This window comes from Pipra filicauda, unplaced genomic scaffold, assembly GCF_003945595.2.
Source record: "Pipra filicauda isolate LSUMZ 115617 unplaced genomic scaffold, ASM394559v2 scaffold161_size1661140_pilon, whole genome shotgun sequence".
Classification (NCBI taxonomy): domain Eukaryota; kingdom Metazoa; phylum Chordata; class Aves; order Passeriformes; family Pipridae; genus Pipra; species Pipra filicauda.
The window spans coordinates 591,327-876,454 of NW_024104118.1; the positions used below are offsets into that span (position 1 = coordinate 591,327).

At 50.7% G+C, this 285,128-nt stretch overlaps 2 protein-coding genes across 3 annotated transcripts; both read left to right on the forward strand.

Moving 5' to 3' along the window:
• Positions 1–17,627: 17,627 nt before the first annotated feature.
• On the forward strand, positions 17,628–32,590 carry LOC120322857. The gene is made up of 6 exons (XM_039379249.1): positions 17,628–17,875; positions 19,452–19,539; positions 22,700–22,846; positions 28,973–29,128; positions 32,211–32,275; positions 32,473–32,590. The coding sequence occupies exons 1-6, from the start codon at positions 17,628–17,630 to the stop codon at positions 32,531–32,533; spliced, it is 765 nt and encodes a 254-aa protein (XP_039235183.1). The 3' UTR covers positions 32,534–32,590.
• Positions 32,591–33,563: 973 nt separating this feature from the next.
• Positions 33,564–188,379, forward strand: LINGO1 (leucine rich repeat and Ig domain containing 1). 2 transcript variants are annotated; one of them, XM_027712288.2, is made up of 6 exons: positions 33,564–33,774; positions 48,023–48,194; positions 84,578–84,620; positions 123,452–123,622; positions 128,206–128,291; positions 186,093–188,379. In XM_027712288.2, the coding sequence occupies exon 6, from the start codon at positions 186,105–186,107 to the stop codon at positions 187,944–187,946; it is 1,842 nt and encodes a 613-aa protein (XP_027568089.1). In that variant the 5' UTR covers positions 33,564–33,774; positions 48,023–48,194; positions 84,578–84,620; positions 123,452–123,622; positions 128,206–128,291; positions 186,093–186,104; the 3' UTR covers positions 187,947–188,379. The 2 variants fall into 2 exon arrangements, with proteins under 2 accessions (XP_027568089.1, XP_027568088.1); XM_027712287.2 differs by lacking the exons at positions 33,564–33,774; positions 48,023–48,194; positions 84,578–84,620; positions 123,452–123,622; positions 128,206–128,291 and adding an exon at positions 171,505–171,670.
• The last annotated feature ends 96,749 nt before the right edge of the window (positions 188,380–285,128 follow it).

Here is a 285,128-nt window from a genome sequence, read left to right on the forward strand (position 1 = left end):
TGGAGACTCTCTTGTGTCCACACTCCACTAACAAAAGAGAGAGATGGTTGCAGGATGGTTTCTGCTCAGACCACAGGCTTTTCCTTCTGAAAGGTGAAATTTTGGAGTTTCCAGGAGCTGTATTGGTCTATAAAGACATGCAGAGGTTTCTAGGTGGCAGGAATGAGGGATGATGGCCAGCTGTGAAGCCCAGCATGTGACATTTTCCTGCAGAAAGTCAGAGAGAAGGTCCTGGAGATGAGTTTCTTTCCAAACCAGGCAGGGCTTCTCTGAACATCTCCTGTCCTACCAACCAGGGCTGATTCCCAGTAGAAACTGGTGATCTGGAGGATCCTGGTCATTGTGCTGGTGGGAAGGAACCAACTGCTGGCTTTTTTTCTGTGAAGGCACAAGGCAGTGAAGAAGATGCTCCCAGAAATACTCCACGTGGGGGTACTTTGATTTGTCTTGGTGGAAAGGAAATCTTGCCTCAGTAGAAGATGCTGGTTAACAGTGGTGTGACAGGAGCAGCTGCAATGTGGACATGTCTCCTCGTAGTGAAAGTGAGACCAGTGCCTTGTTCCCTGCAGTTCATCAGCTGGCAATGACACTGTTGACCCTGGGCTGGAGCTGAGCCAGTGCTATGGAGGCAAAAGGGTCTATTTACCCATGAAAAATACTCCTGAGGCATCTTAAGCCTCTTCAAGCTTCAAATACTGGTGAAACCACAGATGTGCTGTGTGTGAGGAGGTGCTGGCAGGACTGGAACACCCCACAAGGGTGTATGGATCCTCGCTGAAACCACAGGTGATGCCCATGAGAGATGGGAGGGCTGTTCTCTGGGCATATAAAAAAAATGTCAGAGTGGCAGTTCAGCAACCCAGGGTCAGGCTCTCCTCCTGCTAGGATCCTGCAGCCCACTGGCAGCTCCATCAAGCCCCTGGAAAACTATCTGCTGACATGACAGGTTTTTTTTTTTTTTCCCCTGAAAAAACCCCAGCCTCTGTTGTGTGTTTTGACTTGATGTTTTGCTGCTGCTTGGTGAAACCCCTGGCTGAGTGCACTTGGGTGTGTGCCTGGGTCACAGTGTGGATGGAGAGAGGGAAATAGAAATGGGACAAGAGCCAGGAAAGATTGACTAGCTGGAGAAGAAAATGGGGCAAAAATGTTTTGGGTGAGAGAAGAACCCCCATCCCTGAGTCATGGGGTGGCTTCAACCCCTCTTCAGCCTTCTCCAGCTAGTGTCCCTCAACTCCATCCATTCCTACATGCTCTCCATTTCTCCAGCTGCCCTGGCACACATGGGTCCCCCTCCCCATCCATGTTCCCACCCTGTCCTATGCCCATCAGAGACACCAGTTCAGGAACTGGACCCGTTTCTGCAAAATCATGCATCCCTTTCCCCATGCTGTCTCCTTAAAAGGATGAAAATTCCCTGTGGTTACTGACTTTGTTCATTCCACATACTCTCAGGGAGGCACATCAAATTTAATTCTTGTACAGATAATAATTATTTTTATTTTCTGTCTTGTCATAAGGGCCAGGTACGTCCCAAAAGACTTTCATGTGAAAGCCAAGGCTGCCAGGGTGTGTGTGGAGAGAAGATCAAGAAATCAGATTTTTTGCTAAATGCAGAAGATTCCCAGACAACCCAGACCCTGGGAGGATTAACCACAAGAGGAAGAACTCAAGTTGGAGGAGGAAGAGTATGGCAGGAGCCAGTCAGGAAGAAAGGAGGAGAGAGCAGGCCAGGTCTCAGCTGTGAGGACGGATTTTCGGAGTAGCCTTGGTTTGTATTTGTTGGAAACTGCTCCTTTGTCAAACAAAGTGCATGTGGGGAAGGTCAGGCTTGATAAATCTCCCCAGTTTGAAAGCAGGTTTTCAGAAGTGCTCCAGAATGTCCCATTCCAGTGATTTGTAAGTGGCCAAAATATGGGAGAGTTGGTTCAAAATATTTTTTGCTTGAGAAATGTGAGTTTGCAGTGCAACATCTAAAGACAAAAAATGAAGCAAGCTGTGATGACTGAATCCAGTCAGGACTTCTGGTGGGATGGGTTTGACTCCCATCCTTTCCTTGCAGCCCTTCCTGACTATCTCTGTGTCCTTGCAGTGTGACTCCCCAAGGACAACAGATCTTTTGGGTGACAAAGCCATTTCCTGCCAGCTCTAGCAAGAAAGTGGCTGAAATGCAGTCGAGAAACCTGAAAAGGGGATTCAGGAAACTGGGAATTCAATCATATTGAAAGCTCAGTGTGTCTTGTTCAAATTCTGATTTTGAGGATGCTGTCACTGACTCCCCATCCCTAATTCTCCAGCCCTGGGGCATGGGAAGTGTCCTCAGACAGAAGGGCTGGCACTGGGTAAGTCACTAAATTTGGGGAATCTTTAAATATTCTGTGCTGGAGTGACTTGTGAATGTTGTGTGGTTAATAAGGGTTAATAGAAATTAAATAAGAATGGTAGAGAAGCCTGAGAGGGTTAAACTGTTTTGGTAATAGGCATTATGGGGGGAAGTGTTACCTAGAAAGTGCCTGGGGAGATGGTTCCCAGCATGGGATGGAGTTGGGTACAGGGATGGATGGGGAGTGGAGCTGGGGTGTGGTGTGAGAGAGAAGCTGCTTGTTGAGAACGTACTGCAAGAGCTCTGGGAGCAGGGCAGGGATGCAGGAGGCAGAGCTGCCTGCAGCCCCACAGCCACCTTCCCCAAGTGCCAGCCTTCCCAGATTGGCTCGGCTCACCTCTGAATTTGGCTTTTGTGTGGTTTGTTTTTTTTTTTTTTTTTCTCATTTGGAAAAGTCTCATGGGGGCAGCTGTTGAGAGGCAAAGAAGCTGAATTGGATTTTTGTTCCTGCATGAAGTAGGCTCTGGTTACACAGTCCGAGAGAATAGGATCCTAAATTGGATTTTGCTGCTCACTTGGAATGGGCTCCAGTCGTGTGGGATTATTTGGGATTTAAAGTTAACATATAGGAAATGATTATGAAACCATCACCCAGCCAAGAAGCTGGGGAGCTGCTACACTGACAAATGAGGAGGAATCTCCCAAGTAACACCCAAGCTGTGAACAAAGCATTGCTTGGGATGCTGCAGTGGGAATCAAAGTTTACAGGGTCACAGGTAGTTATCTCCTCCTCTGATGTGAAACTAAGGCATGTGCACCAGCATGGTCAGCTCCTTCCCACTTCTGTCCCTTCCATGCCTCTCACAGCCAGGCTGACCCTTATATAGGGCTTGAGGAGACAAAGCAAATCCCTGTGTTATCTAGTAAAATCAATGATGGATATATATATATATTATTTTTTTTAAAGAATGAAATTTGGGATGCTTAACTGGCTTTGCCTCGTGCCGAGATTTAATGTCTCTGATTTGTTTCCCCCTCCTCTGCCTCCCCCTTGTTTTGGCCCCAGAAATGTCAAGACTAATTGCCAGCATTATTTCTCCTCTTGTTTCAGCACTGCCCACTGGAGCACTGGGAAACTGGGTGGTGTGTGCCAGCATCACCACCTGGTGCTGGTGTGGGCAGCCCCTGCTCTGGGGCAGCCTTAATTGGGGAGTGCTCCTGCAAGCTGCTTAGCCAGAGCCCATGGCTGAGAGCTGGGGCATTGATCAGATCCTGCAGCTCTTTTTCTGTAGGCATAACAGAAGTGGAGCTGTGGGAGCTGATTTGGTGAAAGTGGGGTTTGGAGCCTATCAGCAGGTAGGATTTTGGGGTACAGTGGGGTTTGAGGCTGCCTGGGTCCCTGCAGAGGGATCCTGCTCTGGGGGACCAGCACGTTTTAGGGGGATCCTGGTGGGGTGGGGAGCAGGGCTGGATGCCAGCAGATGGCACTCCTGATTGTACTGCAGACTCTTGCTTTGCAGAAGCTGCTCTGAAATGGCTTCCCTGGCTTCTGTGGGCTGGGCTGATTGCTGTGGCCCAGGACACTCTTCTGTCCCTGCCCTCCATCCTCCTCACTGCCTGCAGCCCCTGTGCCCCACACCTCTCACTCCTCATCCAGGTCCTTTCCCCGACTCTGACTTGCTCTCCTGGGGTGGTGGGTGCAAGGACATGAGGCCAGAGGTCCCCTCCTGCCAGAGGGGGGCTGCTCAGGGACTCCAGCCCCAGGTTTTGTGGCTCAGGTTGGAAAGGGGAGTATCATGGGAAGGAAGACTGGGAGCAGAATCAAGCACAGGCTCTTTATTTTCTGTCCCTTGGGTGGTAGGCTTTCACCTCTGCCTCAAATTACAAGTCATGTCACATCTTGGGAGGCTTGAAATTGTGTTTCTCAGCAATGTTCCCAAAGAGATTAGAAGCACTGAGATGGCTGAAATACCCTCTGAGCCTGGAGCAGAACAAGCCACTGAACACAGAGGGGAATAGGGAAGGAGCTGCAGCATCCTCACCAGGGTGGAGAGGAGGGCAAGGGTCAGCTCAGCCTTGGCCCTTCCCCACACCCCTCCCGGCTGGGGATTGTTTTTTTCAGTGCTGGTTCATACTGGTGCCAATGGGATGGGGGAAGAGGTGGGGTAGCCACTTTCCCTCTGGCATGGAATGGAGAGGCCCAAGCACCATCCCAAATAACATGAGGTGACTTTAACCCATGGAGCACAGGGTGCTGCTCCCCAGATTTTACAGATGAAAAGTGAGGAGCTCTGATTTATGGGAATTAAGAAGGACCAAGCAGCCAGGCAGCAGCTGACCCTGAGCCATGGAAGGGATGAGCATCCCAGGGCTGATCTAGAGGAGGTAGAGATCCAAAACTTCCTGATACCAGGCAGAAGCTGCCTGCTTTTCTGAATCTTGTCTGCTTATTCCCAGAATAGCCCAGCTCCAATTCTTAGTGTCCTCTTTTTGCTTCTGAAGCCCCTGTGATGGGATGCCGGGTCACATCCTGGTCCTCCCCACCCCCTCCCTCCCGTCCTCATCCCTTCTCCTGGAACTGTACAGAGCTGTCTGAGATGTCACTGAAGTGAATCGTTCCCCAGGTGCCACTTTGAGGGCTTGGCTGAAGGAGTGATTGGTGATCAGCCGGCTGAACCAACACATCACACTGCAATTAGAGACCTGGTATGGGAGAGATCCAGTAACAGAGCTGGTTACAAATATTGGAGGAGCCGTTAAAGATGAGAATCGTTATCTCCCAGGCAGTCCAACACGGCTCAAGAGGACATTAGTGTCAGAGCAGCACATAGGGATGATGAATGCCTCCATAGGTGTGGGTCTTGTGGTATGGAGTGGACAGAAAGATGAGCTGGATGACAAACATGTCCACAGACGTGGTCATCATCCCAATTACAACCTAGGAAGAACTGCGAGGTGTGAGGAATAGGAATGGATGGAAAGGGTATCAATGGAGTGGGACAAACTGAGGTCTGCTGCAAGGAGAGGGGACCTCCAGTGCTGAAAAGCCAGAGAATTGGTGAAGGAGGAGCTTGAATGGTTGGGTCTTTGGTGAAGATCTGCTTCCTGTTGGAATTCACTGCTCTGGACTTCATTGGCTAATTATGTTGCCATGTTCTTCATGACTTGTAAGACTCAGCTAGAGCCTTGCCTCTGAGGTCAACAAAACTAGTTGAATTGAACGTCTGTTGAGAGTATTTGTGTGGCTGTTTTCAGAGTGGGCTTTTTCCATACCTCTGGAAAAAGGGAAACTGAAAGGGAACTGCCAGCTTCTCTGAGGCTGGTGGGACCTGCTGCTCCAGTCCTGGCTGCAGGTGGGGGGAAGATGGTCCCTCAGTACATGTGGTGGAAGAGGTGCAGGGCAGCAGGATGCTGGGAGTCTTTAAATCTTCCTGCTCTGGTGAGAGAACCTCAAACCCATTTTTATCCAGCTGTGCAGCTTTCTCTCTGCAATAACAATGTGCTCAGTGTGCAGAGGGAAATTAATACAGAGCCACATTTACCTTGGGAATCTTTGAGCAAGTTTTTAAATGAATATTCATTGGAATTTTCATGCTCTTATGTCTTGCTTGGCCCATCGTGGCCATAACTGGGCAGCTGGGTCACCTCTTTCCAGGGCATCATTTGCCATGTCAGAAATGCTAGAAACATCCCAAGAGACTATATCCACCACTCAGTTTCTATGTAGCCCGTGAAGTTGTGGATATGATGCAAATTCTGATGTTGACATTTGTGCTGTGATAGAAGAGGAGCTGTGCCTGTGGTGCAGCCTCCTGCCTCCCATCACAGCACTGCTGGTTGGCTGGAGGAGAGGGAGTTTGCAGCCCTGGAAAGGAAGGTGTCCAGCATCCAGGAGCCAGGTCAGAGCTGCAGGATATGTGTAGACTCTGCAATTGTAATGAAAGTATGTGAGCTGACCTGTGGCCAATTCCATAGAGCTCTCATTTAGCTGCAGCTAAATGAGTTAGTGGCAGATTCAGGCAAGACTAAAATTAAACCAGGTCCGGTACAGGGGTATCATGGAGTCGGGAGCCAGGGTTTCAAAGGATGCTCACTCTGAGAGAGGGAGAGCAGGAAAAAAACCTTCCTGCGTATGCAAAGGACATTTCCAGAGCTCTAGTCCTTTGATTATAACAGATCTTAGGAGAAACTGTGTTACTCCTTGAAGATGGGGAGGGGAAAAAAGCCATAACTATTCTGAACTTATGGAATTGGAGCTGCTAATCAGTGCAGAATAATGGTCAATTTATTGGATGTGAGACATTTAATGATGAAATACCAACTGTCTTTCCTAATTCCTGTGACTAATAGATAAGGACACAGTAAAAAAAGTGCTGGAAGACATGCCAAGGTGGGGCAGTGGGTGTTTATACAAGGACAAGGAGAAAGCATGAACCAGGGGCTGACAGCAGGTCCAGGATGGAATGGGGCTTCCAGGCTGTATTTCAGGAGAGGGGAATAAAAATACATCTATGGATACATCTGTTAACCAGCCAGGGGAGCTGGGGCTGTTGGAAAGGAGCATTGGCCACTCATGCAGAGGCTGCAGCACCTTAGAGTGCTGGTGGAGTGACCCTGCTGATGTCCCCTTCCTTATCCCCTCTGTCCTGGCTGCAGGGACCCTGTCTCGGACTCTGGGTGGTGAGTAGGGCACGTGTGGCAGTTTGCTGGGGATGGCTTGGATGGCTCTGGGGGGTTGTGCTGGGCAAAGCCCTCGAGCCACTGGACAGAAGAGGTGTGACAACTGGAGTCTGCTTCACTCCTGGAGCTGCACGTGCCTCCGCCAGTGCAGTAGCAGAGCCTGTAGCTAGATGCCACTCAGTACCAAGGTGATGCTATTTTTTACAAACTAAGAGAACATTCCCTGATGTGCCTTGGAACATTATCGTAAATAATTAAATCTGAACTGCAGTTGTCACAGTAAATGAACAAAAGATTGTTCCGCTTCCCATGTGCAAAGTACAAATCACAGACTTTTAGTCTCCCTCAATTTTTACTGCCAATTTAAGGAAACTGGCAAAGAACCGATATAAAGTCTCCAGGTTGGGAGGGAATCCAAAATCCCTCCTAAAAAGTCAGCATTTAGGCAGATTGAATCAGTTTCTCTCTCTGCAAGGGCTGAAAAGGTTGGGAAGCTTGTTTTGGTGACTCAGATCAGAATCCCAGAATGGCTCAGATTAGAAGGGACCTTAGAGATCACCAAGTTCCAACCCCCCTGCCATGGGCTGAGAACCTTCCACTAGACCAGGGTGCTCAAGTTTTCAGGGATTTGCAAGTCCTACCTTAAAAGTAAAGCTCAAATCCCTCCCTGGCTGAAGAGACACTTCCACACTTAGTGCTTAAGTCTAAGGAATGTAATAGGGCACAATTAGCGTGTTTTTTATGTAACTGAGGTTTTGTTTAGCTCTTGGTCCATCCCACTGGTCTGCTCCTAAATCAGCTGCTATGGAGCCAAGCAGACAACTGATGTCACCAAAGGGTGGGATCAACAGCTTGGCATGGCCAGGACTTAAGGTGAGCAAAATACAGCCTGTGTCTGGGGAAGATAGCTCCTGTATATCACAGGGACCTCTGAGGCCACCCAGGCTGAGCTTTGGAGAGCATCTCCTTCCCCTTCCCTTGATTGAAGGCTGTTGGTGTTGAGGACACAACAGTTTGATGATGGATCCTACTGCCTGTGATACCTGTCTGAGGTATGTTTCGCCTCCCTAGATCTTCCTGGATGGGTCTTAATTCAGTATGGAGTGACACTGTAGGTGTCAACAAGGCCGGGTGCTGGCTTAGATGGGATCCCCAGGCTGGCCCTGCACACACACCACAGGCCTCCAGCAAGGGAGAGTGAATGGCAGAATAATCACCTTACTCTGCTCCATCCCGGGTTTATGATGCAAAACGTTTTAAAAGGGCGAATAATTAAGTGCCGCTCGTAAAAGAGTTGCTTGGCAGTGCTGCCAGACTCCTCCGGCTCCAGGATCTGGAATTCAGATGGGGCTGTGCCAGGAGCTCAGACCCATCTTGGGCTGGGCTTATCCCATGGATGGGGGGGGTGAACATCCCGGTTTCCTCTGACAAGCAACACAGAGACTTTCCATTTGTGGAATGTGTCCCCACTGGTGAATCCATTTGCAGACTGCCCGGTACAGGGGGTGTTTCTCTTGGCAAGACCCAGCCATGGTAAATAATCTAGAAACTGTGCCTGATGGATGTTTGCTCAGTGCCAGCCTGTCTCCTGAGAGTTATATAATTCCCTTTCCCACAGCTCAGCTGTAAATTCAAAGTGATTCATGGCAGGTCCCCACACCAAAGGCTTTTACAGCCCTGCCACCCCTGGGCAGGCAGGGACAGAGCAGAGGGCAAGGGGCGGCTGGTGCCAAGCCAGGAGGATGGTGCTTGCCCAGGCATTGTGTCTCCAAGTGCTGAAGCTCTTGAGCAGGGTGGGCAGGGATGTGGGGACAGAGCAGGGTGTCTCTGAGTGGCATCAGGTGTCCCATGAGGATGGGACAGTCTGGTCCTCTTCCTCTGACTGACAGCAGCCTCTGTTTCTTGTTCCTGGCACTGTGATGTGAGTGAGCCAACCTCTGTGGCCCTGAAAGGGTCCCGTCAGCAATGACAATCCAAGAGCAGAGGGAAGCCAAATTACTGAAGCCAAATCCAAAAGCTGGATTTTTGGAGGGAGCAATCCCTTATTCTGCTGTTTAAGCTCCTTCCTGGTCATAAACCCAACTGAGGTAGTGGGAGGCCCATGGGATTTACAGTGTAGGGGGTTCCCCTGGGCATCAGACTGGCCCCTGCCTGCTCTGGCATTGCTGAATGGTGCTGTGGCACCCCAGGGATTGGGGAATGAAGAAGCAGCTCTGCAAATATTCCTGTTGCAATTTGTTCAGTGCTGAGGGATGATATCCCGTCTGCAATATTAGGACATGTGTAACAGTATATCCATATCCCCCCACGCTTAAATCAGATGGACCCTGTGGTGGAGGGAGCTGATAAATTCCCCAGGCAGTTATAAAGGCAGGGAAACTTAATTAATTCTTATCTCTGAGAGGAAGCGAGCAGTAGGCAGGGAAAGGAATCTTTTTGGCCTCTTTTCCCTGCTGAGGAGCTGGAGGGCAGGGGAGCCTGTGGGACTCTGCCCAGCACTGTGGCACTGCATCCCCATCCTGGTGCCTGTGCGTGAGTCTGCTGGGAGGAGAGGAAACAGAAACGTGCCAGTCTGCTGCTCAGGGGCTTGATCCATCAAAATCCAGGCACCTAACCATGTCAAAACACTGGGACAGTGTAAATAGCTATTTCCAGGTACTGGAAATATGTCTAAATAAAACCTACTTGGCTCAAATGCTTATCCCAGACAATAAACACCTGTAAACTGTGAGGTGTCTGTGCCACTGCTGGAGCACATCCATTCCTGCTTGGAAAAATATTTTGGAGTGGTGTTTATTTCTGATGGTTGGCTCTGAGGCTGGGAAAGCACAGCAGGGCTGGATGCTGCTTTGAGGGGCAGATGGGGTGCCAAGAGCATGGGGCAGGGCACTGGTAGTTTTGGGGAGAGGGGGGGTATGTGCTGTCGGTGGGATGGAGACCTGCTAAAGTGTCCTGTTGCCAGCATCTTCTGCAGCTGGTCCAAAAGCTTCAAAGCAGCCTGAGGCATGAGGTTTTGAACAGAGCCAGTGTCAGGGGTGGTGTGCTGCAAGGGGAGAGCTGCTATGAGCACCCCAGCCTCCCATCAGCTGCTCACTTGCCCCTGGGGAACCCCCCTTTACCTGTGACATTCTGGGGATGGTGGGACCAGGTCCCAGGGAGAAACCCCAGCCATGATGAAGCTGTGGTGCTCTGCTCTGGGCAGAAGAAGGTCCCTGCCCTGTGCAGGGTGTTCAGACTCCATCCACCTTCACCAACACTGATCAATTCCTCAATTTTTAATGTTCCTGTCCTCCCAAAAAGCTTTGTTTTCCTTTTTCTCCTCCTTTTCTGTCACTGGCCATTGCATTTTCATCTTATTCTGCTGATAGTTCATTTTCATTTGACATATTAATCTCTGCTTCTTTCTGTAAAGATAACTCATCCTTGCATGATGGCAGGAGTGCATAACCAGCGCCATGCCGGGAATATTTTACTCCCTTTGAAAAGACGATGGAATAACAAGTAACCAGAGTTGAGCTGGTATCACCCATCCATTTTAAGAAGGCAGAGGTCCCTGGCAAGAGACCTGCTGTAAGAGCTTTTCTTCGCCTTGCAGGTGGGTGAGATTTGAAGCAGGAGCTGAGGGTCATGATGCCAAAGTGGGGCTGGATGCTGGGCCCCCCTGCCATCCCTACACACACTGGAATATTGGGATAATGGCACTGGGTTCATTTATTTGCTGCCGTTTATCAGGCTTGTGGCTGGCTGGCAGCTTTAATGCTGTTTATATAAGGAATGGCAGCAGTGTACAAGAACAATTATTCCTACCAATGTGCCCTGGGGAGGAAGCTGTGCTGATTTCACCACCCCACCCCTGGCAGCGGGGACATGGGAGGTACCTCACAGGGTGGCAAATGTCACTGAGAGGAAGGTTTTACAGCAAAATCTGCCTGGCTTCCCCTGAACCCTTCTGCTGAAACCACACAGCTCTGGGGATTCTCCTGGTGCTGTTCCCTTAAACACTTAAAAGGACTCCATCTGGTTTTAATTATTCAAATGAGCTGACAGGGTAATCAATACAAATGGTTAAATGTGGCCAGGACTAGTGTCAGCTCTGCTGCAGCACCCATAAAAGCTCTGGACAGGGGGGATTAGCTGCTGGAGACCCCTTTGCCCCTGGGGATGGGTGACACCAGAGCCTGGGCTGAGGGGTCACAGGGAGAGTGTGCCCACAGTCATCCTGTCAGATGCAGGATTTAAAACCATAACCTGCAGTACTTCTGGCTCTGGCTGCTTTTTTATTGCTAATATACTGCTAATTGCACTCTGCTGTGCGGTAATACTAATAAAGTGAGATTTAGAAAGCAGGAGGCTGGAGAGAGTAAATCAAGGGCATGGCACAGCCTCAGCTCTCTGCATCACAATTACCCACAGCTCCCTGGCACTGGGGAGGGGTGAGGGACCCCACCACCAGGACCTGCATCTGGGGTCCCCAGGGCACCCCGAGCTGCCAGGGTGGAGGGGTTTTGTGGGTGCCACATCCTGTGGTGGGAGCCCCAGCTTCTCTCTGGTGCTGGAGGAGCTGTGTCCTCCCCAGCATCAAAGTTTCTCCTGACCCCCTTCTGCTCTTGGAGCTGTGGCCGTGCTGCTTTTTTGTTGTGTTGCCATGGTAACACTGCCTGCATCCATCCCTGGTCCTGCCTGTATCTCTCACTGCATCTCGCTCTGGTGCTGCCTGTGTCTGTCCCTGGTCCTGCCTGCCTGGATTGTACCCTGGTCCTGCCATACCCATCCCTGGTCCTGCCTGCATCCCGCCTTGATACTGCCCTCGTCCTTCCTGTCTCCATCCTGCCCTGATCCTGCCTGAATCAATCCTAGCCTGGTCCTGGCTATGTCCTGCTTGCATCCACCCCTGGTCCTGCCTGCCTCCCTCCCTGGTCCTGCAGCTGGTGAGTGCCACCAGCCTCCTCTCTGGGGTTTTGAAGGGGGTTCTCCCATCTGTCTAACACTGGACAAAACATTATTAACAGATGAAGAGAGGGAGGAGGTGGGCATTGCCGGGCCAGTCAATCTGTCTCTGCTGGTCCCTTATTGCAGCTGCCCGTGCTCGTGCCTCGGAGGTGCTGTGCTTCATCAAGCTGGCTCCTGCCTCGGAGTGGGGTCACACAGAGACAACCACTGTAATGAGAAGAGCTGAAACTGCTGCGTGTAGCAGGAGGGGAGTGACATCCCCGTACCCACCACCAGCCAGCCACAGGCTTTCTAGGCTTGTCTGACCCAGAGCAATGAGAGAGCTGAGGTGAGGCTGTTCCTGCTCCCTCCCCTCCCAAACCCTCATTTTTGCCTCATGTTATGGCGTGGAAATGTTTGACTTTACAGCCTTAGTTTATATTGCTGGGGAGTAACTTAACCATGCTAAGTGTTGAAGCTGCATTTCTTTTTGATGATTTCAAAGATTTATTAAGTTCTCCCAGGGAGAAGGAAGGAAAGAAAAAAACCCCGAACCATGCCAGCAAATAAGATTCAGTGGTAAGCCCAGTGAGTAAACCCAGAATATATGTGCAGTGTTTAGAGATTTTGCTGGAGCATTTGCCTGCTGCTGGCTTCTGTCGACAATAGGATGTAGGAGCATCCAAGATGCTCAGCCTTACCCTTGGCCATAGAAACTTTGATGCCTGGGAATGCTGTCTTCAGGGTTTCCCCTTTATTTTGTGGGTCAGATACAGCAGCTGAACACGGGCTAATTGAAGGTTTGCTGTTTGCTAACAGCTGGAACACTGGAAGTGCTCATCCAAACCACTCAGCTTAAATTAAAACACAGTAAGTGCTTCCTGAGCAGGGATCTAGAGCAGTTCCTGGGCAGTCTGTGAACATGAGAGATGGGTCCAGTTCACCGCACAAGTTAGTTGCAATTAATTAATGAACTGGTTCTATTAATTTACTCCCAAATCCAATCACTGGGGGATGAGGTCACAGCTGGCAGAGAAGTACCAGCAGATTGTGGAGTTTTCTGCAAAATAAATTAACAGCATTTAATTTCAAGAGTTCAGGAAAAAAAAATGTGTTAAGAAGTGATAGGGCCTGGAAATCAGATGGGGCTGGAGCCAGGAGGGGCATGGCCAGCTGTGAGGTGGGTGAGAGGCAGAGCCAGGCTTCTATCCAAGGGTTTTTATGTACCTGCTGCATCAGCCTGCTGCTTCCAGGACTGATCCACACACGTACAGAGGAGAAAGTCCTGGGGGAACCTAGTCTAAATTATTGTCTACCCCAAATAGATGTGATTCCAAGCAATTTCCTGAAGTGTGGGATTATTACAGGTAGGTGATGTATTGATTTTGAAGGCTTTCAAGTGAGCAGAAATATTCTTCCCTCATCCCAGAAAAGCTGAGGGGTTGGGGTTGGGGTTTTTTTGCCTTTTTTGGGGGGATTTTTTTGTTTTGTTTTTAAAGAGGGAAATGCACCATAATAATGCAGAAGTGAGGCATGGGAAGGCAGCGATGGGTCCAAGGTTTCCAAAAGATTTCTAGCCCCCGAATTATCTTCAAAGAGAGGTGAAAAGCAATGAATTGTGGTTCCCAAGGTCCCACAGATGTTTTCCTTGCTCCCTTTCCCCCCCACACCCAGCATCCTTCCAACTTGGGCAGGTGGGTGCTTACCAAGGGGAGTGCGGAGATAAATCCGTGTTAATCTCTGCTCACTGTATGTGAAGACTAATGGTTCTGAAGGTTGTTTGCTCACCTGTTTGATGAACTGATGGAAAATGAAGTCATATTCCTTTTCCTGTCTCTGCTCTAACAGAGGCCAAGCTCCTGTGTTTGGGTGTGTGATGTTGCAGGGAGCAGTGGGAAGATGGACTGGTGTAATTGTTCACATCATACCAGCAATCCACCTGCCCTGGGAAATGGTCTTCTAAATGTAGCTGCAAAAAAATTCAGCTTTCCTCATTAAAAACTAGACCTGGGCTGCCCAGATCCTCCCCAGTGCTGCCGGAAAGGGGTTCCTTAACATCTAACCCATCCCTTTTTCTCCCCCACACACTGGATGCAGGGAACAGGCTTTCTCTCCCACTTTGCAGCCATCACCTTCTGTATTTGCAGACTCAGTTTTGCCCTTGACAATCTCTTCTCTGGGTTAAGCAACTCAAATTCATTCAACCTTTTGTCTTTCCCAGATCTCCTGGACTGACTTCAGTGAATTTATTAGCGGGCTCTTAGGCCAGGAGGAGGGAAGGTCCTACCTGAACCCCATGCTCGTCACTGGAGGTGAGTATTCCTCCCCTGTCTTGATGCCTTGGGGCCCTTTGGGAGGTGCAGAGGATGCTTCCAGAAGTTCTGGGGGCTTTTTTGCCTCTGCCTCTTTCACAGAAGGCTGGCAGCACCACTGGCAACTGAGGAATCAGCTCTCAGCACCTTTATCTAAGGCCATCGATTTGGCTTTTCCTGAATGCAATCCTGCAAGAGTGGCTCAGTGCTTCTCCCTCCATGTATATATTTAGGTATTTTCCCATATCCAATTAATCCAGCTGCTGCCTTGATCCATCCTGCCTTTCATCCTCCTGCAATAAAGCATCTTTTGTTAGCAGCTCGCCGCTGGCCATGTTTCTCTGTCAGGCTTGTGTAAAACACCCTCAGAACCTGTGAGACAGGGACGCTCACTACCCTCTTCTGCAAACTTTGGCGCTGGTGAGGGGAAGGGAAGAGGTTCATTTTGTCCTGAGCCTGAGCCCCCTGGATGAGAGGCAGCTGGAGGGAAGGAGAGCTAAAGCATTGCTATGATTAGTAACCCCAGGAATTGTGAGAGAGCTCACCAGAGCATCAAATCAGTTTTTTTTCATTACTGGACACTGTATTACTGTTCCTGCATCTCAGCTTGGCCACCCAAACTGGGCCTAAGGGAATCTGCACCTTTTTCCCCTTTTCCCCATCAAAACCCCTTTGAAGTAATGGAATTTTTTCCCACTGATGATGTGTTTTCATTTCCATTCTCTCCTCTCCTTTACCCTGCCAGCCCAGGGCACACTGGCTGGAGGGTTCAGGTGCCTTCAGGGAAGGAGATGACTCTGTAGGGTTCATCCTGCTCCTGATGGGGCTGGGGACGTCCTGCTAGTATGGTCTCATTCCCAGGGGCTTAGGGAGATTGGATTTGGAGGTACAGTTCTTTCCTGGCTCCATGTTCCCTTGGCCAGCAGCGCAGAGGTGTTTTTTTGGGAAAGGTGCAATTGGGATTGCAGTCATTGGGCTGGGCATCACCTTAACTCTGCCCCTTTTGAGGTGTGTTGTACAAAGCAGGGACATTACAGGACATTTGGAGATGGGATATCTTCTCCAAAGCCCTGAGGGATGCAGTCCTCTTTGCCCCTTTCCCAGCAGAGGCTTTTGAGCAGGTCATTGCCATCCCTCTTCTTTCCCTGCTGATGAATGCTTTGCTGTTCCAAGTTTAGCATCAGTGGGTCTGTCAGAAAAATTAATTTTTTAATTAAAAAACATTTTTTTTCGGTGGTGCTTTAATGTCTGGATCTGGAGTAATTATTAGTAGCTCCAGGGAGACTGTGCTTTAGAAAAATTGTTGGTGCTACTGCAAAGGAATTTATCTGATTAACGTCAGCCTTCACACGTGGCTGTTGGGGGGGGTGGATGACGGTGGGAATCCTGCTGCTCTCAAGCAAAATGATTAATCATGGAAAACAAGGCAGGGTTCAGCAAGCGCTGATTTTCCACCTCAGAGGTGGATTGGGAGAGGAGGAGAAGCTCGGAACCATCAGTATGGAGCTCCCTTGCCATCCCCTTCCCCTGCATGTGGGTCCTGGGATGTGGCTCCAGTGACTGGAAAGGCGAGGAGTGATGGCTTTGTCCCTTGCTGGAATAAAGAGGAGGGAAACACCCAAAGAGGGCATGAGCAAAACATTGGCTATTCTTGCCCCCATCCTGGGTGGGAGTGGAGGGGCTGCTGCCACCCCTGAGGCTGGGCTTGCTCAGCAATGCCCCCAGCCAGCCCCTGCCCCGCCGCGACCACTCGCACGGGGGTTTAGGTTTCCCATGGCCAAATCCCTCTCTCAGCCAACTGTTCCCTTAAGGAACCAGCTTTCCCCCCAGGTCTTCCTTCCCAGCTCCTTATTAGAGGCTTATTCCCGTCCTGTAGTGTAAAATTCCTGGCTCTGGAGATTTTTGCTGGTTTAATCCCTGTAGCCCTGGAGGTGCTGGCTGGTCCTGTTTTGGATTCTCCTGGCTGGGGGAGATTAACTGGAGAAAGTGGCGTGAAGGCACCTGTTTCCTCATGCATCCCACTTCTGCAAGTACTTTCTGGTGATAGGGTCCTCAGGATGGAGGGAGGGATGGATGGAAGGACAGAACAACAGAAGAAGGGATGGATGGATGCAGCAGGAAGTCCAGGAGCAGGAGGGGCCAACTCGTGCACTGCTCAGGACCCCCTTCCCCTTGCTGCACCCATCTACTGAATTTCATAATAACATTATCATGTGCTTCCCTAATGGGTTCTGCAGGCTTCAGGCAGATCCTACCCTTTGTGCCCAATTAACAGGCTGTGCCCTGGAGAGTGGGAGGCAATATATATATTTTCCATGTAGTAATAGGACTTTTTTATTTCCTTTTTTTTTTTTAGTTTTTGGCTGTGGTGCTGTCATTATAATATTGATTTGTCATCCAGGTGTCAGGAACAGCTGGGTGGCAGAAAAAAATGGCAACTTTAATTCGTTTTGCAGGCAGGGGAGCGGGGGGGAAGAGTTTCCTCCAGGCTTTTTTACCCCCACCCCCCCAACCTTCCCTCTGTGATGCTCCATGTTCCACCCTGACAGGAACATTTATAAACTGCCACTGTGGGGCGTGTTATTAACAGCTCGATTCCTTAAAGATGCAATTAATTATTCACCTGCCTCCAAATCGGTTTTAAGCACCTTCTAAGCTGCAGCGTAAATAAACCTTCCCAACTTGCCTCTCTTCTTTTGCACATGTATTCCTGGTATTCATAAAGCTGAGCTATTTAAATTGAGCCAAACTAGCAGCTATTGTAAATTACTGCAGCTCCATTGGCTTCCCAGGCTCTCCGCTGAGTTACACCAGCCAGGGTTTTAACTCATCCTTGTGGGGTTGGCAAATGTCACTATTTTCTCATTTGCCATGTTTTTAGGCTATTTTTGCCTTGCTGCTAAATCCCTCCTGTTTTGTTGTGCCTCTCCCCCTTTAGCCCAGTCTCCCTTTTACCTGTTTGCTGTTTAATAAATCATCCCCTAAGTGATCCCCTGACTTGAGCATCAGCTACAACGCCTTGTGGAGGGTTTATTTATATTTTCTTTCTTCCCTTTTAGGAAAGATGTTGATTAGGTCTCAGCTGATGGCTGCTTTTGAAGGAGAAAATGCCGACTGTTCTCCAGGGGGTCTGTGAGAAAAAGGATCGTTTACTGTGGTTAAGTTTCTGGGCTGAAATTAAGGTTTGGCAAGTGGTAGATATTTGGGGAGAAAACATTTTAAGAAGAGGTTTGAACCTCTTTTCCTCTAAGGGAAAGCTGAGACCTGCAGTGGATTTTAATGGGAATGGATGGGGCAGAGCTCCTGAAATACCTTGTCATGACCACCCAGAAACGCTGAGCACCCAGGGCTGAGGGGACAATGGAGTGAGCAGGAATGGCTGGAGGATGCTCACCTCCATAAATAGTCTCTACAAAGAAAAGAAAGTAATTAAAAATAATGTTAAATGGATAAAAATCCCCTTTTCTGTTGCAGGGTCCGTCTCCAGCACGAACACAGAGGCTGCCTCCTGCACTTCAAGAGGCCGTGCCAAATCTTTGCATAGATTAGTCGTTAACAATGGGGTTAATAATGATAATGGCACAAATGTCCTGTGCCTGCATGAGCTGCACTTAGGAAAATCTGCCAGCACCAGGTAATCACCATGTTTCATACTGTCAACAAGATCAATCATGTCGAGAGCTCATTCATCAGTCAGCTGTGCCGGGGGCTTAGCAGGCAGGGGGGAGTGCAGGCAGCTCACAGAGCCCCAGAAACCAGCTCTTGGGGGAAAAGGGGTGGTCCCCCACGATTGGAGTGGAGGTGTCAAAGCCCTGGTGGGCTCCAAACCCAGCTGGGTGCCAGGCAAAGCCTCTCCTCCCTTCTCCTCTCAAGGCTGCTCTCACCGATGCTCCCCTCTCTGTGGTGGCTGGGGCTGTCAGGGCTTCCTCTGCTGGAGACAGATTGTTTGTTGCTGTTTCTCCATCTGGCTGGAATCACGTCTGTCTTCCACTGTGTTGTTTGTTGCCTGACTGCCACGTGTAAGCCATCTTTTCTCCTGTGCTTCCTACCAAGGAGATGTCCTCAGTGCCCCAGCACTGCCCTCAGGTCCCACTTCCCCACATGGGATCCCAGTCCACTAGTGCTGGAAACCCTGCCCCAAGGGACTTTCTGCTCTGAAAAATAGGACCTTGCCTCAAAAATCATCCCTAAACCTGTAGTCCTGGCAGTAAGGAGCCAGCAGACAGGGAATGGGCGGCTGTCCCAAGGCAGCTTTGCTCCAACAATCAGTGGGAGGTGATGGAGAGCCCGTCCCCATCTGTGGCGAGGCCAGAGCCGGACCCTGCCTGAGGGCAGTCAGCCAAGCACAGCCTTGCAAAAGGGATAAGAACAGGCTGCCAACAACATGTTATGGGCAGCTTGGGGTTCACAAACCCTGCTGGACAATCCTTTATGGCTGGTGTGTTGGCAAGGGAGAGACACCAGTCCTCCAGCCTCCCAGCTCCTCCCAACACCAACCCCTGTGGGAGCAAGGCACCCCGGTGAGCTGTGGTTCTGGGGTGGGCAGTCCCCACCCTGCCCATCTCATAGGTGATGCAGACTGATAGGTGAGCAGACTGGGAGCTGGGAAAGGACTCCAGGTGCTGCCAGCTTGGAGCTGCCATGGCTGGCAAGGCTGTCACTCCTGGTCTGCATGAATCAGACAACCAAAGGCACGGGGACAGGGAGGGGACACAGCCCTGCCTGTCACTCTGCTGGCCTCTCCATCCAGCACCAAACCACCCTTCCTCTGCCAGCTCTGCTTGCACGGATCTGCTGGCCTCCATCCTCTGTGCTAGGTGGGGATGCAGCCTGGCCCCCCTTGGCCAAGGAGGCTTTCGTCTTGCTGCCAGAGCAGGATTTTGGGCAAAAGATTGTATCCTTTATTCTGGGTCTCACAGTGAAAAAGGAGCAAACCATCCTACCTATCTCACCATTGTGCCAGGTAAGGAGAACTGGGAAACCCACCACAGGCACTGGTGATGCCCACCTGCAGACAGCCAAGAATGTGGCCCAAAGGACTTGGCACTCAATTTTAACTCCATTACCTGCATGGAGGCTTTGCTTGTGCAACACTTTTATAATTCCTGGGACAGATATCATTGCAGAGCACAACCTGTGACCCCAGGCTCACAGTGTCCTCTCCAGAGGTTGACCTGAACTTTCTCAGAAGCTGTAAACCTTCCTTGCAGTGCCGTGGCCAGCATCCTCACCTTCCACAGCGTGGTACCCAGCTACCCCAGCACCTCTGCCAAGGATGCTGCAGATGTTGTCCAGCAGGTAACAGCACCTCTGTCCTCATGGCTGTACCGGGAGGGGATGCAGGGCTGATAGTGGGGCAAACCCCAGGAGCTCCTCATTTGGCTCTCTCCTCCCTTCTCCCAGTCCTACCTGGCCCATTCCCCTCTTCCTCACAGCAGCAACCCTTTCTTCTTTACCTCTCTTCCTTTTCCCCACTTCTGGAAGGCTGCTTGATTGCCTGGCTCCCTTCATTAGCATGATACCTCCTGGAAAATTGGTAAACAGAGGCGTATGAATGAGGTGTTGATTGCAATCAGCAGGGGAGAAGGGGGGCTGAGAGTGCTGGAGAGGCCGAGGATGCTTCTCAATCACCCAGTGGTCCAGGTCGGCTGCTGGAGAGGATCCACTCCCCAGCACGAGCTGCCTGGGTTGGCCACCACCCCTCATGGCTCTCCAGCAGCCACCTGAGCATCCCTCTGCAGAAGAGTGCTGCATGTTCACACCCTTACCCTTCCCTCTTGGGGCTGTGGGATGTGGTCTGGGAGAGCCCATCCTTGCTGCTGGGGTGTGTGGGATGGCTGTGTTCCAGGACATCCTGTCTCACGGGATGCATTGCTGGGCTGATGGCAGGGTGCAGCAGGGTGACAGCACCCTGGGGCTCTTGGAAAACAAGAGCTTAAAGGCATAAGCATGATCCAAATCATATCCTATTATTAATCTGGACATGCTGCAATGGAGCTGGTCCCTAGCCAGCTGTTCCCCTGGCACCATTGGAGGTGTGGCAGGGGCAGGCAGAGGTTACAGGGCTGGTATCTGGTATCATAGAGGGGAATTTGCCTAATTTCTGGCCTGTTTCAGGGTGAAGTGGCTGAAACCACCTTCCCCAGGCCAGCTCCAGTGCTGAGTTAATGCTACCTGGCTTTGTCAGCACCACAAAGGTGTTTGGCATCTTAGAGGTGACAGCTTGCAGAAGTGATGAGATGTGGGTGCAGGTCATCCTCCACCACGCTGCAACATCACCAGGGGAGCAGGGAATGTGTGGAGCACTCTGTCAGGAGCTCTGTGCAGGAACCTGGATGCACAGTGAAGGTGGGCAGCAGGGGCAGTGATGCCCATCACCCAGCTTGACAGTGTCAGATTCACCCTGCTCCCAGCCCTGGGCTGCTGCCAACGTGCTCACCCACGAGTGTCTGTCATTAAGCATCTATTTAGGCATGCAGAAGTTGCCTAATTTTTCAAGGGTGCTGCAAACCCCCAGTGTCCTTGAAGTCAGTTGTTGCTGAAAGTACCTGATACCTCTAAAAATGAGTCATGGGGTACATGCATTTGATGCCCAGTAGAAATAGGTGGGCAAAGGGTCAGCCTGAGTGTGGAATGGATGTTTCCCTATCAGCAAATGGGGTATCAGAGCATATCAGAACCCCACTGGCTGTTGGGAAGCGATGCCCTGACTGCATGTAGAGGCAGGCTGCAGCCCTACATTGCTGGAGTAACCCCAAGAGTGATGGGAACCCCCCTGGGGAAGCGCCTTTCCCTGTGGAACATTCCTGTTGCCACCCAGGTTAAGTCTCTGCTCCCTGTCCGCAGCCCTGATGCTCCACAAAGGTGGCCTTTGCTCATGGGAACCAAACTTCCTGCAAAGCCCTGCCTAGAAAAGATAGCAGAAATAGGATGCCAGAGGATTATTCCCCAGCCATGCTCAGCAGGAAACATGACCGCTGAGGATAAAGGCAGGAATTAGAGGAGGACACCTGAACATGGGGGGCTTAGGCTGGGAGAAGGATCCCCGCAGAAGGAGGCAAAACACTGGCATTGGTTTCTACTCCCCTGCATCTGTTATTTGACCTTATAAAACTCCATTTGTGGAGGTGGTTGTTATTTTTCGTTAAAACTTTTAATCTAAAATCCCATTAGGCTTAGCAGTGTGTTCATTTGTGAGCAGAAGAAAAACAGTTCAGTGTTTGCTCATTCCTGTATCTTCCTCACTTCAAACAGATGTAATAAAGCATTTTCTCTTTCCCTCTTGTTTCCCTTTGTGGTTTGGCTTTTTTTTAGGAGCCTCCGAGGCAGTTCAGCTTGGTTTTGCCCACTTCCAGCACCGCACATCTCTTCCAGCTCTGCTGCTTTCATGTCTGTTGACATGAAATAAAATTTGCAGGATGTCCTCTGAAGCGGGGACTTTTCTTTGCCTGGCTCTTCTGCCAGTGGGGTTAAACCAGCCCATCCAGACCAAATTGTCTGACTTTAGGATAAAATAACATTAAAGACACATCCAGGGCATGTTTTTGTGTGTATGCTCATCTCTGCTGGGCAGCAGCAGCCTATGGAGGGACAGACTGGTCCCCACGCTCAGGAAGGCATCACAGTGGCCGTTTACAGAGTTTTTTCTTCACTCTGCTTTCTCTGTCATCTTTATTTCAGGAATTGCTTTAAAACCAGGCTTTGAATAATTCACTGGGAGCATACGGCAGTCCACCCTGACTGCTTCGTCACAGCTTCCCTTGACTTCAATAATTCACTTTCCCACCAGGAGCTGATGTGCTTTCCTTGTACGTGGGTTTGCTGTCGAGCACACCCAGCTCCCAGCCAAAGCTGGGCATGAGGAGAAGTAAAAGGGGATTTAAGGCCGAATGCCTTTGTTTAACACTACATTTCAGGCAGGGCAGAAGGTTCACCAGGCAGCTTTTCCAGCTGTGGGAGAGGCAAGAAGGCAAGGTGAGACTGGTTGTGGCTTGGTGACAGAGATGCTCCTCTTGCTGAGGGCATTGGTCCTTCAACCCCTTCCTTGCTGTGAGGCTTTGGGGCTGCAGCTCCAGTGGGTCAGTATCCACCCCCCAAGAGTATCCCAAACCCCCAACCACCAGGGATGTGCCCCAGCCCCACCACTCCAACTGTCTGGGAGCTGCACCACACCTCAACCTTCTTAATGAGGTATCTGGGCTTGTGTTTTCCCCCAGAAAATCAAGCCAGCATGTGTGAATGACCTGGTGATGGCCAGGAACAGTGGGAATGGCAATAAGCTGTGGGGATTCAGTAGCCTTTCTACCCAGACCCTGCTTATCTGGATAAATTAGGGTTTAATTTAAAGGAAACACTAAGGCTCCTATTGCAGTGTATTGATGGAAGAACGTATGATATGCATGGGGAGATGCTAAAATATGTAATGTACAAACTCTATATAACGGTGCTTTTTCTGTAGATCTCTTTTCCTGCCATCTCAGGAGCAAGGCTGGTGAATGATGTGCAGCAAGGAATCACAGCTGTGAATAACCAGCAAATTCCTGGGAGGAGAGCCGGGTACCAGATGCCGTGGAACACGTCTTTGCAGTGGTGCAGTCTGAGGCAGGTGAGGGTGAAGATGCTCTGGTGCCTGCGTAAGAGCGTGGCACGGGGGAAGGGGCTTAAGCTGATGCTGAGTGTGGTGGATTTAATTTCCTCCCAGTAGCACTTCAATATTACAAGGTGCTCCAGAAAAACCAGAGAGGGCCTGAGGCGAAATGCAGCCGAGTCAATTGAAGTTAACTTCCCTGGGCACGAGGCCAGGCCCCTCTTTAAAGACTATTTTTCCAGAAAGGCTGCAAAAATGTATTTTCAGTTGCTTTTGATTCAGCTGCCTTGAGCCTGCTCAAGTGAACTGTGTGCAAAAAGAACCCTGAAAGCTTGGGCTTGCAGGAGAGGGTGCAGACTGTGGGGAGCTGGCCTTATATTGCCCCCAAATCTCTTGAAGGAGCCTCATTAAGTACTACAGGGCCACTATAGGGCCCCCCAGCCCTTCCCTCCTCCAGCATCACTGAGGAAGACTAGTGGACTAGGCAGGCTGGAGGAAGGTGGGGGATGCCTCCAGCCTGCAGGGCATGGAAAAGGGTTTGCCATCAGGCAAGGCAAAGCTCCCCCCATACCCAATCCTGACTGGGGACAGAGAGGCCCCCAGCACTGAGGGACCCATGGCTGGGAAGGGAGGCACCAGGCAAGCTGAGATTTAGGGACAGAGGGTCTGGACAGATTTGCTGCAGGTCAAGGCTGAGCTGAACTTGTGTCCAGGATGCCTGGGGGGCTTGAGGCTTCATGTCCTGGGGCTGATAAGGCAGAATGTCCTCTAGCTCTGCTAGCAGAGTTTCTCTCCCTTAAGGCTGTGCTTCCCACACTGTGGCGTGGGGCAGGAGGGGTTTTCACAGCTTTTCTCCTCCTTCTCACTCTCCCCAGTCTGCTGCTGCTGCTCTGGATAGCTGCTGCCTCTCTAATTGCATTATAGCTGATGGGGGGAAGGAAACCACTGCTTTGGCTTCAAACAAACGACGCCCTAACCCAACTCATTATCCACCTGACTTGCTCCCCAACCTTCCGTGACACTCCCGTATTTGTCACGCTGTTCCAGCACGGCTAACGAGCAGAGCAGCCGAGGCTGTGGCCGGCAGCTCCCCCAGCTCTGGACCGGGGCTCCATAAACGAGCTTGTGTCCAGGACCCCAAGGGGATGCTCTGCCTCTCTGCTGTGTTCATCCTTCTCTTTGCCATCATCCTTTTTATTTGTAGGCGCTTCTTCTGGCCTACTTGCATCCAGTTCATTTCCCTTTTGTTAAATAAAACCTGACTCCAGGCCTTATTTGGCAAATAGATCTGGGAGAAGCTGGGCTGGCTCTTTCTTCTCCTGACAAGCCTTTCAGGATGGGGGAGATGAGATGGAAAGAGAGACAGATGAATAAGATGCAAAAGCAGTGAAGAAAAATAAACAGGAGATAAAGGGGATGTGGGAGAGAGAAAAAAATGAAGTAGATCCATAGCTGGGATGGGAAGCAGAGGGAAGACAAGGGGAAGACCTGCTAAACCCCAACCAGCATGAAGTGAGGGACTGGGAGGGGGGGGCAAACTGGGAACACATTGTTATAACGTGTGTATAATGTGTCCTTTCCCAACTCCTCCTGGCCATGCCTGCATACCGATTTGGGGAGGGGGACCTTCTGTGGTAAAGAAATGGCCATGCTTCCTCACAGGAGCTCCTCTCTCCTCTCCTCCAATATCCCCCAACCATTTTCCCCCAAGATGTAGGTTGTTCATGGAAGCAGACAAGCACTTTGGCCTGACTCTGTCTCCAGCTGTCAAATGCTGTAAATATCCGGGAGGTGGTTAAAGCTGGGAAACAGCAGAGATGCTTTAAACACAGCCCAGAGCCAACCCCACTGCTGGTAGGACTCATAAATATCCCCTCTGTGTTCTTGCTCTGTCAGGAGGCAGCAATAAAAGGGAACAAAAGCCAAAGCCATTGTGGGGTGGCTTCAGGATCTCTGGTGCCTCCTTACCCCTTCCAGAGCATGTTGGATAGCAATGAGGAGTAAAACCCAGTTAGATGAGGGGAGCTGATGGCATGGGGCTGTTCTCTGGGCACAGCACTGAGATGGTGAGGTTGGGAGCTGGTACAAGAGGCTCAGTGTGGAAATCATTGTTTTTTCTATTATTTCCCCATTTTCATCTGGCTGAGTAGCACCGAGCATCTGCCTTAAGGCAAGTCACCTGGCCCAGCTCTTGAAACCACCAGCTTCCTTGGCAGCAGATGAAGTCCTCAGCTGAAGGGAGAACGTGGGGGCTTAAAATTATCCATGCTGGAATCAGGTGAGAGCGAATGCTGTTATACAGGGCATGAAATGAGAAATAGGTAATCCCCAGCAGGAAGCAAACCCTGGGCATTGCTGGGGAAGCCAGGGAAATGTCCTTCCTTTATCAAGGGGTCACGCCACCCCATCAGCCCTAAAAGCACAGGACCTGTGAGGCAGCAGGACACATGCTCAGGGAAGGTGGAAGCCTCATCTGGAGGCAGCGCTGGCGGCATAACTCTGTCCCAGTTGTGATTTTTATAATAAGCTGAATTCTCAGCTGGACCCAGCAGAAAATCAATAGTGGGACTTGAGAAAGCAGTCAAAATCCATGGAGCTAAATTGGCCAGCCCGCAGGCAGCTGGGTGGCTTTTTGGGCATTGTGATGTGTGGCTGCACTGAAAGGGGAAAAATAGAACAATTTCAAAAATTCTTTGAAATAATTGCCTAAGATTATTGAATTATCTTAAAATACCAGGGCAAGATGCAGAAGTGGCTTTTAAAAAGTTCGTGGTGGGAGCTGGAGGAGCGAGGGAAGCCACCTTCCCACTGCCAAGGGCATCTGGGGACAGTTAAGGTGGGTTTTTCCCTTTCCCAATTAGATCCAAAGGATGCCTTCCACTCCACCTGCAGAGCCTTATCTGCAGAGCAGCACATCGGCTTTAGCAAAAAGCCTCTCATTCTCCAAAGTCTCTTTAATTCCATCCTTTTAGATCTGCCTTTTCAAGTGCAGCCCCAGCGCCATCCATCTGCCCTTTCTATAGAGACGGTGTCCTGAATCGTTTTATTTTTGGCAGCTTTGCCTTCATCTCCTCATTGGCAGGGGAGCAAGGAGAAGATATCCCCCTCCCTGCAGCCACTGAGGGTGCTGTTGGATTTGGGGCTATTTTGGTCCTCAGCTCCTCTCCCACTGGTGGATGCAGGACCGATGGACGCTGCTGGGCAGTGGCTGTAGGCACCTCCCAAGGCTGTGAGAGCCTGTCCATGACTTACTAACATCATGTGGCTTTTGCTGGTTCATAGCCAGGTGTCTGTAGGGACACCTGGCTATGCCATGTGCATCCTGCATCCCACCCTGCATCCACCTCGTGGTAGCCCAGGCCCAGGCCGATCTTTGAACATTCCCCACTCGGAGCTGGGGAAGGCATGGGAAGCCTAGCCTGGAGTTTTCCATGCCTGTCAACCTCTTCCAAGCTATAGGAAAAAAGACAGATGAAGAAAGCGAGGAAAAATATAAAGAAACAATTTTCTTCTGACATTTTTCTTTTTCAATGTGAGCCCTTCTGGGAGGAGGTCTTTAAAATTAATAATGTTCTTTCTTTTTCTCTCTCTCTTCCCGAGACTCCTGTTTTAAATTAATGAAAAGTCAAATACTATTAAGTTCTGATCATGTGTTTGTGATAATGAAGGGACTGATTTCCAGCCAGTTTACAACTCTGATCCGTTTCTCCATCCCCCTCTCTTTTTTGGCTCTGATTAAAACTCTCTCATGGGCTCCCTCTGATTTCCAACATTTGTGGTCCGAGGCTAGGGAAAGCCTTTTCACTGAGCAGATTTGAAGGCTTTTTAGCATTCTGGTATTTTTCTCCCACGTCTGCTTAGACCAGGGGTGATAGATGCTCTGCCAGGAGCTGGTGGGTGCTCCCAGGGGTCTCACCTGGGGTGCTGCAGGACACAGCACACATTAGGGCTGGACCCTGCCACTGGGATGCAGCTTTCAAGGTTAATCTGGGTTTTCCCCTATAGTGACTTTACCGAGACACTGTGAAAAGGAAAAAAAATTCCTCTGATGGCCACAAACTGCCTTGGGAAAGGCCAGACAGGGATCTCCAGGGAAGGGCTTCCCAAATGCCTGAACAGCTAGGAATTGAGGCAGCCCTTGCTTTGCTTGCTTCCCTGACAAGGTCATATAGTGAGGGTTGCACAGGTGGCAGTATGCCTAGAGGGATGATTTAGGGAAGGACAAAGGGATGGCCTCACAGCTAGATGGGCCCATCCCCTAACGGATGGGCAACAAGGTGACAAGGTGCTCTTGCCGATGGCTTCATTAATCACCTGTCTGCCTGGGTTCTGCAGCAGACTGGAAGAGCTCAAAGGGTTAATCTGTAATTTAGGACTCAACACCAAAGATACAGTTGTTGGGAGAGAAGAAAGCCCTGTCGAAGGCTTTGGGAAATAATTTGCCTTGGCACTTTCTTATAAGAGTGAATTGATTTTTGCTGGGCTGTGTCAGGCTGAATTATGAATGGGGGAAAATAGGGCTGGTGCTCCTAGAGCTGAAGGTGTGATTAGAGGCACGTGCGGAGGGGGCTGTGGACTGCCTCCTTCCAGGACTTCCCACGTGAATCCAGGACTACAGTATCATTGTCCTCAGAGTCCTTGGAGAGATAGGTTTGCTTCAGCCCCAACACAGACGTGGCCCCCATATCGATCCCCCAGACCGGGCCAGGAGAGGCCTTTCCTGAACCATCCAGGACTGTTTCCTCTCTCTGTCCAGCCAGAAGAGCAGAAGATCCTGGTTGCTGAAGGGTGAAGCAAAGCATTACGATCATCCTGGGAGGATGTGGGAGTGTGCAAGAGGTGATCCCACTACCCTGCTCCCAGTCCTGCTCTGCCCACTGCAGTGCTGCTGGGAAGGAACCCTGTCCCCAAGCACTGTTCTTGTCCTTAAAAACTCCTGGTGCTGCCTCACTGCCTGCATCCATCTCCATCAGTCAACGCTGAGTCCGCTGTCCCCCAAGTGCTTTCTCGTGGCCCGCTTGATGCTGCTTTCCAAGGCAAAGGCTCTCCTGCAGGCTGCTGGGAATTGTAGTGCAGTAAAGCCAGCAAGCAGGAGCGGGGACAGAGCCAAGCTCCTGGCTGGCTGCTGGCCTGGCCTGTGTGGCTCCCCTCAGCAGAACCAGCACCAGACCTTGCTCCCAGCATGCAGGGTCCCCGGGGAGCCTGCATCTGCCTCCAACACCAGCCGCCTCTCCACAGCTCTGAGCATCCTGCCATGCAGCTTGGCTTTTGTTTGTCAGCTCAAGGGGAAGCTCTGGGAAGAGAATGAGGTCTGGGCTTTTTCTTTTTTTCCCCTTGCCCTTTTATTTATTATCCTCTGTTATGAACCAGATCCAGCTCATCAGTAAGACCTAGGAACAGCAATTCCTGAATAAGAGAGACGCTGTAGAAAAGGCTCGCCCGATCGCAGCCACTTCCCAAACAAAGGGGCTCAAACTACCCACTTCCTTCCCTGCCCCTCTTCCCAGAAAGTCTCCCCCAAAGAACAGCTTGTTCAATAAGCCATCTGCTCCGTCATCACAATAACCCAGTAATAAGCACCGAGCTCATCCAGCTCGGCACACCTCCCCGGTTCCTGGGAGGATGGAAATGCCCTGCTCCCCAGGGAAACAGGCGGCACGGGGAGGCGGCAGCTATCACACGGCACATCCAGCACTCTGGGAGGGGGGAGATGGGGGCGACCCGTCCCTGTTGCCTCCTGTAGCCGTGGTTTAGCCCTCCCCAGGTAATTGTGCATGGAAATGGATTCCCATTTCTCTGCTCAATCGTCCTGTTTCCTGTCACAGCCGAGCGTTTTGCATGTGCAATTACCCGTCCCCGCACATATCCATGGGCACGCTCAGGTGTCGCCTGCCAGCCTCCGGCGGCCGCTGTGCAGCCACGTCGCGCTGCGTTTGGGCTGTGATAGCAGTCAAGCAGAAGCCATTTTCCATATGAAGCTGCAGGACCTATGGGATAAATAAATGAGTTGGAAAGCCAAGCAGTGTAATGAGTTAATTTAAAACCTGCCTCCTCTTCTTGTATATTAATTTACTTGGCATTATGTTTAATCTTTCATTTACTGGAGTTACACTGATTTCTTTCTCCCCTTCCCCCTCTTGGCAGCTCCCTGGGATGTTCTGCCTTCGGCAGGAGCAGAAGGAAGATAAGCCAGGGCTGGAGAGTGTGGACCAGACTTGGGCCAAGAGGACCTGCTGGGTCCCACAGGAGCTCAGGGTGGCACCTCACAGGTTTCTGTTCTTGAGGATGCCCAGCAGGCAGGTGTGTACTGAATTCCCGGCAGTGGAAGGGAGACCACCACTGGGTATCCATGCTGCTGTTCCCAGGGTGCTAATTACTTTAACCAACTGGGAGGGTGGCCCGGGTAATTAATCAGCTCTAATCAGGACAATTGGAGCTGACAAGGCATCAGGAAGTGGAAGCAAAGGACTGGGTGGAGGAGCTGAAATTTGGCTGGGGGTGATCCTGCTGGACCATCCACCACACTGCTCCTGTCCTCCTGCCAGCAGCCACAAAGCCTCGGGTGTGAGTGGATGGCACTTCACATGAGCACCTCTCTGAAGGGCACAGGAGGCCAGCACAATGAATAAAAGGCTGCTGCAGCCAGGGAAAGCAGGACAGAGCCGGCAGCAGCAGCTTTGCCGTGAGAGTGAACAAGTGAACACAGGTCCTGGGCTTTGTGTCACCCCATAATCAGGCTGTGATGCAGCCTTGTGACCGTGGCTGGCCTGGATCCCCACCAGATTGTCTGCTGGTCCAGTTGAAGAGAAACTCGAGGGTGAATATTGCAGGCAGTGGGAAGTGTGGAGGGAAGGAGAGAGGGAGGGAGGGAGGGAGGGAAGGAGCAGCAGATGGGGCTTGGCAGGGCTCACCAGGAACCCGATGATGCTGCAGCAGTGAGTACCAGAAAGCGTGGCAGGTGCGTCCCATGGCATCAGGATGCTTCACTGGGAGTATCCCTGACCATTCCCATCACCTGTCTCTGAAGGGGATTAGCTTACGCTGTTTCTTAGAAGGACTGATGGATGATCTGAAAGAAAGAGAGACTATTGTGGAGTTTATTTCAGATAGGCTGACCTGACAGACTGTACCTGAGGCCATCATGGCAGGGTAGGTTAATGCCAGAGAGAGGAAGATGGATGCAGGGCCCTAGGGCTGCATCCAGCCCATGCAGCAGGGGTCACAGTCAAGAGGTTTGATCTGTGCCCACTGCCTCTTTTGTTTGGAGGTGCATGAGGAGCATCACAGCAGCTGCTGCTTGGAACATCCCCCTCCCTCCCCTCTTGCTAACGAACGTAGGTGAAACTTGCTGTGCCATGACTTTAATCAGCAAAGAAAACTGCAAAGGCTCTTTTTTTCCCCTTTCCCCACCTGCTGAATTCAGCACTGAATGCGAATTAGGTGGCGTTTGAGCTTGGCTGTGTGCCCGCTTCCCGTGCTAATGCAGGGAGCCAGACTCTCCCGCACCTCGAGCCTCTCAGGCTAATCCAAGGCGTGCCTAGATCAGCCCCTGGCATTTCACACTGTGTGAAATAACCCTTGGAGCTTAAAGGCTGCTTGCCGCTGGCTCAGCCTGTGCAACTCCTCTGAGCATCCACCGATAAGATCAGCCTGTGCCAGGGAGTGGGACCAGCCCTTGGCACCCATGGGTGTCTGGGCAGAGTGGCTTCAGCAAGGACATGCCTTGGGAGCCAAGCCCACAGCCCTGGGGAGCGTGTGGTTGCATTATCCAATGGCCAGTGTAGTCAGCAGCAATGGGCAGCCCCAGGAAGGGATGCAGGAGTCAGCACCCTGGAGCTCTGCCTGTGTGGGGTGCTGGAGAAGTACCCCGGGGCTCACACCTGTGGGTCTGTGAGCACAGCAGGAGTAATTTGCGGCTCCATTAGCACTGGGAGTCAGTATAGCAGCCCTGCAGTGTGCCCATTTGATAAGAGGCAAGTTCCACTGAATAATGAGCAGTAATTGGATTTCAGGGTTAACCAGCTTGCAGCAAAAATAGAAAAGAGCAGAGAGCCATTGGATATTTCTGTTCTGGCTCATCAGACACTGGAGGTTTATCTCTGCTGAGAATAGCACAGGAGAGGTAAAGTTATTAGTGACCATCAGAGCATGGTGATACCATCTTCCTCTTGTGTTTAGGGATGAGTCTGTGCATCCTCTGAGTTTCATTTAAGGCTATGGAAGTTTATAACCGCCTATGGGAGAGTTCCATAAGTACCCCATTGCAGTGCAGCAGAGAAGAGAGAAACCAGCTCTCCTTAGTGCTCAGGAGCACCCAACCTCCCTGCTGCTGACCAGAGGCAGAAGGCAAGGTCTCCTGCCAGTGTCACCTCATCCAGATGACAATCTGGCATGGGAAAGGCCAGCAGATGTGCAGCACCACTATGCTTGGAGCTGCGGTTGCATCCTTTGGGGTGGCATCAGCAGAGGTGGAGCAGGCACTGGTGGCAGTCCCAAGCACTGGGAGATGCACACAGCCACAATGGCCCATCTTCCAGCAAGATGAATTTGTGCTAGAAGTGGTGTGGAGAAGTGCTAATAGCATGGTGGGGGAATGGAGAGCCTGTCTTATGAAGCTGAAAGCACTTGGCTTGTTTAGTCCAGCAAAGGAAGGCAAAGCAAGAATGTGATTACTCTCCATAAATATATGAAGCAAATAAACACCAGATACAAAAAGGAACCATTTAAGCTGAAACACTGTGCTGGCATAAGAACAAATGTGCTTAAACTGGCTAATGTAAGCTGGAAATTAGGAGACAATTTTTAACCATGGGAGCTGCAAGACAGTTTTTAGCCATGGGAAGCAGAGGAGGAAACATACCTCATTGCTTTTGCAAATGGAGCTGGACCAGCATGTGAAGGGAGCAGAAAGCAGGCTGCCCACAACTGCAGGGGCCTGGAGTGGGAGCCAGCAGGGTCCTGCCACTCCAGGCTCCTTCCAGGATAGCTGCGCGCACGGTGTGCTGCCGGCATCTCCAGAGGTCCTCAGTTTCCCAAGGCAGGGAGCACTGTTCCCACAGGCAGGGCCTGCTGACACCAGTTTCCCTCTACTCAGGGGCTGGCAGGTACCCAGCACTTGGGACAGCCCCCCAAAGTGCTCGGGGTGCAAGGGACGATGAACCAAAGGTTCAACCAAACGTCAGCCACCAGCCTGGAAGGTACCACAGAAGCAAAAGCTTCCACCTGAGCAGGGAAGCTCACAGCACCTGGATTTGGGCTGGCAACCTGCTGCTGCCATCACTGCTTGTTCTGGATTTTCCTTGGGGAATGGCACACAGCTGGGCCACCAACTCCAGATTTTACTTCGTGCATTAAATTATTCTCATTTCTCTTTATATTCTAGGGCCTGCCTAAAGGATGGGTGAAGAATCTGCTGATGAGGACTCTAATCAGTTTTGAGTATCTCAGGTAATTTCTCAGCTAGAGATCATCTCCAAACAGGAAATCAGATTCGGGAGATAGCTGCTTTATATAGCACATCATGGTGGACTCAAGCAAAGCTTGTGTTAATAAGCAGAGCTGGAATAAGATCATTACTAACATTATTCATTAATTGCTTTACAATCCTCCTACCAAGTGGGCTTTCCTATCTCATTTATCTCTAGTGCTAATGGAACAGGAATAATTCTAGACCCAATCCTGACATCTGGGCAGGTTTTTTCGTGATGTATCTCCTTCCTGAAACTGCAGGAAAGATGTTCCCTGCCTTCAGCGTGTTTTGAGTCTGGCAGCGTGCCTGGGATCGTAGTAAGACACAAAAGCATCTGATGGAAATGGCCACTGGATGGAGCCTTAAAGGTCATAACAATCCCCCGCTCCGGTACAGATGGTGTTCACTGATGGAAAACATCGAGCGGGAAAGCAGTGAGCATCGGGACTGAGGGACGCTGCAGAGCTGGGCTGGGCAGTGGTGCCCAAACTCACCGCCCTGATCCCAGTTCCAGACACCTGAGCGAGCTGCCAGCACCTCTGCTTGCTTCTGCCCTCAGGTCCTGACCTCGCTGTGGTGGCTGTAGATTCCTCGGGGCAGGGATGCACTCACTGCTGGGGTTGCTCTAAAACACCTCACCAAACACATTGCTTCATTCCGGCAAGACAAACAGAGATAAAGTGACTGCGTGAAGAGAATTCCAGTTTTGATTAAAACCCACAGACCTGTAAGCCTCGGCTCCCTCTTGAATAAGGATGAGGATAATATTGGCAGGAGAAAATGAAAACAGCTGATGATATCTGAAGCAGAAGCGTGGCAGGGTGTCAGCTTTGGGAAAGGGGCTCGCAGCTCTCTCCTGGACAGGGTCTGGCGTGCCGAGCCTTTGGTGGCTCCGCTCCCTGCAGCCCTGGAAAAGGGGTAAGGCAAACCAAGCCAGTGGGATAAGGATTTTATGGATGAATGAATGAATGTGCTCACTAAAAGGGGGCCTGCCGAGAGGGCGAGGGCCATCAGTGCATCCAGCTGTTGGCCCTTATCGTCATCGCACACCCAGCACTCCAGGGAGCCCGAGGGGGTGATGGTGAGCCAGGAGGGGTGCGGCGCATCTTGGAAGCGATGTCAAACAACACGTTGTCCCCGTGCTGGCTATGCAGGCGCTCTCCCTTTAAAGCAATCCCGGGGTCGAGAACGGGGAGGAGGCGGAGGCGGGCGGGGGGCGCGGCACCTCGGTACGGCGGCGGCTGCTGCGGGAGGTACCGGGCGCCGCGGCGGCGAGCGGAGCCCGGCAGCAGCCGCCAGCCCCGGGGTATGCGGGTAAGCGGGAGAGGAACGCGGAGGAAGGCGAAGAGCGGCGGGGAGCGGGACGAGGGAGCCCGGCCGAGCCCTCCCGAGCGGCGGAGGATGCGCCGAGCCCCGGGGAGTCGAACCCAGCTGCAGCGCGGCGCGTCCCTCCCGGCCGCCGCCCAAGCCCGCGGAGGTAACGGCGGCGGAGGGGATCGGGGGCACCGGGATGGGGCTGGGGGGAGAGAATATCCATCTTCCCGGAGGCAGGGGGGACACCCATGGTCCCTGGGGTCCTGCGGCTCTGCAGCGCGTCACTCAGCAAGTGGCACTTGGTCACCCCGCGGCGGGGCTGGAATGAGAGAAGGGTCCCCCCGCGGAGTGAAGGGCTCCCTGAAGCAAAGAGCTGGGGCAGGCAGAGGTGGGGTCGCCGTGCTCTGGGGCACCCCATTGCTCGAGGGACTGGAGGCCCAGCTTGGAGTAATGGCAGATGCTCAGCGCCAACCTCAAAACCGCCCCGATCGAAGCTCGGCTGTGAGGTTGGATGCATCCAGTAACCTCAGGCAGCTGGCATGGGAGATGGGCAGAGGGCGGCATAGGGTGACAGGTTCCCATCTTGCCACCTGCTCCCTGAAACTGGCCAACTTTGGGGCACCTGGCACCCCATACTGCCGGTGGTTGGGGGGCAATGGGAGCCAATCCTTGTTTGTACTTGAGCTAGAGGAGATGAGAAGGGTACCTGGATACCACAGCTGTATCACTAAGGACTGACAGCTCCATCATGGATGATACCCCAGGTTTAACAACAACAGGGGTTCAATTTGATCCCAGACACTTGGTTTCCAGCTCTTTGTTCACCAGATGATCTGCCTGGCTAGGGAAGCTGCTTGTGTGCCTCTTACATCTTGCTCAACTCCTCTGCTAAATTAGGGAAAATTGCCAGGCTGGCCCCCTGCTCCCTTGCCCGTGTCTCTGTTGAGAAACTGAGTCTTATCTCAGTTCCTTGACTTGTGCAGAAGCAACCCACTGCAACAGCAACCAGAGGGACCCAGGGCTCTCCTTTTATCTGCTGTGCTGCTAACAGAGGAGAGAGAGAGAGGTTTAATTATCCTCAAGTGTCAGTTCGAGATAGATCTGCTGGGACACAGCTCTTGGCAGGTGCGAAATAACAGGACGTTTTCATGCATGGGAGGCTGAGCTGGGAACAGTTCAGTGGTTTAATTGGAAAGGTTCATATCAGGGTACAGAAAATGGGATGGTGCAGGCTCCAGCAGTGATGCTGGTGCTGCAGCTGTGGGAAGGGAAGATGGATGTCGAAGGCTAAGAACTTTCTCTGGTGCACTGTTCTGGGGGCTCAGAGCAGAGTGGGTGGTCTGGGCTGGGAGCACAATCTCAAGTCAGTGCTGTCCTCTGAGGGGTTGATGAGTTTGCAGCCTCATTTTGTTTCTGTTCAGCTTTTCAGTCAATTCCCAAGAGAGTCCTTGTGGGGCCATTAGGAGACATGCCCCTGTTTCATGGGGCATCCGGGAGCAAAAAAAGAGGGAATTACTCCAGAATCAGGGCACTCTGGAGCTGTTTTTTAGGCATGTACGATGGGATGGCCTCAGGGATTATCAAACAGCTTCTCCTCTCTCCTCCTGCCAAAATCCCTGAAATGGTTTACAGGAACTCTCAAGATAATCAATTGAAGACTTTCAGTTCTTTGACTCCACGGGGAAAAGCCCCTTCCCTGTCTAAATGGCTGTGAGTTTGGCTTCCATGGAGAATGTCCCCAGCCCTGCCTGGTCTGCAGTACTGGGATGCATGGACCATCTGTCTCCTCATCTCCTGTCCTGTCTGCACCATGGTTGTTGGCCTCTGGAGCCGGATTTGGATCAGAGAGCAGAATCTCCTTCAGCTGTGGCGTTGCACCATGGCTGTATTGCTACCACAAAATGAGGCCTCTGTCTGTCCAGACCCCGTACTGTCCTGGTCTGGGACTCTCCAGTGGGATGAAAAAGGACATAATATTTCATTGTTCATCCAGATTTGCTGAGCTCTTCTTTGTCCTCATTCCCAGGGGACCATGGGACACAGGTTGTAAAGAAATAGTGCCCCCATCCTTGCTGGCTTGCTGGAGGGGATGTGGTATGAGGACCTAGTGCTGCTGCTTTTCTGGGTGAAGTCATGGTGTTGTGTTATTGTAGTTATGTTCATTGTTTTAGGGTTCAAGATAATGACTTAGCTGTACTTCATTTCAGTGCTGGGTGTAACAAGGCAGCCCTTGTGCAGTTCCTACCGGCATAAAACAGCAGTTGGTGTTAGAGGTCTGGGGTCCATCCTGTCTCACCTATACTGATCATGTTCTAACCCCTCGTGCTAATCTCTGATGTCTTTCTCTAACGCCGTAAGAGGACATTCAGTAAACACATCTTTGTAAGATGGTGAGTTTTGTAGACGCGCAGAGATGGTGTTTTCAGGAAGACCCAGTTATTAAACATAATTTTGTCACCGTCTCCTTCCCACTTGTGCTTGGTGAACGCTGCCATTTGCTTGTAGCCGTGCTCTGGTCCTGCCAAAGTCACATCCCTCCTTTGCAAATCTGCATTAGTGAAACTTGTAGGCTGTTGTTTGGGTGCAAACCTTGTGGATGCTCCTGGTGCTCACTGCTGTGGCCTGCTTGGATGCTCCTGATGCAGGAGAGCTGGGTATCTGGGCAGGGGTGACTCAAGGGAGGACATCTCTGAGAGGAGGCTTTCTGTCTCTCTTTGTGGTTAGCTGTGCCTGAGTGTCTGACAAAGGCATTTTGGAGATATGGTTGAGGAGCAGAGTCTCCTCCTCACTTTTCCTTGGAGGTCAAACATCCAGGAAATGGGCTGGACCAAGTCAGAGCAGAACCCTCACTCACTTCAGTTGCAACAGTCTTTTGGTGCCACCTGTGACAGGAGCATATTTAGGCTTGATGTATATCCCCCACCTTGACTTTGGATCAAGGCGTAAGAGCTTTTGACATGCACACAGTAAGAAGGGGGGAAAAAAATTAAACCCACAATCCTCAAAACGTTTGCAAATCCAAGAGCTTATGCTCACTCTGGGCAGGCAAAACCAAACAAGGGCAGGATCAGTAAATCACAGAATCAGCCACTTTCATCATCAAACATGAGGCAGCTGGAAATGCAGCTGACACGGAGCATCATACCCACACTGAGTCCCTGTGGAGATGCTCAGGATCTGGCATCATGGGTTTTTCCTTTAACACCATTGCAGCAAGGGGCTTGGGAATGAGCAGGGATCCCAGCCATACCTGGATGGGGTTGGGCTTCAGATGGGTGTGATTAAGGAAAAAAGGCTGCTTGTGGTACCAAAGGCACCCACTAAATGAACCCCTTGCTGGGGTTGTGCAAGGGACAGTGGCTGATTCAGGACCAAATGGGATGAGTTAATGCAAGCCCACAGCTTTGTTAAAGGGATCTGATAACTTCAACCAATAACTGAAGTGCTAAGGAGGGAGAACTCCCACACTTTTAGCACAGGGAGAAGATTTAAGCCATCCCTGCAAAGCTAAGAACATCCCATATGGAGATCAGCACATCACTGCCTACAGCAATAACCATAAAGGGGCTGCTTGTACAGCATCCCATTGCTTTAGCCACTCTCCTACATCCACTTGCCACCAAAGCCCATCTCCAGTGGGGCCAGTCCATGCTGCTGGTGAGCAGAGGCCATCCTCTCTTCATACCTGGGAGAGCAGTGGAGAGGTGGAGTTGTATCATGAGATGTGAAGGGATCAGGCTGTCCTGGCACATCAGCATCAGTGGTGCAGGACACCTTGAGGCAACCACTGCTGAAGCTCATTGTGTGTGGGGCATGTGTTGGCAGCAGTGGGGAGAAGATGGGCTGGCATCTGGCCTTCAGATCTGTCCTTCTGCCATCCCAAGAGCAAACTTGGAGCCGGCAGAAGTAGGGCAGGTGGCGTCTGCCTCGCCTGCACTTGTGTTGAGCCAGGCTGGTGTGTACTCTGTGGGCAGCAGCCAGTGAACCAGGACAGCACATCTCTTGGGAAAGTCAGCAGGGATTCAGAAACACAACCCACAGGGAGTCTGAAGGCTTTTTCCAGAGTGTTTGGATCAGGGATGTCAGCTGGAGCGGCAGCATCTCCCAAGCACCTCAGTGGTGTTGGAGTCTGGGGTCAGGCCAGTCCATCTGGAGTTTCATGGCATTATCTCTTAAATGCCTTTAACTGCAATGGGATGGCCTGACTGATTGGATTGTGCTCTGTAATTAATTAGCTGGGTGCACTGTATGAGAAACAGCATCAGTGGGAAGAGGGGGGAATCTGCCAGCAAGAGCTGTTAAGCCTCAAATGTCCATTTCTCATTAAACCAACCTTGTGTAGTGTTAGTCCCTGGGTGCAGGGGGTTAGTTTCAGTGTCCTGGCCCTTTTCCATGTGAGGAATTGTGGTTTTGCTGCCTGACCATTCCCCCAGAGCCTGTGTCCTGCACCCCAACCAACCCACCTGGCCTCAGAGTCCACTGGGAGGGAAGAGCTTGCTCGGGCTGAGGTGCATCAGGGTGGTGAGGGGGTACCCTCTCCTGCCAGGGTGACAGACCCTGCAAGGCATGCAGGAAGGCTCCAGTGGGTTAAGGGCTGATGGGCATGGCTGGCACAAATCCTTCTGTTCTTCTCTCCCTCACCAGAGCCCATGGCCATCTCCACACTCCCCTCCTGCTCCCAAACCTACCGTGCCTCTGCTTGGGCTCCTTTAACTACTTTTAGCATCCATTTGTGCCTTTAAACAGATAGCATCCAGCTATCTGTGGGTTTTTTCCTTTGTGTTTACTGTCAGGATTAATCAGGAGCTGCAGTGTAAGGGAAACCTCCAATGGCTCCTTGTTTATTGTTTGATTTGGGAAATGCTTCTGGGCTGGGCTCGTGTTTCAGGTCCATGCTGTTTTTTAAGGAGTCCATTTTGGGAGTGTTTTGGGAGAAAGGCTGTCCCTGTGTGCCCTGGGCAGGGACGTCTCCCTTTGGGCCTGTGGTTGTCCCCTCTCTCAGTGAATGCTGCGTGAATGGAGGAGAGAGGGCTCTTCTTGGGGTGCCTCCCCTGTGAAGTGAGACCTGTTTTCTGTTCAGATGCTCTGACCAATGCATCCACAACTCCATCAGCAGCTCCCAGCTTCCTCCGGTGCCTGTTTGTGGTGAGCTGGGATGTTTGTTGCTAACAGGCACCTCTGTGCTCTTGTAAAATTTCAAGCTGGCTGGTAATGGGGAAACTGAGCTTTGCCCACAGGTGCCTGCTCAAAATGGTCCCTTCACTTGTGTTTGGTGGGGTCTGGGATGGCCTTTCCCCCTCCTCGATGCTGCAAGGAGGTTGGGGTGGAGGAGGGCAGTGTAAAACTTTGGAGGTTAGGCATTGCTGCCAGGCTGAAGAAGAGTTGTAATGCCCTCTGCACCAGTGGCTGATAAATCTTGGAGAAAAAAAAAAAAAAAGACAAAAAAGTCATGTGCCAGCTCAGCTTAACCCACAAAGGAAAACCACGTCATTTTAAAAAGAAAAGCTGTTAAAAATAGATTTTTTTTTAGCTGAGAGTGCCATTCAGGAGAGTCAATGAGCTCTGTTTCAAGAGCTGGGAAACAAAACGCTCCAGGGGCTGTGAAGGGAAATCTTTCCTTTTCCAACTCCCCAAGTGTCAGGTGTGGCTCCTCAAGCTTGTTGTTCTTCCATCTGTCTGTGTGGTGGTCGCTGGCTGCTCCCGGCTGCTCCGCTCGCTGGAAGTGCGGGATTCACCATCTTGGGAAGGGGAGAAGCTGTGACTCAGATCTGTGTTACAATCTTGCCTTGGTTTCCCACTCGCCGGCGGGGCCGAAGGGGAGGTAGTGAGCACCACGTAGCATCCTTGGTTTATTTATTTAATTTTTAATTGGCTAAGGAGCCCTCTCATTTGCTTCGGTTCTGACTAATGAGACGCGCCTCACTTTGACAGCGTGTCACAAGCAATAAATTTCTCGGGAGCTTCTGGGCTGCATGGATGCCCTCGTGCTCCTGCCTGGCTCACCCTCCTCCTCATCACCCTCTGCTGCTGGCTCTTGCCCCAGCCTGGCCCTTGAGCACCCTTCCAGCAATGGAGAGGAAGAAGAGGTCTGGGTGTGAAATCAGCTGTCCCTTTGGGCTGGTCTCAAGGCTGGGGATTTGGGGGCTTCCTATATTGTTTTTCTGGGCTGGAAATTGGAAAGAAGAAATCGCCAAGGACCCAGACAAGCTGCTGTTTAGCAGCTGTGATCTCTGTTGTGTTTTCCCAAAGATCTCTGCTGTGCCTCGGGGTGTGAGCTCTGTGCCAGGCTCCAGCTAATCTCACCAGGGGCTTGGGCTGGCTGGCAGTGAACCAGCATGCAAGTGAAGATCCTATGGAAGACTCTTATTCCCATAAAAAATGCATTTTTTTTACTGGAAGAATTTGCAGGAGCATGTCTCCTTTGGTGAGGTGACAAGGAGATGATCTCCAATAGGACAAACTAGACGAATCCATGATTTTCAAGGCATTCCCCACGGAGCTTTATCAAAAGGGCCCTGGTTGCTCCAGGAGGGCGCAGAGATGAAACTCTCCTTCTTCCCTATCCTGCTGTGGTCAGGTTGAGGTGCAGTGACTGGGGTCAGAGCAGTCCTCCTGAGCATCCATGTGTATGTATAGTATAGGTATTGTGTTGTGTGGATATTATGTGATGCTGATAAAGGTGAGGAGAAGGGTCGTGGGTGAGCTGGGGACTGCCACTGTGGGACAGGGATGCTCAGCCATGTTTGACCATAGTAGAAGGGGTTGAATGCTGCTTTATTTGGACACCTTGGTGCTGTTTGTCACTTCTTACTGGGCGACACTAACCTTCACTCTCCTGGAGTCCTTAAGGGACTGCTTGAGATTTCGAATCATTGATGGGAAGCACCAACTATTAACACTGCTTCTCTTTGTATTCATGATGGATTCTCTTTAGGCATTGCTCTTAGTGGCTCTCCACTGTTAGCTTTTGTTTTCTCCTCAATAGCTTGTCTAATAAACGCCATTATCTTGGGCACAAATCTACTTCATGTCTCAATTCCACTTGGTGAGAGTTGGTAATAACAGCGAAACAGCATCCTTTGAAAAGAGACTCTGTCACCAGCAGCCCTGGATGCCACTTCTCCACTTCCCACACTTGTCCCCAGAGCAGATAAAGACAAGGGGAAGATGCGTGGCCAGAAAGCAAAAGGGGCATCTGCCTGATAAATTGGATGTCTGAGCAGTGCCGGCAGCAGTCAGTGCAGCAGCTCTGGGGATCAGTGCAGCTTGGCCTCTGCCACCTTGGTCATTAGAGAAGATGTGCTTATGGCCTGGGATCCTTACTAATTCCAGCAGATTAGAGGGGAAGGATGGTGGTGAAGGGTGATGGCTTGCCAGGAAGGAGTATTTCTTTCAGCTTGAAGGAGCTTCTCATCTGTGGCCAAATCGAGCTGTTGCCTCCCAGTCTGAATCTGGTTCTGGAAAGGCTTTAACTAGTAGGTGCTGGAGTGCTTACTGGGTTTTGGGTCAGTCTGCAGCTCTGTAAGTGGAAATATTAGGGCAGGTCTGTACTTTGGCTGAGGGCAGGCAGCGTGTTCCCAAGGGTGTTTAAGCCCATGTAGATCTGAGCCCATGGGTGTCCCATGCTCAGAGGGAAGGGAACCATTGGTGGGAGCACACTGCCCCAACTCCTCTCAGTTGTCCCATTGCTAGGATCACAGAATATTCTGAGTTGGAAGGGAACCACAAGGATCACTGAGTCCAACTCCTGGCCCTGCACAGGACCATCCTCAAATGTCACATCATGTGCCTGAAAGTATCATCCAAATGCTTCTTGAACTCTGTCAGGCTTGGTGCTGTGACCACCTCCCTGGGGACCCTGTTCCAGCACCCAGTCACCCTCTGGGTGAAGAACCTTTTTCTAATATCCAACCTAAACCTCTCCTGGCACAACTTCAGGACATTCCCTCGGGTTCTGTCACTGGTCACCACAGAGAAGAGAACACGTTTGCCTGCCTCCCATAATCATCCCATCCCTGAGTTATAAATATTTTATCCTCTCAGTACTGACTGCATCAAATATTATTTTTTTAGAGGCATTTTCTTTTTCTATTTTTTCCTCACTCGGTTCTTGCATTTCAAAATGTGCCCGCTGCATGTACAGTGCTCAGACATGCTCTCGGCTTCCCCCCAAATGTAATTGCTTTAAAACTGCAGATAGTTGGTGAAAGCAATTTTCTCTCCATTACAGAAGACTCCAGCTCCTCTCATCCTTCATGCAAGTCACTCTCCCCCAGCCCTGCTTTCTCTCTGCCACTGTGCAATGCTCTGCACAATGCTCTGTGGTACCTCTGCTTTCTGGAATGATGCTCCTGTTTTTCCAGGGCTCAAGTGGCTCGTGGTGGTGACCTCTGTGTGGGGGATAACAGGCTTCAGCCACAGCTTCTGCTGAGCAAGGGTGATGCTCACTGTAACCAAAGCCCTTCCCGTGGCTGTGCTGGTGCTGTGTCTCCCTGGCAGGATGGGTACCTGTGTCAGGCACGTGCTCACCGTGGTTTTGCAGCTCTACCACCCGCATGTTTAACATGCTCTTTCTGTTTGCAGGATGTGCTGGGCTTTCAAAAGCACTAATGATGGAAAATAAATTGGAATCTGAGAGAAATAACCTTTTCTCTGTAGGCCTTATCTTGCCTTGCCTTCCTCGGCCATGTTGAAGGCTGTGGCTGGAGGGGACTGTAAATGAGGAGGAGTCCCAGGTCTCTCTGGTCTGTTGTGATGTGCCGTGCCCAGCGGATCTCGCTCCAGGGAGCCTGTCTGCACACTGGTGCTGATAAACCCAAGGGGGTCTGGAGAGCGTGGAAGTGAGGTGTTGCTGGACCTTCTTGCAGGGCTTGGGGTCCTGCTTTGAAGGTTGAGGTACACCAGGTCTTCTGAAGGTCTGTGTCCTGCATGAGGGGGTTTTAGTTGCATTCTGGCGTGGGGCAGCAGTTGTCTTTGGTTCTGCACCAACCTATCCTGGGGAACAAGGCTCTTGTATCCACTACCCGCCCTGCAGATGGAGTTAGGTCACAAGCAAATCATAAAATCATGGAATGCACCTGAATGTGCTCTGTGCACAGCTATAGCTGCAGCATTCCTTGGCCTGTGCTGGGACCCCATAAGGTGTTGGCCTTCTGCTTGGAGGGGAACATCTGATCCCTCCCCCTCCAAGGACCACCACCCTCATAAGCATCAGGGAGGGAGGATGCTGGTCATCACCCTTGGGACATCCCTACTGAGGCCAGCAACATCTCCAGAAGCACCAAAAAATGTCTTGTCTGGGCACAGCAGGAGAGGCTGCAGCAGCTTTGTCAGCATCAAAGCTTTTGGTCCCTGGAGTAGAGCCAGTGTGCCATAAAACCTGCTCGTTCCTCCTGCCCCTGCTCCTGCAAAGGGAATGTGGAACTGGCATGGACCACGAGTCCACAGACAGCCATACCTCACACTGGGCCTCTGGTGAGAGGCTGTTGCCTATCTTAGCACACCCCTGGGCTGCTCTTGGACACGAACCAGCCTTGTAATGAAAGCTTTTTCTATATCTGTTTGTTTTCTGAGCATCAGTTTACTGTCTGGAAAATCCTCTTGCAGCAGAGCCCAGAGCACTTCAAAGATGCTGCGGGAGAGGACGGATGCTCTGTAGGGACCTCGCCCATGTCAGGTGGGGAGAGAAACCAGGCTGGCCACTGCAGCCAGCTTCCCATTTCCAAGGGATTTGGCTTGGTGTCTTGAGGGAGATGATGAGCTTTGCTCCCACGGCATGGATGCCCATCACTGTGAGAGCCTGCCATGGTATGTACCATGTCCTCCCGGTCTTGGATCTTTGGAGATGTCTAGATGAGGAGCTGAGGGTTTGGGCAGGGAGGATTCATGCATCTGAAACCTGCTGTAGTTGTCTCATTAGCACGTTGAGTGCTTGTGCACCCCTCTTTGGAGGTGATGCAGGTGGCTTCCAGTTCCCACTAAGATGGAGTCAAGGCTGTCTGGCTGCTCTGAGGTGCTCCATACTTCCCCAAAGTGGGACTTCTTGCAGCAGTATCCTCCCAGTCACGTAATTCTGTGCTGTCTTAATGGTGTCAAGCTCTGAATGAGCTCGGGCAATTTCCTTTATAAAGCAACGCACTAAATATGTCAACACTCAGTGCATGTTTTTAATATAATATTTCAGATTGTTTTGAAAGAAGCCAAGATCCTGCTTTCCCTCTTCATTAGGAACGTTTTATGTGAAAGAGATGAACAATAGAGAGAGTTTGCCAGAGAGAAAGCTTTCCCAAGTATTATTTCTGCTGAGAAATCATCTGCTTTTTACAAAAAAAAACCCTCAATGCATAACTATCAGGGCAATTAAACAGCGCATCAGCTGCCAAGTAAGGTTGTAGAATTGGCTTCACTGGAGATATTGGAGGCCAGGCCTGACTGTAGCCATTGGGCCTGCTTTAGGCACAGTAAATCCCAGTTCCCAAAGAGGGAATGGACTAAATGACCCACCAGCAGTTCCTGGCCACCTGGGAGTTTCAGAAATAATCTGAGCTGCTCTGGCATAAGCAATTCTAGGCTGCAGGATTGAGTGAGTTTGTGAATCTTGCACTGTTTCAGCCCAGAATTGATGACTTTGGCTTTTAACTCACTTCCTGGCAGGACCAGGAGTGAGTTCTGTCCTGGTTTCCAGCTGGGAGACTTGGTCTCCTGCCATGGAAAGGGTAAGACCTTCTGCCTGCCCGGTTGCAAAGCTCTGTTCCGGCTGGCGCTTCTCAAAAGAAAATAAACCCAAAAAATCCCACTGCAGTACTTTCATCAGGGAAGCTGGGTTCCTGTCTATTCTCCAAAGAGTTTCTCTTTCATCACAAGTTGGAAGAAACTTACAGGGAACTGCAAAATTCCCTCTTCAATGAGGACAAGCCTGAAGGGATGATGGGAGGGAGCTTTTTCCCAAGCCCCTGCCAGCCCTAGCTCTCCTTCCATCAGGCCTCCCCAGCTGAGGTCCCAAGAGGTGCTCTGCAATGACTTCCTCATGAAAGAGATGGCAGCCAAGAGCCTGGAATCATGGAAAAGTGTGTCTGAAAGACAGGGAGCCTCAGCCTCATTAGCTGGGGTGGTTGGAATTGGGGTGGTGGACCCTGAAGAGGGATTTGAGCGAAGAGGGTGATCCCACTGCCAGAATCAGCCCAGAAAAATGCTCCAGAGGGGAGAGAGTGCAGATGTTGGCATGGCAGCTGGCTGTGCCAGGATGTGGGCTGTGATGGGATGCTCTGACCCAGAGGAGGGCAGGAGGGGACTAACTGGGTGGCTTTGAGGTGGGACCTGGCGTGCTGTGTGTGTGCTTACTGCAAGATGCTGCTGGGTTGGGGAGAGGCTCCCTCGGGATGCTGCTGGCCTGCTGCACCCAGGACAGGCAGGATCTGGTTTTATTTCACCTCCTGGTAATCCTGTACTCAAATATTCTTCCTGCAGATCTGGTTTTTATCTTTTTTTTTTTTTTTTTTTTTTTTTTACCACTCCTAAGTGGAGTGCTTAAGCCTATTCTTTTGTTTTCTGTGAAAGGAGCAGTAAATCCTTTATCCTGCCTGGCTATTTCTGTGTGCGTATTTTCTCATTGTGCTACAGCTTGTCAGCTGTGTCAAAGCCCGGAAACCTTGGCCTCTGTCGGACTCCAGACTTGGATTTCTCTGTATTTAACAACACTGGCTCCCTTGGACTAACCGTTCTTTTCTCTCCCCTTGGTGTCTTTTTTCTTCTTCTTTCTTTTTTTTTTTCTTCCAAAAAATACCTGGTTAAAAAAATCCCTAACAAGAGAGAGCAAGCGGAGCAGTCTGTTGGGTTCATCCTTGGGCACAGCCTGCCAGGGCTGGCAAGGAGCCACAGCCGGGGTGTCCTCCTGTCCCCCCGTGCCTCTGGGGCACCAGGGCTGCCCCAGGGAATGGGAACCCCCCTGGGTGAGGGAGCTTTCCGGAGATTAGCTTGGGATCGGCGGGTGCCTAATGCTCAGGCAGTGTATCTGCTGAGCACAAAGGCAGGATTTCGGTTCGCGGCAGGATTAGCCGGGAGCGGGGATGGGGGGTGGAGGGAGAGGGGGATGTCTGTCTCTGCGCCGGGGCCGTGTGCCAGCTCCGGCTGCTGTGCCCACTCCTGGGAGCAAGCCTGGGGTGTCTCCCTGGGGGGGATCTGGGAGAGTGACCATCCCCGTGGCTGGAGGGAGGAAGACTGGGCTGTGGCACTGGCGGCTGCAGGAGGGACTGAGGATGGTGGCACGGGTGCTGCAGCCCCCTCCACACCCCCGACAGTGGTGGCAGCAGCCCCAGTAAGCTGCCAAGGAAGGCTTTGCTGGAGATGTCAGAGGCCAGGCTTGACCATAGCCACTGGGCACGTTTTAGGCACAGTAAATCCCAGTTCCCAAAGAGGGAATGGACTAAATGACCCGCCAGCAGCTCCTGGCCACCTGGGAGTTCCAAAAGTATGGTCTGAGCCGTACTGGCATGAGCAATTCCAGGCTGGAAGAGTGAGTGGCTTTGTGAATCTTGCACTGTTTCAGCCCAGAACTGATGGCTTGGGCTTTTAACTTGCTTCCTGGCAGGACTAGGGCTGGGTTCTGTCTGGGCTCCATCTGGAGTGCCCCCCATTCCCCAGGGTCAGTTCCATAAGCTGTGCTGGTGCTCCGTGAACACCATGGCAGCTTCCCACACCAGGCAGCACGGCTGTTTGTGTGAGAACAAAAGAATAAACAATGAAAACTGTGATTAATTACCGCAGCTAATTAGCAGTGTGCTTGGCCTGGGCTAGAACTTGGTAAGGTGCCAAAATCAGAGGAGAAGCCACGAGAGAAACTGTGATCAGAACCTCTTTGGAGAGGGAGCAGGGAAGGGGAGAGGATGCTTTCCCAGCACTTCTTTGCAACATGCCACATAGAGAGCTTGGGCTGGGGAATCACTGCCTGTATACCTCGGAGGGGATGCTATTGCCATCCCCAGCATCATCCTTCCGTTTCCTGGTGCTGCCTTTGCTGAGAGATCACTTCCCTCAGCCACAATCAGCATCAGGAGGTGGGTGTTAGACCCTGCTGCGCTCCAGTGCTGCAGCTGTTAATTACCAAACCCTCGTTAGGGTCCGAGGAGTTGTCTTCCCTACAGAAAAGGATCATCCTTGCTCGCCTTCCCCTACACTGTACAGCAGCCTTATTCTTTGCTCTCCATTTTCAAATTAGCTCAAGGACCATGATCAGCAAACAAATTTGCAGCAAGCTCATGGTGCGCTTGGAGATTTGGAAGAATCCTTGGCAAATATTTGCCAGGCTCCGTCGCAAACCCAGTGAATACTTTTCATGACTGAGAGACGCCGAGCGTAGCTGGCAACTTTGGATAGGATGGCAGACCTCAGGTTGGGGATGGCTGCTAAAAAAATACTTGAGCTAACAGATATTCTTTAGCTTGCTTCCATCTGTCCTTTTCTCTGCCCTCTCGCTGTGCAGCATGGGGATAGCTGAAGATACACTTGACTGCAGCCATAGCAGGATCACATCAGCCCCATTAAAAGGTGGCTGCACCTAAATGCCATTTGCTCAGTGAGGTCTGAAGTGGTGCCCTTTGGAGTAATTGGGAGATATGGCCCCTTTTCCGAGGACAAGAGAGTCTATTTTTCAAGGCGCCATCACTTTATTATTAATTTGTTAAACACTGCTCAAAACTGTTTGAGAAGCAAAAAAAGGATGTGAGCTCTGCCTTGGGGACCTCACTGATAAATAAATGTATTAAGTCAAACCAGTGCTGCAGAGGAGAGTGCTGCACTCGAAGGTGAAGGTGGCACCTCCTCCATCAGGACAGGGCCTCGCTTCTCCATCAGTGTTGAAGTCAGGAGGACTGATTGCAGATCAGCAGGTTGAGGACCTGCTTTCTCTTAGCATTTCTGAGGTGCCAGTGGAACCCCTTGACTTGTGAGCAGTGGAGAGAGCTCCCCTGGCCTTGTGAGACCCCTGGCTGGGCTCATGCAGGTGGGGGGTCCTTCCCTTGTGCATTCATGGCTGTGTGCTTCAGTGTGGGCCTGCTTGCACAGGCAAGCTTGTGCCTTCTCCCCCTCCCCACCAGTGATGCTGGAAGCACAGTAACACCCTCTGGGAGCTGCTCCCAAAAATCACCCTGTGCCTGGCAGCAGCCCCTCAGGGGGTGCTGGATCTCTTCAAGCATCTGCACCTTGCATCCAGATCTAAGCAGATCCCACTGGACTCTTCTTCTTTCCTCGATGACGGGGAGGAGGGGAAATAAGAGCAAGATAGAAAAATATCGATATATAAAGTTCTGCGCTTTCTTAGCTTTCAAGTCAAACTTGCCGTGGGGTTGGGTTTGCTCAGTGTGTGCTCAAAGCCATGAGTTCCAAGCCTGACATCTCCTGTGCCTTCTCATCCACAGCCCCCTGTGCCCGGGAGCCATGAGCTGCCCTCAGCACCCGCAGACCCGCCGGAGCAGCCTCTTGGCCGCAGCCCCCTGGCACTGTTAGGCTTCCCTGCTCCCCTGGAAGGTGCTCATTGCTGACGAGGAGAACCAGCTGCGCCCACACCCAGCCTCCAGCATCCCTCCCAAGGTAAGGATGTCTGTGAAAAGCAAGGGGTTGGCAAATGCAAGCGAACTCAGGTTGTTTCTTGTGTCTGTCGCGCCTCCTACCTGCTCTTCTTCCCCTCATCTGCCCTTCTCTTGCAATTAAAAGGTGATTTTGAAGGTGAGGTAGCTCCTGGTGAAACCTGTTGCTTGCAGATTGTATCCCGTCTGAATTTGCTCGTAGTTTTAGAAACTCCTGTGCTGCTGCAAGGAGCTGGGCTTGGGTGGGACTGGTGCCTTGTGACTGCCTCTGCTTCCCTGATGTACTTCTGAGGATAATTGTCTATAATTTGCCTCTTAACGATGCTCTGGAGGCTTCCCAAGCACACAGTGCCTTTCCTCCCTCTGTAAAAGGCCTTTGGGGTGTTTTGGAGGCTTCCTGTGGCGGGGAAGCAAGGGGAGGCTGGAGAACGGTGTTTGGCAGGGGGGCTGAGTCCCTGTCCCAGTGAAACACCCTCATCTGCTCCTTGCACTTGGCAATAGGAACTTTTTAAGGTTAAAGAAGTAAAGCTCAGCTTGTGGGGAGTGAGCAGGGGCTGAGGCTGATGCCAGGGCCAACTGCCATCCTCATGCATGCAAAATCAGTATTCATGGCCGAAGAGTGGAAATCGGGTTTAGAAACCAAGAACCTGATTTCTGGGATGACTTTGGGTTTTGAGATCTTAGAGGCCCCTTGCTTCTCGGTGCAAACAGAGGTGTCAGCTGTGTGCAGTAGCATATGAGCATCTCAGCTTCTCTGTGTGCCATCTGCAGTGCGGGGAAGCTGGGGCCTGGAGGGAGGTGAGGATGTCACCAGCCTATTGCATGGTGGGCATGGGCATGAGACTCCTGTCTCGAGAGGTCTATGAGAAGGTCACAATGGACCCAGCAAGTTACAAATGTAAGTCAGAGCTGCGATCTGGCTTGTCCTAATTTCCTTTGGGAGCTCCTTACCTGCAGGGTCTGGAGCTGGGATCAGCTGGGATGCTCCAGCTGGGAAGCCGAGGCCAGTTCAGACTGGAAAGGCTGACATCCTTGCTGTAAATATCCAGCCAGCTCTAATCCTCCCGGTAGCTCCATCATTACTGTTTTCCTGAGAGTTATTTGACTCTTTGTGTTGCACTTCTCAGACAAATGGCTTTTAAATAAAACCTCTGCTAACTCGTTAGGCTTCCTGTCCAGGTCACTTCCTGCATGAGTGATTTATAGGGCTGCTTTTAACATTTTATTAACTTTAAATCGCCGGGGCCAGTCAATTGGAGTCTATCCCATTAGCTGTGGTGAGTGGCTGCCCAGGGCATCAGGCTCTCCTGCTGCCTCCCTTGCTTCTGGAGGGGCCTCGATGCTGTGAGACCAACCATGGTGAGAGACAGGAAAGAACAGAAGGAGAATTTAGATAAGGAGGAATAGATCTGGGATGGATAAGTGAATGCATAAGGGTTAAGGAGATAATGGAGCTTGTGATCCTATCTGGGAAGGTGGCTTATCTCCTGCTGTTGGTACGTGATTACTTGGCTGCATCTCCCACAGCACCTGAGGCAATGGGAGAGGAGAATCAGGGCTTGGTGAGGAGGTGGCCGCTCCAGACCCATCCCAGCAAGGCATCACTACAAAGCATCCCTGAGTGCCCACCTGGGTAGGATGTGCCTGTATTAAATAAACCCTGTCTGTGGCTGTGCCAGAGACAGTCTTCCTCCTTGCCTAGTGCATGTGCAATTCCCTTTAGCTCCTGGCATCCCATTTGATCCAGCAGGCTGCCTTGTGTCCAGCTCCCTGCCATCTCAAACTCTCCCCTGCAGCTCCTTCCTCCTTGGAGCAGAGTAGAGCCAAGTCCTGCAGCCCTGGCACTATGGTGAGCGGGGCTGAGTGAGCAGAAATGACTCTGGCTGGGAAATCCAAATGAAATGGAGATCGTAAGTGATGTGAGGCTGCAGCAGCAGCTTTGATTATCTCTGGTTTAGTTTCTGCTCTCCCCACCGTGCCCTGTCTTCTTTTCCACCCATGCTCAGAGATGTTATTCAGTGGAGTTTTCCAGCTATTGGTAACAGGAGAAAAAACCCCCTGAACTCTTGCACAGCCGGAGCTAATGAGCTCTCTCTGGAAATAAAAGCATCCTAAGGACAGCCTTGTGATACAGAACATCTCGTTCTCTGTGGCTGCTCCAGCCACCACCTCTGAGCGATGGCCCAGCACAGGGCTGGTTGGGAGCTGAATGAAGCTGTCACCACCCGTCCTTCCCCCCAGCCATCACTCATGTGAGGCATGGATAAAACTTGGGCCATGCTTTGCTCCTCTGGCAGAGCCCTACTGTGAGGACAGGGATTTGTGAACATTTGTCCAACACCCTGATGCAGAGCCTAGCTCCTTGTACATGCTTGCAGGACAGTGCAAGGAGGGGTCACATGTCCCCATGGGGCAGGACCAGCTTTAAGTGGCTTAGAAAGGGATTTGGATAATGCCTTGGCTCCAGTCACTGGCTTGGATGGAGGGGTGTATGGAGGTGGACTCCCTGCAGCCCCATGTGTCTGCAGGGAAAGCAGACCTGCAGTCCCCGAAGGCTGTTGAGGCTGTCAGGTGTATGACCAGGAGGGAATTTGTCTTGCAGCAAAGCCAGCATCTGAAAGCCATTGCTTCTGATGTGCCCATGATTTGCTGAAACCTGTGTCTCCTTTGTCATTTTTCTGTCTGTCTCTGTCTCAAATCCCAGCGCAAAGACAGGGAACTTGCTCGCAGAGACGAGTAGCTTTTTTTTTCCTTCCACCTTTAAATATTTATTCTGAGCTCTCAAGATACACGCGCTGTGATCCTGGGAGCCTGCCTGTGTGCTGGCAGCGTCTCCTGCATGGCAGAGCGGGGCTGGCAGCCTTCCCTCTGGGGAACACGGGCAGAGGCCATTCCCACTCCTGCTGCCCTGTGCAAGAGCTGCTGGGTCCAAGAGGAGTGACATGGGGCGTTCCCCTCTTTCTACATGTCGGCTCACATGGGAACAAAGCCCAAGACCCACTAAAATGTTGTCCAAAGAATGTGTGGGTGTTGTGAGCTGCGTTTTTGGGGCTGAGACAGAGTCAAAAACGGCCTGGTCCATCTGGCGAGCTCCATCACTGGGGTGGCACATCCCAAATGGCACCCACCCCACTGTCCCCTGCTTGACTTTCCCTGTCCCCAGCAGCATGCAGAGCTGCCACTGGAGGTTTTCCCTTTCCTCCCTGCAGCTTGTCCAGGGCTCTCAAGGTCATGTGGGTAACTGGAGCGATGCTGCCAGCCTTAGCTTTGCAGCCCGAGCTGCTGTGCTGTGCTGTGCTGAGCTGTGGCTTTGGGCCTCCCTCTCTCCCTCCCTCCCTTTCTCTAGTCTTGCTCCGCTTTTCCAAGCCTTTCAGCTGCCGCCACTTGGGTACACGGATTGCATGCAGGAAGAGGAGCCCTGTGCTGCTGGGATGCATGTGCCTGGCATGCCGATGAGGAGCGAGGTTGGTGCTGGGGTGTGGTGGCTCTGCCTGGGATGTGCTGGGCACTGACAGGCTGTGCCAGAGCACGCACTGCAGGCACTGTCCCATGGGCTCCTGTGGAAGGGGAGGTGGAGTCCCATATGGCTGCAACTGCCACCTTCCAAGCATTTTCCCTGAAAGCTGGTTCTCTCGCAAAGCTGGCTCACTTCTGCCTCTGCCACGGGATAGACCAAGGAGTATGGTAGTATTAAACTCCAAGCAAAAAAGCCAGGAGATCCTTTCTCAAAGCAGCTCTGCAAGGGATGGGAGGATGTCTGCCTTTCCAGGTGAGCACACTCTGCCTCCAGCCGCTGCAGCCCGAGTGCCCTGCTCAGCAGCTGGCACTCATCAACACAGAGGCTTGTCCCCAATTGCCCCCAGCAGTGCCAGCCACGGGGTCTCCAGGAACTGTAAGGTTGTGGGCACTGACACAGAAAATCCTTTGCAGAAGCCTAGGATTGGATGGCAGGTGTGGCTCTACCGGGAGATACTTGAAACCAGCACGTAGCCAAAGGCAAGAGGAGGCAGAGGAGACAATAGCTGATGTAGTGGGATTTTTTTTTTTTCCTGAGGAGAAATAAATTAGAGCCAACTTACTAGTACAGTGCTGGCACTGAAAAAATGAACTCCAGTAAACTGCAAAGTGTAGAGGTTGGGACCACAGTGGTGGTCTCCTGGTCTGGTTTTCCCACACCTGCCTGCCCTCTGCCTGTACCCACCATAGGCTGGCAGCAGCACCAGCCCTCTCAACTCTCACTGAATTTCTGAACGTAACAGCCTCATTAGCAGGAGAGGTTTCCCCAAGATAAGTTACTGCTGCTGTTAGAAGGGCAATTATCTTTCTTGTCTGCTATCACACCTGTAGGCATTGAAGTTGCTGCTCTTACACTGTGTCATGGCTGAGCTCTTGTGCACAGGGTGGTACCACCAGGAGAAAGAAGTTAAATTATAGCAAGGATGTTTTTTGGAAAGAAAAAGAGATTTATTTTCATTATGGGTCTGTTCCCTCTTGGTTGTCTCACTGGGTCAGAGCAGCTACGCCCATGCAGAGTGATGCCAGCCCCTGCCTCCCCTTCCTGGCACCTACCTGCACTTGGCTTGGTTAGGATGGTGGCTATGAGTGTCTTTTATGGAAGACAGAGGAGCTCTTCTATGTGTCACACTCCTACTCTGCCTGTCCCTCTGCCTCCTCCTGGTGTCACCCCTTGCCCAGGGCTTCAACACCCCAGGGCTCCCCAGAATAATCCAGTGGGATTGTTCACTGTTCAACATGTCTGCAGTAACAGACAGTGCCAGAAGTGTCTCCTAGGAGTGAAAATCTGCAGCCTGAGACTTGTAGAAAATATTTCTTCGAAATTCAAGCTTATTCAGTCATCGGTCATTTGACCTAACAAAACCCTTTGGCACTCCCTGAGGCATGGGGAAAGCTCCCAGAACACATGTGGGGGATATTTGCAGCTGGATGTTGTAATAACTTAGTAGTGAGTGGTTGGGATAAGTCATATTTCATAAAATCAGCCAGGAAAAAAGATCGGTGATTAATTCTTTTTAATAAACAATGGTGAGCAGTGTGTCTTGGTTTGAGCCAGACTGACTTTTACAGTGATTCATGGATTTTTCCACAGGAAAAATCACCTTTGTGGGGATTGCTGGTGTGCGAGGTGCCTGCTTGGCTTCATGAGTAATTCCCCCCCACTCTGAAGGCACCGGGGTGTGGAAAAACGATGAACTTCTCTGCGGGAGCTGAGAGGGAGGAAGGGTGTGCTTGGCTCTGCCGCTGCAGCCAATGACTGTGTCCTTTCGAAGAGCATCGCAGGACGTGGGAGAGTGGGAATTTCACTGCCAGAAATGCTGAAGGACGTGAATCTCAGGGAAAAAATGTGCGGGGCTGAGATGTCTGTGCGTGCTGTACTAGGCTGCCTAAGAGAGGTCAGCTGGGACCAGCCAGCGCTCCTTTTTTTTTTTTTGCAACGTGCTGCAGCACTCCTCCGACAAAGCAAACGCCCAAGGAGGAGCGTGTCCCAGCATCGTTAATTCCTGGTTAATTTGGTTTTCCTTTATTTCCAGCCCCTCGTGCTGGAAGCTGGCCAGCCTCCGTGGTCCGTCGTGCGGCTGGCATTCACGGGTTTGGGGCGGGAGCGTGCACAGGGGGCGGCAGCGTGCGGCTGGAGGTGTAGTGAGCGTCTGCGTGATGCTGCTTTTTAAAAAACAGCCGAGGTGGGATGGGGAAATGCCGGGCGAGGCACTAGTCATAGGTGTGAGCAGTGCCTGTGCCTGGGAGGCAGCACTGGGGGCGGCGGTGGCCCTTGCTGCGGCGTTAGGGTTGTTTTTTAGTTTGGAGATGAGAGCAAGAAAAAGCTGTAGTTCTGCTGAGACTAAACTTGAAGCTTAATTTGGTTTCTTGATCGGGGTTTTTTTTTTGACTGTTCTTGGTGAAAAATACAAGTATTTGGCCAAAACTTTGAGTTTCACAGCAAGGAAAGGTGGCACAGTGGCGGGAGAGGCTTGTGTACAAATGTAGCTGGGAAGGAGTAAGAAACAGCCTGGAGGTTGGTCCAGCATCAGGAAGCAACAGGCAGGCTGACACACCCCTTGTTGCAGTAACACCCCATGGCGGTGTGGCCCTGCCCACCAAATATCCACCCTGATCCCCTGTCCCCAGAGCACCACAGGGACTGCATTCCCAGGCCAGCGTGCCGCTTCCTCCTCGCCCTCCCTCAGCCCCTCCCTCCACCGTGGTGCCAATCCCGCATTCATTACGATGCCCATGTACTTCTCTGAGCCCAATATAACTTTGAATTACTGCTCATCTATTCCTCTTGACATCCTCATGCCCATAACTAGGAAGCCTGCATTACCCGTTTGCACATCTGTCAAGCTGCGTGTTCCTCGGCCATTTCCAGAGATACATAAAATTGCCCGTGGTTATGACATTATTGACAACCTGCCCCATCTCCTTCCCCCTCCCCGAGCCCAAATGGCTGCCTCGCTTTATGAGGATTGATATTTGGGCAGTAAATATTTTAGAGCCTCATCTGATGAGTGTGTCTGTGTGGGTGAATACATTTGTGGCTGAGGACAGATGTTGCAGCTATCTTCATTGGAAATGCAGGGCCTTGTCTTTCTCCTCTCTGCCTTTGCAGCATCTCTGTCATCTCTCTCCAGCCCCTCAGTGCTGCCTGTTCCCAGTGAGAAGAAGGGAAATTGTAGGGAAAAGTCAAGCAGATGTTGCCAGGAAGGACTAGAGCTGGCAGAGCTTTGTGAGGGGTGTTTGGCGCCTATGGCCCATTGCTGCAGCATCCTGCTGCTGGGTTCCCCATGTCCCCCAGTAGCAGGATTGAATTTCTATGGCAACGTGTTTTCCTTCCCTGAACCCAGGGAAACCACCAATTCCTGCTGTGCTGGACAAGTAGCTTTTGAAAAAAAAGATGACAAGCATCAACTTGTCTGTGGTTTCCAAAGGATGTATTTTGACTCCTGTTCTGAAAAGCTGCTTCATCTCCCAAAGTTTCAAAATGCACTTCAGTAAGTGCCTCTAAAGAGGAAACAACTTGGGAACAGCACAACCTGGGTGATCTGAACCATTGTTTTATCTTGCTGAGAAAAGCAAAGGAGCCCATTTTCAGTTCCTCAAAATGATTTGCTCTCTTTCCCTTCAATCAGCAAAACAAAGAGTGTTGCCTGGTTCCTAGGGAAGAGAAAAAGAAGACTCAGCTCCTGCAGGGTGAGCTGGGGCTGGGCTAGACTGAGATTTTGCAGCTCTTTGGGCTCTCTTTGGGCTGGATCTAAGCTGTGGGTACCAGGATTCTGGGAGCTTTTAACATATGTCTGCACTCTGACTGTCTGGGAGTTTTGCCTGTGTTACCAAGCAGAGTTGTCCTTGCACCGAGATCCAAACCTGAGATGGGACTCTGGTCTCTTCCCTGCAGGGAGGAGAACTGCATGGCTCTCTGGCATGAGTCCTCTCCCCACACAGAGTGGCTGGAGCACATGCAAGACAAGTCAGCTGTGCTCTGTGATTTCTTCTTGCCATTTTTCTGCTTGTTTTTCTCTTTGAACCTGGAGCAAGTGCCTCAAAATGTGTGAAAAACCAGCTGCCTGGGGGGCAGTGTTGCAACCGCTCCATCGAAATCCCTTGGGGTCTTTGTCTCGAGAGCAGGAGCTTCCTGGCTCTGAAGTGGGTGCTGCATGCCAGGCTGGGCCCTGCCAGCCAGGGTGAGGTGATGTACCCCCTCTGACACATCACCCAGCGCCAGCTGTTCCCGGGGTGTGGGTGTCCCTTTCCCCACCCTCTTGGCTTGCCAGTAGGGAGCGATGTGTTTAGGGGAAGGAAGTAGGATGGAATATTTCTTGTTGCTGCTACTTGAGGTTTGAAGCAGTTGTGTAGTGCCCAAGGGGGTACGTGGATTTCCAGGGGTGCCCTGTGGGTCTTCTTGGTGGCCACTGTGCTGATGAGTGCAGGTGGCTGCTCCTACCATGGAGTCCACTGTACCTCTTATATCCAATTTGCTCATTCAAGAAGAGATCTGTGTTGTCAAGGAGCTGTACAGGATGGCTTTACAAAGGTGCTGGGAGAGTGGGAGGTGTCCAGCTCCAGTTACAAGGGCTTGGTGTCTCCATCTCCAAAAAGCCTGGCTGCAGGAGCCACGTGCCAAGGGGAGGGGTTCAGTGGCCTCGTTGACTCGCCGATGAAGGATGCTGCCCTGGCCCTGGCCAGTCTGCTCTTTTACAGCACTATAGTATCTATTTATTTATGATTTCTGTGGGTGGTGTTTTGGATGATCTATTGAGCCAGAGTGAGATATTTTGAGGCACAGTGAGATATTTTAAAAACATCTCATCACTCTGGAAATATCCATGGTGCGATAGCTGCATATTAGTCATTCGGAAAGGGAGTGATTTCAATGAAATAAAAAACATTTCATCTTGTCAGAGCATTTTCACTCACTGTCTGCTAGGCAGCTCTTGTCAGTCTTCAGTCTCTGTGGCTGGTTTTACTCTTCTGAGGCAGTGCCTTTTTATTTTCTAACAAGAAGTAAAATAAAACCTATAATGGATATTGGTAGCTCTGAACTCATCAATTGTCAGTAAGAAAGAGCCTCTAAAAAGATGGAATAGACCCTCTTTGCACTGGATTATTTCCAGTGAGATTATTTCTCTCAGGAACTGTCTGCATTTGGAAGGGGAAACTCCTCCTCCAGGTATTGGACCTTGAACAAAAGCCCCTGCCCTCCAAGGTGATTTATCCCCCTGAGAAGTGAGAGTAACTCCAAAACTCTTGTACACCAGCTGGAGATTGGAATTAGGCTCATGGAGAGCAGAAGGAGAGATGGTTTTCTCCTAGGAGGAAAAAAAAACCCAAACTGTTAGAAAACACAAATGATGAGGCCTCGTCCTGCAAGGGAAAACAGCACAAAGCCGTTCAGCAAATGAAAAGCCAAATGAGCTGTGAAAACCCACCACCACGGTAGGAGAGATTTTCACTCAGAGGAAATCTGCCATACATCACCTAATATTCAGCTTTGCACTGCCATTTGGGAAAACGTTCATCATGTTCCACTGGTCTCTGCTCCACTTTATGTGTATCTATAGCTGGGGTTTCTGCAGCACAGCCCACGCGCCCTGGGGAGGAGGCATTCGGCCGAGATGCTCCCTGTACTTTGATCGTTCTCCGTAATCAGGCAAAGAGTAATTGCACTGTGGTTATGCTGTGAGTACTGCACGCTGGTGCTTCGAGGGATGCAACTGCCATTTCCTCGTGCAACCAGTAGACAGCTGCTTCGATGGCTCAAAACAGTCCCTCTGTGGGTAAATCTTTGGTCGGTGTTGATATCCCGAGTTTTCTCAGGGTACGGGGTGCTATGATCCTAGACCGTGATCACAGAACTACAGCATAGTCTGGGTTGGAAGGGACCTCAGAACTCATCCAGTCCAACCCCCTGCCTTGGGCAGGGACACCTTCCATGAGACCAGCATGCTCAGAGCTCCCTCCAACCTGGCTTGAACACTTCCAGGGATGGGGCATCCGTAGCTTCTCTGGGCAACCTTTGCCGGTGCCTCACTTTCCTCAAGCACAGCTAAGGGCACCTCCCTGGTGGGAATGGGCTTGCACATAGCTGTTTTGGGGGGATGTTTCTCTGCTGCTGTGGCTCCCCCTTGGCCATCTCCTTTGAGCTTGTGAGTCTTAGCTGGGTTTTCTTTGCACCTACTGCCAGTGCTGAGCTCTGGCTGCATCCCTCTGCATGCCCACCCCTCTTCCAGTCACTGCAGCCAGAGAAACTCCAGCCAGGGCTTTAAAATTAACTTCAAAGCAGGAGAGGGCAGGGGGGAAGCAGCCCTGGGTCACCCTGGAAGGGTGCCAATGGTATCTCCAAGTTTAGTTAGCCCTGGTGCCTTGGAGCCTTCTCCCCAGCTCCCCCAGGACAAAAGGGGCATCCTTCCCCACAAATGCAGGAATTGCCAGGATCAGGGTGGTGACTGCCCTGGAACAAGTGCCCATAATCCCACCTTGCTAAAATCTGGGCTTGGCAGTGACGACTTGTAAACTTTACAATTTTTGCCTTTTATTTCTGGCCAAATCAAATGAAAATGGCCAACCAGAGCCGTTTCTTTCCATTAACCTTTTCCCTTTCATGTCCACGCTTGACCCAAAATAATATTCTTTTGGTTTGCACTTGGTGCTCCCTTGCTGGACACTAATTCAGTTAGTTCAGTTAATTAATGAACACAACTGACCTCTTGTATTTCTTAGCCAGGGGTAGGACTTTTCGCCCACGTGGTGAATCCTCTGCTCTCTTGTCCTTGTGGTGTGGCATCCTCTGTGTCCCTTTGCTAGTGGCGAGCATGTCCTCGTCCCGTGCCCCTGAGTCAGCACTATGCTGCTGGCATGCTATTTCAGCTTGGAAAAAAAAAAAAAAAAAGAAGAAAGTTTCAGTATTTAAAGTATTTAAGCAGATGGGAAGCCACAAACTACAGTCGGTGGAAGGAGCGTGTTTCATGACTAACAAAATATGCCAGGTAGGCCGTTCCACTTGAGATATTTTCAGGAATGTAATCACTTTCACACATCTTCATAAATTTGCCAAAGTGTTAGTTTTCCCCCATATGGATCGGGGAGGATGCAGCATGTCATGACTGTTGCATGCATCTTGAATGCTGTGTCTTCATGGTGGATTTTTTTTTTTCCTCTTTATTCCCCCCATCCAGGATGTAACTGCAATAAAAGTTTGATTCACTCCTCCCCATAATTACTGTGGGCAGAGGGTCATCCTTGAACATTTTGGTGAGGGAGCTCCTTGGACAAGGCAGGGCAAAGGATGCAGAAGTTAAATCCCTAATGATTCCTCCTAAAAATGACTGGGTTTGGGCTGGAGTGGTGCCAGGGATGCTGTCCCCAGTGGGATACCAGCAGGTGATAAAGGGATGCTCTAAGGGAGCCCCAAAGACTGTATCCTTCCCACTGAGCTCCTCTGAATAGATGCTCCAGCATCGAACTGGGGTAAACAAATGCAAAATATTTTGAAGTCATTCAGTCTCGGCCTTGAATTCTTTCTTTTCTTTCTGGTATCATGGCAAAATTAAATAAAAGCACCAGTTTTCTGCATGTTATTGATCTTTCACTCAAAATCTGGGCCCTTTTCCAGGAAAAATGAGTCCTTTTGTGAACAAAGAGACAGGCACCTTCCCAAAAAAAGGCAGCTTTCAAATCTAATGTTCTGTGTGTTTGAAATTTCATGTTTCTGATAGGAAAATATCAATTTCACTCAAATTTGCTGAGAAGTGATGTGGCGGGGGGGGGGGGGGAAGATGGCCCTGAATGGATTGATGAGCACTTGAAGGCTAGATTGCCAGAGGGATTTAAAAGCAAAAGGAAAAGCAACCTTGTCACTAATTCTGAGCAGCTTGTGTTTGAATCCAGAGCCAGGCTGTTGGGCTGGAGCTGGCCCTGCTGTCCTTGTCCCCTGGGGACCTGGAGCCTTCATCGTACACCATGCATGTGGCAGGAGGGCTTAGCCCATCTCTCCTGACCAGATCTCAATCTCAGTGGTTTATACACTCTTTTTTTTTTTTTTAATGTTGCTGCTGGAGCCAGATTTTGAACTGGTGTGTGTTGGTCTGTTACCTTGGTTGGGTGCCCCACTGAGAACTGCCTGCCAGTGTCTTAGACAAGCTGGGCTTTGCCAGCAGTGTTTTACAGGTTAATTTGTCAAATCTCTGCAGCTTGATTATTTGTTGGTGAAGCCCTTGGGAATTGCTTGGGAAGAGATGTGTTACTATGCTCCCTTGGACTGTGCTACCACATGGATGCTCAGCTGTTGGGCAGGCTGCCGAGCTGGTTACCCTAAATACGTGTTCATAGCTCAGCCCATCGCTATGACACCCCCATTATAATGAAGGGGGCTGTGTTCACCTTCAATCCTGCTGCTGCATCCTTTGATAGCAAGTAAATTGGTTTTATTCATATTTCATCCCTGGGACAGCAGTGATGCTCCATCCTTGCCGTAATGCGGAGGTAATGGAGGCAGCGCTGGCTCAAGGGCATTGTTCTCAGGGCTGTCCATCACAGAAACATGGAATGGTTTATGTTGGAAGGACCTTAAAGATCATCTCTTTTCACTCACCCTACCATGGGCAGGGACACCTTCCACTAGACTTGGTTGCTCAGGGCCCCATCCAACCTGGCACCCTGCTCCTTCTCAGCTGCTACATGAAAAGTTTGCTTGGTGCTTGAGCAGAGAATTCCCCCGCCCCCCGCCCCAGTGGGATTGCTCCCGGGGCTTTGCTCCCCGGCTGCGTGTGTAAGCTCGCTTATCTTTGGAAAGGCACGGCGGCACTGACAAGTGGTGCAGGAGATGGGGGCAGTAGGTGGATCGTTTTTAGCAGCGCGCACGCACGGAGCAGACAGCTTGGGCATGTTCCAAAACACTTCCCACGCCCCCGGGCTGAATTTTAAGAAGCTGGGGCATCTGCACGTTCAAAACGCTCCAGGGTGGGGGGGGGGGGGAAAGAAGGAAAAAAATCCCCAAGGCAGGCAGAGCAGCCAGCGCGTGGAAGGGGCAGGCAGCACCCAAAGGCTGATGTCTTGCTGCAGAAGGGAGTTTGTTGCAAAGGCTGAGCAGCTCCAAGCCGCTCTCTGGAGGGGCAGAGCACAGGTGAGCGTGGAGCCTCGTGGTGCTGACTTGCCTTGCGGCTGCTTGCAGGCTGATCTCGCTCTTGGTTGAGTGGGGGGAATGGGAAGAGGAGCTTGAGTTACCCAGGAATGGTGCCCGGGTGAGTGCCTGTTCCTCCTGTCCATCTGGGGTGGTGCAGCCTCTGAGGAGCTCCCAACCTTTGGGGTCCCCAGAGCCATGCAGTAAGATGGGGGTTAGTGGGGGGATAGAGCTGTCTTCCTTATGGTGATGGGAATGTGCTCATCCTACCTTTAGTGTTTCCAGGGGCTGCCTGGGATCCTGCCCATTGATAGCAGGAGGTGCCCCACTAATTTCTTTCTCTGGGGCAGCCCTGGAATGCAGGATCAGCCTCATCCCCTTCTGCAGCTCCTGGGGAAGCTGAAAAAAGCAGGCAGTGAACAGGAATTGACGCTGGGAACATGCAAGCCCTGAGCTTGCACTGGATGGCTGAAGGCTATTTCAGCCCTACCCTGGGCTCCCTGGGGCAGGGTGAGATATCCAGCCCAAGAGGGGAACCTGTGGAGGACAGCCTATGTGTACAGTCCAGCAAAATCTTAGATCCTCTGGAGTGATGATCCGGCGTTCATTTCTGAGTCCTGGTATAGCTTTGGATAAGTAGCTTCGGGCTGTGAAGGTTGGGAGGTTTCGGTGCTGGGTGCCCAGTTTACATGCTGAAAGTAGCCCCGGCTCTTTCTCTTGCTGCTTCCTTGAGATCCAAGGTCTCTGCTCCTGGTGATATGGGCCCTTGGAGGTCTTGCACTGGAGCATCAGGAAGGAATGAGCGTAAATCTGGAGAGCCTGAGCTGCCTTCTGCATTCCTCAGATTACTGAGTCGGTCTGTGCTCTGCGATACAGGGATGGGGAACGTGCCCATCTGCACGGAGAGCTGCTGGTGAGGAAGATGCTGGCATGACATCCTGGCAGCCTGAAGCCATCCTCGCAGGGTGTCTGGGCTCTGATGGCTCCCTCCCATCTCACTGGGCCAGGCACTGGGGGATGCTCCTCCCGGCATGTCACGTGCCAGAGGGGCATCGTCCCAGCACTCCGCTGTGCTGCCTCCCGTGCTGCTCAGCACACGGTCACCCTGGCACTGGGCATCTTGCACTGCACCCTTCTGCTCTAACAAAGCTGGTGGCTTATTTAAATGTGACTTTTGCCTGGTGGCAGCAGCTGGCAGTGAGGAGACTGGGAAACTCGTGAGGAGGAAAAAGTAGAGAAGTCCAGGTGTGGAGAGCTAAATGTCTCCAAGCTCAGAGCTCTTTTCCTTTCATTTTGGGAAGAGAAGACTTCTTGGGAAGCCTCTGCTTCCTAGGCGTCCTTCCAGAAGATGCTGAAGCAGACTCTAAATTATGCACTTTGTAAGTCTCTTGGTACCAGCAGAAGTAGTGCACGCCACTGTGTCTTCATCCACCTGGTAGCCTCGTAGCAGGGAGTGTCCTCTTGGCAATGGATAAGTTTCTGGGGTCCTTCTGTCCCTTGTCCCTTGGGTGGGCAGGGCTACCTTTGCACCTCTAGCACCCAAGGGAGGAGAACAAGGCTTTCCTAGCTGTGGTGCTAAACACAAGATGCTCTGCTGTGTGCCCCGGGGCGAGGAGGAGGAGGGGGAGGAGGAAGGCAGACAGTGATGGGGATGGACCCAGGGGGTTTCTGCTAATTAGCGGTGTAACTAGCCGTGGCACAGCCTGGCTCCTGGCAGATAATTACCTTGCTGGGTGCAGAAAGACTCGCTGTCCACAGGGACTTTAAAACCTCCCCATTCTTGAACTTATTTGGGAAAGGCAACTCAAAAAGAATAACATGGATATATATTTTAACAGAGCTATTTCTGCCAGGCAGGCAGGCCAATTTGTTACTGAGGTGACACATTTGGTTTTAACTAAAAGAATCAAGTTTTTTTGGTCTTTTTTTCCTTTTTCAGTCCTTAGGGCAGGGGGTGGCTAAGCCATGGGAAAACTGGGGGGCCGCACGGCATCAGGCTGGTGGTTCTGGCTTCCTCGCAGATGAGCATTTCTAAGTTCATGGGTGTTTCAGAGAGCAGGGGGAGAAAAATAAATCTGGGAATGATCCCGATCTGCTCATTGCAGCTCGGTGAGATTTCCACGGAGCCGGGGTATCCTGCCATCCCTGTGCTACCGTGGCTGTACAGACGCTGCCTAAGGGCTGCCGGGAGTCCTGGCCACAAGGCTGGCTGCTCTGCCGCGCTGGGGACGGCCCCCAGCAGCTTCCTCGCAGGTCCCCGCCAGGAGTGCCGGGGCTTTGCCGGGCAGTGCTGTCCCTTGTGTGCTTCTTGTGTCTGACGGGTGGGATCGCTGCCGGCCAAGAAGCATCTGTGCTCTCCTTACACCTCACACTGGGGCCAGGGACCTCATTAGCTGCCTCCATCTCCTCTCTCCTCTGTTTATCTCCAGTTTTTCAAATGTTTGCTGGGTTTCCTTTTTTTTTTTTTTTTTAAATTTCTTTTCTTTTTCTGGCTTGAAGGGAGAAATGACTGTATGAGTCATGAAGTGCCCTGACAGCTCCCTGTGCACCCTGCCAGGCTCTACCGAAATCGTGGCTGAGGGGGGAGGGCTGCAGTGACTGCCGCCCGCACAGGTCCCATCAGGGGGCACGGGGTGGGGAGTGGGGAACAGGCATCCCAGCCTTTTGCCCCTCGTCACCCAATGTCTGGTTCTCCTTGGGAGAATGGGGGCGCATTGACACAGGTTGGGCAGCAGGGTGGGAACAGCTTGGGATCAAAGCCCGGTGTAACCCTGCCTCTCTCCATTGGCTGTAGTGAATTTGGGGCTGTGCTGAGAGCTGGGGGAAAGGCTCTTGGCCACGTGCACGTGCCTTGTATGGAAACAGACTGACGGAGATGACAGGATTGTCAGGCTAGTGGGCTTGTCCCCATTCCAGTGCACCCAGGATGTCTGCTTCTATGTAGAGTAAGGTCCCTGGGTGGTGCTCCCCTGCTGAAGGAGCGCTGCCACTTGGTACCACAGACCAGCAGGGTGCAGGAGATGGTGATTCCTCCTCCACCTCCTCTGTCAGGGCTGCAGGTGCCAAACTGCTTCTCTCCAGCTGCCAGCCCTGCCTTGGCAATCTCAGTCCCCCTTCCTCCACACCCCATCTCCCTTTGGAAAACCAGCAGTAACTCTTAGTCAGTGCTGTCTCATGGATCATTGCCTTGGAAATCCCAGGGAGAAGGGTGCTTGCTCACAGTCCCGTGTGGCCACTGTGATCCTGTGCAGCCCATCGCCACCCTGGCACTGCTCACTGAGAGGGCAGGGCCATCCCAGCCTCTTCCTCGCCACTCTAGGATGCTCCCAGCATCTTGCTCGTGCTTTTAATAGCTCGAGCCCGTGCTTTCTAGCAGGCTCACCAGCTGACCTGGATATGGCCACGCTGCGTCTGGGCTGAGCTCCCCTGCTCCCTCCTCGTGCTGGGGTGGGCTGGCTTGTTGGTGCCAAGGAGGGGGCCTGTTGCACCCCAGGTTCTTCCTGCAAAGATAGCAGCATCTGTCATCCTGCCCACTCCTGCATCGAGCATTTCCAGGTCAGGCTGGGTAACAGGGATTGCTGCCAGCATGTGCCTCTGGATCTCTGCTCTGTGGGGGTCCCTTCTCTTTAGCAGGCGCTTTTTGTCCCAGATGCTGTTCTACAGAGAGGAAACAGGGACAAATTAGCATCCGTGGCATTTCTGGCTTTCCTCCCCTCCTTGCCTGCCTTCCTCCCCTCCCTTCTCTTTTTAAAGAGATTCAGGTCATGCCTGGAATTAGGGCTCCCTGAACTGCAGTGAAACAGCGTTTAAACTCCTTACCATTGATTTAGATGGAGTGGTTGGGGTTTGGTTTGTCCCCCACCCCTGCCCTCAGCTTCAGATGGGCGTTCACAGCACAGCACATTACTCTTTCTTTCATGGCCTTTGCCACTGTGGGCTACTCTTCCCTGCATAGGTGGGTCTGGGGGCTCTGGGGGGCTGCTCCCCACTTTGCACCCCGCTAGCAACGAGATGCTTTTGACACAGAGACCTTGCAGGAAGGCATTTTATTTAGCCATCTTCGTTTATCGCGGCGCTCCGGCTGGGATTAGACACAGATAAGACAATCAATAAATCCTCCCCTTGGCTGAGATGTGCCGTGAATTTTTCAGGGAAGGGTAGTGAGAGGAGGGCACCCATTCAAAGGCAGCACGACTGGCTGGAGGTGAGGGAGAGGACAGCCAGTGCTGTGAGATGGTGGCACAGAACGGACCCTGCCCCGATCCCACTGCCGGTTTGTAAGAAGGCGTCTGTACGTGGTGGAGGAGAGAAGAAACCCTGTGCTGCTGCTGCGGCTGGTGTGACTGTGCTGCTGGAGAAAGTAGGTCAGGCTGTGCTGCAGAGCCTGGCACGAGCCCCCAGCACAGCAGGGCACCCACCTCTCCCCAAGCACCCCCTCAGCTGCTCTGCTCACAGCCAGGCACAGCCAACCCCATGCCAAAGGAAGCCACGGGCGGGGCTGAGTTGGCATCAGCTCCTTTCCCTTGTGCCTGGGCTCTTTGCCTCTGTCCAGTGGTGGCTCTGGGTGAGGGTGGCAGTGTGGGATCTGTGCAAGGGGAGAGGCAGAGCTGGAGGGAGGACAGAGCGGGAGGGGATGCTGTGCTGCATCTCCCCTGTCTGCCTCCTGCCTGCGTCCCTCAGCCGGCCTCCTGGCTCAGGTGCAGATTTGGAGGCAGGAGGGATGCCCTAAGATGCAACTCCAGCATCAGGAGGGAGCAGCCTCTTCTCCATCTCCCCAGAATTTTGGGGTCTCCCATTAGCTGGGGGTGGACAAAGCTCAGGAACAGCATGACCCTCCTCCTTCTGAGAGTGTGTTCTGCATCATCAGGGAGATTTGGGGAGGAAGAAAAATGGTTAAAGGCAGAGTTTAACACCTAAATCTGCAGGGTGTCTGTGTGCCTCACAGGGCTCTCAAAGCCTCCCTCAGAGAGGAAGGGGGGACAGGACAGAATGAATGATGGGGATCCTGTGGGTAGGGCTCAGGTGGGGCTGGAGGATGTCCCAGCTTGGCTCAGGAGGATGGCTCAGGTTATCACCACTTCCAGGAAGGTTTCTTGGCTGCTGGGGACAGGGGAAAATTAAGATGTTCTTCCAAGACAGAGATGTTCCAATTGCAAATCTGGAGCATTGCCCTGGCGCAGCACTTTGCTGTAGCTGTAGGAACCTGTTGTGAGATGGAAGGAAACTTTGGAACGGTCCTTGCCATAGAACATGGCTGGGTTTCTGCTCCTGGCCACGCTGTGGGGAGGGATGCTGTGGGACTGGATCACGGACACAGGAGCATGGCTTGCTGCAGCCAGGGCATGGGACTGCCAGGCTCAGAGAGGTGACAACCCCATGCTAACATGGCTCTGGTGGCATCAGGACCACGACCCAGACTGCAGAAGTGGGCAGGGACACTGTGTCCTCCAGCAAGGACCTGGTCTGATCCAAGAGGGCTGGTGGTGAAGACGCAGTGAGCCAAGCAGGGAAAAAATTGAGTGTGTACATCACAGGCAGGTCTGGGCTTTATTGATTTTCAATGAAAGGCTGTGTCATGAATTTTTCTCTCCCACTGTATTTGCTGCAAAGTTGCATCTCATCTCGAAGCTAACCACTAACTAGAGAGCTCATTTTTCCCCCTCAGGAGATGCCCTGGGGGGAGGCAGGTTTGCACGTGGTCTTTTTAAGTGTGTGATGGATGCAGCAGCTTTACTAATCCAACACCAGAAGAGAAAGCCGGTATTAGCAGCAGAAAATGTTATGTCCAACACTTCAAGTGACTTACCGTGAAGGGGTTGCATGTGTGATGCATCTTATTTGATGGGCTGCTCCAGGATCCATCTAGGAATGGTGTCCTGCTGTCCCCAGGAAGGACAGGGCATCAGCTGAATGTTGTCACTGTGTTTGCTGGTTTGCCTTTCCTTCCAACAAGGGGAAGACTCTAAAAGAGAGGGAACATAGTCCCTATGGCAAAACCCTTTTGGAAGCTGCTGAGACATCCTGTTGCATCCTGCTTTTAAACTGGTGTTCAGAATTTGGAGCATCTCTTTAATCTTGAAGTCGTTGTTTTTAAACATTGAAGAACATTTGGGAGCGAGTATAGCTCAAAATGTTTTAGAAGACATTTCTCCCCATCTTCAGAAACTCTTACAGATCTTTTTTTGCCTCCTGATGAATGTGTTGAGAATCTGAGGGAAAGCACTGAAACCGGCTGAGGGGTTTAAAAACAGAAAACCAATGGAGAAAGTTGGAAAGGCTTAGGATGGGTTTCTCTGGAAAAGAGGTAATGGAAAGGAGATGTTTGGCTAGCAGGGAGGCGATGGAAAGATGTTTTGTCCAGTGTTGGGTAGCACTGTGCAGTGAGATGTGCACCACAGCAGCTCATGTCCTCACAGGGAGAGGCTGGGAAGTCTTGCAGGGTTGGGAGTTTGGTTGGGAATGCCCTGGAAGGGTTAACTCTGGTGCCTGGATGTAGCTGGATGCACAGAAGCTGAAGTGGAGCAGTATGCAAATCTATCCACTTTCATAAACTGCTTAATTAGGCGAATGTTAATGAGACGTTAATTACTGTTGTGCCGGCGAATCCCACGGAACGGAGATTATGTTTCTCTTCAAACATCCAGTCTTAATTATAACTTGCGCTTAATTCCACTGTCTTGCTTGGGACGGAGCTGGGTAGGGAGGATGAGGCGCCAGCTCCCATGGCTGCCCGCCCGCAGTGCGTCTCCCGTCCCTGCCCACGCTGCAGTGGTGGCTGTGGATGCGCGGGGATGGAGCTCTGGTGGTGGCTCCAGAACAGCAGAGGTGGCCTGGGGACGGTGGCTGAGAATGCCTCCCCTGCAGCCATCTCTTTGTGCTTGGGTCCAGCCTGGCAGCAAACCCTCCAGGTGCATGTTGTGAGCAGGTCAGGGTGGAAAATCTCACGTCGTGTGTAAAAGCTCCCATCCTTTTCCTTTGTGGGCTTGGGAGGTCCCCGTTGGTGCCCTGTGTGTGCTCCAGGGATGCCACATTGCTCAGCTCCAGAAGTGGTGGCCCCAGACTGGGGCAGGGGAGCCTCTGGGGATGTGAGCATCCAGCATGTGCCCAGTCCCCTTCTTCCTCACTTTCTGTTTCTACCTGCCTTGGCCTTCCCAGTTGGATTGCAAATGCATTCTGTTACCTGTGCTTTGCAGTTCCTATGGTTTTTATGGTGAATTGCCAGAGGTCTTGCTCCCACAGTGCCTGGCACATGTGAATATTTTTAAATTATGGCTTCAGCTTGGAGGTCAGCAAGAGACCACTGCAGAGGTGAGCAGAAAAATGGCATCCCGTTTCCCATTTGAACAGCTATTATTATTATTTTTCTTTACATGGCTTTTATTAAAGTTCAGGATAATATAACGCTTTCAAATGAGGTGATACTGAGCCATGGAATGTGCACCCTTGGGTTTTTGGCTGGCTTTCCTCTGTGCACAGCTGGTGGCTGCTCTGGGCTAACCAGGAGGTTCCCTGGGGCGTTGCTCATTGCTGCCAGCCAGGTAGCAGAGAGGACAGCATTGTAAGGCTGACACATGAGGCTTGGTCTCCATCAGGGCTTTTTTGGTAACAGTAGGGAAGATTTCTTCCAGTGGTCAGTCTCTTTTTTCCCCAGGGAGGTGTTTGCCTTGCCGCTGCTGGTGGTGGGAGAGCCCACGGGCTCCACTCCTCCTGGCACGAGCTCAATGTCCTTCGGGTCCCCAGCAGACAGGATTTTAGTCACACACTATATCTGCATGCCTCAGAGCTTGTTGCCAGAATGCTGCAGCTGAGAGCAGTGGAAATCATCATCTCGGGCCCTCTCTGATGGCCAGCAGTGTCTGGGGAAGCCACTCCAGGGTCAGAGTCACTTTGGATTTCCATTGTGTGCCACTGAGAGAGCATGTTGTCCCCCGAGCGATGATTCTCCACATTGGGTGTTTTCAATTACAAAGGGTGTCAGCTTAGGTTTAGTTTCCTGTGTTTCTTTTCTTCCCTCTGTTCCGACTCTGCTGTTTGATTTCCAGACAGGTTTGATATTTCCTCTTCCAGCAAGCCGGCAAGCCCCGGGGACTTTTGTGGGCGGCTGGCTCCGGCGCCACTCCTTTGATTGCAGGCAATGTCCCTCTGCGAGGGATGGGCTGGGCCCTGGGCTGGAGGACCAGGAGCAGACAGGCTGGGGGCTGCACCCATGGCAGCACCCAAGGGGGTGGCACCGCTTGGGCTCCAGCCAGCTCTGCCTGCCTCCTGCAAAAATCGTCCGAACATGAATTTTTTAATCTCCTAAAAAGCTTTTCTACCAGAAGAAATGTGTCCAGCAACCAGGGATTTTTGCCTTTTTTTCTTCTCCTCTGCATTCTGCATCTCTCAGTCTTGAAGTCTCTGTTAATTAATTAAGAATTAATTCGTTGCAATTCCTTTAATTTTTAAAAATGGCAGGATCCAGCAACATACCTCCTCACCGAGCTGCCTGCTGCTCCCTCCTCCCCTCTTGCAAAGCAAATCTCGAACAAACAGAGCCCTGCTGCACAGTCAACAGCTGCGTGGGAGGCAGAGCCAGCTCTTTGCATACGATTCCAATCAAATACAGCGTGTTGGGGAAACATAGGGGACACCAAAGCCAACATGAAGGGGACTAAGAGAGGCTATTGCCTGCTTCGAGCCCCTGCTGCTGAGATCCCCCTGTCTGTTGGTGGCTCCTGTGCTGCTTTTTGGAGCCCAAAAATGCTACGAGCATGTGCTGGCAGGACCAGGTGCTCCAGTGCAGCCCCACTGGATGCCAGCACCTAGGGTGGGTACCCAAGGGGAGCATCACGGGCAGAGAAGCAGAGCCCCACACCTTAAAGCCTTAAAATAAAATAAAAGGAGGAGAGAGGAGAAAGGAGTGTTTGGCTCAACAGAGTGTCCAAATTAACCTTATTGTGCTGGGAGCTGGGCGTGGGGTAAATCCATGTGCACAGTACCATGTGTCTTTGCTGAGTGAGATGTTGGGCGATAAATGACTGTTTTTCATACGTCATCATGGCCTGACAGAGGTGGTGCAAAGGTGATAAATGCAAAAGTTTGAGTTAACTTTTAGTTGTAGTTGTCTCTCCTTAGGGGGAAATGAATTCCCTTTACTGCCAACCGTTGGGCTTGTGCAGTTGGGACCGTTCTTGCCCTTAATTTTTCTTTTCTATTAATGCCTGATAATTTGTTTCTTGTTTGCCTTCACTTGCCAGGTTGATGGCACTGTACCACTCACCTTGTCTGGATGTGGGGCTTTCTCGCTAGTGCTGAGTGTGTGCAAGGGGATGTTGGTGGGGGACAGAGATGCTCCTGGAGACATCAAAGCAGGGACACTGTGCAGAAGGGGATGCTCGGGGCTGTGGGAGCAAAGCCCTGCTCCACCAGGCAAGGGAGGGGAAAGCAGTTGTTCCCCAGCAATCAGCCAGAGTCAAGAAAGCAGGTCTTCAGCAGGAACCTGCAATATTAAATAGTCTTTTAATGAAAAATACATCTGCTGTTGAGCTGTCTTGCGGCCCAAGATGCGGGTGTGCTTTTTGGTTCCGCAATGGTTGCTGCAGGACCTTTTATTTTACAATATTTGAAACAAAACTGGAATCTATTTTTAATCCTTTCTCTTTCCCCCCTTCAGTCTTCTCTTGCCACTCAGCTGTTGTGCTAAAAGCTCAGTAAGGGTTTGGGAGAGTCCAAGAACCAGGCTGGGTGCCCAGCTTAGGGCAGGAGGACAACCCATCCCTGCATGGCCCCTTTGCCCAGTGATCCTGGCTGAGGCCATTCCACTCAGGGCTTTGCAAAGACAGGCAGATCTGTGGCTGACTGCCATTTAGTAGCTTTAGCTTTTCAAGGAGGGAGGATTTTTTTTTTTTCCCTGCCAGATTCGGGGCAGACCAGGCAGGATCTCCTCAGCCTGGATTTCAGATTGTCTTATGGCAATTCTGCCTGGAGGCAGAGGTAAAGGCTGGGTCACAACAGTTTGCTCTTTGCTAGTGCTTTTCACACTGGGATTTTTCAGCAATTCCCCAGAGGAACCAGCCATTGAAGAGCCCATCCTGCTGGTGAGGAGCAGAAGGGGCTGAGGTCCTGTGCGGGGTCTTTGCTGCCAAGGCCTGCTGCTTGATACATTTTAGCATCCTCAGAGATGGAGTTTGTGCGTTTGGGCAGTGCTGGCCCTGCCAGTGCCATGGGCAGCCCCCAGGAGCTGTCTTGCCTTTCCTGCCGCCGCAGAGGCCCCATTTATCCAGAGCAATGCGTGACCTTACAAAAATAACAATAAAGAAAAGGTATGTGAGAAACATCTGTGAAATAATAACAAGATCCCAGGAATGGAGCTGCTTTCATCTGGAAGCTCTTTGCTGACTGTGAGTTGTTTCTGTCCCTCGTTAGAGAGGGAGCCAGGCGGCGATGCCCGCTCAGATCTTTCTTTACTTTCAAGATCCCCCCATGGCATCCTGCAGGCCAGTGAGCCTGGCCCCTGCCAGCACATCCCTCCTGCTGCTTGCTGCTGTTCTGGTTTTTAATCCCTATAATCAGCCCCGCATCCAAGCCTGGTGGCAGTGGGAGAGCTGGGCTCATCCTGGGCTGTTGCGCTTCCCTGCCACCTTACATCCCAAGTGAGAGATGTGGAAGGGCTGGGAGCTGTGGAGTATGGAAACCCCATGTCTGGCCTGGCTTTGTAAGACTGAGCTGCCAGCTTTGCAGCCAGTCACCTCCCAGCCAGGGTAGATGCTGCTTTATTCTTGTGCCAGGTCTGGTCCAGACCCCTGGGGAACACCCAAGCAGTGCAAGTGCTGGCAGGCACTGTGAGCCTTTCTAGCTGGCTGGAAAACATCCACCAAGACATCATTTCTTGGGAAAAATCTGGTTTGGCCAAGCTAAAACACTTGTGGGACTCTGTGTTGAAACCTGAGAAGGTTTTTTGATGCTGTCACATGTGTGCAGAGGAGTGTGGACTCTCAGGGCTGGACTAGGGGAGAGCTGCAGAGCCCCAGAGCAGGGTAAAACGTGAAGGGACTGCACTGGCAGGTTCTGGGAAGCAGGAAGGAGGATGGGGGACTCTGGACAGATGGAAAGCCCAGTGCTGGTCGTGCCTTGGGCAGAGCTGGTGTTTTCAGTTGAAGTCTGTGTTGCTCTGGCCTGCTCTGCCATCTGCCTGGCTGTTAACGTGTGGTTATTTGCACATGGCTTGTAAGGGCTTTCAGCATTGTCCCTAGTTGGACTTCTCCTATAATAAAATAATTTTGCTGCTCTGGAAAGAGGCTCTTCTGCAAGCGAGGATTAAGGTGTATTTCAGTGTTTGCCTGTTGGTTCGTGGCATGAAGGGATGGGCGGTTGAAAGGTGCTGCTTCTGATTTTGAGGCTCAGTGGTTGAAATGCCTCGTGTTGAGCTCAGGAGAGGAGGGATTTCATGCAAGCTGCTGGAGTTAAAAGTGGGGTTCTGCAGGAGGAACTGTGTCAGACCCAGGTTACATTGATGAGGTGGGGTGGGGGTCTTGCAGGCTCGTTGTCACCTTGGAGGTGAAGGGAGCAATGTGCCTGTGAGCATCCGAGAGGATGTTTGTACGCTGGTGTTAACATCCATAACGTGATTTCAGGTGTGAATACACACATTTACACTGCTGTACACGAGAGCAGGATGTGGCCCAGGGCCTTTAGTGGGAATGCAGGAGGCCAGAAGCAGAGTGTTTAAAGGCTAATGAAGAAACCCTAGAAAATTATTAGCTTTGCAAGCAGCATTCCTGTGTGCTGGAAACAGGGGTATTATGAAGTTCACAGTAGGCCCTTGGAGATCTTTGGAGCAAGAGTGATCCGTGTGCCACACAGTGATATTATTGGAAAGGGTGGCTTCACTGCCTATCATCTGTCTTTGTTGAGTTAGCTCCATGGACCATCGCCAAACACAGTGCATCTTTCCCTTGGCCGCTGACAACCCACCTACTTGGAGTGGGTGATGATTTTTTTGTTCCTCAGCTCAGCTGGAAAAAATGAGTGTCCTTGTGGGAGGGTGGGAAGAGAGAGCATTGCAGGGTGACATCCCCCAAGGAAAGAAGCAGATTGCTGGGCTTGGGTGTCGGCTGGAGCAATGTTCAGTGTCCCACTGCCATCTCAAGGTGGTCCTGTTCGGCTCCTGCAGACTGTTGGGTTGGGGCATCACTGCCTATCAGGCTTGGTGAACTCCTCCCCCCCAAGCTACTGAGGGAGCTGCAAGCAGTGGCAGAGACTCCTGCCTTCACTCGTGGCAGGTGTGGGGATGCTCTTGCTTGGCCTGAACCCATCCCAGGGCAGCCAGGCTCTCCTTGCTGTGTTGCCACTTCTCTGAGGCTCACCCCAAGCCAGCGTTCCCGGTGTAGGTGTGGCACAGGATGAGACGTAGTTCCCTTCTTGGCTTCTGATGCTGTCAGGGCGAGGAGTGCTTGCCATGCTCCTGATTGGGATGGGAAGCTTCCTTTGGACTTGGCACTGTGTCTGTGCATCCCTGCAGAGCTGTGCTGCTTGGGGGGTGGCTCCCCAGGGCTCTGACAGCAGCCGTGCTGGCAGTGCCTGCGGCTGCCAGCCTTCCCGCTGCTGCTCCAGCCACGGATTCCCCTCTGTGCTGCTGCTAACGTAAATTCCCAAATCCCCTCCATGTCAGACGTGAAGTGGTTGCTTTGCAATGAATTAGGTTGTTAGGGTTTTTTAAAGAAAAAGTCTGGAAAGCATCCCTTTGGCCCCAGAACCACTGCCCAGAGGAGAGGAGCAGGTGGGGGGAAGATGCCATGCAGGGAAAGAAGAGATATCAAATGGAGACAAGGGATGTGGGAGGGGAAGATTGCACTGGATGCCTCCCCTAGCACTGAGCATCCGTCCTCCTGTGCCAGCAGCCCCACCACTGCCAAGGCTAGAGAAAGTTTGCATTAGGGGTGTGATGCTGCTGGGGCTGCCCATCCTTGGCTGCCTTTCCCTTGCAGGAACGCTGTGGAGGAACCAGAATTCTGATTCCCTGGGGACTTCTGTGAGGGCAGCATCTCTCCGGGTCAAGGGTTAAATCCATTACAGAGAAGCACTTGGGGGAAAGCCCTGGACTCGATGCACATGGAGGCTGATGCATTAAAACCATTTCCTGTGGAGATCTCCCACTTGGCAGGCAGGGAGAGGGGTCGGGCACAAACCCACCCCTGGAGCTACTCCGGTGCTAATGGCTTGCCTTGCTTGCAAGCCAGGAGCAGCCTGGTTACCAGCCTGGTGCCAGCTGGAGAAAAAAACCCTTCAGCCCCCAGCCCCTCCGAGGCCCGAGGCATCTGAGACCTTTCCCTGTGCCCTGCCGTCAGTTTTGTGGGGCTGAGCGGTGGCCTGGGGCCGTGCTGCTGCTCTACCAGCAGGTTATCAAACCTGAGGTGGTTTTCCCAACCATTTCAGTCCCAGCTGCAAGTGTTTTGCAAGGAAAAATATCCATTTACAGTGTTCCCGAGCAGCTCTAACCATAAACAATACGTGGGTCCCTGGAAGGTCACGTTTTCTTGCTGCAGTCCAGCACCCGGCTGGGACGGCTGCCTGCATATGAGGTACAGGCAGGTGCAGGCAGGCATGCTGTGCCACTTTCTTCCTAGGTGTTGCCTAACAAATGACAGGATGCAAATAGTCTTAAAAAACTTGCCAGATGAGTAGCCCTTTCCCAGAATGGGTGCTGGAGTCGAAGCAGCCATTCTGATTTGCTTTGAAAAACATGTGTTTTTCACTCTTCGTGTATTTTCCCCTTCTCTTCCCTTCCATCTTGCATCCCCACACACTTCCTTTCATTCCCCTCCTTCCTCCTCCTTTTCATGAGCTATTTTCAAATGCTAGGAAGGGCGAGATCTGAGGGGAGAAGGAGTAACCGAAAGAAAAAAAAAAAAAAAAAGGGTGGTAAAATTATTTCACACATTTACGGGGAAAAAAAAAAAAGACGTGGGTGTGGGGAAAGAGAACAGCTCCAATTCCCAGATGACAAAAAGCAACTTCATTCATTTCCCGACGTAATTTTATCAGGTAGGAAGGTTTAGTTACATTTCTGCAGCACTACAGTTCCCAGTGATGGCCTAGGGTTCCCAGGTTGTCCCTCCTGCTGTGCTGCCCTGAGCTGGCACAGGTTTGGTGATGGGGCTTTGGTACCAGGAAGATGAGGCAGGAGGATGCCAGGTGGAGGGAAAAGTAAGGATGAGCTTCTGGAGAACATGGCTTTTGGATTAAGCCAAACTCGGCCCTGGGAAGGGTATGGGAGATGTTACAAATATCACCAGCTTCACAGGAAGCATTTCTTGACACGTGGGCAGTATGTTGGATGGTTTCCTGTGTTTAATAAATAGGATTAAACCCAGCGACAACAGTGCTCCCTGGGAACTAGGAGTTTGGGTTGTGATAAACTTTTTAGATGGCAAAATCTCTTTATGCTCAATTGTTTTTTCATTTCACTGGGAAAACTGGAAATAACTGTTTTGGCTTGTCTGAACCGTTCTTTAAACATGATTTGTTTGTCTCACTGGCCACACCAACTCATAGCCACTGGGAAAAGGGAAGAAAAAACCCAAATCCCCAAGGAAGCTTTTCTGAGTAGCTCACTGCTGCGATGCTGAAGGTAGTGCTGGAGGACTGAGGCTCTGGCTGTCCCACATTGAAGTCCTGTCCCCTTCACGGTATGGAGCTTTGGAGAAGGCCCCCAATGGGAGGAGGTTGGGGACCCAGCAGCAGGCATTAGCCTGCCTGTCTCCCTGTGCATGGGGCCAGGATCTTGCAGCAGGCTGGCATTTCACACTTTGGCGAGGGTGACATTTTCTTTGCAGCTTTTCCATGTTCGAAAGCTGGCATTTCACCCCAAGAGGAAGCTGGTATTTATAAGGCAGGGCACTGGCATTTCATTCATTGTTACCATCCAGTGATTCAGACAAGGTCTCTTAGCCAGAAAGGTCAGCTGGGTCTCTGCTGTTCTTTGCTGCTTTTCTTTCTTTTTCCTTTTTTTAATGCCCTAAGGGAAAGAGGGAAAAACGAAGCCACGCCACATGCCAGAACTGCTGATTGCCATTTTTCTTGCCTTGAAAATTAAGGTCTGCTATGCTACATAAAAGCTAGGACTTTCCAAAGTCCATCTTGCAAGGGTGTCTTTGGTAAGGTCCTTATTTCGCTTTAAGTTCCAAAGGTACAACCCCAAGCCTGGTGCCAGGGCAGTGTGGGGCAGCATTTCCCCCAGTGCTGTGTCAGTGCTCACCATGCTCTAGTAATACTGCATCATGGGTTTTTTTGGAGCTGGATCTAATATGCTTCAAAAAACCTAAAACTGCATCTTTTCTGGCCAAACATCAGATTTTGTCCCCAGGGTTGCTCTGGGGATGGTGATGTTGCATTGCCTCTTCCAGGGACAAGGGGCAGGATGGGAAAATCAAGTGTGGGTCCCCGCTGTGACTCTGGGGCTCTTGTTGGACTGGGGCAATCTAGACACTGCCAGGGCCTGGGAAACAAATAAAATCAATAAGAAGCTGTTAAATTGTGCCTGAACCTCACTAGGAACAGCGTGGGGAGTGCTGGCTGCAGAGATGTATCTGCTGCCACTCCGCGGGCTGTGGCACATTCATTAAGCATCTTGAAGATGGATACACCCCCCAGTTCACCTCCTGCGAAAGCCTGGGAATTTATTTCCTCCTGAACCGTGCCATCAATCACCGGTGACAGCACCGCCTCGGCACCACGTGGCTCAGTCGCCGAACAGCTGGAGAGGCATCGGGCTGGCTGCCCTGCCACATCGGGAGGGGGCTGCCTCGGACCCCCGTGCCCTCGCTGTGGGGAGGGGGATCCCATTCCCTTGCTCTCAGCACAACTGCTGGGAGAAAGGCTGTCCCACGCTGCAAATGCCTTTGTGCACCTTTTTTTGTGCTATTCAGAACTGCCTTGTGCCTACCTGCAGCTGGTACCTGCGTCCCTTGGCAATTCAGTGCTGTCTGCATCCATCTCTAACCCCCAAAGGCCAGCGGCGGGGGAAGATGGTTCCTCATCTGCTCTCCCCTCTGTGCATCGCCCTGTGGTCCTGGCCCCTTCCTCAGCACCCTGGCTCTGCTCCCAGCCGTGCATTCCGTGCTTGCTGGGTGAATTCTGGGAGCTCCCAGGGCTCCGCACTATGTGTGTAAATGCAAGAGCCTGAAGTCTTGGCAGAAGAATTTTGCCGTGCCTGGCTTGATGCTTTTAGCTTTGATCGGAGCACCCAGACACAGGAGCAGGACAAAGCCAGCGATCCGGGGCAGTGTGCAGGATGCTGACTGATGCCTGAGCTGCTTTGCTTCCCCTTTGCTGAGCTGCTTTGCTCTGTGATGTCCTGGACTGGAAGGATGTGACAGGTCCACTTAGCAGGAGGAAAGACCTGCTGGAGGGGGCTGAGTGACCCTTCTGCCCTGCACTCAGCACCCTTGGCCCAGCCCTGTTGGACACTGTGGCCACCCCTTTCCTTCCTGGCACGGACATTTCACCCTCCAGTGCCTTCCTCTGTCAGCCAAGCTGCACATTACTTCAATTTATGCAGAGACCTGAGTTTTACTTCTTCCTGTAATTTCTTCTGATGCATTTAATTTTTTCCCCATATCATCTAGGAACCTACAGATTATCCAGTAAGAGCAGAATGAAGACTTGTCAACCTTTCTTACGTGCTCCTTGAGATGAAAATAACTTCCTGAACCCCTTATAATGCTTTATTTTCGGCTACTTTCTGTTACTCTGAGTATAATTTGACTGACTAAAGGATCTTGAAGCTAAGAAGAAAAAAAAAAAAAGATAAAGTAGACTAATAATAATAATGGTAAAAACTGCTCCCGAGAGGCTGATAAGGGCCTGGAAACTCACACACAGGCACTGCCTGTCAGGGCAGGTGTGAGCCTGCTTTTGTTCCCCAGCTCCATAAGCCAGTGCTGGGAGTAGGGACAGCCAGTCTCTGCAAAAAATGGGATGTTTTTCAAGAGAAGAAAGATATTGTGTCCCCTGTGATATGGAAATGAGCAGGGAGGTAAGGGCAGGGAGAGAGGATTTCTGATGGTAATGAGGCTTTACACTGTCTTTCTTGCCTTGCCTCCATCCCTCCCTTTCAACTGTAGGATGGGGTTTCAAAGGCTGTTGTATTCTTTTCCTTGGATTATTTGTCATGCTTTTTTTAAGCTTGCCTGTTGTGGTTTTTAAAGATAAAAGGTGGGAGCCGCAATGAAGGGAAATTTTGTGAGGGCTGGGAGGTGCTTCAGGGGTTATGGTTGCTGATGTGATCGTGCTATGGGCTCTCATAGGTGGGTTAGCTGGGCTTAGGAATGCTTTTTCTTTCCCATCTTACAAGCCTCAGCACTGCCAGAGGGGGATGTGATCTGCTGTCTAGAGCAAAGGCTGGTGCCATCCCAGAGCATCATGTTACAGCTCTGTAGCACTGGTGGAAACCAGCCCCTTCACAGTTGTACTCCACTTACATCTCTTGGATGTTGCTTGTACACATCCTTATGGCACCTCCTTTGGAGGAACAGCCTCTCTTTCCCTTGAGATGGCTGAAGACTGAGTATTCCTCTTGCTCCTAACTCAGCGGCTGCAATAGTCCTTGTGACAGTCACGATTGGGCCTTATTTTAGTCTGAGTTTGTCTAGATTCAGCCTCCAGCCACTAACTCTGGTCCAGCATTTCTCTGCTGCCTTAAGGAACGCTCTGTATTCTAAACCCCTACCTCATGTGAGAAGCTGTGCCTCTCGATGGAAAGGACTGGATGCAGATTTCTTGTGCAGACATTTTCTGGTGGAAAACTAAGGTTTGGGCTGAGCTCAGTTTGTCAGGTAAAATATGTGCTCTCTGCTGACCAGGTGAAAACTATCTCCTCTGCAAAGCCAGTGCTGCTGGCCCATGGATGTAGCTCCCAGGGAAAGAAGGTGGGAAAGGGACAGCTTGGGTCGAGGGGAACAAGGGTGCATGGAATAATCTGAAGCTGCTTCTGGGCAGTCTCAGGGTTGCTGTTGCCTCTGTGTTGCAGATGGCCACTGAATTCCTGCGTGGCAGGCAGTGCAGTGAGCGCCTCGGCAGGGAGGGCAGCCCAGGCTGAGCTACATTGTCATTGCTTTTTGTCTGTTGTTGATCTGAGGAACTTCACTGAACCTCCCAGGGGAGCTCCCTGCCCCTTCTGCCCTGTGAGGAAGGACCACTGAAATGTGGCTGCTTGCAGAAAGTGCTGATGCAAACCCAGCTGATGCTCTGCTGGGCTTCCGCGGGTCAGGAGGGCTTGCAGGTCAAATCCGCTCTTCATGCAGGAGCTGTAAGCAAAGATGCCTCATGGTGAGCTTTGCTGGTGTTTATTCTGGAGCTCCCTTTTTAGCTGAAGCCCTTGAGCCACACTGGTGTTGCTCCCGCTCTGCCCAGCAGACATTGCTGCTCAGCTGTTTGGTTTTATCCCTCCCTAATTTTATAAGAAGTGACAGTAAATCTATCCCGTATGCACAGGACTGTGGGGGGTGTTTAAACAATCATTCCCATCCAGATGTGGGTGATAGCTTTGGGGTGTCTCTTGGCAATGTGGGTTGGTGCTGGGTATATTACGCCATAAAAGTTAATGTTGAGAGTCTGACATTCAATCCACAAGAGCAGGAGGGCGTTTGGCAGTGAGCTGTGCTGTGTGGGGCAGTCCCATCGCCCATGGGTGCTGGGAGGGTGCCCAAGGGGTGCCGGGGATGTCTCCTATCAGACCTTCCCAGAGACACTGCCATAGAAGGGCTCCCAAGCACAGCCAAGGGTACCCACGCAGTTTGTCTTCACATCCAAAAAGACCATTAGCCTGGGAGGAGGAGGAGGAGGGGGAGCAAGGGGACGGAAGATAGGCTGTGGAATGGAGGATTTGTGGGAAGTTAATGGGCGGTGAATTGGCATTATGCCCCGGCAGGTTCTCATTTCCCTGTCTCTGTGCTGGCTCATCCCCACCCCAGTGTGGGGAGGGACCATCCCCCCTGCCATGGCTGCACTGAGCTGGGCAGGGCAGGGCAGGCAGGCAGTGCCAGCCTCAGGGGTGCCTAAGGAGGGGGATGCACCCACAGCTGGGGGCTGCCCCAGCACGTCATGACCAAGGAGTGCAGGGAGCCGGGGTTTCTGGCTCTGAGGCCTCAGGCACACAGTGGGTGGCAAAAGGGATAAAGCAGAGAAAAATGAGGTTGCTTCGCTGCTGCCCTGCGGGTGATACTGAGGGAGATGCTCCATTTTGAATCAAATCTGGATCAAAGTGGAGATAGCTCCTCTGCTACCTGGGGATGTTTAAGGCTGTGTCTGAGCTCATAACATTAGGGTTAAAGCCATCTCCTTGCTCTGCCTCACTCCTCAATGCTCTCAGAACAACTCAGTATTTGCTCTGCTTCATATTACACTGTCTTGGAGGAGCTGGAGGGAGATTGCCATGGTTTCCCCTCTGGGCAGGAATGGTGGCTGGGCTTGGGCTGTGCCTGCTCTGAACTGGGAAGGATTCTGACTCTATAGGAGAGTTATTTTTGAGACTTCCTTAGATTTGAGGGCTGCAAAGAAGTTTGCTACCCAGCTTCTTGCTCTGGGGCAGGATACTTCCCCCATCAGCTCAGCCTGCAATCCCAGGGCAAGTCCCTGATGAGGAGCCAGGGTGAAGCAGGGCTGGGGGCTGGAAGCACAGTCCAGCCCAGTGGGAAGCATTGCAGCTTTCCTCTCCACGGGGCAGAGAGAGAGACCATTGCCTCAGCCAAAGCAGAAATTTTCTGGTGTTGTTATTAGCTCTCCGACTCGGAGACAACAGCTCTTCTCCCAGGCCTGGAGAGCACTCTCAGCAGCAGCACTGTGACCATTTAAGGCTTTCACTGTGTCCACTGTGCCCTCACCATGCCACACCAGGGAGGGCTCTGTGCTCTGGGAATGTGACAGCAGTGCTTGGCATAGGGTCAGGAGCATCCTGATGGTGGCATGCTGGGTTTGGGAGCCACTGGTGAGGGATCAGCCCTGGGGGTGTGGCTGCAGGGGCTGTGGTCCTGACATCTGCGTTCGCCCTCCTCCATGTCCCTGCTGCTCAAAGCTGAGACCTGCCTGGGGGAGGTCCCCAGCAGCAAGGGGACATGGTGGGATGGTCACCTGCAGGCCAGACCCTGCTTCATCCAGCGGTTTCTGCAAGACCTTTTCCCTGCTCGCATTCCCTTTCTCAGGCCTGGATGGGTGAAATAGATTTTACAGCCCCAAATCCCTTAATCTCCAGCATCCATAGCAGTATTAGCCAGACTACAGGAGTCATATACACACGAATTGCACTCAGAGGAGGACACGCTCACAATTTCATGCTGGAAGGAAACGTGTTATTCATTTTCTCCTGTCTCCCACCCATCTCTGCAGAAGTACATGGAAGCCATGATAGGGATATGTTCAACACGCAGAGAAATGTCACAGCTGAAATACAACATGCTCTCCAGGCAGCCTTGCAGGAGCTGCACGGGGTGACATCTGATGAAAATGGGGCCTAAAGCTCCAGCACATCTAGCTACTAACACTAAGGAAGTTATGCTAAGCAATTAGTATCCTTTATTTCTTTACAATCCTCCCTTTGTTTTTCTTAAGCATTCCTGCTAATACATTTAGCAAGGCTTGCAAAGCCTTTCAAAAAGCATGATCAGTTTGCATAATCGTATCTACAAAATGATTACAAGCACCAAACCTAATAGACTTAAAGCTAGTACGATTACCACTGGGTGGAGCAGGAGGTTATAAATTCCTCTGGCTGCAGATGACCACCCTGGGAGAGTTTCCCACCAGTGTTCTCCATCTCTTTTTCCTCTTTCAAACACGCACCATATTTTGTCCACATTATGGTGTGCAGTGATTAGAATTTTTTTCCCATCAATTCATATATGTTTTAATAGTTCATGTAAGTCACCACGTTGTGATAATTTCCTTACCGGCATTAAGATTAATTCCAGTCAAAATAGGTAACAAGTCTTTAACTAGTGTATAATTAGACTGTAACAACTGGTGGGATGTAACAGGAGCTGTATAATTAAAACCATACCCTATAATTCCAGTAAAGTTACAAATTCAAATATTTGAATGATTACTTGTATGTACAGTAATATCACCTACAAAAATAAAACCACAAAGGGTCCTTAAGAAAACACATCCTTTTCCAACATATATAAGTGTAGTTTTAGGGTTTTCATTGGCATATGTTTCAAAAATGACAAATATTTTGCTCAGTGTCAAGACATGTCTTGGGCTTTAATGGTGTTACTTTTACAAATGAATCCTTGTTGTTCCCATCAACACCAACTATTAGCCATATGTGTCTGCTTTGTGTTATCCATAGTTTATGTTCAGTTGGAAGGAGTATGATCCCATTGTGATTTGAAACAACAATTGGGTATATGGTGTATACTGAAGCATTACATTACTGAGGCAGAAACTGTGACCTTATTTTTATGGGGTCATAACTGTCCAAATACCAGGAGGATTGAAATTCTCTTTCAAACTGAGTTGTGTTGTCCCAAATTGCTTTTCAGATCTTTGTGGGGTAAGGTGCCTTCTTTACCTTCCCTCATGTAGGCACCCTCCTGTGCCACTGTAGAGTGCATCCACAGCTGAGTGTGGATACAGCTAAGAGTGGGTGAAAGATTGCCCTGGACCAATCCAAGTGTCTCTACAATCAGCTGGTGGTCCCTCTTATTAATTTTCTCCCACTGAGGCAATCTATTAGATAAGAGCCATTGATTAGTCCCCAGTACTAATAGAGAGGATCACAATGGGTGTTCTAATTGCTTAAATCACTTGTTGTTGCACTTAGTTTATTTAGGAGTACTTCAACATCTATACCATTTAGGACTCCAAGTCCTGTCCCTGTAGTACCAGTTGCATCCCTTTTTGTTTGCTTTGAAGGGGGCTGAGCAGAGAAAGGGTAGTGAGTCCTGGGTCAACACTTCCACAAGTGACATTAACCTTTACTATTACTTTTTAAACTATTATCTGTCATCTTGTAACAACTGGTGTTAAGTGTTGAGCAGCAAGTGATGTTACTGAGGCAATGAGACCTGTCCCTCCTGCTTCCCTCTGTCAAGGCTAAATTATAAACTTTATCTGATTGACGACTGAAAGTGAGAGCCTTCCCATCAGGTGTTTCAGGAATTGGGAACCTTGTTCCTATGTAATCTAGGAAAACTGTCTTCCTTCTGGATTTTTTTAACTTTCCACTAATCCGGACCATCCATCATTTTTATCCTTAGCCATGCTGTGGCAGTAACAGAGTCAGTAATACCAAGAGTAGTGAGATGTCCCACTCCACTCTTGGTTGATGTGAGAGTTTTTCCAGGAGTCAGTCATTCGTCAGCTGGCTGGCCAGTTACCACCTGCTTGATGTCAGAATGGTGTATCCAACTTTCTTTTCCTAAAATTTTAACAGCAAAATAGGGAGACAGTAAGATGGTATCTGGTCCTTCCCACTTGGGTTCCAATTTGAGTTTCCATGAGAACACGTTAATTAAAATTACATCTCCAGGTTGCATATCAGGTACCTGTATTTCCAGAGGCGTGGGCTGATACCATTAAGCATATTTCTCTTATTTTCAACACCCTTCTGCATATATATGTTGTGTTGGGTCAACCATCCATCAGATGAGACCAGCAGGTATCTGAACTCCTTTAATAAGGCCCTGGGTCATCATTTCATGCTGTGGAGGCCTGGTAACTGATGTATTATCACTAGGAAGTGTACTCATTGAGGCTATGTCAGCTAAAGTATTTCCTTCTCTAATTTTTATAGTGGCCTTGGTATGGGCTGGACAATGTATTACAGCAATTTCTTTGGGTGCTGGGCTGATTCCAGCAGTTGTGTATTTCTTCTCCTTTTGATACTTTTTTCCCCAAGGATGTGAAAAATCCTTGTTCCTGCCATAGCATTGCCATTGTATGGCACACCCTGAGAGCATACCAAGAGGTTTTTGGCTTGTTTCCCTTTTCCCAGATGTTCTGTACATGTCAGGGCTACCAGTTCACCCTGTCTTTGCTGGGAGCGTGCTGTGGTTACGCTAAGCAATTAATATCCTTTATTTCTTTTCAAGGTGAGGAGCCAGTCCCTCATCTTTACAGCTGGGTGTTTGTATGTCCCATGCCTGGTGCTGCTCCTGTTTGCAGAGCTGATAACTGATGGCAGGGAAGACTTTACTGTCTGAGGAATACTTATGCAAACAAGCACAGTGGTTTAATAGGGAACACCCGGAGAAATCTCTAAAGAAAGCGCAGTAAATTCCCCTTCATGTGGATTTATGGAGAGATTTTTCACAGATATTTATGGTTTCCCAGGTGCATTGTTGTGAGTCCTTAGCACTGATTTGCATGGTGTGCTCCAGGAGCTGATGAGAGGAGAACATTGATGGGGCAGCCCCGTGTTCATACCAGGACGGGAGCAGCGAATGGCTCCTTAATCCCCTGGTGAGTTCCCACTGTGTGCAGCAGGTTGCAGCACCCCCAGTGCCAGCTGAGCACCTGGAGACCCTGGAGAGCAGGGCTGGGTGAATTTAGGTGGCCCTGACTAATTTAGATGGTCCTGGTGCAATGCAAGGGCAGGTCACTTCCTTCCTGCTCACAGTGGCACAGCCCTGTCTGAGGGTGCTGCCGTGGGACAACCTGCCCCATCCCACCCCTGCGGGCCTGGGCCCCACCAACACTCCCCAGTCACCCTCCTAAACCACCTGCTGCTGTCCAGAGCCAACCCACTGAACCACATCCCTCTTTCTCTTCCTTTCCAGGTTCCTTGCCTTGCCAGCAGGTCCTTGTAGGATTTCGGCTCTGGTAAGTGCAATCCCTTTCTCCTTGCTGAGTGCATGCCAGTGTGAAAGCATTGTGTGGTGCTGGTGGAGCAGTGAGGCCAGGCACCATCGCTGCTCCCCAGGCAGGTGTAAGAGCCTGAGTGAGCCTCTCTCAAGGAGCCAGCTCCCGGGATGCTTCACCCCAGCACGGATTATTTCCCCGCTGTGTAAAAATAGGCTGAAATACATTTATCACTGCCTTTCCGTAATCCACAAAGGGAAACTGTGTGGGCATCTTTAATCCTTCCTGGGTAAACTTTGTCAGATGGGAATTGAAAACTTCAACTGAGTGATTGGCACAATGATGGCAATAAAAGCCGGGAGGGCTCTGCCACTGGGTGGGACTTGGCGTCCTTTGGAACAACAAAAAGGTGAAGTGATGGGTGGAAGGAGAGCACAGCCTGCCTGGGGACCTTTGCAGAGGAGCCACGCTTAGAGGAGCATTTAGGACCTGGAAGAAATGTAAAAGTCAGAGGTTGCAGTCCTGGTTGCAAGCTAGTGTTGTTACCTGTAACCTTTCCAGGAATGGGCTCCTCTCAGGCCACTCTCTCTGCCACCAGCTACTTGGCTGACTTTCTCCTGGGGGACTCAGTGGGTAAAAAGATAAAATTTCTGGTCTTTCTTGGGCTTCAGTCTCTGTGCCATCCAGTGTTTGATGTTTTCACACTTCTAAAATCCCTATGGGCTTTCTATCCTTTAACCCAGCAGAAAGGGTCCTGCTTCTGTGCTGGGATAAATTAGCAGGACTGTCTTGCAATCAGCACAGCTGCCATGTATTGTGTCATCTTCACCTTTGTCCTCTTTAAAAAATATGTATTTATCAAAAAAGCAGCTTCTCTGTTTGATGCCACCTGTTGGGTTGATAATTCAGTCCCACGGAAGGCTTCAACACCAGTCGTGTGCTCAAGGATTGGCCACCACTGTCCCGGGTTGCATGGCCCCGTTGAACTTGAGGGTTTTTCTTTTCTTCAGCAGCAAATGGTTCGCTAGCTGGGGCCTAAAATTCTCAAAGAGAGGGTTGTTATGGTGATCTCAGGGTTTTGGGTGCTGCTGGCATGGCCTTGTTCTGAGACAGACCTGTTCTGGGGTGGGAACACCACTGTCTGGAGCGTATCTAACCATGGCAAGGGGCAAGTGCAGGTTGTGAATCCCGGTGCCTGGGGACTGCCCTGATGTCCTCTCTCTGTGCATCCATCTCACTGGAGGGCATCTGGCGTGGCATCAGCCCACCACAAAAGCTATTCCTCACTCCAAAACTGTGGAGAGACTCCTGATCTGTGATGCTTTGCTTGTGACCTTGGCAGCCTCAGCTGGAAGCAGCTCAGGCCCTCAGGAGACCTGTGCCGTGTTGAGCAAGCAGCATTGCTGTGCTGGGTGCTACTCCAGCACATGGCAAAACTCCAGCCAATGGGTGGATGAACTGACCAAGTGATTTTTCTCTGTCAGGGCTGTGTTACATTGGGAAGTGAACTTAACAGCTCTGTCTCCACAGACAATTCCTGCAGGAGCAGCTCTGGCCACGCTCCTGCCAGCAGCAAAGAGCAAGTGTCTGTGGCTGCAGAGTGGGGACAGGGAGAACAGCACCTGTCAGTCCTCAGAAAAGAGGGGAAAGTGGAAAATGGCCTGGACGAGGGGGCGGTGGGGGGAGAAGTGGCTGTGGGGGTGGAATTGCCTCTCCTGAAGCATGGTAATCGGCTCATGGCTTCTTCTCCCCGATCCTCTTACGCCCCTCCCGTTGCACACCTCTCCCCAGATGCGGCCATGTGTGCTAGCAGAGATAAAAGCTCTCTTCCTGCACGGGCTCTTCTTCCCCAGCATGCTTAATCATGAGCCGACGTGGCAAACAGCCTTCCTGAGAGATGCCCCAGGCTTGGCCCCTCACTCTCCCTCCCTGCCTCCTGCCTTTTGCCTCTGCTCCCGCTCTGCCCCGCACCCTGGGGCTCCCCGCACGGCCCTGCAGCCTGCGCGGCCATCACGTGCCTCTGATAAATGAGCTTCATCTGCACCCAAAATTAATCACATTGTCATGCTGGCAGAGGATGAGGCAGCTGTGCCGAAATGCCCGAATCCCTGGCTAATTTATTACAGGGGCTGGATGCAGAGCTGCTCCGCAGCTCCTGCTGCATGGGGACACGCTCCGGAGAGGCGGATGGTAACGAGGAGCTGCGAGGCTTGGCTGTGAATGTCTTGGAAGGAGGTATTCTCCTTCTTCCCAGAGCCCAGACATTGATTTTCAATGAGAAGAACCTGGTGGGAGACTTTTTGCATCCAGGAGGGCTGATGTTTCTGGTGACAGCCCAGCTCCTCTGAGCCACCATGGACCTGGAAGCTGATGTGCCCTCCTGCACTGGAGCATGCTCAGGAACCCAGAGCAGAAGACTAATGAGGAAAATGAATATGAGGGAATTATTCCAGGATTTCCAAAACCGTGGTGTTTGCGGAGGGTGGAAGCAGGAGGCGCCCAGCCAAGCTGATGTGTCTTGTTCACTTAATTACTCCATCACTGCTCATCAGAAACAAAGTGTTCACCCTCTGTGTGCCCACAGCACATGTGCTGCCTGTGACAGGCTGGGATTGATGTGGAAGACCAGCTCCAGAGCTGGAGGCTCTAAGCAGTGCCAGTTCCTGGTAGTGGACATCTGGGACGGGGACCAGTTGTGGTGTTCACTCCTAGTGTTGTGCATCTTTTCAGGAGTCACATCATCCTGCTTGCTCATTGCCAGCTGCTCCTCTCCATTTCAGTATGGGTTTGCTGGGCACACCCTCTTCTCCTAGGTGCATCCCTAGGACAGATGCAGGTTCCTCCAATATATTCACTCTCACTTGCCTTGCAGTAATTAATTGCTGATTCCAGACCAGACTCAGCTCTGGAGTGCTTGTTAACTAATTGGATGCCTTCCAACAAATCCCAGCAGTCTCTCCACAATGGGAAAGCCGTGTGTTCCTTGTCTGCTCCCTGATTGCTTTGTCCCCCTGTAGTCGATGGGAGCACCTTGGAAGAGATCCGCTGGGGCTGCTCTCCTGGAACTCGCAGGGGGCTGCTGACAACGTGGCAGGTACTTCCTGGGCATGCAAAATAACGGACAGCAAAGCAAAGTACAAGGTAAATGCCCCATACAGTGACTGATGGCATCTTTCACTGTGCTCCCAGCTGGTGGAAGAGGCTGGGAACCTGCTCTGCCTGCTGGTCTCTGAGGGTTTCACGACGACTCTCTTTGCAGATGTTGTCAGACGTGGGTTTTTTTCCTCGTGGCCCAGCAGAAACGCAGGAAAACTGTTGTCCTTTGCAATCTGAGGTTCTGTGTTGCCCATGTTTTATGGTCTCATTTTTTAGAGAAAAGAGGTTTTTATCAGTAGAGATTGAGTTGCTGGTGCTCCCAACAGCTTTCCTAGGCAAAACCACTGAGTTGCTTTTGTTAAAACTTTAAATCTTAACTCAAAAGGGAATGGACTACCTTAGATCTGCCATAAGCTGGTGTTCAGATAAACACGGCATTTTGGGGAGGGAGAAAGGGTGTTTTGGTCTCCTTCAACATGTGCCTGTGAGGACCCCATGGGGTCTCTGGCTGTCAGGCACCAGCAGTCGTGGTCAGCTGAGCGAGAGAGGATGGAAAGCTCCATCTGAGCATCTCTGAGCCTCCTCCTCAGACCCTTCAGCCTTCTGGGCCGACCAGGGGATTTTGCTCCCTCCTCACCCACATGTGTTAGAGCGGATTTTGGGGGCTGTGCTTGTGACTCCAAGCTCTTGGGAGAGGCAGATGCGTGCATGGCTGTGAGCGGGAGACATGTCTGACCTGATGTTCGTCCTTATTTCTAATCCTCCTGGGCCTGTGGGGTATGATGCAGAGAAAGAATTGGCTTGGTTGCATGTTCACCGCAAGCTGCTGCTGTGGAGGAAAGGGCTTCCATGGGTGCCACCCCTAACCCTGGGGATGGGTCCCAGTGGTCAGCACTGCTCAGCCTTGTTGAGGCTGCCTACTTCACCAGGCTGCCTTATTCTTTTCACATGCTTGTATTTTTTTAAGTCAGGGCTACAGCTGGGGCTTTGTAGTCACCCCTTTGCCAAAATATGACTGGCTTATGCCGCTGTTGAGTGGAGATGCCAGGGAAGAGCTGGGGAACAACTGAGACTTGATGTGGGAATTCGGAGGTGCCTGGTGATGCCAGTGCAAGAACTAATTCAACAGCCTGGGAAATAATAGCTTGGGTTGCCAAAGTGCCTGTTGAGAGAGTGGTAGGCAGCAGGCAGCACTCCTTGGGAGTCTGGCAGCAGAGGACAGCAGTGTTGGGCAACTCCAAAAGATGTCTTTGGCTTGGGTTGTGTGAGGAGGAGTGAGGGTCAGTCATTGGTCTCACAGAGGTGGTTGGGCTGCTGCTGGTGCTGGGACAGGGCAGCACCTGCTGCCAGAGTCAGGCCTGGGCAGCTGTTGCTGCCTCTGCTCAGCATTTACATCCACTTGGCCAGAAGGGAGCCCAAGCACTGCTCCAGGAAAAGCAGAAAGAAGTATCCTCAGGAGCACATGGAATGCTCCAGGGATGCTGAGCCACCTCAGCAGAGGGAAACGCTTGTCTGCCCAAAGAAAAGGCTTTTTACAGTCTCCAGCCTCTGTCAGAGACTGGGGAAAGCCAGTTGTGGCTATTTTGAAACACTTTGCAGTGGAGGTGGCCAAGTCTTCTAGGACTCAAGAGTTCAGTTTCTGATATGACCTGCTCCCTAGAAATTCAAACGAACTGTCTCTGCAGATCCCTGTGTACCAGAAGCCAGGGCAAGGACTTAAGGACTTGACATGGCAGGGCTGATACTGGCAAATTTGCTGCCTGATTTTTCCTAGGTGCAAATAGCTGTGCCACAAATCACACCAAACTTCCCTATCCATTAACAGTCCTCTGTTCTCTGCTCCTCCGATCTTTTATCAGTGCCAAGGAACTGGAAGTGTTTCTTTTGGTCTAGTCCAGCCCCAGGGTAGTAAATCGGACATCTCCTGTCCCTCTGTCTCTGCCAGAATCCATATGGATATAATGGATTTAGTGGCACCTTGCATTTTCCTCTGGCCAGGCACATATGACAGTATTTGACCCTGGCACCCAGCAGTGCAAAACCCCTGCACCCATGTTTTGGAGAGGGCTGTGCTGTGAAGCACCCATCTGTTATCCACCAAGCTCAGCCTTTGGGGATATGGCATGGTTTGAAGGGGGTTCAGCATGGTTTGTGTGGTGTTTCGGCGTGGTTTGTGTTTGCTTGAGCCACCATGAAAACCTGGTGTGACTCCACAGTGCCTGATTTCTAGTCCCTGTAATTAAAAACCCAGCCGCTGAGATCTTTTATATGGATTCAAATTGAGACTTGGGAGGCTTGGGTAGCAGGGAGCTTGCCTTGGTGACCAGGAAGATCTATTGTGTTCTTAAAGCAAACTCCATCTTACCTTGGCAAGGATGGGCAGGGATCTGAGCATGCCAGAGATGCTTTTATGGGCTGAGCCAGGGGGAAACTTTGCTGTGTTACTGCTGATACCTGGCCCATGGGCAAGGAAGTGGGAGCTTCCTTAGAGATGGGGTCTCCAGACACCAAAAGGAGTACCCAGAGCCCCCTAAGGCACATAGGGGCTACATTTTGTGTTGAGGTCTTGAAGGGGGAAGAGGGCTCAGCATCTGAAGATTTTCCAGGCAGTGCCTGAGGCGAGCCCAAGTACAGCTGCCTCATCCCACTGGAGCTGGCAGTGAGAAGATGGCTGCTCCTCTGAACCAAACCCTTATATTCCACATTTGTCCATCACTAGTGATAATGTGCAGAGGAATAAATGTCACTTACAAAATTTATGGGAGAGCTGCTTTGCTAGTCTCCTTTTTTTAAGGTTATACTAAAAATTAAATCACATTTCCCCCAAAGGGCAGTCTGTCACCGTAAAAAAACGTGTCAGGCAGTGTACGTGGGGACCGAGGGGCAGGGCCACGCAAACGGCACCGCTCGCGTGGCCGGTTAGCTGAGGAAAATCGTTATTTTTGTACATACACTTTATATGGCAATTTCCTGGCTGCATAAAAAATTAAATAAATAAATCAGAGTTACACAAGCTCAGAACTGAGTTCCCAATATAAAACCTGGCGTGTGACTTATTTATGCAACCCAAGCATAAACCGCTCGCCGATGCGGGCAGGCGTGGCGTGGCCTCCTGCTCCTCCTCAGGTGTAGGGCGTCCCATCCCGGCAGGACCTGCGATTCCAGAACCCCATGGCCCCATCAGCTTGCAGGAGGTGTTTTTTTGAGGTTAAGCAAGGGATCAGTGAGGCTTTGAGGGACCTTGTCCCTTCCTGCCCCAAGCTGTGGGGTGGCAGTTCAGGGTCCGGCTCTCCCCACGTGCCGTGTGCCTGAGCGGGGCTCTGTGGCTGGGGGACGTTCATCAGCTCTGGCAACAGACCTAAGGGCTTTTCTCACCCTCCACTCAGTGCTCATTAACATCTCCCTTCTAAGGAGTTTGTGAGTGTCGCTTCATCTTGCTGCAGCTTGGGCTTGTGATGAGAGGAGCGTGTGAGCAGGCTCAGGGAGGAAGGCTCCCTAGGGCTGTGAGTGCTGCCTGGCCAGCAATGGGGCCACAGAAGGAGGGGATGTGGCTGGAAGAGCTGCTGTTCCATGCCATGCAATGCCGTGCAGCGCCATGCAATTCCACCAACCCCAACTCTTCCATCAAGGAGTCCTATTTATACCAGGGATTGGGAGCTGGGAAAGGCAGATGCCCTGTCTGAGGGAGGGTGAGGCTGCCTGCCTGGTAGCCTGTGAATGGAGACCTACAAACAGCTTCTCTGTGGTGTCACAACCCCATCCTCCACGTGGGTGGAGAGAGAACCCAATTTTGGAACCCTCCTTCCCAGCTCTCACAATCCAGAACCAGGAGAGGTATTTTTACTTGGTCTTACAAGTAGGTCTTGAGATTATCTCTAAGCAGGCGCTTCATAGCCTGCAATAAAACCCTCCTATGTGCTGCACAAAGCCTTTCACAGCAGCAAGCCCAAGGCTTTGCCTGCTGCCTCTACCCTGTGCTCTGCTTTTGTTTATGTCCCTGTCTGGTTCTCCTGGGACATCTGGAGCAGGCTGTCATAAGTTCTGACCCCTTCCCAGCAAAGGTTGGTTGCTGAAGATGCTTCTAGACTTTCCATGTTGGGTCCCAGATGTCTTTTTAGTCACCTGGAATGTGTCAGTTTGTGTTGAACCAAAGAAGAAAAGTGTCTTTGATGTTTTCTTTTCTGAATATTTTAATTTTTCCACCAAGAAAACCTGAATTTCCCATGAAAATTGTGTTTCCTGTTTGAAAACAGGTTGTTAACGTGCCACTCAGCATTACTGAAGGCTGCTTTTCCAGGGGCTAATACCTGAAGATTGACTGATTTCAATATCTAGCACGCTGCATCCTCTGATGCAGCCTTTTCCCTGCGTCATCAGGGCTTTTGTGCTATTCCTTTCTCCAGTGTGGATCCTCTGGCACCTCAAAAGACCCAGGCTCGTGCTGCAGCCTGGCTCAGCTGAGCCAAGGAAGGCCTCTCCACTCTATCCGCCTGCCTATTTCCATGAAACCTCCAGGAATTTAATAACTTTGAGATTTCCAGCTGTCACTCACACGCTGCTGAATTTGACTGATGAATTGGAGAGTAATTAGGGGAGACTTACAACACTTGGAGCACGCGATGGCACAAGACTTGTTTTCTTAAGGAAACCGTGCAAAAAAAAAAAAATAAAATCTGAAAGTACCTCTTTCCAAATTTTTCGCTTGTTATACCTGCAGAGAGCAGTTGACTGGCTGTGAGGGAGCGTGGGCTGCCCTTGGGTGGTGACACCCAGCACTGAGTGCTGCATGGGCAGGATGGGTGCTCTTGGCCCTGCAGTCCATGGGGACGTGGGGCCGTGAGCTCGGTGCAATGACTTTGGTCCTTTTGAGGTGACACTGGGTGTGAATTAAAGACGTGGCATGAGCATCTCCAGTGGTGTGCCATTTCGGGGCAGACCCATCGACTCAGAGTCATCTCTTGTAAATTAAGGAGATTTAAATTGAAAACACTGATTGTTAACAGTCTGTTATACTGCACATTCTGCAAAATAGCAGAACATCCTTTAAAATACCTGTTAAAATACTGAGTGGTGCTGCCATGAAGGGACTTTGGCTGGTTGCTGGAGGTGCTGCCTTCAGCCCTAGGTGTGTGTCCTGCTCCAGGACACCTTGGTGGTACAGGAGGTCTCGGCTGAAGCAGAGAATGACGGGGCTGGAGCTGATGCCTGGTTGCTTTATGTGGCTTGTGTGCCCCATCTTGCCCTTTAGAAGGGGGACATCGGTGTCGGGGGCGAAGAGCAGGCAGGGACGTGTCAAGGGAGCTACTGAGCCTGTTACTGTGTCAGGAGAAAGCATGAAAGATGCTGCCTAAGGCATGTGGTGGAGCCTCGTGCCTCAGGCAGGAGGAGGAGGGCTGCCGATGAAGGCTGCAGCTCGTGGTCAACTCGCTGCCCTGCAGGATTTGTCTGGGATGCTCAGACAAACCCACATGATGCCTTACACAGCTGCCTGCCCATGCCAGATTTTATTTCCCTTACCTGCTCCTCGCTCTGTGCTGGGGGGTGGCTCAGTGCCAGGCTTTTTATGCTTTTACTTTTTGTCTTTTCCAATGAGAATAAGTCTTTTAGCTGTTGACTGTGAGACTGTGCTGCAAACAAAGTCATACAGATCTTGTGGGTTTTTTTATAGCCATCTCCATCTTCCAGGTTCACTGTTTGCAGCTCAGTCCGTGCCCAGAGTTGGACAGTCCAGTCCTCCTGGCTAGGATGGAACTTAAGCCCGACTGGTCCATGCTGGAGGCAGGGATGGGGACCTGCTCTGCCACCCCATGGCATGATGTTGTCTCTGCTCGCCTTGAAGGAGAGGGGAAATGTGTGGCTGGGAGGAGGCAGCTATGGAGCAAGGAAAACTGGCTCATTTTGCTTAATTATGACTGACTGTGACAGCCCCCATCTTCAGTTTGAAAAGTATCTGTGAGGTACGGGGCTGCTTCTCTCAAACAGGATAATTATGTTAATTAAAATGCTTTCTTTATAGCGGTTCTGATTAATAAAAACAGTTCCAGTGCTCTCTTTAAACACGCTAACCTTCTGTTGTGCAGGAAAACTGGCTTTTCTCAGCAATTTATGACTTTTAGAACAGATTACAGTGGGACAGCCTGCTGCTTTCACACAGTAACGCTTCCTCCCCGGGGGAGAGCAAGGCAGCCCACCACCGCAGTGCCCTGCTCGCGGGGAACAGACGGAGGAGAGCAGTCGGGCAGCGATGCTGGAGCAGGCAGCAGCATGTGCCCATGTGGGAGCCGTGGATGGGAGGCATCAGGGAGCTCTGCGAAGAGTGCCAGGGAATAAAAATACCGCTTATTTCTCTAATTGCTGTTTATTTCCTCTGCAAAGTATTGGGATAATTAACAAGCTCCCAATTAAGAAAAAAATTGTGTGTAGAGGAAAAACAGGTATGGGTGCCAAGAGAGCTGAGTTTGTGCCAGAGCGTGGTCAGGGGCAGTGGTGGTGGTCCCTCTCGCTGAACGACAAGTGGGATGGGACCCTTCAGGGACTGCAGGACTCTGGAGGACATGGTGATTTCCCAACTCCTCACCAGAGACCTTTACCAAGAAGATGGTTGTGCTTCCAGAGGTTTGAAAGGTTAGCATGACCATTGGTGTTTTGTCTCTTGGCTGGTTTACTGGTTCTTGTGGGGGTTCAGTTCTTCTGCGTGGAGGTGCAAAGCCCCTGAGCGCAGTCTGATGTGGGCTTGGAGAGGGGCTGAGCATCTACCACCCTCCCGTGAAGCAATGGGAAGGGCTTGGTATCTCTGCAGGTAGCTCTGAAAATACAGTCAACAGGCAGCCCAGTACATTACTTGCTGCTCCTAAGGGGAATGGGATTGCCACACACTTGTCTCCAAATGCCAGTCCCCCAGGGAGATGCATGTTCCCACTGTGGCAAGGAGGTTTTGTGTCCTTCCTTCCCTCCCCCCTTTTTCCTTTTTCCACATCTGTCCCTTGGCTTGCCATCCCTGCTGGCAGATGGTGCCTTACGCTGGGCCAGGTGCTGGAGCAACATGTGAAGTGGTTCTCAGCTCCCAATTAAACTTCCCAAGCCCAGCAAGGGGCTCTTACGTAGGGGTAGTGATTTACATCAGGTCCCTTCCCTTCCTCTGTGCCCAGGAAGGGCCCCTCCAGCAGCCCATCCCCAGGCTCAAGGACTGCTGCTGAGCCCTCTCCTTTGGCAGGTGCTTTGGGAAGGGTGGCACCATCATGTTGCCTTGCAGACAGCTGGCCAGAGGGGCTCAGAGGACCTTGGGTCTGTTCTGCCCTGCTCTTGTAGAAGAGGAGGAAAATGAGTGCTTTTGTCCCAGACTCTGTGAAATACTGCATGTGACAAACTGCCCTTGCCCAAAGAGGTGACAGCATTGGTTTGCCATCCAGCTGTGACTCCTGACATAGGGTGGGGTGGCTGGGTGACTTCACTGAGTTCACTTGACCCAGGTGAACTGCTGGCAGGCAGCCCTGCTCCTCGTCTCTTGCCACAATTGAAGTGGTTTTGGGAAGGATTCATGGGGGAAAAGGGGAGTATAAACCCCTACATGCTTTAGGGTATCAAGTACAGGCCAGTGGAGGGTGGTGAGGGGCCGTGGGGCAAGGCTCCCACATGCACACAGCAAGTCATCTCTGTTCTCTTGCGCGGTTGCACCCTGCAGAGCTCGGCGAGCAGGGCAGTCACTCAGGGAAGCCATCCAGAGATTCCCCACAGGTTGTCCCCCCAGCCTGGGGGACTGCAGCCACCCCAGCATGGCTCCAGCCCCCTGGCACAGCCCTTCCTCTGCCCTGCAGGCTTGGCTGGGGTTGGCTTTGCTCTGCTCTTCTCCTCGCTGCCCCGTTTACCTCTGCTATATTTACATGTCTATTTTATGATTTCAATTTTTAATGCTTTTGCTCTTTGAAGATGCTTAATGCTTTGGAGTGGAACATTTTCTTCTGAGTCCTGAGTGCCAATTGAGGACAGACCAATAAATCAGCTAATAACTGGAACCTCATTTTCTGCTCCCATGGCTGCAAGTTAACCCTCCTTGTGCCGCCCGGGCTCTCCTGGTGCTTCCCATCTCCCCAGGCAGCAGAACTGCCAGTGCCAGCTCTGAACACCCTTTGGCTGGGGAATGTCAGGCCTTTGGGGTTCTTGTGCTGAGCTGTATCTTAAGTGATAGTTTCTGGATATATCTTAAGTGGTGGTTTCCACCACTTAAAAGCAGCTGCCGCCTGCTTTCCCCTTCTGTCATCACTGGTCCCAACATCCCATTGGGTCAGCAGAGCTGGAGATTAGCAAGGCAGCCTGTAGAGAATTGGGGAGCATGGTGGATGGGTCTGGGAAATTACCCAGTTAGACCCAAGCTCCTCAGGCTGGGACATCCAAGTGCCATCTTCGTGGTTTTGTGATGCCACAAAATCCAGGACCTCTAACTGCACTCTGCAGGAATGACATCCAGAGAAAGCCCCTTCTCTGCTGCTTGCACAAGTGCTCTGGAACCTGACAACTTGTGGCAGAACTGGAGGAACCCCTCAGGAAGGCATCCCATCTCCCTTTCACTGGCAGCTGGAGCCGATGAATCCCCAGCTCAGGAGTACGTGCTCTGCACTACGAGTCTGACAGAGAGTGGCAGATCTTAGGTAAATCTTCTTTCCAGCTATTCAGCCTAGCCCCTAAGGGCTGAGGACTTTCCACACTGCTGCCCTCATTACTCCAACTCTATTTCCTGTTCTCATTCATCTCAATACTATCTAACCCTGTAAAGAAGCACCTGCTTTTACCTGATCCTGCAGTGAGTTCTGCAGGGCGCTCACAGGGCATCTGTGCTTCCCCTCTGCACGTACATACCTGGGGGCTTGAGGATTCAGGTGGTCCCCCTGCTCTCAGATGCCTTCCCTGAGACAGGCTGCTGGCCTTACCTTGCTCTTACCTTGCTCTGGGACTTTATTGCCTGTTGAATTATGAAAGCACTGCTTGCATCACCTGGCAGATGGCCACGGAGCTGCCTCTCAGCTGCTCTTTCACTTCTGACTTGAAGATGTTGCATGCATTAGCCTCGTCTGCTCTGCATCTGGAGCCAGGCTGTGACCATGGGCTACACTAACGTGGGGTGCCCAGTGCCTGGGGAAAGCCCTGCCTTGCAGAAAGCAGCTAGCCCTGGTCTCTGCTCCCCACAGGCAGCCGTGGTACTGTGCTGCTGTATGGTGGGCAGGGGTGCAGGCAGGCCAGGCAGGGGGGGACCTCTGGGCCAGCAGCACGTGGGGGCTGAACACGCCAGTGTCATGTGGTGAGCCCTGCAAGGCTGGAGGGCTTGGCACCTCCATGCCCTGGTCCCCCACCAGCCGTGGCAGAGACACTCTGGTCTCTCTGCCCCCTGGCACCAGCCTGGTGCCCTTGGCACTGCTGCCCCAGAGGGGAGAGTGGGGTTTCACGGGGCTCCGTGGCTGCCTAATGAAGTGCTGAACCCTCATGAAATGCTCTGTGAACCAGGCACTCCTCCTGGTGCCCTTCCTCTGCCGCAGGAACACAGGGCTGCACAGCAACAGACCAAGGCCACGGGCTTGCTATTCCCCACCTTTGTTTTTCAAACAGGTGTCTCTCGGACGCTGTGGGTTTGCTTCTGGGGGCTGGAGCCCCACAGATACATCTGCAGGGGCTGGGGCTGCACTTCAGGTGCCCGGTAAGAACCAGGAGTGTAAGAACCAGTAAGAACCAGTGGCTCAGCCAGGGTTTGATTCCCACTTTTGCTGTCAGAAGTGACTTGTCCCTAGGGAGCACTCACAGTGCTTGCCTTGGCGCAGCCTGGTACCCAGCTTGGCTTTGGCAAGGCAGGACTGCCCAGGGCTGGTTGGCAGAGGTGCTCTGGTGCACAGCTGATGGTTCAGGCTGCCCGTTGCCATCTCCATCATTCCCAGTGAATGCTGGGAGAGGGTGGAGGAGGGAACAGCACCCTTCTTCCAGCCTCGTGCTCTGTTGCGCTCCAATGGCCTGCCTTGTGTTTATCCATAATTATATTGTGGTGACACGGTTATGGTTTCCAAACCCATACAAATGCTTAATAACCCATGGGAATGCTTTCCTGTTCATTAAGGGACATAGACTGGATCAATTTCCCCTGGTCCTGCACAAGCCAAGCACAGGGCAGCATCTCAAGGCTGATCCCCTCTCTACTGGGGACCTGCCCTGGAGGGACACCATCTCCATCCCCTGCATCATCCATCAGATGCTCTGGAAATGCAGGCAGAGGGTATCAGGGATAAAATTTTCCATTGGAAAATACATTTTTTATCAGACTGCGTTATCAGAATCGGCGTGTAGCCATGAAACCAAAATTCAGGTGGGAGAGTATTGAAGCAAATCATTCTGGCTTCCATCTGTTGACAGTGTCCAGGAAATTCAAATGTGTCTCTTTGATTTGATGTGTTTTGACTTTTATGTTTTAATTTAATATCCAGGTTGTATTTAACATTTTATTACGGTTTGTGCTTGAGAAATGAAATACTTTTTCCCTTACTGTGGCAAAATTCCTGAATATTTCCCAGCAAAATGCAAGGGCTTGGGTTTTTCCAGAGTCCTGTTCTGCAGGTGATTTTGAGTCACTGAGTTCAGTGCAAAGCAAAATTCTTAATTTAGGAACCTTGCACAGACCAGCTATTGCATTTTCTGAAAATTCATGGCTTTTTGATTACGTGTGCCCTGCAAATGCCCCAGAGCAGGTTTGGTATCTGGGAAAGCAGCGTCTGTCCTAGTCTGGTATTTGGAGGTGCTGCTGAGACAACATATAAGTAGATTTGTTTATGGCTTTGACCTGACCACCAAGGGGTGGAGGTGTCCTGTACTGGCAGGGGTCCATTGCTGGGGAAAGTGCTGGGAGATGGCAGATCCCTCTGATAGGAAGGCATGCGGTGCATCCCTCTCCCCTGTCGCGGGGCAGTCAGACCACTCTGCTCCCACTTCGATGCTAACAGGGCTGGGTGTGCCACAGATTAAAGCCACCCTTATACCCCCAGTGAACTTCCACTTGAGCAGAAGGAAAGTGGAGCTGCAAGCAGAGCTCAGGGCAACTGGAACGCTGCCACTGCCTGTTGGCTGCTCGCATGCACGTGAGCATGCGTGTGGGTGTTGTGCATGCATGTAGGGATAAAGCCACTTTCCAGGCAGTTCTTTTAACAATCAAATGACAGCTTGTCTGCTGCTAGGATTGCAGGCCTGCCTGGCAGAGGCCCCACACTAGAACTTTGGAAGCTGCCGCCAGCGAATAGCCAAACGCATTTGTACGGGATCAGTTGACAGCGTGTTCCAGCCTTCAGCTCTGGCGGGGGGGGGAAAAAAAATCATCTCCCTGATATATGTGTTTCAACACCAATTATCCAAGCCTCATTTGCTCTAGACTCACAAGACCATGTCCCATGACATCTACTAATTGCATTAAAGATCTCTCATTATCCTAATTCTACCAGATGCAGGGTTGGAGTGGCTCAGGCCCAGGTTTTCAGGGGGGCACATGTGTGCGAGCACGTGGGGCAAGGGGTGCGTCATGTGGCAGGCGGGGCACGCACAGCCAGTGCTGGCAGCACTGGTGTGTTCCTCCTAGGCCTCTGTGCCCGTTAATTCACAGTTGGGTTGTGGCTGATCCCTTGGGCAGGATGTGACAGTTGGCTGGAGCAGCTCGGCGGTGCCGTTCCCGTGGCCCCTGCGGTGTCGGGCACCGCGATGGGAGCGATGCTGCCAGCACTCTGCACCATACGCCGCCAAGCACGAGCCCACTCCCTCCTCTTTGCCAAATACTTATTGTTCCTGCTTTGAACTTATGCAGAGCGAGGTTTGCCAAGGCTCCAGCATGAATCATTAATTAATTTCTTTTTTTGGTAGGTTTTTTTGTTGTTGTTGTTTTGTTTTTCTTCTTTTTTTTTTTTTTTTTTTTGTTATTTTTTTGTTGTTGTCTTTTGTGGTTTTTTTTGGTTTGGTTCTGTTTTGTTCTGTTTTCCTTTGTGTGTGTGTTCTTTTGCTTTGATAATTGAAAATAAGGAGGGGGAGGCACTGTAGGGGCAGGAGAGCAGAGGTGCCTTTGGGACCATTTCACTATCCACAGTCAGGAGGGAGTCATGGGTGCCCTGCTTGTTCTGGCTCCTTGGGCTGGGCTGTAGTTGCTGCCAGGGGCTGTGGGCACCCAGTTTCCTGCCCCTCAGCCTCAGCCCTTGTCCCACCTATTGGGCTGCATGTTAGCAAACATACCCACGTCTGGCTGTGAGCATCCCTCTGCTCTTGCCATCCTCTTCCTGCACCCTGTGGCATGGTTGGGTCTCCTCCAGCATTCATAGTGCTGGGGGTGCCCTTTGCCAAGAACTTTGCTGGATGCAGGAACCCTGAGGCTGAGCAACAGTATGGAATTGCATTGCTTCCTTTGGAAACAACATTCTCTGACAAGATCTCTGGAAGTGCTGGTGGAGGCAACAAGCTCATCAGGGAATCAAGGAAAGGCTTGGGAAGGAAAAGGCAAATAAAAAGGACAGAAAGGTCTCATTAAAAGAGAAAAATACATTTTCACTTAGTGGGGCAGCCTCAGGATTGCAGGAGAGGAGCAGGGGAGGGCAGTAAGATCTTCTGGGGGCTGACAACCCAACTTCTTGTACACTGTGTACTCTAGTCCCTGACCATCCCTTGGGCTCCTTGCTGCAGTATTCCAGTGCCTTGTCGGACTGGGGAGCCCCAGGTGGGTTGGTCTCACAGTGCTGAAGAGAGGGACCAGCCTTGGCCATAGCCACAGAGGGAAGGCTGGGGCAGCAAGCTCTGTTTCCATACCCCAGAGCTCAGGGACCACAGGAATGGGTTTGCAGTGATGCCGAGGCCCTTGAGCCTGCCTGAGCTCTTGCCGTTTCCACCCTCTTTCTGGTTTAGTAACTTGTTCCTTATTGACATTTTTATTCCAAACACAGGGAAAATGCCAGCACGGTAATTGCAGTGCATGTAAAGCAAGGCACTGTGCCATATCCTCTACATCATTTCCTTCCCTCTTTTCCCAGCTTGTAAGGCCCAGGTGGAAATGGGCAGTGGCTTGGCTGGAGAGTGGGATACAGGGACCCACATGTGCCATGGAGCTGCCACTGACAGGTGGGTGGGACACGGGTACCGTCCCCTCCTCTGTGGTGACTCGTGGGACGCAGCAGGGCTGGGAATAACACCAGGTCTAATTGCTCTACTAACAGCTAGACCCACTGCCTCCAGGAACACTTACATCTGCAGATATCTTGTGGTTTCTAATACCATCAGAAATCCCTCTTGCTCTCATGTTTACCAGCATGCAATTGCAACCCCTTGATGTCTGCATAACAGCCTTCCATCTCTTGGTTCCCCACAAAGAGTGACAGAGCTATAACAATCTGGAAGGAGGCAAACAAGAAGCAAAAACCCACTGGGATCTGGGAAAAAATCTGTGTCCTGCAGGATGTAAATCAAAAGTAGAAGTGCTTTTCCCTCTCTCCACCCCAAAAGCATTTGATGAACACATAATGTAGGAAATATAGAATTTTGCAAAGCCATGGTAGCCACCTTTTTTCGTGCAGTAAGCCAGAAAATGTTTACTGCATGAACAGAGCAGAAGCCCTAATGTTGTAAAATGATAGTGCTGGGGAGCCATCTGCTTATTGACTGAAGTCTGGAACGTGGGCTTTCTGCTACCGTGTCTTAGAGATGGGTGTGCACACGTGTGTGCCAGGGGTGCACACTGAATGTGTGCTGCCAACATGATTACTTGTGCCCAGAGGTTGGTTTTTCATGCTTGGAGAGACCTTGGGGTGCTGCTGGGTTATGTCAGGATGGGCCATGGCATGGTGGCTGGACATGGCAGGCACTGGTAGGGCAGGGGGAGGGTCTCCTCCCCTACCCCTGCAACTCACAGCCCTGGTTTGCAAAGCAGGTGATAGAAAAGCAAACATGAGGCAAACAAGCAGCCCCATGAGCTTAGGGGCTCTCAGGATGGCTTTGGAGGGAGATTTCACTGCCACAGCACCGACAAGGTGCCCATCAGAAGGTTCAGCACAGACCTTTCCTGGATTCGCATCTGATGAGATCTGCGTGCATGCCGGGCTCCTCCTGCTAAGGTCTCTGAGCCACACCAGCACATGGTCACCTGGAGTTAAGTGGGGGATTACGCATGTATGAACGGTTGGCATCGAACTCCTAAACTCTGGAAAGCAAACTGTGCCCTGCAGAATGGCTGTCCCGCTCCCACCAAGGTCAGGGGGATTTGTGGCTGCTTGTAAGAGAGTCCAATCTGTTTTTTCTTCCCCCGCTGAAGGTTGTGCCACAGTGCCCTCAGCATCTGGCTAATCCAGCCGGTGCCCTTCACCCACACACAGACCTGCACATCTCCAGTGCCTGCTGAGGCCACGGTGTCCTTGGTATCCCAGCCCACACAGGGGAGCAGCAGGGACCCCCTGCGTACCCATCAGTGTGACAGCCTGGCTGTGAGAATCAGTCTGCAAGTCTCCATGGCAGTGAATTTGGTCTGTAAGCATTGTTTTGATGACAGGAGTAGCAAAATAACACCCAGGGGACAGAAGGGATATCAAAATTATGATATTGCCCTTTGGAATTATTTCACGGTCAATGTAGCTTTCCTGTCCTCACGGTGATATTTTACCCATCCGTTGCTCAGTGAATCCCTGTCTTATATTAATCCATTTCTGTTGATGCACAGAATGAAATGCTATATTCCCCCCAGCCCTCCTGCAGTCCATTTTCTTTCCAAGCAGCAAGCTGCCACTGCTCGGGCAGCGGTGCTTGCCTGCTGCTGGGAATTCTGATCGGCTGTTGCGGAGCAGGAACGGGGTACAGATTTGTTCATCCACCTGCTCTCTCCCAAGCTGCTCTTGTATTATTGATAACTCAGGGCTGAGTGATTATTACATGTATAAATTTATTTTAATTCCTTATGATTGCTGCTGTGATTAAAGGATGTGCCAGGTTGTACGTGGACTGGTGGTGATTAGGCACCACAAGCCATGGCAGAGATAACATGCAGGGCCTAGCTCAGTGAGGCTGATAGATAAGACAGGACCGGTTTTCCAATTCAAATCTTTGTCCCAGACCTGCAGAGGGATTTTGGTGTCTCCATTTCCTTGATTTCAGTTGTGGTGTGTCCGGGTCCTGGCCTTGAGTTCAGTGCTGGGGTGTCCCCATGCCCTGGGATTATTTGCTCCAAGCCAGGCAGGAGTGAGTGGCTTTGCTTGGGCATCCAGAAACAGAACCAAACTTTAATGTCACTTATTTTTTCCAACCTGTCCCATTTCTTATAGAATTATGAACTTTGGGCTAGAGTTATAAAGGTGTTATAGAACATCACAAAGTATCCTGAGTTGGAAGGGATCTCCAAGTATCATTGAATCCAATTATCTTAGGTATTAGGTACCTAAGGATGGATAGAGAAGCTGAGGAAGATGAGGTGTCTACACCCTCCTCACTTGCCCCATAGACACCCACCTGCATTTTAAATGTTACAATATCTAGCCATTAGGGCCAGGTAAAGCTAATTGTGTTAGTAATTTTGTTGACTTAGTTATTCCTGCAAACATTGACAGAATCAGCCCTCCTATTCCTCAACAGAAAACACTTCCCAGCAGAAAATACAAACAAATTGCTCTTCATATCATAACATTTTAAAATAAAAATATCAATAAGGAGCTAAATCAAAACTACATTTTAGATTCAACAGATTATTCAGCAGAAAATGCAAAAACAATGAAGCTCCTCTGAGGATGATAACCACCAGCACACACAGACGTATTGCTTTTTCAAATCACAAAATCTCAATACCTAAGATCAGTAGAAAACTAAGTAGAAAATGCTTTTTATAGGATTCAAATTCCAATTAAATTAGAGCAGATTATTCAACAAGAAAGCCTACAAAATGAAGTCTCAGTTTATGTATTGGAAAGCAAAATGCAAATATGTTGCTTTCCGGCTGGCAGGGTTTTAAACCAAAAGACAAACTTACTTTAAGTAAAAATTATTTCATTCAAATTCTGGGGGAATCGACTCAAGTAACTGATCCTCAACTGAATTATTCAGCTTTTTTATCAACAGACTTATTTCTTCCCTCTTTATTCTTAATTTGCCTATTCATAAATCCCACTGCTTTGTCAGTCATAAGAAATACTTTCCAGTGGCTTTGACAAAGCAAAAATTAGCAGGGAAGGGAACTGGCACATAAACGCCTCACTGCAGATTACTTCCTTGCAGCGTAAGGTATTTTTCTCTTCCTGGAGCTTTAATGCCAGCAGAAATCAATGTGATATCTCAGCTCACCCTCCCTCACGGTGCTTTGCTGCAGGGCTTCCACCAGGCTTTGGTCCTCTGTGGTGCCCGCGTTGGCCCCGCGGTCCCCGGCAGCTGGGCTGGGGGATCCCGATCCCACTGCTCCACCCAGGGTCCCTGCAGCATCCCCAGGGCAAGAGCTTTGCCTTCAGCAACTCTGCGTTGGGCTGAAAGGTCCTGTGGGGCAGAAGATCGTGCTCTTCAGTCAACAGCTTTGTTACTCCGTTTACTTTGCTCTGAACAAATGGTATCTTCTTTCCAGCCTGGAATTGCCTGGCTTTGTCTTGGAGTTGGTGGATCTTATTATGTGAGCTTGTGAGGGTCATGGGTGTTTCTAGGGGAAACACTGGTGATCATAAATCTTTCCTTTTGATCTGCAAACATCAATCTCTGCTGATCTGAAGAAGGTTACAGCAAGAGTTTGAGTCAGAGCGGTAGAACTAGATGAAAATCTGATTTCTGTAATTTTACTAGGAATTGAGAAATACTTTAACAAGGAGATTAAATGTATCTTTAAATACAGAACTTCAAAAGAAGAAAGGTATTTGTTCAGCCTACACACTGGAAGAGTTGTAGGACCTGAGAAACAATTTGTAAAATCTCATTAGATAGGAGAAGGCTCTGCAAATCCATCCAGCTTTTCCAAAGAACTTCGAACCTTCCTTCTCCCTCTGGTCTGCAGCGATTTGCTGCTGTGTCTGTAGAGCAGTAACCTGCCTGCAGGCACCATTAGCCATTGAGCTGCATCCTGGGACCCTGGGGATGTGATGTGGGACATAAAAGCAGTCAGGGTCCCTCCTTGTAACTACTTCTGATTCTCCCAGTTTCCCCAGGCAACAGGGTCACCGTGAGGCTCATGTTAGTGGAAGGAATGGAAAGAGCAGTGGAGGCCTTAGGTCAGAGGTGGGACTTTGGGGGTGACATGTGGTCTTCCTTCTGCTCTGGAAACATCACCTCGTGTCTCTGCTGCAAAGTGGCTTCTTGTCCTCATCCCCTTGTTTGGAGGTGCCACAGAAGCAGCACTGTTTTCCCCTCTCTCTCAAGCAGGGTGGGAGAGGACACCAAGGGGCTGCAGTGGCTGGGGGCAGTTTCCAGAGAAGCACTAATGGGGTGACAGCTTGGATGCAAGGTCCTTGCACCCTGCTGGTGCCACCCAGCCCCATCCAGCCCTGCTCTGAGTGCTCAGCGTGCTGCAGGTTTTTGCCTCCTGGCATGTGAGAGGGACACTGGAGATTTTGGAAGCAGCTCAGAGAGCAGCTGGGGTTTCTGGCATCCGGGAAGCTATTGAAGATGGCTTACACGTTTTAGAGGTGCTTGGATATGCTGGTGCTGAAAAAGGAATGTCCCTCCACCTTTCCTCTCCCTTATTTCTTGCACTGGGGTGAGGGTTCCCCACCTTTTGGTACTCCAGCTGTGAGTCAGACTCCCAAGGACTCTGGGGAATGGCACAGCTCCAGGGCTCTCCTAGCAGTTTCCCATCCTTGTGACCACGTTTCCCAGTGGGCTGGCAAGGCAACTTTGGCTCCTCTCATGGAGCAAGCAGACCCTGCAGCTAATGCTGCTGCTTAGCACTGCCTTCACACTGCCCAAGCCGCCTTCTCTCTGGTGGCAGAGGATGTAGTTTTTGGGGGAGAAAGTCTCATATCACCCTCCTTCCAGATTTCAATGTCCACCTGACACGTAGAGGGTGGCAGCAGAATGAAACCCCAGCCTATATCATCTTCCCCATGTGACCTCTGCCTTGTCCCCAGGAGGGAAGAGCTGAACAGCTGTTATGGGTGACACACAGCAGAGGGGCTGGTATTCTTCCAGGATGGAGCTTTATCAAACCCCCAGCACTGCTAAGATGGCAGCTTTAAGTTCTGCCTTGGGCACAACTAGGAGATAGTTCAACTTTTGCTGGAAGAAAGGGACAAACCAGAGGAAAGGGGCTGCCCATGCTCTGGGAAGCTGGGGAAGGAGAGGGAGGGAGAAGGAAACAGGAGAGATAAAAGGAGGGTATGCAGGGTGGCAGAGGACTGCTCCCTTCATCTTGTTGCCCATTAGTGTGGCTGGAACAGCCCACAGTGTCCCCTCCCTACAGAGGGTTTTCTGCAGAGCTCTTCTCTCCACCAGGAGGGAATGAGAAAGCAATGTCAAATATATGTTTGAAATGTCAACAGAAGGGCCCTGCAAGATTGACTGCAGTCTTGTGAAATATTTAATTCTTTCTCTCCTTATGAAGAGAGATATTATTCTGGTTGAAAGATTTATGCAGAGGGAGCAGGGCAAGGGAGGAGGGAGAGAGAAGCAGGCAGGGAGAGGGAGGGATGGGATGGTTCCCTCTTTCAATATACCCCTAACAGGTTGCCTGTTTGATCTGCCTGCCTATTACTCATCGTGGGAAATGTTGGCTGTTGCTTCATTATCTCAGCCTCCTTTATTTCTATCAGCATATTTTCCCTTTCTGCTGCCTTTATTTCTGCACAGATGTCTGTTGCAAAGCACCTGCCCACCTGCACTCCTGCTCCCCAGCCCCGAACAGCCCCAGCATAGCTCACCCCAAAGCAGGGGGACACCAGTGGTGGCCCAGGGCCCTTGCTGGGAGAGCCACGAGGAAGCCATTCGGACCAAATGATGACAGAGGGCTGGCATATGGACCAGGATACCCTTTTTTCCAAGCCTGTAGGTTTTATGCTGCCTAAGAGTGAGGTGTGGGATATGAGTGTCTGATGCTGCAGATCCGGGGGGACACAGCACCTAACCAGGCTGAGGGGGAGAGGGAGAGCAGAGAAAGCATTCCTGTTATCTGCTCCCTTCTCAGCCCCATCACCTCCTCTGCTTCCAAAGGCTCGCTGCCTGTCCATCTGCCTGCTGAATGGGGAGTATGGGACCAGCCAGGGCTCCATGGGACCCTCCTCTTGGCAAGCCTGCTCTGTGGCTGTAACCAGCATCCTGCCCTGCGTCGTGCCATCAGCACATTGTGGCAGTGACGGCGGATCCAGTGGGTCTTCCTCACCCCCCCACCGTGGCAGGGCTGGCACTCAAAGCAGGGGAGGTCTGGATGTCTGCAGACAGGCTCACCTGGAGCCTCCTGGGCAACAGAGCTTCTGTTGTAATGGCAATAATACCAATAATCCACCCGAGGTCCTGTGAGAGAAATGGCTCAGGAAGCAACTCCCCAGGCAGAGAAGAAGTAAGTTCCCACCAGCAACAGGAACAGAGATGTAAAATTCCAATAGCACTAAAAGGAAAAAAAATTTCTCGAAAAACCTACTTTTGATTCCAGTGAATAAGTTTTTTTTATATACTTTCATCTTGGTAGTTGCTTTTCATTTCTAGTTCTTTTTTGCAAACTATAAATTACCTTAGATTTATTAACCTAAAAATTGATTTTCTTTCATTTCAAATGTGTCAAAAACGGGACATTTTGACCTTCTGAGCCTTTTTCCAGGATTTTTCTGAAGTGGGTAATTTATCACAATGGATCCTTTTTTGGGAGGCTTTGAATTTCAACAAACTGGTATTTACTGCTGAAAACACGGTGAGTTGACAAATTCCCAAACCAGCTCTATTCAGGCAGTGTCTGTGATTTCAGGTTTCCAGAGCGGAGCGGAGCAAGATTTTGGTACATGACAAGGTGCTTTCACACCCTGGGTGGGGACACATGCCGAGAGTGGGTGCCTCTCGGACTTTTCCAGCTCTCTGTGCAGAGACCTGGAGCTGAAAATGGTGCCAGAGTCCCCTGGGTGCCTCAGTCCCTATGGGTGCCTGAGTCCCCTGGGCCACCCGTGTCCCTGCTGTGCTCTGCACAGGGCAGAGCAGCTCCTTGACTCCCCTTGCACCTCCCCACTGAAACCACAAGTACTGGCATCACTGGCATCTGTGCTGTTGCTCTCACTGCAGTGTTAAACCTCAATAAATGCATTTAATATTTAATTGGTCTTTAGAAAACATAAATAGGCAGGATATTAAATGCAACTCCTCAGGCAGAATAAGGTGAGTAATGTATGTTACCCAGCGACTGGTGGCATCTGCAAAATGCACTTAGTGTGGTTTGAAACCAAAGCTTGGGAGATATTTCCTGCTCTCATTTTTCAGACAGAGTTTATAGGATGCTCAAACACGGGACTTTCACTTTGGAAATGAGACATGGGCCTTTGTTACACACATCCACTGCCTCTGCTGAGGTCAGCAGAGGCTCTCCTGCTCCAGCCTCTGCTGGTGGCCTCAACCAAGAAGGACCTGGGAGTTCTAGACATTAGAAACTGCTTCCTGAGGGTCCAGCAGGTTTTGTGCCATTTTCTGTAGGGGAAAAAAGCACTGGGAAGTTGAAATTGGAATGAGGTTATGGAACCAAATTAGGAGTCTGTCTCCTAGGGCAGTTCCTCCAGCCAAGAGCCTGCCCTGCCAGGATCTCTTGAAAGAGTTTCAGGAGAGACCTTTGGGAGTTCAGCTGACCAGCATCTCTTTTGTAGAAGGGTTGGATCCACAAGGCAGCAGCCTGACATCCTCATTAGCCTCCTAAGTGAGCTGAATCCGGGCCTGTTGGAGGAAAAGGAGGAGAGACCCTGGGTGGTTACACCTCACCCAGCCCCTAAGCACACGGAATTCCCGGTGCAGCACTATGAAGTTGCATCTGCTCAGGATTTTGCAGGATTTGCCCACAAATTCCCACTTTCAGCTGTGCCAGGTTTTCAAGGGACTTCAGCTCCAGCACCACATGTCCTGGAGCCAGTCTGTGCCTTGGGAAGTCAATTCCCCTGCCCCACTGAGACATGAGATCATGATCCAGATCTTGGGCCTGGCTATGAGCAAGTTATGGACTCTAAAGCGGATGTATGGGCAGATAACCCTTGGGAAAACTAAAGCAAACAAAAAAACCCTCTGCTCAAACATCTTTTGATGAAGTTGAACTGCTGTGCTGAGGGAAGATTTATGTTTTCGTGTAATCTGGGGTTTAGTCATTCCCCCTAACCAGCAGTCCTCACAGGGGAGATGGCAGTGATATGAAGAGCATCCTCCCCTCCATCTCCAGCACACTTGTCTGACTCCTTCAGTGTCGCCAGCACAAGTGGTGGGTGAACCTCCATGCATTTACAGGCTGATTTTTCAATCAGAGGAGCACTTAAGCTGCCCAGAGTTCAGGTACTTGTCTCTCCGATGCCACTCCAGCGCGAACAAGTGGGCTGGAGATCCCAAGGGAAGAAGATTTGCTATGGAGTTGCCAGTGCCTGAGGCTTGTGGGCTGGGGGTGGCACGAAAATAGCCACTCTTCCAGCTCGGCTCCCTGTTCACCCACAGCAGTGTCTGAGCCACCATCAGCTGCTTCTAAATATGGAGCAATGCTGCAGGCCCTCGGCAGCAACGCCGGGGAGCTGCCGCTAAATGCTCCGGAATAATGATCCTGCTGCTAGGCGGCCCTGGAAGAGCACAGGCAAGAGGAGGGAGCAGAAGCAGCAGCAACAGCAATAATAGCCAAGGAGCAATCCAGCAGGGAAAGGTTTTGATCTGAGGGCTGGGCGACAGGTCTGCTGGGGCTTTTCCTGTGCAGCTGGAGAGGGGGACCTGGGATTTGCTGGGGGGGGGAGTAAGAGGCAGGAGCTCTGCCTCACCCACATGGCATCCAGCCCACTGCAGCCATGTTCCATGTGCAGCAGGGACATCCCTGCACAGGCAAAGCCTTCTGCTCTTCCTCTCTCCAGACGGAGCGGGCGGGGGTGGCTGCAAGTCTGGATCAGCCAGATCTCACAGCCATGCCATGTCATGCAGGCAGTCCCTGCCTACCCTCTCCCTGCTGCCTGCCCGGGACCGAGCTGGATGCCACCCTGTGCTGACCACCAGAGTGGCATCTCCCACCCAGGAAACACACATACTGGTCCTTCTTCTCTCATGAAGCTCCTCAAAACCTACCCAAAGCAAGATATAAGAAGCCACCATAGTCCTGCTGGAGCTGGAAGCATCTGACTCTGCCTTCTCCTTTTTATTTTTCCTCCTTCCTTCACTTTTATTCTCCCTCCTCTGCAGAACATTTTGGAGACTCTGCACTCCGTGCTAGCCTATTATCCACAGAACCTCCTATCTCCCTGCTTCAGGATGCTGCCTGGATCCGACCAATTACCAGCTCCCTTGATGTATAACACCATAAAACCCTTAACCTCATTATAGAAAATTTCTTTTGAATGGCCTTTAAAAACCATCTCATTACACAGGAAGAACTGTAATTACCTTTAACGAGACTGAGATATTGTGAGAGCAAGTGCGTTTGGGCTGTCAAAACAGGAGCGGTGGGAGATCATCTCCAGTGGTTTTGCCACAAGGGCAAACACTCTGTAATTCCCTCCCCTGCACCGGTCCTCATCCCAGCCCTCCTCCTGCCCCTCACTCCTCCCTACTCCACGTCTTTGCTGGGCCAACACAGCTCCTCACGTGGCTCTGCTTTCCGAGGCGAAGCTCGTCTCCCCCAGGACTCATCCCTGATGCTCCCGGTCTGTGCAGTGTGAGCAGATCTCTGGCAGAGCCCGGCCCTGCACAGATAACACGTGGTGGATGCTGCTCAAGGGCTGCTGTGGTCCCTGCACTCAGAGCTGGGCTTGGCCAAGTGGAGCTGAGCAGGTGACGATGTGGCTCCTGGGACATGGCACTGCCACAGCTGCGGGATGACACCCTTCCCGAGCAAAGCTGTCTGATGTAACAGGGAGGGCTGAATGCCAGTTTGCCTGCACTGCCTTCCAGTGAGGATATAAAACACCCTTTTTGTAGGGCAAACCCCTGTCTCTGCTCCTTCCAGTTGTGGCCTCTACTGACCTGAAGGGCAGAGGTCCATCCCTACAGCCTGTTAGGATCTGGCTCTTTGCTGCCATGGTACAGCTCATCCCTGGAGGGGGCCCGGAGGGGTTAAGTTTTTTCCTTTCTGCATGCACGTGACTCAAATGAAAATGTTTTTTTTTCTCCAAACAAAATTTTTTCCATCTCCCATCTGTCAGTAATGTCAAGGCACTCCTTTGCACGGATCCAGTCTTTGAAAAGAAAAAAATAAAAATCTTACATTACTTTGGAAAAATCCGAGTATGTGTAGCCAGAGCTGTGATATATTCCCTTTCTTGGGAAGGAGCAGTTGCAGTGTTAGCCTTGGTGTTCATCCCATGGGGCTCCCCCCCCCCTTGCCCCCACCAGGTGGCTCTGCCCCTTCCTCCCTGCTCTCTCCTGGGGTGTTTTTGGCTGTTGCTTCTTTATTTCTCTCTTTTACTATTTCTATCTCTGGGTTGGGGTCTTTTTTGGGTGTGTTTTCCTATTGACAAAGAAGCTCAGGAGGGAGGGTGGACACTGGGAGCACAGCTGCCCTGAGTCAAACTAATTGCTAACAGCCCTTATTGCCCTAATCACCAGCACTTGCCCCCCACCCTCCCCACCACAGTTCAGAGCCATATGTAAGCTCAGGGCTGTCCCACTCTTTTTTTTTTGAGCTCCAGCATGGGTGGATGTCTCCTTGTGCTCCAGCCTGCAGACTTCTGGACCTGGTTTGCTGCTGTGGATGGACCTGGCTGCAATATCTACCTCTGCCTGCTCTTTTTGGAGCCATGGGCTTGTGCCCCATCAGGGAGGGCACCCTCTGCTCCTGGCCTGCCTTCCCTGAAAGGACAGCAGCCATCACTGCACCCTTGTGCTCCAGGGGATGTGTTTCTGAAGCCACCCAGTGAGTTTTGACACCATATTAGGGGAGCTTCTGGTGTTGAAGCCTGTGTTTGGGAGACAGGTTAACTCCTGGGGCTTACCCCTGCCTCACTGCCCTCTGGAGCAGGCAGAGGGAGTGCCAGCATTATGAGGAGTGGGAGTCATGCTCTGTTTCATGTAAGATGGCTTGGCTGGCCTGGAGCTGCTGAAGAGGCTGTGAGTGAAGCAGCAGTGCTGTCCCTGCTCCTGCATGCTGTGCTTGCCTGCCTGCCCCGCAGCCTCCTAGCAGGGATGAGTTTTCCTTTCACTCCCCTGAATGCCTCGGGGGAGGCTTGGACTCAGTCAGTCTCCTCTTCTCCCGTTATATCTACTAAGGATGGGTTATAATCACTTTGGGTAGTTGTGTTCTCTACCCCAGTGTGCCAGATGCTCTGGGAAATTATCTTGGTCCTCTCCCCTACCCGAGTAGCAGCCTCAGGGCTCCCTGTGACACCAGTCATGGCCATTTCTGCAGCCTCCCTCCTGTGCTGGCCTCTGTGGTGTAGGAGCACAGCCCTGGCTTGTGCTTTCTTGGGATGTGGCGTTTTTATTGCGGAATCTGTACCAGGGTGGGCAGGTCCTCTTGCAGCACCAGCTGGTCTGTTTGGGAGCTGTGGTGCAGGACTCTGCCACCACAGGGACCCCACAGCAGCAGCTCTCCCTCCAGAGGGTAGCTGGGAAGCAGGTCCTGGTCTGCAGCCTGTGTTGGCCGAGGAATGTTCCCATCCTGCTATAACCACCCTCTGGAGAGGGCTCTGCTCAGCCTCAATGTCTCTGACCTTTTCAGTGTTGTGCGACAGCATTGGCTGCAGAGCTGCTTGCAGAGCTGCTCACTGTCTAATGAGCCTGTGGGGATTGAGGGGAAATGGGCAGCCAATAAAAATATGGAATATTGAAAAGGTCAGAGCTGTTTGGTGGGACACAATAACTCACAAAACTTCTCGGGCGCTGCACCTCTGGCTGCCAGCCCCTGGGTATGTGCCCAGGGGCAGGGACTGTGGGCTTGCAGCTTGGTGGTGGCTGGATTGCTCATGCTCTTGAGGCAGGGGTGAGCTTTGCAGGTGTGCCAACACCTCTGTGGTTTGGCACAGCCATGCTGGAGAAGTCCTTCTCCAGAAGGAGCCTTCAGAACGTGGGCTTTGCTTTCATCTGTGTGGAGGGAGAGATGAGTCTGTGGTCAGGCACTGCCAGCAGGTTCCTGCCAGGATCCCAGCAGCAGCGAGCGGGGCCAATAGGGACACACGGTTGAGGTTGTTTCGGTGTCGTGCTCTGGATCTGTGCCCCAGGTGTCACAGCAGTGACATGCAGGGACCACAGACCTTCTGGGGAGTACTGCTGAGTGCAAGGGCTCTGATTCCATCTGTGATATCCAGGAGCTGGGGCTGCATTCCAAGTCAGATGTTAGCAAGGAGGAGGGGCACAGAAAAGCCACAAGGGCAAAGCTCTTATGCAAAGCTGTGCTGATTTAGCAAACCTGTCCTTACGAGGACAGGGGAAAACCTGCATCCAAAAGTTCCCAAACTGACTCTGCTTCTCCAGTGTTAGCACAGAGGGGAGATCCCCCCTTTTCTGACCCCTTCTAGTTCTCTGCCCCAGCACATCTGTCAGCTCGCCCTCTTCCACGGGCCACCGGCTGGTGGGGATCTCATCTCTCCAAAGTGCATCTGATGGCCTTTGTGGTGGCAGAGCAGGGCCCAGTGATCTCACCATATGCCTGGCTATGGAAATATGCTGTAGGCCTGCCAGGTGCTGGGAGCAGAGGGAGAAAAAGGTCTTTTAAAACCCATCACGCCATTTCACCCCATGAAAATGGTCGTGACAATGTACCACTGAAAGCTCCATGACAGCCCTGTGCCACAATGGTTGATTACTGAGAAACATCAAACAGCACTTTGCGCAGCTCCCTTTCCTGTGGGCAGGAGGCATTTGGAAATGACAATTCATTGAGCTTAACAGTGAAAATTTAAGTTCTGGGAGTGAAACCAGAGGGACAGAGGGGAAGTGTGTGTTGGTGCCAGGCAGGCAGCAGTCAGGGCTGTGTGCTGGCACAGCAGCAGGTCTCACCCTGGACACTGCACTCCTCATCTGAATGCTGATTCCTCTGCAGACTGTGCTCAGCAATTGGGCTTTGCCCAAGTTTCTGGCAGGGGAGACAGTGCTTCGTGCTACTTTCTTTGGTTAAATGTGATGGTTGGATTATTCTGTGGGCTCCCCACATCTGTGTTCCTGTGTGCCCAGCTCCTGCATGTGCCCTGACCCAACTGTGGGCACTGCAAACGTGCTTTTTACAGCCCTTGGCTTTGCTATTTCAAGTGTTCATGTGGTGTCCTGGGGACAGTCTGTGTGACATGTAGTTCAGTAAATATGTGATGGGGTGTTTTAGGGCTTTATTGCTTTTGTGTAGCACTAATGTAATGCTATTCAAAGGGCTCTGGCATGCCTGTCAGCAACTGAAATGGAGCAATGGAAGGATGTTCTTCCTCTCCAAGCCCATCATCTTCCCCACTTGATGCTCCCAATCATGATACAGTGGTCTAAAGGAGACAACTTGTCTCTGTTAGCACTCATGTAAAACAGGCCATGGGACCATTAGAAGTGACTGTGGACTTGCCTTGTTTTAAAAGGGAGCAAAAATATTTGGCCAAAGTCCCATTGGAGCATTTTCAGCTTTTGTGCAAACCTTCTGCTAGACAACTTGTTTCTAGAGCTCCTAGCGGAATCAGGCTCTTGGGTTTGGGATCACCTCTGGGAGGAGGTGCAGGTGCTCCTTAGGGCTTAAGCCAGTCTAAAAGGTGTCACCAGGCCTTAGTGGTGTATTGGATAGGGCTGGAAACACTTTCTTGTCTGGCAGACCCCTGATTCAGGGCAGGACTTGTCTCATGTTCCTAGCTGTGCCCAAGTCTGCTTCTTCCAGGCTGTTCCTGGGCAGGGAGGCCACCCTGAGAGCAGAGCCTATTCTGTAGTGATTCCTGGGCCCCTGTCTCACACAACAGCACTGAGTTGCTTGAGCTTACATGTTGATGGGTGCTCCCTGCATGCTGATGAGCTGCTGTTACTCTGGATTGGCTCCTCAGCACCACGTTTTGGGCCCCTGGCACTTAATAGCTGCAATACCTAATTTTAGTTGTAATGGCACTCATTCTATCTGCTGCTCCCAGCATGTGTAAGTGACATAAATTATTATTATACAGAGAAAGTCAAGTTTCTGGTGTGAGATCAATAGATCGTAACGTGGTGATATTTGAAAACACATCTTATTAGCAGTTCATATTTTGGCACTTTCAAAAGATTCCCATGAGCCCCCCTCCCTGCTGCCCCAGGGAGCTGCTGTGCATGTGGTTGCTGACAGCATGCTGGGAGATAACATTGCCTGTGCTGGATGTCACTCTGTGGCTTTATCCCGCGGGAAATGAATGCCCTGATGGAGAGAGGTTGGAGTGCTGTTGGTCACTGCGGGGTGGGGCCAGTGCAAGCTGCAAGAAACCTTTATGAGTAGGGCTTCTTTCTGAGCTGACTCGGGGTGTCTAAACAGGCAGACACTACAGAGCTGATGTTGTGTGGTGCTCTTGTGACCAGCCTGCACAGAAAAGTGAGAAAGGGAGGGCAAATGAGCCCACAGCTGCTCTCATGTCCTGGATGAGGATAGAAGTTCATTGGAAGGACAGAGCACACCTGCATGACCTGGGCTGTGGTTCTGTGTAGATGGGCAGAGCTTTGAGGTTTCAGGGTTGAAACAGCACCTTTTAGCAACATTGATGAAGAAAAGTAACGTGAGGGGCCCCCATGGCAGGGCATGGCTTTGACTCACTGTAGTCCTTCTCGGTCTCAGCATATGGAGATCTCTGCAGAGGCCCTCTGCTTAAAGTCAGCTTAAAGCAACTTCCTCGAGGACAGGGCTCAAGGTAAAGGTGTATGTTTTGAACTGGGGTCTCCAGTTATTCCCGTGCTTATCTCCTTCTCCCCGTGTGTGGTGCATGGTGCTGGGTTGATTTGTCTGCATGAGTCAGGGTCTTTGGCATGGAGTTCAGAGCTGAGTTTTGCAGCCAACTGTAATAATATCTCTCTAGGGCATGTGCACACACCTCTCCCCTCACATGTCTTGCTCTGCTTTCTCCTCCTTGGGAGGAAGCTGATCTCTGCAGCCCTCACCCATCAGAGCAGATCAGAGCAGCTCCCAGCTCCCCCCGTGCTGTAGAGGAATTGCCAGGATCAGAGGTTTGGATTGTAACTGTGGGGGATGATCCCTCTTTCTGTAAGCCTGGAATGAGAGAGGTGATGTGCAGTCATTCTGCACTGGTGGAGTGTGCTGGATGGAGAAGATTCACTTTCCTCTGGTCCCCAGAGCCAACGGAGCTGTGCCGAGTTTTGTTCAAATGGAAGATGCTTGTATACACTTCTGTAAGCAATGAAGTGACTCAGGTTGCCCACTCAGTCTTCTCTTTCCACAGACTGTTCCCAAAGTCCCTCTGGATGTGTCTGAAGCATCCTAAATAAGACCTGTGTATGCTGCGCTCCAAGGTGGAGGCTGCGCTGAGCTGCTCAGAAAAAAATAGGCCACTGCTTTCCTCACGCAGGAGGCATTTAAAGAGCCTGTGCAGGAGGAGTGTGGGCATGTGGCTAAATCAGAAGTGAGGAGCCGTCCCCTCCTGTGGTACCTCACCTGCCTTCTATGAAATGGGGATGCTGCAAAGCCAGGCTGCTTGGCTTTTTTTGGTAACTTGCTTAGTGGCGCTGGCTTTGTGTGCTGCTCCTGCCACCCGTCAGAAATCACTGGGGAGAAGCAGCTTGCTTTTTGCTTTGCCTTTCTGGCTAAGGTTTCCAAAATGGCTTGGGTTTTACCTCTTCACCCAGAAAAGTCAACAGCAAAACCTGCTTGCCTGAAGTGGGATTAGGCAGTTGCCCTCATGGGAATCCCTGCCTTGCTCCCCTGATTCCTTCTCCAGCCAGATACTCAGGCAAAGCATCTATCTCCATCTACCAACCCGAGATGCTGTCTCTTCACTAATTAAATGAGGAATATCATCTCTTTATAATTCTGTCAGTTGATTTCAAATTAAAAAGGTACCTATAGGACCAAAAGGAATTTCATCCTCCCTCTGGGGACCACCTTTCTTTTTATTTAAGTTTTTTTTGCAGGCTGATAATTCCATCTGAAGGTCTCCTGTGATACTGTGGTAACCCTTGGACGCTATTCAAGTGCATCCTGGCCCCCGGCATGTGCTCATTGCCTCCTAATTGCTCTAAATAAGTTGGGAATGATGAAATTAAAGTGCCATTGATATCAGGCAGCCCTGGCACACTGCAGTTACAGGCATGTGAGGGAAGTGGACAGATGGGAAGATGTTAGGATAATAGGTATTAAATGCAGATTTTTACCCTGTTTGGGATCCCCATCTAAGCACAGTTCAACTTCTTGGTGCACCAAGTTTGGCAGCTCCTGTGCTGGTGCCCCAGCTGAGCATTTGGTACACGTTGATGATGTGCAGGACATAAAAATGTATGACCTCCCTCAGTTCCTTGGAGGTTCCTGGATAATGGACTATCCAGGGGCAAAGATGTGCAAAATAATCTTGAGTCCACCCAATGTCCTCAGCCTGTAAATCCTGGGTTGCCAATCCTTGGTTTGACATGGTCAAACTGCAGCAAGTAGATATGGGCTTGCTGGGTCTGTTCTCAATCATCAAACAGGGCTTATCCCTCTCTTCGTTCCCTTAATCTGTAATTTTGGGGTTGAGTTCAGGTTTCAAAGCTGAAACAGCTGAGTTTGGGTTTCTAGTGTTGAACCCAGAAGAGAATGGGGTGTGCTCCTGTCCTGGCATGCAGGAAAGCTGGGCTGAGATCTCCTGCTCCTGATTTAGCACTGGTAGGAGATGTGGGGTTGGGAACTGCTCTGAGCAGAGGCTGGGATATGGTTGGTGTCATTCAGTAGCTGCTCTTGTGCTCTACTTACCTGGAAATGCTGCTGCCTTTAGTGTCCTTTGCTCTGAAAGAAAACAGAACATTTTTGGCATATGGAGTCAAAGGGGAAGAATGACACCTTGCTGGCTGGTGCTGTTACTGAGTCCCATCAGAGCAGAGGGGTCTGGATAGGACCTGACTCCAAATCTTCAGCAAAGGCAGTTTTGTGACAATCTGTTCCCAGCCAGAACAGTCATCACAGCACCCACAGGGTGAAAGTCATCCCAGTCCAGCAGTTCAACACTCATCCCCATGACTGAGTATCCCACCCCTGATCCTGCAGCGAGCGCTGTCTGGGTGTGCTACCACAATGCTCAAGAAGAGCACTTTGGTCAAAGCACCCCATTTTTGGAGCCTGCAGAGGTGGCTGGTCCCAGAGCTGCAGGTGAGGATGAGCTTCATCAGTCTGCAAGCACTTGTGTAGCCTTACAGGTGTGTTTGGTTCGGTGATTGTGCAGTTAATAGTTTTCTAAAGATGGATGGCAGGTACAGCACAGCAGTTTGCTTTCCAAAAAAATGCCAGTCATTCTAATCACTTGCCTAAGATTTGGGTCAAGTCCAGCTACCTGGCTTTGGATAATAAGTCTCCCAAGCCTTCTTGAGCTTGTCTTTTGAAGCATCAGTATTCTCAGGACAGTTGAAATGGATGGGAGGTGCTCTGACATGGCAGCCAGCTGGCCTCTGGGATGGATGGCTGATTGCAAAGTGATGGAAAGTTACATTTGCTCAGTCTGAGCCAATTCTATTCCTGTAACTGGCATTGGCTGTGACTTTGGCTTCCCTGTGGCTCATCAGATCCCCACCCTCTGATGTGCTCACCTAGAGACTTTGGGTTGAGATGGCAGGATCCCTTGCTCTGGGCAGCCCTCCAGGCTCCTCTATCAGAGGAATTCCACCTGTTGCATGTTTAAAGACCAAAAGAGTAGATTTATGATTCACTGGTCTGACCTGTTCTGCAACAGAGGCCAGATCTTGTCCTTGTCTGATTCTTTTGTCAAGTGCAGCAACTCTGGGTGCACTCAGGTGTGTGGTTCCCAAAGACATGGGTGCTGCAGGGTCTTGGCTCTGCTGGCAGGTAGGAGAGGTCTCTACAAGGCTCCCATCTGTTCCTAGCTGGGGTGTTTGGAGCAATCCTTTGAGTAGGGGTGCTCCCAGAGTGCCTGAGCCTGCGTGGGGTGTCACATGTGGTGTTTGTTGCACGAGGGATGCAGCCTGGGCTGGTCCCAGTGACTGAGTGCTCAATCCTCTCAACACATGGTACCTCCAAGCAAACAGGAGGTGGTTGTAGTTGCTGTAAATTCCCACAGGCAGGAAACACACTGAGTTTGGAGGGAATTAGGTATAAATTCATTGAGTTACCTTTCTTAAAAGGATCTATGAGCTGCAGGGATGTCAGCATGATGCCAGTTATGCTTTCCAGTGGGCTGATCTCCCCAAAGCCCAGCACCTTGCAGGACTGTGATCATGTTCAGGGGTGCACTCCCACCCATTACTGCCGCTCCCTCTGCTTGGGTAGAAGTGCCCCCCCCAGTCACAGCCCCTCCACAGCTGAGCTCTCAACACAGCACATGGAATTCTTGACTCAAGCCAAGGTTTGTGCGGGTTGGCACAGTGTGCTGTGCCCTTGGGATCCACACCCAGTGCACCCTCCTGGAGCACAGTTGATCCTTTCCTTCCTGTCTCGCCTGTGTGTTGGTTGGAGCATCTCTGCTGTCACCTTGCTTCCCCTTCCCCTGGCCACTTCCAGGAGGTGACTGCCTCTGGGCACTGTGCCTTGGATAGGAACAGGTCTGTGCCAGCTCCTGCCAAGAGCCATCCCCTTCTCTGCATGGCTGAGCACAGCACAGTACATCCCTGGACCTGCAAGGAAAAGCTCCTGGTGACTTCCATCAGGAAACAAGCTGGGCACTGCCACAGGACCAGGGAAACACAGGGCAGGGCTGGCTCGTCTGTGCAGGCACGCTGGGTTTTGGCCTGTGCTGAAATGGGCTGTTCTTCATGAGGATGGAGGAGGAGGAGGAAGGAACAATGCTGGGTGAAAAGCCCTGGTGAGCTGGGCTTGGCGTGGGAGTGGAAGGAGGAAGGGAGCAGTGCTGGCTGCTCCCAGGAGGAGCCACACAGGAGCTGTCACTATGTGTCACTCGCTTTTTGACAGGTGCAGCCTGCTTGGCCATCAAGTTTAGTGGAAAAGGCCGAGCAGGCACCAAGGCTTGTTTTGTCACCAGGATGGAAAGTTATTTGATGCTGTAGACAACTGCCTTATTGGTCTCTGTCATGCAGAGCCTGGGCAAGGCTTGGTCTGGTGGAGCTTCATATTTGGGGAGCAGATCCCTTGGAGTGCTGTCCTGGGTGAGATGATGCAGTTTGTGGCACGATGGCTCTGATAATTGGACCAAGCTTCAGTTTCTTGTGGGCTTTGCAGCTTGTCCAAACAAGGCAGTCTCAGACCCTGGCTGACACTGAGCAGAGGGGGCTGCTACTGGTCTCCACTTGCCCCAGGTACCCAGAGATGTCCTGGCATTGCCTGGCAGGGCAGTGGGTGGAAGGAAGGACTTGTTTCCCCATCTTGGTCCCTTATGTCTGAGATTTCTTTCACAGAGCCTTTCACCCAGAGGTGAAGTCACTCACCATGGCCACCTTTAACAGCTGCTTCTCTGCATTGTGGGTTGTAAATGTCCCCTTAATTTAGTGCCTGCAGTGCACTAAAGCAGCAACCTTAGCACAGCCTCTGCATAATGACTGGAGAGGCTCTACATTGTGAGCTCTGACTTGCTCTCCTTGACTGCTGTAGTCCCAGTGGCTGATGTCTCCTTTATCCTGAGTGCCTCAACCTTCTCCCCACTTGCTTTTGAAAGATAAATCCCTGTAAAATAGAAAGATTTAGTCTAGTCGAGCTGGGCAGGTCAGTCTAGGCAGTAATGCATTCACATCCTAATGTTTCAATTCTTTTGGCTAAACTTCCTGGTGAAAGGTGTTTTTTTCTCTCCTTCACAAAAAAAAAGAATAACAGCTCTGACCTTGAGGAGAGAAATTATGAGGGTTCAGAGTTCTGTTTCCTTTTTTGTTGCTATTTTTCTTGCAAAATATTCCAGTTGAGAGGGATTTTTTGCTTAAACAATTTGTACCCAGTGGATAGATTTATTCCATTCAGCTGCCAGCCACAAAAAAGCCCTGTTATTCCCTGTGGCATGTTTTTTTTTTCCCCTCTCAATACTCATAAATACTCTTGCTAAACCTGAGTTTCTACTACTCGCAAACATGAGGGACCAGGTACTCCTGACCTGTTTCTGATGCTGGAGGAATCATCACTTGCCTCCTTCTCTGTTGTGACCCCGGGTAACTTGAGTGGTGCTCAGGACCTGTCCTAAAATATCCCTCTGTCTCCCCAGGCCTAATCCCATTCCACTCCCTTGTTATTTCTGTCTCTTGGGGATAAAGGATCTGAAAAAATTTGCTTTTATGAATGTCCTGGAAGCAAGAGGTTCTTTGGAGGCAGCACTTTCAAATCCCACCTGGCTGCTACTTCTCATGCCTCTGCTCCCAGCCAACACCCTGCTGTCCTGGCTTTTAGCAGGACTGGGCAAAAAATTGATTTCCTGGTTTAGCATCATCCCTTCAAGGGAGAAGGGGAAAACGTGGAGATTTGGGTTGAAATTGTTTGAGTTAATGTGGCAGAAATGCAAAGTGAACATTTGGGCTTGACAGCAGAGTTGGTTTAGACTGAGTAAAAAAGAAATGAGGAGACTCTTAAAATGTCAAGTGGGCTTGGAGGGGGGGGGGAAAAGGAAATGTTACTTTTAAACACATGAAAACTGACCACTTTGATGCTGACTGATCACTTAATACTCTTTTGTGTCTGTTCCACGTGACGAGGCCAGTTTGCCAGGCTGGGATCACTGCTGGTGAGTTTGGCTGTGGGAGCTCCTCACACTCCTGGCCTGCCTCAGTTTCCCTTCATAGAATGTTTTGGGTTGGAAGGGACTTTCAAGAACATGTTGTTGCAACCCCCTGCTGTGAGGGTTGGAACTTCCACTATCCCAGGTTGCTCCAAGCCCCATCCAACCTGGCCTTGAACACTTCCAGGGATGGGGCAGCCACAGCTTCTCTGGGCAACCTGTGTCAGGGCCTCTCCACCCTCACAGGGAAGAATTTCTTCCCAATATATAATCTAATCTTCCCTTGTCTGCAGTTTATCCATGAGGTTTGGGGCTCTCCAGCTGCCTCATCTCACCCTTTGCCGGGGTAGGCTAGTGCAGGGGGACCCACGTGGTGCTGCAGCACGTTTCTTGCTCAAGAGATTTAGCTGAGGTCTGGGCTGAGATCTCCAAACTCATTGCAGTGGTGAGTCTGAGTCAGAGCCTCCCTCCCCTGACAGGCAGCTCTGTCTCTTTATGCTTTTAATTTCTTTGGAGCTCAGATTTTCGGCGTCCTCACCTCTCTGCTAGCGCAACGTTTTTAGGAACAGATGGGCTTAATTTCCGATTGCCGCCCCCTGAACTTGGGAGGAGGTTTGAGTTTGGAGCCAGTCTGCCTCTTGTTCCATGTGAGTCCATCCGGCAGGCTCCTGCCTGCCCTGCCCCCTGCGGACACGGAGCCAAGGACCCGGCAAATACCCCTCTCCATGAAGAGGAAGGTCCTCAGAAGTAAGATTTTCTCTCTCAGTGGATAAATCCGTCTCCACGTTACCTTAGCAGTGGAAACGGCTGAGCATCTTCTTATGGGTTGATACTGTTGAGATGCTTAGTCTAAGCTTCATCTAATCCTCTTTCAGTGAGCAATCGGGCTTGTGATCTCACACAAACAGGTTTTCTGACTCCAGCCTCGGCATTTTGTGGTTTGTGATCATAGTGGAAGAGTGATGGTCCTGCTGCATCTCTGTGCTGCTGCCCCTGAGCTGAACTAGAGGTGAAAGGGAAAAGAAAATGAACCTACGAGTTTCTACCCTGAACTCTGTACCTGACTGTTGGATTTTGGGTCTAGATGTCAACTCCTGTTTTCATAAGGCTTTGTGGCGTGGGATTTCCTTACCCAGCTTCCTGTGGATCATAAACTAGATTTTTACAACTGTGATTTTGTGTTGGATTAAAGTTTTGGGGTGGTTTTCTTTTGAGAGCACACTCCTGAATCTGGCCTCCTTTGCTTCTGCCAGTGTGGCCTGAGAATCCTGTCACTCTTTGGGAATCAAAAGCAAATGTAAAGCACATTTAAAATATTTCCATTCCCTTCCTGTGTGTCAAGGCCCCAAATTCAAGGCAGAGTTTAGACCTGCTGGACTTTTGCTTGCACTTGAAAACTCTTAGACTGTGAACTTGGTAATCAAAACCTGATTCCTGCTTGCTGGAAGTGGGAGCCTTGTGGATGTGGTTCAGCAGGCTTGTTGCCCTCCAGCATCACATTGTCACCCTGGCACCTGTGTGTGGGGATGGAGTTACTGGCAGTGGTCCTGGCACAAGGCAGTGGTGGGGCCTGGCACCTAGGACCATCCTCCTCCTCAGGGCATGGGAGAAAGGCTGTGGGATTTGCTGTCAGTAAGATCTGATGATTTCCCAGCTGGTGGTTAGACCTCATCCCTGGGATCTGGTTTTGACCGGCTCTGGGATGAACATCACCCCTCCTGGAGCAAGGGATGGTTCCTGGATGGCTGCCCGTCCATTCTGCCATGGGCTGGGCTGGCTGCAACGATTGATGGCCGTGGGTGAGAGTGAGCAATCCTCTCTGGAGATGATCTCCAGCGGGGCAAGTCACTCAGCATCTCTTCACACTGTCCCTCTCCTCCTGTCTTGCAGGGCTGTGTGTCTGAGGCTGAGCCAGGTGCCCCCCTGCTCCGTGTTGGGTCCCATGAGACAGGCAGGACCACCCTGTCCTTCCCACCCGGGGCCACAGCACCCCCCTCTGCCCCCGCTGACCGGGACACCCCTCCAGCACCCCGAAGGAAGCTGCAGAGCTCTGCTGCCACGGTAAGTCCCTGGGCTTTGGCTTTCCTTTCCTGGGACACTTCTCTGGAGAAGGGCGTGCTCCAAGTTTGTGTCCCCATTAGCTCCACGTGCATCCCTGGCTGCAGTGGGGCCACAGCGTGGGGTCCACACACAGGCTCTGAAGGAACAGCTTATGCACCAGAAAATTCAGGTTTCAGTCAACAGACTGGGCTCACAAATTCAGGTTGTATTTAGCAAGTGGCTTTGGCTGAGGGAAAAAAAAAAGTGAAACACTGAAAAGTTTGATTTTTTTTTTTTGACATTTTCAAAATGAAACCTTTCAGCCATCTGTTTCGAGATGACATTTCAGTTTGAATTTTTTCTAGTTTTTTTTTTTTTTTTTTAGCGTGGGGGGGAAGCCACCTACAAACAAAATTAAAGCTACACTTCAGCCCAAACAAAATGTTTCATTCAGCCCCAGATTATTACTGGGGCTTTAAAATTTGGCAAAGAAAAAAAAAATTACTTTGGTCACCCTGCATTACTTTCTTTTCTCAGTTTGGCCACCGAAACAAAAGACAAGCATGTGGGAGCTGTGGGGGACATACTACACAGTGTTGGGGGGGTTTGAGTGGGAGACTGGGAAGAGCTCGTGGTGGCAGAACATGTTGTACCAATGACTTTGGTGATGGCAGGAGACCGTGGGAACTAATTTTAGCTATGCCAGAAAGCTTGTTCTGGAGAGGAGAGCCTGCTGTGCTGAGCCCACCTGGCTCCTCCCAGGGCTGTGGTGGTGGCCACTGGTTTCTAGGCATGCTGCTGGGTGCCAGAGGTGCGTGGCAGATCTCACCCAGTGCCATTTTCTCCCTGCAGAGCAGCACCTGTGCCTGTTATCTGTTTTCTCCACCTGGTGTTTGAGAAAGTCCATCTTGAGGAGATAAATGTGATACTGAAGGGAGCTTCTGGTCTGCCCAGAAGGTTTTTCAGCTCTCTTTGCACAGGAGAAACCACCCTGGGGAGGGAGGAGAGCAGGGGAAAGGACTGGGGAAGCAAGGGGCAAGGGTGGCTGGTTTGTGTGGCCAGAGCATGAAGGGATGAGCTCAAATGTGTCGGCTTGGTTTGGGGTCAGATGTAGTGAAGTGATGGGAATGAGGGAGAACCCCACCTCCCTGAAGCCCCATGACTTGCAGAAGAGAAGCAGTGGGGCACTGTGAGGGGCACAAGCTGCCAGTGCAGAGGGAAAGTGCTTTGTAGTGAGCAAGGCCCTCCTCTGGGGCTGCAGAAGAAGCTGCATAGGGTCCTCTTGGCCCCTGAACAGCAAAGAGGAGATGATCTGACCATCCTTGCCAAATCCCATCACTGTGAGTGCCTGGGTAGCCCTTCCACCACACAGCTCAGCTGAAACTACCTAATTAGAGAAAGAAGCTGTGCTTTTCATTTGCTACACCCTCTCCACCCCCAGTCTGTCCCAGATGTGACTTTATCCAGTCACATGTGGAGGCATGTGTTGAAAAGGAAGGTGTGTTCGGTGGGGGCTGCTGGACTCGCTGGCATGGGGCTGTACCTGCCCTGTGATGCTTCGTGCCCTTTGTCAGGAAGGAGGAGTGGAGGGCTAAGTCACGGTAGGAGAACCCCAAAATCATGGCATAAACAGTCTGTGCACCAACACGGGGGGCTGCAGGAAGGCATCCTCCACCAAATTCCGAGGAGGAGCATGCTGCTGGCACACCCTGGCTCCTGCAGCATGGGCGTGCAGGGCTCCCACTCCAGCAGGAAGGCTTCAAACACAGCGTTCCAGGCAGGTGTCTGGGAGCGTGGTGGGACAGCAGGTGTTTGATATCTGCTCTCGTGTGGTCCCATGCTTCTGTCAGCACTGGCTCCCTGCTGAAGCGTTGTAGGGCTGCTGCCTTTGTTGCAGAGGAAAAAATCAGCTGTTCAGAGGTACGTGAGATCAGAAGGGATCAGGGGTTGGTGCGGATCTGAAATCGATGTTTGCCCTTGTTTGGAGAGGAGATGGTTGTGCCCAAACCTCTGTTGGCTGTTTTACAGGTGGCCATGGCTGGTAAGGCTGGAGACGGTGGTAGGACCTTGCCCCTATGGTTTTATCCCACAGGGAATCCCTCCAGCCTGGTGTGGGAGGGTCTCTCCCCAGGCCCTTACTGGAAGCCCCCAAAGCCTCCTGAATCATGGACTTCTGGGTTTGCATTTAGTATTCCCATCTTCCATTCTCTTTCTGTGTTTTCATTTCTCCCTCTCTTGCCCCCTCCCTCCATCTTTATCAGTAGCTAGTGAAACAGGCAGGGAGAAACCCAATTCATACAGTAATTAAATTTACTTAGTGGGTATTCAGCTGGAGTAATGAGAAGTTTAATTCAATGATTAGTTTTTTCTTTCATTAATTAAAAATGGAACAACGGTGCAGTTACAGTGGGCTGCATTGATCCTCCTCGTGGAAAGCTGCTGATGGAGGAGGAGGAGGAAGGAAAGCTTCTCGTTTCATCTTCTCTGGGTGCTCTCCCCACGCACAGATGCCCTGTTCCCAGTTGACCCCTGGCCCAGGTGTCCCTGAGTGACTCTAGGTGAGGAATGCCTGTGGCAATGATGGAGGAGAGCGGTGCCAGAGCCCCCCACCAGGTCCTCTCCCAGATCTGCCCCCACCAGCAGCCTTTCAGTTTAAAAAGGGATTTGAAATCCTTGCTGTAGGTGGAAGATTGAAAAGCAGGTCCCAGCCCACAAGAAGTTTTTGGTGGGAGAGTTGTTTTCCTTCCTTGCTGAACAGATTTTGAGCCATTTAAATATGTTAAACTCATAAACATGTTTTTAGTCTTTTAAAAATACGTGATGTGTGGATGCAAAAAGTAAACCAAATAAGTAATTTCCCATTTTTCCAATGCTTTCTGCAGGCTCTTGAGCAATGTTAAGACTTCAGATGTCCTTTGAAGCACGATTGGGCAGGTTCTGTTCCCCGAAAGCAGAGGCATTGGTGTGCTCCTATTTTTGACACAGGTTTATTTTGGGTAGCTTTGGGGGTCACTGTAAGATCTGCTAATGTGTGAGTTAATAAGGGGGTGTAGTCAACAACAGGAATAAACCCCCCCAAAAACCCCCAATGAACCATTAATTGGTGTTATAGATCCTGTCTCTGCAGGAGTTATGTGCATGAGGGGTGGTCACTCCTTACCTGTGCCCTCTCTGTCCCACGTGTCTGCCAAGTCATCAACTTCTCTGCTGCTGCTGTGGGGGTACCCTGTGATGGTGAGAATTAGCCAAGGGCTGGGGCAGGGAGCATCTGGGTTTGAAGCCAATGAGTGCCAAGGGCACTCAACACCTCTGAAAATAAGATGCTTTTGCTTTTCTTGGGTTATTTTGGGTGGTAACTGCTTCAGGAAAGCTACTGGGCAGACAAGAGGCTCCTGGCCAGTCCAAAGCTGTGTCCCTGTGCTGGGAAGGGCAGACAGAGCCCCATGTGGGACTGGAGCTCCTCCAGCAGTGGAGGAGCCTCCTGAGGCTCCTCTGTGCCCCTGGCTTGTGGATCTACTCAGGCTTCAGAGAAACTACTTTTTATTCTCAGAAAGGAGAAATACATCCCCCTGCTTTGACCTCATCTCCCGAAGCAGCAAAAATTGTGATGGGAAATGGTTTCTGGCAGCAGAGGAGGTGACTGAGGGACACTTCTTTCCACACCTGGTTGGGAGAGTTTGCAGCTGTGGTACCTGTACTCACCCCTTCCCAGCACGTCCCTTGGCTGTGGCAGCAGTGGGGAGGTGAGCCTGAGGTCAGGATGTGGTCAGTTTGGGCACTCTGGTGCTGGCAGCCCTTGGCTGGACCAGAGCTCCTGGCATCTCTCAAGGCCCAGCCAGTTGCCCCCAGGGAGTTGTGACAGTGCTTTGCTCTGGGCAGTGTTTTGGGCTGACTCTGGCTGTAGCACAGCATCTCCAAATCCCAGAACATCTATGGGAGAACCCTCAAAACCCCTGGGTCTGTGGGATGCAGTGTCCCCCAGTCAGAGCCTCGTGCCTCATTGCTGGGGTCCTGAGCTGTGAGACCCTTTTGCAGCTCTGCATTTTGGTGATGTTTTGCACTTCCTGTCCTGTGTGAAGCATTTGGTTGGGATACAGGGATGCAACCAGCGACTGAGCTGCCTGGGTAGACTTATGGAGGGCAGAGCAAGCCTGTGTTGGGCAGTGAGTGCTATCTGACCTCGTAGGCAGCCACAGCATGGTCTTAAAACTGTTTTTCCAAGGGGCTTTGCATGCATGTGCTTCTTGAGAGATCACTGCAAGCAATTCCCAAGTGCTCTGGCCCAAATCTGTCCTGGTAGCTGTCAGCAGATCAATGCTCTACTAAGTACAGACCTGCTCTATTTCCGTGGGAAAATGGCTCTGTTAAACAGTTCATTTTGGGCCTTTCAGCAGCAGGACTATTGAATTTTGGTAGTTGTGTTTTTCTGTCTGTTGCAGACTGATTTATAACTTTTAAATATCAGCTCAGATGAAGATTAAGCTTGCCTGAGCTCAGTTTTGGGAGGGAGAGGGGAAAAGCATTCACAGCTTTTTAATTTCTCTCCTGCTCATCTCTCAAATGCCAGGTTTAAAGCCCTGATTTTGCTATCATTTCCCCTACAGTGCATGAGTGGAAAGCAGAGGAGAGGCCAAAGCCCAGTGTGCCCCTGGCATCCGATCCCCCAGCATCCTGCCTTCATCTGACCCAGGTAGGTGACACACAAGCTTGGTGTGTTGGTGTATTACTGGGCATGACACTCACATGCCTCTGTCATGCTGAATCCAGGACTGGACTGGATTCACTGGCATGTGGTAAATATGCCTTTTCCCTCCCCCTTAGTCCAGAGTTGCTTCCCAGCTCTCCTGGGAGTAAGGCAATGCTGCTTTCAGCTAGTATCTGGGGCAAGCAAGAAATGTTCAATCCATCATGCCTGTACAGGGGAGTGTATTACTGGGGGGAGAGGTATCTAAAATTATTATTTGAATGGTGGTACTTTTTGAGGAAGGGTTTTGTGATGGGATCATCTGGCTCTGCTTAGGTGGGTTTGCTCCAACTCGTGTTACATCAGCGAGGGGCAAACACTGCCCTCATGGAGTGATCCAGCATGGACAGCCAGATGCTGCTTGGGGATGCTGGGCAGGAGTGGTTTCATCTTCCAGGAGAGGGCAGGACAGAGGATCACAGAAAAGTGATGTTTTTGGAGATGTCTCTGTTACTGTTGCACAGCTCCTGCATGCTCTCCACTGACTCAGCCTCTTCCCAGTGCTCTTGCCGGGACAGTTAAAAGAGACAGGAGCAGGTTTTGGCTTGTGCTGTACAACCACATCCTCACCTGAAATCTGGGAGCTTGATGCAGGTGACATGTGAGACAGCAAACATCAGAGCTGACTGGGTTGAGGCAATTTCCCAGGGTGTCAGTCCTTGAGAGAGAATTGAAAGGATCTCTCAGTGAAGAGCAGAATTTGGTTTCCTAATAAAAAAAAAAATTTAGGATGATTCAAGCATCTCGAGCACAAGTCGTATGAGAAAAGGCTGAGGGAGCTGGGGTTGTCCAGCCTGGAGAAGAGGAGGCTCAGGGGAGACCTCATCACTCTCTACAATTCCCTGACAGGAGGCTGTAGCCAGGTGGGGGTTGGTCTCTTCTCCCAGGAACCAACAGTAGGACAAGAGGGCACAGTCTTGAGCTGTGCCAGGGGAGGTTTAGGTTGGACATTAGGAAGAAATTTTTTACAGAGAGAGTGATCAGCCATTGGAATGGGCTGCCCAGGGAGGAGATGGATTCATCCTTCCTGGAGGTGTTTAAGGTGAGACTGGATGTGGCATCAGTGCCATGGGCTGGTAACCATGGCAGGGTTAGATCAAGGGTTGGACTTGATGATCTCAGAGGTCTTTTCCAACCTGGTTGATTCTGTGATTCTGTATGATGGAGCTGGTGGAGGAATTGCTGAAACTGGATCCTGTCCAAGGTGGTAGGAGATGAAGGAGTGTGCTGGGATCTCTGCTCGGCCGGAGTGGTGACACTGGGACCAACCCTTCTGCCTGGGGAGGAGAGTGTGGGGGCTCACTTGGGACTGCCCAGAGGTAGCATCCCAAACCTGGTTCAGAGAAAAGGGAATCAAAACAGTGAGGCAGAAGTGTCTTTCACACTCAGATAAATTATTTCCCTATTATGTTGTGTTCTTTGCTCAAAGCAAAGAGCAGATTGCATAGGCTCAACCTGATGTATGCAAAAAAAGGGACCTGTCCTTACCTTGCCTCCCGTTCCTACATGAGAGGAGCCTGTGGGGAGGCATTTCCAGCCTCGCAGAGAGGTATTTCTAGCTTCTTGTTGCTGTTTCCCATTTTATAATAAGCAGGAATGAGCCCAGACACCCGTCTCTCCCTGCTCCCACAGGTGCTCTGTGTGGATTGGACTCTGGGAAAAGCTGTGTGCGAAGGATGCTTGGTCAGAGGAGCTCCCACTGTGCCAGGGCTGACAGAGCAAGTGGAGAGACCATGGAAATAGCAGTTTTCTGTCAAAACACCTTTTCAACAGCAAGCCCTGAAGAGCGTTTATTCTTAGCGATCTTTTATTAAACCAAAATTCTGCTGGGAAATGATCCTGCTGGTTAAAGTCCTCCCTGAAAATACAAGTACTGAGAACCATCTGGTCCCTATTTGGATTCGTGCATTTTCTTCCAGAGTGCTATTTGCAAAAACTGAAGATTTTTCCTAAGAACAGTATTTGGAAAATGAGGTGGTTTTGGTTTTTTTCTTCTGCTTTTTCCTTTGAGAAAAGGAGAGGTTATTTCCTAGGGAATTTGGGATAATGGAGTAGTGTAAAGTAAGATATGCAGGTACCCCCAGAAATGCCAAGGCAGTGGAAAGAATTCCAAAGTTTATTTAGAAGGCCAGCACATGAGGAACTTACAAATACCTCAAAGTGCTCACTGAAGCACCGGGCCCCAGGGAGAAAAGGCAGGTTCCCACCCTCTCCAGGGCCTCTTTATATCCTCTCTGTTTCTCCCCTGCCTTCCCAAGGCTCTGTACAGGTCTTGGAGGGAAGCATGATGTGGTGCTGGGAGCAGGGATCTCAACCTGAGCATCCAGTAGGCACATAAGCCCTCTCCCCAAGGAGCCTGCAAACCTTGGGGCTGGATGATGTGGTCAGAGGCTTTATTTAGTTCTGAAGCAGGGCTGAGCCTGAGTGGATTTTTAATGCATGAATTTTCAGTGTTTAAACTGAGCAGGTCTTTGAACTGCTGTGGTTTCTGAGGGATGTTTCTCTTCCTCTCTGAATGCGTGTGCCATAAGCTCTCCACAAAAATCTTCCCTGCCCTATCCAGTGTTTGTTAGCTCTAGTGATGTGGACAGAAACTTGCAGAAGGGCTTCCACTAAGACCCTGTGGAGTGTCTTGGATTTTCACTATTGAAAAGCCAGTTTTCAGCACCAAGGTTGCTTCAAAAGGCTGGTATTCCCAGGAGGGGAGGTCTCATGTAGGGGTGTCACCAGTGTTGGGGCCAGGAAAGGTGTGAGGGACAGTGGGGACTCCAGGGCCACTCTTGTCTTCAGCTGGCCCAAATGCTGTGGTTAAACAGGGTGGGTGGAAGAGCTGAGAAAGAACCAGGCTGGAGGAAGGAATGTCACAGAGGAAGAGCTGTCTGTGACCTCCTTTAGAAGGCTGGTTTCTTCACCTCAGCATTGCCAAGTAAAAGCCCTGAATTTCTATTCCATGCCTTACCTGGTTTCTACCTGGCTCTCTGGATTGAACCAGATTTCTTTCCAAACATCTCACTCTGAGGGCTGACAAAACTATTAAGAGATTTTTAGTTTTAAAAATATTAATTGTTAAAAATATTAATTGTGCAAATGACTACCAAACCAGGCAGGGAGCCAGGCTGTGCCACCCAAGGGTGGCACCACGAGTGCATCTGCTGGCCTGTGGGGCAAACCTAGAAGCCACCAGCATGGTCCAGCAGCTCTGCAGAGCCAAGTGGTGGGATCTCATGAGGGGTGCCTTGATATTTTAGGTCTTTCAGTACCTGTGAGCTTTGGTGGGGGCCATCAGGGACTATTTGTCACAGGAACCTGGGCACTGTGTTAGCGAGACAGGGAGGCTTTTGAGGTTTTCTAGCAGTTGAGCCAGCTCTTCCCCATCTTAGGATGGGAGATTGTACCATGCACACACAGCTTTGGGATGTCACATCAATGTTAACAACAGGGAAGAAGGGAGAGCAGAGCTGGGCGTGCGTGGCAGTTTGTTTCTTTAGGTTTATGCACTGATACTTTCTGCTTAATTGCATGCTGACATGCACCACGGGGCAGGGAGGGGCTTTAAAAAAAAGCTTTTTTTGAAAAAAATTACGGTCCATGAAATACTCAGGATGGGCTGACTGCTTTTTTAAAAACTGTTATAATTATTCCTGCAAGGCTTCCAGTTCTCCTGGTCTCATTGCACTTGGAGAGAGGCAGCAGGAGTGTTTGTCCTGCTTAGCACAGAGGGGCTGGGAGGTGATCCCTGCATTGATGCTTGGAGATGGGTGAGTTGGGAGTCAGAGGGCTGGCTTATTCCCATGAATGGGAACTAGTGGTGGACTGAGGGCTTGGAAGGGAATGGAGGCAATTTAATGATGATTAGGGTGACTCAGAACAATAAAAATGTCCCTGGTGCACCCCACAGCTCCCTCCTGACTGTGTCCTGCCTCCCATGGCTGTGGGGAATCCAGTGGTGGGTCAGGGCCATGGGAAGCCCATGTCTTGCCTGTAGAGAGGGGCTGCTCCAGGAAGTCTCTCCCAAGGCTGTTAGGCACAATCCAAAATTAGCATCTCATTCACTCGCTCTTAGCTCTGTTAGCTCTGTGAGGCTAATAGGGCTTAATAAAAAAGGCCTCTTGTCACCAAAATCAGCAAGGCTGACTCAGAGCAGGCAGAGGGAGCAGACTTGCTGATGGAGGCAATGTTGATGTTGTAAGTGCTCACCCTGCCACAGCAGGCCCGTGGGACTTGCCCAGGAATCCCTGTCAGAGCCTGTGAGGGGTCCTTGGTTCCCATCTCGGTGGGTAAACCACCGGGTGAGGAGGATGAAGGCGTGAGCATCGAACCCAGGCAAACTGTGGAGCGTTCCCAGTGCTGTGCCGTGTTCCACAATTAATCACTTCCACCCACACTACACCTTTCCCCTCCCCTAGATCCTCCCTCGCCTGGTTCTGGAGTGGGGAATGGAGGCAGCTCCAGTTTTATGAATCAATCAAAGACAATGCCTGCTTTGGAGAGCTGCTGATTTAGAGAGCCCTTTGCAAGCATGTGTGCAGTATGATTTCTTATCGTAGCACAGCTCTGGATGAGCCTGCCAAGAGGAGCTGTTCCAGCTCCTGGCCACATCCTGGGGAGATGGCCTGAGTGGTCCTTTCATCTGCAAATAAAACAAACAGGAACAAAGAAGGCAATAATATTGACTTTCATTATTGATATTTCCATTTATCTCAGTAATAATTAGTATTTCTGTAGCTGGAAGGGTATAGCTCATAATCTCAGTGTTTCAGGGGAGCCTATTAATGTCATCACCAAAACCAACCAGGCATAAAGCGCTGGACAAGTGCCAAGGAGGGTGAGTGGGGTGGAGGGATGCAAATGGAGCAGGGCTGAACCTGGAGGAGAGGCAAGAGGCTGTGAAGGGGGTGCACGGATACTGCAGGGAGCAGTGGGGCAGCAGAGCTGGGGAAGGGAGACCATGAGCAGGGCCTGCTATGCCTGTGGTGGCGTGGGAGAGCTGTATGAGCTTGGTAATGGGAGCTGGGGCTCTTGGGCCCACCGTCAGCCAGCCCCTTGTTGCATCCGCCGGCACAGCTGGAGCACATCCTGCTTGTCAGTGTTTGGGAGGGAAGGGCAAGACTGGCACTTCGTGCAAGTGGCCTCTAGGGGTGGAGGATGCACTGAGATGCAGTCCCAGCGCCTTCCCCGCGGCCTCCAAGCTGTGGCAGCAACCCCTCCATGTCACCAGCACACCAAGATATGTGGGAAAGCAGGGCAGGTTCTTGAGTCTGTCCCTGCCTGCCCCAGGGCACCTGTGCCGTTTATGTACGAGCTTCCCACAGCACCCAGCCTTGTTGTTTGCTGGCTCTTAATTAGTCATTCCCCATTCTCTTTTAAACCCCCTCGAGATGCTCTCTGCAGGTGCCTTGTGCCTGGCCTGAATCTCCTCTGGGATCCCGGAGGAGGTGGGGCAGAGGTTTCAGCACTGGTGCTGCTGCTCTCCTGTGTGAAAGCTCTGACGTGCAATTGCTCTGTGAATTACCCTGGGTCAGTCTGCAGGTCCGTTTCCTGCATCTGTGTTTTCAATCGTCCTATTAAGTGTGCATCCAGACCACTCCTGTGAGGGATGGTTTCCAGTGTGTAGCATCCCCAGCATTATCAATTCCACAGGAACCGCTGTCACAGCAGCTGCAGGGACACGCGAGCAGCAAATGCAAATGCAGGGCAGTGTTTTTATTAGGATTTAAATGAGTTTAAGACTGTTCAGAATTACAATGTGATTTGAGCCAGAAGGGGCTTATAAAACTGGTATGAGTTCATATATTATACAGTAAATGTGCCAAAGCCCATGGCTCCTGCTGAGCACTGTCCTCACTGAGGTGGGGAGAGGACCAGACAGCTGTCGGGGCTCAGCCCTGCTGCCCCAGCGTGTCCCCATGGGGGAAGGCTGTTTGGGGTGGAAGGAGGGCTGGAGTCATGGAGGTGGTTATGCAGGAAAGCTGGTCCCTCTTAACAAACCTGAGCCTGTGGTGCAGTACAGGCTGGCAGATGTGGTCTCTGGCTGAAGCATAGTGGTGCAGGGGGGGCTTGTGGATGTGTTCTGGGGCAGGGTTGAACTGCTTCATCCATTCATCCTCCTTATATAGCTCCAATGTGTGAAAGTGGCAGGGATGCTTCAGTACTGGAGGATGCTGCTCACCAGAGAAGCAGCGTGGCTGCACCTTCTTCCTGCCTGTGTAGTGAGCCATGGCTTCTCTGAGTGCTGGTGGAGCACGTGGTGACCCTTCCTTGGGCCAGACCCCACACCAGGTTTCTGGGAGCAGCAAGCTTTCTCTAGTTGGTCTAGGATGTGCCAGCCACAGCTTGCACCTCTCTGGAGACCTCACAGCATCTGGATCACCTGCTGGTTGTACAGGCATCACTCATAAAGGCTTTAATGGCCATTAATGTAGTCTCTGGCAGTGGAGGGCTCGGTGTGGAGATGGGTGATGTGAGAGAGCTGTCCCTGTGCACACAGGGATCCTGGGTCTGTGACACCTGGAAACCACCGTGGTGGGGGTGACGGATTTCTCATCTGCTTTCTCAGATGGAACAGGAATGAAAGGGAGGCTTGAGCTATTGGCTTGGGATGTTCGTGCTTCGCCTCGTTTCGGTGCTGTGCTTTTGATCTCTGAAGGATACAGCTGAATATTTGAATGAGAAATACGTGGCTGCGCTGAAATCCTAGACAAAATGCCGTTTGTGCCTCCCTGCCTGTTTATTTGCGTAAGAGAGTGTTTTGCTGGAGAAACACGCGAAGGAGCTCGAGGGAGAGGAGGGAAGGTGGAGGTGAGAGCACTGGGGAGCTCGCGCTACAGTTTCAGGACGCTTAAGAGACTCTTACTGTCGGTGGCGAGACAGCGACGTCGGAGGCAGTTCAGGCAATTGTCTGAGATAAATTGCTTCGTTTGATAGGTTTGTTGGTACCGCACTGGTTAAGTTCGTGGGTTATATATTTATTACTCTATACAAAGCACAAGAGAATTCCAGAAATACGTACAATACACATCTCTGGATCCATAGTTATCTCCCATAAATGACCTTGCAGGCATGAAATATTGTCACCGGCCCGCCTGGTGCTTCTGAGCAGCTGGATGTTTGCTCTGTAGGTCTGGGGAGTGAGAGCGCCAGGCCACATTTGGGGGTCCTCACACTGGGGAGCAGGGCTGGCATCGTTTGCCACAGGAGGGAGCATTCCCCTCATTCCCAAAAAGAAAGGTTTCACTCGCTTCGGGAGGCGCTGAGGGAAGAGCCTGTGACAGGTAACATGCTACTTAAAGCTGCTTTCCCCAGAGAGGGAAAATTGCTGCTGGTGCCTGCGAGAGAGGTGAAAGTGGAGGTGTGACGGGAGCAGCTCTGCTGCTTTGCCCTACGGGGATGAGAGACAGCGAGGCAGGATGCAAAGGCACCCAGGGGGGGGGGTGGGACCCCTTAAGAAAAGACCCACTTGTGGCATTTGGATTGTGCTGGAAATTCTCAACTCGCCGCTCTGCAAAGAGCACAGGCGTTGGTCCTGCTGTGCCATCCCCATGGTGTGGATGCAGGATTAGGGCAGCCAGGACTGAGAGATTTGAGCTGCATCCCGCAGCCCAGATCAAAGGGACTTTGGCCTGTGACTTCCACCAGAACGCCCTTCATGCCCAGCCCTTGAGTGGGGAGATTTACTCAAGGGACTCATTTCCTTGCCTGAATGTAGAAAAAACTGTGTCAACTTGACATTCGGGAAACTTTGTTTAATACCTTTTTATTCGTTTAACAGTTTAGTTAATTGCAACGGGTTTTTGTTATTTTTACATACCTATTTTTAATTCATTCCAACTTTGCCCTTATATACTCTTTGTTCTTTAAAGCTGTTTCATTATGGGTATTTATTGCCTGTGCTGGTTCTCTGGGTGGGTGGGGAATGGAGGAGGGGTACCCCAGCTGTGCCCATGTGCCAAAGCTCTGGTGACACCAGCCGGTCTCAGCAGATCAAGACAAGATATAGAATTGTTTAGGCTGGAAAATACCTCTAAGATCATTGAGTCCAACCACTAACCCAGCACTGCCAAGCCCACCACTAAACCATGTCCCCAAGTGCCACATCTACATGTCTTTTAAGTAGTTCCAGGCACGGTGACTCCACCAATTCCCTGGGCAGACTGACAACCCTTTCACTCAAGAAATTTTCCCTAATTTCCAATCTAAACATCCCCTGGTACAACTTTACTCTCGTCCTATCAACCCCCACCTGTCCATAACCTCCTGCCAGGTAGTTGTAGAGAGAATAAGGTCTCCCCTGAGCCTCCTTTCAGGCCGAATTCCCCCTGCTTTGCCAGCTGCTCCTCATCAGACACGTGCTCCAGACCCTCCCCCAGTTCTGCTGCCCTTCTCTGAACATGTTCCAGCACCTCAATGTCTTTCTTGTAGTGAGGGGTCCAAAACTGGACCCAGGGTTCTAGGTGTGGCCTCACCAGTGCCCAGTACAGGGGCACAGTCATTGTCCTGATCCTGCTGGCCACACTATTGCAGAATCTGCTTCTTGTTCTGGTGGCTCTTGTTGAAAAAAGTGCACCTTCACCAGCACAGGGAGAATTTGCAGACTTGCCTCTGTTCTGATGAATTGTTTGTTTGAAAAACACCCCAAAAAAAGGAAAACGTCCCAGGGTTTCATTGTACTGTTTTCTCTATGAAGTAATTGCTACTTTCCTTTAGAAAGAAAACTCTGGTAGGAAAGTTTTTATTTTAAAGAACCGGGTAAATCTTTGGAAATGTCCAGGTGTAAAGTGAAATGTCGTTGTGCTTGTCTATGTTTTAGATTCATCAACATTTAACAGAAAATGTTTTCTTCTCTTAAGCTAATTCTCACTGAATTGTCAAAAATATGAAATAATAATAATTGCACTAGTGGTAAGTGCTTTCACAGCCTTGGCTTTTACCATAGCTAATTGTGCTCTTCCATTCCTCCTGTTCTGTGTCTTGGCTGTCTTCTCTTCAGTCAGACCTTTCCCCAGGCACGGTGGGTCACTACACAGCCTGCCATATGTGACCTCCTTGGATCCAAACTCACAGCAGCCCTGGCCCTGTTATTTACTTAAGTCACCAAGTCTTGCTGGAGCTGCCTGTGCCTGGTATTATCCAGGTAAATGAGCTTGAGTTTAAGCTCCCCTTTGTGTTGGGAGCCCTGTGGCATTGATAACCCACAGCCTTTAGCACTGGCCAGCTGAGCACCAGATCCAAACCACGCTATCAGGCTCCTTGTCATGTTCCTGAGCAGGGCACACTCTGCTTGTCTCCCTGTGGGGTGTCATCCCACTGCCCAACTGGATGCTTTTAGGGCTGGGAGCAGTTTGCAATCCCTGTGCAATCTCAGCTTGCCCTCTACATGAGCACCAGCAAGGAGCAGAGCTGGGCAAAGATGTCAAGAAGCTGTTACAGCGTGTGTGGGAGCTTATATAAAAGGATCCATTTTCATTCTCCTGCCTGTCTGCTTCAGTCAAAATACAATGCCGCAGCTAAGGACGTGTTGTGTCACAGCTGACCACAGAGAGCTAATGCATGGCTGCTGTGGTTGGTGCTACATCTCCCTGCACCACAGCTGTCCTGAGCCCCCACCGCAGCCCCCAGCGCTGCCTTCAGCCCCGGCCCCTGGGAGCCCGCAGCTCGCCCTGCTGTGAATCATGGCTCCTGCTGAATTGTAGCTCCCAGGAGTGCAAACCACAGTCCTGCTAGGCTCGTCTCACAGCCAGAGGAATGGCTCTCTGGTGCTCTGCCTTCCGAGCAGGAGCAGCCCCGGGAGCTCGCTGCAGCCTACGGTGGGAGCCCGGGGAGCAGCACTCAGTCATGTCAGTAATGCCTTTCTGTTCAGTGACATGTGTGTACACATGGACACACACGTACCAGAGTGCCCTTGAGGTGTCTGGCAGCTGGTATCTTCATCTTCATTATTTAGAGGCTGTGAAGAGCATCTCTTTGCCTGTCACTGTGTGGGCATGTTGCAGGGCCACTGGGGATGACTGGGTGTGGCAGGGACCTGGAGATAAGGGCAGAGGGGACAGTGGACGTTTGTGTGCTCAGACCACCTTAGTCAGGGCAGCATGACAGCAGTGGAGCCAAACCTGTGCTGTGAGCCCTTAGAGATGTGGTATGGGGAGGTGAGCAGTGTGTAGGGACCTGTGTTTCCTTTCCTGTTTTCCAGCATACCTTCACCCATTTTTTGTCAGGGCTTATCTCACCTGGACCCCATCCAGTTGAGCTGGACCCTTCATCCTGGGGATACTTGGCTTTTCTCTGCCCCTGTGTTGGGTAGCAGACATACTCTGCCCATCTGCTTGGACCTGGCAGAGGTTCACAGATCTTTTGGACAAGCCTTTGCTATCATATTTCCCCCCTTCTCCCTTAAAAATCTGTTGCACCTCCTCTGGAAACTTCTGCTGAGGCTGTGCTGTTGAGAGCTCTGGAGAGCAGTGGTTGCCCTGACTTACAGCAGCTTTTCTAGGAGGTGGATGTGTACAGCTCTGCCCTCCAGCAGCACTGCTCCATGATCAGGCACTGTGAGGGATCATCCTCTGGCCAAGGCACCACGTCTTTGTTCTCTGTCTGCAAATTACTCCTTACTGAGGGCTTGGCTCCATGAGCAGAGCCTGGTACAGGAACAGGCTAATATGAATCACCAAAACCTCAATGCACTGAGCAATTTTCATCAGAGGTTTTCACACCTTGCCTTTCCTCTTTCTCCTATTCCTCTCATTTCTCCTTGGTTAGAAAGACATGGAAGCAGGTCTCCTGAGCTTTGCTGGTGAGCTTGCCACCACCCCTCACCTCTCACCAGTGCGGGCAGAGCAGCTGATGGGGCTGTAGGGGTGCAGTGGCAGTGGAGCTGCAAAACTCTTCCCAGTGCTGGCTAGACCGAGGCAGAGGGCACCAGTCATCTCCCACCCCATCCCCCGAAATGTCACTTGCTTTTAAATGCACTGGTAGTTTAAAATAAGAATAACCTGCTCCGGGGCTTCTTAAACCGTGGAATTAAATATGGTTCTGGTCTCTAGGCAGAGTCTGACTCTTCAATTCTAAATCTGCTCAGCCAAGCGAAATATTGCAGGGGGGAAAGAAATCAATATTTCTTAGGCCCAGCACGGAGAGGAAGCTGTCTGTGTGTGGCTGCAGGCGTGCAAGTGCACACATGGGCACATGAGGCTGGGGTGGGAGGGTGCAAGAGGAATACCACTGAGAGACAAGGTGGGGAGGAGGACACAGTGCTTGCGGTGCCAGAGCTGTGTGTGCTGCTTCAGGAGAGGTGTGGGGGTGAGTCCATCCCACTCAGGTGTGTGACACCATGGTTCTCTCCATGGGGTTCCCAGCACAGTCTTTTAGAGAAGGAAACACAGTTTTTTCGGTTTCAAGACGTGTAATTTAGTGGCCAGCAAGAGCCTGTGAGCTTGTTGCAGAGCAGGTGCTCTGTGGCTGTCCTGGTTTCTGGTACCTGGTATGTGAAGCTGAGCTGTGCAGGAGATGGGAATAATCGGGGATTCTAGCTGAGTGAATGACTTTTCCCATGACCCACAGACTCCATCATTTGGAGGATGGCAGTGGTTCAGATAATGGATGGTGTGCTTTTGCTATTCACTCCGAGGACTGATCTGGATGCACCACGTGCAGCACTGTGTGGCCCATGGCAGCATACCCTGGGCATGGCTGTCCTTGTCCACAGTCTTTCTCTTGCCCAGAGGACACAGGACACATGGGGAATGGCCCCTGGTGTCTGGTCCAGGAGCATTGCTGAAGGTTCCTGTCCTTCCCTGCAGGAGGGATGTGCTATAGCTACGGGTTGTAGTTCAGGGACAGGTGAAGATGCTTTTGCCAGGTCTAAGTTCTCCAGGTAGTTTCTGTCCAACCCCTCTCCCTGCTGTCCCTGCCTTGCAGAGTCCCAGTGTTCTCCCTTTGTGTCACTGTGCCTCCTCTGTGGTGTGTGGTGCTGGGAGGAGGGGGCTGTCCCACTGGGTTGGGATCAGGGGCGGAGGAGGATCTCTCTGCAGCGAGGAGGACAAATGTTACTGACCTGCTCTGGCATCTGACCAAACCACAGACACTCACCCCTCCCAAAAAGCCTCTCTGACAGCTTAATTTCTTAATTGCTGTCTGTGATCAGGATGTCAGCTCTGGCTCTCCTCCAAGATATGTCACTTCCAGCAGGCTGGTGCTCCCTACCACCTTGCTTGGTCACTATTTTCAGCTTACCTGCATAGCTGGCTGAAGAATCTCCCATCTCCATGTAGGCCACCTCTGCTGCCCTGAGGGCATTGGGGCAAGTACTGAGGGAGTTCAAATTATCTAGAAGTGCCTGTTCAGGGCCCCAGCTCCAAGGCTGTCTTGTGTCTTGGCCAGAAAGCAAGGGTTGGAGCTGAACTGTGTGTTCTGAGGTCCCAGGTAGAGTCCAGCACAGCACCTGGAGGAGGTAAAGTCCTCAGATGCCTGGTGCTGGGCTCAGAATGGAGAACTGGAGAGCGTGGTGGGATGCCTGGGGGTGAGGGGATCTAAAGGAGAGCTGCCCTCTGTGGGGTCTGGCACTGGACTCACGGGAATTCCCAGTGGCTCCAGCTGTGCAGTGCTGTGAACATGTGCAGCAGGAGCTTACAAGCTGCAGCACAGTAAGGCTCTATATCTCAATAAACAGCACTCCAAGGCAGACCTGAAAATAAATATTTGAAGAGGAAATAGTAATCTGTTTTCTATTGTCTCTCCTTTCCTCTCTCCCTCTCTCTCTCTCTCTCTCCCTCCCTCCTTCCCTCTCTCTCCCCCCTTTCTTGTCTTTTACATCTGACTGAACATGAGAATTTGTTAAAGGGGGTTTGTTTTCATGTGGTTTTTTTCCCCTCTGTTTTTTCCCTTTCTCTACTCTCCTAAGGAGGAAACTACACTGTTAACAGCCCCCTACAGCAGCACGGCTGTCTTCATGCTGAGCTTGTCCATGCCCAGGATGCTGGGTGCTTGTTTGTCTTTTCTCTGTGCTTAGTTTGTTTGCCGTGATAAAACACAAGTAGACGGCTTTTCCTTCTCCCAGGAACAGATATGATGGGATCAAGCTGCCCGAAGTCTGTAAATGTGGTTCAGCCCAACCCTGCAATAGGTTTCCTCCTTCTTTGCAGTGGTGCCATGAGGGATACTGTTTCTGGTCCCTGTTCTTAGTGGGAAAGGTTAAAACTGGGCCAGGAGGAGGCAGCTGGCCTCGTGCCTTCCTGGAAAAAGGGGTAAGGTACTGCTAAGCTGTGAATAGATGTGAGGGTGGGGGCTTGTGGAACTGCCTGTACTCCAAGTCAGGCAGAAGATGGGCTACTGAGGCAGTGGATTTTCACACAGGAGTGGAAAAATCAGCCTCTTGCCTGGCACCGGCTGCCAGCGGGTCACCAAAGAGAGGGTCACCCACACAGACATGGTGTGCCCCCCATGTGTGGGGGAGCTGCCAGCAAGGCCCCCCATGGCCAAGAGCGGGTGAGAGTAGGGGTGTTGCATGCAGAAGTTGGTCGTGGAGCAGCAAATGCAGAGTCAGCCCACGGGCTGTGCGATCTCCCCCTCTGCATCTGGGGATCCGTGGGCTGGGAAGGGAGCATTGGCATCATCTAGAGCCCTCCTCCAAGCGTGAAGGGAAGTGTTAGGAGAAATCAACTGTAAAAGTAGAGGTGAAGAGTGGTAGTGAGAAGGGAATAGGGAAGAGAAAGACTCCGAAGAGGAAATGGGACTGAAAAACGCAGAGGTGGTTTAAGGATATCTGAGACGTCACAGGCAAGGGAGATGGGGTGGGGAAGATGTAACTTTGGGAGAAGTCTTCTCAGACTGACTGAAAATGTTTGCTAAGCTTCTTGGCTATATTTAGCAGGCTCTGTGCCCTTTGGAGAGTTCTTCAGGCAGATGGCAGAGGAGAGGTTTGCCAAATGGTGGAAGCCGTGTCAGAAGGGGGTGCCCAGCACTTGGGCAAAGAAGTTTAATGTCAGCTTCACCCTTTCTGCAGCAAAGCCAAACAGTTCTCTTTGCTGCCTGCTGGACAGGGCTGCCAGATGGCTAAATATTTGCTTGTAAATTAGCAGTGGGAAACAGGCAATGTAAAGCCCCAAACTGAAGAAACACGGGGCCAGATTGGACTCTTCCTCCTGCGGAGGATGGTCTCTGCAGAGCAGGGTTGGGTAGATCCATTACAGGGGCAGGAAAAGGAGATCTCAAAGCCAGTGAGCCCAGGCACTGTGCTGACATCTCTCACCTTCTCACTGGCATGGTCACAGGCCATTACTCAGGTGTGTGCAGCCTCTGGCAGTGTTTGCTTTAAACCAATATGCAGAAAAAAACAGCTTTTCTCTATAGGAAAAAAAAAACGCTGCTTGTTGTGTATCTGTGCAGTATCTCACTGAATGGGATATGACTGGAATGAAATTTCCAGGCACTAATGCAATAGAAGTACTCATAATTTGTGTGTGTGCATGTGTGGGGATAGGCAGAGCACCAATCCCATGGCTCTGGGCAGCATTCCATATGGTCCTGCACTTCTCGAGCGTGAGCTCACCTCTGGAATGGCTTCGTGGCTCACTTGGGGTGTCTCTTCATCACACCTGAGCTGGGGCTCCATGCCAGTGAGGAATTAAAGCCTGAGACATGCCAAAAGAATTCTGTGGGGCAAGGACAGGGACCACAGGGATGTGCACAGAGACTCTTACCAAGGTAGTGCTAACCCTGCCTCGCACGAGTTCTTCCAAATCATGGGGCTGCCCAACTCCCTGCTCTCTGCACACCTCCACTCCAGAGGCATAAGGTTATTTTAACAACAAGCAAATATTAAAATATTGGCTTCCTTTTATTTGCTGCCTGGAGTTGGAGCCTGGTGTTTCGACATTCTCCAGCGTTGCTGCACAGGGGGGAGTGCTGGGTCTCTCTCCTTTCCCCTTGGTTTCTAATGAAAGACAAGCTTCCTGTGCCTTAACGTGACTCCGGGGGCTGGGGCTTGGAGAAACTACCTCTGTAATGCTGGCAATAAAATCATAAGAGCTGGCTACACTGCTGTAAAACTTTTATTGCTGTGGGGAGAGGAACAGTGAATCCTCCCTCTCTCCCTTCTCCCCTGTCCTGCAGCTCCCCAACTCTCACTCTGCTTCTCCTCCAGGGCTCTGAGACTTTGTGCCAGGCAGCACAGAGCGCGTCCCTTTTTGCTCTGCTCCTGCTCCCCTTGATCCCCTCCCCATCCTGCATCCCTGGAGCTGGTTTGCCACCGCTCTGGCCCCACAGTGCCCCACTGGCAGGTCTGCCCCTGCCTCCATTCTTTTCCTCAGGATGCCGTGTGGCTGCTGAGCCGTGCATCACTCTGTTTGTGGCGTGATCCAAAGGGGAAGAGCCGTAATAGCTCCCTGTGTGGTTAGGCCATCCGTGCATTTTGCATTTCATGGCGACTGGGAGCATCGTCTGCCTTCCCACACCATCCCTTACGTATTTATAGATCACAGCAGCATTATCCGTGTGGATGCAGATCGTGCATGACGGTTTTCTATAAATACAAATGCTCTGTAATTATCGTTAGAACTATTTAGCCCAATTCAAAGGTAGATTAAATAATGAATGTGTGTGTGATATGCCTGTCGACATCAACAAATGGAAAGAGACATCTCTGGATGCATATCTGGAGGTTTCCCTGGTGAAGGAGTTGGGGGAGGAGAGCGGGGAAGGAGCTGAGCTGTGTTGCTTCAAGTGCCTCTGTCTCAGGGGTTCAGGCAGTGTGGTGGGGACTGAAAGGCACACTCAGCTCCATGGCGGGATCTTGGGATCTGTGAGACACCATGTCAGGGATCTGTGAGACACCATGCCAAGGGATGGACAAGGAGGACTGGCACATGCAGAAGCCACTGGTATTTTCAGCTACCCATAGCCATGCATCTTTTCCTTCCACTGGCACTGCTCTCAGGAGCAGTGGGAGGTAATTTCAGCCTAGACTGCTGATGGAGAGCCATGGAAGGCAGGGGATAAGGCTGCCCAAAGCCTCTGACCCCTTGTTTCCTATGGTACTTGATTCCTTCTGAGGCCATGCATGCCCTGGGATGCTTCCCTTCCTGCTGGTCTCACCCTGGCCACAGCAGAGCCCTTTGGGGACCCTGGCTCTCTTTCCTGTTTTGGCTGTACTCCTGCCCCTGCCATCCTTTAGGAAAAGGAAGTGGGGAGCTTTAGAACATGAGGCTGGGAATAGTCCCCTGGGCAGTTCTTGCTGAGGATGGATGTGGCTTTATTAACATCCCCAGGTGTTGCAGCAGAGCAGGACTGACCTCCTTGGGAAGAGCGGTAGCACTGGCATTTCAAGGAGAGGATGGATGGATGGGAACCCCTAAACACTGTGTGTGCCCAGGGCAGGGAGTTTGCAAAGCTGATGGGAGGACGAGGTAGAGCCACCACTGCCTTTAGTACAGGAACTTGTCTCTCCCTGCCTTTTCCCTCTCCCAGGTGCAGTGAAGCCTCGACTCACAGGTCACAGCCCCATTAGCTCCTGTGTGGCTGTGGTGGATCTCAGCCCTTCCCTGGTTCCCTGTCACACTGTGGGCTGCTCCCCTACCCTGGGGGCAGCAGCATCAGGAGCATCAAGGGAAGCAGGGCTGGGAGAAAGGGCTCCATCACAGTAACTAATAACTGTGTGCTGACAAATTGAATTATACCTTTTCCAGTTGCCTGCACTATTGATCAGAGAAAAGGTTTTTATTTTTGTTAGGCTTTTTTTTTTTCCTTCTTTTTCCTTTTAAGTTACAGTTGCAATGTCCTGGGGGCTTATAATGAACTAAATAAGGTCAGGTTAGCAGAAGAATCAAATATGCTCTGGCAGCAGAAGCGTGGGCTTTTCCTGGTGACTGAGTGGAGGGGAAAGCAGCAGTAGCTCCTGCTCCTCCATGCCCTAGTGCATGGGAGTGTCCTGCCACAGTCTCCTGCTTCCTGGAGGGCTGCTTGGAAAAGGGGTGATGCAGGTGGGCTGTGCAAGTGTGACTGTGCTTGGCCTGATCCTGAGCAGTGTGGCAGGAGCTGGAGGGGGGAACCGAGACCCACCGGGTTTATCTGTCACTGCCCCAGCTTGTGCCAAACTGCACTGCCTGGGCAGATTGATTGGCCCCTGCCCTGCCTGGGAGGCTGCCAAGGCAGGCAGGAGATTCACAGTGGGGTGCAAGGAGCCGGGATGTGGCCAGGCACAGCACTTGCCTGGTAGCTCTCTGTGGGGTCCCTGCCTGGGGAAGCTGTGGTGTTTGGTTCTTTGCTCCCGTGCCGAGATCCTGCTGTGAACTCAATTAAAGCTGTGTTGAGGAAAGAGGGAATAAATTACCCAGATGAAAAGGATGAGTAAAAAAGCCATGTGCGGAGAAATGCCAGCCCACCTTTGCAAGGCTTTATTGAACTCGGACACGTGTCACCTTGGCAGCAGAAGCTTCAAGGAAAGGGGAGCATTCCTGGTGAACCCCCTTGATGTCCCTACTCCTGGGCTGGGACTGGAGCAAGACCAGGCTGTTGCAGGAGAAGCAGAGAGTTGAGGTGATCTATCAGTGCCAGGGCAGAGGCGAGGCTGGAAGCTGTGCTCAGGTGAAGATTTGCAGAGGCAGCAGGGTCTGCCTGAGAGGGGAGGGCAGCTGCAGGTCCGGCAAGTGGCTCCAGCAGCTTGTGTGTCCCATTCTCTGTTTAACCTGCTGCTCCCAAAGGGGAATCCAAGGGATGTGTGATGCCATGGCCAGCTCCACAGCCGTGGGGCGGTGCTCAGGCTTGGCCTCACGCCACCTCTCAGTGAGCAGCAGAAGCAGGGACATTCACGTCTTGTTTTTCTGTAACTCTGTTTACTAAGACCTTGATTGAAATCCTGGCTGCCCTGGAGTGGATCTGGATGCTCTCCAGAGCTGTCTGTGTGCTGGCAGAGCTGCCGCACTCCACACGGCAGGTTTTCCCACTTTGCACAAAAATCCTGTCCCTGGTGACCCGGGAGCCCCAGGCTTTGCAAGAGAAGGCTCTGCCAGGGCCAGTTCCCAGCCTGCCCTCTGTTCCCCTGCTGTACTGAAGCTCACTTCTCTTCTGGACTTCACAGTACAAAATTCACCGATTACAGGCAACGACCAACAAGCCGTGACCACTTGTCTCAGAGTATTGGGTCTTGGTGGGAAAAGAGATCTGAGTCCCATCCTGCTCGGTGTCCCCCAGAACCTGCCAAGGTGTGACCAGCAGCTGGGGACAGTCTGGGCACAGACCTGATGTCTCTGCTCTTAATTGCAACCTTCGTCCTCCCACACTGCCCTGCTTGAGAGTCCAGCCACATCAGGTACCAGATTAACATTCTTGGCACAGTGTAACTCCATCACCATTTCTATTAAACTCATTTGCTATCTAAAGGAATTAATTTTCCACTTTGTTTGCCCGTGAGGAAGAAAAAAGAAAAAGACCTCTGAGCTAAGGCCTCAGTGGTTGAGGAGGGGGAGTGGAGTTGGGTGCCAGCATCCCCTCCTTCAGCTAGGAGGAGGGACAGCATTCCCACCATCCATGCAAGATGATGCCCCATCTTTATGTTTCCACCATGCTCTTGGAAGGAGGAGCTGCCCATTGCTAGCACCAGTGCTTACTTTCTGAAGCAAATGACACTGTTTCACCCGAGGATGAGTCTTTGAAAAATCAAATTGTCCCCTTTTCACTAGGGATATCCCTGGACTTCAGGAAGTTTGACCACCTTCCAAAAATCAGGTTTCATTGGAGTCTACAGCAAGCTCAGGAAAGGTAGAGCCAAGCTGGCTTCTCTCTGCCTGCTCCCCCATCTCCTTGTGTGTCCTGTCCTTCAGTCAGTCACTTTGCAACAGGCTCAGGAACTGGATTCCTTCCCCTGCCTAGGGTTTGGGGCCTGTCTGTGTGTTTGGGTGCACGAGGGAGGAGGAAAACAAGGGTATGGGGGTGCCAGAGGGAGTAATGTGTGTGTGTAGCATGTGAGCTACATTACTTAGGTTTGTGCATCCCCTCCGGGAACTGTGGGGCTCCTGCTGAGAGCCCCCCCCATGGATTATCACCTCCACTATGGGTCCCTCCTGCCTGGAAAAAGGAGGGAGATGCTCTGTAGCCCTCTGTGCCACTGCTTTCAAGGTCGGAGGCTGCTGGTAATTGATCTACAGCCTTGCTGTAAATCTGATGCCGAGGGGAACATTCCCTGCTGCCTCTCAACAGCAGCATCCATCCTGCATGGCTCGGCCAGCCTGGTCACCAGCAAGGCAAGGGAGGCTTTAATCACCCCCTGCCTCTGCCAGGCAGGATTCGGGTCTGCAGCTGGCCTTGCTGGCTTCCAGCTCTGCACACACCCTGTGCTGCTTGTGGAAGTTCCTCCTGGAGTCACTGAACCCCTGCCATGGTCTGCAGCTGCAGGACAGGAGAGTAGAGGGACTGACGTGGGATCTAGTGGGTTTGCATGGATCTAGTTTGGATCTAGCATGGCTTTGAGTGCCCCACAGGACCCAGTGTTTAGGGTATTCTCCCAGTAGATGGGAAATCTGGCTCCAAGGCAGGGAGAGGAGGAGTTGGAAAGCAGCTTCCCAGGGAGCCTGTGGAGCCTTGTGTTATGGGGGAAGAAGAAAGGTGGTGTTGGTGGCCACCAAATGTGGAGCACTGGGCCACCCTCCTCACCTGGTGGCCACCAGCCGGATGCCAGGCTGGTCCCTGGCTGTTATCCCTCTGCCTGGTAGACTGCCATGGTCAGAGCCATGGAGGTAGCTGCTGTTGGCCTGTGAGCTTCTGGGTGTTGTTCACAAATTGAATTGAAGCCCCTTGAAAATGACAGCCCTTTGTAACTGCTGAATGTTTCCCTTCATCATCATCATCATCATCGTTTGCAGCTGAACTGCAGCTCTGTTAAGGACCATGGCAGCTTTCAGCCCAGAGTAGGGCTGGCTTCAAGCTCTCCTCACCTGCCCCACGGTGTCCTTGTCTCTTCCCATGGGATCAGCCCTGTTCCCAGGGTGTATCTTGCTTCATCTGAAGATAAACTAGCTTCCCTCCTACAAATCCTTTCTCAGTGGTTGGTACTAATGGAGAAGAAAAGTAATCAAGCCGGTGTAACCCCCCTGCTACCTGTGACTCTCTCTGCAAAGCCCGTTAATGAGCCAGCTCAGGTTGTGCTAATTACTGTAACCCTGGCAGGCCAGGTGAGAGCACCAGGAGTTAACTAACACTCAATTAACCCCTGGTTGCTCGCACTGATTTCCGCAGCCATCATAAAGTCAACATGGAAACAGTGACAGGCAGGAGGCAGATAAGGCTCTGTACAGCTGCAGAGGTGACAACTTTCCTGTCTGGCAAAGGAGCCATGAAGCCAACCCACACGAGGAACCCCAGCCCACACTGCTGAGCTCTTTAGCTGCTCTCTTCTGATGACTTGGGGCACCTTGGAGCCCCTCTTTATGTCATGAGTGTTAGCTCCCAGCTGCCTCTCCAGCCCTCGATGCCCCCATCCCTGGAAGCACCCAGCTAGATGGATGCAGGGAGCATCCAGCCCTGTGCAAGAGACCAGAGCAGGTGGGAGGAAGAAACCAGGAGGGGTTGAAGTGGTTGGGATGGTCCTTCACCAGGAACACAGCCTGCATCCCATTGGTCTCGGGGAGCTTTTGACCATGGTGTATCTCATACCAGCAAACCTGCTGGCTCCTGAGACACCTTGGCTGCAGGACTGGGATGTATGGGGTTGGGGCCATCCCAGCCCCTTGCATCTTGCAGGGTGGGCACCCCACAGGCTGTGCAGGTGGGCAGGGGGGACCCTGACAATGCGCTGAGCTGCTGCCCAGAATTTGCCCTGCAGTTGCTATGGTGACATTGCCATTTCTTACCTCACTGGGGGAAAGAAAGCCTCCAAACATTTAATTCTGCAGCCCACCTGGGAGCCTTTTAAACTCCCCATTCGGTGTTTGACATGTAATAATTTTTCTGCTTGTAAGATTATCCTAAAATGCTCATTCTCTTTCTCGAAATCTCAGCAGTGGAGCCTCAGAAAGAAATCAGCATAAAAAATACCAATACAAGTTTCAAATGCCAATTTGTCATTGTCGCTGGGAACAGGCAGTGACAGGCACCAGGGAAGGAAATACAGCAGCACGAGTCAGGGCTGACAGCGCCGGCACAGCCACTGCTGACCGGCTCCCGTGGGAGATGCCACAGTGGAGAGCTGAGCCCAGGGATGAGTGGAAGCAAGGAATTTGGAGAGGAGAGCTGGTCCTGGTCGGTAGCAGGGAGGGCTTTGATCTCCTGCCCCACATACATAGTGATGTCATTGCTCAAGAGGCTCCTCAGTGCTGTAGTCATCAATGCAAAAAGGAAAATAAGATAAAACCTCACTAAAGAAACCGAATGAAGACTTGGCTCAGTTCCCCGGGTCTGACTCGTGCTCCCCAGGTGACCTGGGATCCCCCTGGGTTTCCCGGATGGTGCGGGGGAGCAGAGCCCAGCCCTGCCAGGCTCCCAACCTTGACATGCGAATAAATATAGTTAAAACTGTCAGGTGCCAGGTACCATGGTGCCAAGAGGCACTTGGGTACCACCAGGGGGACCCCATCATATGGCTGTTCATGCTTGGGTATCCGCACACCTTCCCAAGCAGATGGTCTGCTCCACAGCACTGGGATCCAGCAAGCCTGTGGAGCAATTTAATCTCCAGAAATAATTTAATATGGCTTCCTCCAGAGTACACTGTTTTGGTTTTTTTTTTTTCCCCTGGCCAGCCACAGAATAATTTAATCCTGCCTTCTGTGTGAAGGTCTATTTTGAGCTTGCCACCTGCAGAGTGTTTTAATCCCACAACTCACAAAGTAATTCAATCCTCTCCCTTGGTGAGTAATTTAATCCTCTAATTCCAGGGTAATTTAATCCCCTCCCTGGGGAATAATGGAATAATTTGATCCTCCATTTCCAGAGTAATATGATCCTCTACCTGAGAAGCTCAGTACTTTAAACCAGCCACCTGTCTGTCTGCAGGCACTTGCCATCCCTGCAAAATGCTCCCTGCCTGGCAGGGATCTGGATATTTTCCAGTCAATCCATTCCCACGCTGGCTGGGGTAATCCACGCAGGTCCAGAATGGGCAAAACCATTTGGCACTGCCTGACCTTGGGGCATTTGAACCTGGATGTGTGTGATTGCATCATTTAAATTCCTCCTCAGCTGATTAATCTATTTGCTGATGAATTAGTTTTAATCTGGTCAGTGCCATGGTTGTTAAAGCAGGGCAGCCTTTGCCCCCACTCTGGGGGGCTGGTGGTGTGAGGGAGGGCTCTTGTGGGCTTGTTTTGGCCCTAGTACTCAGTTCTACATACAAATATATATATATATATATACATGCATAAGGAATATCTTCCCATCTGCCTGAAAGGGCAGTGCTGTGTCCCCCTCACCCAGCAGGTCTGGCTATTGAAATGTTTTAACCCCAGGTGCCATTGGGCCAGGACCCCCTTTCACTGGGGGTCTACAAGCAAAGTGCCAACATCTGAGTCTTCTGCCAAGGAGCTGGGAGCACGGCAGGGCCATGCAGACTACCTGCTCTTGGAGCTGAGCACCCCTGCCCTGCCACAGCATCCTGGACACGCTCGTTGCCTCTGTCCTCACTGTCACCTCACATGGGGCCTTTGGGCATGTCACAAGCCACCTCCCAGCATGGAATTCCACCTTGAGTGCAACAGAGGCTTCCTACGGGGTGGCATGAAAGAGAGATTCACGGCAGAAGTTTGGCTGGTTTACAACTCCTCCCCCTCATTTCTACTCTAGGAAAGGCTCACGGTTAATAGGAGAAAGAATTTCCTTAGCTGAGGTGTTAAAAAGAGAAATACCAATAATGATAGTGTCCATTTCCATGCAGAGAATGATCTGTGAAATATGCAGAATAGAAATATTTCCCCGTCCCTCTAAAGACTGCAACAGTTTGTACTCAGGAGAGGATTAGCACGCTAAAAATGAAATAACACCCGTAAAAGAAAAGCTTGTGGAAGGGGAAAGAAAGGGTGAGGTTAGGCAGTGGGGCAGGAGGGGGAGACCTGGCGAAGAGGGGGAAGCACTGAAGGGCCATGTTGGCCCCAGGTTTGGGTTGCCAAGGCATAGATGGGATGATGCCAAAGCAGAGATGGGAAGGTGAGGCCGGGCAGCCCTGCTCACACACTGTGCAGCCCTTTGGCACAGGGTGGTCTGTCCTGCATCACCCGTCACATCCCCTGGGAAAAGTGATGAGGTTGAGACTGGGATTATTCTTATTGTTTAATCTCACTGTCAAGTTAGTGCTTAAGTCTTGGAAGCCAAAAGAGAGGCAAGTGGTTTTGAGGACCAGAGCCAACTTCCATCACTCCCTGCCTGTAGCTCCTGTCTGCACTGTGTTGGAATTAAGTCCTTGTTCCCCCCACCCCGCTGCAACCCCCTGGGACCACCCCATCACCCATCACAGCTCTCTGCAACCTCCCTCTGGGGCTGCACTGGGCTCAGAAGTGCCAATGATAATTGTCTTTCCTAGGGACAGAGAATACAAGCAAAAATCCTTGCCTGGGCTAAACAGAAATCATTGCTCGTTCCACCGCATGCTTTATATGCCCCAGAGCCCCCCGGGACTGCTAAAATTCTGCTTTTAAAACTCTGCTTTATACAAAAGTCTGTCCTGGATATGTCATCTCACATTCTAACGTGATATATTAGACAAATAATTCTTTATGTGCAAAGCGTTCCTAAGTACCTGCAGGCCAGAGGGAAGAGAGAGAGGGGCCTGAATATCTTTAAAAAATCCCATTCTAAATGTTTCCACTTCAAAGCCTCTTCTACAGATTCTGTTCCATGCCACGTCTCGTGCCCAAAAGTCAGCTCTGCTGGTGCCTTCTGGGTCGTGGTGATGCCCTGTGGCCATGCCCTGTGGGGCATGTTGTGCTGTTGTGCTGTGTCTCCCAGATGTTGTGGCCTTGTATCGGGGTGGGGGGAAAGAGCAGGGGAGAAGTCTCTCCCTTTACTCCTTAAAATGCAAGCCACTCTCTTTAACCAGTCTTGGTGCTCACTCACCTCTCTTCCCCTCTAATGAGTTGGTTTTTGTTCTCCTGTATCACGTCTGGATGCACATTGCGGGTAATTGATGGACAGGACCAGACCTCTGAAAGCTATCAACGTAGCCACTGTGAAATCACACGTCCAAATATGTTTATCTTCTCAGCTTTTTGGGCCCAAGTGCTCTTGGATACAGATTTCCAAGCTTCAAGGAGGAGAGCAAATTTCCTTCGAAATGTCAGCATAGAAATGAGAGATAAAAGAGAAGACTTAAACTTTGCATTCATGGCAAAGCAGAGCAGTGTGGCTCAGAGGGAAGGAACTGGAGCTCAGCCATGGGCAGGCCTCTTTTTGGGGGGGTGGTGGTCCCTTAGGGATCTGAGTGCTGCCCTGTGATGGGTGCAGCTCCCATGGTAACTTCCAGCCAGCATTCCACCTGCTCTTCTCAGCCTGTTTTCCCCAGGAGACATCCCAGCAGTTTGGCATCTGGGGATCTTCTGCTGCTATGAGCTGAACCCCTGGTTTTTGGCACAGCTGAGTCCCTGGAGTCACACCACCATGTCCACCCCATGGAGGGAGGTCTCCATGCACTTTGTGTTGCTGCAGCCTGTGAGGAAGGAGCCGTGGCTGCTGCTGAGCTGCTTTGCTCTGCCAGCACTGGGACAAGGCTGTCCCGTGGCTGCCACTCCCTGGGGTGAGTGGCAGGCAGTGGCCCCATGGCAAAGGGGTCATGTCCCTGCCCGTGCACCCTGCCTGCCCTTGGCACGGCTTTTGAGTGCTCTGTGAGTAATTCTGGAGTGCAGAAATCATTCTCCACACAAGCACCTCTCTCTCTTGCACAGCAGCAGCAGATGTTAGATGTCAGATGTCAGCTGTGGGCATGGGAGGACAGCGGGCGAGCTGCAGCCAGGGAACTGGGAGGATTTCCCCTACCAGCCAGGAGTACGGAGAACATTCCTGCCACCTGGGTACAGCCATCCCCCCCGACCAGACCCTGATGGGGCTGCCCACGGCCACCACGGAGACATTTCAGGCAAACCACGAGCCCTTCTCTGTTGCAGACAGAGCAGCCTCAGTGTGCTCCCTTCGTGCTGCTGATTGACAGCAAAGACGCACGACCGCACATCTTGTTTTCAGCAGTCTGGGTGTTTGTGTTGGCAGAGCCTGGCTCATGCTAACGACAGGAGCTGCCTCTCACTGTCAGCAGTGGCTCTGCCGTCGCTGAGCCTTTGCACACCCACCTCTTCCTCAGAGTTGCCAGCAGTTCTGCCAGCCTCTGCTCCTGGCACTGCTCGCATGGGCCACCCGCGGCCACAGTCCTGGCAGGCACCCACTCTCTGCCCTCTTGCAAGCACAGGTTTTGCCCCTCTTTTGATATAGCCCTGTTTCTCACTGTCCCCCTGCCATCATCCCTCTCCCACTGTCCTGGGGTGCTCCTCACGCACTGGGACGAAGGCTTAGTCTGCTTCCAACTGCACTTCTGAAGTCGTCTGCTTTAAATGCCGACAGCGTGTGAAGTGAGGAACCCTTGTGGGTTTGCTGCAGAGCTCCTGGGGGATGATGTGGTTTGTGCTAAGCAAGAGCTGGGAGTACAGGCTGAGTGGTCCCTCTGGGCTCTCTCATCACTCTGTCTCCAAACTCCTTTTCTTGAGGAGCTCTGTGAGATGAGCCCTGCTCAGAGCAGCACTGCCCAGCCCATCAGCTGCAGCCTGTCAATCCTGCTCGCACTCCCAGAAACTCTCCAGGAGCTCTGAGGCTCCACCGACTGTGGCTGTAACCCCTGGGATGGGGCTGCCTGCCCAGACTCCTGCTGCATTTCCATCTGGGCCCCATTTAGCTGTTTCCAGTGTGGAACGGAGGTGCTGGATGAGAGCTGGACCTACTGAGCTGCAGCCACTGTCCCACCCTGTGTGAAGAGTGCAGGTTCCCAGTCCTGCCTTGGCTCCTGGCTATGCAGCCCCATGTCCATCCCTTGCAGTGCCCTGTCCTTCTGTTGCGCTGTCACCAGGAGACTCCCACCACGGGGCCAGAGAGCCTGCAGACTGCCACCAGGACTCAGCTTTGCCCACTGCTGCCATGCAGGGACCTGACAGCAGCGCAGTGCGAGAGGCTTGTGCCTCTGCCTTGGGATGACAGATGCTGCCATGCCACGGCGAAGCTTTCAGGCTCTGCCTGAGAGTGGTCAGGAGCGGAAGGAGCTCTTTCTGGCATTGCCAGAGAAGGGAGGTGAGGAGGAGGAGGAGGGCAGGCTGGAGCTGGGGTGCATCTGGGGACACGGGCTCAGGAGCAGGGCTGCGGGGAGGGGAGAGCAAGGTCTGCACGCTGCAGTGAGCCCGGGTGGCACGGGAGAGGAGCCTGGACCGATGTCTGTGTGTGTGCAAAGGTCATATGTTCATTGCATTTGCCTGACAACATGTCCATATCACAGAATCACCTCTGAGGACCTCAAAATCACCCTCCCTGCCCCAGGGACAGCAGATAATAATGAGACATCTGTAGATGCTAAATGACTCAAATGAGAGCTTGGTTGCCAGCCTACTCCTCTCCTTCTTTCCTACAAGCACTAAAAAAATCCGAAGGGAGTTTTGCGGCTCCAAATCCAGCTCCAAGCCCATTCTCAGCCTGGCAGCAGAGAATTAGGTTAAGGCTCTTGGTCTCCAAAGGCCAGCGATGCAGGAGGAAACTTTGAGCCATGCCTGAGACCTCTCAGTAGCCCCAATGTGCCTTTTGGTTCTGTCATCAGAAATACACCAAAAAATGCTCCTCTTTGATGGAAAAATGTAAATAGAAATAGACTTCTGGAAATGTTTCTGCAGAAGTGAGGAGAAGTCACATTTCATCCCACTCCCACCTCCCTGGAGCCCTGGAAGCCTCTTGTGGTGTCAGAGCAGCTCTTGCACATGTAGCCCCTCTTGGGAGGTGTGTACCCACCTCTCTAGCAAATGCAATTACCACAGTGTGAAGCACGAACTTGTCTTCTCCGTGTGTGACTCTGGGCTGTATCACAGATTAAAAGATTTGTCTTTCCCCTTTATCCAGCGGGTGGGTCTCTGGTGGCTATTTCAATACCATTCCTCACATGGGCTCTGGGACAGCTGTGCTGAGGTTCTCGGTAAACTCAATTACACCATGGTAATAGCATGGTATTGACTCAGGAGCCTCAGCAGCACAGGACTCTTGGCGTTTATTAGTTGTTTAATTACGTGGCACATCAGGCCAAAATAATGTCATTAGCTAATTAGCCCGTGTTGGGGGTATTTGTAATTTTTGTTAAATGAATGTTAACATCAGTGAAAGGTGCCAGCTGGTAGCCCAGGAGTTGGGGCTCCTTTAGTGCACAGAGCAGGTGGAGACTGACCCCAGCCTAGATGCTCCTTCACACCGTCCCTCTGTGGCATCTTCATGGGTGACCTACAAATAACAGCACCTACTCACAACACAGCTGGGGCCCCCAGCACCCTCCAAAGAGCTTCCTGTGGGCACGGCTGGGCCAAGCCCATGGCCAGAGTTTATTCAATAGCAGCATTTTCAGGATTTGAGGAGTAGTGCTGTGGTATTAGAAAGGACTGTCACGCAGCTCAGCCTGGACAGTGACCACACGCTGCCGGAGCCACCGTAAGTTACCTGCCCCCGTGTCTGACACTGGCACCATCACGCACCACTGAACACACAGAGAAAGGAAAATAAGTGTTTGAATGCCAGTGGCATGTACTGCAGTTGTAACCCACCAGAGGGGGTGACAGCAGCACAGCTGTAGGGCTGAACTGTCTAGTTGCACACCCGGCGCTGTTCCCACTGCCTGTTTGGTCCAGGAATTCACCCAGTTGCTCAGTGATGCTTACTCTTCCTCTCTGTGAGGGGCTGGGGAGGCAGAGCCCACGTGTCCCATGCAGGAGGCACTGCCAGGACTGCCAGCACACACACCATCCCCATATCTGTGTGCAGGCAGCACTGCCTCCCTTCCCAGACTCCAGTATGGACACTTCTGGACTGGGACTGTGGGCTAGGGATCAGTCTGCAACAGGATACTCTCCTCCTTTCACCCTGGTGATGGTGCACAAAGTCGCAACATCCCAGTGGCTCACCTGGAGGTGGATGCAGGCTGCTGGCATGGAGATGGGGTGTGTAAATCCTGTGGGATAAGTCTCATGGGATTAGGAGATCTACAAGGCAGCTCTAGCTGTCTCACTGTGGTTTCAGTGGCTTTTCTCTGGAGGACGCAGCATTATGTGGGAGCACTGTGGGTAGGATGCTGCAGGATGTCCATCAGGGATGTTGTTATAATTAGTGTGTCTTGGCTGCTCTATCCCACCAGCACCAAAGATTTGCAGCGCGATGGCTCCTGACTTATGCTGGTCCTTCTGCTGGCTGCTTTGGGCCTGCAATTCCCAGTGTTGTGTTGGCCCCACAAGCTTTTTACCATTGTTTAGCCCAAGCAGGTCAGCTCTGGGCTTTACAAAATACATTTGATGTTCCTAAGGATTCCTTAAAGTCTTTCAGTCTGGCTGGGTCCATTCCAAACTCTGAAAAACTGCAGGCCCCTGCAGATGCTTTCATGTCCTTGAAGACAAGTTCTGCCGACTGGAGAACCTCCCTGGGGAGTCCATGCACTTCTGAGAGGTTCAAGAGTCCATAGAAAATAACTCCAAAATTAACCATGCAGTCCTCCCCCAAAGTCCTCAAAGGCACAAGTTCAGATGAATAAAATAAATTTGGAGTTAATAGACCGCACTGAATTTGAAATACAACATTCCAAAAAAGGGAGGGGAAATAGAAGGCTCGTCCAATAGTTAGGAACTTTCCCCTTTTTCAAACTTCCTTATCTCCCCAGTGCCTTAGCTGCTTAATTGGAGACTCTCTCAAATAGTTATGTTCCAGAATAGAGAATTCTTTGGTGGAAAGATGATTTATTTTTTTTTTAAGAAACATTAGGGAGAAACAAAATTAGGCTTGTAAGGAGAATGAGTTACATCCTTCTGCTGGCCATTGCTGGTGTGGTTCCACAGCACTGCTGTGAGATAATCACCCCTTCTCCCATGCTCTGCCGCTCACCTTAATAACTCTCCCAGGATTTGATATAATGGTTTACATAACCTTTCTAAAGCATCCTGAATTCTGATGCCTCCAGCACTTAAATGTGACATTGAGTCAACTCTGAAGTACTTTACAGCTGGGTGATGCTGCTGGGGGCTATTGGAGATGATGAGTGGAAAAGTTTCACTTACCAAGCTGAAGTGGGCAAGAACTTTTTACCAGCTGAGCCATGTAGCTGGAAGAAATCTCAGGGTCTCAAATCCTGAGCTGGAGGTGGGCTTCTCTCCCTGTGCCACCTGTGGATGTGTGTAGCACCAGGGTTCATCCAGAGCAGCACCTATGGACTTGGATTCATGCCACCTGTCTGCATGTGGCCTCTCTAGAGGTACCTGCCTTGGAGCCCACCGGCTGGGTGACATTTATAGTCAGCAGGGAGAAAAAAAGGCACGTCCAGGCAAAATTCATCTGACCTTTCTCGGGCAGCCACCTTACAACGAGATTAGCCCTACCCCTGAGAGGCCTTTTCTCTCCATTAGTGATAGGGCAGCTCATCCAGCTTGTCCAGGGATGCAGGCTGCCTTCAGGCAGGAGCATCCCCCCAGCTCCCTGCTGAGCTGTAGGATTTGGGTACCTGCATGTCCTGTGCATGGCCAGGGAGGATGCTTTGCTCCTTCCTGGGGCACTGTGCAGAGTGCAAGCATGGGAGATGGGCAGCCTTGCTTCCTTCCAGCACCCTTCCCTCATGGGAGTCTGGCACGTGGCATTCACCAGCCCAACCAAAGGCTCAGAGGGTCGAGACAAAGATAGCTGTTTTCTGGTATCTGGGGCTGATTCTGTCGCCTTAAAATTCCTGCAGTAATTGCTGGTGTTGATTATATATGTAAATCTGTGTCTATAATAGTCTCTCTCTTATATATGTCTGTGTATATATATACGCAGGCACACGTAGATGTGTGTGTATCTAACATATGTGCTCTCAGCCCACACAACATATGGGGCTCTGACAGCCTCAGGAGCATGCGTGATTCCTCAGCCCCGGCTTGCAGGGCACCCACGGAGAGGAGTGGGGTGACGTGCCCGCCTCAGCCAGCCTCATCCCAATGTGGCATCCTCCTCCCGGTCCTTCCAGGTGGGATTTTCACCCTGCACAGCGTGAACGTAATCTCAGCTGTGACCACTGTCCCCCCAAAAGGTGTATGGGGTGGTGGCACCCTCCAGTGCTCCCCAGGTTTTTGGGGTTTGGTCTTTGCTGAGGAGGTCAAGGCTTGTGAGGAGCCTTGCACAGCTCAGTTGGCCCAGTGCGGGTGGGTGTGATGGGATGTACCAGACTCCCGGTGCTTTGCTGTGGCTCATTCATTAGTTTGTATGTCTTAATAAATCAGGCTGATGCTCTGCCAGCAGGCATGAAACTCGGGCTGGGTTGCAGTGAAATGGGAAAGAGCCAGTGGAGGGCATACACAGGAACCCACCCTACACCTCTTGGGGCTTGTGCTACTCCAGATTCTAGGCCAAAGTCACTCAGAGAAGGAGCTTTTGGCTGTCCCTTTAACCCTGGTGTGAGACATGGCTGCAGAGATTCCCCAGGCCAGCGTCCAGCACCAGCACAAGTGCCCACGACATGGTGCTCCAGGTCTGCAGGCAGAGCAGGCTCTCTGGGGTGCTAGTGGCTGTCCAGTGCTCAAATCCCACAGCAGCTGGGGGTGCTGCCTGACCCTGTTTCCCACCTCTGGAAAGGTCATCACGTGTCCCAGCTCCTTCTGTTTGCCAGTGTGAGTTCGTAAAAGAGATGCCAAGCGGGGCCCTGGCACTGTGATGTACTTGCATGGCTGGTCACAGTGAAGCAACATGATTCAGCTTTGTGATTTCCAGCCATGGCACGTTCAGAATTAGTCCAGAGGAGCAGAGCTGAGGGGAGCACAGGTCTGCAGAAGCACAAGGATGGGGAGGGAGGGTGTGCCCAGCTGAGAGTGGTCTCTGTACTGGCTGTGAGCTGACACGTCCTGCCAAAGCACAAGAAGCAGAGCAGGTAGCTGAGGAGAGGGCAGGTGTAAGGAAATTCAGGTGTGCAGCTGGGAAAGAGCCTTTCCAGAAGAGAGCTGTTGGTGTCAACGATGTTAGTAGTGTCACTGATGGAGAAATTCAATCACTACCAATGAAGGAAATATAATTGTCTTTCGAGGTACAGTAGGTTGTTGTCATTTTCCTATGACACACTCCATCAACTTTCAATTTCTAGTACAAAAGCCCTTCGTTCTTGCTCGGGCCTCTCTAATCTGTTGCAGTGAGCACTCATGGCAGATGTGGCATGGGCTGGGGGAGTCATCTGGAACCAAAATGCCCAAATTATACCTGCCTGAGAGAAATACCCAGACCCTGTGGGGTGCAGGGGGTGCCAGAGGGAGGAAACCAATTTGGGTCAGCAGTCAGTGAAATATCTCATCCCCCTGAGCCCCGGCTTCTGTAAAACAAGAAAACCAAGTATGGTAAAGGGCTTACTTAGCTTGGATGGAGGGGATTGGGGTGACCCCTGGCACTAGTGTCCCTGGCAAGTTGGGCATGGGAAGCCTCAAACCCTCTGGGGCTGGAGGATGCAGATTGAGTGCCATCACCCACTCTGGTGTTGGTGGTGGCAGAGAAGAGAGGAAGGGGAGAGTGTGTGGCAGCAACCTGGAGCAGAGGTGTGTGTGTGTGGGAGAGCCAGAGCTCAGCACCAAGCACTTCCCTGCCACTAGGTGAAATAAGAGGTGATTAGCAACATATCCTGGCATCCCAGCCATGGAGCCTTCTCCTCAGGCATTGGAAGAGGAAATATGTATTTAAAAACACTGCTCTAATGGAGAGAGGTAATGATGTGTTTTGAGGCAGAGATGGTATCATTCATAAAGCCCGTGCTGCTTAATTACATCAGCCCCATTTAAGAGAGAAATGATTTCCCAGTGAGTTTCTGGTTTTTTTCCCTCTGTCCCACTGTATCTCACCATGGCTCCAGCTGTTTGTCAGGCTTTTTGGGATCTCTTCTCCAATCACAGCTTAAAGCTGGCTGCCAGCCCTGGGGACTGTAGACTGTCACTGTCACCAAGTGCCAGCCACCCAGAGAAGCCCCAGAGGCTGAGGGGAGGCAGAACTGAGGGGATACCATCCTACCCTGACCCAGGGTGGGGTAGCAGGGGTAGTCCCTTGTTCTTTTGGGCAATAGTCAAGACTAGTTGACCCTATTTTCTTGCTGTCCTTGGCCACTAAATCTACATCCAGTATTCCCAGGGGCTGGGGAAAGCCTGCTCCCATGTGAGATGGAGGATGTCCCTGTTAGGCACACAGCCCTACTGCCCTTCCTGGGGACTCCTTGGGGACCCCAATATTTTCCTAGCAGGCTCTGGCACAGTGCTGTCTGCTGGTACCTGTGCCTGCTGCCACTCCTGCTGCCCTCTGGCCCCACAGGCTGGGGCTCCTCCTTCCAGAGAAAAGCTTTTCATGCTGCTTTTAAGCAGCCTTACCCCGTGGTGCTTTCCTTTCACCTGTCAGCTCTAGCCTGACGTTATTTGGGTAGAAGCAGAGGGGTGGGAGTTTAGAGAGGCAAATTTGTGCTTTTTTTTTATTCCTTGCATTCATGAGACATTTCAAGTGACACACAGAGACAATAATGTATCACTCAGCCCGAGTACAGCTTCAATGGTTTAAAAATATGCTCCTGAACTTTCCACCCCTATTCATGCACAGGCACCATCCCTTTGGGGTCTGCACTTTGGCAAGAACAAGCAAGGAGTTAAGCAGCTCGGCAAGACGAGCTATTTATGGCTGTTGCAAGCTCCCTGCTCTGCTCCCATACCCCATTCAATCCTCTAATTATCTGCAGTTGTTTCATGCTGTGTCTCACCACACGTTCTCTGGGGGAAACCACTGGGGCTTTGCCAGCTGATGAGGAGCGGGTGGGAAGGGGGAAGACTCTGCCACACACGCTGACACGGCCTGGGGAAACAAGGGATGCTGTGAGGTTGCTTGTCTGTGGATTGTGGGGAGACCAGGGCAAGGCCACGGGACCTTCTGGACGAGGAAGCAGAGCTTACTAGAGCAACGCCCCCAGTGGGAGTTACCCGTGGGCAGGAGGACGTAGCAACAGAAGGTGCACAGAGACTTCCCTCATCACTCGGTTCAGTTCCCTGTGTCCCCAAGCCCTCCTTGTGAAATGGAGCCCAGAAGCTGCAAAGCCAACATGTGAGAGGGCAGAAGGCAGGAGGGACCCTGGGGCTTGCCAGCCCTTGACATTGCTGCCCTCCAGACAGCACTGTTTCTCTACAGCACTGCCAACTTCGGAGAAGAGAGTGGCTGTTGCCAGGATTATGAGCCCCTTGTTGCTCCCCTGGCAAGCCCAACCAGCTGCAGAGTTGCTGCAGGATAACATGAAAGCTGCCCTTCCACCTCTGTAAAACCCTGTGAAGATGTTGCTCCGGCATCATAAGAATTTTAGTTAGTCTTTCAGTAAGTTAACCAAACAAGGAAAGAAACGAGAAACAAGAATAATCTCTGGTGCCTGGAACTGTGTAGCTGTTTCATTAAATCAGCTCTGTGAGTGTCCTTGGTGCAGCAGCCACCCCCAGCATTTCACGTGCCCAAGACCCACTCTCAGCACCTTTTCTGGCCCTTATGAACAGTGACAAAGTGGTCTGGGGGAGGCCAGTCAGGACTAGCACCCTGTATCCCCTTCACACTGCAGGATGAATGGGCACTGCGAGGACTGAAGGGGACAAACACTCCTCTGCCCACCCAGAGACTGGACAGCACCAGGGGGAATCTGTACAGATCCTTTTAGGCACCAGCTCCAATACTTCCACTACCTGCATCTGCAGTTGGTGCCGTCGGATTGGTAAGAGGTGGGGGCAGTTGCTGATTACTCTGGTCCCAGATAAGTTGCTCATGGGAACTGAGATGCCCAGATTCTTTGTATGGGTGTACCAGGCATGCAGGGCTGTTACCTTCCCTACCTATATCTACCCATGTCTCTTCTTCTTCCTCCAATCCTCTGCCTTGCACTTCCCTTCTGGCTTATCCTGGCCAGCACTGGTGATCATGGGTCTCCTGGGTCCTTCTTCCCATGTGAGCTGTAGACCAGCTCTGTGCAGGAATGGCAGAGAGAGCAGGAATGTCTCCCCCCTTTGCCCTCCTCAGACTGGATCAAGGGTCATTTACTCTTAGGGTAGATGCACATTGGACCCCTGGGAACTGCTCTCAGACCCAAGAGCTTTTACAGACACACATACATCCACATGGGTGAATTACCTGACCTGTGCCTCTCCTGTCATTTGAGCCCTTGGAGCCACCCACTGTGCTCCCAGCCTGCTCTCAAGCCCATCAGCAGGGCAGGGAGGCTGTGGCCAAGCCCCTGTGTGGTCCCAGCAGGCAGCAGAGGCAGCACACATCCCCTCCATCTGCCACAGCATCCGTGGGCACGGGCAGCCCCTGCACCACACACCTGGGCTCGGGGAGCCAGCCTGTGCCCTCCATCTGCTCTGTCTGTGGGGAGTGGGGCTGAGGCACAGGTACCCCTGCAGCAGCTCAGTTCAGCTCTGGGTAAAGGCAGAGCCCTAGCAGGTCCTGCCCATGGAGGTTTAGATGCTGGAAGGGCTCCTCTGCACAGACCCAGTGCAGCAGGATTTTGGGGTTCAGCACCAAGAGAGCAAGGGGACCCTTCCCCTGGAAGCCCTGTTTGGTAGGTGCTGACGTGGTGCCAGGGGCCTTTGCCATGGGGCCATTGCTGTGGAGTGGGGAGTGCTGCCCGGAGCCAGAGGGTCCCCCTCCTTCCCAGCTCCACGCTGCACACATTTGATGTATTCTCACCTGATTAGTGGATTTGAAATACAGCCTTTGGCTTCGAGACCCAAAATAGATGTCTGGTTGTCTTTACTCCACCGGAGGCTCCTTAGTATGTAAACCCTCCCCAAAACGGTGCAGCACCGTGCTTCCCAAGGAATGGCACCTCTGGGATCCCGGCTTTCTGGGGGATCCCCACCCTGGCTCTGGATCAGCAGTATCCTGCTAAGCAGGGACAGCCATGCCCTCCTCCACCGGGCTTCCCAGGCCCTGCTTGCAGCTGTGGCATAGGGGTGCAGTGGGGGTCCTGGCACAGCTCCCCTGTGACAGGCTCGTGTTAGGGACACTGCTCTGCTGAGGGGAGCAGCATCCCTGCTCTGCTGAGGGGAGCAGCATCCCTCCTCCACTCCCCCCTTCCTTCCCCTGTGCTACACGGAACCCAGCAGGTTTCTAGGGAGACACTAGGGCCAGCGGGCAATGACATTTGTTTTGGCACTTACACTGTCACCACCAAAAAAACCCAAAAAATAGCTGCCTCTAGGGAAGAGCTGGGCCCGGTGACATTCACTTCATCTTACAGCAACTAATGCATCCGGCAGCATCCCCGGGAACCGCGCGCTCTGCCAGGATAAACGAGCCCTGTGCTGCCCGCAGAGCTGTGGTGGCAGAGCTGCCTCCCAGGCCATCCTGGTGCTGCTGGGCCACTGCACCGGGCACCAGCTGGGCTCAGGGCAGGACCTCTCCGCTCTCCGGGGGTCAGGGACACCCCGTGCTGCAGAGAGCAGGGAGTGGATGTTCGTTAAGTGACACTAATTGCTTGATACTTTTGCAGCGTTCCCTACCTTGTAAAGATTGAGTCAAATACCAGCGCCCGAGGAACCGCCTCTATTAAACTGATGTTCATTAGAGCTGACTTGGTGCTACCTCATTAAGCTGCAGTAATTGAAGGAGTTAATTGATTATCAATAGTTTGAGTTCCCTCTTCCCATGCCCGCAAGGCCCTGCTGGGTCTTCTTCAGGGGCCAACATTCATCATGTGGCTCAGACGTGCCTCACTGCTGGCAATTGCAGCTTGGGTTGCTCCGTGCATCCCCATCTCTGTGCTGTGCCCGTCGGGATGCTGGCACTCCTGGCAACGTTTTCCACGTGGGTCCTTTGCGTTGCAGATTATTCACCCAGATCTGGCACTAGCTCAAAACTGTTTAAAATACTTCTGATGGCTCCCCTTTCTGTAGCTGTTCTTTAATGCATATGTATTATATTTGGAGAGGGTGTGTGGGGGGGTTCAGTGACTCTCTTCTGGGTGTGAAAGCAAAAGCAGAGCCTCCGAACCAGCTGCTCCCCGAGCAGCTCCATCCCGCAGTGCAGGGGTGTGGGGCACAGCCTGGCAGGGGGGCCCGGCTGCCCAGCGGAGGCTGTGTGGGTGGCTCGCACTCTGGTTTTCCTGTGCGTGGGTCCTCGGGCTGACTCCCTTGCGTAGACACGTGCTGCCTGACTCAGTCGCATCTCTGCTGTTTTTAGAGGTGGCCTCTCACACCCTGCCTCACTCAGCAAAAAACAGGGAGATGCTGTGCTTCCCCCAGCCAGCCTGAAACCACATCCCCTGCACTCAAGAGCAGTGAGTCCTGGTCCTGGGCTGCTGGAAATGGGGCAAACGTGGGTGTTGCAATGAGAGGACCCTCCTGGCAGAGACTGGTCTGTACTCAACCCTCCTGCCATGGAGATCTCTGCCTCCTGCCTGTCCTGCCCTAAGGGTCCACCTTCACACTTGCCCTCCTGCTGGCAGTAGAGTGCTCAGAGCATCCTCAGGTACTCCCACGAGCTGATGTCCCTTTGCTGCACCCAGAGGACCACAGGTGACATGAAGGTGATGACGCTGCCGCAGGCAAGCCAAGAATCCTCTCCACACCTCCATCCTCACCCCTCTCAGGCCTCTATGGAGGGCACAAGCAGGTCTCAGAAAGCCAGAGGGTGGGGTTGCCACAGGCCACTATCTGCTGCCAGATTGTTTGAGGTGAGTGCCATTGCCCTGCCCCGGCTCAGGCACTGTGCTGCATCACAGGTGACAGCAGACTGCGAGAGGGGAGACAGACAAGCCAGGAGGAAACTGTTGCTCCCCACCTTCGTTAGTTTTAACTAACGAGCTGTTTATAGGAGTGACATGACACCTGCTTTCCTCTTTATAAATTCAATAATTTATGAAAGGTATTAAAGGCAAAACAGCCTCCTGGATAAAGCCTGTGATGCGTGCACGCTGGGTATTAGCCAGACGGGACAATGAGCTACACTTGAATGACACATGAAGATATTTACCCTCTCCCTCTATAAATTATTAAGGGGCTTTTTTTGCACGTAATTACATGAGCTTTTATGTTTCTCACTCCCTGCTTTTAATCCTTTTTGGAAAGGCGCCAGTCTCTTATAACAGGAGCTGAGCAAACAGCAAATGCTATGGCTGGGTTTGGGGTCGAGTTTGGGGTCGCTGCCGATGCCAGAGCTGCAGGAGAGGGCACAGCTGTGAGCCCATCCCACTCGGCATGTGCCACTGCTGGGCTCTCCCTGCACACCGCTGCAGGGTGGGGCTGGGACAGGGTTTGGCCCCAGCATGAGGTGCTTTTCCTCCAGCCGGGGTTTAGGGAGGTGGCCATGGGAAAGAGCAAAGCAGGCTCCAGTGTTTTAAACACTCTCCAACTGTGCATGTAAATCAATTATATGCAGATGTAATTGGGCATGCAAATGTCACTAGGAGACTGTTTACATGTGCAGTGTGCATTAGGGGACCACGTATGTGTGCAAAGAAACACTGAGGGTATTAGTAATAATTTCACCCTGAGAGTGTCCGGGTGCTTGGTCTGCTGCCCCTGCTTCTCTGGCTCTGGCCTTCAGGGAGCAGAGCTTCCTCCTTGCCCTGCCCCATGCCAGCCTTCCCCTTCCCTGACTGATATGTTTGCTCCCCGGTCCTTGCCCAGCCTCCAGTGCAGCTTGGCTCCCTCCCCTGCTCTTCTTCATCACCTTTCCCTGCGCTGCTTGCTGGGCTGGCTGCAGCCCCAGCTAAGCCATGCTCATCTTTGCCTGCCACACTAGGTAGGGGCCAAACTTCTTTTCAACATTAAGGTGAGGAGCCCATTTCATCCCCTCCAGGCACCCTGACCCCTTTCTGTTAGTTGCCAAGCATCTGTGAGTCAGCCCCAGCAGGATGGCTCCCACACCACCTTCACATTCTCCACGCCCAACACAGCCTTTGCTTTTTCAGTGTGGGCATTTGACACAACTCTTATGTCCTCCACACTCATGGTGCACACCAAGCCCTCTCTCCTTTGTGCCAAGATCTTTAATCATTGTCCCGTTGTGCAGCTCCTATTCTTATACCAAGCTGTTAAAAAGATGTCACTGTCGTAACTTCCTTGTCCCAGAAATTATCTTTCATGTCCTGGACGTGGGCTACAATAGACACTGAGGTGTTTGATATTATTAATACCTTCTGTATATGTGTCAATGAGCTTAAGAACTTAATGGAGCCTTTTCCCTCAGCCCTTCATGCCACATGTTTGGGCTGCTTGACAGAGCAGTCGAGCTATCAGCACTAGAATCAGGCTGACATGAGGGCTTGTGGCCTCTCTCCATGGCAGAACATTGCATAGTAAGGCCTAATTTCCACACCCTGGACTCAAACGGGTCACTCAAATAGTGCCCTGGCAGAGACCTGGGTGAGCTGAACTGGGGCAGCCCCTGTGCACCAACAGGTCATCCCAATCTTCAGCAGCACCTGTGTGAGGGGGCCTACAGAAAAGCTTCTTTCTCCACTTTATGCCCATTCTCCAGAGCATTATGGACGTCATGATTTGAGATGGGCAAGGCACGAGCATGGCATCTCCTACCTCTCATCTCACCTTCTGTGGACAGAGATGTCTGGAGATGGGCTCAGCTGCACGCCTGCAGCCTCCAGCAAGTGAGGCTGTGGTGGGGACAGTGGTGGGATCCCCTTTGTGGCCTGCACAGCCCCAGCCCATGTCAAGGGTGACATTGCGTGGCTCCAGCCACAGCTGTCCCAAAGGGACGGCTGGTGATCGAAAGATTTTTGGATCATTCTGCTCCAAATCAATCAGCTGACCAGGGCAGGGAGAAGTACAATACAGTAGAGAGAGAAACCATTATGATAATACTTGATAATGATCCTCAGTTTCACTGAGGAGCAGCCGTACAATGCAGAATTTGGACTCCCTCCAGCTGATAATGAGAAGCCACTGGACTGACTCAGCCTGCTGTGAGGAGGCATCAGCACACATCCAGATGGCTGTGGGGATGGGGGAGCAAGAATATCCTGCCTTGCCTCTTCGTCCCACTCCCCCCACACACCCTGAAATGTCACCACCTCCAAGGAAGAACGTGATCTGGGAGCACATTTCTCCCTGACTGCATCTACAGGGGCCCAGTGGAACAGCCATGCTCAGGAACAGGTTCTGATGGAGGTCAGCAGCACTGAGGAGGGCAGGGGAGGTCTGTATCCATACCTGTCCCAAGCAGCCAGAAGGTTACACTGCCTTCTCCAAGGATTGGTTGGGATCCAGGATCTTACTGGGTAGGATCGAGGAGCTGGTTGCTGGTCGAGTGTAGGGGAAATGTGAGGTACCCTCCTCTTCAGATGCACAGGGGCAGAGTGGGCACAGACCCTCCCCCTGTCCTTGATGGCAAAGGGAGGAGCCTGGAGGGGCAGACAGCTGATCTGGCGTTCCCAGAGCCAGTGCTGGCAGTACTTCAAGGTGTGGTACATCTTATCTCTGCCTGGCATTTGCATGTATTTTCTCAGTTCAGCTTGTTACAGCGAAAGTGTGAAAATCTGAAAGAAAAGGAATGATAATAATAATAATGGGAGTAATTAAAATCCACCTCCCTCCTGCCAGCTCAGCCCTTTCTGGATGTTTTGTGGGATTCCTGGACATGTGCACTGAAACCAGGGGAGACGAGCATGCCCGAGCTCGCCCCATTAAGGGGCAGGTCCACTCCCCACTGTCCAGGAGGGAAGCTGAGTCCCTCATGCAGTGTGCAGGTGCCGCCTCTCCAGGAGGGAGCTGAGAGCAGGGATAAACTCCTGCCTCCTGCCAGCAGAAGGGAACCATCTGCCACAGCCCGTTTTCATCTGAGGATGGCAGTGGCAAAGAGCTGGAGCATCTGGCTGAGAGACAAGCCCTTGCAGATGGACACCCAAATGTTCTTGCCATTCCCTGCAGGTTTTAAAGAGGAACATGTTCATTGAGGGCCTGTGAGCTGAGCTGCTCTGCAGTGTCCTCTGCATCCTGGGGCTACACGGAGGTCAGCAAGGGATAGTCACACCTGGAGGGCCAGGGCACTTTGAGTCACTTCATGCCTCAAAATGGAGGTTGACCTAGCTGAGGGTCTGACCCACAGCAGCTGGAGTTGGTCTCTACAGTATGGGTGAGGCCAGTAAAGGTGATGGGAGGGGGAAAAAAGGCATGTCTGCTGCAAAGCTGGCAGCTGCACATAGCTGCTGGCTGTCAGTGGGGACAGGAGGGAACAGCACTCCCAGGGAGGTTTGGCTGTGGGCTTCTGGCTGTCCCCAGTGCTCTGTCACCCGTGCTACAACACCTCAGGGACCGTAACAATAAGCTCACCGGTCATGACGGGTCAGTAAATGCAGAAACATGGGAGCCTTTGGGGCTTCTGAGCAGGGGCCAGTGCAGTTCCTCCCACAGAGATCAACGGGGTTCATTGCTGCCAAGATCTGCCTTTGTCCGAGGTGTCCTTGGGGCTTGTTGGGGTGAGGAAGTGCTGCCCATGAGGTGGGGTGAGAGCTAAACAGAGAAAAGCCCAAATGGCAGTGCTGCTCCTCGAGGGAGGTTGGTTTTACTGGCTTCTCTTACACTCTGGCACTGTGGGTAGGGGCCTTGGTGCTCCAGTGAGGAGAGTGGCTGTTAAATGATGCTTTCTTCTCACTGCCCTCCCCACCCTCCCCATCTCCTCACCGCACTGCTGGCCAAAATGTACACTGTAGCTGTCCGAGCAAACCGGGGCTGTTCTGTAGCAGAGGTGTGCATGGATGCCATCTTAGCCCAGCAGCTCGTCCCTGCTTCTGCACACCCAGTCCATCCTCTGCCACTCGCCTCACTCGCAGGGTGGGGTGGCCGTCAGAGCCGAAATGGGAAAGACGGTCTTGGAAGGCCCCCTGCTTCCAGGCAGCGCATAGCATCGCTCTCACATGCCACCAGTGCTGCCTGCATGGCGTGCTCGCCGTGTCGTTGTGGAAGGGCTGAGGTGAAATTTCCCCTCTCTCACACCAGACAATGCCAGGAATTACTCCAGAGTGTTATTATTGAATATGCTGTGCCCTGCGTGGGGCTTTAACGGTGGGGGGGAAGCATTAAAAACGGCTCTTAGCCCGTCCTTTGTCTTCCTCTGTTTGTTTTTCCTGGCTGCATTCAGATTGCCGGCTTTGTCTGTATTTGTGAAGTGCTGTTAACATCGATGGCATCCCTGCCATAGCCATAATAATAAGAGGAATCGATCCACACTGAGTGAAGGTCTGAGGACCACTGAGAGGGGCCAGGTTGTGTTTCCTTGATGGCAGGAGCAGAGCGTGTGCACTCACACACGCATTCTCACCCCCTCTGTTTTGTGCCACAAGGACCCTATGCCCAAGCCCATGCAGGGCTAAACACCTGATGGGCACCCACTCTCCCAGCCAAGCCAGAGTCTGCACCTATGGGAATCTAGGGGTGGGCAGGAGCGGGAGCAGAGAGCTGGAGTGATTCAGCCCTCAGCTGGCAAGCTCACCCTTTGTTTATTCCTGCTCCGCTCAGAAGCTTGCCTGTGCCAAGCAGGAGGATAACAGGGCTCCAGGGAGGCAGCAGCCTCTGCCTGAGTGCCAGGAGGGGCTCGTGCTGCCCAGGGCTTGCTTGTCGCCCACTGCAAGGACGTGAGCTTGGAAGGCCACCCCTGTGCTGCACAGCAGGCACGTGGGACATTTGGCTCAGCTCGATGTGCTGCCCACTGGCCTCCCCACAGGGGCAGCCATCGCACAGGAGAAGCCTGGGGCAAGCGAACTGCTCTGCTTTCGCAGGAGGGAGGAAGGGAGGGCTGCCCAGAGGGATGCTCTGCATGGGAATCTCCACCCCTGGGCACGGCTAAATGGTTGGTGGAAGGCCAAGCCAGCGCCTTTCTCAAAAGCTCCCACTGGCTGAAAGAGCTGTCCAAGGGAAGGCACATGGGATGCAGTGCATGGGATCCAATGAAGGGACTCCTGGTCCCAGGTTGTGCCGGTGGAGAAGGTCCTGGTGCTCGTGCCTTGGGTCCACCTTGGCTGGGAGCCAGGGACAGCTGGGTAGAAGCAGGACAGAGCAGGAAGCACCCCAGGAGAGCCCTGCCAAGAGGAAGCAGAAGGGGAAAGTGCACATTAGAAGCAAAGTCTGTGTCCATTACTGATAGAGAATCAGCCTCAGCTGGAAGAGCCAGTGCTGGGCAAATCTAATGCTGCTCGACAAAGAGTGTCCATTATGGAAGGGGTGAAATGGTGGGCAGCACTTGGGAAGTCGTGCACTTAGTCCTGAATGAGATGCCACCAGCTCAGCATGTACTGAGCCTCTGCGGGGGCCTTTGGGATCACCAGGTCCCAGATCAGTCCTCGAAGTGTTCCCCCACCCCGTGTCGCCTCTTCCCTCTCATGTGCCGGGGTGAGGGGACAGTGAAAAAAGAGGAGCAAAACACTGTACTGAGGCAGCTGATGTAGGACGGACCCTCCGGAATCCCCAGGGTAGCCTGGCATCGTCCTTTCGGCGGGCAGGGCTGGGCACCGACGCGACGGTGACGGGCGGTGCTCCGCCGGTCCGTCCTCTGCGGGCAGCGAGGCTGCACCGCCGGCGGCGGGGCGGGGGCTGCGGGGGCCACCAGCCACCGAGCGGCTCCGGTTTGCGGGGGATCCGGCCTCGCTCCCCCCGCCCCGCAGCCCCGGGGACCCGCACCCCCCGCGCGGAGCGGGGGCGGCGGCGGGAGGAGGGACCGGCCGCGGCCGCCGCTGCCGTGCCCGCCGCTCCGCGCACCGCCCCGCGCCCGCCGGCGGCTCCTCCCGGAGGGGAGGCGGGGGCCGGCAGCGCCCAGCCCGGCCCCGCCGCGGCAGACCCGGCCGGCGGAGCGGGCGTGCGGAGCCCGGGCCGAGCCAGCCGCCCGCCCGCCCGCGGGGGCGATGCCGCCGCCCCGCAGCGCCGCCGGCCGCCCGGGCGCGGAGGGCAGGCAGCCGCCGGCCGTGCGGCCCTAGGGCGGCCCCGGCGGGGCCCCGTGCCCGGCCCGGCCCTCCCTCCCTCCCTCCCCCGGGCGCGGGGCTGGGGGGCGGCCCGGCCCCGGGAGCGCCGCCGCTCGTGTTGTCGCTGCGGAGAGGGGGAGCTGCGCTACTGCAGGTGGAGGTTTGGCGGGGGGGCCGGGGGAGATGCCATTTCTGACCGAAGGAGATCGCCGGCGAGGATGAGATGCGGGTAAGCGGGGCGGGGGACCGGAGCGGGGCACCGGGGCTGGCGGGACCGGCGGAGCGGGAAGCTGGGGGGGCTCCGTGGCCCCGGGACGGCGCTGCCCCGGGGCCGGACCCGCGCCGGTGCGGGGGGCGCGGGGCTGGGAACTTGGTGCGTGTCCCTGGGACTGTATAGGGGTCCGGGGGAGCCCGTGTGTCCTGGGCGCTGCCGCCCTCCAGCCCCGACGATGCGGATCTGCCGCCTCCCCGCCCCGCTCTGCCCGGGCACTTCCTTCTGGCCATCTCTTTCCCGCACCCCCGCACCGTTCCCGCAGCCTCGGCGCAGCCCCTGTGGGAGCTCCGAGCCAGGCGGGGCCGGGGTGCGGGGCCGGGATCCCAACGAGGGGCTGGGGCTGCATCTTGATGGGGAGCATCTCCCTCCTCTCCCCGTAGTTCCCAGGTGAATTGGCCGGCCTGGAGCAGATGCCGTGTTCAGGTAGGGTATCGATAGCCGGGAGAAGCTGCCTGCCAGGACTGGCTGGGAAGCAGGGATCAGCCTCAAACTGGATGTACCCTGCCAGCAAGGTTTAACTTAAGAGGAGGAATCGTCCTTCTGCCCATCCCCAAGATAGAGGCACTGAGGGTTAAAGACGGGCAGGGAGAGCTCTCCAGCCCTGAGCGACCAGGCTGGAGGCAGGAGCCATGGCGTGGGGCGGGGAGTGGGGGGATATTTTTCAGGGCAGGGGCTCACCTGGCCGTCACCTGCCCCCCCAGTCCTGGAATTAAGTGAGTCAGGGCCGTGGGGAGTTACTGCCAGATAGCTCAGGCTCCGGGAGGGCTCTAGGGGTACTGAAGGGTCCCCCTGTCTGGGCTCAGCCCCACGCCCCGGAACCAGGAGCCAGCCCAGAGAATTGGAGATACTGGACAGGGTTAAGCTGCCGGCGTGGGCTCAGCCCTCAGTTTGTGTCTGGCAGAAAAAAGAAGGGGTTAATGTTAAAGGGGCTTCGCAGGGCAAGTGTGGATTTCGAGGATGACCAGAAACCTGCGGGCGGAAGGGATCTGGGAGCCCTCCCGGGCAGTGCCAGAGCTTGTTGCTCTCCGATACCGTGTGTAGGTTATTGGATTTTTCACCTTGCGCCTTGGATGTATAAATAGCCCAAGTGAAGGGTAGAGGCACGGCTCGCTCCAGGTGCTTGATGTGCCACCTCTGAGAAAGAATTGGAGTGATGGTGCCGTGAAAGTGATTTGCATGAGGAGGGAGGGATAGAGGGTGAGCGTGGGCACTGGTCGGATCGGGTCTGCTTGGGCTGGCTGGCGTCGCTGAGGCTCTGCTGCCTTTCTCCACCTGTCCCTACCCCAGCTGCCAGCCCAGCAGTCGGCATCCACGGTCCTTCCCAGCAAACGCCCTTTCCACCGAGCGACTCTCCCCGCAGCAGGGGATCGGTGTGACAGCCCTGCTGCTCTCCGGGGTCTCGGCTCGAGGGGGGAGCATGGGGCAGAGCAGTTCAGGGATTCCCAGGAACACCCCCACTCCATGGATGTCCTTCTCCCTCCATCTCCCCTTCCTCTGAACCATCTTCCGGAGCCCGGCTCTGGCTCTGCAATGATATCCCTTCCAGAGCCCCATCCCAGCCTTCCTGCCAGTCTTAACGCTCTCCTGGCTGCTCTGCCACTTGCAGCAGCCCTGACCTGACCTTCATGCCTGCCGGAGACGGCTGTGAAGCAGCGGTGTGGCCGTGCCTCCTGCCATCCCCCCTGGCATGGGGGCTGTATGGACTGTGCTAGGGTTGCCCAGCCCATCCCCACCCAACAGCAGCTATCCCAGCCCATCCCCACCCCACAGCAGCTATCCCAGCCCATCCCCACCCCACAGCAGCTATTCCAGCCCATCCCCACCCCAAAGCAGTTATTCCCAGCCCAACCCCACCCCAAAGCAGTTATTCCCAGCCCATCACCAGATATCCCAGCCCATGCTCACCCAACGGCGTCTATCCCAGCCCCACGCCAGCGTCACTGCCCAAACCTTTCTTCCTCCACCTTCCTCCTTGTCCATTCCCCTGGGCCCCTGGCTCCTGCTGAAGCCCCACTCAGCTCTCTGACCATCCCAGCAGAGTGGGCTGGGACTCAGGGAGTTGAGATGTCTGGGTTGGCAGTGCCTTCTCACCTGCTGCTCCCGGCTCCTTCCTGGATCCCGTTGGCTGAATCACTGGATCACTGAATGCCATGAAGGAGAGGGGGTCTCTGCAGCTCTCAGCTGATGAGCAAGGCCAAGAGAGAAATGTATCCCTGGGCTAAAGCCTCCACGTCTTCCTGCAGATGGTTTTCACAATAGCACCTGCCCACACCAGCGCTCAGGCAGCCCCAGCCCTCACTGGGTCTCACAGGATGGGCAGGAAGCGACTGGGGGAGACAGTGGAGCTGAGTTTACAGCTCCTGGGGAAGAATCAGGTTTTCCAGGCCTTTTTGTGGAGGACTTAATTACTAAACAAATGGCTATACTGCTGTAACACTGTAATGTGCTGCAGTTACTCTACACCTGTAACGTAATTACTCTCTGATACCTCTAATTACCACTGTTTCCTATCACTGGAAGGTTAACAGCATCACTGAAGGACTTCTGGTTCCTTTAGTGTCCTGCTTAACACAGCCACTGTAGTGCTGCTGAAGTTTGTGCTGCTCCGTGTATGTAACAAGTATAAAATCCTCCAACTTGAGGTTTTATTTCAGGGATTGATAAATGACTTTATAATAACATCACGATTGTAGTGTAATTACAGTTGTTGAATTATAAAACACAACAGAACCTCTTGGGGTTTGATGAGGTGTGTTGGATGACTGCTGGCTGCTGCTGTGACAGCTGTGGGGTGACACCAGTGTCAGGGCTGGCGGTGGGACCCCATCCCCTCGAGGCAGGGTTGGAAATGGGCACATCTCTGTGAATGTCCATGTGGAAAACACGTCTCTACCAACTCTGTTGTGAAGCTTCAGGTGTGAAAACTGCTGGAAAGACACTTTTCTGCATCACCTGAGCTGAGTCCTGCCAGTCCTTGGGCTTGTGGGCCCTTGAGCTGCATGCTGGAGCCGTGCTGGCCCTGATATGGATGTCAGTGGTGCCACTGGCTCATATGGACTCTCCTGCCCTGGTCCAGGCTAATGTGAACTCAGTGTCCCCACACTCACCAGTGCCCACCCTGCTGGTGGTTCAGAGGGCACAGCCAGCGGTGCAGGTTGAGGCATGGCTTGGTGAGGGCGAGGGTTTGGCCATCTTTCCAGCACACACCGTGCACTGAGTCAGCAGCTCTGCCCCATTCTCTGCTGAACCCCAAGCAGAGTTCATCCTGGCATGAGCAGGGATGGCCTTTGGTGGGAAAAGAGCCAGAAGAGCTTGTCAGGTAGCAGGGAGGGCTGGGATGAGAGAGAAAAGGGCTACAAATGCTTAACTCAAATCAAACAACCCAAGAAAAACAAAGGGAGAAGGCAACAGAAGGCTGCGGCCTCAATTTCCTTCTGAGTCAGTTTTTCCCCCTTTCTCTCTTTCTATCCGGGCAAGTAAAAACTGGAGCTTATGGCAGGGAATGGCTGCAGGGAGAGAGGTCCCTGTGCCTCTGCCATGTGTCCCAGCTCCCTGTGACCCTGCCTGGGTACATGCCTTACTCACAGCCAGTGTCGGTGGCTGTTTGAACCTGCAGCCTGTTGGACAATGTCAGGGCACGTGTGATACAGAGAGAGAAAGGGGTATCTGGGGACAGGGCTGGCTTGGGGTAGGGGACAAACACCACCATAGTCCCCCCTTCTCAGTGCTTTCCCTGTCAGCAGCACAGTGTGGCCTCTGCCCTCTTGTCTCTGTGAGCCAGGAGAAAGCCAGGTCACAGAGGTGGCCGTGTCTGAGCAGCGTTAATTGTCAGCTTGACCCAGGCAATTGAATAAATGATGATAAATGCCTCCAAGAGCCTCATCTCCTCTTTAGCCTGGACAGCTTCCTCCATCCCTGAGGGCAGCAGGTTACTCTGTCTGGCTCAGGAAGGGGGGACAGTGGGGAGATTGCCCAGCAGGAGCCCAGCAACCATGTGATTCCCACCTTTCAGTAGCAGCAATCAGGAGTGACTAACGGGACCCCTCTGGGCCCTGCCGTGCCCTGGGATGTGTGGAGTGTTTTGGTGCATTGACAGCAGCATGGCCATGTTGGGGGGAGCCCTGCCATGAGCTCCACCAGCATCTCAGTCCTTCCTCTGGCCTTGCCAACATCTTGGCCACCATCTCTTGCCCTCCACATCCTGTACCCCATCCAAACAGCACCTCCTATCTGAGCACGGATCAGGTGGGGCAGCAGGTCAGCATCCCTCTTGCAGGGGCTGGGGAGCTTGGCTTGGTTTTGATCATTCTCATGGTTAAGCACAGAAACAGTTCTGTTTAACCATCCTGCATGTTTTTTTCCATCATTTTATTCACATATCTCTGTAAGCCAGCCAGCCAGTCACTGTGATGGCATCCTGCAATGGACACGTGTCCACACATGGACATGCCTCTCCTGGGCTCCAGAGGAGCAGAGGCCAAAGGCTTTGCCCACTGAAGCACTTTTGTCCTTTGTCCCAGGGCTGGGATCTGTGTCCTGAGCTGGGGACAGTCCTGTGGGTGAGCCAGAGAGTCCCACAGGAAGCAGGGACAGGGTCAGGAGGTACAGGACTGGGCTGTGGTCTAACATTGTCCAAGGTACAGGACTGGGTCCTGTGGTCTAACGTTGTCCAAGGGATGCTCAAATAGCAAAATACCTGTGGCAACCATCAGGCTGGGCTGACCCCTACTCAGGGGGACAGGCTGGCCATGGCTTCCTGAGGGAAGTGCCCATGAGCACCCAGCCCAGCCCTTGAGGCTGTGGGGTCCCTGGGATGAGTGTCCATGACACAGCTCAGCCCCTGCCACCCCACACAGCCCTTGTTCCCCTGGCAGCCCGTTCCCTCCCCAGCCTAAATTGCTCTTAGTTATCTTAGTAGGACCCACAGTTATTATTTTTTTTGTCATTTCCATTCTGTTTCTTCATCAGAATGCAAAACATTAAATATCACTCTAGTAATTATGGTTAATTTCATAACCAGCACCTTAATTGGATTGGTCTCTGATGGGAAATTCTCGTAGGAGGGAGAAGCAGAAATATTTTGACGTGATCTATTCTTTCAGCTCTTTGTTTGGATTTGAGATGTCAAGTGTGAAATGGGAAACAACTGATTTAGACCTCAGAGGCAACCTGGGGGTGGCGAGCGAAGCTCGAGAACTCTGGAGGCGCTTCTTACCTTCCAGCAGCCAAACCTCTCCCTCCCATTCCTGAACCCAGCCTTTCCCCACCGAGGTCATTATGGGGAGGACTGTCCTGTGGCTCCCCTGGCCAGGGGGTTGTGTGCTGTACCACAGAGCAAGGCACAGCACTCCACAGGCTCCCAGTGGGTCCGAGGACCTCAGGGGTGTGAGGGACACCCACAGGGACACCTCTTTTCTTTTGGGAGTCGGGCATGCAACAGCCCATGGGCATCCCCAAGGCTGGAGAGGGACACCAGCCCCTCTTGTGCCCCGGTGAACCAGCTATTTCAGTGCTGCTGCTGAGGGCAGCCAGTCCAGGGGGGCCCTGGGGACCCCCAGCACTTGTCTGGGGCTGTGCTATGTGGTGGCCTTCCCACAGAGCCAGCCTGCTGCTTAGGCCTGAGGTGCAGTTCGCTCTGGGAAACATGAAATTGCGCTGCCATTAGGTGCTGCCATTAAACTGATTTGTGCTCAGTCTGTTTATCCTTTTCAATGGGAAGCCTTACAGAAGGTAGAGGGAAATGGAAGCCCTGGCCTTGCATTTCCGATTGCATTCCGATGCACTGTATTTCCCTGTGATTACTTTTGTTCTCAGGGTGCAGGCTCCATGTTATTATTCACAGCACTGGGAGAGGAGGAAGGGGCAGAAAGAATCGGTTTCAGCTCGAGCAAAACACTGCAAACCCACCCCCAAAGCTGCCCTCTGTTGAGGGCAGTGGGGAGCCACTCCATCCCCATGGCATCCCTCTTTTTTTCCATGCCCACGGGCTCAGCGGGTGCTGGAAGGCAGAAAAGGCTGAGGCACGGATGAGTCTGCCAGCGCGCCGACACCCCTTCTCCTGGGGATTAAACTGACTGTGCTTTGCACAGCCCCGTACCTGCCAAGGATTTGTATCAGCAGGGCTGGCAGCACCTGGAGCCCAAATCCTGCTCAGGCCATATCCCACAGCACCTCCCTTCCTGCAGGGGTTTGTGCTGGGAAGGGCTGGCAGTCCCTCGCCCGCTCTTCCCAGTTCTGTGGGTTCAGCTGGCTGCAGGACAGGCGGGTTCAGCTGCACCTCAGCACAGTCTGTTGTTTTTATCTAATCCATTTTATTGCTGAATGAAACAATAACAGCAAATACAGGCCCTGAAGACAAGCCATAAATAATGCAAAAATCAAACAAGTGAGAAAGGGGGAAAGAGAAAAAGAAATTATACATGTAAAACCAGCCCAGAGAAAGCCAGGCTGGGAAGAGGAATCTTCTCTCTGTGTTTGCCATCGCTCATGCTTTCTTTGCCTCCCTTTTTTCTCCACTTCTCTCTCTCTGGAAATTCCTGCGGCACTAAATTTGTGATTATGTGAACAAAACTTAATAATAACTGGGAGGGGGAGAGAGAGAAAGAGAGAGACCTGGCTTGTGGGAAGGAGTGGATGGAGAGAACTGGGGCTTCCATCTCTTGCAGTGCCTTGAGACACAGCCACACTCCTGTGTGAGCCTGGCACCCCCCTCTGCCCTGTGTCCCCACGGGATATGGAGCGAGGACAGCTCTGCTGATGCCACGGGCACTTGCGGGGCCGGGTGCCCTGGCAGCATGGCACACACATTGCCCTACTGCCCAGTGCTGCTTGTCCCACCAGTGGGAGATCCCAGAGCCATCTCTGCTGGTCTGGGCTGCACTCAGCCTCTCTCAAAGGCTTCCAAGGCCGCTTATTTTAGGCAACAGTATAAAAATATCAGGGCGGGTCCTAAAGGGAGGTAAATCAACAGGTTTCCCTGAGGTCAGCAAAGCTGACACTGTATGTCCTTTGAAGTTGTCTTGCCACTGTCCCAAAGGTTTCCAGGGGAAGACACAGTGCTCTGGAGCAGCCCTTGTACTTGGTGTCCTGTGTTGGTTGTAGGGGCGTTCAGGGGATGTGGCCTGGAAAGCCAAGTTGTGCTGTAAGTACAGTCTGAGCTTCAGTTAAACGTAAGGAATGTGACCGGCCCCTGGGTTTGCTTTTCCTTTGCCTTTGGGACTTTGATCTGGGGGTTCCACCCTTGAGCAGTGGCAGGGATGCGGTAGGGACAGAGGGGCTTGGACTGGTGGCAATTAGAGGGGTCACATCCCAAAGCCTCAGCACTGTCCCCTGATGGCTTGTGGGACCAGGCTGTTGGGCTGGTTTGGCATTTGCTGTCCTGCTTAGGCAGCCCTGGGTGAAAGAGGGCAGGAGGCACTGGGGGGTTCCCACATCTCTGCTTCTGGTCCTGGCTTTCTGCTGCTGGAGTTGATGGTGCCCCTGCCCTGGGCACTGAGCAGAGCTCTGGGGAGCTGCAGAGCCATGGGACGCCTTTGGGCAGAGGCTGGTGGCTGGAGGGGAAGGGCTGGAAGCAGTGGGAGGGTGCAGTTTGCCCTTCCTGGTGCCCCCAGGTGTGGTTTGTGGGTGGGCAGGAGCAGTGTCTCAGCCTGGCAGAGCCAGGACACTGGCACTGGCCACAGCCCAGGGACCATCTGCGGGGGCTGGAGCCTGGGCTGGGGGAGCGGGAAGCCCCTGTCACCAGACCAGCCATCAAGGCAAGCCCATACAGCGATGCCATCTGCTCCTGACCCGGAGAAGGGGCACTCTGGCAGTGCAGTGACTTTGTAGCAGCCGCTTTTGTGCCATGTCAGGTGGTGTCCTGGCCTGACACTGGCACGGGGTCCAGCACAGGCTCCGTGCAGCTGGGCTCTGGCTGATTCAGCAGCACCGTGGCAGCACGGGGGCATGCAGAGCTCCCGGGCAGGACAGCCTGCCTGGGCTGTGCCAGCCCCAAACCCACTGCTGCTGCCCAGGTAGGGCCCTCTGCAGGGCCCTCACTGGTGCTGGGACTGCTTGGGGTGCTTCAAGGCAGCTCAAGGAAGCACAGGAGGCATTTGGGTCATGGGCACATCAGGGCAAAGCACAGGAGATGCCTTTGCAATGTCATTGTGATCTGGTGGCTCCCCCAGCAGACACTCATTGGACTTTCTTTCACCTCTTCAATGCAAGTGTTTCCATAGCCCTAAGAAGAGCCTGGTGGTTTTCCATCCCCTTTTCTCACCTTTCTCACAGACAGGGAAGAAGAACCATCTAGAGACCCTCATGCTATGCTGGAGCCTCCTTTACCCAATGCTCACTGATCAGAGTGCCTGCTGAGCTGGGTTCCTTCAGTGAGCACCTAAAACATCCTGGGGACCCAGCCCACATCCACAGAGATGGGAATCCCAAGGAAATTTGCTGAAATAAAGAAAGAAAAAGGAGGAGCCCCATTCAACTAGCTGGTGCATGTCCTCCCCAGCACCCACCAGTCTCCAGCTCTCTCCTGCTGATCCAGCCCTAAAAATCTCTGGTGCTGGAGTCCCAAGGCCAATCCATGGGAGCTATTCCCCTGGCAAACACAACTCTCCTGCTCTCTGGCTCACAAGCAGGAAAAAAAGAGCCTCCTCAAGGCTCACCTGACCTGGGAAGCACTGAACCATCCCCTGGCCGTGGCTGTGGCAGCAGTGGCCAGTCCATGTCCCAGCCACCTCTGCCCACGAGTAGGGGAGGAGCATGGCTGGCCATGAGCCCCAGCTCCACACTGTGCTGCACCCTCATCCTCCTCGTTTATCTCGTGCTGGCTCAGGGCTTTACACCACCGGCATCCACAACTGCCTTCACAATTACTTATTGATCCCTTGTCAGGATGATTTCTTTGCTGATGGGGCGCTGAAGCATGTGCAGCAAGAGAGAAGAGATGTTCAAAACGAAGGAGCAAAGGTGTGAGGAGGGTGAGCAGCTCTTGCACAGATGTGATCACAGCAAGAAACAGCAAAAACTGTCCTGAGCTTCAGCATCCTGCAGAGACAACTGGGATCTCCTTTCCATTGATTCAATAACTCGCCTGCTGAGCCTGAAAGCCACTCTCCATGTTGCCTCTGGGCCTCTGCCAGTTGCCCCCCTGCTGTACATATCAGTCCCTGCATGGGATCAGGGAGATCCACAGCCCAGAGCTAAACCAGTGGACAGCTGGGCCAAAGATTCCCTTTTACAGCATCCCAGCCCCTCAGCCCATGTTAGAGCCCTTCTCCTCACCTGGGCATCCCCTTCCTTTTTTTCCTGCTCTTCTTTCCCTTTGGCTTGGTGCCTCCCTGACTTACTGTGGTGCTGGGGACACCATGCTTTGGATGGCAGAGCCTGTTTCCATGAGGAAATGCCTTTGCAGGGCAGTCCCATGGGCCAGCCATGTCTGGGATGTGGTGCCAGCCGGGCAGTGTCAGTGCCGGAAGGGGATTTGCATCTTCAATATTTCTTCATGCTCCTTTCCAGCCTCAAAGCAACTGCCAGAACAGATCAGGTTGCAGCACACCTATTCCAGGCTCCTGCCTCAGAGCAGCTGAAAGCAGATACTTCAAGAGGCTGAGCAAGAGCTCCCAGCTAGAGAGCTATGCCTTCCTGTGGGCGAGGGGAGCAGTGAGCCTGGGCAGCTGGTGGGGCTGGGGGTGGTCTCCTCTCTGGCTTACCAGCCATGGTTCTCTGCCTTGCACAACTTGCTCGTGTGTCTCCACCACCCTGAGAGGTCCTTCTCATCTTCTGCCTGTTTCTCCCCCATTCTTTCACCCTCCTGTGCTGCTTCTGGAGCATTTGGGGACAGGCCAGGACACAGGACAGCCCTCTGCACTGTGGCAGTGTTTTCATGCCCCACCAGCCAGCCCTGGCAGCGTTCAGGGCTCACTTTATGCTCTCCCTCTTTGGTTTCTTCTCACCCAGATGGAGCAGAGTAATCCCAGGATCTGCCTGATGGTCCTACCCATTGCTGCCCATGCCTGGGCAGTCGGGAAAAGGGCAGATACTGCCAATGCCTGCACTCAGGGGACTGGGTGGGAAAAGAGGAGGAGGTGGAGCAGATGGGATGAGGAGAAGGGGGAGACAAATAAAAAAGGGCCCATAAATGTGCGCTGGACACAGGGGAATGATGGAGAGAGGAGGAAATGGGCATGAACGTGTTTGGCAAATTAAAGCTGCTCCCTTTGTTTTGCCGCTTTGCAGATAGCTACAGGAACACTTAGTGCAGAGCCCGGGGTCTGGATAAGAAACTCTTTTAGCAGCAGGAAAGGTTGTTAAATATTTATTTGTAAACCTGGAGTCTTTATCTCTAAAACGTAGTCGAGTTCAATAAAATTTGATTTAGCTGCAGCAGCGTAGAGGAGATGAGAGCATGGACTCTGAGAGTTGTGTGTCATTGGCTTTGTATGAAGCCATCAGGGCAGAGATGGGGGTGAGCCCATGGCTGGACCCACACCTACACCGTAGCCCAGTGGGGATGCCCAGCACTGCTGGGGTCTGGCTCACTCCTGTGTGGAGCTGGGAGCACCAGGTCAGCTCCTGCAGGGATGGACGGGGTGGGGACACTGAGCCCCCAGAACACTGCAGGCTTCCCCCCTCCCTGCTGGGATATGGCTCGCTTTGTCCTAAATTGCCTGTTGTCGCTCGATGCTCTCAGAAGCATCTGGTTCAAGGGTGAACATCTCCTGCACTGTAATTTATGGCTGCCAGGTGGGCTTAGAGCTGACTCAGGCATTTTTACCGCTCACTTGCTGTCAGTGCAGCAGATCGCTCAGTGCCAGGGAGCACCGACCCTGCTCCGAGGGCGGTGAGCAGGGGACAGCCCAGGGACAGCGGTGACAGTGGTGGGCATGGCCAGGCAGCTGCCCAGCCCTTGGGGCATCCTCAGGAGCACACCCAGGGGCAAAGCCTGGGCTCCCTTTTGGGTCATCACCCAGTTTTGGTTTTCCCGGGGCCGTTCCTCCCACACCAGGGCAGCCTGTGCCTCACAAGGGAGCGAACCCCACCCATGTCAGTGCTCCAGCCCAGCCCCGGGCTGCATTTCCAGGCACGGGCCCAGAATAGTATCTTTCCTCCCAGTGCTGAGCCCAGTCAGAGACACTCAGCAGGTCCTGCTGTATTTAGCACCAAGGCAGTGCACTCCAGTGCGTCCATCTGCGCCTCTTGGCTGAGTCCAGCACCTTCCTGGGGGAAGGGACTGTACTTTGGAGCCCTCAGCCCTGGGCAGCAGGTGGTGAAGACAAGGGTCAGTGGCTGCCATGGCTCTGAGCATGAGTTCTGTGCTGGGTTTGCTCGTTGCCCAAAGGCAGTGAGTCTGGCAGCTGCTGCTTTTTTTATCGATTCTTTTTTTGTGTGTGAGGAAGGAGAGCCGTGCTCGTGCCAGAGGGCTGCAGCTCTCCCAGGCTGGGCTGTGCATCACGGTCACGGCCTGCTCCTGCCTGGCAGCTCGTGCTGGGGCCACGGCTGGCACCCTGGAGGGGTGCTTGGACATGTTTCAGGGGCCTCCTCAGAGTAACTGGGAGGGGTTTGTGGAAAGCCCTTCTTGCAGGTGGCAACTGGGGGGGGCCACTACCACCTCTCCCCCAGTGACACCAAGCCCTGTCCCCAAGCCCTTCAAGGCAGCTGCAGCCCCCACCTACAGCCCCAGTGCAGGAGGCTGTAAAGGCACACATGGGCTGTTGACCCACAGCTCACATAAAAATCACACTTTCAGTCATTTTTAGAAGGGCATCTCTTAATATCCACCTCACCTTGAGGCACAACTATTCCTCTCCAAATCAGGCAGAGGTAAATGGGAACCAGAAGTGATTTAAAGCTCATCTTAGCTCAGAATTTTCCGGCTTATTTATTGTCTTTCTCCCAGAGCTCTTCTGTGACTCTGGCTATTAAGATTACGGATGTTTTTGTCGGGGATTGTATTTATCACGGATTTAAATTTAGCTGAGAACTAATAACATGTGAGGTGTGTCTAGACTTTAATTCTGCGCAGTCGGGCTGTGCTCCTCGGTAACACCTCACAGATTCTGCTTCCTTCATCCATCGCCTCTTTGCTTATGTTGTACTCATCAACACCGCACAGCCTGGGCTCTGCCGAGGCCAGAGCGGGGATGACAGCAATGAACCAAAGGTGCCGGAGGGGCGATCCCCTTCCTGCTGGTGGAGAGACAGGATTGGGCCCAGGGGAGCTTGGGATGCAAGATCTGTGGCAGAATTCAGCTCTCCCCCTTCCCCATGCCCAGCGGGGACCAGCACATAGTGGCACGTGCAGGCAGAGCAGAGGTTTTGGCCCAGCACACAGCCAAATAAGGCCAGTGCCTGGCACACTAATGAGCTGAGTGGTTTCAGCCCTGCTATAATTAAGCCCCTCAGACTGTATTTTGTTTTGCACGCCGTGTTTTGCTGTCTTTGATGGCTCTCTCACCACGGCTGCGAGGAATTGGTTTCTGAGGAACACAGGCTGATGGAGGCTGCGGGAGCCAGGGCACGTTTACAAGCGGGTGGAAGAGCAGTGCCCTGAGAAGCTCCTGGCCACAGGGAGAGGAGGCCCAGGGACCCCCTGGCAGCTCAGCCCCAGCTGGGGCTGCAGCACGAGGCCAGGGAGCAAATCCATGTGCCAACCAGGGTGCCATCCTGGCTCCATGGCACCTGCACATCCCCACAGCGGGCCCTGGCCCCAACCCCACCCCAGTGGCATTTCGACAGTAGCAGCAGCCCCACTTGTCTCTGTACAGCTGCCCAGCACCGGGGAGGTGATGACATGGGAGATGATGGATTGTAAGTACACAGCAAATGACTCTTTGCAGCCTGGCCCAGACCCAAGCAATCCCACTGAAAATGTTTCCACCGGACTGGGACGTGCTGGCCTGGGGCCAGCAGGAGGGACCTCGGCACCACTGCCAGGGGAGATGGTGGGATCAGCTCCCACCCCTGCACCTCTTCACTTTGCAGGTGATGTGCTCAGTGTGGTCCCAAGTGAGCAGCCCCACTGCAGAGAGAGAGGGGAAAAGGGATGGAGTAGGAGAGCGAACTGGGAGGAAACCACAGAGGGTTTCTGTGGAGACTCCAGGTCCTCACAGCCCATTGTGCCAAGGCTGGTGTTTCCCAGATGGTGCTGGTGGACATTTTTATGGCCAGTCCATCATCTTCCATCCTTGCATTGTGCAAAGAAATTTTGAATAATTTTTGGGGAACAAAAGTTATCCTTGGGTCATATATCTGTATGAAATGCTGAATATGAGCAGATGCAATAACAGGAATGCACAGAACGTGTACCAACCCCATAAATAGTGCTGAGCAGGGAAAGTAATGTACAGGATATACAGTGATGGATACAAATGGAGCCAGTGGAAGTAATGGATTGGGTGTGTTCAGCGATAGCCATAAATAGCATTAGTGGGAGCAGTGCAGAGAGTAACATAACAATAGATATAAACATGGGCTGGAGTAGTCTTAGATCTAATATAGAATATTAATGTGATTTGATTCCTCACAATAGCTTGAATAAGGAAATAAATGCAACAGAGGCAGCATGACAGGGAGTGTCTGGTTCTGCCTGCCAGTGGGCTGGGAGGGCTCTGGGCTGGGGCACAATCCAGACCATGAACTCCCCAGGGAGGTCTCCCAGCCCTCCCCAGGGATGGCAGCAGGAGGCTGGGTCTTTCCCAGCTGAGACCAGGCAGTCTCCCCATGCCCTGCAGCCCCCCTGGACCTGAGTTCAGGCTCCAGTGCACTCTGTAGACAGTGTCTGACCAGTTGCTGTGTCTCAGGGGGGATGGTGTGGGTCTGCCCTTGCAGCCTGGCACGGTAGGAGGCAAGGGACTGGCCCTGAGGGCACACATGGAGAGCGGCTGCTCTGCCCATGGGGGAGCACAGAGGAAGGGGGTGAGTGCCCACGGAGGAGTCGCCATGGCCGACCCCAAGTGGGGTTCCCCCAGATGTTCGATCCCGTGCTCAGCTACTCTGTGTTTGCAAAGCAGCCTTTATATTCAGGCTCCATCTACAGGGAACGGAATAATTTCAAGAGCTTAAAATAGGATGTAGATAGATGTGTTTCATATTAAATTATTTTTTTTAAGAAGCCAAGGAAGCTGTCTGACACAGATTCCTCAAGGCTTTCCACTCAAAAGTCTGTGCACGTTCAATCAGCAAGTGGAAAGTCGGGGGGTGGGGAGGAGAGATGGTCTTGTAGCCAAAGGGCTGCATTTCAGCTGGAAAATTAGAACCTCTGCTCTGCATTGGCCATGCCTTTCCCCTTACTGTCATCTCTGCCAGGACAGTAAAACCTTTCGCTGTGGCTGTGCCCATCTTTTGCTCATGTCCCCCTCGCTGTTTCTCTCCCCCCTGTTACCTGCAGGTGAGAGATAGGATGGTAGCTGGGGAGGCGAGTATGCGCAGCCCAATCCTGGCCTGCTGGCAGCCGATTCTCCTCCTGATGCTGGGATCCATCCTGTCCGGCTCCGCCACGGGCTGCCCGCCGCGCTGCGAGTGCTCTGCCCAGGAGCGCGCTGTCCTGTGCCACCGGAAGCGGTTCATGGTTGTGCCAGAAGGGATCCCGACTGAGACCAGGCTGCTGGACTTGGGCAAGAACCGCATCAAGACACTCAACCAGGATGAATTTGCCAACTACCCTCACCTGGAGGAGCTAGAGCTAAACGAGAACATTATCAGTGCCATTGAACCTGGGGCTTTCAACAACCTCTTCAACCTCAGGACGCTGGGGCTCAGGAGTAACAGACTCAAGCTGATCCCCTTGGGGGTGTTTACTGGACTCAGCAACCTTACCAAGCTAGACATTAGTGAGAACAAAATTGTGATCCTCCTAGACTACATGTTCCAGGACTTGTACAACCTGAAGTCTTTGGAGGTGGGGGACAACGACCTTGTCTACATCTCCCACCGGGCCTTCAGTGGCCTCAACAGCCTGGAGCAGCTGACCCTGGAGAAATGCAACCTAACCTCCATCCCCACGGAGGCACTGTCTCACCTTCACGGCTTGATCGTGCTGCGGCTGCGCCATCTGAACATCAACACCATCCGGGATTACTCATTCAAGAGGCTGTACCGGCTCAAGGTCCTCGAGATCTCACACTGGCCCTACCTGGATACTATGACATCCAACTGCCTCTACGGGTTGAACCTGACCTCCTTGTCCATCACCCACTGCAACCTGACGTCCATCCCGTATGTGTCAGTGAGGCACTTGGTTTACCTCCGATTCCTGAACCTGTCCTACAATCCCATCGTCACCATCGAGGGCTCAATGCTCCACGATCTGCTCAGGCTCCAGGAGATCCAGCTGGTGGGAGGGCAGCTCACCACAGTCGAGCCCTTCGCCTTCCGTGGCCTCAATTACCTGCGCATCCTGAATGTGTCAGGGAACCTGCTGACCACCCTGGAGGAGTCAGCTTTCCATTCGGTGGGCAACCTGGAGACGCTCATCCTCGACAACAACCCCTTAGCCTGCGACTGTCGGCTGCTCTGGGTTTTCCGGCGGCGATGGAGGTTGAACTTCAACAAGCAGCAGCCCACCTGCTCCACCCCTGAGTTTGTCCAGGGCAAGGAGTTCAAAGACTTCCCTGACGTCCTCCTGCCCAACTACTTCACCTGCCGCCGAGCACGGATACGGGACCGCAAACCTCAGCAGATCTTCGTGGACGAAGGCCACACGGTTCACTTTGTCTGCCGGGCAGATGGGGACCCGCCGCCCACCATCATGTGGCTCTCCCCCCGGAAGCACCTCATCTCTACCAAAACCAACGGGCGGCTCACTGTCTTCCCTGACGGCACGCTGGAGGTGCGCTACGCCCAGATCCAGGACAATGGCACCTACCTATGCATCGCCAGCAACGCGGGTGGCAACGACACCATGCTGGCCCACCTGCACGTGCGCAGCTACTCCCCAGACTGGCCCCACCAGCCCAACAAGACCTTTGCATTCATCTCCAACCAGCCCAACGAGAGCGATGCCAACAGCACGCGCGCCACCGTGCCTTTCCCCTTTGACATCAAGACTCTCATCATCGCCACCACCATGGGCTTCATCTCCTTCCTGGGTGTCGTGCTCTTCTGTCTGGTGCTCCTCTTCCTGTGGAGCCGGGGGAAAGGCAACACCAAGCACAATATTGAAATCGAGTACGTGCCACGGAAGTCTGACGCGGGCATCAGCTCTGCCGACGCGCCGCGCAAGTTCAATATGAAAATGATTTAGCCAGGCAACAATTTGCAAATAATAATGGTGTTGTTTTGTTGGGTTTTTTTAAAGAAAAAAATGAACAAATAAAAAATAATTAACAAACAGTGCTACAAACATACCGACCTCTCTCCTTCCACCGTGCCCTCCGCCCCTTGTCCAAACCCACTGCACCCACACTGTCACCACCTCTTTCTCCTCTTCTTCTTCTTTATACCAGGAAAACATTCATCCGATGTCTTCAGGACTCCTGTGTTTGTAAGGACTTTGTCTGATGGACTCTAGTGTCAGATATAACTCTGAGAGGGGAAAAACAACAGGGTGGGGGGGAAAAAGAAAGTAAAAAGAAATAAAATCAATAAAAAGTTACGAACTTTCTTCTGTAACTTTGATTTCAATAATTATGGATTTTTATGAAAACTTGAAATAATAAAAAACCCTATTTCCTATAGATAGTTGGAATGCAAAATCTTGACTTCTTGATCTGTCCAGTTCTGTACCTGGCAAGCGCTCACTTTCTCACCACAGAGGCACTTCCCAGACGCCTTGCCAAGAGCAGCCCCAGGCCAGGGTGAGTCTCCCACCAACACTAAATGCACCTCCTGCAGTGTCCTAGGCCCTGCATGGCACCCAGAGGAGTTTTGACTTTTCTTCCCAAGGACCAGTTGTGGTTTTATAGCCAGTCCCCTTGCCCGTCCCCAGAACCCGGAGAGCAGGGCTGTGACACTGATGTCCATAAGCAGCAATGGAGCAGGGCTGTGTTTTCCAGCCCTTTGTGTTGGGAGAGGGATGCAGAACCAATCACAGGGCAGGTGGCAGCTGGCTGTGCCCGTGGCTTCCAGGCTGAGAGCCAGCTTTGCCAGGGCAGGGCTGGGGATCTGCTCCTTACATGGGGAGAGGTTTTTCTGCTGGCCTTTACCTGCAGTACCGGGGTGTCTCCTCTCCAACAGGGGACAAGCTGGCTCCTGTGCTCTGGACAGCTGTCCCCGTGGGCAGGGAGGCAGCACTTCCATTGGCAGCACCCACCTGGGTGTCTCCAGCACCTGGTACCCCACGGCCAGAGGAGCTCCAGTGCTGCTCCCCACCTGCCTGCGATGACTCTCGCGGTTGTTTTGGGACCTGATCGCCGGCAGCCAGGCTCTCAAGCACCCTCAGGCACATCGAAGGGAATTCAGCTTCCAGGCTCACAGGAGACTTTGTCTGAAAAAAAATAAAATTGCATAGGTCAGTAAACGGACACACAGGCTGAGCCAGACAACAGGCACAGGCTGTAACACACTGTCTGCCCTGGTCTGGCTCCAGTGTGCCCATCACTGTGGGGTCTGGTCATCAGCAGCAACCCACCTTTGCTCAGCTCTGGGACTTGGATCAGGAGGTCTGGAAGGTCTGTGCTGTCTCACAGAACCATAGAATGGGTTGGGTTGGAAGGGACCTCAAAGATCATCTCATCTCCTCAAGGAAGAGGGAGAAATGGGGGTTAAATTGGCCACTGGGGTTCCACAGCTGGAAGCACAAAACATCCCTGCAAATGGTGGTGATATGGCCACTAGAAGCTTTTATAAGCCTTACTGAATGAGCAGGTGCTTCCCATCCTTCCCAGCTGCTACTGGGAGGGTGGCACCACACTGACCAGCAGCCTCCTGGCTCAGCCAGCCCTGGTGGCATCTCTGAGGCAGATGAGCCAAGATTTGCATGCCTGATTTGTAAAGCACCTAAGGAGTCTTCAGGGATCAAAGTCACTACAAGATGATAACATGTAAGCAACAGGAACCTGGAGCCCCAACAGAGAAAAGAATGAATTTGCTTTTTTTCCAGCAGTGTGCCAATCTAGAAGAACCAACCTGAAGCATCTGTGCAGGTGGGGAGGGGGGAAATTTTTGCTGGTTTCAGCTTTCTGTTCATCTTCAAACAAAAGATCTTGTGTTTCTTTCTCCACAGCAGGTTTCACAAGCATTGATTTGTTCTTTTCTCATCTCTAACCCAGCTTTCCTTTATAACTTTGAAACGAAAACATTTTTTTTAAAAGCCTTTTGCTTTTGCTTTGCTTTTTAAGATAGCCAGAGCAAAATGCTCTTTATGAGCTTCCCCTCCCACCAGTGTTTAACCAACATTTTCAGCGAGCTAAACACGAAACCACAAACGAATAAGGTACAAACAAAAAGGATGAAGTTGAAGGCAAGGCACGCTCCAGGGACTGCAGATCCCAGTGCAGAGGCTGGGAGTAGTGCTCCCCCAGGAGAGGCAGGGATGCACAGAGGTCTCAGCCCTCGGAGGACGATGCCAAGCTGAGCACAGCTGAGCAAGCACATTGGGAACAGAAGTCTCAGTCTGAGCCTGGTTACCAGGACTGACAACCAGTGGTTCAGGAGACAGCAGAGAGGTGAAGGGGGGGTCTCCATGACCCTGGACACTGATTGTCCAAAAGAACCGCTTACTTAGTTGGCTCCAGTTATCCCTTTTAATGCTGTAATGAAAACAGTTAATTCAACACACATAGATTTAAAGGAATACTAATAGCCAAGTCCAATGAGGTATTTGCAGTACAATACAGGGCCCCAGCAATCAAAGAGGGAAATCAAGTCTTTCACTGTCAAAAAAAGCTTGAGAAACACAAAAGGGGAGGGGGAAATGATTTCTTTTCCATGGAACATCTCAGGATTTTTCCCAGCCCAGCCCTGCCACTCAGCCCCACACATGTCCCCAGCCCCATCACTTCTGCTGCCCCAAACCCTCCTGGATGAGGCCACACTGCTGCCCTACATCCAAGCTGCAGCTCAAATCCCACATTAGCAAGTGTGCCCCACGCTCTGTGGCACTGCTGCCTGCCACACACTTTGTTACCCACACTGATTTTTTTAATCTTTGATGCTTTGTGAACTGGATAATTTTTTTTTCCGGTCACTGTGTGATTGAAGCAGATGGATGGAGCAGAAGAAAAGCGTCTCGGAGTGGCCAGTAACTCAGCTCAGCCATTTTCATGGCTGGTAAAGATGAGAAAAAAGACAAGCCCAAAGAATAAACCCTCTTTCTCTCCTTTGCTGAGATTTACAGTCTGTTTCTATTGCAGTTTAATCAGAGGTGAGAGAGCAGAGGGCTGGGTTCCAGCACTGTTCTTCAGGGAACTGTGGCCCCTGTGTCAGAACCAGACAGCACTTTCCACTTGTTTCTTTTGAATAAGGATAAATACAAAGCACTTTATGAAAGAGCTTAAAAGAGGTAGCAAAAAACCCAGGAAGAGATGTGTTTAGGGCATGGAGGGCAAATATGCCTTACCTCCTCTGCTTCCCAGACTGGGAGCCCCGTGGGGATCTCCATGACCGGCAGCGTGCGTGGGGCTGCAGCAGGGAGGAGGGTGAGGGATTCATCAGCACTTCCAGCCTGAGAACATCACCTGCCCCAGGCCCTTCCCTCCCCACCAGCTCCACATGTCCCTCCCCTGCCATGGCCCATGGCTGGCAGGTGTCAGCTCTCCCCTCTGCCTCCCAGGCAGGAGCAGCTTTATGGGCACCCTGTGGGACAGACATTTACACCCACCAACTCCCTGACCCTCCTCATCAACCCCTGTACCCTCTCAGCTCCTCTCCATGGATCACCAGAGGCACATAGAACAGCACAACAGACCTGCAGACCCCCAGCTCCCTGCCTGCAGCCCCCGGGTTCTCTGCCTGCAGCCCCTGGGCTCTCTGCCTGGGCTTGCTGCCTTCCCCTGCTTCTATCAGGCCTTATCACACTTAATTTTACTCCTTCTCTCACTAACTGCCCTCTCTCTCTTATCTCTCCTTCAAAGCCAATATTTTACTCCCTCCCTTTTTTCCTCCTTATCACTCTCTCTTTTTTTTTTTTTTTTTTTATTTTCTGCCTTCTGTGCTTCTCCCTTGCTCTCCTGCCATTTCTCTCTATCAAGAGCTCTTCTCTCTCTGCCACAGCTGTGCTTCCCACAGTCCCTTCCACACACAGGTTTCTCCCCCAGTCTCTGCCTCTCTCCTCCCCTGGCAGAGGTCTCGTCGTGCTCCCACCACGCCGAGCAGCACAGTGGCATGGAGGGAAAAAGACCTTTGGGCTTTGATTCCTTTTCTCCTTTCTCCCTTCCCCCCCTCCTCCTTTCCCCACCTCCCCCTTCCTCACTCCCCACATGTTCTCCAGCCCTGCCCAGCCGGTTTTCCATGAGACAGGGCAGGGACTGGGCAGTGCAATGCCTTCTACCAGGTTTTTGCAGGACATGGTAGCGGAGAAGGGATTTGAGATGCAGGGGCTCAATGCCCTGGAGGACACGGCTGGGAGAGCAGCCCTGCTCCCCCTCTCCCTTGCCCTGGCTCCCGCAGGAAAAGCAGGCCTATTGCTTTCCTCTCTTTTTCCTGGATCTGTATCTGCACAGTTATGATAGGTTTACTGTGATTCTATCGGTTTGTGATTAAAACCCATAAATTTTACTAGGTCTTTTTCTTGTTTTCCATAATCCGCAGTATTCAAGGCAATTCAAATTTTAACTGGGAAGCATGGGCTGTGCAGTCAGGTCCCAGTGTAATGTGGAATGGTTCATTTCCCAATCCACCCCCATTACTGGTGGTACTAAAGTAATGTTTTCCTGTGAAAGAGGTTTTCCCTCAATTCTCTTGAAAAACATCCTTACCCGAGCAAAGGATCAGAGGAACAATACAAACCTTGACTGAAACACAGTGTCCCCCACCACTGTGCTTTGTTCCCATCCTGAGGTTGCTAAGCAGAGTTTCCCTGTGGATTTAGGTAGGTGCTGAGGGTCTCAGGGTGACCAGCCTGGGGTGAAGAGGATGGCAGGTGTGGGTCCCTGTCAGCTGCCCCGTCTCAGCTCCCATCACCAGGCAGTGGGTAGCTCCAGCCTCTCCAGAGGTTTCATCATGTGCCTGTAACGATCCAGATAATAAGACATTTCATTCAAATGAGCAAATTTATTCCAGTGGCACTTTAATAACAAAATCAATAAAAGTACACTTCCCAGCAGGGCTTTATCATATGCTAAAACTACAGCATATTGCCTGGATATACTAAATTTTCTCCCTGAAATAAAGTGCAAAGTTTAGAAGACAGATGACGCCATTTGCAGCACTAGTAGGATAATATCCTAATAAATCCATGGCCACCTGGGCACTTCAGAGTTGTCACACACTGCACTTTGTGGCCACTGAGAACTTCCCAATGACAGTGAGAACTAGAATGAGAGCTCTGCTCCTGGGGCTCACGGTGCAGAGGTAGGGAGTGTGGGCTCTGGAGCACAGCCCTGTGTCATCAGAGCAACGAGGCATCCATGCACACAGACCAGCCAGGGTGGAATGCCTACATGGGAACATTGTGGACCTGGTTATCAGTGCAGGCAACCTTATCTGTTGTGGCTCTCTCTGAAAGAAGCAGCTCTGATCAGGTGGAACACTGAGCAACCCAGCTTGGGCACCAGCCACTCCATGTGGTGGGGACCAGGCTGGCCTCTCCCAGCAAAGCTCCTTGGTGCCATCACTAAGCTAGAAAAGAGATAGGACAGTGAGGAAAGGCTGCTGGCCCTGCAAGCTCAAGGGGCAGCAGCACCCTGGGAAAGGCACCTGCCTAAGGAAGTATCCATGTAAAGGGACAGGTGCTGCCCTGCCTGGTGCTGTGCACTCCTCCATGCAGATCCCACCCCCTGAGCCCTGCACTGGGCTCTGTAGTGCTTTCCCATGGGCCATCCCTCTCACTCCCTCCCCACCTCCATCCCCCTCAATTACCGCTTGCTGCTTCATCGCTGTTTCCCATATCATCACACTCCAGCACCTTGCCTGACATGAGATTATGGCTCTTCCCTCCTCCATCATCCTCCCAGATCGTCATCCATCAGCTCTCCAGACCCTGCCCTGTTCCCAGCCATTCCCATCTGCCAGTCAGCCATTTCCCACCAGCCCTCCTCTCCTCCTCATCCCATCAGCTTGTGCTTCCAAGCCTATCAGTGTTCCCCAGCCTTGAGTGCTGCGAAACTAATTAGCTCACTACAAAGATTGAGGAATAATTAGGGACTCCACTGAAGGCACAAAACTAGGGCATCTTGCCTTAAATAAATGCAAGCGAGTGTCTCTGCGCTCTGCTGACGGCCTGCAATTGCTTCAGGCAGACGATTACACGACTCACTGTCCCTCGGCTCCCACTCCAGGCACGTTCTCCAGAGGTGCCTCTGCCTTCATCTCGCCCTTTAGACAGGTGATTTCTGGGTTTTTTGGCTTATGTCCCTGCACCTAAAGCCAGCTCCTCCCCAGAGCTCCACAGCTTGCCAGGCACCAAAGCAAGTAGGCAGCATTCCTGGGGACGCTGGTGCTGCAGGTTTGGGTGCTGCCTCCTCAGCGGATCACCATCTCCATCTCTCTCAAGGGGAAAGCTAGAACCAAGCATGGAAAATAGCAAGGAAAACATTTGCAAAACTTCTTTTCCAATTGCATATGCTGGGTAGAAGAGAGGCCAAAACAGCCTTTCCCCTGGGCAGTTCCACTGTGTTGGGCAGGAGTCTGCCCTGCCCCATACTGGAGTCCCTAAAGACAGGGTGATAGAGGAGGAGGATTTGGGGGCTGCACAGATCCTACTTCCTCAGGCAAAGACCATGCTGGGCACTCCCCACCTGAGCATGTGGAAGCCCCTGGTGACACACAGGGGTTCCCTGTAATCCTGTACCTCCCACCGTGGAAATCCCCCTCCCTCCTGCCTCCACCAGGTACTGAGCAGGAGACAGAGTCAGAGGCAGCCCAGAATGAGGCATCTCTGACCTTCACCACTCACTCATCTCCCGGTATCTGCAGTATCTGCACCATTTATTTTTTTTTTTAGTCCTTAACAAATCTTTCTTCCTCAGAGTTGTCTGATTTCATTTTGTAATGTACTCATGCCCCTGGCCCGCAGCTGGAACTGTAGCAGTGGGTGCCACACCTGGATCCTGCTCTCTGCTGCCAGAGAGGTGCATTTGCTCAGCGCACCCTGCACGGCACATATGGAATTACACTGCAAGTGCAGCTCCCTTTTTTCCAGCTCTGAAGGGTTAAGGATTTACAGAGACCAGGTGAAGCTAGGCAGAACAGGCAGGGCTGGATCTGCTGGATCTGCACCCGCAAATGGACTGGAGCAGCTGCTCCCTTCTCCTAGGTGGCCACTTAAAGGGACAATGCCAAGGTTGATTAGACCCCAAGCCTCAGCCTGCCTTTTCTTTCTCTTTTCTTTCTCCTGGGGCTCACAAGTGTTGACAATTCAAACAGAATGAGAATTCAGGACAAAACATAAGAGTGAGAGCTTCAAACACCTTCATCTAACAACCCTTCCCAGGTAGGCTGGCAAGGCAGCTTAACATTGCCTGCTCCACAGCAGCTCAACAGCCCATAGTGACCTGCTCCTCAAACCATGGGGGAAGAGACCCACAGCATTTTATATTCCCATGTTTCTCTCTCTCTCTCTGTGAGATAGACAAAATCACTTCAAACAAACCATCTTGTTCAGTGACAAGAGGGTTCTGCTCTGGCATCTTCCAAGGAGAATGAGAAGCTCCCTGAAAGTCTGGGGTGGTTTGGGATCTGTGTGGAACTGGAGGTTCCTTCTGTCACAAGGCCCTCACAGATGGATGCTTAAGGCAGCAAACAGACAGACATCTTTATCCTGCAGTACAAGTGGAACTGTTCTTGTCTTTCAAACAGACACCTAATCATTTTTAAGATCTCTGCCTCAGAACTATCTTTTTGATAAAACTAATCACAGGCTTAAATTACAGATAAATACCCAATATTAAAAGAACAGTTTGAAAAAGAGGAAAGGGGTAGTTTAACAGTGCTCATTTTCTCTGCTTTTCTATAGCACACATCTTGGGCTATTTAACTGTAGAGCTTGTGGATCTTCATTCTGACAGCTCTCTTTTCTTTCAGATGGGGCTTCCACAAATGTTTCCCCTGGTTTCTTTCCCTGCTCTGCCTCCATTAACCGAATTATTGCAGCAATCACTGTCTCCAGCTGAGCAGAAGAAGCAGGCATGCTAAGGGCTGTGTGAACACACACAAAGGAATCAAGCCAGTGCTTAGAAGGCTGGACCCAAAGGCATCTACACGGGGAATGAGGGACTCACAGGTACCTGCAAAGGATCTGGGCTATAATAGCTCAACAAAGAAGAGGAGCTGGAAAAAAAAAAATCAAAGCTTCAAGTGGCTCAAGAGACCTGGTGAGGACAGAGGTCTGTGCCCACAGCTCTGCCAGCCCTTGTGCTGCCAGCCAGAGGGATGGAGCTGCTGTTGGGCTGGCAGGAATGATCCGGCTCTAGGTGCTTTTAAGCACTGCACAATCCAGGCTCACGCTGGCTTCTTCTGCTCTGCAGGGAAGAATGGCTTTGATCAACAGAAGATTGCTGAGTTAATTGTAATGATATTCTAATAAAGCTAGGGAGATTAATTACGGTTCTTTATCAGCGTTGGCCCTCTGCCAAGGGTTTGCAAAATTGTTTTCCTCTGTTTCTTGTCATTTGAATTTAGGAGAAGAAAGGAGGAAGTTGGGCGCCTTATTTTCCTGCAGCAATCAGGAGAGTGGCCTCGTGCCCTGCTCACACTCGCAGCTCGGCGCGCTGACGGAGGGGAGAGGGGGGTGCAGACAGGGAAAGCAAATGGAGAGCGACAGAGCAAACCAATTAGACGTGATGCAGCACAATTACGCTCCTCGTCAACAGGGGGGCTGGTGCAGAGAAGCACAAAGGAGCAAGGCGATGGCATGCGACCACAGACGTTGCTCCGCGGTGGATAAACCCGAGGCATGTTACACCTTTCCAGGCTGGGGAAGACAAGGCACAGACAGTGCTTGCCCTGAGGGCTCACGGCAGCGGTGCTGACAAGGGGCAGAAAAGCCCCCTGGCCTTTATTCTTGCTCGTACCACACCAGCACAGCAAAGTGAGTGTCCAGAGAGCAGCCAGAGCCCTGCTAAGTGGCCTCGGGGAACATGAGACTCAAACTTTCCTGTTTCACTTGACAAATAGCTGTTCCTTCCAGGGAAGATTTAGCAGTGCCCAAGCAGGTGAGAGACAGACCTGCAGAGGAATGATCCGAACTGGAAGGCAGCAGATCAATCAGGCAGAGCTGCCTGTCTTGCTCATGGAGAGGGGTGAAGAGGCCCTTCCTGCAGCTGGCTGGCACGAGGTGTGCTGGTGGAACAGGCTTTGAGTGAAAGCAGGGAAGGCAACATGCTCCTCACACAAACCAGAGAGGAAGATGAGAATTAAAATAATACCACTTGCTTTTCAGCAGGCAGAACGGCAGTACCAGAAACTTCCTACTGATGGGTCAGGGCTTGTAGCTTTGAGGAGGAAACGTGCCACCATCAAACCCATGCCTTCAGCTCTCCACGGGCACCCACAGAACACACAACTGATCCAGAGGCATTTCCCTGAATGGCTCCAGGAAGATGACACGTTGCTACTGCTCATGAACCACGAAGACAGACTGGAGGTCTAAATTAAGATTATACCTATTATTCCTGCCAAATGGAACATTCCCAGGTTTTATGCACCTGAGACATGCTCAGGTAGGAGCAGCCTGGCAGGGCCTCTGCTCTTTCTGCAACAGTGAGGCTGGCACGTGGCACGGTGCATTCCCAAAGGCATTCGTGCAGGATGGAAATTTGGCAAGAGTAGTCACGGAGCACCAACCTCCACACGCAACACGGCCACCGACAACCTCCAACTGCCTTTTGAAAGTGCACCGAGCACTTTTTGCCTGCAGAAGGACGAAAACATGACAGCAACATCCTCTCTGTGCTAAACCAGAGGACTAAGAGCAAGGTTACAACAGGGTAAGAGCAGGGTCCGTTTTTTTGTACCATCAGCCCTGATAACAATAGAGATAATTCTTTGGGTTTTTCAATGACCCGTAAAACTATCTCACACCCAAAATGTTTCTTTCCAACCGAGAGGAAAAATTGCTGATCTAAATACTTTTCTCCTGGAACACGACAGAAACAATTATTCACTTAGGCTTTTGTAAAGACTATTGAGTTTGGCAAAATGTCGCTCCAGGGGCAAAATAACCTGAAAAAAAGTTTCAAAAACGTTTAAAAGCTCCAGTTGGTTTTTTTTTTAGATAAGGAAACTTCAGTTTTCCCATTTCAGAACAAACCCTTACACTGAATCTGAGTTTATTTTAAACACAAAGAAACAAACAAAACATTAAGAGAACAATTACCAAGATGAACAACACCAGAAAGCAAAGTGTTGCAGAACCTTCCAGCAAAACCTTCCACCCCAAGAAAATTTGTCCTTTTATACAGATTCTGGGTGACCAAAGTATTTCAGCAGCTTAAGATATTCCTTGAGAAGAAAATCTAATTTCCAGCTGCCTGGAGCCATTATCCCTGCTGACGGTTCTGGTACTGGTCCCTCTCAGATGGCCAGGGACTGCACCCACTGCTCTGTCACGCACTACCCGAGATTCCCTATAAATAAAATTATCAGCATTGGCTCTCGTGTTCATTTCACAGGCGGCTGCTCCGCTGACAGGTTTCACACGGTGCTACTGTGTCTTGTCAGCTTTATACTCTCAGGCCAATGCCAGCTCACCAGCTCTGATGTATATACATAAAAATAAATGGCTCAGAAACTCCAATAAAGTGACAGATAACATAATGGGACCTGGCTTCAGAAAATAAGCTTCTTTATGGAACCTTTGCACCTCCAAATTTGATTTATGCCATGCGGGGCTGCCTCTTGCCGATGGTGTGGGGAGGAGAGCTTGCCCATGCTCACTTCCTGCAGGTAGTGAGGGGACAGTTCCTGATTAAAAGCTGCCTTTAGGGCTCCTACCCTAAGACTGGCAGTATTAGTGTCAGGAGCAGAGAGCAGAGCTTCCCACAGGATTTGGGCGATGTGATCTTCCCCCGGCTCCTGCAGGTGCTCAGTGTTTTTCCCAGCACCCACCCCAGCCAGGTCCAGTACCTGCCCCCCCTGCCCACCTCGGGGAAGCTCTTCTCACCCTCTCTGACCCTCATAACTCCCCTCCTTGTGCTTTCTGGCCTTGCCCACACTGTCTGCAAGCTGGAGGTAGGTGCAAAGAGCTCAGAGCTTCAGCAGCTGACAGAGCATATGAAGTTAAACCAGACAGTGCCTAAAGGAGACCATGTGAGCTTCAAAGGGGAGAGCTCCTGATGGCATGAGCAGGTCCTCCTGGTAGCCTCTTTGCTCTGGGCTGCAGATGGTCCTTATTCAATCTCTTTCTAGAGGAGCTTCCTTGCAAACAGGGATAATCCTTCATTTGATGTTTGCTCCCTTGGATATCGCTGTTCACAGCAAGCACTGCAATTTGTGTTTATTCTTGCCAAGCCATGTTTATTCTTGAGCTGCTTTGATTGTTACAGTGAAGGCTGGGATGGCTCTTTCAGTCAAAGTGCCTGTTTCCAGGGGGCTAATAATGAGAGACTGTCAGTCTGGAGGCACGAGGGAAAAGATCACAGCCCCTCCTCTCTCAGCAAACAATCAGCCACTGCCAGACCCCACGCTTTGCTCTTCTCAGTCTTTGATATGCAGCTGGGAGATCCTTCGCTCCAGCCTCAAGTGGAGGTGCCAATTGGATGCCAGCCCCACTGCCGTTCCTGCAGAGGGGCAGAGAGACTCCCGGGAAAAGCCTCATGGATGCAGTGTATAAATGCCATGAGACCCAGGGATTCAAGCAGCCCTGTGCCACGCACAGATAAATGCCTGGTGTGGGGTGAGCCCAGCAGAGCCTGTGTGGTGGAGCTGGGCTGCTGGGACAGACACACCAGGGCTCCTGACCCACTAAAGCATGTCAGAATAACCCGTGGGCACAGAGAGTTCCTGCTGCAGATGCTGGGTCATTCACTGCCATGACTGGTGCACCCAGCAACTCCTGTCCAACTCCCAGGCTCCCATGTGCAGAGGAAACCCCCAGCTGACTGCTGCCAAGCAGGAACCTCACCTGGAGAGGAAGAATTCACCTGCAAGATGCAAGATCACGCACAGACCCGCCGCAGCACAGCAAGGGGACCTCTGGCTCAGGTGGCAGCCATGTGGCTCCCCATCCCTTGTTCCAATCTCCAGGCCTTCATCCCATTCAGATTTTAGTCAAACCTTACATTGTGCTGTCATTTGTCGGGGCTTAGTACCAAGGAGGGTTGTGGGGGAGGTTTCCCCTCAAATTAAATAATTAAAATGTTTTTCTCAGGCTAAATAATTTTAATTTCCCCCCCAGCAGACCAGTGGCAATAAATATTTAATACATTCCTTGCTTGACTGCATCCAGCGTGTTACCATTTTAGAAATCATTTTATTGTGTGTATTTTTCTTCTTTTAATTACAGTCACCTGGTATCAAACCACTTCAATAAATAATCAAAGGCAGGGGAGAGACAGGGCAGCCAGGATGCTTCAGGAGAGGCGTGTGGTGCTACCTGCATGGAGAGGTAGGGATGGAGGGGAGGGATGCAGGGGAGGGATGCATCCCACGCTGGCAGCCACTGTCACTTACTGCTTGGTGCTCACAGCTGACCCTGACCTTAATGCTGCAATTCTGGCAGCTGATTTGGGTTACCGAAATGACAACTCAGGAAGGGACATGGTGCTTATCCAGCTCCAGTGCAAAGGTCCAGTGCCAATACCCTCTCTGGCAGGGGCCAGCAGCAAGTGCCAGGGGATGGTGTGAAAGCCAGCCAAGCGTGCACTGATACATCCCCAGGACACTCCTCCAGCCGCTGGCAATCTGCTGCCAAAGGACTTCCTGAGTCAGGTATCCTATCTCTCTCCATAAAGCCCTCAATGCATTTATTTTTATTTTCTTCTAGGAGTTTCTCTAATTAGCAGGATAGCCTGAGCACTTCTTAACTGTTCTCTGTCCAAACCAGCCACTGATCTCCAGGTAGAGGTGCCCGCTGTGCCTGCAGTGATATGTGGGCTGCCAGAGATGCTGGGTGCAGCAAGGGGGGATATGTGGGAGCAGAGGTCACAAACTGACCTCCCATGCTGTTGGAAGGTGGAAAGTTGGGAGCCCCAGCGCTTCACCACATGGCCAGATCCTGCCATCCCCACAGCCCCCGGGCTCATGGCCCCAGTGGCCTGGCAAGGAGAGGGTTAGCAGCTCCTGCGGCTGCCACCACAGCCAGCCTGGTGAATGGCATTAGCAAAAATGAATATAAATACTACATGAGGCTAATAGGATCTGAGGGGAGCTCCTTAGACAAGTTGATTTCCAAATTGGACTGACTTTAACCTCACATAAATAAAAATGAACGCTTATAAAATATGGTGGAAAAATCCATAAGGGCAGATGAAGGCATTGATGCATTTTTCTCTTCCTCCTGCACTTGCAGTACAGAGCAGGGCTCCACATGCTGCTCAGGATCACCTCAATCCTGTCCCTGCTCCAGCTTAGTCCAGGCAGATTGTGTCTAGGGCCAGACTTGATCTGCAACAGCAGATGTTGCCCTGGGGTGTCCAGGGAGGTTCACCGGCAAGGTTCAGGGCCAGGGAAGCTCCCCTGGGCCAGCTCCAGGCATGATGGAACAGGCAGCAAGCGAGGTGGGGCAGGGGCTCAATCTGCCCCCCATCAGAACTGAGCTGTACAAACCCAGTGCAAGCCAGCCTCCATCTCTGGTGCCAGAGAAGGTCCCTTTCCAATATTCAGACACCGCTTTTCACTAAAGCTGGAGGGACATAACTTCTCCACCCAGCCTGACAAATTCAGCTTGAATTCACCACTGGTTTCCTAAAGCATGGCATCACACATCACACAGGCATGGAGCCAAGAGGGTCTCACATACCTATATTTCTTTAGGCAACCACTGTTAAGAAAAAGCTCTGCCCTGAAGGTCTTCACACTAAGCAGAAGTTGAGAAGAACCAGCAGGAGAAAACAGGGCCCCTGCCTGACAGACAGGCAGTTCCCACACTTGTGCCCAAACCCTCATCACCAATCTGGCACAGAGGCTGGCACAGGAGGGGTGAAGGGCAGGGACACATTTCTGCAGGGTGCATCCAGGAGCTGATCTTTGAGCAGGAGGTGCTGGAGCAGAAAGCAGAGAGCTGGGAGACACGGTGAGCGCTGGCAGAGGCTGTCACCGGAGGCTGACTGACAGTGAGAAACCACGTGTGGAGAGGGACTACGAGGTTAACAGCAAAGAAAACTGTGAAAGGGCTGGAGAGCAGAGACAGGTAACTGCTGTTTGCCAGCAGGAACCAGCAAAAGCAAGTAAAGCATGGGTGACACAAGCAAAATGACAGGCACAGAAAATGATCCTTGCAGCACAGCTCTGAACAGGCAGGAGTGGGAGAAGATTGCATTTGTCAAGACCAGAGAAAAGGATGTTGAAGGAACTGAGCCGTGAGACGATGACACTCCAGATGAGAGTTTCAGCTGTACCTTAGCAACCCGAGGCAGGGGAACGAGGCAGGGCAGCACAGGCACCTCCACAGGCAACACCACGCTGGCCCTTGGAGCAGTAACCTTCAGGCAACCACGGGGTGCTTGCACATGGATGCTGAGATCCAGGCCCAGGCAGAGGACCAGGTTTGGGGAGCTGTTCCTGAACCCAATCATCTGCTGGCATGATAAAGATCTTCAGATGGATAAGACAAATGAAGAGGTAAACAGAAACCCAGGAAAGGCGATTTGGGTTGCCAAGGGAGGACAGGTCTCCAAGAGGTCTGTGGGATGAGGGATCAGGAGGAGGGAAATGTTCTGCTGTTGCCAAGGAGAGCTTATCAGCATCAGGGAAAGCAGGGCACGGGGCCAGCCCTGTGCTTGAACCATAGGACCAGAAACAGCCAGCAGTCATCGACAGCATGTCCAAAAAGCTCTGGGAATTGGGGGCAAGAAAGGAGTGGGTGAGAGCTGATGGGGTCTAAGGTAGAAGGGAAGAAAAACAGATCTGTCTGGGAAGGGAAGATCAAAGGGGAAAGAGGTAGGGAATCATAGTGCATGGAAAAATTCACTGCACCCCCACCTGCAAGCTCAGCCAAGCCTCCCACAGGCACCAGATGAGAGGCATCAGGAGCTAAAGCCCTAAACCAGCCAGCTCCGAAATCCTGGTAATGGCAGCAGCTCCCCTATAAAAAGGGGTCTGGCCTCCCAAAAATAATGTGGGCTATAACAAAGTGGAGCAGCCTTAAATATCCATTTCCTCCACATAAATAACATGGCCTATAACTCTGGCTTTACATGCAAATATTTACAAGGCAGAGAATCTACAAAAGATAAACAACTTCTGGGCTACTTGGGACAGAGACAAGGAGCTTGGAAATGAGTTCCTCTTGCCTAAAGTAAGCAAGGTCCCTGGAAAAGAGAGATGGGTCCAGGGATCTGAACAACTAGCTGGCACTGGAGGCCACGTGCCTCTCTGAAAACACAGGCAGTCATTTGATGCCTGAGAGATCTTTTCTCTGCTGCCACAGGCCAGCTCGGAGCTGGTTGTATGCAGGACCTGGTGTTCATGGTAGGCTTTGCTGACAGTCAGGGGAAAGGCTGCAAACTCTCAGCTCTGCTTCTGCCAGGAGACAACTTGGGGATGATGGAGGAGCCAGGGTCCAGCAGCTGGAGATCTGTGCCCATCCATGAAAGCCAGGCTTGTCTAACCCACCACCCTGCCCATACCAGCAGGTTCTTCACCAGGGCAAACAACCTCGTGTGTGTTGTACTGGTTATGAGTCTCCCTGCCTCCAGCCCTCCCTGCCATCCTCCCTGGCACTGCTTCAACGTATCTTTGAGAGATGCATCGTTGCCAGACAACACCAACCCCAAGGAAACAGTCCCAAAAACGTGAGCAGCCCTGGCAGCTGGGGAAGCACCAGGCACACAGCAGCTGCAGAGTTTCTGAGATAATACCGTGCACAGTTTTGGATCCATAAAAAAATGCAAAGCTTTTTGACCCAATTCAAGATTGAACAAAAACAACAAACCCAGACCCATTTATTTAATCCTCCAAGGTTTCTGGAGGCTCAGAGCAACTTTCTAGGAGCAAGGAATTCCCGCCGCGTCTATCCTCTGCACTCACCGCTCATTATTCTTAGCATGGAAATTTTTCCTACCATTTCCAGGAGGTGCTTTGAGCTGTTTTCAGCTCAAAATGTTCTGTGCAGTGAATCCAGATTGGACTTGGTAGGCAAGGATAACAGGAGGCTGCAAGCAGGAACAAAAATCCCTCACGACACACATACAGCATAAAGGCACCTCCAGACTCGAAGAGTTTACCACCTTCAGCCCACACCTTGCAGACTTCTTCTGAGCTTTACTGGTCAAGTTTTATTGAATTTAGCAGTGTGGGTCAGTGCAGGATCAGGGTGTGTGAGGGACACGTACATCTGGGAGCTTGGGAGTGCTGCAGGACACGGCAGGCACCCACTCACCTCCCCCCTGCCTCGGCGCATCCGAGCAGATCAAACACAAACCCACAAGGGGGTTCTTCTCCGAAAACACTGTCATGGCTATTCCAGAAACAAAGGACAATTACAAGGGAAGACGCCTCCCTCTGCCTGGGGGAAATCAGATTGCTGCTTTCATATTTGGGCTGTGTCCTACCCATGTGCTGGGAGCCGGCGTGTTCCAACTCAGCGTGGCCGCAGCACAGGATGGATGGCTTGCCCATGGCACAGCTTGGGGCTTGGACAAGTCCCCAGCCCTCTCACAGGGAATGAGGTGCAGGAGAAGGACCTACAGGGATTTCACAGCAGGCTCAGCCAGGGACAGACACAGAGATGTCTGGGGCAGACTAGGATGAAGGCAAGGGAAATTGTTTATAAAAGCGATGGATTTATCTTTCCAATTCTTACCTCTCGCCCCTAAAATGCAGGTTTCAACCCAAAGACATACAGGTCAAATTTGGAGACAAACCTCAGAAAAAGAAATGAAAATGAAAATTTTAGACCTGACTTGTTTTTCCTAGACATTTCTGAAAGAGAGCACTTTTCACTGAGGAAGCAAGCCAGCATGCACAAACAAGAAGCAAAATGAAATGACCCCAAACAAATCAAATGGATTTTCATGGTTTGTTTCTTCCTCGGGGTGTGTGTGAAGAGAAAGGGATCACTGTCAGTCTCCTAGAGACATTATTTTAACTGTTCTACTTCAGACACCACATTGAAAAACTGAATTATTCAGAGCTCTAATTGCAGCTCCGAGGAGCACTTCCCTTCCTTGTGCACCATCCTGGTGCACAAACTGCCCACATCCAGGACACAAACTGGTGTTTTTCTCCTGCTTTCCCAAGGGATACAGGCTCTACCCACACCCAGAGATCATCGGGTGCATATTCCCAACAGCACATCACCCTGGGGGAAGAGGGTTTTACAGACAAACGTGTGCGAGTCCGTACATGCGCAAATGAACTTAGTGGGATGGAAGGAAGCACAAGAAATAATGAATCCCCCTGCACTCACTAAGTCCAAACAAATAGACTGAACTGGGAGCCTGATTTGCATTGGTTTGATTGAAGATGTAATTTGCCACTGGATAAATATGGCTGCATCCAAATCAAACCTTTAGTCCCTCAGATGTTATAACTCTTTCCTCTCTTCCCTCAGGGCTTGCCAACCTTTAAGGCTGACCAAGGGTGATGCATTACAAGAAGGAATGGACTTAAATAAGATAAGGGCAAGAATAGATATAAGTAAAGACTTTCCATAAGGAAGAAGGAGATGTTTAAAAACACCTTAGAGAAAAGGTGCCATCACTAGAATGATCACAGCCAGTCCAGCCCCACATCCCTCACAGAAGATTATGGAGGTAATCACAGACAGAGCTCGCTCTACATTCCAAGGGGCTGGGGCTCTGTTTTCCCAGCAGCCTCCTGCTCAGAGCACTTTATATCTACCAGAGCTCCCCTTGGTCTGTCCCATGGGTCCCCGTCAGCGTAGGCAGCTCTCCTGGCACCACCACGTCACCATGGTTGCCCAAAGCAAGGTACATGACATCATATCCTCGGGGCAGGTGGGGGACATGCCGGTCTCAGTAAGCACACATTGCTAGGATGGGCCTCTGATAGAAACCTGAGCCCAAATTTAATGCTATCCAAATTGGGAAGCATTTCCCAGAGCTTTTCAGGAACTCAGAGCCTTGGCCCTGCTGTCTCTGCCCCAGTAAAGCCTGGTGAGGTTCAGAGCTTTCCTCCTCTGCTTGTGTCTCCCTGGCTTATCACAGACACTGTGCTGCTGGAATTGACACTTGGATGCCTTCCTCAGGCTATCGCTGACTGGGTGAACCTGCTCCCCATCACAGACCCGCTACATGCTGAGCTCCCTCACTTGTTCTTTCCTCCCAATACCATATTTATGAGATCCCTCCAAGGTCTCTGTCAATCTCTCGGGCAGCCTTGGCCACACAGCAGCTACCAGAGCAGTGAGGATCCTGCCAGCCTCTCAGGCAGGCAGCAGAGGGGAACCAGGGCCCAGCAAGAACAGATTGACTGGGGGGCAGAGGAGGACATAGCCCCCATCCTCAGTAGCCTCATCTCAAGGGACACCATGGTCCTTCCCCTCTGCCTGCCCCCACAACCCACAGCTCAGCTGCATCCAGGTGTCAGGTAGGACAGTGCCGAGCAGAGAAGACACAAGCCAGTGCAAGAGAAAGAAGAATTACAGCACAAACATGAAAAATTTGGCATTATAGCTGGGAAGGAAGTTACTTGCATGTTACTGAGCAGCTCTTGGCTTTGCCCTGTGCCTGAAGCCCTGGAACTCACAGCCATACACCAGGAACGAGCATCTCCTGGGCATGAATTCTACCCCCACACAGGCCTCACTGCTCCAACTGCAGCTTCCCAGTGCAGAGCATCCCTGGGAAGAGCAAGGATGCTCACAGCCTCAATTTATGTGAGGGAAATCCATCACAAGGCATGAAAGCCTTTCATTCAGGACAATTTGTTGCAGGAGTTATAAACTGAGGTGCTGGGAAGCCAACTGTCAGACCAGGAGCGCTGCAGATTGGCAAGGCAGAGAGGACTGCCCCTGCCAAAGAGCAACTTAATAAACATTCATTGGGTAGGTGGGGCTGTAAACAGCACATCTGCTCCCAAGCTGGGCAGGGGAAAGTGAAGGGGGCAGGAGTAGGCAGCCTTGTCCCTGGGTGCTGTTTGTAGCCTGGAGTCATCACTCAAAAGCAAGGACCATGGCGCAGGCAACGCCAAGGCCAGAGGAAGGGAGAGAGATTGATTATCCCATAAATCAATCGCCGGGCACTGATTACAAAATAAACCACCAGGGCAAAGGTCAAGTGCTTTGTTTTATCACCCAGCCCACAAGATTTATTTACCACTTGGGCCATCAGTCCCTCTTGCCATCTATTACAGGGAGCTGCAGCTCTCCCTTCCCACCTTCGGGCATGGCTTTTGCCTACGGACGCAACCAGCACAGACCTGCAGGCAGCAGCACAGGGCTTCAGAATCAGATCCAGCTGCTGGGACCAGGCAGGTACAGGCACTGATCCTGTAGGACCTACAGAACCACATCCATAACTCTGGGAAAGGTGACAGCCAGGCAGGACAGCCCTGCTGCAGGCAGCAGTGGTGGCTGAGGGTGTTCACCAAGTCCTCCATCCCCACCAGCCTGCCTGGAAGCTGATCAGATCTCCACAGGGAAGGTCAGAGGGACATGGTCTCCTCTGCAAAGAGCCACGAGGCCTGGCTGGGTCCACCATGAAGAGATTCCCACAGCCACTGGCCTCAGGGTGCACTTGTCATTTCTTTCTGAGCTCCAGGAACGACCAAACCCTTTGAGAGGATCAGCGACTTCCCAGCAGGGAAGCAGGGCCTCACTCCAAATCAGATCTGTACCCGGCCAAGCTTTCTATGCCCACTCCTACCATCTGAGTTCTGCATCCTTACAGGGAGAGCTGCAGAGATCATCTCACAGCACTCAACTGGAATTCAGCCTAAAAAACTTTATTTTTTCCCCCCTTCCCTTTCTAACTTTATATTTTAAACACAGGCAGCAATAAGAGAAATTCCTGGCAGTATTGTTCATCTGTTTCCCATAAGCTGCTTGTCACTGACCACGAAAAGATTTTTCAGTCTGGCTCCCAAAATATAAAAAACCTAAAATGGACATTTTTGAGTCCTTTGCAACAACCGAAGGAGAATAACGTCAGAGCCGTATGATGTGTGTGCGTGTGTACTCAGAGGGTGGCAAAGAAATATCACAGGGAGGAGGAGAGGTGCCAGCCCGTGTGCCGTGGGCAGGGCGCCTTCTGCCTGCCTCCGACCGCACGGCCCGGGCGCTGCTGGGTGGGCTGCGAGTGCAGACAGCCTGGGCCAGGGCTGCTTCCACTTATGGATGTTCCCATGGACCATGAGGCTGTTACCCCATCCCCCTGCACCACGGTACTCTGCCAAAATGGCTGCTGCAGTTGGCACTTGCCTAGGAGTTTATTTTTCTTTCCAAAGCACTGAATGTTTCAACTCCTATTTTAACCCATCTGCCAGCAGAGAGTGGAGGCTCCAGCTCGTGGGCCCAGCCACACGTTCCCACAATGTGCACAGGACACCCCCATGCAGAGGGACACCACTGCACAGAGGGGACAGCTGAGGTGATGAATTGCAACACATAAAATCACAGACTGGTTTGGGTTGTAAAAGACCTTAAACACCACCTCGTTCCAACCCCCCACCTTCCACTAGACCAGGTTGCTCCAAGCCCTGTCCAGCCTGGCCTTGAACACTTCCATGCTCCAAGACTGGTGTAAGTCAGTGCTGTCACTAGAAAAACTTCTGTGATTTACCCTTGCTGGGGATAGTCCCCACAGGCACCTTGTGCCCCAGGGTAGGATTCATTCATCTTTTTTAGGGCAGCTTGTGGCCCTACCAGTCACTGCTCTACTCCTGCCACCCTCTCAATAAGGTCAAACACCACTCAACCTCAGTTGTCTCCAGCTTGAAAACACAGGGCACCCTCTTCCCCAAGAGGCAAAGCCCTCGTCCCTGCCTCTCTGAACTGTATCAAAAATATTCCCAGCCCTCCAGGACAACTCTGTGTCTCAGCAGAATTCGAAAAACACAAGGACCCACGGTTGCTCCACTGGTCCCTGCTTCCCTGAGGAAGGCAGCACTCCATGGGAGAAGTCCCACCATTGGAGAGATGGGCATCTCTACCAGTAGCTGTGTTGATCTCAGGAATTATGTTCCCCCCTCCACGGGTGGGCTCCTCAGAGGATGGTGCTCATCTCCAGAGCTCCATTCTCATCCACAACCACCACCTTGACCTTGGTGGGGAAGGGTGTGATGGGCAGCCAGCCCCTCCTGCGCTCTTCCAAGGAACTCGATGGCAAAAATACATTATTCCAAGCATTTGGAGGCTTTTGCAAATCCCTTGAAGTCAACAGTATATTACTTTAAGGGCTTGGTATGCCTGCTCCTCTCCTGCAGGGGCTCTGACCTGCACACACATCAATCTCTCCTATCACTTGGCCTGGCTCTGTGTTTTGGACGATGGTAACAAACCAAGGTCGGAGCCAGGCAGTTACATTCCCCATCCTTCCCTCCACTCCTCCTGGCAGATTTAGAAGTTCACATTTAATCTGAAAGAGGGAAGATGGAGAGGAGCCTCAGCAGCTGCAGTTTCTGTAAATGTCAGGCTAGGAAGGAGATCTTAGCAAGCCTTAATACACTATGCAAATCCTCAGAGCATGACCGTGTGCTACCAGGGCTTTTTATTCCCCTCCGTGGTAATCAGAGAGACAGGGATTAAAAAGGGGAGTCACCACACAACTAGCCACTCCTTCTGCTTCACCAACCACTGTTTAAAGACCATATTGGGACATATGGGCCTAAGGGTCCGTAAAGACCTCCAGGCAGAGGTGGGTGCTCTCCTGAAGGGTGCTAGCCAAAGAATTTTACGTGCCTAAAGCTATTAGAAAGTGTCCAAAGGAGGGCTACAAAGATGGTGAAGGGTCTAGAGGTGAAGCCATACGAGGAGTGGCTGAGGTCACTGGGTTTGTCCAGCCTGGAAAAGAAGAGACTGAGGTTAGACCTCATCAGGGTTTGCAGCTTCCACACAAGGGCAGCAGAGGGGAAGGCACTGATCTCTGCTCTCTGTGACCATAGACAGGACCCAAGGGAACAGCTGGAGCTGTGTCAGGGAAGGTTTAGGCTGGATATTAGGAAAAGGTTTTTCACCCAGAGGGTGGTCAGGCACTGCAATGGGTTCCCCAGGGCAGTGGTCACAGCCCCGAGCCTGCCAGAGCTCAAGGAGTGTTTGGACAATGCTCTCAGGCACGTGGTGGGATTGTTGGGATGTCCTATTCAGGGCCAGGAGCTGGACTTCAGTGATCCTTGTGGGTGCCTTCCCACTCAGGATATCCTATGATTCCCTACTTTGGAATATGTTTGGTGTATGTGCAAGGGGATGAGAGACACGTGCATGCACTTGTCATGTGCGTGGCTGAAAGTGAGACTGTGCTCCATGGAGACAGGATGAGCAGGAGGCACTGCATGGTGTCTGGGTGTGCAGTTCTGTGCTCCTCTTTTTACAACTGCATGTTTACATCTTTTTTTTTTTTTTTTTCTCCTTTACATGCCTTTTTTTTTTTTTTTTTTTTTTTTTTTTAATGCATCAGGAAAGCTCCATCACTTTCCTTTTCTGTAATGATGTTGACCTGATTAAAATTTTTATTGGATTTTACAAAATAATTTCATACATACTGTTCCCTGGAGCACTGTGAAGTGGAGGGAAGGGGGGGGAGAGAGAAAGAGAGGAGAAGAGTATATTAAGAATGAGGTGAAAAAGGAAAATATTTTATTTTACGCTGAAATAATGTTTCATGAATGAATAATAGATTAGAAATCTCACTCTTCTTTCTTCTAAATTTAAATAGTGCTCTTACAAGTGCCCCTGAAACATGTAGGCATGAAAAAGTCACCACTTGAGCATTTCAATTGCCTATTTCAATAGCAGCTTTGCTTTCCAGCAGCTTCCAACCCTTTTCCCCATGTCTCAGCAGTAAGCAAGCCATGGTTAATGGGTTGCCAAGGCCTCAGAGATGAGCAAGAGCACAAGGACAGACCTCAGCCCTCCTGGCTGTCCATGGCACTGTCATCAGTCAGCCCAGAGCAGCCCCTGCAGTCTGACTCCTGCTTTAACTTGGTTCTTTAATACAAGACCAAACTGGGTGGAGGGACCACACTGTCCCTCTCCTTTGGGAATGATGATGTGGGGTTGGTCCCAGGGACTCCTAAGAAATTCTCATTGATGAAGCCACAAAGACAGGCCACAAACAGGGCGTTGTGGAGGTCCACACACCAGGCTCTTGGTTCCTATTCCCAGACCCTGGATGAGCCTGATGTGCCCCAGGGGAGCTCATGGAGCAGGGCAGACCTCTGGGAAGCCTGAGGCAGATGAACCACAAGTGACAAAGGAGGGTTTGAAAGTGGTGCTCTTTTGCTACTGTTTTCCTTCCTTGTGAAGGCAATGCCCTAAACAATAATGTTTTAGTTTCCCAGTTCCACTTCCATATATTTAAATTAGATTGCAAGCCCCTGTCCCAGGGACTAACTGCTGCCTTCCAGAGGAAGGCAGGCACTCCTGCAACAGGCAGCTTTGCGTCCTGGGTCCCAGTGCAATAAAATAATCACCAAAAAAATGCTTTTCATGGAGCTCAACATTTTTGCTTCAGGTGTCCTTTCAGGAGTACCCCCACAGGGCTGGCTTGCTTGGGAATTTAGTTTCCCTGGTGGCTGCTTATGAAATAAATATTTCAATGCTGCATCAATGGTTCAACAGAACCCCCCCTCCAGGGGCAATAAGTCTCTGAGCTGAATCTGATGCCAGTTGAGTGAATGAAACCAAGTGAGGGCTAAAGCACGTTACTCTGTGGGCACCGCTCGCAGCCAGCAGCTGAGACCATCTGCTGGTTCCTTGCTCTCTAGGTGGTTTTCAAGGTCACATTTCTAGAGGTATTAAGGTTGTCTGGGTAACCTTTAATATATGTTTTGGAATGAGTCTGTGGGGCAAAGGTTGAATTTTTTCCCAGCATCGTGTTCTCTAGCAATTGCTGTTTGACATTTCCCCAGAGGTTTTAGTTTTATCCTTGCAGGGAGTGTTCAGATAAGCTCCAGGTCAGGCCACCTCTGCAGTCCCCTAAATTCTGCCCTCCTGCCACTTGCCTGCCTGGGACAGGACTGCTGTTTTACACAGCATTCTCTGTATGGTACAGGGAACAGTGCAAAGTGTCACCTCACCTCAAAACACAGGCAAAGCACCTGACCCCCAGCAGTACTGAGTGCCACACCTGGGATTTTGGAGGGCTCTGCACTCTGCCCTCAGAGCACCATCCCTCCTGCTCCTGCCATCTCCCACTGCACCACTGTCCTAAGGGACACATCCATGTGATTTCAGGATGTATCTGTCACCCACTACATCTTAATCCTGACTTCAACCCCTCTGCGTTACTCCATTCCCACCTGAGTCCCTCCTGGGCAAAGGTTGGGGGCCAACCACGGTATGTGCAGGCTCTCAGCAAGCTGCCCCAGCCGAGAGGCTGGCAGAGCAGAGATCTGGCAGCACTGAAAAGTATCTTGCAGAAGAAAGGGATTTGCAGTGTAGCAAATAGGTAACTGATAAATACTACAGCAAGAAAAGTCCAAGCCCTGGATAAAGATGGCTTATGGTGTGAAGCTGTGCCCATTGTCCAAGAAATGGAGGGCACCTGTCACCACTGTTACACTGCCCCACACTCAGCACAAACCCCTCATTCATCCCTGAGTGACTTTTATTTTGAGTTAAAGACAGTGACAAAGAAAAGAAGACTATAATGCCTCTCCAAGAGGCAAAGCACAGCAATTCATCACACAGTCTGAGTGGAGTGAGACACAAAATGGCAGCAGCTCCTGCAAGCAGGCAGAGCCAGCTCCTGCCTGCAACTCCTGCCTCTGTGCTGCACAGTTTCTTTAGCCCTGGCTCAGGAAGGGGACAAGAAATTAGAGACATAAATTCCTACTCTGTGATGGGCAAAAAGACAAGCCCACAGGCTCTAACCAAATCTGGATCTTTCTGGAATTCAGGTGTTAACCTATAGAATGATGACTAACACTCTCCAAATATGCACATTTTACTCTCCCCAGTTTGTGAGGAGATAGAAGGCAGATAGAAGGCAGGAGATAGAAGTCCCTCTCTACCAGGTGACCAGATCATGCATAACACACAGCTCTAGGAATCTCATCCATGATCTGAAGGCCTGCTTCCAGACTTCACAGCTTCATCTCCTCCCCTGGGAGCTCCTGGGAAGCCTCCAGCTTTGAAGCTCACATCCACATATCAGCAGCCCTCCATCCAGGCTCCCTGGAGCGCCTGCCTAGCAGCCAAGGGCAGTCACCAGCTCACTGGCCACTGACTTGGCTCGTGTGTTGTCCCTAAATCACACATGCAGATGGGTTTAAACACATCAATTGATTTCCTAACCTCACATCTCCCTGTGAGCAGGGGCTGGAACAGCCATGTTACACAGGGACAAACAGGAGAGGCATGGATTTGGGAACTGCTCCCAGACCAGTAAGGAGGGACAGGTCAACATCAGCTCCCACCAACCCATGCCATCAAAAGCCAACTCTTACGGGCAGGGATTTGGCAGCCAGTGTGTAAAAAGAGCCTGTAGCCCACATCACAAAATACCATCATCACAAGTTGCATCTCTTGGCCTCCACCAAGGCAGCAGCACATTAACTGGATCCCTCGGCACACAGGGAAGCTTGTGCTGTTGTTGCTGCTTCACCCTGGATAACAAGGGTTTTAATCTCAGGTTTGTCAACTTAGCACCTTGCCAGAACTAGGACTCATTTTTAGTATTAAAAAATAATGCATATTTATCAAACCCAGTCAGGCAGCAGGGGGGGGGAACAGCTGGCAGCAGCCTCCCTCTCCCCATCTGACATGTGCTTGCCATTTTTCGCAGTTTCAACAGCTCTCCAGCTCTAGTCCTTATAATTACGATGAAAAACCCCTCACACTCAACCATAGTGCCTCGCAGCCAAGATGCCAATATGTTTCCACATAAAAGCCTCGTTCCAAAAAACCCAAAATTTCTCAGAGTCTCTGCTTTATTCCCATCCTCCCTTACATCATTGTATTCACATGGTGTTCAATTATTTACAAGCATACAAAACACTCCAGCTTGGATTCTCAACTGGTATTAATCAGTGAAGTGCCAGCTAAATCAACGGAGCTACAAAGATTTGCTCCAGAGAAGGATCTATCCTGCTGTCCCTGAAGACCCCTTCTTCCCTTCACAGCACACACTGGGAAGGAGAGGATAAAACACAGCTTTGGTTGCAGTTTTTTTAATTCCCTAAGTTTTACACACACATTAACACACGTTAATGCCCACGAAGACCTGCTCCCCACTGCTGACCTACTTTCCATTCACGTGCATTCAACACACTGGTCTCCCATGGCAGCCCCAGGTATCCCTGGAAGCAGCCATCCACACCTTACCCAGAGCCCTGTGACAACACCAAGAGCCCTGTGCATGGGGCAGGCCCCTGGCTGTTAGGAGAACATGCTCAAATTAATTACAGCTAAGGCTTTCAGATTATTCAGCCAGGCCTGATGCTTCCTTGGACTGGTGCAGCATCATCTGTCTCCAGTCTGTTCCCTTCCCATGGCAGCACTTCCAAAGAGGCCCAAAGGGAGAGACTGGTAAGCACAGAGGGCTCACAGGCAGGATGCTCTCCAGTGGTGGTTGATCATTTCTAGCTTTCCAGACTCCATCATTTTAATTCAATGAGACCAAGAGAGCCCAAATCACAGATCAGAGAGGCCAATTCATTGGGATAGGCATAGGATATTCCTCTATAGCTGTGGGACAATCTTCAATCAAATGAAGCTTTTTAGGGTGGATAAATCTCCACAGACAACTAAGCCTTCCACAAGACCAGGGCCAGCCCAACCAGTCCTTCAGTAAGTCTCTTTATCATGACTTTGTGATCATACAAAAAGTAGAAACTGACTTTTGAAGGACACTTTGTTATTTACACCTTCACTTTGAATCAGAAAGTGAGGAATCCATGAGAATATAATATGAGCATAAAGAAAAGGTCTAGTCCCTTGAGAGCACAGACAGACTGGAGAACCCAGAACCCTGGGGCACTGGGCACCTCATTAGAAGATAGGAGTTTAATTGTACTCCTATTACCATCCCTAGTTCACAAACTGGGGCCTCTCCATTCAAAAGCAGAAGGCCAAGGAAGTGCAGGAGACAGACACCAGGCTGGGTCTCACTGCACTGAACACAGCTTACTCATCCCTCGTGTACCAGCACCACAGCAGAGAGATGTCACAACGCCTTCATCATGACTGGAATCATAATATCCATGATTCACATGGAACGCTTTTTATACAAAGCATCAAGATAAAAATAAAACGAAGAGGGAAAAACTTAACAAGAAACTTGTTTCGTTCCCTACAAGATGGATAAACCAAGACGAATGTAAACAGCTCAATTTGACCCAAATATTTTTTCGTTGCTGGGTAACCCCACAAAAAAAATGTTGTTATCTCACTAGCATCTGTGGAGATTAGATGGAAGGGAACTTTAAACAAACATTCACTGTCATCCCTTGTTTGAGGAATTTCAGCCTGGACACAACTCTTGGGACCGCTGCTCTTGCAGCACCTCAATCCCTTTCCAGAGGGAGCAAACAGCTGAGGAGGGCAGGAAGCATCTGTAATATCTCCAACACATGGACATGCTGTTGACATGAAGGTTTACATGGAACATTTGGGTTTACATGAAACATTTGGGTTTACAGCTTTCCAAACTCTTCCAAGAGAACGATGGGGCTGCTCTGGGAAGGCTCCGAGCAGGAATCACAGGCTCAGGCCTTGCCTACAGCAGGAGGTGGGAGGAGGGGTAGTCACAGCAGATGGCTGTGAGCCATTTTGGGTGGCAGTAGGCACCCGCCGAGGGGCTCAGACTTCACAACCCACACTGGCTGCCATATGTTGCGACGGTGGCTCATCATCACACAGGACACAATTTATAGCCTCTTTCATGGCTGAAAGTACCACACTACCTCTCACTGCCCTCCATTAGTACAATCATCGCTCCACCAAGCATCTTCTAGTACCTTGCTATCACGTTTACTGATTTTTTTTCATGTTTCTGTAGGTGGAGGGAGATCTGATAGATCATCTGAGAGATTCAGGTACGGGGTTTTAGTCTCATTTGTGCTCTGGAGGTCAGGCCTGCTCGCTCCTTTACTCCCTCCCAACAGATAAGCACTATCTCAACAACACACAGATGCTATTAGAGATCACCTTGGCCACTGCTAAGTTGTGCAGCATTCCTGCCAAGTGCATCCCTGAGTTGGAAGCATGTGGCAAGCAAGGCTGTGCCTGTGACACTGGGAGCTCGGAACAGGTAAGGTGGGAGATTATGGCTCTGAAAATAGCAGTACTTCCAGCAACAGCAGGCTTCCTTGTTGAATTCCTCCTGGAGAAACTCAGGGAAATGAGAGCAGCAGGGAAAGAAACCTCGGGAGGTGGCAGGATGGAAATCGGGCTTCCGTCAGCCAGGGCTCAGAGGGAGAGGATGCCACTGGTACCTGGCAATAGGCTGCACTGACACTGTGCACGAGGGACAGAGTGAAGGTACAGCATTGCTGTGCTCTTTGTGCCTGTGTTATACAGCAGCAGCAACATAACCCCAGTGCTGTGGCATCATGGCAGGGCAACCCTGCAGCCCAGAGAGCTCCAGAGATGGGGACAGTAGGATGCCTTAGCCCAGCCTGAGAGCAGGGCCTCAGGTCCCCAGGATGGGGGATTCTCTCACACCTCTGGAGGACCCTTTGTACAACATGACAGTCTGCTCAAAATATGCAGTGTCAGTCACATACAAGTTCCTGGGCTGGACCTTCTGCCCCATGAGAGCAATAAGTGTGGTCCGATCACCACCCTGTCACCAAAAGGAGCAGAGCACCCTGAACCACTGGTTTACATCCCACCTGGGTCAGCCCAGCTGCCAAACTAAAGGCTCAGACAATTTGCTCTGTAAGGGTCCTTAAAATATCAATTCAGACAAGCATTACAGCTCCCACCAGGCTCTGAGGGAGGACAGTCATCCACACTTGTGCTAGGCAATAGCAGTTGCATCTCCTGGATTTATGGAGAAGCTGGGATATTTTTAACATTTTGAAAGAAACAGCCACACAGTGTTGGTTATTTTAACTCAGTACAGTCCACACAGTCAGGCCAGCCCTACATGTCCATTTGCTGGTGGCCAAGCCCTCCTTCCACAGCAAGTGCTGGCTCTGGCCTGGTTTTGCCTCCCAGCTCACAGCAACTGCATTTTAATCCTCAGGTGATGCATCTCCTCGCCAGGCACAGCCAGAGAGCTTCCTGAAGGAAGCAATTACAGAAATTGAGCTCACCCAAGCAATTAAAAAAGCTGAGATATATGTCAAAGCTTCAGGTTTTCCCTCTACTATGCCTAGAACCTGCATCAGACCAAAATGCACCAGTGGGAGCAGACTTTACCCTTCTCCAGGTGCTGCCTGAGCCTCTACCCATGCTGACAGCTCTCTGGGCTAGCCCAGAAGCTCCAATTCACCAAGGAAGTCAACACAGCCCAGCTATCCTATTTAGACTGAATCAACCAGTTCCATAAAGGAAGTGGTATTGGTTACACCAGTGCAGACTGGAGCCTGGGAGCACAATTTTCAGCCCTGGAAATCAGAGACTTCTGTCTGCTCACAGCCTGCTAAAAAGCTGTGTTCCTCCTGCCCTACCTGACAGCTACACACACAGCCAGCTCCATAATCCCCAGCAAAGCACATCTCAGCTGCAACTTAATCTGAACTTCTACTTCAGCTCTCACCGACAGCTCAAGTGAAAATGAAAAGCAACTGATAAAGGAAAGCCCACAAAGTGCAGCAGGTGGTGAGGGGGCCAGAGGCAGGGAATGTGACTGGAAGGAGCAATGCACTGCTAGATCTGTGCTGGCAAACATTAATTGCTTTTCAAGTATTCCAGTGCTTTTCTTCCCCAGTGGCTGCAGAGTTTCTGCTCGCTCTCCAGTGACTAAGGAGGAGAGGAAAACCCAGAGTGTATGAGAAGACCAAGCCCAGGAACTGAGCATCCACAAAGTGACCCCACAGTGGACAACAAGAAGCTTCGGTGACCCTGAATGGAGCTGCTGACATTTCTTTTGAGCACCATTGCAGAGCAAATCTACCAAGTCACCTCAGCCTTCTCTGGGGGAATCTGAACCACTTGAATTTCTACTCAAGCACATGATTTGCTTCTGATTAGAGATATGGGTAGGAAAAAAACATAAATAAAGCAAGCACAGCCCAGATGTTTTGCCCCAGATTCAGCTGCATTTCTGAGGCTCTAAAAAACAGAGGAAGGACCTTCTCCTCTGTCCTGCTACCCCCGTGCCCCTGGATCCAGTCACTTCCAGCTCTCAGAGATGGGCCCCACTGCCAGTCAGCACATCCTCTGCTATCAACACCCTCATTACAAAGCTGGCTTTGTGCATCCCTCTGCTGCTTTGTGACCTGGAGAGGCCAGGACTGGTAAAGCACAACCACCACCAGGCACCACTCCTCAGCTGTCACAAGTATCATCTGCAAGTGTACCCATCCCCTCCAACCCCTCCCTACAACAGTCCTGAGCCAGCACCGGCTTCAGGTTCAGACCCTCAACCCTTCAGCAGATCCCCTCTGTGAGAATCTCACCCAGCATCACACATATGATCCCACAGCAGCCACAGAAGAGCAAGTTAATAACCTGTCTTAGCTAAACCTTCCTCCAAGTGGGCAGGAATTGGTGCTGCCATTTTTGCTGCCGTTGTCATGCCAGCACTGTAATGTTTTTTATGAGATCTTAGAGGAAAGGGACTAAGGAAATGGCATCTCATCCTGCCTTTCCATAGCCAAGTCTCATCATGAGAGAAGGGAAAAAGAAGCATCATCATTTTTAACACAGGAGAAAGTAATTGCTGCTACAGCAACGCAAAAAGCTCACCTTCCACTCAGCACAGCTGGTCAGCACCCCAAGGGCTGCTGTAGTGGGGGATGATCTGGGACTGAATGCTGTCATTGCCTGCAAGGAGACAACCAGGATGTTGTGAGCAAGGGGGGACTGAACCCCAGATCACTCTTCCAAAAGAAGTCCTGAAGTTCCAAAAGTCCCCTGAAGCCCCTGTGACAGCAACACATCGATGGCCAGCGTGCAATCAAGCCACTAGGGTGTGACAAAACACCACCAAGGGGACGTGAACAAACACCCACCCCATCACCACGGGGGGTGCTGAGGAGCAACAAGCCATTTGGGGTCCAGGAGAGGCACTTCAGGGGCAGTGGCCAACAACACAAGGCATGTACTGCAGATAGGAAGCTGTCGTGCCTTCATACACACTGCCCTGTTTCCCTGAAGACCCAATTCCAAGCCCTCCAAAAATCAATGAGATAACAAGGAGATGAGTTGCAGCCAATATGGATTTGTCAAGAGCAAATCACATCAAGACCATCTATCTCCTGCCTGTACAACAGGCTGCCAGCAGAGCACTCCCTGTCAGACACCTCCACTCCAGCAAGGCTTTTGGTGCTGCCCAATCTGCCGTTCCCACAAGCAAGGAGGATGTGAGCTGAAGAGAAACAGCAACAAGGAAGGCATAAAACTGCTCAGAGAGAGGGGTAGAGGGCAGGTATAAGTGGTGTCCTCTGCTACAAAGGAAGAGCATGTTGACAAACAGGATTTTGTAGGTGCCTGTCACATGCCCACCATCTTCAGAGCTTCTGCTACTGGCCCGGATGAAGGAGCAAAAAGGAAACTTATTAAATTCACAGGCAGCATGAGGGTGGAAAGAACTGCAGGTTCTTTTAGAAAACAGGACTAGAAGATGCTAGTATCTCAAGGAATCATCCTCTTTTTTTCCCAGGCAGATACAATGGCCAGGTTTTTCTCTCCAGCAGGAATAATCAGCTGTCCAAGAACAAGTGTCCAAATAGAAAGATCAAGTTTTCAGGGACTCGCTTCACTACTCTTGCCTATCAAGGGCTACTGATGCTACAAGGACCTGTGGCCTCTTGCTCTTAACCTTATGACAGTACTGTGTAGGGTTCAAGACAGACTAGCAGCATGTTGCATTAGGCAGACATCTACTCAGAGATCTCTTTCCTAGCAGCTTGCAAACAGAATCAGTATCAAGCCCAAAGGCCCTGAACAGGATCAGAAAACATGAATTCCCACTCCCAGGCTGCTCTTTATCTACTGCATCACTGTCACCTTGTTGCAACTGGCACATCGACTGCCTCTTCCGAGAGCTGCTTTCAGCAGGAGAGACGTTCCTGTGCCAGCAGCACATCATGCTAATGCTGACAGCCAAGCACATGCTACATCTCACTGCTGTGCACACCATATATGTTTCATAAAGTTGTCTCAACTGCCTGCTCAGACCCTCCCCATAACCAGCTGCACCTGATTCTGCTGTCAAGTGACCTTCCCCTTCCCCTGTGACGACTCACACTGTTTTAACCTGTACCCTCTGCAAGACAAGGACTTCCCATCTCCAGTTCAGTTTGTCACTAGAAGCAAGCAAAGCACAGGTGCCTGCAAAAATAATGAGCCAGCATCTCCAGATGTGGCTCTTTTTATGGAAAACCATGGCCAAGCCCCTGCAATGAGCTGCATTTGTGGCCTGCAGGGAAGAGACACTTGAAGCCATTCTCAACATGAGAGGGCTTTTCCCTTTGACCATATATTTGGTTTATCTCAATGTAAGCTGGTGGGGAACTGGACCTTGCAGCCTTGGGAACTCTGATGTTCCAGATAAGTTCATTCACTGCCAGAATAAGAAAGCAGAGTTTCCAAATAAGTGACATTTCTCTTCCTTTAGCAGCCAATTGAAGGGAAGACTGTGAAGTAGCAGTGGATTGATCAGGCTCCTATGGAGGTGACTAATGGGAAGATGATCCAACAGCCACTGCAGACGAGTAGATGGCACTGCCCCCCACAGCTGCCTTTGCAGAGACACCTCCCTCACATGTAATGAGGGAACCCTTGTACCACACTCACCCTGTCTACAACTCCCAGGGACATATTTTTGCCATGTGCTCCAAGAACCCAGGATGGGAAGCAAACACTTGAAATGAAAGCAGGAGAATCAGGTCATGGAAGGAAAGTCAGCATCACACTTCAGGTTCAGAAGCACCCAGTCAGCTGGCAAAATCCTCTCCACTGGTGTGGATGTGAGCAATGGGTATTGACAAGGCAGATTACACAGAGCATCACCCAGACTGCAGGCTTTTAGCACCCTGTGGAGCATGATTGAATGCAGTCTTATCCCCCCCCCAAATAAAGCCTGAAATAAAACGTTGCAGCAGGAATTATAGTGAGACTTGGGGCCATCCCGAGGCAGGTCTCTTCATGGTGAGGGGCAAGACAACCCATGCATCAGGACCTTAACCAAATTTAAAGAAAGGTCATGAGAAGAGACAAAGAGGATGAACTGGTGTGTATTTATGAGCCAGCACAAAAGACAGGAGGAAGATCAAGCTGTAAAAGCAAGGCATTAGCACCTCTCTAATCAGCATAAATCTGTGAGGATCTGCCATCTCTCTCAGCAGCACTTACTGCGGTTTCTCTCCTGAAGGATGGGCTATACAGGTACACCTGTACACACTCCTTCAAACTAAGAGCTCACAGCATCTGACAGCCTTGGAGCAGTGAGGTGAGGCTCCACAGCCTGCCATTGCATTTTCCCTTCAGAAGAGCCTGGGCATCATTAACACTGCTAAAAAGCCTCTGATGTTTAAAGCAGGACTGTCACCGCTTCTGTCAGTCACACAGATGCCAATGCCACAGGGGTGCCCTAGAATTCAGACAAGGTCAGCTGGGAGCTGAATAGAAGATACAGGCTGTGTAAATTCACCTCAGAAATGGCCCTGAGCACTGGAAGTCAGGGGTTAGTGTGCCACTGGCAAGTCTGTTCAGTTCTTAGGTTCCTCACACCCCTTGCTGCCATTAAGATACTATGTCAGGGCACCTGTGATCCACACTATTAACACCAGGATGTCAGCTCATCCCCGCCTGAGAACAGCAGCACAGCCACAGTTATTCATGCCTTTTGCCACCTCTCAGCTAGACCATAACAACATGACAGCCCTGCAGCATGTAAGAAGCTCTATCCAAAATATGCTCTGCACCCCAGGTGCTCTGTAATCCCGTTACCACACCCACACCAAGCTGGTCCCCTGCCTCCCAGCTCCTGATCCAGAGGTCCAGGAGAAACCTGACTCAAGGCTTTGGCCCTCATGTCCCTGCAGCCTCAGCAGCAGAGCTAAGGCTGCTTCCCAGGGTGGAGTCCTGGGCATGACACATGGATCACCACAGAGCACCAGCAGATCCCGAGGGCTGATCCCATCCATCCACAGTAGAACCTCCTCATCCCACCTGGAGCTGTCACTGCCCAGGGAGCACAGGTTATCAGACAGATTTCCTGCAAAAACAGCTGGGTTTCTTTGTGCTACCTGGTCTGACAGAAATGCACCACGATATGTGAGTTTAAAGGAAATACTCTAGAACATGACTTTCCACTGCAGGCATTTAACCCCTGGGATGACACTGAAATATCCAGACCCTGAGAGATGCAGACACGTTCACTGTCATGCATGACTCAAATATCTCAGTTATACACCCTCAGAGCACAGGAAGCTCTGTCTGCAGCCCACGCTAATGGTAGAGAGTTTATGAATTCTCAGTCAGCCTGCTCAGCCATATCAAATTAGCATGGGAGTTGTTTGGTTCCTTTGGAACAGGACTGGGACAGGTTATTTGGAACAGGACAGGTATTACAGACATGAAAGAGAGAGGTGAGCTCTGCACTGCAAGCAGTGATTATCGTGGCATGAAGTGACACAAAGATATGGTGTTTGAGCCTCTGCTGAGCTCATACAGTTCTCTTAAGGCTTCCCTCCATCATCTGTAAAGACAAGGATAACTTGGCTCACCTATCAAATTCCTATTTACATCACCTAAAAAGAATAAAGGTCTAGTCCCATGAGGTTCTGATTCACTCTGCTGAAGGTGCCTTATTCTTTTAAGACAAGTTAATGGGAGCTGTGATACAAAGCAATCCACCTTGTCTGGATGTGCTGGAAGAGATGACTTATGAAGAAAGGCAGCCTCAACACCTCACCTTGCAGACTCCCAAACATTGCTATAGGCCTTTTCTCTACCTGCCTCTGCCAATTTTCACCATGAGCTGTACTACATTATTATCACCTCTCTAAAGGTTCATCCTCATGCTCCAAGCTCATCTCAGACTGCTTAAATGCCAGCCGGTGCAGGCAGAGAGCCATTAGCACTGCAGTGCTGTTATTGCTGCTGCCTGGGCTGGAATTAATGCTGCTCAGCCACAGAGCAGTGAAAATATTGACTTTCCAGCTAATCAAACCAAATTCCATGAAAGCTACAACTTCAAACTTCAAAAAAATCCATCAATGATTTATAAATATTTGAAAGCGCCAGATTGATTGCATCTGGATTACTGCTGCAGAGGGGGCTCAGGGCTGGCTGAGGAGGAGATGGACTAGACAGCTGCTCAGACCTAATGTCATGTATCACCCTGCACCACCAGGACTGCACAGACCTTCCCAGCCTCAGTCAGAGGAGGAGCACTATATCCCAGTGCTGTGTTACATGTGTTGGTGTAGCCCCACTGGCTCCAGAGTGCCCAGCCTAGAGGAAGAATGCACCATCCCAGCTGTTGGAACCACAAAGATTAGAAGCCTAATAACCTGGTTGTTCAATTTCTGACTCTGGAATAAAAAAAATATGTATATTCCAACCGCCTTCACCCATCTCCTGCCCGCCAATCAGGTTGCTGGCACCCCCAGAAGATGCCAAACTTTAACTGGCCTCATGGGAAGTGAGAGGACTTTTTAGCCTGGCTTTCTCTATACCCAGCCCAGCCATCCTATCTTCATGCCATCCTTCCAGACAAGGAGGAGTATTTTATTATCCTAAAAACCTTTCCAAGGGGAACAAAATACAGGAAATTATGCAAGATGCAACAAGTCAAGATGATCTATTTTTATTTCACCCCACAGAGAATTCCAGCTTGGACAGGGGGAACTTTTTGGAAGGAAACACAATAAATAACTTCAGTTGCCTCGCAGGTGGTCTGTGCTGCATAGAATTTGGTTTGCAAAGCCATTGCAGGCTGCCTTTGTCCTCCAGGTCTCTGGAGCTACATTTGTACACAAGAGAAGCCAGCACAAAGTCCTCACCTCTGAAACCATATATCCAGCACCTGAAACCAAGAGGGGAAACAGAGGCCTACAAATCTTATCCTGAAACACAAAACTCTCCTTCTTTAGCAAATGCTGTGAGGACAGAGTCCTTCAGAGCAGGGCACACAAGTAACAGAAGAGGCCCAAGGTGGGTGCAGGGGCTGTGCTGAGCCCAACCTCCTACAGCTGTGCCTCAAACCTCAGCGACTGCCCTGGTAGGAAGCACAAATGCTGACTGAAGTGCTGTGATTTCAGCATTCAGAGTCTGTCCTCCATAATCCTCTCTGTAATCCTGTGAGCTAACACAGCTCCACGCTGCAGCCTCTCCCTTGGTGGGAGTGCTGGTGACTCCACGGGGTCTGCAGCGGCAGCTGCAGAGAGACCTGGGAGAGCTCTGCACCTGCACAAGCCTGGTCTTTGTACCAGGCAAGCAGCAAGGTTCAGCCCTCTCCCCAGAGGCTGGCAGTATTCTGTCAGACATGCCAAGAGACCCAGCTTTCCCAGGAACACTGTATCTACTTCCACATGGAAAGGCACGGGCATGAAAACCTTAGTTCACTGAGCCAGGTACCTCATGTCCCTGTTGTGCACACAGAGTGCAGTGCAGATGTGCTGTCCCACACCATAAGGGACAAATCTGCCCCTGATCCTTTCTAGAGGCAAAGCTCCCAAAGCCTGCCAGCTGCTTGAGCACAGACCCTGACAAGAAGGAAAACACTTGGCTGCCAGCTTTCTCCAATTTCCAATCCCCACCAAGCTCAAGATCTGGGCAAAGGGCTTCTCCCTTCCTGGCATCAAACACAGTGGACAGGGCACCTCAGTACTCAAAACACTGCTTGCACTGTTTGGTTGATGGCTGGAGTTAAACCATGACACACTGAAAGAAGGAAATTAAACCACTCGTTTCTTTCTCACCACCAAAAATAAAGTAGGGCCCTAAGGTAGTAGTTCCAGACACAAGATTCCTTGCCCATAACCTTCCTGGAGCAAGCCTTCCCATCTTTTCACACCAGAGTAAAGATATCTTAAACACAGCTCATTCCAGAGCACTGCTGGTTCCTCCCCAAATGCCTAAGAATAGTCTCACCCTGTATGTATTTAAAGATTTTTCCCTAATCAGGAAAGAAACAGGATAATCACTTGAAGTAATTTAGTGAACTCGTTAAGATTCACAAAAACATCAACTTCATTTGGCAGGATGGCACATACATCGGTCTGACCCTCAGTGCCCATGTCAGGAGTCTGAGGGCAGGGCTGCATCTCGGTTCTGTGCCACTGCAGTGCCACAGACGGGGGTTCCTGTACCACAAACAAGGATCACAACTACCACGACAGCCAGCAAAGCAGCAAACACACAAATACTGCCTGGGTTTTCTGCCACAGCTGCCTTGGCCAGTGACACTGCCTTGTAAGAGACTGCATGAGGAGGAATAGGAGGAGAGGCCCCTGGTAGTGCCACATGACCAACAGCACTTGTCTCAAATGCCCCCTCCCCTGCTTTCCAGTCCTTTTCCCATTCCATTCTTGCTGACCACCTGTCCAAGGTCAGCTGCTTCTCCAGCCCTGCTGCCTGCACACACACATTTCTCACCATCATCCTCATCCTCACTCCCAAGGGTGAAATTGTTGCTTTGCATGAAAATCAGAGGCCAAGGTTGAAACTCGGACTCCAGTTTAAGTAAAAGCTATTTTAAAAAACTCCTATATACTCGTGAGTTTGCTCATGGAAATCAATGGCATGCTAACAGATGTACCAAATATCCCCCAAAGTGCATGTGTCAGTGCATTTCTTCCTTCAGAGATCATTAATGGCTCACAACCAAGGTCAGGAGTCAAGTCTAAGACTTTGCTGCTGATAAAAATGAGAGCAGCATTTTGCAGTGACACAGGGCACAACCTGCCCAGCTAATAGACTCACAGGAACTCCACTCCCAGACCTCCAATCCCCCAATTTATAAATAATAAATTGCCATTTTAAAGCTGCTCTCTAGGAAGAGCATCCTGAACCTTCCCCGCCCCTTGGAGAGTGCAAACACAGAGACAAGATGACTGAAACACAGCGGATTAAAATAGCTGTAACTAAAATCAGCTCCAAAGCCAGAATAAAAGCCAAGCACAATGCCAAAATCTTCTGGAGAAAGAAAGGTTTTTAGCAGAGAAGGCCTAAAATGGGTAGGCCTGGCACCAACCCCCCTCTCCCCTCCAGCCACTACGAGGAAAGGCACTCGGTCACCATAGAGACAGAGCACAGGCACGATGCTTCTGTCCCCACTCTGAAACCTCCGTCTGTCCCCACTCCACAGCCTCCTTCTCCTCCGAGGCTCCGGAGCAGATGGCAAGCTGTGAGCAAGGGAAGGAGGGACTGGTGAAATGCTGCATGTAAATAAGACTGCTAAACACTCCTGTTGTGACTCGGCAGCAGCCGGGCAAGGCTATTAAGAGGCTGCTGCAGGCAAACGGTCAGCCAGCAGTAATGAGCTGGCCACGAGTGACTGATTCCATGTCAAGGTTGGGTGCTATCGATCAGATGTGCAGCTGCAGTCCTGCCACTTCAGGAAGGATGGGGGCTGATGGATCGCCTGCAAGGCCCACACCACCAGGAGAAGGCAAGGGAGCACAGCATCCCAAGAGAGGCCAGGACAGCACCACGACTTTGGGCAGGAGCCATCCCAAACATCAGGCTTCTGCCCATCTCCAGAAGCAAATGAAGATGTTCCCTTTGCCGCTGTCCTGATAGCCTCAGGAGTATTCCCACTCCTGGTGCTGCCAAGTGCACCATATCCCAGCTCAGCTTGCAGGACCTGGGGGTTTGAGGTGAAGGGTCTGCCCAGCATCAGTCATTAGATCGGTCACCAAGAGTTATGGAATTCTCTGGGCTTGAGCTCTTCCACTCCTCCCTTATACAGCCTAAAAAGAGTGGTGATAGTCACAGCTCAAATACTCTATTTAAAGGCTGCCTCGAGGACTAGAAGTTAATTTTAAAACTGACCTAAGCTCTCTGCCATAGTACCTCAGGAGGAGTCTGGAAGGGTGGGGGTACTGCTAATGCATGTCTAGAGAGTGTGTGTTTTACCTCCCAGCTCTTATTTCTCATTATTAATGTCAAGGTTTTTTAACAAAATTTGTCTTGGTCAATTAACTCAGACGGGGATGCTTGTAACATTCCAAATAAAGCCAGCCACATCCTGCGCTCGGAAAGACAAGTGAGCATAGCTCAGGAAACAAAGGAATGACAAGGGCAAGGCATGACTCACACCCACCCCACTCCCACATCCCAGAAAACAATCCACCCTGCGAGCCTGGTGAGGACACTGATACCCCAACAGGCTCCACCTTTCCCCATAAGAGTTCTCTTTGCTCTCCTGCACACCAGGGCTAACACCTGCCTGCGGCACAGGAGATAAAAAAACCTGTTTTGAAGTATATTTGCCCAGCTAATCTACAACAAAAGTCACAAGGCAGTAACATCGTTGCACATGCAAATTGAAAGAAGGATTCCTTTTTCACTGGAAGGTGTTACTTTTGCATTGAAATATCTTCTGGTTTGATTTTTATCAAATTTAATCACAGCGCATTGATATTTAAGGTACAGTCAGACTGACCAGGGCCATGAGGGGCCTCCCAATATCTCTGCAGCTCCATAAGGATCACACTGAGGAAGCTGGGCTCAATTCCCCAGGTTTTAGTAGTTACACTCTGCAGTGGGTCACTTCACATGATTTGTTTTCCTTGCCTGGATGACCACTGCTATGGAATTGTAAAGCAGTGACCAGCTGGCACCTAAGAGGGATGCAGGAAGAGATGTATTAATCCTAGACTGCTGAATGAGTATGCTTCCCTTCCCAAAAGTACCTCAGGCTGTTCCCAACCAAAAACCACTTTTTGTATCAAAGCATCCAAGTACTTTTCTAAACTATTTCATATCCAAGAGAAAGGATTCATTCCAGGGAAATATGGACAAAAAGTAACGTAAAACTGCTTCAAATATCCAAAACAAAGTGTTTTACTATGAGAAATTCATCTCTCAGCTCAAAAAACCTCTTACCAAATTCATCTCAAATTTAGGGTGCTCTCAGGAGCTGTACTTTCACATAAATAAAAAAAGTCATTGTACAAACAGCGAGGAAGGATTTCTGAAAGCCATCGTCTGAACTCACCACTTCTTCCCAGGAACGCATTCACAAGTATATTTTTTGCTATGGGAATTATAGCACATGTCATTTCCAACCAGAACACGCACTAGGAGTCACTAACATCTCGAATGATGTGGACGGAGCAGGCACAAAACAGTGGGTGCCTGGAGCGAGAATCGCCTCCGGCCTCCCCGCAGGCCTTTCTCATCAAGTCAACCACTAATGAAGACTCACAACAACCAGTCTTGGGGGAGCAGCCCCCACACGCCGTGTGGGCAGGACAGACCCTACCACAGACTGTCACCTGGACTGACAGACACAGTGGGACCAGGAGAGGGGAGACTCCTGCAAAGCACCAAGATCTGCGCGGGATAAGACTTGCGTGGAGAAAAGCAACGTGCTGGTGACCACGAGTGCCCAGCCCTGCACTAAATGGCTGGTTTGGGCGAGTGGTTATTCACACTGACTCTACAATTTCATATTCCAAGCAGTGGAAATAAGGATGGCTCTACACATTTTGGTTTTAGGCCATCACCTAAAAGCTGGATCCCAAGAGCTCTTGCCAACCATGGACTAGAAATCCCAGGGCACAGGTCCAGAAAGTACCATTTTCGGCCACAAAAAGCCCACTAAAATTCCCATCACAACCACCCTTTTCCACGCCAGCCCCTCCAGCAGCTCATTCCTGCCCTCACAACGTGCTTGCACAGCTCTCTGTGCTCGTACAGCTCTCAGGAGGTGTGTTTTACAAACAGACATGATGAAATATTGAGTGAAGGCTCAGAAACAGCTCCATCAGTGGAACCAAGGGAATCCTGTAGGACCTTCTCAAGCCGCCTTCGCAAACCACCCCAGGCACACATCCCTGCTCAAAACACTTCCATACATGCTCCCTGTTTGAGGACTACCAACCTCAGCAGTATTTTAGCTGAGGAACTGAGGCTTCATTCCAGCTTTGCACTGCTCATACCTGCACAGACCTGTATGGAAGCTCCATGGCTGTGGCTTCTCTCTGCCACAACACACCTCACCCAGTCCTTTGAAGGACAGGGACACTTACCCCATCCCAAGAAGCAGCCTGACAATTGAACTGGAAGCCCTATCGGTGAGAGGGCATCCCATTGTCTGCACCAGGACACATGAAAAACTGTAGATAAGCAAATAAATAAATACACACCAGTCGCTAACCTAGAAGTGCAGAAAGATTATTGCTTTGATTTACAGTACAAACTACAATTTGAAGAAAAGCAAGACTGATTTCTACTAATTAGAATCATAGAATCACAGACTGGTTTGTGTTGGAAGGCACCTTATAGGTCATCTCATTCCACCCCCCTGTCCCTAGGGACATCTTCCACTATCCCAGGTTGCTCCAAGCCCCATCTGGCCTGGCCCTGAACACTTCCAGGGATGTGGCAGACACAGCTGCTCTGGACAACCTGTGGCAGTGCCTCACCAAAAGTCTCTCCCTTTTAGTTCATTCAACAGGGATGTGGGAATCACACCGAGCAGAACACGAGCTGTAGCTGCTGCACAGGTGTGGCAGGTAAGTCAAGAAACACCTGACAAAGGTTGACTGTGCCCATCCAGCAGCCCATTCATTAGTGAATCCTGCCTCGGGCTGGCCTGGCTAAGCTGGCCCTTGGCAGCACAGCCCATCTGCAGAGGATGGCAGTGCCCAGCTCCCCAAACCCTTCCTTATTAACTGAGGGCACAGCATCACATCCCGTGGATCCCCAGAGGATCTCCCCGGGAGAGCACAGCCCGCCCAACCCAACACACAGGCACTGCCTCTGTGTCTTTCTGCTGCCAATGTCGAGTGCTCTGGATGAGAGGTGGGATCAATACCACACTCCTGCTAAAACCAGTGTTGAGGCCAACGATTTGACACTGACTGGAAGCAGAAGTAAAACTGACCTCATCGATTTTCATTTTCCAAGCAAAGGCAGTGAGTAAGGAGGAAACTAGTCTTTGCCAAGAGCAAAAGACTAATTTGGTGGGGGGGTTTTCTATTTTTAATTATTTTGCATTTAATATCCATGCTCTTGATCCCACAGAGATTTAAGATTTCTTTGGGCCTGCACACTTGAGTAAGGTTGTGTGTGCATTTTAGCAACTGTGGGATCCAAGACCAAGTTGTTACCAAGTATTAGGTAAGCAGATTTGCTAATTAGGATTTTTAATTTGCCATTATCCCTTTAAAAATGTATTTTTTCTCTGCTAAATAGTAATAAATTAGCCTAAAAGCAATGATTTATATTTCTTTAGCATCTTGGAGGCATCTCAATACATTTTACCAATCACAGCCACTCAATGAGGCCAAATCAACTGCCACATGTAGATCTTGCAGGGCCTGATTTGAAGATGGGGATCTTTACAGCAGAAAGCTTGAATTTTTCACTAACTCACTGAAAAATGTATTTATAATTTCAAGTGGGAGAGGAGATGCACAGGAGCTCTGCAAGAAGAATTTAGTCTGTTGAAAGGAAGGATTCTTTCAGCAGATTTTTGTACCCTGCCCACCTACCACCCTCCCTGCCATCACACATCAGGAAACAGAGTTGCACACAGCAAGCCCAGCCCTTCCGAGGATGCTGACACAGCCTCCCTCGCGCCTGGGCTTTGGCATAGAGGTGCTTGGAGCCTGGCTCCTGCTAGCAGTGCCTCCCCCTGCACTACACCACAGCATCCCAGCTCTGGAGGCACACACTTCTCCCAGGGCAGAGATGCAGCAGACCCAGCCCAGGCATGAGAGCCCAGGCCTGCCTGTATCTTTGGTGCTGGCTTCAACAGACAAGGATGAATCCTGGAGGAATCGGAGTTTCACAGGGACTGCAAACCTTTCATCTGAGGCTTGCCTGCTTCCAGAGCTCCCTCCCTAAGTTCAGAAGGGTGTTAGCCCCTGAGAAGAGGCTGAAAAGATGACAGACACTAACCAGGCACTCACCTCCAAACTGTGGCACTAAAACCTCTAGATTTTGGCACTCCTCTCCACCATAACCTGCAGCATGTATCCCAACCCATTTCACTCCCAACACTATCCCTGGAGCAGCATTGCTGCAAAGGCAGGGAGGGGAAAGAACAGCAATGCCCAGAGAGGCATCAAGGCTGATCCACAGTGACAGAGGGAAAACACAACTACCTTTCCCCCCAGAGAGCCACGTCCCAGCCACACTGCCGACCCCTCTCCCCACCAGACCAGGCTGCTCATTTCAGTGTAGCTGGATGGTAATGAAGCACTTGGTGGAAATAGATTTTCTGTTCTGCCTGGCCACGGGCTGCTGGAGCCAATGTCATTAGCTATGCACGGCTAGCAGGCAGCTCCTTCATTAGCAGGCCACTCGTCTGCTCCAGCCACCTACATTATTGGTTCAAAAGAGTGTGCCCAGCCATTATTGCCCTCACTAGAAACTCGGCCTAATTGGCTTAGGAGAAATACAGGTTAAGAGCACGAACAGCTCTGCAGCTAGCACAGTTTTGCCAAGTCATGATTTTATGAGTTCAGGGAATTGCATACCCTCAGGTCTTGGAGTCTTCAGCTCTGCACTTAACCTCGCTTTCTGAATCAACTGAAGGAGATGGGATGCTTCTAACCCTCATGGCTACAGGGGGGAAGAATGGTCCTCAAAGGGCTGCAAGCCAGAGGGAGCTCACTTGTTATATTCTCTTTATTCTGTGACTCACACCATTTGCAGCCCATTTCCCAGGAAGGACTTGGTAACATAACTTCCACAAATGTGGATAAACAGGTACATTTGCTCCCCTGCGCCCAGGAAGAAGCCAGTCCCACAGCCCACTGCCCCAGGCAGTTAAGCTTTCCTTGCCCTCTGAAGCCAAGCACAGGCAGAACCACCCCTGAGGACAGGGAGCTCCTGTCCCCTGGCACCAGGTCAGGGCAGCCCCTCACTGAACACCACCAGCCTGCCCCTGCTTACAGGTGGATGGTGTGGGTCTGTCCACCATCACAATCCAACTTCAGAGAGAGGGGAGGAATGAGGACTAGGGGAGCCCTCCTGTCCAGCCACAACCACCACCAAAACACTTCCAGCAAAGCATACCTTCAGTTCCAAGCTGTTCCTCTTCAAATGATCAACCATTCATGGTCCTTCTCAGGAGGGCTTAGCAGGAGCCTCAGCAGAGGCTTCTCCCCCTGAAGCTGAAATAACATATCAGAACTCCCCAAATTTCTCCTTGCTTGCACACCTCTCCCCAACACCCCAACTGCCTCAGCTCCTCCCATCAGTAAGGTTTATTGCCTCATTACCAGTTCCAGGTGCTGCAATGCTCACCTGGCATCAGAATTCCTTGGTGATCATCCCTGCCAGTGCCACCTGTTTTCAATTACCCCTGGACTGAGCAAGGGACTGTATCGGTGGGCTACCCCCACCCTGGCCTTTCTACCACCTGAAATTTTGGTATTAACATATCTCTGATTTCAGCTGCCTCTCCTTTCCAAGCCTCCTGCTTGGGGCACGGCTGGATTTCAGCCTGGTGTCCCAAATTCACAGAACTGGTGAGGTTTGCCCAGTTTCCTGGGGCCCACACTCTCGGCAGACACTCGACTTCATTTTAGGGGTCTGTTTGAACCTTCATAATGAGTCAGGGCTGAGCTGATCTGTTGAGAACTCAAGCAGACTAAAATGGATGGGAGAACTAGCACTGTCAGGATCATCTTGCAGCCTATTTCTTTCTTCCACCATTCTGATAAAATTCCCTGCAGATTCTAGAAGAAATTTAATTTTTTACACTGATGTATGACACAGAGGAGTTATGCATTTAGGGGGGTTTTGATAGCATTGCTCACGTAAGCTTCCCTTTACTTCTTGCAATAGTCAATGTCTCGCTCTCTGGATGGAGACCAATATATAAAACGAGCCTTGCCCATCTTACTGGAGCAGATTAGAAATTTTTCATCAAAGCATTGCTTACCACTAAAAAAAAAATAATCAATTTTATTCATTTAAATCAACACATCTCAGAAAATACTAATGTCACACAGACTGTTCAATAGCCTTTCCATTTTAAAAAATGAAACAAAGCATTTTGATAAGTCTAAAACGCCCTGTTCAAAATGATTTTTTCCAAACAAAATCATTGTGTTTGTATTTTAAAAATACTGGCAATCTGCAAAGGCTGAAATAGAAATGAAATGTTTAATTTTGGAAGAACATATGCTCCATCAGAATTTTTAACATTCATTTCGGAGTCGAGAGAAAAACTGACACCACAGACTTTCTCGTCAAAAGGAAAACTCGCTTCTTCCCCAGTCCTAATATTTATCACTTCTGCTCGGTGTTAACAAAATGCAGAAATACTTTTCACTTCCCGTGTGACTGCAGGGAGCAGATCTCTGTTAAACAGCTGCCGCACGTCAGCCTAGAGGCGGCTGCACTTCAGCCCTCTGCAAACCCCTGGTTCGGCGGGAAGGGCTCTGGCTCTGGAGGTGGCAGCCCTGCGGTGACAGCAGCCTCCTGTCCCGACCGGCCGGAGCAGCGGGCAATAGATCAGCGCTGCTGTCACGCTGCTGTCAGCGCCCGGCCCTTAACGCAGAGAGCGATGGATCCGCTGGGGCTGAATTAATTGAATCCCAATCCTACAGGCATCCTCCAGGGACAGGAGCTGGACACAGCAAGCCGTGCCTTTGGCACAGGAACGCCCGCTTTTGTTTGAAAGCACCTCTTTCCCAGAATATGTTTAAAAGTGATTAGCAATTGGCGCATAAACAAATGACCAAAAGCTTTGTTATGCATTGTAATTCAAATGTGTGGTTAGCACATCTCTGCTGCTCTCCCTTCACTGGGAGAGACCAGAGAAAGGGGCTGGACACGGGCCTGGGTGAAGCTGCTCTGCAGTGACAAGACAAGAGCAAGCAGCAGGAGCAAACATCCTTCTCATCTGCCCTCCAAAATACAGTCCCTGGAATGACCTGGCAAATCCAGCTCTGGTCTTTCAGCCTGGAAAAGCAGCGATGGACAATTAGTGTGTGTCTACAGGAGCAGGACTGAGGCTCCCATCAGCCTCCCATGAGCCAGTGCACAGCCAGGGATGGAGAAGGGGACACCTCTGCCAGAGGAGATAACAAAATCCACTCCTGATTTGGTACAAGCACCTCCAGTTTTTGCACTGGAGTAAGAGGCAACAAGTTTACAGTTCATGTCCCATTGAGCACCAGAGTTAAAGGGCTTTTTGGCATGTGGAAAGAGGAATGCTTAAAATGAAGCATGCATAAGAAATCCTTTCCCACCCCTGTCATGACCACGTTGATGGTGAAAATACCAAGTTCATAGAATAACAGAACTGTTTGGATTGGAAGGGACCTTAAAGCTCATCTAGTTCCAACCTCCTGCCATGGACAGGGACACCTTCCACTAGACCAGGTTGCTCTAAGCCCCATCCAACCTAACCTTGAAGTTGTTCCAGGAAAGAGGGGTGGGTAAGTTTGCAATCTCCACCAGTTCAAGTGCTCCTGCAGCAAAGAAGTGTGTTTGAGATGTGGGGCCTGCAGAAAGGGGCAGCTCCTGCCAGAAGAAAAGGATTATACAGTCACCTAATAGACTAATTAGTCACCTAATATAGTCACCTAATATAGACACCTAAAAGTCAGGTGTACAATTAACACAGCCACATTCTCACAAGGGTTTGGCAGGTACACCAGGTTCCTACACCCCAGCAGGCTGCAGGGCAGGAAGGGACTGACAGTGTTTGCCTCCTGTGATATTTGCAATTTTCCCTTTTCCTAACACCTTCAAGAAAAGGAAGAGTTGTGTTCCAGTCCTTATACAACTGTCCCCAAGCAGTGCCCACCCCACTGAGATCTGGGCATTTCTGTCTCTTCTGATAGTGCCTGTATCCCTCAGAAGGACACAAAACGCCCTCGGCACGAAGCAGGCTCTGCAGGCAGAGGCAGGAGCTTTGCTCTCAGCAGCTGGTAGCACTCACCAGCCCGCAAGGCCAAACGTTCTGAGCAGCCTCTCTGAAGTCATGGGGACTCACATGCCTTGGCAGCAGTGGGGGTCCCCCAAACACCCATGCATTAGCCTGCTCTCAGGGGACAAACAGCTTCTGAGTCATTTCACAGCCTTCAAACATGGGCTTTGTGCACTGGGCTATAAAAAGATGGGGAAAGAAGTCTTGAAAACATTAGGTTTTTTCATCTTTTAGCAAGGTGGCATGGGAAGGGGTGGGGATCGTGTGTCTCAGTGGTGCAGCAATTCACAAGGCCCACAAGCTTCCCTGAAAGGAGGAAAGGCAGCCCTAGAGAGATCAATCGCAATTTTATCTACCCTTTTCAAGTTCTCATTTCTTTTTATCTCGTACTGCCAGATAAAAATCTCTGCCTCAAACATGGGCAAGGAGATAGAGCTTTATTATACTATTCCAAAAACACTAGATGCTGTAGGCTTCGCCCTTTTATGAGTTCACTTTGCTGGCACTCCCTTTTCTGCCTCCCCCCCCAAATCTCTTCCCTTTAATATTTTTTCTCTCCGAATCAGAAAAACAGGCACAAAACTAATTATGTGATATTTCAGATCCATGTTGTGTTAATGGCACCAGATCGCGTGTGACATTTCCGACTTGTTAGACTATTATTCTCGCTTATTGTTATCTCTGCTGCTCTGAATACAGGCTCAGGGTTTTATATCCCCCCCATGCACCAGGCTCCCACCCCCTCCTTCCCTCTCTTGTTCTCATTTATCAGTGTGTGAGGATCTGTGGAATATTAAACTGGGCCATGCTGGGCTGCTCGCTCTGCCCGTTGTGGACACTGGTGGAAGGGAAGGTAGAAATGGCAGAGCAGGGAAAAGCAAATGCCAGCAAGGATTTGTGGGGAGAAGCCATCATAGCAAGAGTCAGTCCAGGGGAATCACTCTGACTTTAGGTGGAGCTGTCAGGCTGTGAGATGTCCATCCCTCGGGTGACCTTCTGGTGACAGCTGCCCATCTCACCCAGCTTGTATTTTCCAAGGATGGACAGGAGTCCATGGGAGACTGTTCTGATGTAGCTTCATCTCCCCAAAAGACAAAATTGTTCCTTCTGCTTAGACCCGTGGGTCTGGCCTTAGGCTGCGAAGGCAGCACATTTACCCCGGCCTTGAGCCTCTCTGCTGCCTCTCAGAGGTGACAGCTGGTAGGTCACGTCCCACCTACAGCCTCTGCTGCTGACCATGAACCCAGAGAGGTCCTTTAACTCTGGGCACAGAGCTGGAGGCCGAGGTCCAGAAGCACCAACAGCCCAGCGAACATCAGCTGCTCTGCAGCTGCAGCACGAGGCAGAACAAATGGCAAGAGCTGATCAGGGGGTGCTGCTGTCCCCACACACCTACCAGACAAATACCTGCAATGCCACCTCAGGGATAGGATTTCCTAAGGGAATATCACGGCACAGCTGTTGCCCCTTTAGGGCTAGTTCATGGTCCCAGGGGGCCAGGGGAATGTGCAATTAGCTGTTCCACACAGTTTTAGCTGCTCCTTCACCTGCCTGAATTGCTCCCATATCCTGAAGAGTGCTGAAGGTATTGGCCCAAAAGCTGCCATCCTTTTGTTTCACTTCCTGAATGATTGTGCTCCTGGGTCTCTTTAGTCATACAAACACAGCAGCTGATTTGTCTCCATGCAGCACTCAGTGAGATGGCGGGTGCCAAGTTCTTCCCACTGATACAGGCAATGCAATCATGCCAGCACTGAGACTACAGGGAGAAGACTGAGAGGGTCCTCCTGCCTCCACTCCTGCTTGCTGAGGCTTCCCTGCATGCCACAAATCACTCTTACCTCTCCATCCAAATTCTCCCACTTCCTTCCAACCTCGCCTTTGCTTCTGCTCCCTCCGTGACGATCCCGTGCTGCCAGTGAGAAAGCCCACATGCCTGGCTCCAACAAGTAGGTCTGCAAAACTCCTTTTACTCTGTCAAAGTGTCTCAGGAGAGATCTGTATTGGTAACTAAACCAGGGCCAGGGCACAGGCTTCAGGCACTGTCATGGCCATCCAAGCCATGACACGCTTCCTTGGCATGCACCAGCCAGCACTCTCCCAGATGATCCTGGATACAGTTCAGGGGATGGCATGAGCCAGGGACTGTCACCAGTGAACTGCATTGGAGAGGCCAAAGTTTAGTTGTATCAGCACAAACCATACCACATCACACCCCCAAAGAACCAGACTGGATCCTGGCTCATCACATTTACTAGAACATATACAGCCTTGGTACAGATGAGCTTTAGAGAGGAGTCTTTGCCAGCAATATAATCTCCAGCTTTGTTCCTCTAGGGCTCAATCCAAGGAGAGTTTGCAATCATGTACTGCTCCCTCCGTGCCAAGGAGCTGGGGGGGGGGGGGTGCAATACCAAAACCTGAACATTCAGAGTAAATTGCTTTGTATAACTCTGAGCCCCCATCTTGGGTAAAGCCCCATCCAACTGTGATGCCACCAGCAGGGTGGGAAGTCACTCCAGCTTCCCACTCTGGGAAGCCTTGCAAGGGACATCAGAGAGCCCACAGATGCAGGCAGGGCTCTGCGAGTTCCCAGACAGGACCAGGTTGTCTGTACGAGTCTGTAGGTTGTCAGCCATTTAGCAGACACACATGGAGACCTGAAATAAACTTCAGCTGGGAATAGCCTGCTTCCAGAAGCATCTGCAGGGATCTGCTGCAGGAACAGCTTGGCGAGCACTGCTCATGGGAACGGTGCTGTGCCACTGCGGCTTGCCCTCAGGGGCCTCAGGCAAGCAGTAATTTGTGGGGTTTCTGTGCAACAATTCCTCTCCAGAGACATTCTGCCTGCCCTCCTGGTTCATAACCCACTGAAACTGTGGCTCTGAGCCACTCCAGGTCCAGCTCCATGACCCCGTTTTTATTGGCTCTGTATTTGAAAAGAAGAACTCAGAGGAGACAAAAAAGAAAACAAGCTGCCTCGCTGCATCCCCAGCCCCTTCACAGTGGGGTCTATTGGCCTCCTGCAGTAGCCCCTTGCACCCCCTGCCCAAGCACCCATCTGTGCTCTCTGCCTGCTCCAGAACCCCTCGGTCCCCGTGTCACCACCACTCCTCCCTGCAACAGCTGCAGCACAATATGCTCCACAGCTTGTCAAGGGGGATGGGAGGAGGAGCAGCAAGATATAAATAAATAAAATAAAATACGTCTAGCTTAATCCTTTTATCGCTATACTTCTTTCAGTCATTTACAGAGATAATAATCGCCCAGACTCTGCAGGAAGCACTGATGGAAGCAAGCACAGAAATCTTGTGGCAGCACCCTACTCTCTCATCTGCTGTCACTTGGGTGCAAGGCAAGAAAACAAATCCTCACAGAGGGCAGGCCAGGAGCTGGCCCCAGCACGGCTGGCTGGCAGGTAAGCAGAGTCGGGGCCAGCAGGACACAGAAGAGGGGAAAAAAATGGGAAGAGGGGGGAGAATCAGAAGCAAAGCTATAGAAGAAGGAGAAATGCAGAGAGAGGGAGCAAGATTAAACAGCACACTGGTGTCAAGGAACAGAGAGAGAGGGAAGAGGTGATATGGCACATATATAAGTTTAAGACCAGTCAGTAAAATGCTGCTTTTCTCAGAGACTGCCCAAAGGTCAAACTGCTGGTCCATGCCAAGATCATGCAGGGCCCCTGACCACAGGGTATAGGAACAGCTGGAGCAAATGGGATGCCCTGTTGTGTTCCCAGCAGGGACAACACTCCCCTGGGAGGGACCAGGCATCCTGATGGCCACCAGGGTTCTCTGCTGCATTCAGGAAGGAAGTGGGAAAGAAGAGTATCCCTCTGGGCAAGGGCAAGAGAATCACAGCAGGTTCCTCCTGGGGGAAGTTGGCTTTGAGCTGACACTGGCCTAAAGCCACCCAAACACAGCATCAGGAAGAGCTCAGCATGTGCTGACCTCTTAGCACATGTTGACTCAAGTGCTCCCACATAAAATGGCAGCTGTCTCTTCCAGTAAACAGATGCCTTTGTGGCTTTAAAGGGCAGTGGATCAAGGTCATCTTTTCCCAAGGTTTAGCCATCTCTTTCTTTTCCCTTTGGGTTTGCTAATACAGTACATCCATCCGCTGGCTCGTCAACACATTTCTTCCAGTCCCACTGATCCACACACTGATTTGCTTAAGTGCAGCACCAATGCAACCCCATTCTCCATGTGTTCTTCCCACCTTGGAGAGCCTCCTACCAAACCCCAAAGGTTTCTGTCTCTCCTGAAGAGTCCCCACTCTCTGGGCTCCAGCCAGACACAGACCTGCCACCTGCAAAACCCAGGAGAAAGGACCCTTCATCCAGGAAACATCAAGTACCTGTGGGTGTGATTTTTAATTTCCTGCAACACTAAGATCTACAATGCAATGCCAAGAAAACATCAGTTATTATCTGACTTGGCTTTATCCTTCCATAAACTGTCACCATGGCAAGGCTTAGGAAGCTGTGCCTACAAGGACTGCACACACTTCGAAGGAAGATTCCTGTATGCAGGTCACTGGCTCGTGCCTGGCATCCCCGAGCATGAGCTGGGCCTTGGGGAAGCTGCCTTTGGCTTCTTTCCAAGGGGAAAACCTTTCCGGGAGGGCCAGGCTGAGATTTCTCAGGCAATCCTTGCTGAATACATGGGTTTTAGCCTCTTCACTTCCTTCAGGTTCTTTTCATGGGTCCAGCCAACTGCAAACATGAGGTAGTGACCCCTCTGTGCATCATAAGCAGAGATTTGTGCACTGAGAGTGCTTTCTAAGCAAAAAATGCCAGTGGCTGCTTCTGCCACTGCCAAGAGAAGCAGTGCCCTGGGACAGAGACACGGGAAAACAGAGCTGCTTAATCCACTGTGCTCCTACATGGGAGCATTGTCAGTGCTGAGAACATGCCATAGAACCGAAGAACAGCTGAAATGAAGCAACAAGCAAATCCCCAGAGAGCAGCTTTCTTGCTCCTGACAAGAACATTCAGTTGGATCACCAGATATCACCTCTGCCTCAGCCCTCAGGTCCCTTGGGCTGTGCTCCTGATTTTATTCCCTAGTTCAATGAGGAGGCTGCACAGATGGGTTTGGGGAGAAGGTGGCGGGGCAGAAAGGCTGTTTTGGCCAGATCTGGCCGTCGCCTCACGTGCTGCCTGCCCTGGTTTTAGGTCCAATGCAGGAGAATGACACACAGCCATGTCAAGTTTCCCCCATGCATTTCCAGGGGACCCTGGTAAAATCTGACCTTCATGCTATAAACCTGTGGCTGGTTGCTGAGTAAGTCATTTCCTCCTGGGTGATTTAGCAGGGACTGTCGACAGAGCTGCAGTTTGTCTGGATTAGAAGAAGAATTCATCAGGCAGCTGCAAGGGCCACCTGCCTGTCTCCTCTCATTCCCATCTCCATGGCCATTCCTGCTTGCTGCCCCCAGCAATCCTGCCCCCTTTCTCCCCACAAGCCCTGAGCTGTGAGGAGGAGAAGTAGTCAAGCAGGGAAAGAGGTGCTGGATTGCCTCTGCTCTTTTCTTTCCCTGTCATAAAGCTCTCAGGGTCAGCTCTGCAGTCAGGGGAATATTATCTCTCCTTGCTGCTGTTAATCTCTTTATGGCATCATTTGACCCTTTCTAACATCCATTGATTTTTGAACTACCCTTTACGGCAACTCTTTAGATCCCTTTGGTCTAAATTACTAAACATCAGCGCCCAGGGCAAAACATGGGAACAAATAAAGCAAGAGGGAAAAGTCCATTCAGTAACTATCACTTCATTGGTGCTTTTGGGGCCCCTTCTCCCTTCTTCCCTGACCCTCAGCCTGCACTCTGTGGGGACCCTACAGACCCTCCTTCCTTACCTCCCTCCCAGCACAGAGGCACCTCACTCTGTCACAGCCGTGCTCTGGGAACAGGCACGGTGGGATTTCCTGTCACACACGTGGCAAGAGGTACCAGACCCACCTGGCTCCATCCCAGATGCCCCACCTCTGCTCATTCCCCAGGCAGGGTCACTCTCAGGGTCTGCCTTTTGCAAAGGATGTTGCCACCTGTCTCCAAACTCACAACAACTGAAGTCACATCCAGGAGAGGCTCCTGGCCAAGCCTTTATAAGTCAGCCTAATAGGGCAACTCAACAAGAGGTAAAGGCTGCTGCTTTTAATCTACTGGAGAAATGACTTTTCATTCCAGATTAATATGTTTTAATTTATTTCTATTTTCCTGAGCTCACTCCTTGTCCAGCAGTGACTGTCTTCTTGCCTCATATTTGCTACTTGTCCAAATGAAATACTGAGGTATACTGTCTACTATTATGGTAAAATACACAATATATCACACTGAGGCATTCTGTGAGTATGACATAAAAATGACAAATGTTCTCTGGCCAAACACTGAAATGTATTCATCCCACATTAGTGCAAAATTAATATTAATACACTAGAAAATGGCTCGGGTGATGAGGGTTTTGTGTCATATTAGAGAGGACACTCCATTCCTTCCTCATTTTTTAGACAGCATCAGCCCTCAGTGCTGACATGAGCCCCAGGATATCTACCACAGGCATATTTTCACAGAACTGCAGCCAGGACCACAGAGGGTGAAATGCTTGGACACAACACAGAGCTGAGGCCCACAGAACAGATATAGAGGGCCAAGGTGGCACCAAAGTTAAAATGGTCCCAGCTTTCTCTGGGCTGCAGATGCCTCATGATTTATCCTATGTATATTATCATCCCCTCCTCCAACCTCTTCAGTCTCTGACCCTGTCAAAGACCACCGTGAGGGAGGAGCTAATGGGTGATGGGATCACTTCATCAGATTTGGACTTGGCTGGATTCACCTGCTGAGTGCAAGTCTGTGTCAGATTTTCATAATTACTGCCCTCCTCTACAAGGTGTGATAGAATAGGTGATGAGTGCAATGCTGAAGATAACATAGTTTACAATTAGGCCATTTAATTATTCCATTGTGTGATTTCCATAACCACAGCAATATCTCTGCAGGTTTATTGATCACGTACGACAAAATATACCAGCTACGACTTTAATGTATCAGTCGTAAAAATCTCTTTCCTCAACTCTGATCTGAAAGATGCAAGCCCTGAAAGTGGCTCCATCTGAAGTTTGCACACACGATTAACTGCCCTGCCAGTACCTTACACACACATACTGTATATGTTCTATGTAAGTAAGAGAAAGAGGTGAGGGACATTTTCACCTTACCTTAACCATGTCTCAGGTCATGTTTTCTTACACAGATGCTTAGTTGCTGCATCTTTGCCAGACTTCCTGGAATCAAGGAAGACCAACCCAGTGTCAGTGGCTGAGCGCAGCTCACCAAGTCTTCATTTGCTGCCAAGGGATGAGCAATTCCAAGCCAGGCCAGGCCTACCACATCCATTTCTCTCCCCCTGGCCAGTGCTTCAAGGGAAGGTGAAATAAATAAGTGCTTTATCATTATGGGTACAAAATTGCAAAGCCAGGATGAGCCGGATGGCTCCCGAAATGCACACTTTCAAACTCTGTGGGACCCTGACGCAGTGCCCTGTGCCTCCCCTGCCCACGGCACACAAACCCTCTCAGAGACACAAGTTACCGAGCAAAAAAGCCTCCAGAGCTGCCCCAGGGAAACGGTTTGTACCCAGCCTGCCCACCCCAGCCTTTCATCTCCAGCACACGGGCCTTTCTACAGCACCATCAATACAGGATGGAGGAGGAATCGTTAGAAGTGGCACTTCCATCAATATCTCTGAGAGGAACAGGTGACGTGAAAAAAGGTGAACCTGAGACCTCTTCAGAGTGGAGACAAAGAAATTACAAGGATCCTTTATTTTTGATGTGTTAGCATTTTGGTTTCTATCTATACCTAATTTATATACCTAGAAATGGAGCATCCATTTTTCCTTTGTAAATGGGAAGTGGAGGCTGAAAGCTACAACCTTTGCCTAGAAGACTAAATGGTCTTTGGAACAGGCTGATAAGTGATGAAAACAACCTGCAAAAGCATGTATCCTTGCATCATTTAAGATGACCTTTTAGAAGGGAGATACAGGAAAAGGGGAAGAAAATGAACAGAGAAAAGGGAAAAAAAGCCAGAGGAAACAAAATTTTAAAACCAAACATCCGCTGCTGGCATTTGAAGCAGCTGCCACTAGAACAAGAAAATAAAAATAAAAATAAAACGAGATTCGACATTTTATTTCCCCCTATCAAACAATATATCCCAGCTAATGGCAGTAGAATAAAAATTTACCCGATGAAGCCTGCAAGAGAGGAAAGAGAGGAAGAGGAGAGAACGAGGAAGAGGGAGGGGAGAAAGGTTATTATAAATGTGTCAAGCTTGTTTATGGCCCTTTATCAGCAAGCGCAGCGGAAAGAGAGAGGCACCGTTAGTGCATTTTAAAAGTGCTTGGCAGCTTTGTTTGAGAATGTAAATAATCTTTATATTCAGGAGCATTTATGTTTCACAGAACACGCGGGCACGTGCCACCTGCATGGACAGATTTTGGAAGGACCTTCTGACATCCCTGCTGGGCTCTGCCTCCTGGGTCTGTGACGTGGGTGGTTCATCTGAAGGTCTGAAACTGCATATGATGGAAAAGACTGCACTGGGAATGTAAAGGGATTTAGGTGAGGACTTGAATCTCATGGAAAACCATTCCATCAAGGTCAGATGCTGGGCTGGTTCTCCTCCTCCCTGAGTCAGGGGAGTTAGATTCCTCTTCTAGTGATGTTGCTACAAACCTGGAGGAAGGCAGCTCTGATGCTCCATGCAGAAGACCACAGCTATGCCCAAACTGCAGCCCCCTGGGAGCACAGAGCAGGAGCAAGTGGGTCAGTCCAGCAGAGGATCTGGTCACCTCTTTTCCTGCTTCTCCCAGTTTCCACTTCAATTAATGTAACTGATAGGTAAATCGCTGCCATTTATTTACATGGAAAATATATTATCAGGAATCCCCATGCCCTGGAGGGAGCTGACATCTCATTTTTCACGGGCAGGACGGGGAGGGAGAGCCCTGAAGAGCAGCCGTGGCAGAGATAAACCAGGAGACTGCCATGAACACGGAGACAAAGGAGAATGTCATGGTGCCTCTCCCTGCCACAGTGAGGGAGATTCACGCTCGGCAGATTAATTCTGAAGCAGTGTTTAACACATCTCCCTTTGGGGATGAAGGATTTGCCCAGCGTTTCAATGAGACATTCAAAATCACACTCATCACTCTCAGAAATGGCACTTAGTTAAATTGTCACCTCCGGAGCGGGAAGGCGGGCGCAGGGCCGTGCTCGGCGTGGCAGCTGGTCAGCCCGGGGGCCGGGAGGGGAGCAGGGCTGTGGGGTGCTGCTGGGGTGGCCACAAGGCAGGGGCAGCCTGGCAGCAGTGGGGGGGAGCGGCACAGGGGCCTGAAACACGGCACCATGAAGCTGAGCAGCTCGAGGTGAGGGTCTGAAGGAGAGGCAGCTCGTGGGATGGCCATGGTGCTGGCAGGGAGCAGGAGAGAGCTGGGGGATGAAGGGGTGGGTGTGTGACTGCCAGGGTATGGAGCAGAGGAGAAGAATAACATCTGGAAAAGGGTAATGGCCAAAGGGCAAAGTTTTCCTTCTTGTGTGGGAAATGCAGACTGGTCAAGCTAAGCCTTCCCTTTCTCTGATCTCATCTTGTATGCCTTCATATTTCTTGGCTCTTTCCTGCACTCCCTGACAGGCAAAAAGGGTATAAAATTCAGAGGAAACGTGCAGCTTTTGCTGTCCTTACACATCCTGGACTCCTACAGCCTGAAGAGGAAAAGGGGAACAGCTCAGAAAGATCAGCAGATGAGTGATGCCCAAACAAACCCAAGTCTCTACCATATGCCTGGGTGGCCTGCTCCATATCCACCACACAGAAAAGGTGTGAGATGAATGGCCTCGGGAACACCTCCATCAGCACAGAAGGGCAGAGCAGATGCAGTGACAGCACCTGCTGTGCTCTGCTCTTGCTGTAAATCCACTCTGAGCTGCAGGGGTCGGCCCAAGTACGCTGTCTGTGGGACAGTCATTGTGGGACAATCCTCTCCCACAAGTCTCTAGAACTGCCAACCAACCAGTGACAACTTTAGCTGCTACTGACCTGAGGACATCTGAACAAAAGTCCAAAAGCCTTTTTTACCCTCTTGTTGCTCTTGAGATTCTTCACATCTGCTTTATGAAAAGGTGTGGCTGCATTAAATCAAAGATTTTGAAGATGTGAACCCATTGTAACAGCAAAAGGTGTTTTTTTTTTAAACTCAGCACACCAGCACTTTCCAGAAGGCCCTGGAACACTGTCAAACCTGTGTTACCCTCCTGATAAGGAGCCAGCAAATTCACTTTCCCATGTGCAGCCACGTGCCTGGAAATCGTCATATAAAGGAATTTAAATGTAGATGTGTGATATTTACTGCAAAGCACAACCCACACGCAGACAGGGGAAGGAATGCTTGAGCAGGAGGAGTAAATGACTATCGCAGGCAGAAAACCCACTGCAATTCATGCATCACACAAATGGTTGTGTATATTAAAGCAATGAGGACAAAGGGTATTGATTTAGCACAAGTATCAAGAGTCCCAGGTGCTAAAACCTGAAGAAATACAAACTGTGCCGGGTAGAATAACAACAAAACGAAATGATAAAAGGATATGAGTGTTTGAAAAGACGCATAGGACGGGCTATAAATTCTAATAATCCATATTTCTCGAAAGCAGCAGCTATTGACTCAAAAACAAAAGAGCAGGCATTGTAATGTAACAAATGTCAGACGGGATAGCAGCAGGAATTCAATTTGCTCTGGCCATATATCAAATTGAAACTTAATGTAATGGCACGTAGTTAAAGCTGCACCCTCACTTAATGGCTATTACCAGTCCTGGGTGGGTTTTCCAGCAAGCATAAAGCAGTGAGTAATTGGCCCCGCTCTGCCTGCATCACTGCTAATGAAAAAAAACGTGCTCGAGCCTGGCAGCAGCAGGAGAAGGGCAAGGCAGGGAACCCAGGCAGAAGCAGGCAGCACTGGAGCTGCAAAGAGCCTGCCCTGCCAGGATCTCTTGAAAGAGTTTCAGGAGAGACCTTTGGGAGTTCAGCTGACCAGCATCTCTTTCGTAGAAGGGTTGGATCCACAAGGCAGCAGCCTGACATCCTCATTAGCCTCCTAAGTGAGCTGAATCCGGGCCTGCTGGAGGAAGAGGAGGAGAGACCCTGGGTGGTTACACCTCACCCAGCCCCTAAGCACTCGGTATTCCCGGTATTCCCGGCTGCTTGGGCAGGGCTCTGCAGTCAGCCAGGTGTGGCCACTGTAATTACTTCTCTTTGGTGACTGCAAACAGCCCAGTTCAACGACAGATTTCCTGTCCCACAGTTACTGAGGCTGCTGGAGTGAGGAAGCAGAAGTGTTGGCATCACTGAGAATATGCTCTGACCATATGTTAGAAGCAAAAGACACTTGGAGATAGTGGGGTGGATGTGGGACGGGAACCTTTGTAGCAAGGAATCATAGAATGGTTTGGGTGGATCCTCCTGCCCTGGGCAGGGACACCTTCTACCAGACCAGATTGCCCAGAGCTCCACTGAGCCAGGCCTTGAACACCTCCAGGGATGGGGCAGCCACAGCTTCTCTGGCAACCTGTGCCAGGGCCTCATCACCCTCACAGGGAAGAATTTTTTCCTAACATCTAATCTGAACCTACTCTCTGTCAGTTTGAAGCCATTCCCCCTTGTCCTGTCACTCTAGAACCTTGTAAAAAGTCTCTCTCCATGTTTCTTTTAGGCCCCTTCCAGATCCTGGAAGGCTGCAATTAGGTGACCCCTAAACCTTATCTTTTCCAGGCTGAGCAATCCAAATTCTCTCAGCCTTCCTCACAGGAGAGATGCTCCATCCCTCTAATCATCTAGGTGGCCTTCTCTGGACTTACTCTGACTGGTCAATGTCCTTCCTGTGCTGGGGACCCCAAAGTGAAGCATCCAAAGCAATCAGGGGAAGGCAAAGATGTAAAACTGTCCTAATTGCTCCACTGCAGATAGGCAGGGCATTCCCAACAGGCACATTAGAGTTTCTACCAAGAGCAAAGCTTGCAAAATATTAACTTTCTGGGGATATGCCGCTCCAAATCTCAGGACGCAATTTTGGAACAATCAAAAATAAAATCAGCCCCTGGGAGAAACTCTCAGGTTTGTCATTGAGCCTCACAACACGGCAGAAAAGGTCAGTGCTGTGTGAACCTCCCTGCAGCACAAACACAACCAGTTTTATTCCTTATCATGAAATATGGAATTGAGGCCTTTGACTTTACTCTTTCAATGCTTCTCAGGAGGCTATTTAAATGCCTTCTATTGCCTTTTATTAAAGCAATAAAGATACCCAGATCTCGGGACTCAGCTCTGCCTCCTCACTTAGGAACTACACCCAGAACATGCAGAGGTGTCCAGGGCTGGTGTGGATTACCACGAGGAAAGGCCAGCAAGCAGTCGCTTTGGGTGGCACAACTGGTTTTCCTCATGCTGCACTACCACAAGGCACTGGTTGGGTTTCAGCAGAGAGGAGCTGCTGAGCTGTGTGAAGCCTGGCTCCCTGGGAGCCCAGCTGCTCTCCCTGGGGACAGAAGATGCCCATTTCCCTGATAATTTTCCAGCCTCTGTCCCCAGATGAGGACACAGCCCAGCCACCGCACCACCAGTGGAGAACAAGGTCAAGCATGAGCCCAGTTCTCTGTTTATCCCTGCCCTCAGTGTCAAGTGCACACAGGAGGCTGAGAAGAGATTTGGGTGTTGATCAGACAGCCGGTGAACACACACGGAGCACGGGAGGCTGAGTGTGCCCATGGGAACCGGTCCTTCCAAGCGAGATGCTGGAAGGGGGAAGGGATGTTGTACAAATCCACATTCCAGATTAAATCTCATCTTTAAACCCTGAGTTCCCATAACAGTATCTGTTTTAATGCCCACAGGCCTTGCTTTCCTCAGTAATCTCAGCCATCAGTCTCCCATGACTGACAACACCAGGATTGAATCTCTTTTGAAGCTGACAAAACTCACTCTGAACTGATTTTCTCCTGAGCTCTGTTTATCCGAGACTGAAGAAAGTGGCTCTGAAGCAATTACAGCCTCTGTTTACCCCCCAGATCTGCACTGATGCAGCAACAGCCACCAAGTGAGGCCAAGGCCAGTCTTGGCAAGCACAGGAACTTCCAGCGAGGAGGAGAGTTCATTTTCTGTCCCCCAGGCCCCTTCCCCTATGGAGGCCAAGGCTGCGTTGACACATCTTGGCCGATTCCCAAGAGACCTGGGGCAGGCTGCCTGGCAGAGAGGGGACCCCAGCCTGACTCACAACAAAACAGTTGGAAATACTCTGGGATTTTGTTTACAGCCCCATAAAGATTTTATGCAGTGCATTTAGCCTCATGTCTCTGCATTCATCGTGTTAAATGCTGAACGTTTTACTTTAATGCCGTAGTGGCTACAAGCAGGAATACTTAACGTCAATAAATAAGAAGTAATCACATTTTCCCAGTGAATGGATCAAAAATGGCCACTGGGAGAGTTCACCTTCTGAAGTTGAAAGCCAGGGGCTGTCACTAGGGTTTCCAGTGAATTACAGACCCTGTGGGGCATCTCCGGGAAAAGAAAATAATTAGAAAAATAATAGTATAAATAATAAAGCTTATGCATCTTTTAATTGAGGAGCTGGCCTGTAGCTTGGGCACAGCACACTCATGCCCAACAGCCAGCATTAAACTTTCAAATTTAGCCAATGGAGGGAAAGGGGGATAGAAGCAGATGGACTAAGACTCTGCGCATTTGTGAGTAAAATCTACCGGAAAAGCACATTAGTGCTCCTTGGAAACTAGAGCATTTCAGGAAGGAACACACACACAGATGAGGAGCTTCTCAAGTGAGCTCAGTTTATTGCACCAGACTCTCAGGCATGGCTCCTGCAGATCTCTTAACTAGACTTCTCTGGGCTTTGGGCACACTTGTATCTACCTGGGAACTCCTGGCTCTACCATCAGCTACATTCCCCTGGATGCAATCACTCCTTCCTTGAGGTGAGCACATGGCCAATTCATGGAGCCATGCTACAGCCTGCAGCCTAGATGTCCACTGTCAGGAAGGGCTCAATGTCTCATGAGATAACAGCTTCATTATGGCAGTACATTAGCAAGAAATTAACTATGTTTGAGCTATCTCAATTGGAATGACATCCTGACCAAGAAGGTCAAAATCTAACTGAATGTCTCATGGGTTTACCTCAAAACACCTGGTCACGTTGATAGGCTGCCCAGAGAAGCTCTGGATGCCCCATTCCTGGAAATGTTTAAGGCCAGGCTCGATGGGGCTCTGAGCAACCTGATCTAGAGGAAGGTGTCCCTGCCTGTGTCAGGGGGTTGGACTGGATGATCTTTAGAGTCACTGCTATCCAAACATTCTACGATAGGTTCACATCAGGTAACTATATTCTATGATTTTCTAAACACACCTCTCCTCCACTCTCTGCCTCTGAGCTTCTCTCTGCTCCAATCTTCTCATACAAAATTGGCCCTCCCTTGCTCCTTTCTGACATTTTCTCCTTATTCTACCAACCAGAATACCAGCTTAACTCATTTGCATCCTAATTTAACCACACTCCCAATCTGTCACTCAACTGTCAGCTGTAATGTTGGGAAACAACAGTTCAACACCTTCCACACCACATCACTCCCAAATAAGCTCTCTGAACTGTTAGCTTCTGTTGGTACCTTGTTGCACCACACTTGCCTAAATTTAGTCCTTGGTTATAGAAAAGACCCCCATAAGGGGTCTGATCCCCAGGTTACTCTTTCAAGGTGGTGCTGATGCCAGCAGCCTGATGTACTTCTTGTCCAATAGCTGTGACAGATGGGGTAGGCAGGGACGATGCCTAGGAGAGGATAACACATATCTCTACCAAAAACATCCTACCTGCAGTTTGCAGCTTGTTAGACTCTGAAAACAAAAAGATGCTTGCGTGAAGCTTTTTAAAAGGGTCAAGCTATCAAGTCCACTAAAGTGTTCTGGAGAACTTTACTATGTAACTCTGGAAGCCAGAACTGAGAGGGTGGTTGACTTGCAGCTGTGCTCCACAGCTTGCCCACAGCATCTATTCCCAAGCACAGAGGCACTGGGAACCAGCCTGTGGAGACAGAAGGTGGGAAGCCCATTCGCTTCCTCCATCTCAGTCTTTTTTTCTCTCTTACTAAGTTGTCTACAGAAAAACAGCAACTTTGAAGTTGACAACCAGACACCAGTATTGTCCCACAGCTGGTGGGTCACCAAAGAACACGACAAGATTTTCAGTTTCCTTCAGCAATCAGAGATCTTCCAGAAGACCCTTGATCAGCACACCTCAGCTCCACTTGATGATCCACAAGGTCTGTAACAGCCACTTGCACAACATCCCCCAGAATACCTTGCATGTCTCCCTTTGAAGTTGTGACCTGATTACCATAAGCAACACACTGCAGATGTACCTCTGCAAGCCCAGAAGCACCAGGGGAAATGAATATATTAGTATTTATCATATTAATGCAGATCAAGCTGGGTATTTGTTCTGACATTTCAATAATAGCTTTTTCTATTTATTTTTTTTTTTTAAGCAGCAGCTTGTATTTTTTTCTTCCTTAAATAATTCATTGTTACATTAAACTTATTTTAAATTGTGGTCCTTTTTTAATCAAACTAAAATCTTATTTGGATGGCCAAAGGGAAAAAAAAGGTATAAATGAAAACTCTCTTTTCTCTTCCCCATTCTTTCACTCCCTCTTTTTACTCTCTTGTTAAAATCTCTTAATCAAAGTGACAATCTGTCTTTCCCGGGAAGGAAGCTGGCGCCTTTGAACAGCGCTGCTCTGATAGCTCTGTGCTTTGATGTGGGATTTAACTTATGCCTTTAGCAATCTCAAGTGTCTGTGCATGCATGCACTGTATCCATGTGTGTGTTTCTGTGCTGTCCTTGTGCCCATACACAATCTGACCTACCCACACACGCAACAGAAATAAATGAAATGGGAAGGGGAACACCGAAAATGCCACGACCACGCAGAACTGTGACCCCGTGGAGTCAGGACTCAGCACAGCTCAGAGGGGACCTCGTTCTTTGCCTTCTTCCACAGTGACATCGCCAAGCACTTCATCTGTTAACGCCAGTGACTGCAGAGCAGCCTGTTAAAGGAGCTGACACCCTGTAGGAGGTCAGGTGTGTACTGGAAGCCCTGTTCCTGCAGTTCACATAGTCCCTGGACCATGGCTACTGCATGTTCACATCCAGCATCCTCCTGGGTGATGAGACATGGTCTGTGACTGTGGTGTTACCATGTTACTTGCTGTTCCCTTTCCTTCCTTCCCTCAGTTTGACTCCAGGCTGCCCCAATTGTCATCACAGTCTCTCTCCTGCTTTGACAATTGTTTCCCTCCTCCTTTCTCTTAGCCCAGCTGACCTCAGTACTGGCTCTGGGGGACAGCAGTCTTCACCTTGTCTCTTCTTCTTTAAGCATATAGCACAATTAGCAGATCTGACCTAAGGAAATACATACCCAGGCTTGGGCCAATGGGCCACTTCAAGAGCCTGGGCTCACTTTGTTTCCATGGGTCACCACTGTCCTGGTGCCTGGTTTTGTTGTGGGATGAACATCACAGAAAGCAAAATCAGAGCAGAGCTACTGACATCTTCCTATGTCACAACCACAAGGCTCCCTCTCTGTCCTATAAGGAAGCTCCATCACCTGCTGCTATGATTTTACAGCAGTTATTCACCACGTAGTTCCTCAAGACCTCCATTCTACTCCTGGCAATTGCCTTCTGGGATTTCAACCAACCCTTCAGAGAGCGCCTTCCTGATCAGCACTGGAACCTTTTCCATCCTTTAGAGAAGTTCTTAGCCTAAGTGAATCAGATCCCTTGGTTTTGTGTACATCGAAGATTTTACAGGTGCTCCTACCTCTCGTCCCCGGTGGTTCTCCCCATCAGCAGGACAAGTGCACAAATGCTTGACAAAATACTGAACAACACAAACCTCAGAACTACAAGTCTCCAAAGCAGCTTCACGTCAGAGAAAACAAAACCTTGACAACAACAGAATCCAGTACTGCCTCAAGTTTCTTGTACTAAAAGACAATCTTTAGAGTAAAACTGGTGTCCTTTCAAGACAGGGTTTTTTGAAAGTTTAATGTTCAAGTTTTCCCTGCTCCTCTACTCTTTTAAAAGCTTATACACAAACACACACGTAGAAACACACACGGAGAATTTTCTTCAGCTTTAAAAACAAATACACATATAAAAACACATACACAGAAACACGTTATTTTTTCTGGATTTTTTTTCTTTTTTTTTATGTGTCTCCTGCTCCTCACCTCTTCTAAGGGTTACTGGAATTTACGTTGGAATTCTGTCTTACATTTCTACAAGTTGTGGGGATAACACACTGGGGAAAAAAGCTGCTTTTGTCCAACCCCTGCTGAGACATTGAAAATTCCTTCACCACTGGGCAAGCTCACACCTTGCCCATGGTGACCAAACAGAGATCTATCCAATTTCCAGTGTCTACATTGCAAATAATGGATTAGAATCAAGACAGAAAACAATGATCAACACAGCATAGGAGGACACAATACCCCAGGCAGCAAGGGACCTCCAGACTCCACCTAAGCAATTGCTATCCCTCTTTGGTTTTGGACTGACACTCTCTGGCCAACCTGATCTCTGGTGCAGGGATACTTTTCTCATCTCCACGGTACCCTTAGGTTCACCTCCCTCTATTTGGAGAACCTCTGTGTTCTCCTTGCCTTGAGTCATTTCAGTGCCCTCCCAGGGCATTATCCTATTGAGCATATATTGCCTCTAGAATCTTTTGTCCCTCGCTCCAGATCCCCTTCCTTCACTGGAAGGATTTCTGTACATCCTGGATCAGCCACAACCAAGGGATATATGCCTTCCATGGAGAAGTGAGGGAACTCAGCAGCTGATCCTTAAAAACCACGGAAATCTGAAGGCCAGTGATGGTTTTCTACATCCAAGGGTGTGGAAAAGGACACAAGGTGGGCTTGAGATGGAGATCAAGGACATATGGACTTCTTAGGGAAGGAAACAGAAAGGAGGAATAGAAGAGACAAAAAGGAAAAGATAGTGACAGGGAATGGGAAGAACACGAGGAAGATGTTTTACAGTGGATAAGAGTAATTTGTTTCACATGTATTGGGAAGCAAGGAGATCTCCAGAGAGGTTTCCCAGGCATTCATTGTACCTAGAACACGCACAGGAAACTTCCACCCCTAGCTTTTGTAATGTTTGATGTAGGATACAAAGTCCAACTCTTCCTCCTCAGAGGCACAGCCCTGTGCTAAAACTTTACAACTTCCCTGTCTGACCTGACTGCTTTTACATGGACAGCTAAGTCCAGCCTGACACACTTCCCCTCTGAGCCCCTGTCTTCCAGAGGCATGGAGCATCTACTGAGAAGCAGCATCCCCGCTCTCAGATTTGGATCTCTGTGTGCAGCTTTGGGAAATGGGGCAAAAGAGAGGCTGTGCCGAGTGTTGCTGTCGGTTCTAAGCCCGTTCCCCCAGTGCTGTCTGGGGCATCAGTGGTCCAGCTCTGCAATAATACACAGTGCACGTGTGCTGCCCAAGAAAAAAGCCAGGAATAGCACCTCTCTGCAGAAGCCCTGTGTCGTCTGTAGCTGGCAAGTGAAGCAAAAGGACAGGACGAGTTTGCCCAGCCACAGAACACCTGTGCAGAGCCCTGCCAGTCCAAGGACACCTCCATTCCTGCTCGGTGCTGGTGTTGCTCCCTAAATCCAAGCCTGCTGTCTGCAGTCACTGTGCTGCACTCGCCTGCGCTTCACGTGCCGCATCTCCCCCTCCGGAGATTTGCCACCAGCTTAATAGTGTGCACACTGGAGAAGGTCCCCCCGCCCCTACCCTCATGCATACCCAATCAGGCCTCCTGATTATGCAAATTAAATACAGCAATATCACCCCCGCGCGCCTCTACCCCGCCCCCTTCCAGCACAAAAAAAAGGGGGGGGTAGTAACAAACCCTCCATTCATAACGAGAAACGTTAATTATATGTAATGATGGGCAGTCAGCTCCCCGAAGCATTTGCATAATTACTAATGCTAATGGATTCAGAGTGCCTCTCTCCTTCTCGTGGAGGAAATTTAATTGGAAAATGCATAAAAGCATGAGGAGGGAGGAGGGTGCTCTGAGTGGTCTGAAGTGGCACACGCAAAGGAGAGGAGCTCTCCGGGAATGGAGGAGGAAACTTGGTCACTCCCTCCTGGTTCCCGTGGACAACCTGCCTTTTCTTCCCTCACCTGCTCCGGCATCAACCCCATGGCTGGGGAGCAGGCACAGGAGGGACTGAGGATACGGTGAGAGATCATCCAGGTCAGCTGTCTTGATCCCAAGGGCATTATAAAAATAAGATTTAATGAAATTGGGAAGCTTTCAGCTAGGTGCCTCGAATATAGTGAGTAATAATGCATGCCACTTGCTTGGCAAGAGGATTTCTTGGGCCCTCTGGCCCCGCAAATCTCCAGTAGCTCTCTCTCTCTTCCCCTGTACATGCTGGTGGCTGCTGAGCTTCCCTGAGGCAGAACTTGCTGCTTTCTCCCCCCTGTCTCCAGTTAAGCTGCTACCAGTCTGGGCTCTCTTCCCACAGCAAAACCGACCTCAGGGCAAAGGGCTGGCTGCAGCACAACAGCCAGAGAGCCAGAACCTCTCCATGCCCTCAGGGGATGTCTTTTCTTCCCCTCTGTCAACCTAATGATGGCGAAAGAGGTGTCAATTCTGAGACGGGGCACCCTCCCGTGGTCTTCTCAGTCCTCAGCCTCCCTCCCACAGCTCTCCAGGCCAGCACATCTCTATGGCCAGGATTTTGGAAAGGGTGAACAAGAGTTCATGTGACCGCATGTTTGTTCTTCCACCCTTTCCCTGCAGTTGCTCCCCGTCTCTCTGGAGTCTGGCACTGGGTCTGTGTCCTGCAGACAGTGCACAGGAGGGCAGTAATGCACTCGCTGCCCCTGCCCTCCTCGAGGGGCCGAGTTCCTGAATGGAGATAAGTTTTGTGTTGCACTGTGAGCAGCTGGTGAGGCAGCAGATGGCTGGGAACCCGTAAAAATTAAAAAAAATTTAAAAGTGCCACTGTTGCAGCCCCAGGTATTGTTCACTCATTCCCAGTGCCACCAGACTCCGGGTGCATATCAAACAGGGCACGTGCCCTTGGAAACGCCATCTTAGACAACTGTGCAAAACAGTGACAAAGCCACTCATGTCCCCCGCCAAGCAGCCTGAGGAGGACATGCTGTGACAATAACAAACCTCTGCATCATTGCAGAGGGACAATCAACCCTTCATCTTGCCCCTTTGCCATCCTTCAGCAGTGGCGCAGCACCCTGAGGGACTGGTCACCGCTCCTTATTTATTGTGCTATAAAGCACTGTGCACACCTTTGGCAGTGCATAAATAACAGCAATAATACGGTCCCTCGAGCAAAGCAGCATTTCTTCAGCAAGAAAGTTGTCCTCTCTCTTTCCCTCTTAACATTCCAGTGGCAGCCCCTCGCCCTGGGAGGGGTTTGCACGTCTGCTTTCCATCCCTACCAGCCCGTAACTCAGGGGAGGCCTCGCCTGTTTCTCGTCTTTCTATTGTGAGATAATTTTAGTTAACTTTAAATACTTGTGAAGGTGAGGGACCAGAGCTGGGCAAAAAGCAGCTCTGGCAATGAATCTCTCTCTTTCCGACTTCTGACTTGCCTCAGCAGCTGCTCCAGGCCCGTGTCTCCATTTTAACACCGCCAATAAGACAGAAATCCAACTGACACCTCCGCGCTCCAGAACCAGCGCCTCAGGCAAGCCTGAGATGGAAAATGTTTCAGCTATTCTTGTCCTCTTTTGTCAGCTCACCAGGGACCTCATTGGAGACCCACTGAATCCTGTGGAAGCTGCAGGTTTTCAGCACTTTCACAAAACAAATGAACGAAACCCCTCAGGAGTCCAGTTTACAACACAGAGAGCTGAAGGACTGGTGTATACACAGACAATATTTCTTACCCAGGCATGTTTGAGTGACTGATTCTTTCTCAGAATATTGTTTAAGCTCTAAGTGTGTCAACAATAACAAATTCTGATTTTTAGCAATATACCTTGTTCATCCTAGACCCCCCCCAAACAGGTTTTAAACTATTTCCTTTAGGAGATTTCCAAAGCCTAAACTCCTAGCCTACATTTTGCTTTACTTTGTTGGAGTGTTTTTAAATAACGATACATTTGGATATATAGATATTTTGCCTGGATTAGGAAACACTTTGAAATCAGGTGCATATTTGATCCATTTTCCCAATATAGTAGAAACACACAGAAACCTTGGGGCACATTTTCACTCCCTCCAGCTAATCTCAATACAAAGACTAGCTCAGCATCCCTTCTTTTAGAAAACATCCTATTTTATTCATTTATCACTAGAGAAAGGATGAGATCGAATCAAAGAAAAAAAAACCTGCAAAAACCCCACCACTAAGCAGTGTAACTGCTGATTAAACCTTCTTTTAGTCAAGCATTCAACCTAAACATATCTAAAATTTTAACAAACTTTATCTGCCCTTTCCACAGAGAAAAAGAAAAAGCTTTTTAATCGTTATGTGGAGCCTGCACCAGGCTACAGACCACAAATGGAAACCATGAAGGTGGCTTTGCTCAGTGTTACCCCAGAGCTCTGCTCTTGGCTTTGTAACTCTGTTAAAGGCAAGGAAGAACAATTCTGCAGGAGTTTACTAAGACAGTATGAAGAGTAAACAACTGCTGCAGCAAGTATTATTTCATTCTAGTACAAAGGTTTAATGCTATTTAATGCTGCCATGTGCAAAACAGGTTTGAGAGCCCTCAAACTTTTTAAGAGGAGGCTGCTCCAGAGCACTGGGACAATATTTGCCCAGTCTCAGCTGCCTACCTGTGGAGGGAAGCTCCATCCCTGTGCTGGGATGGCTGTTCCCAAGGCAGCAGGAGAGCTGCCAGCAGCACAGCAGAAATAATGAGCTCTCTTACAACTCAGGACAAGAAACGGACAGGAGGGTTTGGGGACAAAGAGAGGAAGATTTCCTCAAAAGCAAGCACAGGCCCTCCCTCCTATCCTGCAGCGAGGCTGGAGCTTGAGAATGGAGAAAAATCAATGAGTACAAGTTGAAGGACTGGAACTGGCTGAGAAAGGTACTTCAAATGCTCACTCCCCCAGAGACAGTCCGGAGCGACTCAGGCTGCCTGGCAAAGCCCGCTTCATTTCCCCAGACTTCCTTGCTCTTTGAGGTTGAGGGCTGGGTGAGTGAGCTCAAACCACAGCAGTTCGTATTTGTACCGCATCTTCGAGAGCGAGGGATCCGAAATGTCTGCACAAATTTCACAGAGAAGTCATCTCAATTATCACAGCACGATTTTTAAAAGGGAAATTCACTCAGATTATCGTATTTTCGACTCTGTTTTCCCTCCTATATTTACCATGGTCTCAATCCAAAGTCCCAGTATCTGCAGGGTTGCTGGCCCATGAACCAGAATGATCCAGAACAAAGAGAGAGATCTGTAATAACAAAGGAATCTAAGAATTATTCACTTTTTTTTTTCTTGGTCAGGTAAAAACCTCAGTGGCACTGGCAGCAGCACTACAGCAATAACTCAAGATAGATCTGGTGTTTTCCAAGCTGAGTGGAGAGCTGATTTTGTGTGAATTATCAAAGGTAGCTATAATTATCACAAGACTCACAACGGGGTTTGCAGAAGTTTCTCTGCTGCTCGTGGTGAACTGTCAGACGCGAGACAGCACCCAAACAAAACATTGTAAAGGTTAGTAGAGAACAGCTTGGAAGAACACTTCTGAAATGGCTTATTGCCTGGAAATACAGAGTAACAAAGTGGCTTTTGTGAAACCACAAAGGCACACAACAACACTATTTAGTTGTTTGCACAGATCTTTTGAATCAGCAGCAAATTAAATAACGTTGTTTCTACAAGATTAAGCCGCAGCTAAAATGCTGCATCTTCATAAGACAAAATCTTTGCTTATTGACAAAAATATATTAACTTCTTTTTCAGTACAGGAAATAAAGACATCCTGGAGAAAGACAATTTTATTTGCTGTCTCTGATGCTACAACCTTTGGAAATGTAAAAATATTTTCCAATAATCATTTTTAACTCCGAAGCTGAATAGGAAGCAACCCATTGTCTTCCTGATGACTTTGAAAGCAGAGCTGAAACTCCATTTGGAACATTTTTAAAAGTTAAAGATTTACTGTAATGAAATTATTTCAATATTGGCAAAGTGTCTCCACTTGTAATTGGTAATGTTCCTTTGTATATGGAATTGTATTTCCCAAGGCTAATGGAATACAGGAGTATATCATAGAGCAAGTATCCTATGGATGTATCATTCTTTGATCAAGGAGGCTGCAGTGCAAAGTTTTAAATCTTTTTTAACTCATCTCCCAAAGTGTTCCAGCTTTCCCACAGGGCACTTCAATATACTACATTTGAAAAGGGTATTTTTAATGTTCTTAAGCTGCTGGAAGTGACTTTTGTGCAGGGAAAGAGGACCAGATTGTTCAGCAGCAATTTTTAAGGTCTTTCAGGATACCAAACACAGGGAGGCACTTCAGTGCTCCATACTTAGGGTCCTTTCACAGTGTGCTAAAAGCTTTTTAATGATAGAGTTTTTAAAATTAAAACAATGGCAAAACACATTAATTGAAAGGTAAGTTACAAAAGGGAGTTGAAGAGAAATTATTTGGCCATAAAGGCAACTTAAATCTCAGAAACCATTGTATCCAGAAAAAAAAAAAAAAAGGAAAGAAATTGCATTCAGCAATATGTATTAGCTCTCAAATGCCTGCCTTCACATTTCAATTAACTCTAGAGCCTTAATCCAATTCAGCCACTGACAAAAACTGTTGACTTCTCAGGAAACCAGGAATATTACTACTCCAAGGTGAAAATTTCTCAAAAAGCTTTGTGGAGCTGTAGCCTGACCACAGCACACATTGAGAGTGAGCTGATAACGTGGGCACAGGCTTCAGAAGTCCTGTAGTCAGAGCCAAAGTTCTCTAAACTCTGGGTCTCCTAACTCTTGAAGGGTACATGACATCCCTCCCTTCCCTTTACAGCAACAGAAATAACATTTTTCTTGAGAAACAAGCTAAGGCAGCTTGCAGAAATATTGACTCTGTTAAGGCAGAGTTTCAAATTAAAGTCAGTTACAATTATACATGTAAAGAGTTTTGTGAAATAATTTCAGAAAACAAAGATACATTGAAATGCGATGAAACTGCTAATAAGTATTATATTTTAGATAAAAATTGACACTTAGGAAAATTGAATTTTGTTCTTGCAGGCAACGGAAAAGCAGACTAGCAATGTGAAGGAAAATAGTAGTTCTTCAAAGCATCGTTTAAAACAATTAGCTAAGCAAGGCACTTGTGCTAATTCTCTGATATTAGAGTTCCACCTGTGTCTTGTTTCCATAAGTGATAGACAAAACTATTCTACAGCATTTCCTCAGCCAGACAGAACAGAGGACCTCTACACTGCACAGCCTTTCAGTTTGAGAGAAGCCATTTCCACACTCTCAGCTACAGCCCAGTCACAGTCCAGAGAATATTCCTGACCTGGCAATAGGGAATTAGTGGGAAGATCACCTTTTCTCCAGGCCTCCACAGACCACTTTGGCAGAAGGAAGCTCTGCAGGACAGGTATTTTTCTAGGATGCTACTTTCAGCACTCACACAGTTCCCACTGCAGGTGAACCTGTGCATCTCAGGGTGTATTTTTAAAATGTGTATTTTGTCATAACACTTCGAAATGCCGCAACAGCACTTTAAAGCATTGTCTTTGTTGCAAAGTTTGAGGTTCTTAACTTACCTGCATCCAAACATCAAGGCCCATATGAGGCACACGAGGCACACCAGCCACCAGACTGTGCTCTCCATCAGCCCCAAATTACAGGGATCATCATCCTCTCTATTTCACAAGTATTGCACATATTTGTGTAACAGTGAAGGCTTAAATATGAACACTACCAACATCTACCACTTTGTTAAAGGCTCTGTCCTTGAACTATTTAGAGCTGGGCAGTCCAGGTGAGTGCATCTTGTGGCTGCTGTTTGCTCACTGCACATTTATTCCAGCACTTGAAGCTCCTCACAGACATGCTCAGACCAGGAGGGCATTTGCAAATCCAGCCAACGACCCAGAACTGCACCCAGGCTCACACACAAAGAGGCAGCATTCTCACATCTGCCTTCCTTAACAAGGAACCTGGGTTAGATGCTTAAATAAAACCTGGGAGATCTGTATTCCAATCATGATTCCACCACAGACTCCCTGTGTGACCTTCAGCAGGTCACTTAAGCTCTCTGTAAAAATAAGACTGATAACACTTCCACTATCTGCCTTGCCTATTTAGACCTTAAGCTCCTCAGACAGAGATTGTCTCTTACATGCACTGAACCTGTAACAGTTGGAGCCTCTAATAATAATTGTCTGCATTACAGTAGTTAAGAGCAACAATGCAAGCAGCAGTGACAGGGACAGGGCTGCACTACCCTCAGAAACATTGCAAAGGGAAACAAGTACAAAGCAAGAAGTTGTGGTTGAGCAGAACAGGGATATTATCAAATGCAAACATATTTTTGAGTTCCATGATCGACCTGGAAGGCAGGTTTTGGGCTGTAGCGACAGAAATCACGTTATTACCCACTTGCACAGCCTGACAGCACAGTCCCATGCAGAATGCATGAAAGCTTTCCCTTTGTGTTATGCTTAGGGGCTGTGATGGAAACTCATTTTTTCTTCTTTTCATAAATAAAACCATAAATGACTAGCCGTCTGGAAAGGCAAAATCTTGCAGGGGACAGGGGGGAAGCTGCTCTCATGTTTTATCAATGAGGAAGCAGAGCACTGGGCATCATGATTTGTCTGTTTGCCTGTTTTCATTATCTTTTTAATGTTAACATTAAAGGCTTCTGGAGACTGTATTAAAAAAACGGGTTGTTGAATGACTATTTGAATAGAGATGAAATGCACCTTTGAGAATTGCAGGTAATAGCAAGGCTTTGCTTCTGCCTATGAGCTGGGAAACGTGTTCTAATGACAGTGCTGGGGGTTCCTGAAAAATTCTTTCCCGTTCCAGGTTCTCTGCGTCTTCTTTGGCCTTTGCTCAGCAACAGCCCAAGGAGAGCTGGGCACTGTGGGATCCCAAACTGCAGCGCTTTTCTGGCTATAAATGACCACGAGATGCAGCTGCTCTGACTCACTTCAGGCTGCCAGTGTTGCCCCAACCACTCACAATCTGCTTCCAGGGTACAATTCCAGTCCATCCACTGGCAGCTCGAGTGGTTAGGGATGCTCTGATTAAAAGGGAGGTGCAGAGGTAAAAGCCAAAATAAAACAGCTGTACTTCGTATGTCATAAAAAGGGGCTATAAAAGTAGAGCCTGAAACCTTTGGGCTAGAGTATTTTTGTTGATTTTTAAATTTTATTTGATCGTTTTCATTCTTGCTCAGGGTTTTTTTTTTTTATTATGTTTTTTTCCAATTAAACATTCAGGTCTTTTCAATCCCGTTTCTCTGGAAGATTTTGTGGATGAGTTGAGAACTAATAGGTTTAGGATATCAGAGGAACCAATAAATTGCAAGAGCCCTAAAAAAATCACAATAGATTTTTATCTAAAATGAGGCAGTGGCTTAAAGGGTACCACAAAGATGCATTTTACCAATCTAACAAATGTTCAGGCCAGCTCTTGCATAGCAGGAGGTGCAGACTGCCTAAGAAATTTGCTTCACAGCCCACCCAAAAATGCTGAGGCACATGAAAAACCCATGCACACACATGCTTATGTGCACAGAGAGGGATTTTTAACAAGGAGTAAGCATCTTTCCTGTGAATTCCTTTGCTCTTCTTACCGGTTTCTGACAGACTCTCCCTGATTCCACCAGTGGATCCCTGTGCTAGAGCAGCTGACAAGTATTCTCTCTTGAGCATCAAAGCCAGAACCAATGGGTGAGATCACTTACATGTGTGAATGTGGCATGTGTTGCTTATGCCACAATTCGGTCCTTCTGTCACCACTCTACTACAGAAATACTGGTAATGAGGCACAATTAGCTGCTTGTGCCCTTCTGTCCCTGCACCTTCTGACACAGATGGAATAAAACATGGAAAAAGCTCTACCAAACACTCCGAGGAAAACCCGGAAATGAGGAAAATCTGAGTTCCCTGGAGCAGTTATTCCCACATGTGTAGCGTGCAGAGGAAGGAAACTATTTGATGTCAAAATCAAAAACCCAATCAGCTCTAAGGAAAAGAGCTGATTAGAGCCCAGAAAGTGGACCATTATCTTCCTCTGAGGGACAAGATGACTCCACTCTGGGTTTCTTCCTTGCCTTCCTCATGAAGGAACATCTACACACCCAGTTCCTATCCAGGAGCAAAGGTGCATGCTGGACTCCCACCTGAGTTCCACAGAGGGGTCAGTGCTGGTTATATGGGAGCCAGAGTCCTTATGGAGTCTATAATTAAAGGATACTGTACCTCAACTGCACTCAGGCAGGTGCTTACCTGCACAGAGAACTCATTAAGTCGATAGTAAAATTGAAAAAGAAATCATTGGGATCTAAAGTGCAGGCCTAAAGATGAGCACAGTCCCCAGTGCCCTCCTGAATCAGGGCCAGGATAAGCAAAGAGCAGAGAAAAGGGAATTATTTCAGCTTTTTTCCCTTCTGGATGCTCCATATGCTACTGCCAGCTGTTCTGGGTTTGTTCATACTCATTACAGTGGGTATGTGTGACAGACTCTACCTCCTTTCAGAGTGACTCAATCATACAGGGCCTCAAATGGTTTGCTCGAGGCTTTAACGCAGGTTGTGTTCCCCCTCCACAACTCATCAACCCAACACACCCAGTATCTCCTCCTAATTATCTAAATCTAGCAGCTCTAACAAGTCACACCTCAGGACAAGAGAAAGGTTGGGTGACTGTTTTGTCTGTTCAGACAGAGCTTCCTTCTTCACCCACCACACAGCTGCCATCTTACGTGCTACCAGAGGGAACGTAGCTCACTGAAAGAACAAGCAAACTTGTTTGGGGAAGTCAAATTTATAGCTAAGAAGCTATTCTGCGGAACAAATTCACAGGTTCAGAGATTTCATGGCCCCAGAGCCTGACCTGCTGCACAGACACCACAGAAACCTTCCAAATTCCCTCCATCATTCAGGTGGTGTCACTGTCCCCTGTGAGCTTCCCAGCTCCCACAGGATCCCAGAGAGAGCAGAGACTCAACCAGGAGCCCAGCATAATTTTTCTACAGCATAGAGCCAAACCCTGAACTCTGGGCTGAGGAGGACCTTGGACATACAACAGAAGGTGGCTGGCACATCCCAGGATCAGACTCCTCATTTATTCTCCATGTCCCCCTAAGCAGAGGTCCTGCTGCTAGGAAAAGTCTTTGGGTTTTAGTTTTCTATCATTCTTTCCAAAAGCTGCCGTGCCACTTGTCCATAGTGGGTCTGAAATGTGATGACAGGAGAATTTGGCTGTTTTCCTGCTGCTGTCCCAAACAATCATGTCTCCCAAAGACTTGCAGCCTTCTCTGAGCCTTTCTTTTTTTATCAGTTCACCCATTCAAACACCAAAAGTCCTTCCCCATCACTTTTTCCACTAGATTTCCCTTCCAGTGGCTCAGAGTGGGTCCTCCCACTGTTCCCCCACATGTTGTCTCTCAGCTTTAATCAGAGTCACTTCCTTATTTCCCATCTGATTACCCAAGTGCTGCCTGGCCCTCAGCCACCCTCAGAGCTGGCACAAGCAGGTGCAGCTGTGACAAAGTGACATCAATCTGTGTGCACCCTGAATTGGAGTTGTCTCCCTGATGGAGACCTCTTGATCCCAAGCACTTCTGAAAGCAGTCTCATGGTTTGCACATATGACTGAAGTGCAGGAGAAAAAGAGGCAGTTCTTGTCTCTTTAACCTACTCCAAGGATCACCAAATGAAGAGTCTGCCTCATCCTATACACCTTCTCCCTCGGAATGTAAATGCACTCTTTTCAGCTCGGGTGTTGGGTCAGAGGGGTTGATGAGGCTGCTGAGTGCTTCGGGGCTATCAGCAGAGCCTTTATTTACACTTCTCACCCTCACCAAATCACTCTCCGTGCCCTCCCTTGTTGTCCCATTGCAAGGTTCTCCCATCCAGAGCTAAAGGGAGCTCCCCCCAGCACATGGCAAAGGTGTCAAACACACAGTCAATGTCTGACTTTTCTACACCAATATTGCTAAACTCCTACCCAGGCAGTAGGGACTGTCAGACACAGCCTGCACTTTGCACCTGCAGCCTGTACCTTGCAGAAGGCACCTGCAATTGTACCTCTGCATGGAACTGTAACCCAGTAAGAATGGGAAGGAAACTGGTTCTCTTCTCTAGCCTGACTCTGTCCCAGCTGATGGGAATAAATGCCTGTCTGCGAAACTGTCTTCAGGGAACTCCCAGAGCACAGGTGGATACAAACCAGAGCCTGGTTTTTAGAAGAAATATTTGTGCCAGGAGCCTTGAAATTATTTCTAAGCTACAGGCAACACTGTGCTGACTCACACTTCTACTGAAAGCCATTCAGTTTTCAGAAGCATCAATGATATCTGCCCAGGGACTTCCAGCTCTTTGAGTTATTAGGTTTGCTTCACTAGTGAAGCCAACACGAAATCCTGCATTTTGGACACCAACAGGATTTGAGCAGTGGAACTCCTTGTTTCAGGGGGCTGGACACTATAAATCCTCATAAGCTGAAAAAGCAACCGAACAAATTCAAGGGAGGAAACCCCATCTAGAGCTAATAAATGCACGAAATGATGTTTGGCTATAAAAGTTATAAATCTCTGGAGATGGAGGGAGTATATTAAGAGGTGTCCTCACATGCTTATCCTCTTCCTGCATTCACCCTCAGGCATCCACTATTTACCACTGCAGGAGAAAGAAAACTTGGCTGGATGGACATAGTCCAGTTGCTCTTATTTAGGCTAAGGCAAGTAAAGCATTCAAATACACCTGTGCTTCTAAACTACCTGTACAACCCCCCCAAGCCTGTCCACCACCACCACATTGCACCAGGAGCTACAACAAAGAGCCACAGTGTCATGATGAATGATTTGCCTCCTGATACACTTCAGAAAGAGGTCCTGTCTGGGGTCAGAGACCTGCATTTACCTCAAATACCCAAGGGAGTACAGGAGAAGACTCATCCAAAGCTCAGTTTATAACCAGCAAGAGAGGAGAGTATGGCCAGGAGGCAAGTGGCCTTGGATGAGCTGACTTCTCTCTCTCCCTGAGCACAGTGACTGTGTGACACCCGAGTGTGGTACTGGCACCAACACACGGGGCTGCACTCACAGTTTATCTGCATTCCTCAGCTTGGATGGGACAAATCCAGCCTTCAACAATGTACACACACAGAATCTGCACCTCATTGCCCAGGAGTTTCAGTCATTCACGAAAACTGTTTTTGAGGAGTTACAGTGTCTCTGTAAACACCCTGAGAAGGGCTGCTCTCAAACACTCCTATGTCTTGAGCTACTGTGGGCAAATTACCTCAGCAGAGTACTCCCTGCACTCAGCCAAAGGAAAAGCAAACAAGACCAGAGTCCCACCGTGATTCTGGAGAGAAAGATGTGCAAAGGAGGCCTCCCAAGGTCACGGCTGAGAAAACACATCCACAGCTGCACTAGCAGCTGTCAGACTCTGCTGAGATGTCTTTGGTTTGGAGATGTCTGGGAAATAAAGGACACCAGTGAGCACAGGGACTGGATATGGGCAGCATGATTTGGGCACAGAGAATAAAGCCCACCTGCTCATTCCTTGTGCACAGAGCTGTGCACCACCCCTTCAGGCACAGTTCAGCCTCGCACTGGAAAAACAAAGGGAGATGCTAAAGGCCAGAGTTTCTCCTTTTTTCCTTGACAGCTCTGAAACACCAAATATACCACAGCATCTGGCCAAGCAGCCTGGCACATGCTGTCGCTCCCTTTCCAAGGAGACTGACTGACAGATTAGATCAGACACACGGATGATGGGCTGGGACATCTTGAAGCCCCATCTCAAGCTGATTCCTGCTTGCAGCATTAATTTCCAGTGACAGAGGACCCCCCAACATGCAGAAACCAGTTGTGCAGCACTCACTGCAAGTAGGACATTATGCCATACATGCTAAGGGGAGCACAAGGGACTTCTGAGGTGCCTTGGTACATTCTAAGGCAGAACACACCAGTAAGAAACTCGTCACTGATGTGAGGAAAGGCTGAAATGGCTGTTGTGAAGAGGAAAGTAGAACAGAGTAGTCCCAGGATACAGATGGGAGAGTTGAAGTCTCCCTCAAGACAGCCTGTATGTAACCCATTGCAAAGCCTAGTATCAGCAGATGTACAAAGCACTTCCCTGTCACCAGGAGATCTCTGGAATCTCTAAAATGAATGCCAAAAAGCAGCCACAAAATGAAACCTTGGTCACAGAGGGTCATCTCCTGGCTGGCCACGTTGTGCACGCAGGGTTCCCTCGGCCCTGTCGCTCACTGCTGGCTGCAGCCACAGCCTCTGCCTCTCCCTTTTCTCTCATGTTCCAGGTGACCTCTGCCTGATCTGCACTTCAAATGCTCCATTTCCAGCCCCTCTGTCTCCCCTGGCGGCACACACACCCTCTGCTTCTGCCACAGAGCTATGAATCATGATAGAATAATAGGCTCGTTTATGAGCCTCACACAAGCCCAAAGGACCAAAGAGCGGAATAAATCGCTACAAAGCTCTCTAAGCCGATTTATTCATTCAACAGTTTCTTGCTTTGACTCCAGCCTCCTCTAACTGGTGTCCAAACAATGAGGTAGTACAACAGGCCGAACAGCAACCTTCTTTCAAGAAGTTAATTTATTTTGTCTTTTCAAGATCAAGAGATGAACTGAGTTGTAAAGGATTTGAATCCTGGTGTGCCAGCCGAACGCATCACTGCTCTGACTGATTCCCAGGCTTGCAGTGAGGCCTGCAGCAGTGTAATATGTAAATGAACTGCTAAAACAGGCTTACAGACACAGCTTGGATGGGGAAAGATACTGCTGGACCTCCAGGGCCCTCTTGCCCTCAGGATAAGTGGATGGGGATTTAATCATGGGTCTTTCCTGGGGTAAGAAGACTTCCTAGGTAGAACACAGCTGTTTGCTGGTACAACACAGTATCAATAAAGAGGGCTTTTCCCTTCTTTCACACTAAGGATCACAACACTCTGCAGATACCAGTCCTCCCAGGTATAGTTGCATCTGTATGATAGCTGAGAATCACTCACCATATGTCACAAATAGGAAACAGAGGCAAGGCAGGTTGAAAACACTGACCCAAGTTTGTCTTTCAAAGCAGATACAGAGCTGGGATAGAAATCTTCAGATTTCTCCTGTCTGTCCCTCACCATCTCAGCTCCCTTTCACATTTCCCCTCATCCTTTATGCCACAAGCTCAAGTCTGCTTGCTGTTTTTTTGCCAGGCCTGTCTGTTCTTCAGGGTTACCCACTGCTGGGCTTTCCCACCCCAGCCTCCCCAAGATGCTGGTAGGAAAGTTGTATCCATGTAGCTTTTTCAGCTTTGTCACAGATGGGGTGCAAAGAAGCAGCAGATCGTGTGGTCACACAGGATCTCCCCTTTGAGCAGGCACTCACAGAAACCCAGGTGAGTATCCAAGCCTGGAGTTACTCCTTCTCAACCTCGCCACAGAAAGTGTGATGCACATGACCCAGCAACTGGAGATCCCAGACCTGTTTCTCTGTCTTTCCCTGCATTACCTCAGGTAACAAGGTGTTCTCACCTCCAAGAAATGCATAGCAATTGCACCTTAAAAATCCCATCTGCGCCTTACATTACAACACACCTCAAGGGATTGTATCTGAGGCCCACAGGTAGAGGCAGAATTATTTCTTTTTTTTAGTAGGGTGAGAAAAACTGTGCAATAATTCAATAAGTCAGCCTAGTGGAACATTCATCTGGGATACAGGAGAGGGTCAGGGTCCCATGACAGACTCCCTAAGCCTCTCTGTGACTGCTAGGTACTACACAAATGCAGAATATTGCTCTCTTAGAGATGATTTGGGTAAGAACTATGAAGGGAGAGGCACAGCTATAAAAGGATAAAAGCAGAAAAAAGGGCATCTATTAGCAAGCATCTAATTTAGTGACTATCCATAAACCAAGCAGTGTGAATAAGAGACATGGATGGATCTCTCACAGGCCCTTGCTATTACTGTTTCACACGGGCATCACAGCAAAAAGGAAGTCTTAAGAATGAGTAAGTTGAGTCCCTTGATTCATTATTCTCTGTAAAGTCCTAAAAGCCCCACAGTAAGACAGAAAGCACCAAAACAAAATCCAAGCAGTTTTCCCTGATGCAGAGGAGGTTTACCATTTGGCAGTTAGTTGCCTTCTTTTACTAATGTCCTCCCTGCCAAGGCCACAAGATTTTCTGAAATCCCTCTGCAGAACAGTTGGCTTTCCAGCTGTGGTGCCCTCACGAGAGTATCCCTAATTTATCTCCGTGGGGATGAGAGGAGCTGAGAGAAAGGCATTCAGTTCTTGTTCAAATGAATCCCTCTTTGCTTTCAAAACAGCCCAGAAATCCCTCAGCTGGCATTTTCGTTCATGACAAAACACTGGTGGAGGGTGTAGTATGAGGCTTAAAGGAACAGCTCACTGTCAACACACAAAAGACTGCCAGGCTCACGGTGCCTCTGCTTTGCAGCAGGACTCTGGGCTTTGAAGGGCTTTTACAACCTCCTTTCCTCTATATAATTAAAAAGTAATTATTTTTGCAACACAGGATGGAATCATGTTCAACAGCCTGATGACAGCAAGGAGCTAAAGCAGGGGAGGGGGAGGCACATTTTGCAACTAGAGGATAAATGGCCTTCAAAAATTGTGGAGGAGGAACAGAAACTGCAAGGAAAGGAGAGGCTGGAAGTGAAAGGAGAAGCTATTCAATTCCTGTAGGGGTGTAAATTTTGGCAAAGTGCTTGCTTCAAGATCAGGGTTGAGGTCCATTTAGCAGAGCAGTGGGGGAGAATCTGAAAACCAAATTAGAAAAGACAATTAATCCTCCCCTGTGCCCTCGGTGCAGGCTCAACTCAGCACCCATTGCAGCTATTGGAAATCTTCCAAATGACTGTACTGACCCTCAAAGCCTTCCAGCAAGGCCTGGACTAGGAACTATTAGCAGGAGCCATCCAGATCCAAACAAAACCTGGAGTCTCTGAAGGTATCCCACATAACAGGCATTTCTCCAGCCCTGTGGGGAAGAGGCCAAAGCCTTCTGCTGGAGTGCAGGTGAAGCCACAAGCGAAGACAGGAAACTGTTTGAAAAAAGCAGGCCGGCCTCACTGATTGCACAACTGGTCATTTGTCTTTAGGAAGGACAATACCTTGGGTGTTGGAACAAGATGATCTTAAAGGTCCCTTCCAACCCAAACCATTCTATGATTCTATGTCTTTTTGGCAAAGATGAGGATGAAAAGCAACTTGCTTGGCCGCTCAGGGGAGCGGCAGTGGAGGCAGTTATGACGTATCATGGGTCATCAGCTCACATTTGTCCCATGCAGCAACCCAGCCAGACACATGTTAAGCCACCATCATGCTAATTTAGGCCTGACAATGACTGAGCAGCCCACAGAACAGGCAGAGCCCACTTGTGATACCTGTGAAAGCTACGGCAGCAGTGCCACTACTTGCATGTGAAGCAGCCAATTTAAATTTGGCCCTTGCCCATCTTCGAGAACAGCAGCCTCACAGTGATCACACTGTACTTACAGAAAGCTCTCTCTCTTTTTTTTGCTTTTTCTTTAAGCAGCTCTGGCACTGATTTCAAAGGCAGGCAGACAGTTTGGTCTTTTCAAGAATCCCTTGGATTCAAGAATCAAGAACCTGAATGCTTTGGGGCACTTTTGTTAAGAGCCCACAAAGTGCTTTTCAACAAGGGTCTTGGCCTCTTGAAGGCATTTTGCTACTGTGGGTTGTACAGTTGGACAGCTTCACACCGCTTCCACAGAGCAAACACTGATCCAACACCTCACTGTATTCAGTTTAGACATTTTTTCCTCATTTTCACAGGCAAAATAATCACTTCAGTTTGACTTTGCATCAATAAATTGCCCAAGATAATAGGATAGATGAAAAGAAGAGCAGAAAAATATAATGAAAAGGTGCTTGACTGCGTGAGTCAGTACTGGCTTCTGTGTCAGCAGCACAATTAGTCCTCCCCTTGCAGGCCGCGTGGTTTGGTGTTGCATTTGACAGACAAATCAATCCTCCCCTTCTTCTAAGCACTGTCTAATGAATAAATCAGCAAGGTCACTGGTGCTGCTGCTTCGCCCTTTCCCTGCCAACCAGCTGGAGCTGGACCTGCCGCCTGGCTCCATCTGCTGTGCCTTCCAGCAGGATCCAAGTGTCCTGGGGAGCAAGGTGGAGCAGTTAAAACACATGACTGGGCAGCAAAAGTCCCTGGGTTTACTCCTGACTAATGTGCTCTCTTGGGCAAGTCACACCAACCCCTTAGGCCAAAAAAACGTTCACTCAAGCACATCTTATCTGCTGAGCCAGCTGTGGAGGAAGAGGTGGAAATCAAGGAACACCACAGAAAGGGAGAAGTACCACAGGAGTTGAGTTCACTGCTGGGAGTGGGAGCTGCCACGCAGCAGCCAAGGGGGCAGGAGGACGTGCCACAGCCAGCCCCAACCCAGCCAGCCTCAGTCCAGACCCCTCCTGCCTGGCAGAGCCCCCAGCTCAGTATGCACAGGGCTTTTCTGGACAGCCCTCGATGGTTGTGCCATCACTATAAACAAATTGCTATAATGATCTGCTCTTGTGCATGCAAAGGGGCTGCGAGCTAGTTGATGCAATAGTAACAACCACAGCAGTAATTTACTCAGCACCGAGTATGTTAAGTGTTCTCAAAACACCCAGGCAGATGAGGCTGCTGCCTCAAAGCACCCACTCTGAATGGAGAGGAGGGAGAGATGGGAAAACAAACACGAGGGGAACGGGTGAGAATGGCAGTATGTTTGAGACCTGCCAGGTGAAGCTTCTGGCACACCTGTTGCAAACCTGCCACCCAGCCCCACCCAGTTGTTCTTGCTTTTTTTGCTTTACCCAAGGCTCTTCCTGTGGAGGATTTGCCCCAGAACTGCATACAAGGCCTCCATCCCCTCCACTACTTCCCCAAGTACAGAATTTCCTACCTCCCATCTAGTTGCTTCACTCCCACACCTGCCTTCACTTCAGCACCCCTGAAATTCCAGCAGACCAACGAATAACACAGTACCAAAATCCTTTCAGGGAGCCCACAGAAAGTGCTTCTCTCTACCTGGGCCAAAGGCTGCTGTAAGGGGTGAACATGATTTCTGTGGCAGCCACAGGAGTGGTAGGAAAAAGGGAGGCAAAGGAAGAGTCAGCTGAGAAGGCAGAGGCAAGTGCTGAAGGGGAAAGGGATGACACGAAGCTCACTAGGCCTGAAGTCAACCAAGGAGAGTGTTGCCACGCCTGACCCTGTGGGCAGGACTCCTGGAGAGAACAGCACATATCCCCCCATGCCATGGGCAGCAGTCAGTCATACATAGGAGAAGCATGACTGAGCTGGAAAATGGCTGAGGGCTCCATGTGACAAGACTCCCACCCTCAAAAGGGGACATTTTCTCATTCATACCCTTTCCCTCATTGCCTTGACATTGCCAAGCAGCTCCCCAGCCCTGCCCTGTCCAACGCTGGCTGTCCTCCTTCCCAATCTACTGCTGCCCTCCCTTTTCCCTCCCAAGCTGACAGGCTGCTCTCCAGCATCCCTTTGCTAGACTGTGAAGTCCCTGGAAAAAGCTCCTGCCTTCCCTCTGTTGGCTCTGAGGGCCTGTGATGCTCTGGGAGCCAGTGGCTGCTCAGTCTCTAATTCTCACCCACACACCCGTGTGATTTGTGGATGTGCTGGCACACAAACACTTCGGAGAGCTGTAACAAACTTGTGCAGGGATAACCCAGTAGCCTGGCACGGCAGGAGAACCCTGAATACAAACAGCCATGGGCAAAAGAAGAAAGTAGAAGAGAAGGGAGAGCAGAGGAAGGAGGAGGAGGCACTGTGGACTTATAGGAGGACCAGAGGAGCCAAGCAGTGCACCTCAGTGCAAGGCAAGTGATCCAGCAGGAAGAAAGCAAGAGGCTGGTGAAGTCCTTGGGAAAATGATCTGTCAATCAGCCCCTTTTCCTTGATATTACAATGAGGATGAGTTACCTACCACTAACTTGGCCTCCTGAAATGGGCCAGGAAACTGTGGTCCTGAGGGAGCATTATGGCATGGAGAAGTGTGTGTGTCTTCAACTTTGCCCATCAGTGGGATAGGGGAAACTCCTAGGAAAACCACCAGAGCAAATCCTCTGCCTTAGCTGGGTCAGCCCGAGCGAATCACTAACACCTACCTGAGTTATTAACTGCAAGTTCCATTTAGATACGAAGAAGGAAGAAGAATGCTGCAATGCCTTGCTTGCCATCCAGCACACTGAAACCACTTCTGCTTGAGCCCAAAAGCTCTCTGAACAGCCTACTGCCCTGACTGGCTGTTAGCCACAACATCAAGGAAAGGCCTGCCAGCTACAGAAGAAGAGAGAATGCCCATACAGTAATGAAAGACGACTAACTGCTAGGCCATTGGTACAGATATTAATTACAAATACAGCTTTCTGCCATGCAGGCATTCTAGTAATCATGTAAACAACGAGTTCAACTGCCTCTTTCCATCACATTGATGGAATAAGAAGCAGGCAGTCCTCTGGGCTAGTATGAATCACCAAAATGCAGCCACCCCTAGGGTGGGATGCAACTGTGTGCAGTGACAGCACCTAATCTATTAAGGGAGAAATGAGCATGACTGAACCAGCCAAAACAGAAAACAGAATTGAAACAAGGCAGAGAGCGCCCAAATTCCCCCCTGCCACAACTTTCCTAAAACCCACGGAGAGAAACCAAAGGCAGGTCTCCACAGCTGGCCCTGAAGCAGTGACCCTAATTAGTGACTCCAAGGGCTAAAAGCACCTCAGATGCTCACATCTCATCTTGAAAACATACCCACTGCTGACCGTTTGCACCTTCCTCACTGGTGTAATTGTGGCAGGGGTTGAGGAGGTTGTAAGGACAGAGCAAAGCACGAGGAGGATGAAGAGCCTGTTGGACCTTGCATGAGGCATTGTTCCTTGCACTGCAACTTGTAGCACCCCTTCCCACACATCCCCCTCCCACACCACAGAAAACAAGAGCACTGTGGCAGGAGAGATGTCTGGCTGCCACTGGCTTGGCTTGGACTCCCTTCGCTGCCCTTCCTCCACATTTGCCGGGTGGAGGAGTTACCTGTACACTGATTTCGGGATGCCAAGATGCACAAAACCTGCAGCCTGCTCTTCTGTCGGTCTGTTTGACCATGCAACACATCCCCCTTCCTTCTCCCCTTCCCCTTTTACAGCAGTCTGTGTACTGGCACTCAGCAGATGCTCAGCTGTAAATCTCGCTCTAACACAATAAATTCAGCTTTCTCAAAACAGACATTCATTGTCAGTGAGCAAAACCTGGGGTTTAGCAGACAGTGAGGCTATTAAATGCTGCTGTCAGAACAGGTTTATTTGACTGCATCAGCTTCTGTAGATATAAGCAAAATGGAACTCAGTACTACTTGCAATCACCCCTAGCACTGCAGCCTGGGACTACAGGCAGTGGCCACTGCCTTCCAGTCCACAGCTGCCTGCTCGTGTGCAGAACACACAGCACAGTCACCAAGCCACCAACACAACAGCAAAACCAGCCCCCAGATCCATGAGTAAAACCAAGCTTCAGAATGCTTTTCATCTCTCTCTAGCTTGAAAGACAGAATTACTCCAAGTTTAAGTTATCAAAAGGGTGTCAGCAGACAGCGAGGGCCTGCTCTTCTGTAAACGCAGGCAAGCCTGGAAGCAGAGGACTGGACAGCAACCTCCCCAACAGTCCCATAGCACCTGAGTCAGGCAATCAAAAACAGGTCTATTAATAGATCATCAAGCAAAAGTAGGGTAAGAAACCAGGTCTGAGGTCAATCCAGGAACTCCAAACCATCCTCAGCTCAGGAAAGGGCTGGGAGCAAGTACAGTGAAGCTCAGGAGAGGAAGCCCAGTCCCTAAATGGTGTCCAGGGCTTATGGGAAAAGGGGTGGATGGAGGTCCCAGGTAAGGGTGCCCAGGTAAGTGCATTCTCTGCCCTGACAGGGAACTGCTGTGTTCTAGGGCACCCCTCTGCCTCCCTGTTCATGAGGAAGAGTTTTCTGAAGGGAATAGGGCTGCTTGAAGCTGTTCCTTCCTTCCAGAGCTGCTGTCAAAGAGTATTGAGCTGAAGACGATGAGGAAGGTGCAAGAGATGGCAGACAATGAAGGAGGAAGGGAAGATGACAGAAGGGAAGAAGGGGGAAACTAAGATAAAGAGAAGGCAGACAAAAAATTGTAATCACTGCAGAGAGGCAGGAAATCCTTCCTGCTCTCATAAAACACAGTCCATTACATCAGTCCCTTCCTCCAAGCCCCACTGAGGTCACCAGCCAGCACTGTCGTGCCTTGAAAGCAACTTTCCTCTTCAGTGCAGACAGGACAGGCAGGTGCCTGGAGCCCAAACCACACACAGCGTCTCTGTGACCCAATGACCCCATTTCCCACTTCAGTAGCAGGATTAAGAGAAGGGACAACTTTCAGCAGGCAGCATAGTGGGAGGATCTATCTTGGGACCACAGAGGCAACATCTCCTCTGCTGAGAATCCCAGGAAGAAATTTTGCTGCAGGACGTTTAGAGAGGGACCCAGATCCCACAAGGGTGCTCAGCAGATGCTCTGTTACAATGACCAGCTCTTGCTGCAGAGAGCTGAAGTTTATTCCTAGCAACTTCAGGGGAATTTGAAGGAGATTTTCTTGTTTCACACAGCTTACTTCATGAAACTAGAAAAAAATTGGCCCTTGTTTTCCTGGAGCATTCAAAACAAAGCTAAATTCCCCATGTTCCAGATGACCATCACTTCACCTGCTGATCCACATGTGTAGAGTGCAATTTGGGTTCTCTCTGGAAAAAGGAGTTACCTTGCAGTTTCTATCCCAGTGGAAACCCTACAAAGCCACATCTTAACTGCTTAGTTGCACAGTTATCCAGCCCTGTGAGACTCATTGCCAGGTCCTCCCAAGCTATAAAAGCCAAGAAGGTATGTTAGAGGTCCGAGTGTAAGACAGTGTAAGACAGCAGCATGAACTGCTGGACTGAAACAAGTGAGAGGGAATCAGGCTCTGCACATGGAGGCATCACAGCCCTTTTAGGGTCTCTACAAAGCAACAGAGCTATAGGCAATAGAGCTGGGCCCATGTGTGGAGGGCACAAGGGAGAAAACAGGGGCAGGGCAAACACTATGGACAGCAATATGGACAGTCCTTTGTAGTTCAGCCAGGTGCCCACTAGATAGATCCCTGGCTAAACAGGGCATATCCAGCAAAACTCCTCATTTCTGCTTTTATGAGATTTCCAAAGCTGCTTGGGGGAATATCTAAATTCCACTTCAAATTAATGTGAATAAAGCACCGAAAGCCCTATGGTAACTTGGCAAATCTCTGCTTTAATATAGAGCCTCAGTGTAATTACTATCAGATTGTGGAGCTCTGGGATGTAGTGCAAGGAGGTCACTGGAGCATCTCTGGCATTTTCCTGAAGGCCTAAATTTAGGCTGAACAATAAAGAAATTGCATGGGGCAAGCACAGAAGCTTTGTGGCTTTGGAAGGACACTGCCTCCCTCCATATCAGCTTACACAAGGAGGGTTCAGCCCGTGCTCCTCAGGTCCCTGGGAGCCCAGGAATTAATTTTGAATCGGATTAGCAGGCTCACTGTCAGAAGTCTGGAACTCATTTTGCAGCATTCAGCACCTCACTTAGGAAACCTCACAAGGTGTACCAATCAAAACCTTGAAGATTTTTGAGGAAGACAACCCCAGTGCATCCTCCTGCCGCAGCAGCTCTATTATTAGTACAGGCCAAGAGCCCAGCCACTCCTCTCCAGCAGAATTGGCTTCGTTTCTGTCTCTCCACACACAGTTATCACAGGCTTTGAATGCCCACACTTAAGAGTCTTGTCAAACAGTACTACCAGGGCACAGCCACCCCAGGGCTCTGCACCCAGAGTGTCTCCCCACAGCACAGCCCCTCTGAGTTGACCCCTGAGGGCAGCTGTCCCCTGGCACTCACTGGCCTGCTGGCCACCAGCACTGCCAGCCCAGGGGTCCTGGGGAGAGCAAGGTCCCCCCAGAACTGCACACTGAGAGGCTGACAAGGCTTCAGCCAACCAGAGCAAGCCCACCCCAAAAGCACCACGGGACAGGGAGGCAGGGATATCCCCAAAGTGTGAGCCTTTCCTGTGGGAACTGGTCTGAGCACAGAACACTGAGCAAGGCACGCTCAGGTGTGTTGTGTAACTGCAGGTTACAACCAATGGATGCCTTAAATGGACAGAAAACAGGACAGTGAGAAGCAGACAGCAAAACAGTGAGAAGTGGATGAGAAGAGATCAGGAGGGAGGTCTCTGAGCTTCTAAATAAATCTGACAGGGAACATTCATCTTAAATCAGGGTTGCCACCAAGCCCGTTGAAATCTGCATGTCCAGTTTTCCTGTCACCCTGCCAGTTGCTGGGGAGGAAGATGCCCAGACACACTGTACATGCCCAACTACACTGACTACCTTGATTCTGCTCATCTTAAACTCCACTCACAACAGAACCACACAGGTCTTACATCAATTCCCAAGACAAGCCCAAACTTACTTAAGTGTCATCAGGAGAGCTGTGCAACTAAAGCATGGACACACTGCATCCTGGACTCCCTCTGATCCAGGATTTAGCATAAAACCTCCCATCATAAACACAAATAGCTCTCAGCCCCAGTCCAGACACATTTTTGTTGTGGGTGTGAGCAGAGAGGAGATGCCATATATTTCTTCCTTTCTGCAGTCCAAATCACTCCCATCTTGGTAGCTTTCCAAAGCCTTTTCATAGTTTCCCTTAAAGAGACACACTGTCCCACAACTGGCCACAAAAATCTCCCACAGCATCTCAGCACACAGAACTATGTCAAAAGTTCTGAGTACACAAGGCAAGAGAGAGCAAACACAGAAGGCTTGGGGATGAAGGTGGAATTTCCAGGATGGACACTTTTAGCACAGATACCTTGACCCAGCACAGGCACCTCCCAGGCCAACTAGCCTATGTCTGCCCTCAGAGAATTTTTACACCATATTAAATACCTTCTGGTAATCATGTGCATAACCTTGTGAAAGGAAGGCAGTGGGTGCTTTAAGCCATGAGAATGGGGCTAACCAGCTCTCAGAGCCGACTTCAGACAGCTAATCTGGGAGGAAAACGATTTTAACTGGTCAGAAACCAACCTTTTTGGGGGAGGAATGAGATTTTTCCAAGGCCTTCCACTCCAGCTTTATTTGGCCACTGGTAAGCCAACGTTATAAGCCAGCTTCAGTAGCAGCAAACCAAGACAACCTTAACATCTCCAAAAATCCAAGTCCTCCCCAAAAACCTGCACAGCTCACGGAAAACAAGGGTTAAGAAGAAAACAGCAGTTTTCTGCCTGGCATTCACATAGTTGGATTCTAGCCTGGAAATAAAGGAATACAGAAAAACACTTGTAAAAATATAAACACAATGTGCTCAAATCATGCTTCCATTGACTTTGAATAGTGTTATGCCTGGAGTGAAATGGCTCTGTTGGGCTTAAGCTTGTCCTTAGAAATGCATTTTGGTTCTCAGCAATGCCATGGGAACTACGTGGGCATCTCCAAGGGAAGAATTTGGCCAACTACACTTAACCACTTAAAATTCCATGGTTATTTGCAGAATACGGGCCAGAGTCCCATAAAAGCAAAACAATTTGAAGAAAAAAGATATTCCAGAATGACTGTGAAATAGCAAACTGCACCCTCTTCTCTCATCAACACACATCAGTTTACAAAGTGATCAGCACGGGTATTGATTCAGCAAAGGAAGAGGCAATATTTACCTAAGCACCTGCACTTATGGTGCGTCAGATCTACCAAACAGCCTGCAACCACAGCCATCATTTACCATGGGACAGAAGGCTCTGTCATTTCAGCCTTCAAAGAGCCATGAAGCAGTAGATAGCATACTCCAAAGTGTGCATTTTGGCAGCATGGGAATAGGTCGTTCTGTGCTAGAGCCAGAGCCTGCTGTTTTGGGTCATGCTGCCTCAAATGAGCTGCTGAAACCCATTCTCACGTGTTCTCTCTCTTGTTGCTGTACTCTTCCCTTAAAAGTCCCTGTGCCTGGGACTTGAGCAGGAATTTCTCTCCTAAGGAGGAAAAAGCAAACACAGAGCTCAGCAAAGAAAGCACAAGAACCATTCATGCCTCTTCCCACACTGTTGTCATGTTTCTCCCACAGTCCCCACCTGCTGAAGCCAGCCTGGGTGTTGTGAACAGCAGAGGAGGAAGAGCAGTGGTTTATGCACATCCTGGAAAATCCCCAGCCCTCCACTCAGGTGCTACTCAGTCCAATCCACCCTTTCTAGCCAAATCTCCCTATTCCCACATCCCAAGCCTACTTGTTGTTCAGCAGCTGACTCCAGTCATAAAAGAATAGCAAATGTAAGGAATGCCACTGGGGCTCTCTGCAGGGAAATCTGCAATATCAGGAATCAGTTTAAAAGTCCTGAACCACCTCCCAAAGCAGACATTAATGTGTCCAGAACACATTTTTGTGGGCTGTATTTAATAGCATTTTCCAGAATAACATCACTGCTGTCATGCAGCCCCAGCACACCACACTCCCTGCAAACGTAGGGAGCTGTGTTGGACTTCAAACACCATTAACCCAGAGCAGGACTCGCTTCTGCAACGAAAGCCTATTTTTTGGAAATGCTTTTGTGAGGAATGGCATCTCCTCACCACTGGGAAAGCAAATCTAAACCCCAAAGAGTTCTCAGCCCAAGGCAAGGTTCCAAAAAGCACACATTGCCCAATGAAGATTATGATCATGTTTTATGTGTCACTAAGTAATGTTTGTATGTTGATACCAGAAAATGCACATAGGCAATCCACTACCAGCACCTTCAGCATCTGTGTGGGCAGGGGAGGAAACCCAGAAAAGAAGATACAAAAAGCAGATTTAAAATGTTCTATTAATTTCTTTTTGTCAGCTGTTGGAGCAGAAAGGGCTGCATCCAGAGAGACAAGCAGCACCTCCTCCTGCTCTGCTCACACAGCACCTTTTGGATTTAGTCCCATCTCAGTTTTGTCACCATTTCAGGAATCACACAGACACTAATGTGTCCCTAAAGCCACTTAATTTACCACTCTCCTACGTCAGAGCTTTCCTCCATGACACACAGCACACTTCAGCAGAACAGAATGAGTTGCAGCTTGCACTCTTTGATTGGTAGAGAGAGCACTTTGAGGGCCCCCAAAAGAGTCTTAGACTTCATCCCCCCCTCTCAGCACATGCAGAAGCACTTTCAGGGTGTTCCTTCCCTGTCAGCCCTTAGCTGAACTGACCAGGCCACGTCAGCAAGTGGGACAGCTGGGGCAGAGAGAGTGGCACAGAACTGGCACCATCACAGTATCAAGACTGAGTAATTTCAGTGCCATTTGGTAGCAGGAATATCTGGAATCACAGCGTGGCTCTGGCAGCAACAGAATGCCTATGGCTTCCAGGCACTATTTGTAGCAGTAATGCAATTCCACAACGTGATAAGCTTTGTGCAGGTGGAGCTGCCAGCACCCTCAGCAGGTATGGCCAGGAGACACTTCCCATTCCCAGACCATTTCAACATAGTGTCAAAAACTACTTCACAATCTCATGTTCTCCCAGAGCTGAAGAGTGTTTTTGAATCATCTCTGAAAAATCACTTCAGCTGCTTGTGAGTTACAGAATGATGGAAAGCACACTTTGGGGAAAAAAGAAAAACCAACAAAACCCAAAAGCCTTCCAGCCAGAAAACATGGCTGGTGCTTTAGACCCAGCACAGGGCATCTCAACGAGGAGTCTGTGCTTTCCTAAACTGGAAGAAGTTTGGCTTTGATTTAACAAAGTCATGAGTGTCTGAAAATGGCGTACTCAGAATGCAGTGTAGCAGAAGCCTTTGTGCAGCCTTAACTATGCATTAGCATATTCTAAGTCATTTAATTATGTGTTGCAAATTGTTTTTCTGTTAATTATTTCAGTTATGGACATTATTATTTTCCGTTTTGGAAGACAGAATCTATTTCATGAGGGTTAATAATCCTGCTAACTCCTCTTTCCTAAACTGTTCATTGCTGCTGATAAGGTTCCACCTGCCTTTGTTAGACTGTAGGCTTCTAGCTCATTTATAATTGGATACATCCTGTACCAAGTATCTCTAGAAATGCTGATATGATATCCCAGATGGTAATATTCTTTCTTTTCTCTGCATGTAATTTCACAAAAAGGCTCGCTGACAGCTAGTATTTAAAGGAAATTTGTGTAAGCAGACATGGTAGGTGATCTGATCTGCTTTATATTGGGGATGGGTAAATCCATTCAGATGAAAAAGAAGAGAAGGAGAGTGAATCAGAGCCAGGGACCAGCATCTGGCAGTCCTGGGCTTTACTCCGAGCACTTCCACTGCTCTGTTAAGGAACCATTAAACTGCTCCACCTCAGACTTCCTCATCTAAAATGGGCTTATTATTGACTGTACCTACCTGGTAGGTGTCTATTGGGGATTAGCTAATATTTGGAAACACTTCGAGATCCTCTGAGGGAAGGTACAATATAAATGCAAAGCAGTTGCACTGCTACTCTATTAACTGTTGACAGCCTGCTCTGCTCCCTTTGAACTGCCTGCCCACACACCTGAACCAGCAGTGAATCCAAAGAATAAAGATGAGGAAAAGTCCCAGTCAAAAAGTCATCCAGAGGGGACTCCCCATGAATTGTCCAAGGAGTGTATCTCCCATCTCCTTGCTCTTAGTGCACAAAAGCAAACCTCTTCATGGAATAAGGGGCTGCTCAGCAAAGCATAAAGAGCTGAAGGCATTATCAGGACTAAACACACATTAAATTCTTCTCCCATAACTTATTAAAACATTTCACATCTGCAAAACTCAGCTGTGAATCTCAGAAGGATCTCACCCTCTGTCTCGTGGTACTCTCATCTACATCTTCCCACAAAAATTTATTTGGGAACTTTTAGCTGGTTTTATTCCTGCAACCTCAGACCCTTCTAATCCTCTTGAGGAAAAAGAGAACAAAAATCCAACGAGGACAATATTTCTCAGCCTTCAGCTCAGCAACTGGTCCCTTCCTTCTGCAAAATCATTCACATACCATATACAAAACCAGAAAGTATAGGACAGTAATTATTTTTCAAAAGGCCTATAGGCTGTCCCTGCCTTGAGAAAGAATAACAGACACTGGACTACAAGAACTAACGTGTTTTACCTCAAAGCATCACCTAAACATTAACCTCATCAGCCTGATCTCTAGGATGTAATTTTTTCCATCCTGTAAAACACTATCTCTTAACAGGTTGAGGAGTGCCTCCCTCTGAAATCCACTCCAAGCAGCTTAAAATGGTGCTGTTCCTCTTCAGCCTCCTTTCCTTTCTCTTCACCTAAAACTGTTTATTTTTCTCTTAAACTCACACACGTCCCAAAGTAAATGATAAGGTCAGGGCACCAGGCAGGGCCAAAGGCTAGAGTATGAATTTACTGTGCCACTTCACTCTCCCAGAAGCCTTTTCTGAGTCCTAATAAAGATATCTGAAACAAGATGCTAATGCTGGATTATCCAGGTAATCTCCCAGAGTTACTTCCCTGGTTTGCCTGGTTATACATAATGAATTAGGCCTTTACTTATTATTTCTCCTGCCCTTTGGGGTCGCTGCGAGGCTGGGGAAGGAATACAAATTTAAGAATATTAGATCCATTTATTAATATCAATTTCTGCCAATCCTGCATGAGACATGTTCCTCACCCCGTGCATGCCACTGATACGCTGAAGCGGCTGGGGCGTTAATGGCATGGATCTAATAGCTAAGAACTGGCCCAGCCTTACTCACCATTCCCATAAATTGAATTTTAAAAAGGCAGATGGGTGCTTCCTAAGTGAAAACAGAATCATGTGCCAGTTTTCATTTCTTTTCCATTTGTGAGCACTGGTGAAATAAAGTCTCCCCACTAGCTTTGTCCACATAAGCCTGTCATTGCAATTTAGTCTCTGTCTTAAGAGTCCCTGTTACTCCCATACTGGATTTTTAAAGCAACATCTTAACCACTTCTCTGCTGCCTTCCTCTGCAGAACACAGCCACAGCGATTACATGGGCTTGCAGGGATCTTCAGGCTGAGAGAACAAGATCTGTACCACAGCACCTTCTCTTTCTCCCTCTTGCCTCGTTCCATCTGCTCTTTGACATAAAAGCAATTAATTCCAGTCATAAATACGAGTATGCCTGCAGCACTGACGGGGCTGGGAGTCCCAGGCTGAGCCTTACTCAAGGGACTGGCGTTAAGTTCAGCTACAGCCTGAATGCTGGTAGACTCCTTAGTCCAGACAGCTCTTACCACCAGGCCCCTCAGCCTGCTGGGTCCTCTGCCAGCAGGAGCAATTGCCAAGAGCAACAATGTGCTGGTTGGTGTCAGCATTTTCCCAAGAACCCTGATGAAATACTGTCTCTTGGCTTCTGTGCACCAGCTGTGAACATAGATGGCCACATGAGCACTCTTGATAGGCCTCACCATGCAGTTCACTTAACTACCTTAATGAGTCTCACAATAATTTCTAAGCCCCCTCCTTGAGGTATCAGTCACCAACCATCAGCTGAAGGCCAGGGGGTAGGAGCCAAGTAAGCAACAGTGTTAAGTTTCTATAACACAGAGATGCTTTGGAGACCCCAGGCCTGCTCAGAGCTGCTCTGGGCAGGACAGGGTGGGCTCTGATGCTGATCAGTCTGCACCAGCTCTTGGGCCAGGCAGTAACCAAGACTTTAGCAAGGCCCTGACCAGTCTCCACCTCCACTGCACTGGCCCATCTCCACCTCTTTAGCAACAGGCTCAAAGACAAGGCCAGAAGCCACCACTCCTGTGTTTAAGGCACAGAGAGCACTTCCGTGGCTGAGGGCCTTGAGACAGAATTTGAGAGTTTATTTGCTCTATTAATTCAGTCAACTCTTGAACTCCAGACACATCCTCAATAAAGCCAGGCCAGGTCCAGTCACTGTCCCCAGCTGTACAGATGCTCCTGAGGGCATCCCTGTGAGCAGCTTCCTCTGGAACCCTCACCTAGATCTCCCTCTTGCAACACCAAGTCCAGTGAGCTCAGCAGCTCAGTCCACCACTCTCTCCTCAGGCTTAAGATTGTGGTCATGTTGCAAAAATAATTGGAAATCTCAGCCAAAATACACGAGGAAAACAGATTTTGCAGTGCAAGGAGTTTCTCTAGGTTTTAAAATACTTCTCAAATCTTTGTAGAGTCAAGAAGTGTGCTGTTTTCTTCCTTTTTCACTTTGATGTGGTTTCATCTACACCTTTGAAACATGGATCTCCTTTCTGTAAGCATAAACACAGCTCTTTAAAGACCTTTTATGCTTAAAATGCCGTGTTTTTTTGCTATTGGTCACATATTTGAAACAAAATAGAGTGTATGAATCCCTGCACTGAAGATTGTTGGCATAGCAAAAGGGACTAGGACTTGTCCTGATTGACATTGCCCAAGTAATGGGCAATTGTTACTGGAGATCTTCCCCTGGCACATGTCACGGCCCTCAGCATTCACAGATGCATTTCCCTTTGCTCACAGACCCTCTGGAAGTTGTGCTTGTCTCAGCAGCAGCAGGTATTAGTGACTTCCTCTGCTGTAAAGTGCCAGTGCTATCTCATGAGGCAAGACCAGTCTGCCATGGTGCTTGAATTGGGACTTGACATTCCCTTTTCTCCCTTGAAGTGCAGACCATTTGTTCCCCTTCTCTCTCAGGTGGCATAATTGAGTCCCTTGGGGAAGGCTGCTAATCGAATGGGAAGTGAGGCTGTCTGAGCCAGCAGAAAAGGCAGCTGGTTACAACTGAGGGATAAGTCAGATGTAGCCCTAAGTTCGGCTGTCAACTGAAAGCCCATCCCTTGGAGACTGAGGATGTCAGCAATGGTCTCAGTGTGAAGGTCATAACAGTAGATATTCCCTCCCATGCCTTTGTGATCACCACAGAAAAGCTGTCTGATCACCACACCTGAGGCATAACCCCCTAGGACTGTCTGGAGATATACTCACTGCCAACCTGAAGGTTTCCTTGTGATGCTGATTATGTGGGATTTCATCCCCTAGAATTTGATAGGAAATTATTATCTTGCAGCCATCGGAATCCTCTAGCAAGCTGGGAAAGGAGCAGAGAGCAGTGTGGGAGACATGGAGGGCAGAACACTGTGCTATACATATCTTGTACTCCAGAAGAAAGGAACATCTTCAGACTGGTTCTATGTTTCACTGACAGCCAATGCAAACATTTTAAACCTGGTATTGATCAGCCAGAACTGGGAAGGAGTGAGAACACACACGCACACACATGACTGATGCTGCTTCTGGTGAATTTTGCATGGAATGGGGTAATCTCAGAGGCCTATGAACAATGTATTAGAGAAGCCTATGCCAGAGCTCAGAAATGCAGGAGGAAGCAGCTAGCTGCCCATCCACTTGGGAAACCAGGAGCAGGCTGAGCCTTGCCATGTTTCTGCAGCAAAGGGAGGGAGAGAGAGAGGGAATTTCCTCATTGTACATTAGAAATACTACACAAAGGTTCAGTTTTAAA

What these genes read in the sequence shown, in the direction of transcription:
- LOC120322857 (XM_039379249.1), top strand. Translation starts at nt 17,628, where the DNA reads ATGCTCACCTCCATAAATAGTCTCTACAAAGAAAAGAAAGTAATTAAA. An exon ending in GGAAAATCTGCCAGCACCAG is followed by an intron (nt 17,876 to 19,451) that starts GTAATCACCATG and finishes CCTTCCTTGCAG; the next exon opens with TGCCGTGGCCAGCATCCTCA. An exon ending in AGTGGTGCAGTCTGAGGCAG is followed by an intron (nt 22,847 to 28,972) that starts GTGAGGGTGAAG and finishes CCCTCTTGGCAG; the next exon opens with CTCCCTGGGATGTTCTGCCT.